Source organism: Aquarana catesbeiana, linkage group LG10 (genome assembly GCF_042186555.1).
Source record: "Aquarana catesbeiana isolate 2022-GZ linkage group LG10, ASM4218655v1, whole genome shotgun sequence".
Classification (NCBI taxonomy): Eukaryota; Metazoa; Chordata; class Amphibia; order Anura; family Ranidae; genus Aquarana; species Aquarana catesbeiana.
Window position 1 is genome coordinate 23,167,371 of NC_133333.1, and position 235,158 is coordinate 23,402,528.

At 42.6% G+C, this 235,158-nt stretch overlaps 3 protein-coding genes across 8 annotated transcripts; all 3 read right to left on the reverse strand.

Moving 5' to 3' along the window:
- Positions 1–9,873: 9,873 nt before the first annotated feature.
- On the reverse strand, positions 9,874–59,921 carry LOC141110450 (uncharacterized). Of its 2 annotated transcripts, XR_012236295.1 has the most exons (11): positions 59,807–59,921; positions 58,463–58,570; positions 55,450–55,812; positions 49,600–49,962; positions 41,880–42,233; positions 40,537–40,833; positions 37,973–38,060; positions 34,492–34,525; positions 32,294–32,359; positions 17,343–17,450; positions 9,874–10,232 (listed from the first exon to the last, which is right to left on the reverse strand). XR_012236295.1 is itself a non-coding variant. In XM_073601796.1 (10 exons), exons 2-10 carry the CDS (start codon positions 58,515–58,517, stop codon positions 29,246–29,248), a joined length of 1,704 nt encoding a protein of 567 aa, XP_073457897.1. In that variant the 5' UTR covers positions 58,518–58,570; positions 59,807–59,921; the 3' UTR covers positions 29,028–29,245. The 2 variants fall into 2 exon arrangements, 1 of the variants encoding a protein (XP_073457897.1); XM_073601796.1 differs by lacking the exons at positions 9,874–10,232; positions 17,343–17,450 and adding an exon at positions 29,028–29,329.
- An 18,233-nt stretch (positions 59,922–78,154) lies between these two features.
- LOC141110451 (myelin-associated glycoprotein-like) lies at positions 78,155–106,398 on the reverse strand. 3 transcript variants are annotated; one of them, XM_073601798.1, is made up of 8 exons: positions 106,198–106,398; positions 98,874–98,990; positions 96,616–96,972; positions 92,588–92,890; positions 89,650–89,737; positions 85,794–85,881; positions 80,308–80,364; positions 78,155–80,160 (listed from the first exon to the last, which is right to left on the reverse strand). In XM_073601798.1, the coding sequence occupies exons 2-8, from the start codon at positions 98,911–98,913 to the stop codon at positions 80,086–80,088; spliced, it is 1,008 nt and encodes a 335-aa protein (XP_073457899.1). In that variant the 5' UTR covers positions 98,914–98,990; positions 106,198–106,398; the 3' UTR covers positions 78,155–80,085. The 3 variants fall into 3 exon arrangements, with proteins under 3 accessions (XP_073457899.1, XP_073457898.1, XP_073457900.1); XM_073601797.1 differs by having other exon boundaries at positions 78,159–80,160; positions 92,588–92,902; positions 106,198–106,390; XM_073601799.1 differs by lacking the exons at positions 78,155–80,160; positions 85,794–85,881 and having other exon boundaries at positions 92,588–92,902.
- An 8,087-nt stretch (positions 106,399–114,485) lies between these two features.
- Positions 114,486–226,511, reverse strand: LOC141110452 (B-cell receptor CD22-like). 3 transcript variants are annotated; one of them, XM_073601800.1, is made up of 13 exons: positions 226,420–226,480; positions 223,237–223,322; positions 222,799–223,152; positions 218,473–218,757; positions 204,559–204,822; positions 193,357–193,620; positions 191,852–192,115; positions 191,520–191,765; positions 130,050–130,173; positions 128,967–129,030; positions 127,019–127,113; positions 124,953–125,007; positions 114,486–115,999 (listed from the first exon to the last, which is right to left on the reverse strand). In XM_073601800.1, exons 2-13 carry the CDS (start codon positions 223,277–223,279, stop codon positions 115,868–115,870), a joined length of 2,190 nt encoding a protein of 729 aa, XP_073457901.1. In that variant the 5' UTR covers positions 223,280–223,322; positions 226,420–226,480; the 3' UTR covers positions 114,486–115,867. The 3 variants fall into 3 exon arrangements, with proteins under 3 accessions (XP_073457901.1, XP_073457903.1, XP_073457902.1); XM_073601802.1 differs by lacking the exon at positions 204,559–204,822 and having other exon boundaries at positions 226,420–226,479; XM_073601801.1 differs by lacking the exons at positions 114,486–115,999; positions 124,953–125,007; positions 127,019–127,113; positions 128,967–129,030; positions 130,050–130,173 and adding exons at positions 179,015–181,049; positions 184,336–184,410; positions 188,657–188,690; positions 189,873–189,990 and having other exon boundaries at positions 226,420–226,511.
- Between the last annotated feature and the right edge of the window lie 8,647 nt (positions 226,512–235,158).

Genomic DNA, 235,158 nt, shown 5'->3' on the forward strand with positions numbered 1-235,158 from the left:
ACCACGGTCAGGCAGCTAGACTATTTACATTTAGTACAGTGCGTCCTGCTCACAGTGTTCAGCTAGATCCGTTCCTGTTATCTTCCTACTGACAGGCAGGCTTGTCTGGTTACAGTATATAAAGCTACTTGAAGAAAATTACAGGTGTTCTATCCCAGCTTAGTGCAGCTACAGGCCATTAGTATGTCTGGAAGGCCAAGAAGGAGAGGCAGACAGTCACAAGCCAATAAGAGAGGGCAAGCAGGCTCTGTGTCTAGTGCTGGTCGTGGAGACGGTGCATCCTCATCAGCACGTGGCCATGGGACACGCTTGGCCTATTTTTCGGCAGCTGGCCGTGTTGAGCCGCAACATGCGGAAGACTTGGTCGAGTGGATGACCAAGCCGTCCTCATCCTCCTCATCCTCTCTCACCCATGCCCAGGGTGCTTTGTCTGGCAAAGCAGCGGCCTCTTCCCTCAGCTCAATGTCATCAGTGACTCCTTCCCTAGCTCCACCATGTCCTCATGAGGATTCCCTCGAACTGTTTGACCACAGTGTTGGGTACATGCTCCAGGAGGATGCCCAGCGTTTGGAAGGCTCTGATGACGATACTGAGCTCGATGAAGGCAGTAACATGAGCACGGACAGAGGGGGTGCCCAAGAAGGACAGCAATCTGGCAGTCATGCTCCCCCTGCTGCAGCATACTGCCAGGTTTGCTCCAGTGATGAGGAGGGAGGGGATGATGAGGTCACTGACTCAATGTGGGTGCCTGATAGGAGAGAGGAGGAGGAGGAGGAGGAGGAGGCGGCGGCACATCACCAACGAGGCAGGATGCCCTCCAGGGGCCAGCCTAAGGGCAGCACATTGACTGCATCACACCCCAAAGCTCCACATGTGCAGGGCGCTGCAGTCTCTGCGCGTTATTCAAAAAGTTCTTTGGTGTGGGCCTTTTTTGAGACGAGTGCATCAGATCGCACCGCTGCTATTTGCAACATATGTCTCAAGCGTATCTCGCGTGGCCAAAACATCTCCCGCTTGGGTACCACATGCTTGACCAGACATATGTTGACCTGCCATGCAGTTCGTTGGCAAGCGTATCTAAAAGACCCACACCAAAGAACAAAGAGGATCTCTCCTTGCTCCTCATCAGCTGAGATTTCCAACCCCACTAGACCTTCAGTCCTCTCTGAGACCTGCAGTGAGAGGAATGAAGGTGTAGAATTAGGTGTGTCACAGCCAAGTACTTGTGGGCAATCTGCTTTTGGTACACCGACGTCAGATTGTACCAGGCAAATTTCCCTGCCCCAGCTGCTGCACCGCCGAAAGAAGTTTGCTCCCAGCCATCCACATGCCCAGCGGTTGAATGCTAGCTTGGCAAAATTGCTAGCACTTCAACTGCTGCCTTTTCAGTTGGTAGACTCTGCCCCCTTCCGTGAGTTTGTGGAATGTGCGGTTCCTCAGTGGCAGGTACCCAAACGCCACTTTTTCTCACGGAAGGCGATTCCGGCTCTCTACCGGCATGTGGAAGGCAATGTCCATGCCTCGCTGGACAGGGCGGTCAGCGGTAAGGTGCATATTACCGCTGACTCATGGTCCAGCAGGCATGGACAGGGACGTTACCTAAGTTTCACGGCGCATTGGGTGACTCTGCTGGCAGCTGGGAAGGATGCAGGACAAGGTGCAGTAGTGTTGGAGGTTGTTCCGCCACCACGCCTCCAAAATGCTGATTGTGACACACCTCTCTCCTCCACCCCCTCCTCTTCTTCTTCCTCCATGGCCTCTTCCTCGGAACCAGCGGTGCTCCGTAGGCGTTCAAGGGGCTACGCAAGTACGCAGGCCAAAAGATGCCATGCGGTGCTTGAGCTGGCGTGCTTGGGGGACAGGAGCCACACTGGGGCAGAGGTTCTGTCAGCTCTGCAGGGGCAGGTTCAGAGGTGGTTGACGCCACGCCAACTTAAGGCAGGAATGGTGGTTTGCGACAATGGCACCAACCTCCTCTCTGCCCTCCGACAGGGACAAATGACCCATGTGCCCTGTTTGGCTCACGTCCTTAACTTGGTGGTGCAGCGGTTCTTGGGCAGGTACCCGGGCTTACAGGATGTCCTGAGGCAGGCCAGGAAAGTCTGTGTGCATTTCCGCCGGTCATATAATGCCAGTGCTCGGCTGACGGACCTCCAAAAGGAGTTTAACCTGCCCAAGAACCGCCTAATCTGTGACATGCCCACCAGGTGGAACTCAACGTTGGCCATGCTGCAGCGGCTGCACACGCAGCAGAGGGCCATCAATGAGTACCTGTGCGACTATGGCACCAGGACAGGGTCAGGGGAGCTTGTTTTTTTTTCCCCACGCCAGTGGGCCATGATCAGGGATGCATGCACTGTCCTGTCACCATTCGAGGAGGCCACGAGGATGGTGAGCAGTGACAGTGCATGCATCAGTGACACTGTCCCCCTTGTCCACCTGTTGGAGCACATGCTGCGTGGAATAATGGACAGGGCACTTGAGGCAGAACAGAGGCAGGAAGAGGAGGACTTCCTTAGCTCTCAAGGCCCCCTTTATCCAGACAGTGTTCCTGCGTGCCCGCCGATCACACAGGAAGAGGACGAGGAGGAAGAGGAGGAGGAGGAAGATTGTGTCAGTATGGAGGTGGAGCCTGGCACTCAGCATCAGCAGCAGTCTTTAAGGGATCAGTCCCAAGAAACACATGGACTTGTACGTGGCTGGGAGGAGGTGGCTGCGGACCATGTCGTTCTTAGTGACCCAGAGGACTCCGGACCGAATGCCTCAGCAAACCTACGCTGCATGGCCTCCCTGATCCTGCAAAGCCTGCGTAAGGATCCTCGTATTCGTGGTATCAAGGAGAAGGACCAATACTGGCTGGCAACCCTCCTTGATCCACGTTACAAGGGTAAGGTTGCGGACCTTATCTTGCCATCGCAGAGGGAGCAGAGGATGAAACATCTTCGGGAGGCCTTGCAGAAAGGTCTGTGCAACGCGTTCCCAGAGACTGGGAGGTTACAAACTCCTGTTTCTGGACAACGTGTTGCTGAGGCTTCGGTCAGTCAAAGAAGGAGCGGTGGAGAAGGTGGCCGTCTGACCGATGCATTCAGACAATTTTTTGGTCCGCAGCCCCAAGGTATGATCGGTTCCAGCAACCATCGCCAGCGTCTGTTTTACATGGTGCAGGAATACCTAGGGGCAAGATCAGACTTGGACACCTTTCCCACCGAAAATCCTCTGGGTTACTGGGTCTTGAGGATGGATCACTGGCCAGAGCTTGCACAGTATGCAATTGAGCTACTGGCCTGTCCTGCATCCAGCGTTCTTTCGGAACGCACATTCAGTGCTGCTGGAGGCGTGGTAACCGATCACAGGGTGCGTCTGTCCACCGACTCGGTCGATCGGCTGACCTTCATAAAAATGAATGAGTCTTGGATCACCACCAGCTACCAAGCACCTGATGCTGATGTAACCGAATAATTTTTTTTGAAATCTCAGATCCCTTCAAAGACTGCCTATGCTGATGCTGAGTGACTATCCCTGAGTAATTATCCTCTTCCTCCTCAATCATCACGCTGATAGCTTGTAAGAACATTTTTGGTTCTGGGCGCCATCACCAGTGCCTAAGGCACAATTTTTCAGCCCCTGTTTAACAGGGGCGTGTAATTACAATTTTTGATGTAATACTTTGCAGCAGGGCTCGTTCCTGCATTCCAACTAGAGTGTCTGTGAGGGGTTGCAGTGTTGTGGCACCAGCACCAGTGCCTAGGGCCCAATTTTTCTGCCCCTGTCTAACAGGGGCGTGTAATTACAATTTTTGATGCAATACTTTGCAGCAGGGCTCGTTCCTGCGTTCCAACTAGAGTGTCTGTGAGGGGTTGCAGTGTTGTGGCACCAGCACCAGTGCCTAAGGCCCAATTTTTCTGCCCCTGTCTAACAGGGGCGTGTAATTACAATTTTTGATGCAATACTTTGCAGCAGGGCTCGTTCCTGCGTTCCAACTAGAGTGTCTGTGAGGGGTTGCAGTGTTGTGGCACCAGCACCAGTGCCTAAGGCCTAATTTTTCAGCTCCTGTTCAACAGGGGCATGTAATTACAATTCTTGATCTAATATTTCACAGCAGGGCCCTGTGAGGGCTTACAGTGTTGTGGCCACAGCAACACCTAAGGCCCAAATTTCTGCTGAGTATATAGGGCAGGACCCTACTTTCAAACATCTAACTTACAAACGACTCCTACTTGCAAACGGAAGGAGACAACAGGAAGTGAGATGAAATCTACCCCTAGGAAGGGAAATTCTCTCCTGTAAGAGTTAATATGGGAAAACAATTTCTCCTTTCCACTGATGCTTTCCAATCCTTGTTCCACAAAAAAACCCAAATTTTCAAAAAACATTTTTCATTGGGACAAAAAAGTGAGGTGAAATCTTCTGAAGAGGAGGAAAGACAGCAAAACAAATGTCACAGGGGTGATAACCCTTCCCTATGTTTTCCAAAAAGCTTAGAAAAGATTTTTTGGCTGGAGCTAAACACGTTAAAAATGTTCAAAATTACAAATAGATTCTACTTAACAACAAACCTACAGTCCCTGTCTTGTTTGCACCGCCTGTATACTGCTGTTCAGAGTATATAGGGCCTGGTGGCCCCACACCTTTCCTTATTTTAATTTGGGTGCGGGGTTCCCCTTAATATCCATACAAGACCCAAAGGGCCTGGTAATGGACTGGGGGGTACCCATGCCGTTTGTCTCACTGATTTTCATCCATATTGCCATGACCCGACATGACATTAAACCCGCAAGCAGTTTTAAATGAGATTTTTTCCTTTAAAAATGACATTTGGTGCAGGGACTGTTCTAAACATGGGAAACACGCGTCACTTTACAGGCATACTATAGACACCCCCCAGGTACGATATTTAAAGGAATATTTCACTTTTTTTTTTTACTTTAAGCATCATTAAAATCACTGCTCCCGAAAAAACGGCCGTTTTTAAAAGTTTTTTTTGCATTGATATATGTCCCCTGGGGTAGGACCCGGGTCCCCAAACCCTTTTTAGGACAATACCATGCAAATTAGCCTTTAAAATGAGCACTTTTGATTTCGAACGTTCGAGTCCCATAGACGTCAATGGGGTTCTAACGTTCGTGTGAACTTTCGGTCCGTTCGCGGGTTCTGGTGCAAACCGAACCGGGGGGTGTTCGGCTCATCCCTACTAGGTAAGCACTTCACTTGTCTTTTCTCCTTTCTATCCTTCTACCAACCTCTATGTCACCACCATGTCCTGCTGTCACATAGGGGCCAGTGGAAGGAAGCACAGAGTGCAGAGGGGGATTAATAAACCTTCACAGCCAGAATTTCTTAATTTTATGACAGGTTCAATTTAACAACACATGAGCTTCTTTTCTTCTATCTTTACAGCGTCACTATAAGGAGGATAGCTTTGTGAATCAAATCTTGAATTCATCTTTTGCATTATAGTCTGAATACTATTAAATAAGTACCTGTCACATACACATAAACATCTCTACTTTTGAGTTTATGGGAATTTATATCAATATTTATTCCTGGATAATAATCTTCTGTTTTTTCCACATTGATGATCTTTATGGAGCAATTATTTCCTGTATTCCCAGTAAAAAATGTCCGTCCTTTATATTCATCGGCCACATCACTCGGGGTTTTATTGTTGAAGATTTTGGCTTGATCACTTTTTGAGTACCAGAAGAAATTAAAATCTTTAGCATCTTCAGGATGGGTGAATGTGCAGGGGATGTCCACACAGGAACCTTTCAAAACACCAATAGTGGGTGGGAATGTAAACTTCCAGTCCTCACATGATCCGTCTTCAGAGCAACCTGAGAGAAGAAATTTTTTTTGAAAAAAAAAAAAAAAAAAAAAAAATATATATATATATATATATATATATATATATATATATATATATATATATATATATATATATATATATATATATATTCACTTGTAGAGGAGAACCGCACTCTGCTTACAGTTTAGTGCCAGCAATCAGGTGTTCCCACCTTGTATATAGAAAAAAGTCCAAGAGGTTGCTGCACTTAAAAACTTCTTTGCTTTATTTCACAATATCTTCAGGAGAGATTTACAAAGCAAGTATAATCCTTTCAAGCAATATCAAAGGCAACAAATGCCTACACAGTTTCAGACATGAGTAGATTCAGATATGGATGGATGGATGGATTACGTTTCGGGCTAGTCAGTGCTTCATTGTGCTTCAATGGATCTCAGGAAGGGGGTAAGCTGACTAGCCCGAAATGTAATCCATCCATCCATCCATATCTGAATCTACTCATGTCTGAAACTGTGTAGGCATTTGTTGCCTTTGATATTGCTTGAAAGGATAATACTTGCTTTGTAAATCTCTCCTGAAGATATTGTGAAATAAAGCAAAGAAGTTTTTAAGTGCAGCAACCTCTTGGACTTTTTTATATATATATATATATATATATATATATATATATATATATATATATATATATATATATTCCATCAAAACGTGAGCAAACTTCCAATCTCAGTCTACTACAAATTGCCTGCCTATGAATGGAAGGCCATGGAGATACTATAAAATCTGAGAAGCTCATTGTATAAATTATGTATTTGTCATTATATAATGGACTTTTGGGATGCTGAAGGAACACGTAGTCAAAAGTTCTATTAAAGGGGATTTACCCAATAACTTTTATTGATATACAATTAAAAATTAGCTATACAAATATCCAGGCCCGGACTGGGACAAAAAATAGGCCCAGGCATTTTGGATTGAGCAGCCCATGACATGTTAACCGGCCCCTTCCCCACTCTCAACCCTGACAGATTCCCTGAGAGAGGGGAGGGGGGAACCCAGCAGAGGTGTGGGGGGGGGGGGGGTGAGGTGGGACCAGAAAAGAGCATGGTGGGATGGAGAGCACAGAGAAGAACCTTGAGAACATGGGGTGGGGCGAGAGCACAGGGAGGAAGAGAAGAGCACAAGGGGCAGTGGAGAGCATGGAGGGAGGTTGAGAGCACGGGGGGAGGTGGAGAGCACAGGAAGGGCAGCAGAGAGCATGGGGGGAAGGTGGAAAGCACAGGGGGGGCTGGTGGAGAGCATGGGGGGAAGGTAGAGAGCACAGGGGGGGCTGGTGGAGAGCATGGGGGGAATGTAAAGAGAACATGGGGGGAGGTGGAGAGCACAGGGGGGCTGGTGGAGAGCAGGGGGAGGTGGAGAGCACAGAGAGGGTGGCAGAGAGCATGGGGGGAGATGGAGAGCACAGGGGGCTGGTGGAGAGCATGGGGGGGGTGTGAAGAGCACAGGGAGGGCTGCAGAGAGCATGGGGGGAGATGGCGAACACAGGGAGGGCAGCGGAGAGCATGGGGGGAGATGTAGAGCACAGGGAGGGCGGCAGAGAGCATGGGGGGAGATGGAGAGCTTTGGGGGAGGTGGAGAGCACAGGGGGGAGGTGGAGAGCACAGGGAGGCTGGTGGAGAGCATGGGGGAGGTGGAGAGCACAGTGAGGGCAGCGGAGAGCATGCGGGTAGGTGGAGAGCACAGGGAGGGTGGCAGAGAGCATGGGGGGAGATGGAGAGCACAGGGAAGGCGGAGGAGAGCATGGGGGGATTTGGAGAGTGCATGAGGGGTGGCGAGCACAGGGAGGGCGGCAGAGAGCATGGGGGGAAGGTGGAGAGAATGGCGGGATGTGAAGAGCACATGGGGGAGGTGGAGAGCACGGGGAGGGCAGCGGAGAGCATGGGGGGAGGTGGAGAGCACAGGGAGGGTGGCAGAGAACATGGGGGGAGATGGAGAGCACAGGGAAGGTGGCAGAGAGCATGGGGGGAGATGGAGAGCACAGGGATGATGGCGGAGAGCATGGGGGAAGATGGAGAGCACAAGGAGGGCGGCGGAGAGCATGGGGGGAGATGGAGAGCACAGGGAGGGTGGCAGAGAGCATGGGGGGAGATGGAGAGCACAGGGAGGGTGGCGGAGAGCATGGGGGGAGATGGAGAGCACAGGGAGGGCGGCGGAGAGCATGGGGGGAGAAGGAGAGCACAGGGAGGGCGGCAGAGAGCAGGGGGGAGAAGGAGAGCACAGGGAGGGCGGCAGAGAGCATTGGGGAGGTGGAGAGCACTGGGGGGGTGGCAAAGAGCATGAGGAGGCAAAGAGTATGGGTGGTGTGGAGAGCCCAGGGGGGGGCAGCAGAAATAAGCAGGATAGGAGAAGCGGTGGGGGCGGCTGCATATAGAACAATCATTCTCTCCATCTTCCTCCTGCAGTCTCCTGCTTCTCCTCTACCTCTCGCAGGCATTCTGATACTGCAGGAGGAAGATGGAGAGAATGATCGTTCTATATGCAGCCGCACCCACCAATCCTCCTATCCAGGTTACAAGGGGGTGGCAGAGAGCACGGGGCTGCACTCACGTTTTCTGTTATCGGCTTCAAGTTGTTAGCAGCAGCAGGTGTCTGCTCTGGCTCCTCCCCCTTCACAGTCACGCCGCCTGGCACTGACGGCTGACCTATACAGGCAGCCGCAGAAAGCTCTAGCTCCACCCCCCTCTATGTTTACATCCCCCCAGCGCTGATGGAGTTTAACTGGCAGCCGGGCGGCCGCAGAGAGGCTGCATTAGCGGCGCGGGCTCAAAGAGCCCTGTGACCCGCAAGGACTTGCAGCCTGGTGGCCCAGGCAGCCGAGGCCCACCGGGCAAGTGCCCGGTTTGCCCTATGGCCAATCCGGGCCTGCAAATATTCACACCTATGTGGTATGGATATTTATATATCTAATTTTTAACGGTATAGCAATAAACATTACTGGGTTAATCCCTTTTGATAAAACCTTTGATTACATGTAACTTCAGCACCATGAAAGTCTATCATACAATAACAAATACTTTCTGTAATAATGCAGGATGTTGGTGCTATTGTATAAGTCCAATACACTCCCCTCATTTTCATTGGATAAAAGGGTTCCTGTGCATGACATCCTGTATTTCTAAAATAAAAATATATAAAGAAGGAGGTAAATAGAACATTAACGAAGAAAAACTGAACCAATTGAATTGCATTGAAACAGATTTAGAAGATAAGCCCCGTAGCTCCCAACTGTCCCCCCAATTGTCATACTTATTTAGAGATGAAATTCAACCTCAGAACTGTCACTGAACCTAGAATTCCTAAGGAGCAATTTTGAAAAGACAAGTAATAAAATGAGAAAATCCTACACTAAAATTAGTGCACAAATATCACAATATAATCAAAACAGCTGCACTCACTATTACCAACACAAAAAAATAATATATAACACAAATACACCTAAAAAAGTGTTGGACTTTTATAAAAATTATCAATACAAAATATATTGACGTGATAGTGTCAGCAATTCGAACATTGGAATTATATATGCCTATAAAGTTCACCAAAGTCCCTAAATAAAAGAAGACAGAAGTGCACCGAGAGAAAAGACAGTATCTCCAAATCATGAGATAAAATTCCTCTTTACCTTCACTGCTGTGCACCAGCTTGTCACAAAAAAAAACCTTTTCCTTCAGTTATACTTTAACCATGGCTTTTTTCTCAAACAATAGGTGCTGGAACTCAACCACGACCCCCCCAACCCCTCCCCCCACACACACCCTCCAAATCACATCAAATAGTGGGTGTGGTCAGTCAAATTTCAGGAACAGTAGGAGGGTCTTAAAGGTCAATAAATACAAGGATTGCATTACACACAGAGTGCAGAGCTGCCACTTGTAAACACAGAAACCGGACTTTTGTGTATACAAGTGATTGTGGTGAGCAGGGAGCAGAGGGTCTGAGCCAGAGGTGGTGGAGCTGAGTTCCCCCTGAAAAAAAGCCCTGTAACTATTTTTTTTAACAACATTACCTGTGACTTTGACCTGGACACTCTGGCTCTTATTAAGCTTGTATGAATTTGTCTTTTCACTTATTCCTGGATAAAACTGTTCTGTTTCTTTCACATCCTTGATTCTCAGTGAGCAGCTGTTTGTTCCTTCAGCCAGAAGACTTGTCCATCCTCTGTACTCTTCTATAACCTGAGAGGGGTCTTTACTATTGAAGATCTGGGGGTATCCTATACTTTGATACTTATACCAAATCAAATTGACCTCACTGAGGTCTATAGGAGCAGTGAATGTGCAGGGAATGGTCACATCAGAATTCTTCAGTGCTTTAATGGAGTCTGGAAATGAGAAGGACCATTCCTTTCTGTCCTCATCTGATGACACCTCTATGAAAAACAAAAACAGAGATAATTCCACATCAGTGTAAAATGTATCATAGATAATAAGGGCGAGGAATTGAAGCCAAGCCTAATAACAATGCTTACAGGTCATGTTTTTTTTTTTTTCCTTCATGAAACAGGTTCCTCTTGAGAAAGTAGCAATGTACTTGTTTTGAATCCATATTGTAGCAAGATCATTAACCACTTCAACCCCAGACGATTTGGCTGCTCAATAACCAGAGCATTTTTTGCGATTCGGCACTGCACCGCTTTAACCGACAATTGCGCGGTTGTGCGCCGCTGTACCCAAACAAAATTGGCGTCCTTTTTTTCCCACAAATAGAGCTTTCTTTTGGTGGTATTTGATCTGTTCATTGGAAGCATAGTAAACACTTTATTATGCCACAGTTACAAATGAACAGACTCAGTGATCGGTACATATCACTGACTCTGACCGCCCACCACATATATACTGCGGCAGGGCGGCTCTATTGCGCGAGAAGACGTACCTGTATGTCGTTTCATGCAATAGATAGTGTGGGCGCGCGCCCGCTGCACAGAGGAGGAGCCGATGCGCGTGCTTGGCAGGTCCGATTTTCGCCGGCCACCCACGATTGCAGTTCAGAGAGGCAGGACGGGGATCTGCCTACGTAAACAAGCTGGACCCCCATTCTGCCAGGGGACAGCATGGAGATCTGCTGTTCCTAGTGATCAGGAACAGCGATCTCTGTGTTGTTCTGTCAGCACTTCCCCTACACAGTACAAAACACACTGAGGGAACACAGTTAACCCTTTGATCGCCCCTGTAGTTAACCCCTTCCCTGCCAGTGTCATTTATACAGTGATCGGTGCATTTTTTTTAGCTCTGATCACAGTATTGGTGTCACTGGTCCCCAAAAAGTGTCTCTTAGAGTCAGATTTGTCCACCGCAATGTCGCAGTCCCACCAAAAAATCGCAGATCGCTGCCATTACCAGTAAAAAAAATAAAACAAATTAAAAGTCCATAAATCTATTCCCTATTTTGTAGACGCTATAACTTTTGCGCAATCCATTCAATATACGCTTATTGGGATTTTTTTTACCAAAAATATGTAGAAGAATGCATAATGGCATAGACTGATGAATACATTTTAAAAAAGGGGGAGTATACCCAGGAGAACGAAACAAATGGACTTTGTAGGCACCAATCATAAAAAATCAATGTAAACTTTTATTTATACAAAAAAGTAAAAAAACATAGACATAAACATTTTTTAAAAAAGAAACGCAATACATTGCGAGAAATGGTAATGTGTGTTACCACATAGATATATGAGAACGGATCAGGGAATAACCCCTACACAAAAGGAGGGGATACACCCCCTCCGTTCCCACTAAATGACCTCAAACTGATAAAGCTCAGTATAGCTCTACATGTTTCGCAAATTTGAATGCTTCTTCAGGAGCTTGTTTGGGTTACCTGTAATGGGGAATAATAAAGAAAGAGAAAAGACACACACCAAAAACATAGGATAACATATTGAATACATTTGTTTTTTTATTTATTTATTTTTGGATATGTATTATAGCAGAAAGTAAAAAATATATATATATATTTTCAAAATTGTTTAGAGCAAAAAAAAAATAAAAACCACAGAGGGGTTCAAATATCACCAAAAGAAAAGCTCTATTTGTGAAAAAAAAGAACATCAGTTTTATTTGGGTACAGCGTCGCTCGACTGCGCAATTGTCAGTTAAAGTAATGCAGTGCTGTATTGCAAAAAATGGCCTGGTCATTAAGGGGGTATATCTTCAGGGGCTGAAGTGGTTAAAGTGGTTGTAAAGCCACTTGTCATGTCCCCACAATCCACTCTCTTAGGTAACAATATGTGCCCCCCTGTATATCCTTTATTAAAAAAAAAATCTGATTTCTACCTTATTTCAGAGCACCTCCCGGCGTTCACGTGACCAATCGCCTCTCTCCTCTCCCAGTCTGACAGCTACAGGAGGAGAGAGGTGGGCGGTCACGTGAGCGCCGGGAGGCGCTATGAAATAAGATAGAAATCGTTTTTTTATAAATAAATGTAGCACCCTTCTAGGTAGGTGCTAGAGAGTATATATATATATATATCGTTTTCATCTTTTCTGCTTAACAGAAATGCAGACAGGCAAATTTAGGTGCTGTCTGCTTAACAGAGAGCAGTGATTGATTAGTGAGGTCTGCTCAGTGTGCTCAGGGTGCTCTGGGTGCGGGTCATGCTGTCTTGATGTTTCCCACTGATCCAATAGGAAAAAGGCATATTTGACAGTGAGAGAAAACCTGGCAGATGAGAGCATGAATGCAGATACAGCCCTGGCCAATTAGAAGGGGATGTGCCCCAAGGAATGCTGGGTTCCTGTATATAAGTCCGAGGAGCACATGGGCTCCGGGTTTCAGTCCAGCCCACCTCTAATGCCCCGTACACACGGTCGGACATTGATCGGACATTCCGACAACAAAATCCTAGGATTTTTTTCGACGGATGTTGGCTCAAACTTGTCTTGCATACACACGGTCACACAAAGTTGTCGGAAAATCCGATCATTCTGAACGCGGTGACGTAAAACACGTACGTCGGGACTATAAACGGGGCAGTAGCCAATAGCTTTCATCTCTTTATTTATTCTGAGCATGCGTGGCACTTTGTGCATCGGATTTGTGTACACATGATCGGAAATTCCGACAACGGATTTTGTTGTCGGAAAATTTTATAGCCTGCTCTCAAACTTTGTGTGGAAAATCCGATGGAAAATGTGTGATGGAGCCCACACACGGTCGGAATTTCTGACAACAAGGTCCTATCACACATTTTCTGTCAGAAAATCCGACCGTGTGTACGGGGCATAAGAAGTGTCAGGGCTGGGCTCAGCCCTTCCTTCTCTGAGCTGGCCTCTCAGCTGTCGGCTAATTGCCAGCACCTATCTCTCTCCACAGTTACTCAGCTGTTGCTGATAACCTGTTCGTCAGTTCTGCTTACTTAAGCCGTCCAGTCCGGAAGATCTCTGCTTTTGCCTTGGTCAACATCACAGAGATGTCTGCGCTCCTGTTTAAAGATTGGCTTTGCTGACATCCCTTGTGGATCCAGATCCTGCTTGCTGTTTGACTACATTGATCCCTGACTTCTGGCTTGGCTGACTATCCGTTCCCGTTGAACTTTGGCTATGTTTTGACTACATTTGTTCTTTTTACAGTGCTATATAAAGGATTTACAGGATTTACAGTGGGGCACATATTCTTACCTAACAGAGTGGACTGTAGGAACATGACACTGTTATGACAGCAGCAGGAGGGGAGGATTGGGGAGCAGATTGGAACTGACAGGCAGGGACAGAGGGGTGAAGAGGACAGCGGACGACAGAGGAGAGCTGCGGATGATGGAGGCACGTAAAATGACCAGTGTCAGGGCTCAGCAGCCATGATACACCGTGGTCAGTTTACAGGGGGGAGGGCAGAACCAGGCAGGATCATCCTGGTATTTTAGGTGATAGAAAGAGACAAATTACATGGCACAAGCACTGTATAACATGCTGTAAAGGAATAGGATCCTTTTTTTTTTTTTTTTAGGGTTACGAACACTTTAAATCAACCCAAGGTCAGTCTTTTCATTAGCCAAAACAAAGCTGTTTCTTCACCTCTACAAATGTGGTCTCAGTTAATTCTACGTGGTACAACTCTCTGGCACTAGTGAAATGCTTTAGAGAAATTAGGTTGACAGGACACTGCTATGTCCAAATACAAAAAAAAATGAAGGAATCCATAACATTTTCCTATTCAAGAAGAAACTTAGTAAAATACAAATAAAGATTCAGAACAGCAGATAAACTAATATTAAAACATAGCCGTACCTCCTTGGATCTCCTTATGCTTGATTACAGCTCGTAGAGCCATTTTTAACCACTTGCTTACTGGGCACTTAAACCCCCTTCCTGCCCAGATCAATTTTCAGCTTTCAGCGCTGTCACTCTTTGAATGAAAATTGCGCGGTCATGCAACATTGTACCCAAATAACATTTTTATCTTTTTTTTTTACACGAATTGAGATTTCTTTTGGTATTTAATCACTGCTGGGTTTTTAATTTTTTTGCTAAAAAAAAACAACAAAAGACCGAAAATTTTGAATAAATAAAAAAACGTTTCATAGTTTTTTATAAAGTTTTTAAAAACAGGTCATTTTTCTCCTTCATTGATGTGAGCTGATGAGGCTGCACTGATGGACACTGAAAGGTGGCACTTATAAACACTGGTGAGGAGGCACTGATGGGCACTGATAGGTGGCACTGAGGAGTGGCACTGATGGGCACTGATGGTTGGCACTGGTGAGTGGCACTGAAGGGCATTGATAGGTGACACTGAAGGGTACTGATAGGTGGCACTGATGGGCACTAATGGGTGGCACTGATGGGCACTGGTAGGCTCTGATAGGTGACACTGATAGGCAGCACTGATCGGTGGCACTGATGATGAGGCACTGATGGGCATTGATTGGCAGCACTGGTAGGCATTGATAGGTGGCTAGAGTGGACAAATGTAGGTGGCACTGTGGGCACTAGTAGGTGGTACAGTGGGCACTGGTAGGTGGCACTGATGGGTACTGATAGGTGGCACTGGCAGGTGGCACTGGTGGGCACAGATGAGGCAGCTGCAGCTCTCTGCGTGAGGGACCGATGTCCCTCTGACAGAAACCGATTATCGATCTTCTGTTTACATCATGTGATCAGCTCTCATTGGCTGACAGCTGATCACGTGGTAAGGGGCCGGGATTGGATCTGATCTGTGATCAGCTGAGTCTCATAGACTCAGTGATCACAGGGACGCGCAGACAGCGCATGCTCAGGAGGAAGTCTATGGATGCCCTCCCGGCAATTAGCGCGCGGGCGGCAAGAAGTTAAAGTCTTTGACATCACCTATAATTCCTAAAGTGACTTTGGTAAAAGAAGAGATGAAGTCCATAATGTATATTGAAAAGCAAGACACGATAACTCAAGCCTTCAGCCCCACAATACGCTTTTTCACCAGATATAAACCTTTAATGGAATTTACATTATTGAACTCTGAAATTTCTCAATTAACGACATCATTTCTTGAGCCCGGGTTCAGACTGCTGCACCTTCAAAGTCACGCAGCTACTGCGCGACTTTGAAGTCGGACCTCGGTCTGACTTCGGCACAACTTGCATGAGACTTCTTTAACAGAAGTTAATGCAAAGTGGACTAAAGTCGGACCAAAAGTAGTGCAGGAACCTTTTTCTAAGTTGGAGCGACTCAAGTCCCACCGATTAGAACGGTTCCATTTCACTAAATAGGGTCCAGCTTCTGATGCGACAAGTGCTCCAAAGTCGGAGCGCTTGTCGCATCACCGTGACCCGAGCCTTATACTGAATGGTATACTAAAGCAAACTTGTATACCCGCCCGGAAAGATTAAAGATCTCACAAAATCATCCCTCACATCTTGCAGTTCTTACCCCTTAAGAGAATGCGAAAACAATACAATTGGTTAGATTTCACAGCTATAATCCACAATGTATTATTACTTAAAGTGGAGTTCCGCACACAAAAAAAAAAATTCATTAATGTGCATAAAAAAATTAAAAAAATTTTTTTTTGAGAAAATGTTTTTTTTAACTCACCTCTTAATGCCTGTTGCTAGGGGGTCCCTCGTAGTCTGCCTCCTTCAGCACCTGGGCTCTTGACGTCACTTCCCTCAGCGCAGGAAAGGAGATCAGCTCTCCCCCCTCCCTCTACGCAAACATCTGGGACTCGTGACAGGTGACGTGATGTGGCGCGGCTCGCGCATGTGCAGTGGGTGCCCGACTATGAAGCCACAGCCGGGCGTCCACAGTTACAATGCCGGTGCCCTCGAGCCGAGGGGGAGACGATTGGGGCTTTGTTCCCCCGCATCGCTAGACCCTGGGACAGGTAAGTGTCCAATTATTACAAGTCTGCAGTATTTGTAGCTGCTGACTTTTATTTTTATTTTTTTAAGCGGAACTCTGCTTTAAGACAGAAGATGTCAATGTTGGTTTATTGGATTTATTTTCCTTAGTACATCCACTGGAAAAGTCTTTACTACTGTTAGCAAAGTTATATATTTTGAGCAAAAAAGATGTCTACTAATCCATGCTTCCACCATGGTTATAATTCTTTTTCTTTGGTTAAATAAGGCCTGGTCCACACCTATGCAGGTTGCAGTTAATGCATATTACAGGTGCATTTTGCATTTTTAAATATACATTTTTGATCCATTGAAGTGTATGAAACCAAAAACCAAAAACACATCTGTGCATGTCCATAAAATGCACAGATGTGAACATGACCCATAGGAAATCATGTTGAATGGACTGTAGTGTGTTTCTGCAAAACTAAAAAAAAAAATGCTTAGGTGTAAATCAGGCCTTATGCCGCATACACACGAGCAGACTTTTCGACCAGACTGGTCCGACGGTCTATCCGACGGACTTTTGACGGACTTTCCTAGCGAACGGACTTGCCCAAACATGATCACAGCAAAGTCCGACGGATTTGTACGTGATGACGTACGACCGGACTAAAATAAGGAAATGGATAGCCAGTAGCCAATAGCTGCTCTAGCCTCGGTTTTAGTCCGTCGGACTAGCATACAGATTTTTCGACCAGACTCGAGTGCGTCGGAAAGATTTGAAACATGTTTTATTTCTAGGTCCGTCGGACTTTTGGGAAAAAAAAGTCCGCTGGAGCCCACACAGGATCGAATTGTCCGACGGAGTCCGGTCCACCGGACCAAGTCTGCCGTAAAGTCCGCTCATGTGTATGCGGCATTAGTTTTGAGTCTTCATAATATACCAATGCATAAGGTCTTTGGTTTTTACTTTTTGCCAGAAGCTCAGACAAAAAAATTAAACGGCAACATGGTTGGTTATTGTCTAATTAACATGACAAAGTAAAGTCTTATCATTTTTTTCTTTACTTATGTTGTTTATTGTATTATATATTTTTTACATTTTGCTGTACAATGTGAAAATTCAAAAAAATTTAGCAAAAAAAAAACAAAAAAACAACATAGCCATAAAATATGCTGGAAATTGATAAGAAAGCATTCATTCTATTCTAATTATATTACCTTGAAGAAGAAATATGAAAATGCATCCTAACAAGTAACAGGACGCCGGTTTCATTGTTCAGAGTTCTGTTTCTCTTTCTTTTCTTGTGTTCACTTATATTTACTTCTCTACAGAAAGGTAAAAGCGTAATTAGTCACTCGTTGATTACAAAACAAGGGGAACATCTTTACACATTGGCAAAAATCTTTAAAAAGTAGAATGTAGTTGCAAGTTATTTACAAACTTCATCATGTCTGCCTGTGTTGCTGTTGGAGAGTTCCCCTAATTTCCTCTTTGACTGGAAATCTCTGTAAAGAAATCTCAGACAGCAGTAAGAAGCTGATAGGAGGTCTAACCCTTCCCCCACTCTATCCTAACCTACAAAGAAAAATTTAGGCTGGACATAGACTTTAACTGGTCCAGGTGCAGCATTGCATACTATAATCCATCCAATGATCTTTTACATTTTTAAAGGATAATTTTTCATTTAGCACATACAGCTATAGTGTCAACTCTTGCCAACAATATTATCAAGTTTACAAATCAAATGTAAGTATGTAAAGATAGTCCTGGTCCTAAACGTATCATCTGTAATACATCGGTGCTTACATTCACTTCTCCCTTTCTATAGCCATAAATAATCAGTCAAGTATTTGTTCTTACTTTTGCATTGACCATCAAAGGTTCCTGTGGTAGGTCAGACCATGTTTGTAACCTCTCTTGTAACCACGTCCTCTCCTCTATGGCTACCTTAACTGTACCAGTTAAAAATAATTAGTCTACTGGTTTCTGCTTTGTGATTGCAGAAAGCAATAACAGTCCTTGTAGACAAGCAACCCGAATCTACATTAAAAACAAATGTTTTGTGCTATTGCCTCTACCACATGTAATATTCTTTTTACTAATCCTTGGTAAATGTAGGGGGTGCTATCGCTTTTTTTTTTTGCTGGAGTTTTGGAAACTTTACTTTAGCTTCACACCATAGTATACCACGAAAACAGATTTATAATCAATTTTTAGCTTCTGCAAGCCACTTCTTCAGTATTTCAAATGAACTGAATAAGTGGGTTGGAGAAGCTACTTAGGGTCCTCAACAAGTCCAGCTGAATGTGACTAATTTCTATTAGATATACCACAAACCAGAATAAATGAGAACCTTCACAGATATATACCATAAATGTAGGTTTTTATGGTATACTATGGTGTGAAGCTAGAATACGGTTTCCAAGAACTGCAGGGGAAAAAAAAATGATAGCACTTTCTACATTCACCAAGAATTAATAGAAAGAATATTAAGTAAAATAATAGCAATAAAATTGGTACTCACAGAGATTCAGCAGTCAAACGAAGGAAGAGAATATGGCAATGTTAGAGAAGGAACTTCGCTGTGATAAGAAATAACTACTGTGTGCCATTGCAGTCAGTCTGTAACTTCCTCAGGAAAAGCTACTTCTCAATTCAACACATTTTTGAACTATACAAATGGCCAAAAAACTCCAGGCTACTGATCAGTTCTTTGAAATCCTGTTCACTATCAAGCTCGAAAGCTTTGTCAGGTGGAAGAAGTACAGAATTAATGGATGCCATGGATGTTGGATGTTTTAAATCTTTACCAAATTCCTAACCTAATTGGGTTGCTTTCTCTGTCCAATAACAGTCTGGTAATGCTAACAGTAATTTCCAGAAGGGGCGAGAGGCTCAAAGCCCTAATGTTCAACATTTCCACTTGTATCTTTGTGAATTCACCAGTTCTCTGCTATATTTAATTAGTTTTACCCATTCATGGTTCTTCATTTTGCTTTGTACTTCTCACATGATGCTGGTAGTTGGCCTTGGCAGTGACTTAAATGCTCTCATGTGCTCAACATGTTATCACTACTTGCTCAAAGGGCAGCAATGAAGCCACTTCTCTCCAGGAAAAACATCAGGGACAGACTGATATTCCGAAAAAGGTACAGGGATTGGACTGCTGAGGACTGGGGTAAAGTCATTATCTCTGATGAATCTCCTTTCCGATTGTTTGGGTCATCTGGAAAAAAACCTTGTACGGTGAAGAAAAGGTCAGCGCTACCATAAGTCCTGTGTCATGCCAAGAGTAAAGCATCCTGAGACCATTCATGTGTGGGGTTGCTTCTCAGCCAAGGGTGTGGGCTCACTCACAATTTTGCAGCCATGAATAAAGAATGGTACAAAAACAGGCTTGAGATCAACTTCTCCCAACCATCCAAGAACAGTTTGGTGATGAACAATGCCTTTTCCAGCATGACGGAGCACCTTGCCATAAAGCAAAAGTAAAAACTAAGTGGCTTTGGAAACACAACATTAACATTTTGGATCCATGGCCAGGAAACTCCCCAGACCTTAAACCCATTGACAACTTGTGGTCAATCCTCAAGAGGCAGGTAAACAAATAAAAAAACACAAATTCTGACAAATTCCAAGCATTGATGATAGAAGAATGGGCTGCCATCAGTCAGGATCTGGCCCAGTAGTTGATTGGCAGCATGCCAGGGCGAATTGCAGAAGTCTTGAAAAAGAAGGGTCAACACTGCAAATACTGACTCTTTGCATAAACTTAATGTAATTGTCAATAAAAGCCTTTGACACTTATGAAATGCTTGTAATTATATTTCAGTATACCATAGTAGCATCTGACAAAAAGATCTAAAAACATTGAAGCAGCAGACTTTGTGAAAATTATTATTTGTCATTTTCAAAACTTTTGGCCACAGCTGTACCTGCTTAGCAATCAATGATGTTTGCTTCTGATCATAGATATGCGCAGGCTACTGCATTAAGGTGTTCACCCCAAAGCTCCAACACATACGTATACGTGTGTGTGCATGTGTATATATACTGAAGGTGCCCACGCCTATGCTTCTGATACTATTAATCTTCAGCATTATATTGGGAATATACTGTACATTTTTATATTTATTGTCTTTACTTATGTAATGAATGTAAACAAATTCCATAATACGTTTTTTATTTTAAATATTATGAAATATAGATGTAGCCCCAACACATAAAAACTTCCTAATATTGCATAGAAAACACAATTTCCACATATAAAAAAATCACACAATATGTACACAAAACATAAAAATATCCACCCATAATCTAATGTATCTTGATGCCCCACCCGAGTTTCAAAGCCATACAGAGAGATTATTTTGTAACTTGGTGGTGTGGAAGGAAAGACTTCTGAACTGCCTACCAGAAGGCAGCTGTCTGAACATACAGTGGGTAAAATTATTATTTGATCCCCTGCAGATTTTGTAAGTTTGCCCACTTACAATGAAATTAAGGGTCTATCAATTTTATCATAGGTGCATTTCAGTGGCAACCTGTGAAGCTCTGGTGAACTCCATGCCCAAGAGGGTTAAGGCAGTGCTAGAAGATAATGGTGGCCACACAATATATTGACACTTTGGGCCCAATTTGGACATTTTCACTTAGGGGTGTACTAACTTTTGTTTGCAGCGGTTTAGACATTAATGGCTGTGTGTTGAGTTATTTTGAGGGGACACCAAATTTACACTGTTATACAAGCTGTACACTCACTACTTTACATTGTAGCAAAGTGTCATTTCTTCAGTGTTGTCACATGAAAAGATAGAATAAAATATTTACAAAAATGTGAGGGGTGTACTCACTTTTGTGAGATACTGTATATATATATATATATATATATATATATATATATATATATATATATATATATATTCTTGGTGGGGAAATTAAAGTATTCAGACCCCCTTAAATTTTTCACTCTTTGTTATATTGCAGCCATTTGCTAAAATCATTTAAGTTAATTTTGTTTTCCTCATTAATGTACACACAGCACCCCATATTGACAGAAAAACACAGAATTGTTGACATTTTTGTAGATTTATTAAAAAAGAAAAACTGAAATATCACATGGTCCTAAGTATTCAGACCCTTTGCTGTGACACTCATATATTTAACTCAGGTGCTGTCCATTTCTTCTGATTATCCTTGAGATGGTTCTACACGTTCATTTGAGTCCAGCTGCGTTTGATTATACTGATTGGACTTGATTAGGAAAGCCACACACCTGTCTATATAAGTCCTTACAGCTCACAGTGCATGTCAAAGCAAATGAGAATTATGAGGTCAAAGGAACTACCTGAAGAGCTCAGAGACAGAATTGTGGCAAGGCACAGATCTGGCCAAGGTTACGAAAAAAATTCTGCTGCACTTAAGGTTCCTAAGAGCACAGTGGCCTCCATAATCCTTAAATGGAAGACGTTTGGGATGACCAAAACCCTTCCTAGAGCTGGCCGTCCGGCCAAACTGAGCTATCGGGGGAGAAGAGCCTTGGTGAGAGAGGTAAAGAAGAACCCAAAGATCACTGTGGCTGAGCTCCAGAGATGCAGTTGGGAGATGGGAGAAAGTTGTTGAAAGTCAACCATCACTGCAGCCCTCCACCAGTCGGGGCTTTATGGCAGAGTGGCCCGACGGAAGCCTCTCCTCAGTGCAAGACACATGAAAACCCGCATGGAGTTTGCTAAAAAACACCTGAAGGACTCCAAGATGGTGAGAAATAAGATTCTTTGATCTGATGAGATCAAGATAGAACTTTTTGGCCTTAATTCTAAGCGATATGTGTGGAGAAAACCAGGCACTGCTCATCACCTGTCCAATACAGTCCCAACAGTGAAGCATTGTGGTGGCAGCATCATGCTGTGGAGGTGTTTTTCAGCTGCAGGGACAGGATGACTGGTTGCAATTTAGGGAAAGATGAATGCGGCCAAGAACAGGGATATCCTGGACGAAAACCTTCTCCAGAGTGCTCAGGACCTCAGACTGGGCCGAAGGTTTACCTTCCAACAAGACAATGACCCTAAGCACACAGCTAAAATAACGAAGGAGTGGCTTCACAACAACTCTGTGACTGTTCTTGAATGGCCCAGCCAGAGTCCTGACTTAAACCCAATTGAACATCTCTGGAGAGACCTAAAAATGGCTGTCCACCAACGTTTACCATCCAACCTGACAGAACTGGAGAGGATCTGCAAGGAGGAATGGCAGAGGATCCCCAAATCCAGGTGTGAAATACTTGTTGCATCTTTCCCAAAAAGACTTATGGCTGTATTAGATCAAAAGGGGCTTCTACTAAATACTGAGCAAAGGGTCTGAATTCTTAGGACCATGTGATATTTCAGCTTCTTTTTTAATAAATCTGCAAAAATGTCAACAATTCTGTGTTTTTCTGTCAATATGGGGTGCTGTGTGTACATTAATGAGGAAAAAAAGAACTTAAATGATTTTAGCAAATGGCTGCAATATAACAAAGAGTGAAAAATTTAAGGGGGTCTGAATACTTTCCGTCCCCAATATATATATCTATATATATATACATATGTATATATACACACATTTACATATACACACAACATATATAGCATAGGCGTGCGCACAGGGTGTGCCAGGTGTGCCTGGGCACACCCTAATCGCCTTGTGTGGTGCATATTCCCCCCTGTTTAGACCACTGATATTTCTTCCTCAAAAAAATGTTACAAAATAAAATTATTTATTTAAAAATAAAATAAAACTACTGACACTGTCCACTGCCCTACTGACACCATCAGTACATATACACATGCATATGTATTTGAGCTTTGGGGTGCACACCTATAATATATAGCAAGACTTGTGATTTTCAGACACAACAAAGTTCAGATATCTTTTCTTTCGGTTTACTTGTGGTAACATCTCTCAACATGCCCTTGTTAAATCAAGGAGAGTTTGCACAAGACTAGTTTTGCTGTCCTTTAATATATCTACAGCTTCTATTTAGATACTGCTGTTTTATACAGCATGGGATTTATTTACTAAAGCCCGAGAGTGCAAAATCAGGCTCACTTCTGTATAGAAACCAATACGAATTAACAATAGCCTGACCTTTTGACATATTTGTATGGTATTATCCTGCCATCTAGAGTATTTAAACATAAGTGTGTCCCTCATTTAAACTGATATAGAAGCCCAATTTGAAAGGGCTCCAACCTTGTGGAAATGGCTGATAAATTTCCCTAGATAAAAAGTCAGCAGCATAAGCTGAAACAAAGACTCTGCCAAGGGACAAAACTCAAAAATCCACATTGCAAGTGTAGCGTTTACCCCCGAAGGAGCGGCTGATTTAATTTGGGTCTTTGCCGTTACCCCCTTAGCTGTATTTTCACCAGATACAGAACTTAGAGTCTGTATTAGGCCTTACACCCACCAATGTATGCACCAGTCACTTAGTTCTGTTTCCAATGCTTTATTGTAAAACTTTTAAAGAAGTAGCAGTAAAGAGGTAGAAGAGGAGTTGAAGGAGGGTTCAGATACCTTATGCAGATCACTGAGGAATTTGAGATCCTGAAGACAAACACCCCTTCAGTCACCAGATCTTGCCCACCCGAATAGGCCTCTCTCACTGACCTAGCTGCCGGAATGGCGCATGGACGAAAAGTCTCTGCCACACACTTGAGAAGAACAAAATGATTGAACAATCCTCTGTCACAGGATTTAGTAATAGATGAATGATCCTCTGCCACAGGATTTAGTATTAGTTGAAAGATCCTCTGCCACAGGATTTAGTATTAGCTGAACGATTACACAGTACCAGAACCTTTAAGCTGACCCGGAAGTACTGTGAGGCAGGTTAGTTAAGTATAGGTGTGTCCTCCAAGTAAGTTACCAGACCCTCCCGAGAGACCAGCCTTCATCCTGGCTCTCTCCAGCAAGGGTCCTCCCCTGGATCTCCTCAGCTTGGCTTGGCTTCTTCCTAACAGGCAAAACAGCCTAAGGACCACCTCTGCGCTGGTAGGCCCCACACAGGCTTCTGGGCCTACTTGTAGTCACATAGCCTCAGGCCAATGTGGCCCCGAGGCAGGAGAAGAGTCACCGCATACCTTAGGCCAGGAGGGCCAGGAGGCAAGAGAGAAAAGAAAGTGGCGTCCTGCCCTTAAGTACCCTCTCCCAGAATGCACATCGGTGGACCACCCCCACTGGCCTGTTTCCAAGAAAGAAGAGCACTCAATACACTTCAGCCTGTTGCTCTTCCAATACTGGCCTGTGGTGACAACGACACCTACAGACAACAGTGTGGAACTACATGCAACACAGCCAATGCTGGGACAGAAGCTAATTTAGCCACAGATTAAATCTGAACTGTGTACAGAACAGATAACCCCCTAAATTTACATGCAAGCGCCTGACTATTAAAAGACAGACTAGTTTTGCTGTCCTTTAATATATCGACAGGTTCTATTTAGATACTGCTGTTTTATACAGCATGGGATTTATAAGTTAAGCAAAGCAGATTGTCGTACTGACCCGCTGATTGGCTCCCACTGTCTCCAATCACAGTGGAAGCAGGTCGCCGTCAGCGCACGCCCCAGACCCAGAAGTGTCAGATCACCTACTAGGTACGTGATCTAGCACAGAGTGGCCGCCCTGCCCCAGTAAATGTACATGGGGCGGTCACTAAGTGGTTAAAGAATATTTCCAGGCATGGTGTTTTTTTCTATAGGTATAATGATCCAAGCTGGACCAATGTAACTATGCATATGATGTCACCTCCTCGCCTCTCCACCTCGTCCAATCAAGGGTCACTTTGCACTCATTCAGAAGATACAAAGCTTTCTATGAATGGCGCCTGTGCTTAGTGACGGACCTCCTGTGTTCACAATGCATTAGGCCGGACGCTCAGCACAGGACCCAGAAATTTGTTTAGATCACTGGAATAGGGATGTCTACTTTAGTGATTTCCATGTTCCAGGAACATTGGCCAGGTATGGTATGACGCGGCTCTTTAATCATGTGATCGGCTGTGTCCAATCACAGCCGGTCACATGTAAGCAAGGAAGTGCTGGTAATCGGCTCACCTCACCTCACACTGACAGAGTGTGTTGCGAGGAGAGACGATCAGTGCCCTGATTACATTACAGTGCCACCAGTGCCAGCAACCCATGCTAACCAGTGCCCACCAATGCCAACAATCAGTGCCGACCACAGCCAGAAATCAGTGCCCATTAGTGATGCCCATCAGTAAAGCCCATCAATGCCCATCAGTGCCACCCATTAATGCCGCTTATTCATGCTACCTATCAGTGCCCACCAGTGCCGGATATCAAGGCCCATCAGTGCCACCAATAAGTGCCCACCAGTGCCAACTATCAATGCCCACCAGTGCCACTGATCAGTGCCGCCTATCAGTGCTCATCAGTGCCACCTATTAGTGCCCATAAGTGAAGAATATTAGTGCCTCCTCATCAGTGCCACCTAGTCATTGCCCATAAGTCCCACCTCATCAGTGCAGTGCCCATCAGTGCAGCCTATTAGTGCCCATCAGTGCCGCCTCATCAGCGCACATCAGTGAAGGAGAAAAATTACTTATTTACAAAATTCACTGACAGAAACTAAGAAAAACTTTTTTTTTTTTCAACATTTTCCATATATTTTTTTTTTTTTTTTTTTTAGGAAAAAAATAAAAATCCCAGTAGTGATTAAATACCACCAAAAGAACGCTCTATTTGTGTGAAGAAAATTATAAAAAATTTCACATGGTTACAGTGTAGCATGACCGCGCAATTGTCATTCAAAGTGTGACAGCGTACCCGGTAGATAAGTGGTTAAAGTTAGGTGATGTCTGCTTAAGGCTCTGTTTCCACTACTGCGAGTTGTTGTTGTGCGACTTGACACATTTGAAGTGGCATGACAAGTCAAAATCCGTGTATTTCAAAGGTCCCCGTTCTAATTGGTGCAACTCCAAAAGGTTTTTGCACTACTTTGTTCCGACTTTGGTGTGACTTGTTCTCGCATGGTTCTCACCGGTCGCATAACATATTTTTTGCTTAATATGTTCAGGTCCTTTAAATAGCCTTGCAGGATTTAATGTCATTTTTGTATTTGTGCGATGTAATCTTTTGTTCACTCCACGGATCTGGTCTTATGTCACTGGTATAGAGTGTCGCTTGGAAGTTGAAAGGAAAGGAAGTTGAAAGGATCCTTGTGACTGGGTGTGTGTTGCTCCCTCTGGTCCTAGAAGTCAGCATACTGGGTGTATGAGCTAAAGGAAACACTGGCTATAGTGTCTTGAAGACTCGTGTCCACTGACAAAGTCCACTGAGTCTCTTCTGCTACAGACGGACTTATTCTTCCATACAGACCCTGTGCGGTTCAGTAGATCATCTGAGAGAGTTGTCTTCGCTTGTGAATAGTTAATTTCGAGTATCCTACTAATTCCCTTCTCCTATCCAAGTTCTCTAAATAAAACATAAAAACACATACCCCTGGACTGGTCATTGAAGATAACGAGCAGAATTGTGTGTTTACGTGACTGTGAGAAAATACTATGTAACTGGCTGTGGACTCTTCGTCAAGGCACACCTGAATTAGGGTTGCCACCTCATCCCCTTAAAATCGAACACATATGAATTACACAGGTTCTGTGGCTGATTAAGGTGGTAATTAAACTCAATTGGTGCCTTATCTGCTTTAAATTAGCCTCAGAACCAGTGTAATTACTATGTGTTTGGGTTTAAAGGGATGAGGTGGCAACCCTAACTTGAATACCCCTCATTTCCATAAAATATGTTATCTCTGGCTTCAGGATTCAAGATGTATCCCTTTCAACTAACTGGAACTGGCTAAAATCCCAAGCCTAACCATGCACTGGCCTTAGACATCCATACAATACCCCACTCACCTATGTATACTTATATGTACCCCTCCCTCATCCGTGACTCCCTATATCACTTATATTGCTATATTGGCTGTTTGATTTCTTACTATTCTCTTATCACATCTTATTGGCATCCTGACTGATATTGACTGTTCTATTACTTTCTTTTTGTAATCTGCACATCACATTCTGTTACTAGACATGCAGATCTGTACTTTGTAACATGAAAAACTTCCTTAATAAAAAATTTAAATATAAAAAAAAAAAGAAAAAAGTAGGCCATATGTCATGTTAATTTGTAAAATAAAGACTTTACACACATAACAAAAACAAGATGAACATCATCACTTGATGAACTTGTAAACTTGACATATTTTTTTTTTTTTAATTGGCCCAAAACATGATTGTTTGCTGATGAAGCTGGAGATATCTTCTATATTTTAAGGTTTCTGATGAATGTTTTCACACTACGTGTAATTAGATACAACTCTGCCTTTGGCGACAGGATGTAAAATAAAATCAGAACCTTAAGTGGAAATATTAGTTAAGGCTAATTAAATAGTAAATCAATTACCATCCTTTACATTTTATGATTATTTTACCCATTAAAAGCTCCTCTCTGCCTTTCCATATTTGTACTTCTCACCTGAAATAAATAAATACCTGCTTTTAAGTCAAGAACTTTATTAAAGGTTTTATGCAAAGTTTTGCAGTACAAGAGATTCCGGTTCATATCAAGTGTTTTTTTTTTTTGTAAAATCCATATATTTATTTTGCTGACATCATATAAAATGTTTGCATAATCTCTAAAAACATCACCATATTTATAAATCCTTCCATTGTAGGGGATCTCTGTATACAGTATCTTCATGCAATCTGCAGTTTTATAAAGGTTTTGCAGTACACAGCGTTTCTGTTCATATCAAGTTAATTTTAAACACAAACATGTCTTGTTAATGGACTCTTTAATATATACAGTACATCAAATTATATACCATGGATCTGTCAGTTATGTCTTGAAAATATCCTCTCCATCCATCTCAATAAACCTTTGTTACTCTGTAAAAAATGCTTAAAGTATAACTAAGGACATCTGTTGATGAGGACAAGGGCCTCATCCCCACAACCCTGGCCAGTGGTTGTGGGGGTCTGCAGGCTTGTTTATAACTGTTTTTACTCTCCAGTAGAGTTTATAGATGAAAATTGAGAGTTTTGATTTCCCCAACATTTGAGCCAAATGTAGAGATCTAAAGATTTCAGTAAAAATGTTGCCACTTTGGCAAAATGCTCTGGAGTGAATTGGAAATCCAAAATTAATGGTTATTAGGAGTGCAATGGGCTTTAAAGTAGAAACCATAATCAATAGAGCAAGGGAGAGCTGTCACTTTTTTGTATTTGCCATTTGTGTCCCCATTGGGGAGATTTCCTTTCACTTCTTGTCCCTTTGGTCAAAACAGGAAGTGCGATGAAATCCCTCCAAAGCCTCCACTGGCAGATTTCTCTGCTATTCTTGTTTTCGTGAATCTCCCTAATGGGGGCACAGGCAGCAATAAAAACCTCTCTATCCAAAACTGGAAAAAAAAAGGTTTGCTTTTATTTATACTTTAAATCGCAACCAAGTGTTACAGAAGTTGCTTAAAATTATCCTGGACCTGCCCCCTCTGTATGTCACAAAAATAGTAAAAATCAGGCAGACAAAAAAATGTAATTAAAAAGACAGATAATAATTAAATATAAACACAATAAAAGGAAGGAAAAACTTAATTTATAAAGGAAACTCAATAAAAGAAACCACCCAAATACATAGAAATAAAAAAAATAAAAAAACACTTACTGTAACTGTTTGCCTGTGGTTCAGCATTAAACTAAAATATTGCACTATTTTTTTATTATCACTGTATTATAATGTACAGATATTCAATTCAGTTCACATATACACACACAAATATATATATATATATATATATATATATATATCTATATATATATATATATATATATATATATATCTATATATATATATATATATATATATATATATATATAGATATATATATATATATATATATACACATACACATATACAGTATACACCTATCCTCATCCTCATTTCATTGTATCTTTCTATTCTGTAAAACAATGGAGTTAGAAAAAAACCTAAATTTGCCCCAAACCCTTTATTATTTCCCTTTAAAGCAACGGAAATATAATCTCCAGATTTTTTTTTTAGGTCTTCTCATGAAGATTTTCATAGTCAGCGTTTTTAGATAAATTTCTGCCTTGGGTAATGGGTCCTCCAGGGGGTACGGGCTGTAAAATAAATCAGGCACATCAAGTAGAAATATTGGGATAAAAATTTACATTTTTAAAAAAAAAAATATTTTATTTTAATTAAAACTAATATCTGTGCTGTGCAGTACACATATGCAATATTTATTTTCTTCCCTCGTTGAATAAATTAATACATTATATACATTAATATTCCCTGATATTCTGTATATACTCACTAGATGACAGTAAAGCAAACTGCACGCATCGGGCCCCTTTACAGCTGAGTCACACTTTAGCGATATGTTTTAGTGCATTAATATGTTAATCATGTGGTTTTACCCCCTTTATGACCAGAGCATTTTTTGCGTGCAGCTCTGTACCCAATGAAGTTTACATCATGTTTTCATACAAATAGAGCTGTCTTTTGGGGGTATTTGATCACAACTGTTTTTTTTTTTTTGTTTTTTTTTTATCATATAAACAACAAATAAAAAATGTAAAAAAAACCCCCAATATTTTCTACTTTCTGTTAATTAACAAACACAATTTAATAAAAAATAAAAAATCGAATTTCTTCATAAATTTAGTCCAAAATGTATTCTGGGACATGTCTTTGGTAAAAAAAGAAAAAAAATCTCAATAAGTGTATATTCATTGGTTTGTGTGAAAGTTATAGTGTCTACAAACTATGGTAAATATATACTGTAATTTACACAGCTATAGACGTAAAACTAGTAGTGACCGTGATCGGCGACTTATAGTATGACAATACCCCATAACGACAACGTAAACGAAGTTCGTTTGAAATCTTTGTAAATTTATTAAGAATAAAAAAGGAAAAAATTCCCATGTACATACAGTAAGTACTCACAGTCTTTGCTTTGACATTCAAAATTGAGCTCAGGTGCATCCTGTTTCCACACCTGTCTATATAAGGTTCCACAGTTAACAGTGCATGGCAGAGCACAAACCAATCCATAAAGTCCAAGGAATTGTCTGTAGACCTCCGAGACAGGATTGTATCGAAGCACAGATCTAGAGAAGGGTACAGAAAAATTTCTGCAGGTCCCAATAATCACAGTGGCCTCCATCATCCGAAAATGGAAGAAGTTTGAAACCACCAGGACTCTTCCTAGAGCGGGCCGCCCGTTCAAACTGAGAGATCGGGGGAAAAGGGCCTTAGTCAGGGAGGTGACCAAGAACCCGATGGTCACTCTGACAGAGCTCCAGCATTTCTCTGCGGAGAGAGGAGAACCTTCTAGAAGAAAAACCATCTCTGTAGCACGCCACCAATCAGGCCCGTATGGTAGAGTGCCCATACGGAAGCCACTCCTCAGTAAAAGGCTCATGGCAGCCCGCCTGGAGTTTGCCAAAAGGCACCTGAAGGACTCAGACCATAAGGAACAAAATTCTCTGGTTTGATGAAACAAAGATTGAACTCTTTGGCCTGAATGGCGAGCATCGTGTCTGGAGGAAACCAGGCACCGCTCATCACCTGGCCAATACCACCCCTACAGTGAAGCATGGTGGTGGGCAGCATCATGCTGTGGGGATGTTTTTCAGGGGCAGGAACTGGGAGACTAGTCAGGATCAAGGGAAAGATGAATGCAGCAATGTACAGAGACATCCTTGATGAAAACCTGCTCCAGAGATCTCTGGACCTCAGACTGGGGCGAAGGTTCATCTTCCAACAGAACCCTAAGCACACAGCCAAGATAACAAAAGAGTGGCTATGGAACAACTGTGTGGATGTCCTTGAGTGGCCCAGCCAGAGCCCAGACTTGAACCCGATTGAACATCTCTGGAGAGATCTGAAAATGGCTGTGCACCAACGCTCCTCATCCAACCTGATGGAGCTTAAGAGGTCCTTCAAAGAAGAATGGGAGAAACTGCCCAAAAATAGGTGTGCCAAGCTTGTAGCATCATACTCAAAAAGACTTGAGGCAGTAATTGGTGCCAAAGGAGCTTCACCAAAGTATTGAGCAAAGGCTGTGAATACTTATGTATATGGGAATTTTTAATTTTTAATAAATTTGCAAAGATTTCAAACAAACTTCTTTCACATTGTCATTATGGAGTATTGTTTGTAGAATTTTGACGAAAATTATACATTTAAACCATTTTGGCTGTAACATAACAAAATGTAGAAAAAGTGAAGCGATGTAAATACTTCCCAGATGTACTGTAGATCAAAAAACGCACATGACCCTTTAATAGTAATGCAGCACACCACAACGCATGGTATGTGTGGTGTGCTGTGCGTCGTCGCACTCTACTGTACTGTGCACTGGGATACCATTCACAATGAATAGCACCACAATGCACAGAATATAGAGCAGGCACATTCCCATGCATAGCTGGAACGTGTGGCAGTACACATGTTTTACCATCGGTTGCTGCAGCACACAAGGGTGAATGGGCACTACAGAGGATTTCTAGCTCATACCATGCTGCTTCTGGGCATCACAGAGCTTTCACAGTATCACATTGTTATGTATTGATTGTGAGCAATTGAACCACCTCCTGTAGTTAGCAAACAGTAGGGCAGCCGCTTGGCACAAGACCCAGAAGTCAGCGGCGATCAGAGACACAGAGGAGACTACTACAGTGATTTCCAGCTTCCATGGGGATCCCACAGGTATGGTAGATACATAGTTACATTGCTCCAAGCTGGACCAATGGAGCTATGTAAAAATATCTATACCTGAACTCCACCCCTCGGCACCGTTCACACCTGAGTGGCGCTGTCACATCACATTTTTGGACCACGCTGTAAAGTGGCACCATTCATTTTGAATGGGCCTCCCTCCACTCTAAAAACACACCAAAGAAACTCATGTTGCAAAATTGCAAATTTTTGGCACTGAGCCAGGTGCATTGCGTGTTTTTCCAGGTGACAGTTGCAGCAAAATTGCACCGCACTTGGGCTCTAATTAAGAAATAATGCCACCACAAGCATGGTGTACGTTTGCCGCGATTCCTATATGTTCAAGTGTGACTTACCTGTAGTGTATCATATTCATCCTCTGTTTCTCTTTTCCTGAGAGCGGTGTATGTCGTATCAGAGGGCTGCTTGGGAAATACAAAGAATTATACTGAAAAAAATTTAACTTTTTAAAACTCGAAGGTTATTATTTATATTCAACATTTCTGAGATTTATTTCAGACCGTGGATTACCTGATGTCCCCCTAGATGTCATCATAGGGACATATTCTCAATTGCAATAAACAAGGTGGCACCTACTACTTTATTAACCTTCCCCAAAGTAATAGTGATCTGGATAAAGTGGTGTTTTTTTTTTCTTTTTTTCTTTTTTGGAACAGATTAGAAGTGCCCCCGAAAATAGTGGGATCCTGCCCTTATGTCTATAGGACAAGTATTCCCCACCCCCTCTCCTGTAAGTAACATTATCATCTCCAAAATGAAGGATATGTTCATAAGTAGTGACAAGATGGTATGGTATTTTCTCACAGTGGGTGGGGATTCTTGCCCCATGAGCCTCTGTGTCCCTAAATCTGAGCTCCGCCCTTCCCTTCAGTCTTGCACAGTTGTACCGGCTCCTCTCCTGGACTGAAATGGCTTCCTCTGATGAGCTTCTCATAATGTGCATTAGAAGCTGCAGCAAGTAAGCTAGAACCCGCCTCATTTCCTGACTGGAGGATGTCCAACATTATCTAGAGCAGGGGGTCTCCAAACTGTGGCCCTTTGCTTGCTTTATCCAGCCCTTGGAACACTATTTTATTCACTGACACCAATGAAGTGCACATTTCCTCCCAATGACACCAACAATGGGGCCCAATTGTCCCCAGTGACACCAACAATGGGGCACAATTCTTCCCAATGACACCAACAATGGGGCACAACTCCTCCTAATGACATCAATGGTGAGGCATAATTCCTCCCAATGACAACAACAATGGGGCACAATTCCTCCTAATGACACCAATGATGGGTATAATTTCTACCAATGGCATCAACAATGGGGCACAATTCCTCCCAATGACACCAACAATGGGGCATAATTACTACCAATGACATCAAAACGGGGCACAGTTCCTCCAGGTGACACTAATGACACCAATGATGGGGCAAAATTCCTCTCAATGACACCAACAATTGGGCATAATTCCTCCCAATGACACCAACAATGGGGCATAGTTCTTCCCAATGACACCAACAATGGGGCACAATTCTTCCCAATGATACCAACAATGGGGCACAAATCTTCCAAATGATACCAACAATGGGGCACAATTCTTCCCAATGACACCAACAATGGGGCGCAACTCCTACTGACATCAATGATGGGGATCGGGCACAATACCTCCCAATGACAACAATGATGTGGTACAATTCCTCCCAATGACACCAATGATGGGGCATTGTTTACTCCCACTGAGGCTGGGACATTTTATACTTCCAATGGCCACAGCCCCCCCCCCCCCCCCCCCCCTCAAGTCAGAGGGACAGTAAACTGGCCCTTTTTTTGGAAAGTTTAGAGACCCCTGATCGAGACTTTTTCCACCCCAGCCTGCCTCCCCCTGGCCCGCCTCTTTCATTCATTGAATTTTATGTCTTTCAATCATGGAGGTTCAGCATCACATGTGGGCATTAACAAGGTTGGCCTGCATGCAAAAACAGCCTGCCCAGGAACTCCTCCAGACATCCAACCATTAAACCCTTTTTCTATTTACAAAACTCCACCCAAGAGCCGCCACACTGAGCTGAGGGCTGGGTGGAGTACTGAGGCTGGGTGCTGAGATGTTTTCAGGAAGCCATGTACAGCACCCTGATGGCCCCTCCTACCAGCCACATACTGCATGCGTTGCTTAGAGCACAGAGACCCAGTGATGACATCACTGATTCTAAAATAAGCTATGTGATGAAAGCAGAAAGGTTTTATTTAAAACATCTCATCAGCATTTAGATAAGATGGGAGGAGGGGGGACCAGGAAAATTAAAATGTAAGCAGATTAAACTTCAACTTTAAAGTGGGATCCCGACTGGTCTCTCCTTGGGTGTTGTTTGGGGAAAGACCACTTTACTGTATACGTTTTCAATTATTTGGGAATTTTGAATCTGTTTACTTTTTCACCCGATTCGCTATAGACTTTTTTTTCTTCAACGGCCTATGGTAATGATTTATTTCTACAGAAGAGAAAGTAACTATAATCTGAGAAAAATAAAATCAATGTCGTACCTGAGGACTCTCTGCTCCGTGGAATCTTTTCTTTCTAAGAAGTGGAAACAAGAAGTAGGATTGTCATTGTGCATTGTGGTTGTATAGATATATAGAGTGTTACATGTGGGCTTGATAAACTCCATATGACTCTGAGTTAGTATTTCCTTTTGTTGAAGTTAGCAGAAATGAATGTGTGCCATACAAGGTTCTAGGTTTTTGTGAGGTTATGACGTTCACATGTAACATATGAAGCCAACACTTCCATATTGAAGGGAGACAGACACACACACTCACCCTCTAGGAGAGATGACACAGACATATTTACACAAAGACTTTGACAAGTTGAAACAGCTGAATTCTCCTAGAAGTCTTATCCCGCGTACACACGGTCGGACTTTTCGACCGGACTTGTCTGACGGCCGCCGACGGACCAAATCCAGCAGACAATCCGATCGTGTGTGAGCTTCACCGGACCTTCAGTGGACTTTTCCAGTCGCAAATCTGACGGACTTTAAATTTGGAACATGCTTCAAATCTTTACGTCGTAACTCTGCCAAGCCCAGACATCCGCTTGTCTGTGTGCTAGTCCGACGGACAAAAACCCACGCTAGGGCAGCTATTGGCTACTGGCTATCAACTTCCTTATTTTAGTCCGGTGTATGTCATCGCGTACGAATCCGTCGGACTTTGGTGTGATCGTGTGTAGGCAAGTCCGGCCGTTAGAAAGTCTGTTGAAAGTCCGCCAAAAGTCAGTCGAAAGTCTGTCGAAAGTCTGTCGGATGGGCTGTTGGACTTTTGTAGCTGAAAAGTCCGACCGTGTGTACGCGGCATAAGAACGTCATTTCCTGCCTCTTCTTGGGCTACACGCGACAGCATAAAAACAGAAGGCAGCAGCCATAAAGCACACATGCTTTCATAAGCTTATTACAGCTTTATGACTATTCTATTTCATATATTTTTACCTACACTGAACTGAACTGTTATACTTTTTTTCATTGTATTTATGATGCCAACTGTGTGACAATAAACTCACACTTTGTTTTCAAGTCAAGTCTGACTATCAATGCTATTCATTCAGAAACGCCCTTGAGATACTAGAATATTAGATATTAATAATATTCTTCAAAGGGGAACCCCATGCCAAAATGTAAAAAAAAAATCGGCATAGAGTCCTCCTTCAAGACCACACCAGACCCTTCAGTCTGGTATGGATTTTAAGGGGAACCCCAACGCCAAAGTTTAAAAAAACGGTGTGGGCTCCCCCCAAAATCCATACCAGACCCTTATCCCCCCACCCACCCCAAAGCACCTTGTCCCCATGTTGATAGGGACAAGGGCCTCTTCCCGTCCTCTTCTCCTTCCGATTTCTTCTCCCTCCGGTGATGTCTTTATCCTCTGGGTCTTCTCCCTCCGCTGATGACACCTTCCTCCGCTGATGTCTTCTTCAGCTGCCGGTTCTTCTCTCTCTGCTGTCTTCTTCCACTGCTGGTTCTCCTCTCTCCGCTGTCTTCTCCCTCTGCCTCCTTCTTCCTCTGATGTTCTCCTGATGCTCACTCCCACTACATTATCAGGTCCGCCGTGTGGCATTACTTATATAGCAATGGGGCATGGCCACTCGGTGACATCATCCGGAGGTTCTGCCCTCTTGTGATGTAACTGCCGTGGCATGATGGGGTGGTTTTGTCACAAGGGGGTGGGGCCTCTGGATGATGTCACCGGATTACCACAATCCATTGCTATATAAGTAATTGCACATGGCGGACCTTGCATTACAGGGGGAGAGAGCGCCGAGAGGACATCGGAGGAAGAACCGGCAGAGGGAGAAGACAGCGGAGAGAGGAGAACCAGCAGCAGAAGAAAACATCAGCGGAGGAAGAAGTCATCAGCAGAGGGAGAAGAACCAGAGGATGAAGACCTCACCAGAGGGAGAAGAAACGCCGGAGCTGCTTTAATAAGTTACTTTGTCAAAAACCTGTATACTGGTTTTATTTTTGACACTTTTTTAGATGAATGGGTAGGGGTACAATGTACCCTATACTCATTCACATAGGGTAGGGGGGCCGGGATCTGGGGGCCCCCTTGTTAAGGGGGGCTTCCAGATTCTGATAAGCCCTCTGCCCGCAGACCCCCACAATCACCGCCTGTTGTTGTTGGAAAGAGCCCCTTGTCCTATCAACATGGGGACAAGGTGCTTTGGGGTGGGGGGAGGCAGGGCCCCATTGTCCCAAAGCACCTACCCCCCCCATCTTGAGGGCATGTGGCCTGGTATGGTCCAGGAGGGGGAGGGCACTCACTCGTCCCCCCCCTTTCCTGAACTGTGTGCTTGGATAAGGGTTTGGTATGGATTTTGGGGGGGACCCCGCGCCATCTTTTTTTTTACTTTGGCGTTGAGTTTCTCAAGATTCATACCAGACACAAGGGCCTGGTATTGTCGGGATCAAAGTCGGATGGAAGTCGGACTTCAAGTCGCAGGGCAAAGTCGGATCCACAGTTGTACGGCTGTTGTGTCATACCAGTGTGATCCCGGCCTTACAAGAAGTTGGAAATAAATAGATCTACCGACAGGATCTTTGTGTAAGAAAAGTAAAATACGGGGAACTCAAATAATCGAAAACACTGTTAATGCCAGTGACAGACTGCAGTATGTTATTTTAAAATTTTTTACCCATAGTTCTATTTTACGTACTTTTAAGGCCAGGACTAGTTTTAATGACTCGTTCACACCATGTGCAGTGACCTGCATTTTTCTGCACCTGATCAGCTCAGGTCACTGCAAGGGTACATAGAAAACAATGGTTTCCTATGTGCCTCGTTTATATCACAATGCTGTACACATGTGGCCTGTCTGATTCTAAATGGCCCATACACACGATCCGCAAATCAGCCGAAAAAAATACCCCTTTTGACACGATCGTATGATAATCGGATGGTTAGAATAGAGCTTTCGAGAGACGATCATGACAACTCAATCACCACATCCGATATTATTCGATCTGACAAGTACGGAAATTTTCCTTGTATTTTGTTTAGTCAGTACAGTTGTCGTCCGAAAATACAATACAAATACATTACAACACATGATGTCACTTCCGATTTTTTTTTTTCTGTCGTACGAGAATTTTCCTGACTTTAGTAACCTATTCAATTTCTACTTGCGACTATTAAGAGAAAAAAGTCAGGCGATCTGTGGTCCGATATTCGGATCGTGTGTACGGGCCATAACACATACAATACACATGAACGCATGTAAACACAGCACAACTGAAAGTAAAGATATAAGTAAAAAAAAAATATGAATGTAATCATTTGGACCCTTTCAGGCACATGTCACTTCACATTGCGCAACCATAACATGAAAATGCAATGTAACACAACACAATGCACATAAAAAATGCATGTTAAATACACATCAACGCACGTGGATTTTCAATGTGTCACGGTGAGTTTTTAAGTGCAGTAAGGTGTGAGAGGACCATAAATCTAACAAAAATCCGCCTACCTCCAGCAGAAGTAGATGATCAGTGCAAGCAAAGGAAGGCAGATGACGCCAAGCAAAGCCAAATACGTGTAATTTGTACTTGGATTATCTGCAAGGAAACATATATTTCAAAGGGGGATAACAGTAAATCTTCTGTATAACCTTAGTATTCATGATCTACGCCAGGGGTCTCCAAACCATGGCCCTCTGGCCAAATCCAGCGCTCTGAAAGATGATGTAAGAGGGGATTCTAATAGAGACTGTCATGTATGGGGGCTCCAATGTAAGGGGGGAGCCTGATGGGGTCTTGATGTAATGGGGAGATTCTGATGGGAACTCTCATGTAAAGGGGACTCTGATGTAAGCAAAACACAGATGCAAGGGGGACTTTGATTGGGACTGTGAGGTAAGGGAGGCTTTGATGGGGTCTCTGATGTAAGGGGAGACTCTGATGAGGACACAGTTTTAAGAGGGGACTCTGATGGGGACTCCCATGTCAGGGGGACTCTGATTAGGTTTGCTACCTGTCCAGGATTCACCCGGACAGTTCGTGTTTGGAATCATGTGTCTGGGTTTCAGACTGTCTGAGGCCTGGACACATTATTTAGACTGGACTATGGCTTCCCAGCAGGGTTGCTGGCTGCAGTTGTCTAAGCTGAAAGTGTCTGTTACATTCTCTTTCACACTGCCCAAAGCCACCACTAACACCCCCCCCCCAAAAAAAAAAACACACACACAGATGGGAGAGGAGCAAGGGCTCAATCTGCATCTCTTCCCCCCACCCCTACCCCTCTGTGTCTGCCCACACTCCAATCCCCGGCGCTGTGCCTCAGAAAAGGGAAGTGGGGGCCGGAAATTAGAAGTCGAGCAGCCTCAGATACATCTGGATGAGAGGTGCTGACTGCCAAAGGGTGAGTGAGCTCACCATCCATCCCTGTCTGTGACTGAAATCTCCCCCCAATCTCTCTCCTGCATCTGAGTGAGTACACTAAGGCAAATCAGGGTTCTCAGAGCACCCCTTACATCAGAGTTCAACTCTACACCAGAGGCCACAGTGTTTCTCCTTACATCACAGTTGTCTACGTACAACAGAGTTCCCAGTGTTCCCCTAAATCAGGGTTCCCAGAGGATCCCTTATGTCAGAGTCCCCAGAGTTCTCCCTTACATCAGAGTCTGTAGAGTCCCCCTTACAGTGAAAGGGAACTCTGTGGCCTCTGATGTAAAGCGGAACTCTTGTTATTAACTTCATATTATTAGAAATGTTATTTAGTAGCAAAATATATGTATAGTTTATACTATAAAAAAAATTGCTCTGCGCCACTAAAATGTTCGGGTTTGACTTGAAGAAAAGGTGGCAACCCTACCTGTTGCTCCTCCTCGCATGGAGCATGGAGGTATACGGCGTATCTAAAGAACTGGGATTGTAACACACAATAGGATAAAGAGGAGGAGAAAGAGTGCCACTACTGGAGGATTAAAGCGGACTTTTAGTCAGTTTTTTCAACTTCCCATCTATTAAATCTTCTGCCCTTGTTGTTGTTTTTACTTTGGAGAGTAACACTTTTTTTTCGGCCAGTAAGTACCTTATACAGCCCATTTCCTGTTTCTTGTCTGGTAATTAGCCTAGGCTTATGACATCATGCACAGCTCTCTCTCTCACTCTCTTGTGAGAGTTTGCCAGGAAGGGAAGGGGAATGAGTTATAAGAGGGCCAATGTGAGCCGCAGGGCTGCAGAGCTGGAGGTGTGCCTCTGTGTGTCTGTGTAAATCCAGGAAGTGAACAGGCAGCAGCTTCAGCTGCCCACAGTTAAAATGGCTGCAGCCAGACTCAATGGAGGGAGATTTCTGCAGCATATTTGGCAAGTACAGAATCACAGTATATATAAAATAATATGCAAAGTGGTTGGAGGGAAGCTTCAGAATGGCAAAGATGCTTTTATTACAAATTATGTGAGCAGACTGCAGTTCCTCTTTAACAATACAGAGGAGTTGGCAGGAAGTCATGTCTAACATGCTATGGTTCCCCAGGACTAGTGGGAACGCAATAACAGCCAGCCAGCATGAGTGGTACTGGGCATGGGTGACGGTGTCCTCTGGTTAGTGAAGGGGTTGATGTACTGACTCCGTTTATAATGGTCGGGGCCCATAGAGTATCCAGGGCTGAACCCAGAGAAACTACGGACCTAGCTGGAGGTACAGGAAAGTTAAAAAGGTCTATAGGCAGAGGTCCGGACAATGTGCACGGCGGGACCACCACATTGTCAATTGGAGTGAGGTGACAATTAAAGCTGGGCTGGTGGAGCGGGACACAGGCTCTGTGGTGTCCTCCTCAAAATGCTCCATTCAGGAAGAGAAGGTTTACAGTGTCACAGGAAGAGTGTCTCACGATAAAGAGCCTCAAGCTAATTGTGTATCAGTGCAAGGTGAATGTCTCACTTCTAAGTACGGAGTGCCGCCTCAATACTGATTAACGCATGACCACGGCCCCGCCTGCTCCCAGGAATTAGTGAGTGCGTTCACAGAAGAGTCCTCATCTACAGGGTAAGTAGCCACTGCCCACACACATGTAAATTTAGATTTACTTACATTTAATATGTAGTGTAATTATTTTAACAGATGTTTTATTATTTCGAAAAGTAGCTGCACATTGTAGAACTGTCTTGTCATCTGTATAGGAAGCAGTATAGGTCATTCTGGACTCCATCCTCCACCCTCCTAGAACATGCAGATCTTCATGATTCTCCTTTATGGGATGACCAGTGATATTCCATGTAAGGGTCGGGGGATGTGAGGGACAGGTGTGATTTACAGCACAGGAGATGATCACCGTCTTCTTGTCCTCCAGATTTTCAGTTCCTGATATTAATGGTTGTGGTGGTCTGTCTGAAATCAGAAATAGAAACATTTTATATGAGAAATAAATTCTTGTGATATAAATTTGACTTTTATAGGTTCCTTCTACCAACCACGGAAAAAAAAAAATCTAATCCTGCGCCCTTAAACCTAATCAAACATTGATTGGGTGAGGTTCACTGGGTTCAGCTGCTCTCCCAACAAAAATTGCCAACAAGGTCTGTGCTGTAATCAGTAATGGAAGATAGAAAGGGCATAAGACAAGGGAAGTGCTCCCCTAGTGTAAAACTTCCTCTATTTTGACACAATAAGAAAAAATATTAAAATGCACTATCATGGTTCCAGTGAACACCACGACTGTCACAGTTGAAATAGAGCCTGTGAGACACCAAGCTGAATGGCTGCTCAATGATGTGCTGCTGCCTGCAGCCTGGGGCTCTGAGCCAAGGGCGGCTGCGGGAGTCGGGACGGAGACACTCAAGCATGGAACCTTGTGGTGGTGCGGTGTGGAGCCGAGGCGGCTGTAAATTCAAGATCAATGTGCCGAGGGGGTCTCAGAACACAAGTCCGTGTACTCCAAGTTGCTATGTATACTGCAAAGTGTTTCTGAGGGTGTGACCTCCTTCTTCAGGCAGCAGCACATCATGGAGAAGCCATTCAGCTTGGTGGATGGGATCACATGGGCTCTATTTCAGCTGTGACAGGCGTGATGTTCACTGGAACCATGGGAGTGCATCCTAATATTTATTTCTTATTGTGTCAAAACAAAAGGAGGTTTTACACTAGGGATGCACTTCATTTGTCTTTTCCCCTTTCTATCCTTCTACCAACCTCTATGTCACCACCATGTCCTGCTGTCACATAGGGGCCAGTGGAAGGAAGCACAGAGTGCAGAGGGGGATTAATAAACCTTCACAGCCAGAATTTATTAATTTTATGACAGGTTCACTTTAACCACACATGAGCTCCTTTTCTTCTATCTTTACATTGTTACTTTAAGTAAGAATGGCTTTGTAAACCTGAATCCTGAATGAATCTTTTGCATTGTTGTCTGTTTAATATTATTAAATATGTACCTGTCATATACACTGAAACATCTCTACGGTTGAGTGTATAGGAATTGATATCCTCATTTATTCCTGGATAACAACGTTCTATTTTCTCCACATTGATGATCTTTATGGAGCAATCATTTCCTGTATTCCCAGTAAGAAATGTCCGTCCTTTATATTCATCGACCACATCACTCGGGGTTTTATTGTTGAAGATTTTGGCTTGATCATTTCTTGAGTACCAGAAGAAATTAAAATCTTTAGCATCTTCAGGATGGGTGAATGTGCAGGGGATTTCCACACAGGAACCTTTCAAAGCAACAATAATGTGTGGGAATGTAAACTCCCAGTCCTCACATGATCCATCTTCAGAGCAACCTGAGAGAAGAAAAAATGTTGAAAAAAAAAAAAAATATATATATATATATATATATATATATATGTGTGTGTGTTCCATCAAAACGTATCCAATTCATCTACTGTAATTGGTAGAAGTGAGCAAACTTCCAATCTCAGTCTACTACAAATTGCCTGCCTATGAATGGAAGGCCATGGAGATACTATAAAATATGACAAGCTCATTGTATAAAATAAGTATTTGTCATTGTATAATGGACTTTTGGGGTGCTGAAGGAACACATAGTCAAAAGTTCTATTAAAGGGTTATTACCCAACAACTTTTATTGATATACAGTTAAAAATTAGCTATACAAATATCCCCCCTTTTGTGGTATGGATATTTATATATCTAATTTTTAACGGTATATCAATAAACATCACTGGGTAAATCCCTTTTGATAAAACCTTTGACTACGGGGGCGCATGCGCGGCGCGATGAGGAACGGACGCTGCTGAGCTGAGCTCTGTATGACAAGGAAGGCCAGGCAGGTTCCCCGGGGCTAATTCCACACAAAATCCACCCGATCTACACAATCACCCCCGCGGGACACCCCGGTGCATGCCAGCATACAAAAAAAAGCGATCTCGCCGCTCCACACACAACCTAACGAACTTTCTAATGAGCCTGGAGAAATCAGGTGCAGCAAAGAAGATGACCCAAAATGGCACCGGCCACCATGTGGCCTCCAGCGTTTCCACACAGTCTGCTTCTAAAAACTGTGAGTAAAACCAGCCCCTTTCTAAAGCGGACCTAGATGCAAGCTTGTCTGCTATATATGACAGATTTGTGGACAAACTAGAAAAAGAAATTCACAAATCTACAAATGCACTCTCACAGGAGATTGCTAATATAGGAGGTCGCACTGATTTACTTGAGGCCAAACATGATGAACTAGCCATCGCACACAATGATCTCAGGAAAGATTATGAGACACTGGCTGATAGCTTCTCTTTCATGCAAGCCCATATCGATGATTTAGATAACAGAAACAGACGAAATAACATTAGAATTCGTGGCATTCCAGAGTTAAATCCTGCCATCACAAAGCTTTTCCATAGCCTGGTCCCAGACAAACCAACCTCTGCTTTTGCCTGTGACAGAATGCACAGGGCACTGCGCCCTAAACCCACTCTGGACAAGCCTCCTAGAGATATGATATTGTGCATGAAGGACTTTGTCACTAAGGAAGATATTATGAGAGCCGCCAGAAACTCGCCTAATATCGAATTGGATGGTATGAGGCTGCAGATCTACCCTGACATCTCCCCTGCGAATCTGGATCGCAGACGCAGGATGAAAGAGGTTACCAACATCCTTCAAACCGCCAGAATAAAATATCACTGGGGCTTCCCTTTTAAGCTATCCATAATGCACAATGGCTCAACGTATACGGTTTATAATGTAATTGAAGGAAAGGATCTTTTAATCAAGCTAGGACTGCTGGAACCACAACCCTCACAACATCTCCCTGTAACCCCCAGATCATCACCCATATGGTCTACACCCTCCACCAGACGTAACTCCAGGGAACAGAGAAGATGGCGACAACTCTCACCTCAAGACCGCATCGCAGTCATTTCACCCTGCCTCAGTTGGGCGAATAGGAGGTTGTCCCTCTTACATTTGGTCGGACATAGTCTTGTTAACTCATCCCACCATCTTCTCATATACAACTCCTCAAGAAACTTTCCATTATAATACTTCAAGACGCTAAAATTGCAGGCTTCCGTGAATCTGAGGCATGAAGCAGAGTCCCAACCCGATTCATACCTTACACTAACAACCCTTTTTTTTTACGTATAACCCTTAATTTTCTCCCCTCACAGGTTACTAACTCCTTGGTTCTCCGGATTCAAAACTATCCGCCTCCTTTTTGGTGAAGACAACGGATTTCCCACAGATAACTGAACCAAACACCTGAAGACATCACTCCTGAGAACTATGAGACTTTTTTTTTTCCTGACACACACACTATTTTTTTTTTACTCTAGCTTCCCCTTTAACCCCAAATATTACCATGTCAGCATCTACTATATTGTGGTTGTTTTTGTTGAACACTGTTGTTATCTTTCCCTTGGTAGCCTGACATGGACAATCGGTAATTTTTTTTTTACCATGCACACTTTTCTTTTTTTTTTCACTAATACTAACTACTATCACTTTTGCCTGGCCCATCTGCCGTCGCTGGTTTGACCCCCATTCTGCCTGTGGAGTTCACTGTTTCACCTCCCGTTGGAGTGCTGCAGTGCTCTCCACCGGCAGAACTTGGACGAATTTGTCCTATTGAATTCTTTATTTGTTTGGGAGACCCACAGTCCTCCAACCCCCTTATGTTTTTTTCCTAGTTACAGTTATTTTAGCCCTTATGGCAACTTTTTAAATTTTAAATGTTCTGGAAGACTCATACAATTGCTCAGTTTAGATTGTTTCAGAATAGTTATTTTCAATCGGTTACAGCTTTTGATGTGCATGAAACATCCATTTAGCATAGATATTAATAATGCTTTATTATGATCCTATCACCTTACCAATGTCTATACAGATTATTACTATTCTGTCATGTACTTCTTACCTGGCCCCCATTTGTGGCCCCTGCTAACTTTCCCCCTCTCAACTAGCACCCCTTTTCTCCCTAAATATGAGACTTAAAATTTTTTCTCACAATGTCCAAGGCTTCAACTCCCCTGACAAACGGAAAAAAGCTTTTAAACAATACAAAAGATTGGGAGCTGATATTATACTGATGCAAGAAACCCACTTTTCCGCCACTAACCACCCACAATACTTTGACAAATCATTCAACCAAATACACTGTACCACTTTTTCCAATAAATCAAGGTTGTTCAATCTTTATTAAAAATAATATAATTTTCGAACCATATATCATCTACTAAGATGATGAAAGCAGATTCATTATAATAAAGGGCAGTATTAACAGAAAATCAGTCACAATAGCTTCTTTATACGCCCCCAATGACGCTCAACCGACATTTTTCAATAAATTCTTTAACACACTAGATCACTACATCTCCCCTCACATGATAATTGGAGGCGACTTCAACTTATCTGCCCATCCAGCCCTAGATAGAAGTAGGTTAGTCCCCTCCTCTAAAGCATTTAGCAAATTTATTAATCGCTCTCTTAGCAAATTACAACTAATTGATTCTTGGAGAGCACATAATATAGGTATCGGAGCATACACTCACTATTCCCACCCTCATGATTGCTATGCCAGACTGGACTATATTTTTTGCACCCCTATCCTTCTTGCGAACTCTTCCATAGCTAATATCCTTCCCTTCCCATGGTCAGATCATAACATTGTAGCTTTTGAAACCTCCCATTTTGGTATGGCTCCCACCCCCTTTAATTGGCGCCTTAACAATTCACTTCTTTCAAATCCTTCCACGGTTCAACTTATCAACACACATATAGAAGAATACTTCAACACAAACTCCACTGAAGAGGTCCTCCCTACCTCTGTTTGGGCCGCTCACAAAGCTGTTCTTAGAGGTCATTTAATCAGCACAGCGGCAGCAAAGAATAAGGCTAAACTCTCTGAAATCAAATGCCTCACTAAAGAACTTCATGGGCTATATAACAAACTAAATAATGCTTTGTCCCCAGAATTAACTGAACTCATTCAAAGCAAACGCAAAGCCCTTAATACACTACTTTCTGAGGACACTGAAAAATCACTAAGATTTTCTAAGGCCAGATTTCTGTTACATGGCAACTCCTCCTCAGCAGTGTTTGCCAGAAAATTGAACCATGACACTAAACCCCCTCACGTTTACAAACTACGAGGTCAAAAAGGAAATTTGGTGACACACCCTCAAGATGTCCTCCAGATTTTCACTTCTTTCTACTAAAACCTCCTCTCTGGCCCTCAAACTCAAAACCCACAGACTTAGGCTGGTTAAACTCTCTACAACTCCCTAAACTTAGCCAGCAGCAAACTTTCTCGCTAAATGAACCTTGTACTGGGGCTGAGATTTTGGACATAATAAAATCTCTCAAAACCTCGACAGCACCAGGCCCAGATGGCTTTACAACTACATATTATAAAAAATTTGCCTCCCTACTGTCCCCTAGCCTCACCAAGATGTTCAACCACATCCTATTGGGTGGTCATTTCCCAGAGGACATGCTGCTGGCTAATTTATCTCTAATTCCTAAACCTCAAAAAGACCACACTTTACCCCAAAACTTTCGTCCCATATCAGTCCTTAATAATGACCTTAAATTATTCGGCAGAATATTGGCAAACAGACTGGCCACAGTTATCACCTCCCTGATCTATACAGACTAAATGGGTTTTATCCCAGGCAGACGAATAGCCGACAACATTAGATTAGTCACAAACATTGTCCAAGACGCCAACCTTCACTCTCGTTCCCTTTATTTACTTAGCCTTGACATCCACAAGGCCTTTGACAGTGTCAACTGGTCCTATCTAAATCATCTATTACCTAAATTTGGCATCTCAGAAAAATTTATACATGGCTTTAATGCATTATACCACCTCCCCCAAACCAGAATTAAAATCCCCGGAAGTAACTCTGATTTCTTCCCCCTGAGTAGAGGCACTAGACAAGGTTGTCTACTTTCCCCCCTCCTCTTTGCCTTAGCCATAGAACCCCTTGCAATCGCTATTAGGAATAACTATAACATCAAAGGATACCAAAAAGAATCGCATCACTTTAAACTCAGTCTTTATGCAGACGATGTCCTACTAATCCTAACGAACCCACTTGTTTCAATCCCTAATCTCCTCTCTGAACTCCAGTCATTCTACAAACTATCTGGTCTCTACATTAATAACAACAAATGTTCTATACTGCCAATCAACTGTCCCTCTAGCTTACTATCCCTTCTGGAAAAAAAATTTAACTTCCTTTGGTCCCAGCACTCATTCAAATATCTTGGCATTTTCATCACAGCCTCTCATAACCTGCTATACAAAACTAACTACCCTCCCCATTTTTCCCATATAAGCTCATTAATCAAAACCTGGTCGTCCTATCACATTTCCTTCCTCGGAAGGATGTGTGCGTTTAAGATGACCATTCTTCCTAAATTACTCTATTATTTCAGGACTCTTCCTATCAACGTACCCAAAACAAAACTTGAATCTCTTCAGCGCGAAATAAACAAATTTATCTGGAATAATAAAAAACCTAGATGCAGTTACTCTCTAATGCATAGAACTCAACATAGTGGTGGTCTGGGACTCCCCAACCTCTGGCTATATTTTTTAGCAGCCAGATTGGTCCAGCTGGCTCAATGGTTCTCCCCTGACACAAATATTTCCTGGTTAATCTTTGAGGCTTCTTCCATACTCCCTCTAAACCTCAAAGGTATCCTACGGTCTAATCTAAAATCAAATCATTCCCTAAATAAGCATAACACGATTATTTCCCACTTTATTCAATTATGGAATAGAATTAAAGATAACTTTAAACTTATATCAGATTCCCCCCCTCTAGCCTCATTCCTAGGTGATCCTAGACTCCCCCAGGCATTTTTAGATAACTCTATCTTTAACTTGTGGATGGAAAATAATCTCACCACATTAAAGCCACTCGCACTCAATATGAATTTCTCTTCCTTCGCTTCTTTGCAATCTAGATTTATACTCCCCTCTACGGAAATTCCCCAATACAACCTTATCGGAAACTTTTTCTATACTAATTACTCCCTATATCTCAACCCACCATATATGTTATTCGAACATATCTGTATCTCTACTCCTAGGGATAAAGGACTGATCTCTCAAGTATATAACTATCTCAATAACCTTCACCAATCTGAAAAATCTAGCCCTATGATTCGGTGGGAAACAGAATTGGGTTGTTCATTCCCCATCGAGTCATGGTCTAAAATGATCAAAAACCTTTGCAAGAGCGACTGTGCTTCTGCATTCAGAGAATCCCCTCTAAAGCTCTTTATTAGATGGTATATGACACCAGCCAAAATTCATTCCTTCTATCCCACGACGTCCCCTAACTGTTTCAGGGGCTGCCCTGAAGAAGGCAACTACATTCACATATTCTGCAGCTGCAAATACCTGGAGCCAATATGGAACGCAGTAATCAGTAAATTTGAAAAAACCCTCGAGAAGAAAATCTCCCTCTCACCACAAATCTGCCTCCTTTACGCTTTGATTCCTGATATTCCTCTTCCATGTAACAGATTAATACACTCTCTAATTAGCTCCATTCAATGGATGATAGCTTTTAACTGGAAATCGCATAATCTTCCTTGGCCCCAGGTTGAATCCCGAATGGAAATTCTCAGAATCTCAGAAAGAGTCCATCATACTCTATCAGATAGCATGCATATCTTTAATGACAAATGGTTATTTTGGTCCTCACAGGATAACACTCCTTAAAAATCATGTACTAGGCCTTTTCATTAAGATTCTCATACGATATCTTTACCCTTCAAATTTTTATATAGCTAACACGCTATTGTACTGCATAATATGTTACTACATCCTACATCTATGTTCTACTTGTGACAATGCTCTATTCTGTACAAATCTCATGGCATATTTGTAATTGTTTCACTTTCTGTCTTCGGAATAAACTTTTGTAAACAAAAAAAACCTTTGACTACATGTAACTTCAGCACCGTGAAAGTCTATCATACAATAACAAACACTTTCTGTAATAATGCAGGATGATAGTGCTAGTGTATATACAATCCCTTCATTTTCATTGGATAAAAGGGTTCCTGCGCATGACATCCTATATTTCCAAAATAAAAATATATAAAGAAGGAGGTAAATAGAACATTAACAAAGAAAAACTGAACCAATTGAAGAGAAAGATTTAGAAGATAAGCCCCATATCTCCCAACTGTCCCCCAATTGTCATACTTATTTAGAGATGAAATTCAACCTCAGAACTGTCACAGAACCTAGAATTCCTAAGGAGCCATTTTGAAAAGACTAATAATAAAATGAGAAAATTCTACACTAAAATCAGTGCACAAATATCAAAATATAATCAAAAGAGCTGCACTCACTATTAACAACACAAAAAATAATATATAACACAAATGCAGTTAAAAAAGTGCTGTACTGTGATAGAAATTATCAGTACAAAATATATTGACGTGATAGTGTGAACAATTCAGATTGGAATTTGAACATTGGAATTATATATGTATATAAAGTTTCGTTAACTATGTCACCAAAGTCTCTGAAAAAAGAAGACAGAAGTGCATCCAGAGGAACGACAGTGTCTCAAAATCATGAGATAAAATTCCTCTGTACAGTCGCTGCCGTGCACCAGCTTGCCTTCAGTTATATTTTAACAATTTTTTTAACATCTTTACCTGTGACTTTGACTTGGACACTCTGGCCGTTATTATGGTCATAGGAATTTATCTCTGTATTTATTCCTAGATAAAACCGTTCTGTCTTTGTTACATTCTTGATTCTCAGTGTGCAGCTGTTTGTTCCGTTAGCAACAAGACTTGTCCGTCCTCTGTACTCTTCTATAACCTGAGAGGGGCCTTTACTATTGAAGACCTGGGGGAATCCTGTAGTTTGATACTTATACCAAATCAGATTGACCTCACTGAGGTCTATAGGAGCAGTGAATGTGCAGGGAATGGTCACATCAGAATTCTTCAGTGTTTTAATGGAGTTTGGAAATGAAAACTTCCATTGTCTTCTGAGCACATCTGATGACTCCACTATGAAAAACAAAAACAGAGATAATTCTGTGTAAAATATATCATAGATAATAGGGAACAAATAATGGAAGGTGACTTTCATCAAGTTACATATAAGGTACATGGGTCTTTTATTTTTATTTTTATTTTTTGCTTCATGAAAGAGGATCATCTTGGGGAATTGAAAAAAGGAAGTGCACCTGTTTTGTAGACATATTGTAGTAAGATAATAAAAAGTTTTAAGGATTAGTTTGTCCCCACCCTACTCTTTATGTCTGGAGGCTCCATATTATTTTTGCCCCCTTCCTGACCAGGCCATTTTTTTGATTCGGCACTGCGTCGCTTTAACTGACAATTGCGCGGTCATGCAATGTTGTACCCAAACAAAATTAATGTCCTTTTTTCCCCACAAATAGAGCTTTCTTTTGGTGGTATTTGATCACCTCTGCGTTTTTTATTTTTTGCGCTATAAACCAAAAATAGCAACAATTTTGAAAAAAACACAATATTTTGTACTTTTTGCTATAATAAATATCCCCCCCCCCCCCCAAAAAAAAATGTCTTCATCAGTTTAGGCCGATATGTATTCTTCTAAATGTTATTGGTAAAAAAAAAATCACAATAAGTGTATATTGATTGGTTTGCGCAAAAGTTATAGCGTCTACAAAATAGGGGATAGATTTATGGCATTTTTATTATAATTTTTTTTACTAGTAATGGCGGTGAATTGAGATTTTTATCTGGACTGAGACATTGCGGTGGACAAATCGAACATTTTTGACACTTTTTTGGGATCATTGACATTTATACAGCGATCAGTGCTATAAAAAGGCACTGATTACAGTATAAATGTCTCTGTGGGGGTTAACTGTGTTCCCTTTGTGTGTTCTAACTGTGGGGGGAATGTGGCTGACTAGAGGAGGAGAGAGATCGTTGTTCCTACTTGGTAGGAACACACAATCTGTTTCCTCTCCCCTGACAGAACCGGGATCTGTGTGTTTACACACACAGATCCCGGTTCTTGCTCTGTCATGAGTGATCGCAGGTGCCCAGTGGTCATCGTGCCCGCCGGGCACGCGTATCAGCTCCGGGGACACGCATGCTTGCTACAGCATCTTAAAGAGCCGATGTACAGCTACGACGGCTCACGCAGCAGTGCCAACCTGTCGCAGTATAACTGTAACGACTGGTCGGGAAGGGGTTAACAATACAATATTATTTTATACAGTTGTGTTCAAAATAATAGCAGATAACCAATAACCAGATCAATCACTGTTTTTGGTATAAATTATATTTCTGTATGGCAAATAATTTACTAGTAGGTGTAGTAGAGCAATAGAAAACCAACAGACATGACATGCATGCTGCTGATTCTGTGTAATTGAATCATTAATTGGAATAATAGCAGTGCGGAGTTCAATTAGTGAGGTCATTCAGTCTGTAAAAAAAAAAAAAATGGGTGACCTTATTGAAGGAGGAAGGCAGCAAATGTTGTACATGCCGGGTATAGTGCATTTCTCTCTGAAAATCAGAGTAAAATGGGTTGTTCCAGACATTGTTCAAAAGAACAGCGTACTTTGATTAAAAGTTGATTGGAGAGGTCAAAACATATAAAGAAGTGCAGAAACTGAAAGTCTGTTCAGCTAAAATGATCTCAAATGCTTTAAAATGGCAAGATTGTTCTTTTTGGGACGAGGGGCCACAGACAGTTTGTCAGGCGACCCCAAACACTGAATTCAAGCAACAATACACTGTGAAGACAGTGAAGCATGGTGGTGCAAGCATCATGATATGGGGATGTTTCTCATACTATTGTGTTGGGCCTATTTAGCGCATACTAGGGATTATGGATCAGTTTGAATACATCAAAATACTGGAATCTTATGCCGAAGAGGAAATGCCCATGAAATTGGTGTTTCAGCAAGACAATGACCTCAAACACACCAGCAAGCGAGCAGCATCTTGGTTCCAGACCAACAAGATTAACGTTATGGACTACCATCCTTGGGCAGCTCCTCCCCCCTTCCGGTTTCTTTCTGACCTAGACTCCCTTTCTTTTTTGTTTTTAATTATATACATATAGATTTTTTTTTTCTTGGTGAACAACATGGCCCCTTGGCCAAAATTGCTCTCGAGACTGAGCGACAGTCGTCAATATTAGTACTATACTGCAAAATAAGGGGAGTCTAGCTATGGGTGATAGCCACCGGGCTGACTCACTGTATATGGTTATTTGTGACTGTTTATGGAATGTAACTCCTTATGTTGTTCAATGTGATATCTGTAAAAATGACATTAAAAACTTTTTCAACCCTAATGTTGTGGACTGGCCAGCCCAATTCCTTGACCTTAATGCAATAGAAAACACGTGGGATGACATAAAAAATGCTGTTTCTGAGGTAAAACCAAGAAATGCTGAGGAATTGTGGAATGTAGTGCAATCCCCCTAGGCTGGAATACCTGTTCACGGGGGCCAGAATTTGGTTGACTCCATGCAACACAGATGTGAAGCAGTTCTCAGAAACAGTGCTTATACAACTAAATATTAGTTTAGTGATTTACAGGAAAGCTAAATCTTTAAGCATGTTTTAGTTTATACAGTAAATGTTTGAGTTTGTAAAGAAAAATGCAGACACTGCTATTTATTCATTTTCCTTCACTTTCTGTAAAGTGATAACGAATTTAAAAACATTTTCTTCATGTTTTGATTTGGAATAGACTGTGCAGTGTTCCCAATGTATGTGCATGTATGGAAATAAAAGCTATTATAAGGATTTTGAGCTTTATTTACTTTTTTAAACATACTGCTATTATTTTGAACACAACTGTATTATTATACAGGATCTGTTTGTTAGAATCTAATATTCATCAATTACCAAATGAATGAATAGATGAGATCTTTTCAGAATAATTGAGTTGAATATATGTATTTATATCTCTTCTATATATGGAGAGGGTAAAATTATACATAGACTTTTATATTTGTGAAAATATACATTGGTATAAACTTCATAAGCAGTTCTATGTAGAGTCAACATGTGTTAGTAATTAACAGTGAGCTGAGTTCTCACCTCCCCCATCACAGATGAGAAGGAAGGTTTTACATTACTTAAGATGAAAAGTTTCAAAGTTTTAGTTAAGATCATAATTTCTTTATACTACAATATTTCTTGATTAGGATATTAATAAGAACATTGTGTTTTAAATGAATATAATATACATACTGATATATGTGGTATTTGATTTAGAAGTTAAAGGAAATGTATATTGTATAAGTGAAATGGTTTTCATATAGCACCTTTTGGCTCACTCCTCAGGTATGTCAACCCCCACCCTTGTGTGAGGTGGGAGGAAAAATATGTTTCATGAAAAGCCCGCGGTTTTCAGTGGAACTATAAGAGAAACCAAACCTTTTTAGGAAGGAGGGGTCAGATTTTAGGAGAAGGTGGGGTCTGAATTTAGGAGTAAAAGGAGTTAAACAGAGAGATTTTAGACACATCACGAGGACAGCTACACTCACACATCACGAGACATTGCTGTAACATCTACATACATACACACATCTGATTCAATCTTCATCTTATGAATATAATACATCATTAATGACATTCTATACTTTGATATTGTTCTTGTAATTTTTTGCTATAGAAAAGGAAAACACATATATGAGAGTCCCCGAGGCTGCACAACCCAAGAGTATACAAAAAAATGGAAAAATTTCCCCAGGGGGGTTTTTAGGCAGCAAAATATTAATGATGTAAAAGTCTTTTATTAAGTCAGAAAGTAAATGCTAGATACAGATATACAATACATTTGATTTTGAAATGCAAGCTATGGTTTTAGACACAAACAACAACATAAAACATCACTTATGGCAAAAAAACACCCCAAGGAAAACATGATTTGCCAATTACTATTCACATGATTACCCCAATGCATTTCAACACTTTCAACCCTTTAGTTTTTGGTCTTCTTCGGGGGGATTTTTATTCTGGGGAAATATATAAAAAAATTCGAATTAAGACATTTGGCAGTATGCGAAACATTGTTACAGTATTTTAAATTGTGCAAAAGATATATCTCCATATACACAGAGGTATATTTACCATTGGGTAGATGAGAGAGTGAGGATGTATCGCACAAACCAGATTGCTAAAAAACATTTGCATTCAGTGATACCATTGTCTCTGCACGTCCCCTCCGCACCACCCAGGTGAATCCACAGTCCACCGGGCTTTCATGGGGCCATGCTCTTGGACCTGGAGAGGAGGATGGGGGGCAAAGCACCGGCAATAGGATATTCAGAAATCCTAATAAATAATCGTCTGGTATTCTGAGAGTGTCAAGTACTGCTTTGCGACTCCAGACTGGCTGGTACTGGATCAAATATTAAATAAATAATAAATCATACTGGAAAATATAAAAAACTTGATAGTGAACATATAGTGCCTTTGCTAGTGAGAAAAGCTGTGGGTTAAGTGAACTAGAATATAGAGTGCCAAACAAACAAGGAGTGTAGGATGCTGTACACGAATGTTAAGAGTGTTTAAGAGTAAAAGCCATGTCTGTATTAAATTAAAATAACAGTATATTAATTTGTTTGTAAGAAACCCCAAAATGGGAAATATAAGTAGATGAGGTATTCGCATGGAGTGCCACATAAGCAAGGAGTGTATGACACTGGATATTCAAAGTGTTTAAGGGTAAAGCCATGTCTATATAGAATTAAAATGACAGTATATTAATTAGTTTGGAAACAAACCTGGAAAGGGAAATATGAGTAAATGAGGTATTCAGTAGGAATGCCCTTGTCCTTTTCCTGATAAAGCTGTCTTGATGAAACATGTCGAAACTTTAGGACTCAGGAACTATGTATATATAACTCCAGGTCTCTCATTAGGTCAGGGTTGAGATAGGTGTGCATACCCAGGACCAGGAATGTAACTGTACTTGTATACTTTTATTGTGTCTCAAATGTACTGTTTTGAATAAATGATTTATACTTTTATTAAATTTATTGTTTTCCTTTATATATGAAGTACCTTTAAAGTCCCATTTTCAACAAATTCTTTCTTCACAATAGAATTGAAGACAAGAGCGTTGAGAGAGCCCTGCTGAGTAATTAAAATGTAAAAGTGAAGAGCAAGTGGTACAAAAGTAATAAATGTATGAGAGTAAACTGATGGAGAATATAAAAGTTCAGTTGTTAGGTGGAGGTGGGATAGGCTTCTCTGAAGAGATGAGATTTCAGGGATCGTCTAAATGTGGATAGAGCAGGAGTTCAGGGAACAGGTTGGGGTAAGGAGTTGCATAGAATGGGAGAGGCTCTGGAGAAGTCCTGGGGGTGGTCATGGAGGGATGTTTCTTATGAACACATTCTACTTCTACAGAGAATGTTTTATACACCATGAGATGGATGGAATGAGTTTTCTTACTAACTGCCACTTTGTTGACATTCTTTGTCATTAATATAATTCAATAAATGGACAATTGTTTTAACAACATTACCTGTGACTTTGACCAGGACATTCTGGCTGTTATTAAGGATGTAGGAATTAATCTCTTCACTTATTCCTGGATAAAACCATTCTGTCTCTCTCACATTCTTGATTTTCAGTGTGCAGCTGTTTGTTCCATTATAAATAAGACTTGTCCGTCGTCTGTACTCTTTTATAACTTTAGAGGGGTCTTTACTATTGAAGACCTGGGGGTATCCTGAAGTATCGTACTTATACCAAATCAGATTGGTCGGCTGTCGGTCTATAGGAGCAGTGAATGTGCAGGGAATGGTCACAGCAGAAAACTTCAGTGCTTTAATGGAGTCTGGAAATGAGAAGGACCATTCCTTTCTGTCCTCATCTGATGACACCTCTATAAAAAACAAAAACAGAGATTATTCCACATCAGTGTAAAATGTATCATAGATAATAAGAGCGAGGAATTGAAGCCAAGCCTAATAACAATGCTTACAGGTCATGTTTTTTTTTCCCTTCATGAAACAAGTTTATCATGGGAAAGAGGTACACAGGGGGCAGCAGGTAGATAGGAGGGGCGGTGGGGGTGGCAGGGGAAACAATTACCTCCATTTTCCTCCTGTAGCTACTGAAAGGCTGCAGGAGGAAATTGGAGGGGGTTGGTTGCTTTATATGCCACCCCCACCGCCCATCCTCTATATGCTGCAATCACAACCCCTGTATATATGCCCCTGTCCCCTCCATCCTGGAAGATATCCTCTCTACTCCCCTAATCCTCTCCAGCACAAATTTTTTTAACCCCCAAAATCCCTCTTCCCACCGCAACATCCCTCCATCCCAGTGCAACCCCCCCCAATATTCCAGAGTGGGTATCTCTTATAGGGTACAAGGGATCACAGACACTGCAATTGCCACCTCTGAAGAATGTGCCATTTCTTTGATTGGGGGGGTAAGAGGATATGTGCTGGGTGGTGCTTTGGGTGGGGACTGGGTTTGTGCTACAAGGTGTGGTATCAAATACACTGTCCCCCTCCAAACAGCACCCTGTCCTCTCCTCTCCCAAAGCTCCTCCAGCACATATGGACTGTAGCGTGTTCCTGCAAAAGTAAAAAAATACTTAGGTGTAAACCAGGCCTTAGTTTTGTGTCTTCATAATATACCAATGCATAAGGTCTTTGGTTTTGACTGTTTGCCAGAAGCTCAGACAAACAAATTAAATGGCAACATGGTTGGTTATTGTCTAATTAACATGACAAAGTAAAGTCTTATAATTTTTTCTTTATTTATGTTGTTTTTTCTATTATACAGTGGGGACGGAAAGTATTCAGACCCCCTTACATTTTTCACTCTTTGTTATATTGCAGCCATTTGCTAAAATCATTTAAGTTCATTTTTTTCCTCATTAATGTACACACAGCACCCCATATTGACAGAAAAACACAGAATTGTTGACATTTTTGCAGATTTATTAAAAAAGAAAAACTGAAATATCACATGGTCCTAAGTATTCAGACCCTTTGCTGTGACACTCATATATTTAACTCAGGTGCTGTCCATTTCTTCTGATCATCCTTTGAGATGGTTCTACACCTTCATTTGAGTCCAGCTGTGTTTTATTATACTGACTGGACTTAGGAAAGCCACACACCTGTCTATATAAGACCTTACAGCTCGCATGTCGGAGCAAATGAGAATCATGAGGTCAATGGAACTGCCTGAAGAGCTCAGAGTCAGAATTGTGGCAAGGCACAGATCTGGCCAAGGTTACAAAAAAATTTCTGCTGCACTTAAGGTTCCTAAGAGCACAGTGGCCTCCATAATCCTTAAATGGAAGACGTTTGGGACGACTAGAACCCTTCCTGGGGCTGGCCGTCTGGCCAAACTGAGCTATCGGGGAGAAGAGCCTTGGTGAGAGAGGAAAAGAAGAACCCAAAGGTCACTGTGGCTGAGCTCCAAAGAGGCAGTCGGGAGATAGGAGAAAGTTGTAGAAAGTCAACCATCACTGCAGCCCTCCACCAGTCGGGGCTTTATGGCAGAGTGGCCCGACGGAAGCATCTCCTCAGTGCAAGACACATGAAAGCCCACATGGAGTTTGTTAAAAAACACCTGAAGGACTCCAAGATGGTGAGAAATAGGATTCTCTGGTCTGATGAGCCAAAGATAGAACTTTTTGGCCTTAATTCTAAGCGGTATGTGTGGAGAAAACCAGGCACTGCTCATCACCTGTCCAATACAGTCCCAACAGTGAACATCGTGGTGGCAGCATCATGCTGTGGGGGTGTTTTTCAGCTGCAGAGACAGGGCGACTGGTTGCAATCGAGGAAAAGATGAATGCGGCCAAGTACAGGGATATCCTGGACAAAAACCTTCTCCAGAGTGCTCAGGACCTCAGACTGGGCCGAAGGTTTACCTTCCAACAAGACAATGACCCTAAGCACACAGCTAAAGTAACGAAGGAGTGGCTTCACAACAACTCAGTGACTGTTCTTGAATGGCCCAGCCAGAGCCCTGACTTAAACCCAATTGAGCATCTCTGGAGAGACCTAAAAATGGCTGTCCACCAACGTTTACCATCCAACCTGACAGAACTGGAGAGGATCTTCAAGGAGGAATGGCAGAGGATCCCCAAATCCAGGTGTGAAAAAACCTGTTGCATCTTTCCCAAAAAGACTCATGGCTGTATTAGATCAAAAGGGTGCTTCTACTAAATACTAAGCAAAGGGTCTGAATACTTAGGACCATGTGATATTTCAGTTTTTCTTTTTATTAAATCTGCAAAAATGTCAACAATTCTGTGTTTTTCTGTCAATATGGGGTGCTGTATGTACATTAATGAGGGAAAAAATGAACCTAAATGATCTTAGCAAATGGCTGCAATATAACAAAGAGTGAAAAATTTAAGGGGTCCAAATACTTTCCATCCCCACTGTATATTTTTTACATTTTGCTGTACAATGTGAAAATTCAATAAAAATTTAGCAAAAAAAAAAAACAACATAAAATTTGCTGGAAATTGATAAGAAATTATTCTATTCTATTGATATTACCTTGAAGAAGAAATATGAAAATGCATCCTAACAAGTAACAGGACGCTGGTATCATTATTCAGAGTTCTGTTTCTCTTCCTTTTCTTGTGTTCACTTATATTTACTTCTCTACAGAAAGGTAAAAGTGTAATTAGTCACTTGTTGATTACAATACAAGGGGAACATCTTTACACATTGGCAAAAATCTTCAAACGGTAAAATATAGTTGCGAGTTATTTACAAACTTCATCATGTCTGCCTGTGTTGCTGTTGGAGAGTTCCCCTCATTTCCTCTTTGACTTGAAATCTCTGTAAAGGAGTCTCAGACAGCAGTAAGAAGCTGATAGGAGGTCTAACCCTTCCCCCACTCTACCCTAACCTACAAAAAAAAGTTTAGGCTGGACTTAGACTTTAACTGGTCCAGGTGCAGCATTGCATACTGTAATCCATCCAACGACCTTTTACAATTTTAGAGGATCGTTTTTCATTTAGCACATTAAAAATAACCTGCCAGCACAGAACCACTTACAGCTATAGTGTCATCTCTTGCCAACGATATTATCAAGTTTACCAATCAAATGTAAGTATGTAAAGATAGTCTTGGTCCTAAAGGTATCATCTGTAATACATCGGTGCTTACATTCACTTCTCCCTTTCTATAGCCATAAATAATCAGTAAAGTATTTGTTCTTACTTTTGCATTGGCCATCAAAGGTTCCTGTGGTAGGTCAGACCATGTTTGTAACCTCTCTTGTAACCACATCGTCTCTACTATGGCTACCTTAACTGTACCAATTAAAAATAGTTAGTCTACTGGTTTCTGCTTTGTGATTGCACAAGGAGATTCAGAAAGCAATAACAGTCCTTGTAGACAAGCAACCCAAATCAACATTAAAAACAAATGTTTTGTGCTATTGCCTCTACCACACTTAATATTCTTTCTACTGATCCTTGATAAATGTAGTAGGCGCTATCATTTTTTTTGCTGGAGTTTTTGGAAACTTTACTTTAGCTTCACACCATAGTATACCACGAAAACAGACTTATGATCAATTTTTAGCTTCTCCAAGTCACTTTTTTAGTACTTCAAATGAACTGAATAATTAGGTTGGAGAAGCTACTTAGGGTCTTCAACAAGTCCAGCTGAAGGCGACTAATTTCTACTAGATATACCACAACCAGGATAACTGAGAACCTTCACAGATATATACCATAAATATATGTTTTTATGGTATACCATGGTGTGAAGCTAGAGTACGGTTTCCAAGAACTGGGGGGGAAAAAAAATTATAGTACTTTCTACATTCACCAAGAATTAATAGAAAGAATATTAAGTAAAATATTAACAACAAAATTGGTACTCACAGAGATTTAGCAGTCAAACTCGGAGAAGGAAGAGAATATGGCAATGATAGAGAAGATACTTCACTGTGATGACAAATAACTACTATGTGTTTTGTGGTCAGTCTGTAACTTCCTCAGGAAAAGCTACTTCTCATTTCAACACATTTTGAACTACACAAATGGCCAAAAAACTCCAGGCTACTGATCAGTTCTTTGAAATCCTGTTCACTATCAAGCTTGAAAGCTTTGTCAGGTGGAAGAAGTACAGAATTAATGGATGCCATGGATGTTAGATGTTTTAAATCTTCAACCATTTCCAAACCTAACTGGGTTGCTTGCTCTGTCCAATAATAGTCTGGTAATGCCAACAGTAAGTTCAGGAAGAGGCGAGAGGCTCAAAGCCCTAACGTTCAACTTTTCCACTTGTATCTTTGTGGATTCACCAGTTCTCTGCTATATTTAATTAGTTTTACCCTTTCATGGTTCTTCATTTTGCTTTGTACTTCTCACATGATGCTGGTAGTTGGCCTTGGCAGTGACTTAAATGCTCTCATGTGCTCAACATGTTATCACTACTTACTCAAAGGGCAGCCTAATAAGCCACTTCTCTCCAGGAAAAACATCAGGGGAAGACTGATATTCTGCAAAAGGTACAGGGATTGGACTACTAAGGACTGGGGTAAAGTCATTTTCTCTGATGGATCTCCTTTCTGATTGTTTGGGGCATCCGTAAATAACCTTGTACAGAGAAGAAAGGGTGAGCGCTACCACCAGTCCTGTGTCATGCCAACAGTAAAGCATCCTGAGACCATTCATGTGTGGGGTTGCTTCTCAGCCAAGGGAATGGGCTCACTCACAATTTTGCAGCCATGAATAAAGAATGGTACAAAAACAGCCTCTGAGATCAACTTCTCCCAACCATCTAAGGACAGTTTGGTGATGAACAATGCCTTTTCCAGCATGATGGAGCACATTGCCATAAAACAAAAGTAAAAACTAAGTGGCTTTGGGAACAAAACATAAACATTTTGGGTCCATGGCCAGGAAACTCCCCAGACCCTAATCCCATTGAGAACTTGTGGTCAATCCTCAAGAGGCAGGTAAACAAATAAAAAAACACAAATTCTGACAAACTCCAAGCATTGATTATGGAAGAATGGGCTGCCATCAGTCAGGATCTGGCCCAGAAGTTGATTGGCAGCATGCCAGGGTGAATTGCAGAGGTCTTGAAAAAGAAGGGTCAACACTGCAAATATTGACTCTTTGCATAAACTTCATGTAATTGTCAATAAAAGCCTTTGACACTTATGAAATGCTTGTAATTATACTTCAGTATACCATAGTAACATCCGACAAAAAGATCTAAAAACACTGAAGCAGCAGACTTTGTGAAAATTAATATTTGTCATTTTCAAAACTTTTGGCCACAGCTGTACCTGCTTAGCAATCAATGATGTTTGCTTCTGATCATAGATATGCACAGCCTATTGCATTAGGGTGTGCACCCCAAAGCTCAAACACATATGTATGCGTGTGTGTGCATGTGCATATATACTGACGGTGCGCATGACTATGCTTCTGATACTATTAATCTTCAGCATCCTATAGGGAATATACTGTACATTTTTATATTTTTTGTCTTTCCTTATGTAATGAATGTAAACAGATTCCATAATACGTTTTTTATTTTAAATAAAATTAAATTTAGATGTAGCCCCAACACATAACAACGTCCTAATATTGCATAGAAAACACAATTTCCACATATAAAAAAAGTACACAATATGTACACAAAACACAAAAATACCCACCCATAATCTATAATGTATTTTGATGCCCTACCAGAGTTTCAAAGCCATACAGAGAAATTATTTTGTCTTTGTGGTGTGGAAGAAAAGACTTCTGAACTGCCTACCAGAAGGCAGCTGTCTGAACATACAGTGGGTAAAATTATTATTTGATCCCCTGCAGATTTTGTAAGTTTGCCCAATTACAAAGAAATGAAGGGTCTATCATTTTTATCATAGGTGCATTCTAATGGCAACCTGTGAAGTTCTGGTGAACTCCATGACCAAGAGGGTTGACCTCCCTGGCGGTATGATTAAGTCAGATTTTTGATGCTGAAAGTGGTACAATTGTTTTGCAGGGAAATTTGGCGTTTTATACTGTAGGCCTGTAATTCTTAGGAATAACTCATTTAAATCTGTCCAAACAAGAGTCTAGTAGACATCCCGGGAATGATAAAGTTTGAAACACAAAATCATAAATTATAATATAATAAATAACTATAAATAATTATAACAAATAATAATATAATAATAATACAAATTATTCAATAATGTAATCAAATCAAAAACACTGGAATTTGCTCAGTTGCAGAATTGTCACTATCATTCCTTTCAGTGTTTGATGACGGATCTCCCCACGATTCACTATTGCTCAATTCTACAAGTGATTCTAATTTATTATCGCTGTTTTCTAGCTGATCTAAAACCACTTTTGATGGAAAGGGACACTTTTTGGTTGCCATGGACAATTTCCAGTTTCCAGGTAGAAAGAACAGTATTTATAATATAAAAGTGCAGGCAGGGCACTGGACAGACCATTAGGGACAAAAGGGATGTGAAATAATTTGATACAGTAATGTAATCTGTAAGATTACAGTGTACTGTATGTGTAATGTGTTTTTAACTTTTTGAATTTGGCGCCTTTCTCCGTCCCTGTGCGTCGCGATGCTCACAGGGAACGGAGCTCGGCGCTGTGATGAGACACAGTCGCCGCACACAGCGGGGGGAGACATCGCAGGATCCAGGGGACAAGGTAAGTAACTTTGCCTGGATCCTGTGATGCGATCCTGAGTGTGGCTCGGGGTTACCGCTTTTGGTACTGAAAATTTACCCTGAGCCAGACTTGGGAATACCGCCAGGGAGGGTAAAGCAGTGCTGGAAAATAATGGTGGTCACACAAAATATTGACACTTTGGGCCCAATTTGGACATTTTCACTTAGGGGTGTACTCACTTTTGTTGCCAGCGGTTTAGACATTAATGGCTGTGTGTTGAGTTATTTTGAGGGGACAGCAAATTTACACTGTTATACAAGCTGTACACTCACTACTTTACATTGTAGCAAAGTGTCATTTCTTCAGTGTTGTCACATGAAAAGATAGAATAAAATATTTACAAAAATGTGAGGGGTGTACTTACTTTTGTGAGATACTGTATATATACATATACATATATACATACCTCCCAACTTTTTTAGATGGGAACGAGGGACACCTATTAGCAAATGTATGTAGGCAAAGGACACACCCCCTGTCACGCCCCCTTAAAGGAGAATTATACAACAAAAAATCATTAGTTAAACCCACAAGAGCTTTATTTTTACCACTACTATTCCTTGAAGTTTACAAATGCAGCAATTTAGTAATCAGATGAAAGGTTAATCACTGGAAAACACTTTTTGAAAGATAAATAATGCATTTTATATACAATTATATAGATCAGACTAAAATGAGGGACAAATGAGGAGGAGGGACAGAGGGACATTGATCCAAATCAGGGACAGTCCCTCGAAATCAGGGACAGTTGGGAGGTATATATATATATATATATATATATATATATATATATATATATATATACATTTACATATACGCACAACATATATAGCAAGACTTGTGATTTTCAGACACAACAAAGTTCAGATATCTTTTCTTTCGGTTTACTTGTGGTAACATCTCTTAAACACATACCCTTGTTAAATCAAGGAGAGTTTGTACAAGACTAGTTTTGCTGTCCTTTAATATATCTACAGGTTCTATTTAGATACTACTGTCTTATACAGTATGGGGTTTATTTACTAAAGCCTGAGAGTGCAAAATCAGGCTCACTTCTGTATAGAAACCAATACGAATTGACAATAGCCTGACCTTTTGACATATTTACCATGTATGGTACTATCCTGCCATCTACAGTAGAATATATATACAGAACTGTGTCCCTCATTAAAACTGATATAGAAGCCCAATTTGAAAGGGCTGCAACCTTGTGGAAATGGCTGCTAAATTTCCCAAGATAAAAATTTAGCAGCATAAGCTGAAACAAAGACTTTGCCAAGGGACAAAAATCCACATCGCAAGAAAGGAAGACTGCCAAGACTAAGAACCCATTGTCTTGCAATTGCTTGAAATGCCTTGAGTCCTATACAATACAGAAATCAATGACTAGCTAAGTGACTTTAGATAATCCCTATTGCATACAGACTAATGCATTTGTTAGGTGAGTATAGGTAGCATGTGCATGTGTGTCTACCACAAAGCAAACAAGACGTTTGCCTTGGGTGGCATTTTTCAGGGGGTGGCGCCGCCCTCAGGCAGAAAGGACACTATAAGGACTACAGAGACGCAGTGGTGTTGCTACGGGGGTGCGGACTGCACCTGGGTGACACCGGCCGGGTGGGGTGACACCAAGAGCAGCCACAGACTAACTGTTCAGTGACAGTGGAGTGAAGTGGAAGCAAGAGGCAGCGGTGGCTGCAGCCTCCAATTTCGGAAGTAGCTCAATTGGCAGAGCAGGTCGAAGTCCCAGTCTGTGATCATGTCTCTGCAGCCTCGCTACACACAGCAGGTAAAAATGAGCGGGCGGCCAGCGGAAAGGTCAGAGTCCAGCGAATTTTTTTTGGTGGTGGGGGGATGGGAGAGTCTCCTGGTGTAGTATGGTGGGATAAGGGAGCCCCCTCCCTCTTACCCCCCTCCCCTCTTTCTCAACCCAACTCTTTCCCCCCTCCCTCCCTCTCTCACACCCCCTCACCCCCTCCCTCTCTCATCCCACCTCTGTCTCACTCACCCTGCATCTCTCTTACCCCACTTCTCTCTCTCAACCCCCCCTCTCTCTTCCCCTCTCCCTCTCTCCAATTCTTCAATGTCTCTCCTTTTCCATCTCCCCCATCTCTTTCTCCTTCCCATTTCCCATTCCTATCTCATCTCCTAGCAGGGTTGGGGGAGCACTGTTGCAGGCTAGCGGGGGGGGTTGGGGGAGCATTGTGGCAGGTTAGCATAGCAAGGGGGAGAGTCCACCAGAGACCCTGAATAGCCACTTAAGAATGAAGGGGGTGGGACAAATTTAGATAGGGGGATCTGATTATAGTCTTGCCTAGGGCAACACAAAACCAAAAGACACCACTGCGACATTGCAGCGGACAACCTGGACACTAAGTGACACTTTTTGGGGACCAGTGACACTAGTACAGTGAGAAGTGCTAAAAATATGCGCTGACAGAACGACAATCTGCCTTGTTTACATAGGCAGGTCCCGGTGGACATGGATTCCGTCGGACCCACTAATTGTCTCCCGCTGTGTCCAATCACAGTGGAAACAGGTCGCCGGCAGCGCGTGCCCCAGACCTGGAAGCGTCAGATCACCTACTAGGTACATGATCTAGCACAGAGTGGCTGCCCTGCCCCAGTAAATGTACGTGGGGTGGTTGCTAAGTGGTTAAAGAATATTTCCAGGCCCGGCACTTACCTTGTCTTGGTGGGCCAGCGGGTCACGGCAATATCCTCCACGCTCATCGATGTCTTCTCCCGTCCTCTCTTCCTGTCCTCTGCTATGATTGGATGTCTGATAGGCGGCGTCCAATCACAGCGCCTGTCATTTCAGCCAATCAGGTGACAGGTAACAGACCCGAGCACCTGATTGGCTTAGAGGCGGTTAGGAGAACGATTCATTTGCTTTCCTAACACAACGCTGAGTGAACAGCGAGCGCCCAGCATGGCGCCCACTGTTCACCTTTTTGGACGCCTATTAGAGCATATGGCTCTAATCAGGTGCTTCCAAAAATTCCCCGCCGCTGTAATTCAGGTGCCCAGTGCCCGAAAAGGGGTCAGACACATGAATAGGGGGTGGCAGCGGCGACCATAGATAGATTCATGCAATGCATGAATCCATCTATTGTGAGAAAGAGGTGGCAGGAGAGAGGGGCGGCGCCCGTGCACCCTTTACGGACGCACTGCCACTGATGTGGGGGACACAGCAAACATGTGGAAGAAGGTGCTCTGGTCAGATGAGACCAACATTGAACTTTTTGGCCTAAAAGCAAAGCACTATGTGTGGTGGAAAACTAACACTGCACATCACCCTGAACACACCATCCCCACTGTGAAACATGGTGGTGGCAGCATCATGTTGTGGGGATGATTTTCTTCAGCAGGGACAGGGAAGCTGGTCAGAGTTGATGGGAAGATGGATGGAGCCAAATACAGGGCAATCTTAGAAGAAAACCTGTTAGGGTATTGAGAGTGGGGCGGAGGTTCACCTTCCAGCAGGACAACGACCCTAAACATACAGCCAGAGCTAAAATGGAATGGTTTAGATCAAAGCATATTCATGTGTTAGAATGGCCCAGTCAAAGTCCAGATCTAAATCCAATTGAGAATCTGTCGCAAGTCTTGAAAATTGCTGATCACAGACGCTCTCCATCCAATCTGACAGAACTTGAGATATTTTACAAAGAAGAATGGGCAAAATGTCCCTCTCTAGATGTGCAAAGCTGGTAGAGACATCCCCAAAAAGACTTGCAGCTGTAATTGCAGTGAAAGGCGGTTCTACAAAGTATTGACTCCGGGGGGCGCCATACAAATGTACGCCACACTTTTCACATATTCCTTTGTAAACAATTTTGAAAACCATTTATCATTTTCCTTCCATTTCACAATTATGTGTCACTTTGTGTTGGTCTATCACATAAGATCCCAAGAAAATACATTTACGTTTTTGGTTATAACTTGACAAAATGTGCAATATTTCAAGGGGTGTGAATCAGTGGCGGTGTGTCCATAAGAGCACACGGGCGCCGCCCCCTCTCTCCTGCCACCCCTTCTATCACCAATAGATAGATTCATGCATTGCATGAATCTATCTATGGCCGCCGCTGCCACCCCCTATTCAGGCACCCGACCCTTTTTCGGCCACTGGGCGCCTGAATTACACTGTCTTTGAAGCACCTGATTAGAGCCATAGACTCTAATAGGCGTCAAAAAAGGTAAACAGCGAGTGCCATGCTTTGCGCTCGTAGTTCACCCAGCTGTGTTAGAAACTTTCCTAACACTGAACTGCCTCTCTGCCAATCAGGTCTGTTACTCGTCACCTGATTGGCTGAAACAACAGGCGCTGTGATCATAGGAGAGGACGGAAGAAGATAATGAAGACATGGAGTAGCATGGAGGAGCATGGAGGACACTGCTCGCCACCCACCACCATCACCTGCTGCCCCACCGAGACAGGGTAAGTGCCGGGCAGACTGCGGGCAGGCGAGTGGGAACAGTGGCAGCATTTGATGTGGCACATTGGGAGCGTTTGATAGGGCACAGTGGGAGCGTTTGATGGGGCACAGTGGCAGTGTTTGATGGGCACAGTGGGAGCGTTTGATGGCACAGTGGCAGCATTTGATGGGCACAGAAGCGGCGTTTGATGACACAGTGGCTGCCATTGATGGCACAGTGGCTGCATTTGATGGCACAGTAGCTGCGTTTGATGTGCACAGTGGCTGTGTTTGATGGCACAGTGGCTGCGTTTGATGGGCACAGTGGAAGCGTTTGATGGCACAGTAGTGGCGTTTGATGGGAACAGTGGCTGCATTTGATGGGCACAGTGGCTGCGTTTGATGGCACAGTGGCTGCATTTGATGGGCACAGTGGCTGCATTTGATGACACAGTAGCTGCTTTGGATGTGCACAGTGGCTGCGTTTGATGGTATAGTGGCTGAGTTTGATGGGCACAGTGGCTGCGTTTGATGGCACAGTGAGGGTGCAATTGTGCTAGAGCTACTTCATCGTCCCCAGTTGTGAACCTGACTAGCTGTATCTGTGCTAGAGCTACTTCATGGTTCCCAGCTGTGAACCTGACTAGTTGTACCTGTGCTCGAGCTACTTCATGGTCTCCAGCTGTGAACCTGACTAGCTGTACCTGTACTTGAGCTACTTCATTATCCTCAGCTGTGAACCTGACTAGCTGTACCTGTGCTCAAGATACTTCATGATCCTCACCTGTGAACCTAACTAGCTTTACCTGTGCTAGAGCTACGTCACGGTCCCCAGCCATGAACCTGACTAGTTGTACCTGTGCTTGAGCTACTTCATGGTCTCCAGCTGTGAACCTAACTAGCTGTACCTATGCTAGAGCTACTTCATGGTGCCCAGCCCTGAACCTGACTAGCTGTACCTGTGCTAGAGCTACTTCATGGTCCCCAGCCATTAATCTATGGACTGTTCCATTTTAGTGTAGAACCCTGGTGTTTAGGAAATTGAGTTTGCCAGGCAGTAGTTGCCCTGGTTAATTGTTAGTAGATTCCCTAATTCCTCTCTAGTTCTGGACTTGCTGCACCTTCTCTTTTCTGTCGCTAGGTGACGTTATGCTGGTGACATTAGATAGACAAGGGCTTTGCAGGGTCAGGTTATGAATGGATGGGGTGTCTCAGCCAATGGGCAGGGGTTTCTTTAAGCCCCTTGGCCTGCTGGAATAGCCTATTTATTTGGGTGGTGGCAGGTGACCGGGGTTCTGTGCCACCTGAAAGGCTGTCTTGATGGACGTGTGTTATGCTGCCCTGGGCTGCTAGGCCAGAATCCTGAGGCCTATCCCGGGGACATCTGCCTGCTAGGCTGTCTGAGGGCTTATCCGGAAGCAGGAGAAGCAGCGCAGGGTTGGGACTGCAGGATTGGAATCCAACCGAGAGTAAAGGCTCAGCTGGACGGGAAACCAGTTGTGGTCAGAGGTGGAGGGAAAGCTGTCGCCACTAAGGTACCATCCACCTTGGTACCGGAGACCACTGTGAGTAAGCTGGAGCCAGTACCAGAGCAGTCTTTCACCAGCCGGGGACGGTGAAGAAATGGGAAAACTTCAGCAAGTGCCAAGCCAGGGACGCAGCGGGACAGCATAGGTGAAGCTTGAGGAGCATCAGTGAGTGCCAAGCCAGGGACCTAGCGGGTCAGCAGGAGTGAAGCTTGAAGAGTATCTGTGTGTGCCAAGCCAGGGACCCATCAGGGAAACGGTGGTGACGCTTGAGAAGTATATCAAATTATGTAAGTGGAAGAGCTCAAAGGATCCAGTTGCTATCGGGTCCAAGAGTCTAGTGAGAGACTGGGAGCTCAATGAGAAAAAGTCTATAGTGAGAGTCTGTAGAGTGCAAGGAGAACTATTCTGTGTTACCAATAGTTAATAGTTAGGTACAATACCGTTAGTGACTGTTACAAGATTTGTTGCAATAGGAGACAGCGGTCCAACCTATACAATAGTGGTATCCGGCTGGAGGCCTTTACTGTATAGCTGTCTACCTATAGATGTCTCGGAGTCTGCCAATTACCATTGCATCTACTTAAGGGTGATCTAACCCGCTCTCCCACAGTTCTGTTAAAAGACAATAAGTCTCTTTTGCATTCAAAAAGTGTCTGGCGCCCTTCACTGCATCACACCCACCATGCCTTGTAACCCACTCTACAAAAACAGATGTAAGCTATCTCTGACTCTGGAGGTCACCATTAGGCCTTTGGAGGTCTGGGACCTTGCTACACTAGCTAGACCTGTTCTACAAAACTATCTCATGGTTCCCAGCTGTGAGGGAAAGACTGTGCTTCTGGTGTATACAGAGAGAGAAGTGTCCTCTGCAAAATTGTGCTTGAGCGCTTGGAATATTCCACTTCACCCCTAATCCCCTCTACAAGCAATAAAATACAAAAAAGAAAAAAACCCCTAGACTGTTCAATGAGCCGGAGTGAGATTGATGGGATGGGGCTGTGTGCCTTGTTGTCTCTTCATTGAGTCAGCAGAGAACAAGTAAAATAATCTACAGCAGCTACTTTGGGGGTAACGCTACAATAACAATATATTGTAACATGGTATCAGATAAGTGTTGTAATATGTTGGCCAATTTATGTATAATATTGTATTGGAGTGCTGACCAGAAATTCAGTTGCATTGTCCAAATGAATTTTAACATAGCAAGGGAACAAGCTGAAGACTCTTTGATGTGTTAATCATATGCAAGTCTATTTGAACATTTCAAAGGGTATTCAGGTGGTATGTTAATCTAATCTAATTACATATATCTAAAGAGGACTTGTTGATGTTGATATGCGGGAGTGCAAATTGGGGTGGTTTATGACTACAGCTGTTCACGGCTGGGGGTTGTTGTCTGTTTGAAAGACTAAAGCTAAATTGAAAGGCCAATCAAATTGCTCAGCCATTCAATGCCTGGTGAATATAACACGGCATTCAGTCTATAGGTTTTGTAAGTAAGTAAGTGAGGCTTGTGTGTGTGAGTGAGGCTTGTATGTGTATGAGTGGGGCTTGTCTGTGCATGGCTGGGAACGCACAGGCCTAGGAGATGGGTTTCTGAATTATATTTCCTCTGTCGGATTTCTTTGTCATCTGTGGACTTTGGACTTTGTTCTGTGTTGGAAGTCAATAAAGTGCATCTCTCTGGAAGAATTGGGTTGCTGCGGAAGAGTACTTATATCATCATCATTATAATAATACCTAAATATTAATTATCATATCACCCAATATACATTAATAGACTAGATCACTACACTGGTGCCGTTCATGTGACCAGAAGAGCATTTTCGGACTTAGTAACGGAAGTCGGTGGTGACAACAATCCTGTGAGGTGGACAGAAGTCTGATGAAGAACCAAGAGCTGTGCTGTGACTCTAATGTCTGGAATGTCTGGTTGTGACATAAGAGAGTCTGATCTACAAATTTAAACAAGTTGGGAACCCCAGAATTATTCTCTGGAGATTGGAAACAACAAAAAAAGGACTGTGTCGTGTACCAGAAGACCCGAACTGGAATCTGAAGGAGTAACTAATGCGGTGAGTAAAATATTTTCTTTTTTTTAACTATTAGTAATATAGTCAAAATGCTTACTCAGTGTGAAGCCAGTGTCAGTTCTGATAAAGTTAACAGATGGGTATTAAAATGTATTAAGCGCCATGGCGGTCCTTATGAAATTCCAGAAAAATGTAAGCAGACGTGGACGATGATGAAGGAATTTTTAGAGAAAAATGTTTTTGATAGCAAAATTTCAGAAAGTAAAAGAAAAGGTTGTATTATACAGGGCTTGTTATCTTGCTGTCTAACAATGGAAAGTTCTTTGAATTATAAGGTTGAGGAAATTACCCAGTTACAGAAGGCAGTTGATAATAGCAACAATGTTTGTGAGAGGTTACAAAACCAATCAGACACTGAGACAGTAAATTTAAAATTGCATGCGGTTACCATTGGTGAAGCCTTAATTGAGAAATCTAAACGTTGTGATGAATTATCAGAGGAAAATGAGAGATTAAAATTAAGAATTATGGAATTAGAGAAGAGATCTCAGGAATGCAGATATGCATCAAATCTTGGATTCAGCAATCTGCAGCAAACAGAACCTCATATTAAATCTGATAATTCATTACCAGCTGCCCCCACTGTGACTACCACAGTTTATAACAATAATAATAATACAGGTGAAGTTCAGCTTGTAATGAAGCCATTAAAACCAAAATTATTAGACGCAATTCTTAAAGAAATAGGAATGGTTCCATACCATGATTTAAACAGATTTTTAAAATGGTTTTGTGACGTGCAGCAAGTCAGAGATATGTACAATCTCAACCCATCTGACTTAGAAAGAGTTTTGCAACATTCTGTAGGAAGTGGTCTTTGGATGAGAATTAAACAAATGTGTATTGAGCCTCTGAGGACAAGGGACATATTACTGGAATTATTATGTGTTTTGTATGGTGTACGTTCTGATGTTACTATTCATGGGAAGATCCAACAAATGCAAAATGAATCTCCCTATGAATTGTCACACAGGATAGCAACTATTATGGAATTATTGGTCGGTAATAATCTTGCATTTGAGCGTGGTGGCTTGATACATATGAGTATGTTTCTAGATGCGTTGCATGAAGATATCAAACAAAATATTTTATTAGTTACCCCAAATCCTCATGATTTAAAAGACATATTGTTGAGAGCAGACTATTTATGGAGAAAGTCAAATGAGCAGGCTGTCAAAATTGATTTAGCCACATTGTTTAGGACAAATACTGAACATAAAGATCAGAAGATAATATCCTATGATAACACTCAGAGAGGACACTCCGGGTCAAACATAGGTGATATTAATATAAAAAACAGAGCTGAACAAAATAATAATAAGAAAAGGTCAAAGACTTGGATACCGTTCTCTCAGTTAAAACATAAATATGACCAGCTGAAAATTGAGTATGACAAGATGAGAGGGGAACGTGATACATTATTAGAGCAGTTGAAGGGGGTACAAGGTGTCATGAATGTACAAGATGTATATTCTCCAGATCTGTTTTTGAATGCAGATGACACTTGTCTAGCAGTGGGGGTGAATTAGCTCCAAACTGTAAAACTGTAAATAGTGTTTTGTTTTAACTTCAAACAATGTTTAAGGACCTTGCTAATTAGTTTTGTTGGAGAGTTTTTTTGTCTTTCAGATATTGACATTTAAATGACGGTGAATAGCAGAAGCACAGTCTGAAATTGCTGGCTGGTGAGGGAGAATTATGGGAGAAATGCTGAAAAGACAACAAGGAATTATAAAGCATTCATGGACTCTCTCGAAATTCATCAAGCAATGGACCTTTTTTTTTTTCTCTTTTTTCTTCAACGCCCTAATTTTTAATTTTTCTTCCTTTTCCTGATATATTTTGCTTTTCATTTTTTTATTTTCTTTATGTTTTATTTCTTGAACTTTATCTTAAAACCTAAGAGAAGCATTTAAACCTAAAATAATTTTCATGACAACTGTACATATTACATAATGCGTATTGATCAAGATATTTGACATCTAAGGTGAGATGCTGCACAATGGCTTGGCATAGCATAAATTTTAGTATGTTGGGTGGTTTTCCTAAATTTATAAGAGGGGTGAGTGAAATTCATCACTCTAGTCATGATTTGAAATTTGTTGATTCAGTTGTTTATAATATGCTAAAGGCTATGACATATATGGATGAAAGAGACCTTTCTACCTTTCATGGTGAAGATACTGGCAAGAATTTCCACTGCCGCTTTGTCTGGATAGAAGATCTGATAAACACTGATGTCAAGCTGATTCTATCTGAACCATCGTGTGGGGGTATATCTATATGTATATGTTGGTATACCGTTCAAGTGTAATTGTGGACTGAATGATCCAAGTAACTGCTTTATTGAAGACAATGAGGGGTCGGCCTACAGCAAATTACAAAAGCAAATTGTGACTGGCAATCAACAAAAATGGACTCATGAATGTCAAGTGCAAGAAAATAGTTTGAAGCACAGTTTTTACTGCCATATCCAAACCTTTTGACCTTGAAAGTGAGTGCTGGTACATTGATAGTTCTTCTTACTATAAAGATGAAAGTAGAGTGTTTGCGTAAAAGCATCTTTAAAAATGAAAAGCTTGAGCCTGGAGATGAGAGAATCCTGGACTTGTGGATTGGAGTTCCCAGAGCATACCAAGTTTACTTTCAGTGAGATGGTGAGAGATGTGATGAAGTCCGACCGAAGAATGGACTGTGACATCAGCTCGTCTTTGCGCAATATTAAAGATCTTGATGTGATATAATAAGGCCTAACAGCTATATGGGCCATTGATGTTTACCAAATCCTTTTCCAGTCATGGTCTAAAAGTTATATTATCTAATAACTGTTTCATGGGGATATTTTAGAGGCTGGCGAAGAGAGATGTAACCAGTTTCAACTTCATATTTTATATGAGCCATTGTAAAGCATCCAGTACCTTAAATCATACTGATATTTTTTGTTGTTTGATTTATGGGTCAGTTCTAGTAGTTAGAACCGACCCAAGTGGGGGTATATGTTGTAATATGTTGGCCAATTTATGTATAATATTGTATTGGAGTGCTGACCAGAAATTCAGTTGCATTGTCCAACTGAATTTTAACATAGCAAGGGAACAAGCTGAAGACTCTTTGATGTGTTAATCATATGCAAGTCTATTTGAACATTTCAAAGGGTATTCAGGTGGTATGTTAATCTAATCTAATTACATATATCTAAAGAGGACTTGTTGATGTTGATATGCGGGAGTGCAAATTGGGGTGGTTTATGACTACAGCTGTTCACGGCTGGGGGTTGTTGTCTGTTTGAAAGACTAAAGCTAAATTGAAAGGCCAATCAAATTGCTCAGCCATTCAATGCCTGGTGAATATAACACGGCATTCAGTCTATAGGTTTTGTAAGTAAGTAAGTGAGGCTTGTGTGTGTGAGTGAGGCTTGTATGTGTATGAGTGGGGCTTGTCTGTGCATGGCTGGGAACGCACAGGCCTAGGAGATGGGTTTCTGAATTATATTTCCTCTGTCGGATTTCTTTGTCATCTGTGGACTTTGGACTTTGTTCTGTGTTGGAAGTCAATAAAGTGCATCTCTCTGGAAGAATTGGGTTGCTGCGGAAGAGTACTTATATCATCATCATTATATAATAATACTTACTTATTAATTATCTATACACCCAATATACAATATATATTAATATAGATTAAATCACTACAATAAGGAAAAATTGTTTACTAATTTTTTTTTTGTCCTGACTATGATAGTGAAAGAAAATAAAATTTGTATGAAACACACTAAAATTCCCTTTATGGAAGAAACAGAAGGCTGCAATGGCATCTAAAAATATGTCTTACTAACTCACCATAACTTCCTCACTCAGTAAAAACTAATTCAGGTTTTAAGAAAGTTTGAATTATGCAAAGAGTAGCTGGACTGCCAGATGGTTCCATGAATTTGTTGTGCAGCTCTGTTAACCACCCTTGTCAGCTGATGGAAAATGTATAAGTACAGAAAGTGATGTTGCAAAAGATTGTGAAAGCTTCTGCTATGACAAAGATGACCTCTGTTGCCCTTCAACATGCACTTATGCTTTGTTCCCATAACACTCAGCACAACAGAGTTGATAGCAGCAGCTGAAACTAGGACGCAGCGTTGGCCACAGAGGAGACATAGGTGACTATGTGGAATCTGGGTTGGATACCTGAAGACACTGATGAAGTGAACCCATTGTGGACATGCAACAGTAGAAGTGAGAGCCTTTATAATGGCTAAGGCACAGAGTCTAAGGTGCTGTCTTGTCTTCACCAGAGCCCCTAATAGTGGAGATGGACTTGCCTGCAGGCAACATCCAGGTTGCGGCCCTCTGACTCACCTGAGCAGGCAGCTACTGGGAACCGTGAGTAAGGTTACTGGAGAGAGTCCTTAGCAGTTCTGGAGTGCAGGACTCACAGGCTATTGGGTAACACAGAACAGGCAAGCAGGAGTGCACAAACACACAGGGGCACGGAGAATGGGTTGAGTTGCACAGAATCACAAAGGGGTCACAGGATACAGGTGTGGATGTGTAGGATTAGGGAAGTACGGATCACAGAACAAGTAGCTGGCTGAAGCACTCAAAGAAGCACACACCTGGAACATGGGTCACATAGACAATATTGGAAGGCACAAGGTACCACAAGAGAACACAAAACAACAAAGGAGAGGGCACATTGACCTAGTGCATTACCATAAATCAATATTTTAAGCAATAAACAACAAGCAAATACAAACACATGCCATACACAAGCAAGACTAGAGATGCACCAAATCACCATAGGGAAGACCTAATAGGGTCTACGAATTGCTAACATGTTTCAAGGGTCAAGCCCTCCTTAGAGCCCACATTTTTTTACCCCAAAAGAACATCTGGGGTTCAGTGAGCGGGTTACTGACCTGACTCAGGTGCCGACCCTACACATCATGCCTGCCTGACCCTGGGCGGGGCCCATTCGTTTTGCCAGGAGCATTTAAAACACCTTTCCTTCATTGACAACTAGTCCTCTGGCTGGTACACATCCTGCACATTATGCACTCCACATTCTTGCTTTCACGGCAGCAGTATCAGGTAACCATTACTACTACTGCTACACTCTAATTTTCATGTGGTTTTGAAACCCTGGATTTTACTACACCCTGGGGACTATTGCTGCCTTATACATTAGATACGCTTACTATCTGGTTTGGCCCCCCCCCCACCTTGTTTTTGATAGTCCATATACATATTTTGCACTTTCTTGGCATTTACATTTCTATTGATTCACAGAATGGAGCCCACTTGTCCCATTGTTCCAGAGACTTTAGTGTACACTTACACACATGCTCCCTGTGCTTTCATCGGACCCTGTCACCACAGCTTCCGGACCAGGCATTCTCCATGGCCCAGGCTCTTTGGCGGTGTATGTTCCACACTAAGCAGATATGTGAGTTTTGAAGGGATGGTTACTCCTACCTTCCCTTTATTAATTACCATATTTTTTCATGAATGGTCTACTTTGATATATTTATATTTCTTTGTAGATTGATTATGCAACCGCCCCTGAAGATTGAATATATTTCCATGAAACGCGTCGGGCTTACCTAGATGGAATTCATATATACCTACATGATCCTTGGACTCAGGCACCATCTTGTGTACAATTGTTATTTTGCAATGATTTTTACCATTAGGGACAGTGTATTTAAACATTTTGCTTATGTTTTTAAACAAGTAAATGATTCTGATACATGGTTTGTAATATCGTGTGTCTTTATATGCATGTACTGTTTGTTATGTGTCTACTGTATCATGGCAAACAAATGAATATTTACATATGCTTTTCTATTGAATCTGTTGATTAGCCACATCATATATACCTCATTTAAAGTCCTGACCTCTTCCTTCTGTACCTAATTAGGGATGGAGATACATGTTATCATGCGTCTCACACAAAGTCCCCAAAAAAACCCTCTTTGTTCCAGGATAACAAAGGGAGTCTGGCTGCTGGTATGTGGACACATTGTTTTTGAGCAACCTGCATACTAGCCTTTTAGGATGGCCGGAAGCTGACCGCTGTACACGGGGGGGGGGGGGGGGACAAAGCTCTGGCAAGAAGAATGGTGGGTGTCACAGGATCAAAGGAGCCTCCCAACAACCAGGTTTGTATTAACTATAAAGGCACTCCCAAAGAAGGTCCTGCAACTGGTCTTTATCCATTAGCATTTAAAATATTTATTGATGGTGTCAATAATACAGGCTGTCCATATTCTTTCCTGGGCTTTAACGTTAAACATAAGAAGTTCAGAAGCTGGAAGAAGAGACCTGAAACATTGCATGCCCCTTTACAACTACTACCTCAGGGACCCCTGAACATTTTAGAAACTACAAATCTAAGCATTATCTTATAACACCAAATAAAACAGCTAGTTTGAGACTCCTCTCTATATCACGATCTTTAATATCTGGGGCAATTAGCTCCTGATCAACCTGGGGAGATTTAATCTTACTTTCTGTGTCATCTCTGGGACAATAAGTGAAGAAAATTCTCCCTAACAGCTCACAGATAAAAAATAAAATAAAATAAATAATAATACATCTGGGTTTTTAACCCTTTCGTACTTTTTCAAAAAATGAAAAAAAAAATTTTTGGCTATACTTACACTTTAATGGAGGCCATGCGCAGTGTGATAAAACTGAACAATTGATATTCAATTTAACAATGTATATTTTAACATTTTAACAATGTCATATTTTTTTCCTCCGCAACTAGGGATGCACCGATACCATTTTTTTTTTTACAATGAGTACAAGTACCGATACTTTTTTTTTTTTAGTACTCGCCGATACCAATTACCGATACCTACCGCAACTGTTTTGTTTTAACTTCAGCTGTCAGCAATGGTACAAGGCATTGAAAAGTTATTTACAAATGAAATAAATTGATTTTTAATTTTTAATTTAGCGCTTTTTCAATGTGAAATGTGTAAATATATGTTAATATATATGTGTAAAAATGTTCACTAACAAAGCAAACAAATAAAAAGTTTTAATTGTTTATCGTTTATAAAAGACGTGAACAAAAGAAAAAAAAAAAAGCAGGAAAATAATAATTAAATGGAGGAGAATAGGGAGTTAATTAGGCTGATTAGAGTAAATTAAGGGTTATTAAGGGGTTAAACATCCCTTTGATCTGCAGATGAAGAAACAGAAATATACGAAAAAAAAACAATGTTTCTTTTTATTTTAGTGTTTCAGGGCTGAGCAATGTTGTTAATAAACATTGCCGGCTGCTTTTTTTTATTTTGACAGCTCCAATTACCGGACTTTAACACAGGGGAGACCCACTGACAGCTCAAAAAGCCGAGCCTGAAAGTATCGGTTTCAGGTATCGGTGCATTTGAACGAGTACTGATACTTGTGCAAATACTCGGTATCTGCACCAATACCGATACCGATACTAGTATCGGTGCAACCCTATCCACAACTGATTGACTTGGTTCAGTCAAAACCATCACTCATTACTTGGCCATGTCATATTTGTCCACTCAATTGATGTCTGGTTCTATCGGTTGGTGTATGGCCACCATAAGGCTAAGTTGGGGAGCTAGAACACCATTTTGGAATAAATAAGACACATAATGCACATTTGGCATCTTCACTTGGCTGTTTGCCTTCTTTCAGCACCGACAGATCAGAGCAGTCCTTCACTGTTACTAAATGATCCGTCCATTGCCGATACCATCTTCTCCGGGCCTTTTTCCAGATTCCCATCACTACTTTTTTGACCATTAATTTGCCAGTGTCGTGGAAAAACCCACCATACTCTTTTGTGCTAATAAGCACACATTCAGTCTAATGGTATAATGCATCTTTAAATAACCCATGTCTCCCGCATTTCCCCAGAAAACAGACATAATCACCATCTTAGCTCCATCGCTCCTTCATCTCAGCATGACTGCCTGCTAAGCAGTGCACTGGCTCTTTTATTCAAAGAAAACAAAAGCAATCACAAACAGGAAGTCCTGGCCCCAACAGCCAATTGCTTCATTCACAGGATATGACCTCACAGGATATGACAACACAGGATATGACAACACAGAATATGACAACACAGAATATGACAACACAGGATATGACAACACAGGATATGACCTCACAGGATATGACCTCACAGGATATGACAACACAGAATATGACAACACAGAATATGAAAACACAGGATATGACAACACAGGATATGACTTCACAGGATATGACAACACAGGATATGACAACACAGAATATGACCTCACGGGATATGACCTCACAGGATATGACAACACAGGATATGACCTCACAGGATATGACAACACAGGATATGACAACACAGAATATGACAACACAGGATATGACAACACAGGATATGACAACACAGAATATGACAACACAGGATATGACAACACAGGATATTACCTCACAGAATATGACAACACAGGATATGACAACACAGAATATGACAACACAGGATATGACAACACAGGATATTACCTCACAGAATATGACAACACAGAATATGACAACACAGGATATGACAACACAGGATATGACAACACAGGATATTACCTCACAGAATATGACAACACAGGATATGACAACACAGGATATGACCTCACAGGATATGACAACACAGGATATGAATGTGAACTAAGGAAATCCTTCCAACAGGATGGATCCGTTCCTGCTGATGGGAGATTATCTGCAGGTGTACGTCATGGCACCCCAAATATGTTGATCAGGCATCCACTAAACCGATAATGTCTTTGCAGAGAGAACACATCCCCCCCAGACTATCGTTCTATGCATTGCACAGGGGCCCTTCGCCGGCAGACACATCCCTACTCTGAAAACACTTCTCTCCAACCTCAGGAAGTTCACTAAACGGATCTCAACCAGCGTCGGTCTGCCCCAGTCAGCTCTTTAGAGTTGGCTGCAGGAGTACTAAAACAGGAAGACACAATGATAATACATATTAAAATACATCTTCGTAAAATTTCCACAACACCAGATACTGTATGTGCACAGGACTTATGTTGTCTCGGGATCCAACTCCATTCTCTGTCTCTATAGATGCTGCACAGAGGTGAGAAATGCACATTTTACATGAGAAACACAATTTCTAGGAGCCAGAGAAGGGTTGTTTTTTTTAGAGGTAGGTTTGAAGATCTAAATTCTTGAAACCTTGATGTCTCATGCAGAATTTAGAATATATAACAATTTCCCCATGGTTGTACATAATCACCTATGAAAGCCCAAACCAGGGTTTAGACTTATCCACCCTGGAAAAAAAAAAAACAGAGGGAAATACAAATCCGCTTTCATTACTCATGTGTTAATATTGAAAAGGAATTTTATTTGATATTTTGGACAGTATTTAGGTGTTTTTGAGTTCTAGGTAAGGGCCTCATATGTGTTTTTATATTCAGTCAAATTGGTCTTTCCTTGTATCATCTTCTGAGTTGCTGGCTGTAGAAAATAAGAACAGTTGGATCAATTGCAATATCAATATGTGATTTACATTTATATAAATTTGTCTTTGTCACACGTGGATATTTATACCAGAAATCATTAGAAAATATATTAAATAAATCAGGATTATTTTAACTTGCTTACCTCTAATACACAATAAACTGTATTTTCTCTCTCCATAAGATCTGTATACCTGGTATCCTATATAAAATATAGTATAAGAAAAAAAAATTGCTAAACAATGATTTATTGGGAGATTTGTCAATTTTCTGAGTGAGTTTCTAAAAAAAAAAAAAACACTCTCATAGCAAAATTAATATTCACATATCTTAACCAATCTCATACCATAGGCATGCTACATATGCCCAAAAAACTTTTACCAAACTATAGAGGGCATACATAGCACGTCTTTGGCTTGCCCTCTCTCCCCCGCCACCCAATATCTCCCCCCCCAATTTTACCAAATATATTATTTTTATTTTTAATAAATTCATACCCCTTTAATAACTATCAGTTAGTTCTAACTCATTCCCTCCTTCTTCCCTCAGCTATTATTTATTTGCTACTTTTTATTTCTATATTTTTTTTGTATTTTTCATTTAAAAAAATAAAAACAAACAAAAAAAACGAAAATTTTACTTTTTATTTTTATTCAATACATAATATTTTTTTTTTTTATCTTTTTATTATAAAATTGGAAAAAAAAACTTAATTCAATTCGTAAATATCTTGGCTTGCTTGTACCAGAAATTTAATTTTAGCATCATTATAGTTAGTCCTAACTCATTCCCTCCTTCTTCCCTCAGCTATTATTTATCTGCTACTTTTTATTCCTATATTTTTTTTTTTTGTATTTTTCATTCAAAAAAAATAGAAACGAAAAAAAGAAAATTTTGTTTTTTGTTTTTATTCCATGCATTATATATTTTTTATCTTTTTATTATAAAATTGGAAAAAAAAAACTTTATTTAATTCATAAATATCTTGGCTTGCTTGTACCAGAAATTTAATTTTAGCATCATTATAAATGGGACAAAAATATAGAGTAAAATGCACACATTTTCTCTACAATACCACCATTTTTTTTTTAAACTAACAGTGATCACACTAGGAAAAGTGTAAATTTAGGAACTTTTTTTTTTACATCTTTATCACCAAGAGAAAGCCTTATTTGTTCTGAAAATAACCCAATATATGTATTACTTTTTTATCATAATGACAAAGTTAGCGCAGAATAAACAGGCCCATAGTAGACGATTTAAAAACTGCTCAGGTCCATATTGTAGTATACAGAGGCAAGAGCGGAAGTGTAGATAAAGAGAAATTTTTTTTTTTTTTTATAGAATGGTATGAAGGGTTAGACTCTGTCAGGTTTTTATTGCAGTCTGTGTCCCAACAGAGGAGATTAGCTATTTCTATAAATCCTGCTGACCATTGCCTCTGGGACCGAATGTGAAAGAAAAGACAACATTTTATGACGTCACTAGAAATCCAGAGGAAATCCTCCAATGGGAATGCTTGTTCCAGTGATTTAGGAGAGATTTCCTCTCATTTCCTGTTGCATCTCTGGGTGGAGAAAGGGAAAAATTACCTGATAGGGATTTCACTCTTTTTCTAAGAATTTTTTTTTTTTGGGTGAAGTCATAGTCACTTCAAATCAAATTATATGCAACAAAAATCAACTTTAAAAAAAAAACAAACTTCCACAGGATTGGGTATTTAACACTTGCCTACTGGGCACCCCTTTCTGTGCAGGCCAATGCAGTCATGCTACACTGTACCCAAACTATATTTTTATAATTTTTTTCACACAAATAGAGCTTTCTTTTGGCCTTATTAAATCACCACTCGGTTTTTATTTTTGCTAAACGGAAAAAAAAACAAAAAAAAAACAGTAGCGATTAACCGCTTGGGGACCAGCCGTCGCAGTTGTATTGCGGCAGAATGGCACGGGCAGGTGAATCGACGTTATGTTACGTTGCTCCCTCTGGTGGCCACACGCCGCTGGAGGCGCGTGCGTGCGCCCACGGCTCTCCCCCGTAGCCGATGCGCGTGCCCGGCGGTCATCGAGACCGCCGAGATCGCTCGTAACACGGCGAGAACCGGGATCTCTGTGTTTACACACAGAGATCCCGGTTCTCTGAGGGGAGAAGTGACAGATCGTCTGTTCATACAGAGTATGAACAGCGATCTATCTCTTCCCCTACACAGTCCCCTCCCCCCTTTCAGTTAGAAACACAAACAGAGAACACAATTAACCCCTTGATCGCCCCCTAGTGTTAACCCCTTCATTGCCAGTGACATTTTTACAGTAATCAATGCATTTTTATAGCACTGATCACTGTATAATTGTCAATCGACCCAAAAATGTGTCAAAAGTGTCCGATGTGTCCGCCATAATGTTGCAGTCTCGATAAAAATCGCAGATCGCCGCCATTACTAGTAAAAAAAAAAAAATTAATAATAAAAATGACATAAATCTATCCCCTATTTTGTAGACGCTATAACTTTTGCGCAAACCAATCAATATACGCTTATTGCGATTTTTATTACCAAAAATATGTAGAAGAAAATATATCGGCCTAAACTGAGGAAAAAAATTGCTTTTTTAAAAAAATAATGGGGATATTTATTATAGCAAAAAGTACAAAATACTGTGTTTTTTTCAAAACTGACGCTCTTTTTTTGTTTATAGCGCAAAAAATAAAAACCACAGAGGTGATCAAATACCACCAAAAGAAAGCTCTATTTGTGGGGAAAAAAAGACGTCGATTTTGGTTGGGTACAATGTCGCACGACCGCGCAATTGTCAGTTAAAGCGACGCAGTGCCGAATCGCAAAAAAGTGCTCTGGTCAGGAAGGGGGTAAAATCTTCCAGGGCTGAAGCGGATAAATACCACCAAAAGAAAGTTCTATTTGTGGGGGGGGGGGGAGGGGATGATAAAAATTTCATTTGGGGACCATGTTGCATGACCGCGCAATTGTCATTCAAAGTGTGAGAGCGCTGAAAGCTGAAAATTGGTCTGGGCAGAAAGGGGGTAAAAGTGCCCAGTAGGCAAGTGGTTAAGTGAAAATTCACTTTGTGAAATGAACAGCCTCTGCTTCTTCCGTACATCTCTTTCAGTCAGTTGTACTGATTTTCAAAATTAAAAAAAAAAAAATAAATAATTCTAGGCGTCAAAAAGATATGGGTAAAATACCAACTTTGCAATATGCTGCAACAACATGGGAAACAATGGTGAAATACAAAATCACAGAGAAGTGATGACATTTATAAGAAAAAAAAAATTACATTGATGCAAGCCAAGTTCCTTCTTTCACTGTTTTGTCTTAATGACCAGGACATTTCTTGCGATACGGCACTGCGTCACTTTAACTGACAATTGCGCGGCCGTGCGGCGTTGTATCCAAACAAAATTGGTGTCCTTTTTTTCCCCCATGAATAGAGCTTTCTTTTGGTGGTATTTGGGAATAGATACCTACTAAATTAAACTTAATGAACTAGTCCATGACAAGGATGAAGTAAAAGGGTATACAAAAGTAAAATTTGACAGCTTTATTGTATAGATATGAAGTATATATAAATATGAACAAGTTCATACAGTATTGAAAGCATATAGACAGCAATACATGAACAGAGAATATTAACCAGCTCAATACCGGGCATTTTCACCCCCTTCCTGCCCAGGCCAATTTTCAGTTTTCAGCGCTGTCGCACTTTGAATGACAATTGCGCGGTCATGCGACACTGTACCCAAACTAAGTTTTTAACATTTTTTCCCCACAAATAGAAAAACTTTCTTTTGGTGGTATTTGATCACCTCTGTGGTTTTTATTTTTTGCGCTATAAACAAAAGATAAGCGATAAGTTTAAAATAAATATTTTTTACTTTTTGCTATCATAAATATCACAAATTTAAAAGTTTAGGCCGATACGTATTCTTCTACATATTTTTGGTAAAAAAATTGCAATAAGCGTATATTTATTGGTTTGCACAAAAGTTATAGCGTCTTCAAAATAGGGGATAGTTTTATGGCCTTTTTATTATTTATTATTATTTTTTTTACTAGTAATGGCGGCGACCTGTGATCTTTATTGTAATTACGATATTGCGGCGGACACATCGGACACTTTTGACACCATTTTGGGACCATTGGCATTTATACAGCGATCCATGCTTTAAAAAGGCACTGATTACTGTATAAATGTCACTGGCAGGAAAGGGGTTAACACTAGGGGGCGATCAAAGGGTTAACTGTGTGTCCTAGGGAGTGATTCTAACTGTAGGGGGTGGGGACTCACAAGGGGAGGAGACCGATCGGTGTTCCTCTGTACTGGGAACACATGATCTGTCTCCTCTCCTTTGAGGGGACGTGGATCTGTGTGTTTACACACACAGATCCAAGGTCCTGCTCGGTTAATGGGCAATCGCGGGTGCCCGGCAGACATTGTGGCTCCTGGGTACGCGCATCGGGTCCCGCTTGACACAGCGGGGGGGCGTGCGCCCCCCAGGCGGCCAGGAAGCCCAGGAGGCCATATGACGCCCTCCCAGGATGGGAGATCCCATCTGCGGACATCATATGACAATGGGCGGGTATTGAAGTGGTTAGTAATGCATTGAGAAAACACTGGTTGTGACACATGGTTAAACACACGATATCTGTTTGCTCTACGCGTTTCGCAACTTATTATCGCTCATCAGGAGCAAACGTGTATTGTGTCTCTGAAATGACAAAAATAAAATTATGAATTGATCCAGGACATTCACTTAATGAGGGGGCAATGAACTTGAGGTCAGAGTCCCAGCTGGTATTTACAGGGTGTCCATGTACTGCTGGCCTGGGGGCCATGTCCACTTACGTAATTGTCTGAACAACAGTAATGTCAGCCAATTAGATAGTAATTATGTGAAATCAAGTTAAAAACTGTAATATAGATATGTCTATTACCCTACAAACTACCAAACCCTTATCCCACACATGCTTCATGCGAAGTCCCGCCCTTTCTGCTCTCTTTTTATCCTATAAAGATATACAGTCATCCCTTATAAGCTTATTACAATATTCTAAGCAATGTTAGAACCAGTAATATGATTTTCTTTAGCGCTAACCAAGTTTTGCATCTAATACCGTAACGTTTGGTGTTACTTTGGGTGCCAGAGGTTGCGTGCCTATAGACTCCAGTGATGGAAATCTAAATCCTGGTCTAATTTAGTTCCCTCCAAAAGCCTCTGTCGCGAGTGAGTCTACCACACGTTTTACTTGGGTGAATAAGTGACAGGGTCACGTTAAGTGCAGGAACTTATTTAACCAATCAGAATTTACTTTTTAATGGTCTTTAATGGACCTTAGCAGAGTGGATTTTAATTGGTTATGCACCCAAGTACTTGAACCTCCTAAGGCAGCAATGGCAAACCTTGGCACCCCAGATGTTTTGGAACTACATTTCCCATGATGCTCAACTACACTGCAGAGTGCATGAGAACCATGGGAAATGTAGTTCCAAAACATCTGGGGTGCCAAGGTTCGCCATCACTGTCCTAAGGAATAAACACGTTGTATATTTAATAGGTTGGAGGGGGGGAGGGGGTTGCCTTTAACTAGGTTTCTACTCCTTCAGATACACTTACCTTGGTACCTTTTGTCTCAAAAGCATCCTTTTTTCTTCTAAATGAATTAGGGGCTCTGGATGTGGAAGCTTTGTTACCTAGAAGGAATCTTAAACAAAGAGAAAGATTTTGGTGTCATTTGTCATTTGTAGGGAGAACCTGGCAGTATACTTTTGTGGGCAGTAGACAGAACCTTTGTTATTTAGCAACACCATGAGACATAATTGTCGTAACATTTCAGTGGAAAATGAAGAAACAAACTTTTAGCACTATGCTATGGCATCAGAATCTGCAGAGTTCCCCTTTTACATCTGAACTTGTAGAGTTCCCTTTCACTGTAAGGAGAGACTCTGCAGATTCTGATGTAACTCTGGGAACTCTAAAATAAGGGCTGCTCTGGTGTACGGAGAGGACTCTGATGTAAGAGGGAACACTGTGGCCTCTGATGTAAGGGGTGCTCTGAGAACCCTGATTTACCTTAGCATACTCACTTAGGGCCCTTTCACACTGGGGCGGTTTGCAGACGCTATTGCGCTAATAATAGCGCCTCCAACCGACCCGAAAGTGCCGCTGCTGTGTCTCCAGTGTGAAAGCCCTGAGGGCTTTCACACTGGAGCGGTGCGTTGGCAGGACGGGAAAAAAAGTCCTGCCAGCAGCATCTTTGGAGCAGGGAAGGAGCGGTGTATTCACCGCTCCTTCCCCGCTCCTGCCCATTGAAATCAATGGGACAGCGTGGCTATACCGCCGGCAAAGCGCCTCCGCAGAGGCGCCTTGCGGTGGTTTTTAACCCTTTCTCGTCCGCTAGCGACGGTAAAGCGCCACTAACAATAGCGCCGCTTTACCGCCGACGCCACCCCCGCCCCAGTGTGAAAGGGGCCTTAGAGGTAGGAGAGAAGAGGGGGAGGGGGGAGACTTCAGTCACAGACAGGGATGGATGGCGAGCTCACTCACCCCTTGGCAATCATCACCTCTCATCCAGATGTATCTGAGGCTGCTGGGCTTCAAATTTCCCATCCCCACTTTCCTTTTATGAGGTACAGTGCTAGGGGTTGGAGTGGGTCAGACACAGAGGGGTAGGGGCGGGAGAAAGGGGTGCAGATCGAGCCATCTCTTTTAGTGCGCTTTGGGCAGTGTGAAAGAGAATGTAACAGACACTCTCAGCTTAGACAACTGCAGCCAGCAACCCTGCTGGGAAGCCATAGTCCAGTCTGAATAATGTGTCCAGGTTTCAGGCAGTCTGAAACCCGGACGCATGATTTCAAACCCAAAATGTCCTGGTGAATCCCGAACAGGTGGCAACCCTAAGTGCAGCCATTGGCTCCCGCTGCTGTCAAACAAATCCAATACATTCGGCGGCTATGGACACCAAATGCTGGACTCTGGAGCGCACCTGCAAGGTAACTTACCGGGAGAGCGCTTCGCCCAGGGGGTTATCTGATGCGGGGAGGAGCCGTGAGAGCCGCCGAGGAGCCACACTGTGCAAAACGAACTGCACAGTGGAGGTAAGTATAACATGTTTGTTATTTAAAAAAAAAAAATTGAAGCTTTACAATCACTTTTTATCACTTGCCGACCAGCCGCCACAGTTGTACTGCGGCAGAATGGCACGGCTGGGTGAAACAACGTTATGTTACGTCGCTTTGCCCTGTGGCCACTAGGGTCGCGCCCGCTGCTCGCCCCTGGAGCCGATGCGAGTGCCCGGCGGTCACGATCACCGCCGGGCTCCCATGATCTCAGCTCACACACGGAGAACCGGGATCTGTGTGTGTAAACACACAGTTTACGGTTCTCTGAGGGGAGAAGAGACTGATCGTCTGTTCATACAGAGTATGAACAGCGATCTGTCATCTCCCCTACACAGTCCCCTCCCCCTTCAGTTAGAACACACACTAGGGAACACAATTAACCCCTTGATCACCCCCTAGTGTTAATCCCTTCCCTGCCAGTGACATATTTACAGTAATCAATGCATTTGTATAGCACTGATCGCTGTATAAATGCCAATGGTCCCAAAAATGTGTCAAAAGTGTCCGATTTGTCCGCTATAATGTGGCTGTCACAATAAAAATCGCAGATCGCCGCCATTATTAGTAAAAAAAAAAAATGAATAATAAAAATGCCATAAAACTATCCCCTATTTTGTAGACGCTATAACTTTTGCGCAAACCAATCAATATACGCTTATTGCAATTTTTTTTTACCAAAAATATGCAGAAGAATACATATCGGCCAAAACTGAGGAAAAAAATGTTTTTTTTATATATATTTGGGGGATATTTATTATAGCAAAAAGTAAAAAATATTGCGTTTTTTTTTCAAAATTGTCGCTCTTTTTTTGTTTATAGCGCAAAAAATAAAAACCGCAGAGGTGATCAAATACCTCCAAAAGAAAGCTCTATTTCTGGGGAAAAAAGGACGTTGATTTTGTTTGAGCGCAACGTCGCACTTGTCAATTAAAGCGACGCAGTGCCGAATCGCAAAAAGTGCTCTGATCAGGAAGGGGGTAAAATCTTCCGGGGCTGAAGCGGTTAAAGTAGATTTTCAGGCTAAACCTAACTAGTCTTAAAAATGCCCCCTCCTGCTAGCCTAACACCTTTGCTGATTAACCCGTGTGAGAAAGATGTAAATACCTACCTATTTTTAGCCCGCACTGGTCCGGTCTAGTCAAATGATCCAGCTCCCCTGTGTCAGTCAGCAACAGCTGCAGGGGAGAGGAAGCAATGCCAACAAGGGATGGGCCATCAGAACTTATGGGTGACGTCACCACTCCCAGGCGTTATCAGCTATTGTTGAGTGCTCTGTCCTCTCCCCTGCAGTCCCTAATGGCAATGTCCAGCTTCCCATGTTTGACAGTATCTTACTCATTGGTCCAACAAATGGCCAGAATTGAACAACAAGACCCCCCCCCCAGGGGAGAGGAAGCAATGCCAACAACGGATGGGCCATCAGAACTTATGGGTGACGTCACCACTCCCAGGTATTACCAGCCATTGTTGAGTGCTCTGTCCTCTCCCCTGCAGTCCCTAATGACAATTTCTTACTTATTGGTCCAACAAATGGCCAGAATTGAACAACAAGACCCCCCCCCAGGGGAGAGGCAGCAATGCCAACAATGGATGGGCCATCAGAACTTATGGGTGATGTCACTGCTCCCAGGCATTACCAACTATTGTTGAGTGCTCTGTCCTCTCCCCTGCAGTCCCTAATGACAATTTCTTACTTATTGGTCCAACAAATGGCCAGAATTGAACAACAAGACCCCCCCCTCAGGGGAGAGGCAGCAATGCCAACAATGGATGGGCCATCAGAACTTATGGGTGACGTCACTGCTCCCAGGCATTACCAGCTATTGTTGAGTGCTCTGTCCTCTCCCCTGCAGTCCCTAATGACAATTTCTTACTTATTGGTCCAACAAATGGCCAGAATTGAACAACAAGACCCCCCCCTCAGGGGAGAGGCAGCAATGCCAACAATGGATGGGCCATCAGAACTTATGGGTGATGTCACCGCTCCCAGGCATTACCAGCTATTGTTGAGTGCTCTGTCCTCTCCCCTGCAGTCCCTAATGGCAATGTCCAGCTTCCCATGTTTGACAGTATCTTACTTATTGGTCCAACAAATGGCCAGAATTGAACAACAAGACCCCCCCATAGAATTTAATAATGGTCACAACAAGAATGAGCAAAAAATGTCAAACATAATTCACACAACTGCTTGTGTACTGAACACAGGAAGTTTTGTTCATTCCTGAATAAGAAACGGTTGGCTGAAAAATGTTGACTTCCAGCTTTCAATCAATTGTGTCAATTAATAAAAATACAACATTTCCATGATCGTTTTCTGTATAATATTACTATTCAATAATAGTATACTGTACCTCCAAATGAAGAAGGTGATCAATAACAATGAGATTAAGCATGCAACAATTATAATTATCCTAATATCTTTGTTCAAACTGTTTTCCACTGTAAAAAAAAAAAAAAAAATCATCATCAACCTTATCACCTTGAATTGGTCAGTTTTCCTTGCATCTTTTAAATTTGTTTGCCAGCTGTTCAAACCATCATTAAATCTTTTATATTTTTATTAATAAACTCATTCAAAATTATAGTTTTATCATCACCCGTGTTGACCATAGGCTGCCAATGTAGTAATCATCACTATACTGTATATTTTTGTTATAGCACCCCTCTGACTTCATTACATTTCTTCCTTTATTTTGTGAATTTCATTTTTATTGCTATTATTTATAACCACCACCAGAACTTTTTTTTTTTTTTTTTAGGGCAGGTTGATTTCCAGATTTGTTGGTTCTCAGCAGTGGCGTCGCTAGGGGGTGGATTTTGGGGCTATGGCCCCGAATCTGGGGCCCATAGCCCCGAGTCTCTTCAAGGGTTCCCAAGGGGAGGGGAGGCTCTCTGGGGACCCCGATTTAAGGGGGATGCTCTCTGGGGACCGTAATGTAAGGGGGGCTCTTTGAGGACCCTGATGTAAGGGGGGGCTCTCTGGGGATATGTATACACACACACGTATATTATATACATGTGTATGCCCGCCCAAGCATATGACTTTTTTTACTATGCTGCTATGGGCTCTAGCCCCAGATCTTTTGTAGACCTAGCAATGCCCCTGGTTCTCAGTGCTTCGCATTAAGCATAGAGCTGCACGATTAATCGTTAAGAATCGTTATCGCAATTTTTTTCCTGTTGCGATCTTGACAAAGTATTTCCCGATTCTTTCTATGCAGAGAATTCTCTCTGCTCTGCTAAAGCCGACAGCCGTCAAAAGAAAAGGAAAAAATATCCTGGCAGTCTGCCAAGAATCACAACATTCTTTAGCAGTGGAACTTAAGTATAAACATTGTAACAATTTGTCCTTTAGATCAAAGGAACAGACTTTGATGTGTAAATGAGTAAAGTTTAACCACTTAAACACTAAACCTTTTTCTGACAAGTTAAACTCATTTTTTTTTTTTGCTAGAAAATTACTTAGAACCCCCAAACATTATATATATATATATATATATATATATATATATATATATATATATATATATTAGTAGAGATCCTAGAGCAGTGGTTCTCAACCTGGGGGTCGGGACCCCCTCGGGGGGTCGAATGACTATTTGCCATGGGTCACGGAATCCTGGGCTGTTCCTGAAGCCCGCACTGCTTTCCCAGACTTTTAACAGCCGCGCAGCAGGGCTATGCCTGGAGCCCGCGGCCGCCCATTTAGCCTCTTTGCAGCCACCCATTCAGTTCACGGCATGGGTGGGGGGCAGAGACTAGAGGTCAGCTGACTGGTGAGGAATGTGAAGTGGGAGGGGCTGGAGGAGACCCTATCTCCTGATTTCAGCATAGGTGTCACTGCCGTGAGACACCACAGAGCTGGAGACACAGTGAGGCCAGAGACACAATGAGTAACACTACCTGTGATTATAGTTGCCATTAAAAGTCCCCACTACAATTCTCACATCAGCAGATGACCTTGATCAAGAGCACCTAAGTTGGCTGATCAGAACTCCCCCCAGCACTACCACTGATCTCACCCCCCACCAGCACTGCCACTCATGCCAACTTCCCGCCAGCACTGCCACTCATCCCATTCCCCCCCCCACCACCACCACCACCACCACCACCAAGGTGTAAGAGAAGGAATAAAAATAGAGAATACATGGTAGGGAGAGGAAAAGAGAGGGGGGAACAAAGAAAAACGGAGAGAAAGAATAAGAGAACAAGAAAAATGGCTAGAGAGAGGGATGGGGGGAAAAAACAACAAAGTAGGATAGAGAGAGATAAAAGGGAAAGAAAGGACAACAAAGAGAGAGTGTGTTACATCCCAAAACGTACCAGAAGAGGTTTTAATACTGTGCGAGTGGAAGAGACTCGGGGAGCGCTAAATGTCCATGGGTTAGGGTTACTTGTCTTGCTTGGGTGCTGACAGCCCACGCTACGAAAATAATTTTACTGTTATGGGTCCCCACAACTTGGGAAATGTAAACATTCCTTGTAATAGAAAAAAAGCATGACAGGACCTCTTAAATATGAGATCTGGGATCAAAAAGACCTTGGATCTCATATTTACACTAAAATGCAATAAAGTTTAAAAAAATTGTCATTTAAAAAAACAATTAAAAAAAATGGCTCTTTAAGAGCTAAGAGCCCTGCAGTGTCATGGAGACGGGTGGGGGTCATCTTCCCCTCACTCGTCTTCATGCACAGCTACTGAAAGGACCGGATTGCCGCTGATAAAAGTGATCTTGCGGCGAATCCGCCGCAGAGACCACTTTTATCTCGTAGCCGACTGCCGGCCGAAAACGGGGATACCTGGGTTATGGCAGTTAACTGCTGCCATAACAACGATACCCGTCTTCAAAGTGAGGACGTATATCGGCGTTCAGCAAGTGGTTAAATCTTCATCTTTTACGTAACTACTCATCCCTGGTGATCCTAACTGTTAGGACCTAACATGAATGTCCTTGTTCAGGCACTTCCTGTTATAGGGTGACACTGTTCTGTCCCTGTCTCTGCTTCTGCATTTTCATCTTCACATGAGCCCTTGGGGGGAGACTAAAAGCAGCCATACCAACACACATTATGCAGGCACAGTCTGTACAGAGTACAGAGCTGTGTTCGGCAACCAAAACTGAAACTAGAGCATGAAGACAGAAAGTGTCTGAAAGAGGCTAGAGGACATAAGAAGCACTGAGATGCACCAAAAGAGGAAAAGAAATTGAAAATATTTTTTTTCCAAACAAATGTTACCAACAAACTAATGTCTAAGACTCTACCACAGTAATATACTGAATAACATACCGGTACTTTTAATAATCTTGAGTTTTGCTGCCGTGCGACTTGTTTGCCCGTTAGGGAATGTTGCTGTACAAAAGATGCCTGAACCCTCATGATCTCCAGAAGCTAGGTAGGTTAGTTCAGATGTTTTTAGATACTTCCCGTTCCCAAGGTTCTTGTTATACTCTGACAGGGGCAATCCTGAGATGTTCCAGTTCAAAAAAGGTGGACTGGTGGCACAGGTATGTTCTACAGAACAGTTGACCAAAGTTGGTGTTCCGACAATTATCTCTCCAGGCACGGACAACACCGGCTGAGGTGGAACATCTATTGATGTAACTTAAAGAATTATGGTTAAATGTTATGTTTAAACATTTCTGAAGAAAAGTAAAGATTGAAAGTTTGCAGCTGAAACAAAAATCTAAATATGAGATACTATGATTAGTATTATTATGAAATGTTTGACCTTCAACAAGAACAGGAATACCACCACCAAACAGTGCCGGATTTAGACCTTGGGGGGCCCGGGGCAATTCAGGTTCGGGGGCCCCTCAACATAGATATTAAATTATATGATAAATAAAAAAGTGAACTGAAATGAATGATAAACAGCATTTGTTCTAAAAAAATATATATATTTATGTTAGGTTCTGAAGAAGACACTTATTCTGATTTTTATTGACTGTAATGCCCCATACACACGGTCAGATTTTCCGATGGAAAATGTTTAATGGGAGCTTGTTGTCGGAAATTCAGACTGTGTGTAGGCTCCATCGGACATTTTCTATCGGAATTTCAATCACACAAAATTTGAGATCTGGATCTCAAATTTTCCGATAACAAAATCCGTTGTCGTAAATTCCGATCGTGTGTACACAATTCCGACGCACAAAGTTCCACGCACGCTCGGAATCAAGAAGAGCTGCACTGGCTATTGAACTTCATTTTTCTCGGCTCGTCGTACGTGTTGTACGTCACCGCGTTCTTGACGTTCAGAATTTCCGACAAGATTTGTGCGACCGTGTGTATGCAAGGCAAGTTTGAGCCAACATCCGTCGGAAAAAATCCATGGATTTTGTTGTCGGAATGTCCGATCGTGTGTACGCGGCATAGGAATACACCTGGCAAATATTCTCTTTATCTGATTACTTTTTGTTTTTTACTTTGCGGTCCTCAATCACAGATCTGTGGAAGGTGACATTCATCTATACCATACAGAAACTTTTCATCTGTGGAAATCCCATTCAGATCCACGACTAATTAAAGTGCTGATCAAAATGGCCAATGTTTGTGCCCATACATACTACAATTATTCGTGGACACCTTGTCTGTTGTACTAGGAATTAACCATTAATTAGCTGACTTCTGTTTGATTGGGTTGAATGGATGTGCGATTGGCATTGCTATCTGTGTTCTGATAACGTTATCAGGTTATATTAATATGGGGTGGAGGTATCTTATATTTTTTAATAATTTTGTATATGGTGGAATTATTTATAATAAAGTAATTATTATTTTTGCTAAAAACAGTTTTTGTTCCTCCTTGAAGAATCCCTTTGGGGCTGTTTGCCCTCTCTTTTTCTCTAGAGAATTCTTTCTATATGCAGAATACACCTGGCAAGGGGGCCTGGGGCAATTTCTTTTTTTGCCCCCTTGTAAATCCGGCACTGTGGCCAAATGCAGGATCATTTTGGCAGGCAAAGCCCCAACACTTCTGGCTATCATTGGAGCTAGCCACTAGGCCTGCCCTCAACATTCCTATTGACCTATCACCATAGGCGTGCGCAGCCTATTGCATTAGGGTGTGCACCTCAAACCAAAGCTCCAAAGCTCAAACACATGTGCGTATATATATATATATATATATATATATATATATATATATATATATATATATATATATATATACACAGGGCCCAATATTTCAAGGCCTGAGCTACTAGGCAGTCCTCAAGGGTTACTCGCCACCAGTTGCCCCACCCAGCCCAACCCGCCCCTAATTCCGCCCCTAAACACGCCCTCATAAATTATCTGACACTTAAATGTATTATGCAGAATTAAGTTATAAAAATAATTATATTCACAACAACTGTATCCGTGCCCACCAATGAAGGCTGCCTGTGTCCCCCATGCAGCGTTGTGCCCTCCAATGCAGCCTTGTGCCCAGTGCCCACCATGCAGCCTTGTGCCAACCAATGCAGCTTTATGTCCATCATGCAGCCTTGTGCCTAGTGTCCACCAATGCAGCCTTGTGCCTAGTGTCCACCAATGCAGCCTTGTGCTTAGTGTCCACCAATGCAGCCTTGTGCCCAGTGCCCACCAATGCAGCCTTGTGCCTACCAATGCAGCCTTTTTTCCACCATGCAGCCTTGTGCCCAGTGCCCACCAATGCAGCCTTGTGCCCACCAATGCAGCCTTGTGCCCAGTGCCCACCAATGCAGCCTTGTGCCCACCAATGCAGTCTTGTGCCCACCATGCAGCCTACAAGTGCAGGGGAGGAGAGGAACAGGAGAGCCACCCAGGTGTTCAGAGCGCAGCGTGGGGAACACAGCGATAACAGCTTTCATTTTAATTGTTCCCGCCACTCAACGTCATATACAGCCCCGCCCCCTGGCCGGAGAACTTTGATTGACAGATCACCCGTCACTGGGATTGGATGGGTGATCTGTATATCAAAGTCCCGGGACCAGGAGGAGGGGCTGTATCTGACAGCGAGTGTTGGCAAACACGGCTATTGAAATAAAAGCTGTTATTGCTGTGTTCCCCGCGCTACGCTCTGAACACCTGGGTGTCTCTCTCCTCCCCTCCGTGAGCGCTGGGAGATGGACTCCCATTCCACACAGGCTGCCGGCTTGCCCCCGCTCCCAAGCAGCTCTTCCTCGCCAGCCCTTAAAATCCACTCGCAAAATGCGAGCGGATTTTTTGAGGGCTGTGTGTGTATATATATATATATATATATATATATATATATATATATATATATATATATATATATATATACACACACATTATATATACAATTCAAATCAATATGAACCCTGCCTGGCTTGTCAGCAAAAAAGTAAGTGTGTGTGTGTATATATATATATATATATATAATAAATAAATGCACACTTACTTTTTGCTGACAAGTCAGGAAGGGACAGGGTTCATATTGAGTTGCCTTTTCTTTTTATTTTTGGTCCATCGTTCTTGTGTCTGGCTGCATGCTCTGCTCAGTGCTGTCTCACTGTCTCCCCTTCACCTCACTCAGCCATCCGCATGCTGCTATCTGATTCCAGGCTGAGGCTCCGCTGAGTCCCCTGCTTCTTCCAAGGGAAGGATAAGAGAGAGGAGGCCGGAGGGGAGGCGGAGTGCAGATGTATATCACTCCGCCGCTGCCTGCGAGACCTGCGCTGCCGGAACTATAGAAGACCCATCGGCAAATGCGGCTTGATCACTCCGCCGCGGCTGTGGTCCCGGTGACTCCCTCCACCCAGCAGTGTGGCACACAGATGTTTTTGCTTGCCAAGACCACCAAAGGCAGAGGTGACATGAGCAGTAGTCACAACTATTCGCAGCAGTCACAACTATCAATGAGAGCACAGGGATGATTAGGGTGTGCCTGGGCACACCCGGCACACCCCGTGGGCACGCCTATGCCTATCACTAGGATGGGCAGTGTCACTGGCAGCTAGGACTACACAGGAGGCAGAAAGTGATGGGAACGTTTCAGCAGTACCAGGATAGGGTGTATCTTTGTTAGAACAGCCTTAGATTTGGCTCAGAAGGGTTTTGAAGGCCATTGAATGTACGTGTCCTGGTACTGTATATGCCTGCACGTCAAGAGATTTCCTTTAAATTAAAATGAGATTTGTGCAAGCTTTAAAATGTTTAGTTGGTCATCACCAAACATTTGAGTCCTCTCAAAGACCCTGGTGCCCAACCTGTGTCCTTAAGGTCACAAGTCCTTCTGGTCCTTCACACCCATGTACATGGGTACATGGAAAATGTTTGAGATTTTTTTTCCTCTGAAAAACACAACGCCAAATGGAATGTTCAATATTTTTTACCTGTAACCCGTAACTGAACATTCTCCCAAAAATTTATTCCAAACAGAAACTTCCTATCGCCTGGATAATACATCTTTGCGTCTTTTTTCGTCACTTCATGAATTCGGAGAGTACAGCTGTCCTCTGGACTGCCTATGAGTGCTGCTCGGTTTTTATACTCTGTTGATATTTCAGAAGGATCTGAGCTGTATATAATCCTGGAACCAGGAATAAGTTTCACTACGTGCCACACCACCTTGTCATTCTTTGGTTCTGTTGCAGATGTTCTGACCGTACACGGGATCTCCACACAGGAGCCAATCAATGCTTGGATCTCAGATGGGAAATTAAATTCCTTTTGCTGAACAGGGTAAATTGCTGTTAAACAAGAAAAAAATAAATAATAATTTTGGGTTACAAAATGCTCATCCACAAAAATGTGTGTAAAAATTAAAATACCTCTTTTAAATCAAGCATCCATTCTCAGTAATAATTGAACATAGTGGAAAAGTAGAAATAGTATCCTTAAAAACAGACTTAAACCCTTAATGGATGACATAGTCCTAATTTGTGAAATCACTATCAATTACCATGATAAAAAAAAAAAAAACACTTGTCTCCCATTTTTTATTCCATAGGCCCCTTTCACACTGACGGACTGTCAGTTTTTCAGACAGTCCCGATCAGACCATCCATAGCCATCCATGGTTATCAGCAGACATGTGTTTGCTGGCTCCCGCCGGCATCTGTTTCGGTCTGCTAAAAACAGACGGCTGGGGATCCGTTCCCCATCTGTCCAGTGGAGCAAATTGGATCGGCAGTCCATTTCCATGTGGCTGCCCAATAGTAAAGAGTGGGCTGAGTCCATGTCCGCTCTGCATAGCGAGGCAAACGCAGACCTGTAATCTGCCTGCCCAGCAGGGATCAGTGAAGAGATCCCTCGTTGAGCAGGCAGATCTGCTTGGCGAAGTCCACCCCTCCCTTTGATATGCGAGTGCTTTGGATTACAAGCATTCTTCTGGAATGGATTATGCTCATAATCCAATGTTCCACTATATATTTATTTATTTATTTATTTCAGGTACTTATATAGCGCTGTCAATTTACGCAGCGCTTTACATATATATTATATATAATATATATGTGAAGGAGCTTACAATCTAAGGTCCCTGACTCACATTCATACATACTAGGGTCAATTTAGACAGGATCCAATTAACCTACCAGCATGTCTTTGGAGTGTGGGAGGAAACCGGAGTACCCGGGGGAAACCCACGCAGACACAGGGAGAACATGCAAACTCCAGGCAGGTAGTGTCGTGGGCGGGATTCAAACCAGCGACCCTTCTTACTGCTAGGTGAGAGTGCTACCCACTACACCACTGTGCCGCCCATATATATATATCTATATCTATATATAAATATATCTATATCTATAGATATATATCTCTATATCTATAGATATAGAGATATATATCTATAGATATAGATATCTATAGATAGATATCTATCTATAGATATCTATATATATAGTGGAACATTGGATTACGAGCATAATCCGTTCCAGAAGAATGCTTGTGATCCAAAGCACTCGCATATCAAAGCGAGTTTCCCCATAGAAGTCAAAGGAAACAAAGATAATTCATTCCACATTGACTTCTATTGCATGGAGTACCACATGTGACCAGAGGGGGCACCAGAGAGACTCGGAAATACTCAGAGACCACTCAGAAGCATTCGGAAACCCTCGGAAAGGCTCAGTTCCCGAGTGGTTCTGAGTATTTCCGAGTGTTTCCGAGTGCATCCGAACAACTCCGAATGGTTCTGAACGGCTCAGAGTGTCACCGGCGCCCCCCGCACCTCTGGCCAAATGTGGTACTGCACACTGCAGAGGCTTGGATCCTGCTGGTTTTGCGAGACAACACTCACAACCCGAATGATTTAAAAAGAATAATAGCTCATATTGCGAAACACTCGTTAACTGCGTTACTTGCAATCCGAGGTATAATATATATATATATATATATATATATATATATATATATATATATATATATATATTGTACATTCACATCAGCCCCTGCCCTCAAGCAGCTTACAATCTAAGGTCCCTAACTCACATTCATACATACACATACTAGGGCCAATTTAGACAGGAGCCAATTAGCCCACCAGCATGTCTTTGGCGTGTGGGAGGAAACTGGAGTACCCGGAGGAAATCCCCTATGTCATTCCAGTTTCGCAGTGCAGGACAATAAGAAATAAGACACGACACATTACCTTGAAGAAGAAAAATGATACCAATATTTTTCCCATTCATGCTGACACATGAAATAGCTGTGAACCAACGAATGTGAAAAGTTGTACGCTCCTAGTTTTAGTTGAATGATGCTTCACCTATCAAAATATAATAAATAATAATTATAACAAATTACAAAAACTGCATAATTCAAGTAACAGTATATAAAACACAATTCATTACATGATAATAAAGGTTGGAAAAAAGATATATATTTTTGACTTTTCTTTGTATGGCTTACAAAATATACACGTACACACAATCGGAAATGCCGCCAGCAAAACTCAGAAGAGAGCTTCTTGTCGGAAAATGCGACCATGTGTACGCTCCATCGGTCTTTTGCTGGCGGAATTCCAGCCAGCAAAAGATTGAGAGCAGGTTCTCTATTTTTCGGTCGGGAAAAGTTCCTATCCGAAAATGCGCTTGTCTGTATGCAATTCGGACGCGCAAAAAACGACGCATGCTCGGAAACAATTTGACGCATGCTTGGAAGCCTTGAACTTCATTTTCTCGATTTGTCGTAGTGTTGTCCATCACCGCGTTCTTGACGTTCAGAGAGCTTTTGTGTGACCGCGTGTATGCAAGGCCAAGCTTGAGCGGAATTCCGTCGGAAAACTCATCCAAGTTTTTTCTGATGGAACTTCCGATCGCGTGTACGCGGCATTAGAATCCTTATCAATTGTTTTGTAGTTATGGGGGTTGATTTACTAAAAACAAATAGGCTGTTCACTTTGCAAGGAAATTTGCACTTTAGAAGGGGATTGTCCCCTTAGCTTAGTGAATGAGGTGAAGCTCTGAGGACTGCCATCTTTGAACCCTATGCATGCAATTTTTTTTAAATTTTTTTTTCATGTACGTGATTGGGTATTCTTTGAAAAGTGAGTTTTCACCACTTTCAATAAGCTATGGAAAATTCCTTTGCACAGTGAACAGCCTATTGCATTCAGTAAATCCATCCCATGGAGTCTACCTGCACAGTACTGCACTGATACAATTGCATACAAAGGTCATGTGATCGCCAAGGTGATCATTGGCTTGGCTGGGAAATTGTTAGAGATTTTGAGTTTATTACTATTTTAAGTGATAGAAGTTTCTGAAAAATATATGAAACACATGGATGTTGTAATGTAACTGTAATGTTAGTTTCTAAAGGTCACTGACAGAGGACAGAGAGAAGTAATTTTGCTGTGTAGGTACTATTCTGAGTTACTATGTCAGGACAATGGGTGGAGTTATGTAACTTAACTATAGACTGAAGCCATATAAGCACATGCAAGAATGGGTGTTACTCTAGTGAAATGCTGACATAACATTATGAAACAGAATCCAAGAGGGTTGAATGGCTAGTGAGGAAGAGAGGGAAGGAACCCTACACTATGGAGGAGAATGTAACATCTGATACCTCTTCCTCTGTTCGAAGCCTTCACCTTACCATATGTTACCAGCTGTCATTATGTAAGTCTTGTCTTTGCTTATCTTTCTGAAGAATAAACAACTTTTCTTGACGTATTGTACGAACGAAGGATTCTTCAATTTCTACTATGAAACGAATTCCTAACATTTTGGTGGATAAAGACAGGCAAACACACACCGACTAGGAGAGAGGACACAGACATATTTGCACAAAGACTTTGACAAGTTGGAATGCTATTCATCCAGAAACACCCTTGAGATAGAAGAATACTAGATATTATTTCATTCTTCATAAATAAAGCCAATCCTTATCCTAAAACCCACCCAAATCCTTTGTTGATTAACATAGCCATGCGACAAACAAAAAATATGGTTTTAGAGAAAAGGGACATTTTTGTCTAAATGTCTCAATTTTTGCATGTGTTGCTCAGGCTTAAAATATTATATATATAGAACATGCTACGACATGACCGCTACGACTGGAACACGCTGTGACTGGAACACGCTACGACTGGAACATGCTAAGACTGGAACACGCTACGACTGACTGAGACACGTTACGACTGAGACATGCTATGACTGAAATACGCTAGGACAGAACACGCTATGATGGAAACACGCTATGACAGAAAACACAACCCCCTCTGTGCCTACCCAAGTGTGAGGACATGAGCAGTGATGATGAGACCACAGCGCCTGAATGAATCTGATGACGACCCCCACCCTAGTGTATGAAGTTTGTGAGTCCAAGTAACCTGCTGTGCAAACACAGATTGTTGAAACTGAACACTCAGGGCTTGTGTACCCACAGACCGTGGTGGGTAGTTGTGCAGGTGTAATGAAATGAACGTGCATCGTATGATGTAAGGCAATGTTTCTCAACTCCAGTCCTCAAGGCGCACCAACAGGTCATGTTTTCAGGATTTCCACTATTTTGCACAGGTGATTTGATCAGTTTCACTGCCTTAGTAATTACTAAAGCCGTTTAATCTGAGGGAAATCCTGAAAACATGACCTGTTGGTGCGCCTTGAGGACTGGAGTTGAGAAACACTGATGTAAGGTATACGGGCGAGAAGATTGTGGTCAACAATCATTTAAAAACAAAACCTCAGCCCCTATGGATCAGTAGACGTGACAGATCCTGAGATGGGAGCCCTAGCCAACTGAAACCAGGAATGCAAAGAACCTGAGCAAAAAAGTACGATGAGGTATTCCGAACCTGCATGGCACCAACATGCTTGACAGAAACACGCTGCGACAGAAACACGCTGCGACAGAAACATGCTGCAACAGAAACACGCTAATGACAGAACCACTATGACGGAACACGCTAGTAACAGAACCGATATGACAGACACACGCTAATGACAGACCCACTATGACAGAACATGCTGCTGACAGAACCGCTGTGGCAGAACACACTGCTTGACCGAGCTGTTGTGACAGAACATGCTAATGACAGAACTGCTATGAAAGAAACATGCTAATGACAGAAACCGCTATGACAGAAACACGCTACTGATGGAACACGCTACTGACGGAACACACTCCCACGGCTCACAGAGCCATGCCAGGACAGATTAAGCCAAACATGTCCACAATGGTATTTACTGAGAATCTGGTGATGGGATGAACCTGGACCAGTCGATTGAATAGAAATGGCATAACCTGCTGTGCTGCAAGCAGCCCCCCGCCCATCCATTGCAGGACAAACAGCTAACCCCCCCTCCTCTCTAATGCCTGGCGTGAGCACCGGGAAGAGTAAGCAGGGCGGGTAGACGCTCCCCCCCATGCTGCCCGGTGAGCGGGAGGTGTGAGCGGAAGGAGTGAGTGCCCCCCATGTCCCCGGCGTGAGCATGGGGAGAAGTGTGCGGGTGGCCCTCCCTCTGATGATGCCGGCGTGAGCCCTTTGTGTGGTCAGGCAGCTGCCCCCCCCCCGGCGGAACACCGGGAGAAGCGAGCGGGCGCCCCCCCGATGATGTCAGATGGATGGAGCCCAGGGCAAAGTGGGAGGGTGGGTGGACGGACCCCCCCCACCCCGTAAGCATCAGGAGAATCAGGTGGATGGCCCCCTTGATGCCAGATTTAAGCACTGGGATGAATGTTGGATGGGCAGGTGGTCCCCCCGATGGTGCCCAGCGTGAGCACCGGGACAGGAACCACCTCTACTGCTACAGCTGACTGCCGATCTGCAGGGAAGCCAGAAGTGACGTGCATCGGCTGCATCAACCCAGAATACGAGCTGATGCCGGAACAGACAGAGGAGGAGGGATAAATACCCCTCAGACTCCTCCTACAAATGCCGTCTAGCCTGCGGCCAGCCTTCTTGCATATACATATATATATATATATATATATATATATATATATATATATATATATATATATATATATATATATATATATATATATATATATATATATACACACTATATACCAAAAGTATTGGGACGCCTGCCTTTACACCCACATGATTTTTAATGACATTTCAGTCTTATGCCCTGTACACACGATCAGATTTTCCGACGGAAAATGTGTGAAAGGACCTTGTTGTCGGAAATTCCGACCGTGTGTGGGCTCCATCACACATTTTCCATCGGATTTTCCGACACACAAAGTTTGAGAGCAGGCTATAAAATTTTCCGACAACAAAATCCGTTGTCGGAAATTCTGATCGTGTGTACACAAATCCGACGGACAAAGTGCCACGCATGCTCAGAATAAATAAAGAGATGGAAGCTATTGGCCACTGCCCCGTTTATAGTCCCGACGTACATGTTTTACGTCACCGCGTTTAGAACGATCATATTTTCCGACAACTTTGTGTGACCGTGTGTATGCAAGGCAAGTTTGAGCCAACATCCGTCGGAAAAAATCCTGGGATTTTGTTGTAGGAATGTCCGAACAAAGTCCGACCGTGTGTACGGGGCATTAGTCCGTACGGTTCAATATTGAGTTGGCCCACCCTTTGCAGCCACAACAGCTTCAACTCTTCTGGGAAGGCTGTCCACAAGGTTTAGGAGTGTGTCTATGGGAATGTTTGACCATTCTTCCAGAAGCGCATTTGTGAGGTCAGGTACTGATGTTGGACGAGAATGCCTGGCTCACAGTCTCCACTCTAATTCAGCCCAATGGTGTTCTATAGGGCTGAGGTCAGGACTCTGTGAAGGCCAGTCAAGTTCCTCCACCCCAAACTCGCTCACCCATGTCTTTATGGACCTTGCTTTGTGCACTGGTTCAAATCATTTGGTGGAGGGGGGATTATGGTGTGGGGTTGTTTTTCAGGGGTTGGGCCCCTTAGTTCCAGTGAAGGGAACTCTTAAGGCGTCAGCATACCAAGATATTTTGGACAATTTCATGTTCCCAACTTTGTGGGAACAGTTTGGAGATGGCCCCTTCCTGTTCCAACATGACTGCTCACCAGTGCACAAAGCAAGGTCCATAAAGACATGAATGTTTTTGCTGTCAGCGGTTTAGACATTAATGGCTGTGTGTTGAGTTATTTTGAGGGGACAGCAAATTTACACTGTTATACAAGCTGTACACTCACTACTTTACATTGTAGCAAAGTGTCATTTCTTCAGTGTTGTCACATGAAAAGATTTTCAAAAACGTGAGGGGTGTACTTACTTTTATGAGATACTGTATGTATATACTGTATGTATATATATATATATATATATATATATATATATATATATATATATATATATATATATATACATATAATCGAGCAAACAGGGTAAAGTTCACATCAGTAATTAATAATAGTGCAAGTCAATCAGGCCTTCCTAAGGGCCATATATAGAGAAAACAGAGAGGGATTGCTGCACTTAAATCAGAACACTATGGGGGTTATTTACTAAAGGCAAATCCACTTTGCACTACAAGTGCACTGAAAGTACACTTGGAAGTGCAGTCACTGTAGATATGAGGGGGACATGCAAGGAAAATAAAAAACTGCATTTTAGCTTGCACATGATTGGATGATAAAATCAGCAGAGCTTCCCCTCATTTCAGATCTTCCCCTCAGATCTACAGCGACTGCACTTCCAAGTGCACTTGCAGTGCAAAGTGGATTTGCCCTTCGTAAATAACACCCAATAGTACATTTTGTTTGAGACTTTTTGATTCTTCCATTCAATTTTAAGTGCAGCGATCCCTCTCTGTATCCCTCTCTTGCTATACAAATTATAATTACCTATAACTGAAAATTCATTATAGGTTATAAGGGATGAGTGAAATTTATTTTTTTTACCATATTTATTGGCGTATAACACGCACTTTTTTCCCCCTTAAAATCAGGGGAAATTTGTGTGTTTGCGTGTTATACGCCGAACAGCTGCCTTGGAGGGGAAGAAGGGAACGGGCGCCGCCGAAGTAGACAGAGCCGAATCTCCTGTGTACTCGGCTCTGCTCACAGTCACACCCAGTCCCGCCTCCTAGCATTGACGTCCCGCCATTGGACCAGTGTTATGTCCATCATAGGTGTCAGGGAAAGGGGCGGGACTGCGAGCCGAGCCGAGTACACAGGAGATCCGGCTCTGTCTATTTCGGCAATAACAAGGCTGCAGATGCGCACTGATAATACTGCAAAGAGGGGCAAGGTGGCAAAGATGGGCAAGGCTGCAGATGGGCACTGACCAGGCTGCAATGATGGGCAAGGCTGTAGATGGGCACTGACCAGGCTGCAATGATGGGCAAGGCTGTAGATGGGCACTGACCAGGCTGCAATGATGGGCAAGGCTGTAGATGGGCACTGATCAGACTGCAATGATGGGCAAGGCTGTAGATGGGCACTGATCAGACTGCAATGATGGGCACTGATCATGCAGCAATGATGGGCAAGGCAGCAGATGGGCACTGATCATGTTGCAATGATGGGCAAGGCTGCAGATGGGCACTGATCAGACTGCAATGATGGGCACTGATCATGCTGCAATGATGGGCAAGCCTGTAAATTGGCACTGATCAGACTACAATTATGGGCACTGATCATGCTGCAATGATGGGCAAGGCTGCAGATGGGCACTGATCAGGCTGCACAGATGGGCAAGGCTGTAGATGGGCACTGATCAGACTACAATAATGGGCACTGATCATGCTGCAATGATGGGCAAGGCTGCAGATGGGCACTGATAAGGCTGCATTGATGGGCACTGATAAGGCTGCATTGATGAGCACTGACCCTTATTTTGCTTCAAAATTCATTCTTTAACATGTAAGTTTTTTTCCTGAAACTTTCCTCTTAAAATTAAGGTGCGTGCTATACGCCGATAAATACGGTAATTTATTCGAAAGCAAGAAACATGAGACCGTGAAAAAAGTAAAAAATAAAAATTTGAAGTCACAGTAAAAATAACGATTCAATACACAAACAGGGATAAAATCACAAATACAAAAAAAAAAAAATTTCCAAGTCAATTTCTTCTATACTCAGAGAGCGAGATTGAGAGATCCCATTTCTGTGAATTTTTAAATTTTTCAGCAAAATCAGTTTACTGCAATCACTCCATTCATCCCTAGAGTCCCTATTATTATAGCATATTTTGGTATCTATTATTATAGCATATTTTGGTATCTATTATTATAGCATATTTTGGTATCTATTATTATAGCATATTTTGGTATCTAATATTATAGCATATTTTGGTATCTATTATTATAGCATATTTTGGTATCTATTATTATAGCATATTTTGGTATGAAGCTTTAGCATACCATTGGTTAACAATGCGCAACCTGATTCAACATGTTCATTGGCTGAAATCTTAAAAAAAAGTTTCCAAGCATTTTTTTTTTTTTTAAATAAAATTGTCAAAGTTAACACAACTGAAAACCGGTAACACTTTAAACAATAAAAAAAAGAATGAAATCAGGTTGGTACTTACTTGTCTTCTCTAGAGTCTAAACAGTAAGTTGGTCCACCACAATGTTCTAAATAAATTGTAGCTTCTTCTTGTTTTACATGATTTCCTCAGTTACCCAAACATGGTCATTTACATTTGTCTGCCACTGTATACTGTACTGACATTCAGTTTGTGACGGAATAGATATGCAGAAAATAATAGTTCTCTTTTTTTTTTTTATATTAAATTATTCTCCCAGTTCCCCCCTCCACTTCTTCCCCATCAGCGCTTTCTGTTGCAATCAAGTATAACACAACACTTCTCTGCAGTATGAATCTTGTTTACCTCCAAAGATGAGCAAATAAAGGAAAGTCCAGAGATTTGAACAAGAGGGTTTCATTATTCGCAAGATTTTTTTATTTAGTTTCAATTGTTTTTATTGAAAAAATCAAATAGAAAGGACAAAGTACAATCATATAAGTACAAGGTTAACAAAAATATTTTAAATACAAAGTGTATCTAATGTTAAAAAGGAAAAACCTTTTTAAACATTCTGGTTAGTATTTGAAGAATTTCTTTATTTTTATATTAACCACTTCCTGTCCACCGCACGCCGATATACGTCGGCAGAATGGCGCGGGCAGGCAAATGGGCGTACCTGTAAGTCCCTTTGCGCCCGCCTGGGCGTAAAATTCAAAGGGACGTACAGGTACGTCCATTTTCCTGCCCGTGCCATTCTGCCGACATATATCGGCATGCCTCGGGCATGTGCTCGCGGATCCCGGGAACTCGATGTTCGCCGGTGTCCCGCGATCGTGTCACGAAGGGGCAGGACGCCGAGATGCCTATGTAAACAAGGCATTTCCCTGTTTTGCCTAGTGACAGGACAGTGATCTACTGCTCCCTGTGATCGGGAGCCATGATCGCTGTCATGTCACTGTTAGTCCATCCCCCCCACAGTTAGAATCACCCCCTAGGACACACTTAACCCTTTGATCGCCCCCTGGTGTTTAACCCCTTCCCTGTCAGTGTCATTTACACAGTAATCAGTGAATATTTGTAGCACTGATCGCTGTATAAATGACAATGGTCCCAAAATGGTATCAAAAGTGTCCATAATGTCGCAGTCATGATAAAAATCACAGATCGCCGCCATTACTAGTAAAAAAAAAAAAAAATATTAAAAATGCCATAAAATGACCCCCTATTTCGTAGACACGATAATGCGCAAAGCAATCAATATACGCTTATTGCGCTTTTTTTTACCAAAAATATGTAGAAGAATACATATCGGCCTAAACAGAAGAAAAAAATAGTTTTTTTTTTTAAAATTGGGGATATTTATTATAGCAAAAAGTAAAAAATATTGTTTTTTTTTTCAAAATTGTCGCTTTTCTTTTGTTTATAGCGCAAAAAATAAAAAACGCACAGATGATCAAATACCACCAAAAGAAAGCTCTATTTGTGGGAAAAAAAGGACGTCAATTTTATTTGGGTACAAAGTCACACGACCGCGCAATTGTCAGTTAAAACAACGCAGTGCAGAATCTCAAAAAATGGCCTGGTCATTGGGCAACCAATTCTTCCGGGGCTGAAGTGGTTAACCACTTGCCGACCACTGGCCGTCATATGATGTCCTGGTCTGTCAGTGGTGATATCTGAATGGTGTGTGCAGCTGCAGGCATCGTTCAGATATCGTTTTTTTTCCGTCTGCGATTCCCTTCACCGTAAGAACGATCATAGCTTCGTACGATCGGCGATCCGGAGAAAGAATCTGCCGCTGGCGGAAGTTAGCCATGGAGATTTCCGAGGAACAGATGGTCCCCGGCAATCTCTATGACTCTCAGAGGCCCGGGCGCAATGTTATTACGTCACGTACGGGCCGACATAAGTAAACCGGGAACTCGGCAGGAAAGCATCAGATTGTTATTTTATTTTTTTTGATCTGATGCTTTCCAGCCTGGAGGAAAGATGTGGGGGTCATACATCGTTCCTATTACAAGGGATGTTTACATTCCTTGTAATAGGAATAAAAGTGATCAAATTTTTTTTTAAAGGGAAAGTGTAAAAAATAAAAATAAAAATAAAATAAACAATAATAATAAAAAAAAAAATTAAAGGGCCCCCATCCCCACAAGCTCACACGCAGAAGCGTTGAAAACAGCGTTGAAACCACACATGTGAGGTATCACCACGAACGTTAGAGCGAGAGCAATAATTCAAGCACTAGACCTCCTCTGTAACTCTAAACATGTAACCTGTAAAAAAATGTAACATGTCGTCTATGAAGATTTTTAAGTACTGAAGTTTGGCGCCATACCACAAGTGTGTGCAATTTCACAGCTTGACATGTGAGGTTCTCTATTTACTTGGCGTAACATCACACTTCACATTATACAAAAAAATTGGGCTAACTTTACAGAACTAAATAGAAAAAAATATATAATAGAATAGAATAGAACAAAATAGAATAGAAAATAAAAGAACAGGACAGAATAGAAAAGAATAGAATAGAGTAGAATAAAAAAAAAATAGAATAAAATAGAAATAATATAACCATCTTCTGAAGTTTAAATTTTAAATAGAATAAATTTGAATTTGTATACATAAGAAAAGAATAGAATAGAAAAGAATGGAATGGGAAAAAAGAATAGAATAGAATAGAATAAAATAAAAAAAATAGAATAGAACAGAATAAAATAGAAAGAATAGAACCATCCTGTTTTTTTTTTTATTCATGAAATTTTTTTTTCCAAAAACGTTTGAAAAATTGCTGCGTAAATACCGTTTGACAAAAAAAGTTGCAATGACCGCCATTTTATTCCCTAGAGTCTCTGCTAAAAAATATATATATATCATGTTTGGGGGTTCTGAGTAATTTTCTACCAAACAAATTATATGATTTTTACATGTAGGAAACGAGTGCTGGTATTTGCCCGGTGGGTAAGTGGTTAAAGTAGACCTATACTCACAGGAGTTGATTTAGTGAAGGTAAATAGACTGTGCATTCTGCAAGTACGGTTGTTCCAGAGCTTAGTACATGAGGTAAAGCTTCAGTGCAGCTGAGGCTGCTGAGAAAGGGAAGTGATGAACACAGTTTACGATGCTCAGTTATGAATGGACAGAGGCAGTGATCACTGACTCTGTGCATTCAGAAAAGGAAGGAGACGGTAAATTACATATTTACCGGCTCCTTCCTCCGCTCTCCATCCTAACAGATCTGGGAGGGGGTGGGGGACCAGAGGAGGACACAGAGGACCCGGGCAGCACAGAGGGGGACCCAGAGGAGGACACAGACGGGGACTGGAGGAGGACACAGATGGGGACCGGAGGAGGACACGGACGGGGACCGGAGGAGGACACAGAGGGGGACCGGAGGAGGACGGGGACCGGAGGAGGACACGGACGGGGACCAGAGGAGGACACGGACGGGGACCAGAGGAGGACACAGAGGGGGACCAGAGGAGGACACAGATGGGGATCGGAGGAGGACACAGACAGGGATTGGAGGAGGACACGAATGGGGATCAGAGGAGGACATGGACGTGGACCGGAGGAGGACACGGACGGGGACCGGAGGAGGACATGGACGGGGACCGGAGGAGGACACGGACAGGACCGGAGGAGGACACGGACGGGACCTGAGGAGGACACGGACGGGACCTGAGGAGGAGACAGATGGGGAGCGGAGGAGGACACAGACAGGGATCGGAGGAGGACACAGACGGGGATCGGAGAAGGACACGGATGGGGATCAGAGGAGGACACAGACAGGGACCGGAGGAGGACAAAGAGGACCCGGGGAGCCAGAGGAGGATACAGGGACAGCCGGGTATGATCGGTGCAGCGGTGGGGGGCCGGAGGAGGACACATAGGATCCAGGGGAGGACACAGAGGGGGACCGGAGGAGGAAAAAGACGACCCGGGGAGCCAGAGGAGGATACGGGGACAGCCGGGTGTGATCGGTGCAGCAGTAGGGGAGCCGGAGGAGGACACGTAGGACCCAGGGGAGGACACAGAGGGGGACCCAGAGGAGGACACAGTGGGGGACCGGAGGAGGACACGGACGGAGACCAGAGTTTCAAAATTTGTTTTTCTTTTCTAAAAAGCACACCCTAAGCGTCTGCTATGGATTTAGTGGGGCAATTAGATGGGGTTTGTGTGCTGTTTAACCACTTCAGCCCCAGAAGATTTGGCTTCAAAATGACCAGGCCATTTTTTGCGACGCTGTACCCAAACAAAATTGACGTCCTTTTTTCCCCACAAATAGAGCTTTCTTTTGGTGGTATTTGATCACCTCTGCGGTTTTTATTTTTTGCGACATAAACAAAAAAAGAGCGACATTTTTGAAAAAAACGCAATATTTTGTACTTTTTGCTATAATAAATATCCCCAATTTTTTTTTTTTTTTAAAGTAAATTTTTTTCTCAGTTTAGGCCGATATGTATTCTTCTACATATTTTTGGTAATAAAAATCACAATAAGCGTATATTGATTGGTTTGCACAAAAGTTATAGCGTCTACAAACTATGGGATTGATTTATGGCATTTTTATTGTTATTATTATTTTTATTAAATCTGCAATTTTTATCGGGACTGCAACATTATGACAGACAGATTGGACACTTTTGACACATTTTTGGAACCATTGGCATTTATACAGCGATTAGTGCTAATAAAATGCACCGATTACTGTGTAAATGTCACTGGCAGGGAAGGGGTTAAAGCGGAGTTCCACCCAAAAATTGAATTTTTCGGAATCCTCCCCCCTCTGGTGTCACGTTTGGCACCTTTCAGGGGGTAGGAGGGAGCAGCTACCTGTGTAATCCAGGTATTTGCTCCCACTTCCAGGCATAGGTAGGACCTACACCACATCCGGCGCCTACTTCATCCCCCCTTCTGTCTTCTGGGAGACACACAGGACCCAGAAGACAGCAGGAACCAGTGGGATCGTGCAGGGCGACTCCATACCTCCCAACTTTTTGAGATGGGAATGAGGGACACCTATCAGCAAAAGTATGCAGGCATAGGACACACCCCTTGCCACGCCCCCTTAAAGGAGAATTGTATAAAAAAACAAGATTGGTTAAACCCTTAAGTGCTTTTTTTTACCACTACTATTCCTTTTATATTGGCTTTTGAAATTTACAAATGCAGCCATTTAGAAATCAGATGAAAGGTTTAGTGCTGGGAAACACTTTTTGATAGATAAAAAGTGTATTTTATATATATAGATCAGACCAAAATGAGGGACAAATGAGGAGGAATAAGGGACAGAGGGACATTGCTCCAAATCAGGGACAGTCCCTCGAAATCAGGGACAGTTGGGAGCTATGCTACTCACGCATGTGCAGTAGGGAGCCAGGAAGTGAAACCGCAAGGCTTCACTTCCTGATTCCCTTACCGAAGATGCCGGCGCCTCCACCCGAGAGCTGAGGTACAGATCTGCTTTGGGTGCCGGCATTGCGGGATCCCTGGACAGGTAAGTGTCCTTATATTAAAAGTCAGCTGCTGACTTAAAAAAATTTTTTTTCAGTGGAACTCCGCTTAAACACTAGGGGGTGATCAAGAGGTTAACTGTGTTCCCTAGTGTGTGTTCTAACTGTGGGGGGAGGGGACTGACTATAGGAGATGACAGATCGTGGTTTCCAGCTAGTAGGAACTCACGATCTCTCTCTCCTCTCCTCACAGAACAGGGATGGTTGTGTTTACACACTGTTCTGCCTCTCGTGCCCGCGATTGCGCGTGGCCAGCGGTCATCACGACCACAGGCCATGAGGTTCGACACCCCCTGCATGGCAATATGCGCCTGCTATCCTGCTTGAAGGAGCTGACGTACAGCTACGACGGCTCGCGGGATCGTGCCGACCTGCTGCAGTATAATGACGGCGGCTGCTCGGCAAGCAGTTAAAAAAAAAAGAGCAATGAAGGTCATCTGCAAAAAATGCACCTTTAAGTCTAGTATGGATTTCAACCACTTGCCGACCAGCCGCCACAGTTGTACTGCGGCAGAATGGCACGGCTGGGTGAAACGACGTTATTTAACGTCACTTCACCCTGTGGCCACTAGGGGCACGTGCCCCCTGCTCGCCCACGGAGCCGATGCGTGTGCCCGGCGGTCGCGATCACCACCGGGCTCCCGTGATCGCTCGTGACACACCGAGAACCAGGATCAGTGTGTGTAAACAGTTTCCGGTTCTCTGAGGGGAGAAGAGACAGATTGTCTGTTCATACAGATTATGAACAGCGATCTGTCATCTCCCTTACACAGTCCCCTCCCCCCTTCAGTTAGAACACACAGTCAGGGAACACAATTAACCCCTTGATCACCCCCTAGTGTTAACCCCTTCCTTGTCAGTGACATTTTTACAGAAATCAATGCATTTTTATAGCACTGATCGCTGTATAAATGCCAATGGTCCCAAAAATGTGTCAAAATTGTCCGACGTGTCCGCCATAATGTCGCAGTCGCAATAAAAATCGCAGATTGCCGCCATTACTAGTAAAAAAAAATTAATAATAAAAATGCCATAAAACTATCCCCTGTTTTGTAGACGCTATAACTTTTGCGCAAACCAATCAATATACACTTATTGCGATTTTTTTTTACCAAAAATATGTAGAAGAATACGTATCGGCCTAAACTGATGGGAAAAAAAATGTTTTTTTATATATTTTTGGGGGATATTTAATATAGCAAAAATTAACAAATATTACGTTTTTTATCAAAATTTACGCTCTTTTTTTGTTTATAGCGCAAAAAATAAAAACGCAGAGGTGATCAAATACCACCAAAAGAAAGCTCTATTTGTGGGGAAAAAAGGACGTCAATTTTGTTTGGGAGCCACGTCGCACGGCCGCGCAAATGTCAGTTAAAGCGACGCAGTGCCGAATCGCAAAAAGTGCTCTGGTCAGGAAGGGGGTAAAATCCTCCGGGGCTGAAACGGTTGAAGAGGGTACTTCTTGCAAAAAAAAAAAATTATAATAATTAAAAATATATGAGGTCCCCGAGGAAATACATAAAATGCCCTTTTGGGCCTGGTATAGATTTTAGGGGGAACCTCAATGTAAGTAAAAAAAATAAATAAATGCATGAGGTCCCCATAAAAATCCATAACAGGCCCTTAATCTGAACATGTAGCCTGGATGGCCCAGGAAAGTGTGAACATTCACAAAAAAAAAAATTGTTGTAACCATTGAAATAAAGACACCCAGTTTGACAAGTCTTTTATTAAAAAAAAAAAAAAAAAAAAAAACCTCACAAAAAATGTCCCTCATTGTAAATCCATCATCCGTCATATTGTCCAGTGATGCAGATCCACGTCCGCCATGTGCGCCTGTTCACTTGACACGCTTTGAATAGAAAGTCCAGTGATTGGCAGCTGTTATATACAAGGGGCGGGGTTTCCCGGATTTACCATGTGACAAGAAAAAAAAAAATCACATGGCTTTGCTTTTCTCTTTAAGATAGTTGATAAAAGGCTCTGGATCTAAAATCAGAACTCAGGCAGGTAGAATTCTAATTTAAAATAGATCAGTCACACATTTCTGGCAAGCGGCGGTTCAGTGCGATGCATGATGCCAATCTTATCAGATTGCATTACTTTATATTTTATAAGGTAACTCCACTTTTGTGGGAAAAAAATAGCAAATAAAAAAAAAAAAATAATAATAATATAGCGACTACAATTGCTACACAAGTCATATTGTAATTTAATGGTATTAAAAATTTCCTTTCCTTTTCAATCAGCAGCCGCTGTCATTTTCTGTAAAATACAATATGGCCACCTGGAGGCGCTCTGTACACAGATGATGTACAGAACACCCCCCTGAAAATTTCCTGCTTCTGTGATTGGCTCACTGATTTCCCCAGAAGACTGCACTAAGATACAAGTCAGATTTTGGGCATCCTCTGCAACAAAAAGGCAATTTTTTGGTGAGCTACTCCCAAAGGGAAATTGCGTCTAAAGGGATGCAGACCATGCCACTCATTAGAGCCCTGCAGGTGCAGCAGCTGATTGATAATTATACAATCACTCCCATTCACATTCATTTTGCGCATGGACACAGACAAACAAACAGCTATTTTGTCAGAATAACAAAAGGTAGGAATCTGCAACAGTTTGTTGTAATCCGTGCAATGTACACAGATCACCCAGAGGGAAATGTTTTTTTCTCAACAAAAGTGGAGTTACTCGATTTGAAAAACAGCATGATCAAAGATATTTATTCAGAAATATGTGTTTTATTTTTGTATTGACTTAATAATCAGAAAAAAATAGAAAATTGTTACAAAGTAAATAAAGGTGGCGACATCTATATAGTCTCTATTGCTCTCTCTCTCTATATTTACTAGATAGATAGATAGATAGATAGATAGATAGATAGATAGATAGATAGATAGATAGATAGATAGATAGATAGATAGATAGATAGATAGATAGATAGATCTATATATATATATATATATATATATATAGTAAATATAGAGAGAGAGCAATAGAGACTATATAAATATGGCAGCAACTCAATGCATTTAGGCATGTAGACATGGTGAAGATGACTTGCTGAAGTTCAAACCGAGCATCAAAAATGGAGAAGAAAGGGGATTTAAGTGACTTTGAACGTGGCATGGTTGTTAGTGCCAGATGGGCTGGTCTGAGTATTTCAAAAACTGCTGATCTACTGGGATTTTCACACACAACCATCTCTCAGGGGTACAGAGAACGGCCCAAAAAACAGAAAATATCCAGTGAGCGGCAGTTGTGTGGAGAAAAATTCCTTGATGATGTCAGAGGTCAGAGGAGAATGGGCAGACTGGTTCCAGATGATAGAAAGTCAACAGTAACTCAAATAACCACTCGTTACATCCAAGGTATGCAGAATACCATCAATGAATGCACAACACATCAAACCTTGAAGCAGATGGGCTACAGCGGCAGAAGACCACATCAGGTGTCGCTCCTGTTGGCTAAGAACAGGATACTGAGGCTACAATTTACACAGGATCACTAAAATTGGACAATAGAAGATCGGAAAAACGTTGCCTGGTCTGATGAGTCTCGATTTTTCTGCTGCAACATTTAGATGGTGGGGTCAGAATGGAGAAAATATGAAAGCATGGATCCATCCTGCTTTGTATCACCGGTTCAGGCTGGTGGTGGGGGTGTAATGGTGTGGGGGATATTTTCTTGGCACACTTTGGGCCCCTTAGTACCAATTGAGGATCCTTTAAACACCACAGCCTACCTGAGGATTGTTGCTGACCATGTCCATCCCTTTAGGACTACAATGTACCTTCTGATGGCTCCTTCCAGCAGGATAATGCACCATGTCACAAAGCTCCAATCATCTCACCACTGGACAATGAGGTCACTGTACTCCGATGGCCTCCACACTCACCACATCTCATCCAATAGAGAACCATTTGTGGAACGGGAGATTCCCATCATGGATGTGCAACCGACAAATCTGCAGCAACTACGTGATGCCATCATGTCAATTTGGACCAAGATCTCTGATGGATGTTTCCAACACCTTGTTGAATCTATGCCACGAAGAATGAAGGCAGATCTACAGGCAAAAGCGGGTCCAATCCGGTACTAGCAAGGTGTACCTAATAAAGTGTCCGGTTGGCGTATATATATATATAAAAAATGTATCCCTTTGTAAAGTGTCCATTTTCTCCTTACGAAAGATTTGTTGTGTATTTTTAACGTTTTATAGCAGCGTAACTGACATTGTCTCCGTAGCCATCACCATCACCATCAACAAAATCTCGCCTTCTTCCATGGTGGGTATGTGCGATGGTGGAATATTCAATATCTGTTTCTGAATGTAAAAACTGTAAGAAAAAAAAAAAAGAAAAGAAAAATGGTCACTTTTGTAATTGACCAGTTATACCAAACTCCACCTGACCCTCATATTGTGTAATGCTAGATCGATATCAAATCCTTATGTTGAATTATTAGATTGAACTGCACCCCAAATGGAAATAAAGTTTGCATTGAAAACTGCCTAACAAATGAAATGAGCGGCTCGTTCACCATGTAGATCGGTGGGTATTAAACCCAAAAGCGAACATGTAATACATTGCAGCTTACCAATCATTAGATGCTGCAAATGGCTGCTTTCGTTTTATTTTTTTTAGGCTTTTTCACTCTCTGCTTTCACCTGGTGATCTGGCCACCTCCGGTATTAGAGCGCCCCCCCTGTCCACCAGATGTTTTATACTGGTTATTTGTACCTGTGTTGTTAAATTTACATGCAAAATGTGTAATTTACTTAAGACAATCATATGTGGTGTGCAGGCTCCATCTAGCGTTCCTTTTTGGTATTGCTGCAGTTCTGTTTAATTCTTTATTGTATGTGTAAATAAGGAAGTTGTCAGCAAGCAGGGAATTCTGGGTAGAATCTTGGCAGGAAGTGAACCATCCACCATTCTTTTCAACACATTGCAGGAAGCAAGTCATGTTTTTCGCAATCTATCGCCATCACCCCTTAGAGAACTTAAAAAGTAAGTTTTTATTATCTCATCTTGTACTGTATATCGTTGTTTATGCAATGTATGCTGTATTGTACGCAATATTATACTTATTGAGGTCTATTTCTGTTATTTTGTTATTTTGTAGTTTCACCTGGCTTGTTCTAATAAAACTGAGATCAAAGAAATATGGTATCTACAGTTATTGGGATAAGAAGGTTTAGCTAGCTGTCCCAGAGACAGAACATCCCCCATTCTGGATGAAGGAGCACAGAGACATCTTTGGACAGCAGCATTGTCAGTTTGGGCTAGCAGATTTAGATACACTAACAATTTGAAACCAAATTCCAGCATTTATACAAGTAGTTTCATCAGTTTTTTTCTTTTGGGCTAAAGGTTTTATGGGAATAAATAAAATCTGATCATTGTAAGCACCCCTTGTCAGTGGCAAATGGTTTGTCTCAACGCTCTAAACTGCTATATTTGCAGGAGAGATTGTTCTGTTGAAAAACAACAGACTTGCTGGCTGGATCACCAGATGAAAATAAAGGAAAGAAAGACTAAAAAGAAAACAAATGCAGCCATCACATCTAAGAACTGGTAAGTTGCAATATACTAAATGTTGGCTTCTGGGTTTAATACTACTTTAAGCTTCTGGGGGGAACTGTTGCTTTGTTCCAAATATGTAAATTACAATACACTACTGAGTGGATACGGAGTCATTGATTTGAGTAACATAATTCAGCAATTCACACCCGGCTCGGTTAGGGGCAGTGGCGGCCGCTCATTAGGGACGCACGGGCACCGCTCCCCCTACTCCATGCGCCCAACCCCTAATCTCCATGCAGGGTGCCGGACACATGGATTTTTTTTTTAGAAGCATATGATTAGAGCCCGAGGCTCTAATTGGCTTCAAAAAAGGGCGGGCTCTGGCAAAAAAGAGCATTGCGCCCTGAGCCCACCCTGCTTTGTGAAATTAATATTTGCTAATGTCTTCCTGTTTCTCCTCCAGACCAATCAAGAAGCAGGTCCTGGGACCCCATTGGCTGGGAGTCCTAAGACTCCATTGGCCGGGAGCCCGAAGACCCGATTGGCCGGGAGGAGAAGAGATGGCCGGGACACAGAGGAGATGAGGAGGGAAGCTGCCACCACAGCCGTGACCTACACGGGGTAAGTGCGGGGCTGATTGGGGCCTGGTGGGTGAGAGGGCAAGCCTGCAACCGGGGTGAGGGGGCTGGGCAGTGTTGTCAATGGTGTGCAGTGGCGGGCTAGAGCAAGGGGGGGTTAGTATGGGGTGGCGGTCTGGAGCGACGGAGGGGGTCTGTGGTCAAGTCTGTCTGCCGCCCCACCCCCGATCAGTAGAGCACCAGCCACCACTGATTAGGGGCTCTCAAATTGGAGAAATGCCATCATGAACTCAGCAGCATGCAGTGCGAGATGCCTGCAAGTTGGTCCCCCGCTAATGAATGAACACAGCGAGATTTACTGTAAGCTGATGTAGCGCCAGCTGGGCTTTTTTTTACATTTTGCCCAGTAGGGCGCTTGAACCCCCAGGGCTGCACAGAACTGTTTTTCTCTCTCCATTCTCTTTGAAGAAAATCCAGGAAGAGAGGTGAGGACACTAGGAGCCTAATTGCCAGCCAGTGCAGTCAGGAAAGCCCACCCTGGCAACCCTGGGAAGGAGAACTTCTTATTGGCCCTTGGGCCAAGAGAAGAGTTGTGGATGCCTGGGAGATACACCTCAATCTGCCTCTGCCCATACATACATACATACACCTCTGCCCATACAAGGCAGAACTGGGGGACCTGCATGGTGAACAAGTGTGCTAGAGGACACAGGAAGTGTCCCCTTGATGTGCGGGACCCGTAGGAAAAGCAGAAGTGCCAATAGAGTTCAACAGAGGACTTCACGTTGTGTTACAACATGGCTTCTATGCAGGTGAGGTGAGTATGTTAGGTGCTTTAAGGCCACATGTGCCCAAAGACTGCCTGCTGCCATATAGAGCTCCAGAGGACCACAGGCTTCCACTGCGGTGCTACTGTTGGAAAGCTGATGTCCGGTGTTAAAGCTATCATGCAGTCCAATATCCTGTTGGTGAGAGGTGACTGTTGTTTCCTGACACTCAAGCAGAAGACCAACAGTTACAGCAGTTACAGTAGTAGGAAGCTGGCTTGAGAGAGAGGACCCTTTTGCTGGCCATCGAGGAATCTCCAGAAACCAACAGACCTGCTGATGGTGGGAGGTTTCTGGAAAACTGATTTACTTAATTCTTACTGGTTGTTGGCTGCCTGCTTTAGGTCACCCTTGTTTGGAGTACAAATCTTCTCCAACATAAACACTCCAATGGAACCTACTAAAGGCCCCAGTGCTGCTTGGTGTATCCCTGGCCAGTGGTGTAAACAGGGCCCTAGTTAGGCCTACTTACCCTTATAAATGTTGTTTTCCCAGGGCTTTAGCCTTAAAAAAAGCTTATGTATTGTTGCCACTAAGTTACAGGTTGGGAGAAGTTATCACCGGCACAGGACAGAGGAACCCAATACAATCCAGTGGCACCTCCGGGGGTGACACTTCACTACCATCTGTTATTAGTTAAAGTGATTGTAAAGGTTTAAAAAATTGTTTTCAAAATAATAAACATGTTATACTTACCTGTCCTGTACAATTCTCCTCTTCTGGGGTCCCTCACCAGCGCTTCTGACTCCTCCTGCCTCCTGAGCACCCCCTCAAGCAAGTCTCTTGCTGAGAGTGCACACGTGCGGGCTCCATCCCGTACCACACTGTATACGTCTATTGACACACACAGTGCGACTCAGCCCCCCCCCGCATGCCGAGCCAATGGCTCCTGCTGCTACCGAGCCTTGTATAAGAAGAGGGGAGAGAAAAGCAGCGCTGCTGCAATTGGGCACAGCGCTGGATCGAGATCAGGCCCAGGTAAGTATTTTAAGGGGGGTCTGGGAGGGGAGCTGACAAGTCAAAGTATGCCCGGCCACTCCTCCACCTCCCCGCCCCCCCCCCCCCGCTGTCTTCTGGGACACACACACGGGTCCCAAAAGAAGGTGGTACCATCCACAAAGCAATTACTGTGAGCATGCGCAGTAAGAAACTGGCTGTGAAGCCTGCTCTGAAGGCTTCACTGCTGGTTTCCCTTACTTACGATGCCGGAGCCTGCACCCATAGCCGATTAAAGAATCAGCTCAGGTGTCGACATCGCTGGATCCCTGGACAGGTAAGTGTCCTTATATTAAAAGTCAGCAACTACAGTATATGTAGCTGCTGACTTTAAATTTTTTTGGGGGGGGACTGGAGATCCTCCTTAAGAAATGTTATTGATGTGACAAATAATTTTTCATACTTGCACTTCTGTATTTTTGTTGTTGTATTAACTGGTTCCTGACCGGCTCACGCAGATATACTGCGTTAGAATGGCTCCCCTGGGCGAAATCCCGTACGGGTACGTCTTTCACTTTTCCACCACCAGAGGGTGCGCGCGTGCCCACTGCGTGGCGGGGGAACCGATGCGTGTAGCTGGCAGGCATGATCATCGCCGGTCACGCGCGATCGCATGCACGAGCGCCAGCACAGGGATTTGTGTGTAAACACACAAATCCCTGTGCTGTCAGGGAAGAGGAGCCATATCGTTTGTTCCTACTAAGTAGGAAAAACGATATGTCTCCTCTCCTAGTCAATCCCATCCCCTCCACGGTTGGAACACACTGAGGGAACACACATTGATCGCCCTCTAATGTTAACCCCTTCTCTGCCAGTGACATTTACACAGTAATCTGTGCATTTTTATAGCACTGATCACTGTATAAATGCCAATGGTTCCAAAAAAGTGTCAAAAGTCTCCGATCTGTCCGTCGCAATGTCGCAGTACTGCTAAAAATCTCAGATCACCGCCATTACTAGTAAAAAATATAATAAAAATAATGCCATAAATCTTTCCCATAGTTTGTAGACACTATAACTTTTGCGCAACCCAATCAATATACGCTTATTGTGATTTTTTTTTTACTAAAAATATGTAGAAGAATATATATTGGCCTAAACTGATGAAGAAATTTGTTTTTTTTTTTTGTTAAAAATTTGGGGGATATTTATTATAGCAAAAAGTAAAAAATATTGTTTGTTTTTTTTTCTTTAAATTGTCGCTCTTTTTTTGTTTATAGCGCAAAAAATAAAAACCGCAGAGGTGATCAAATACCACCAAAAGAAAGCTCTATTTATGGGAAAAAAAGGACGCAAATTTTGTTTGGGTACAGCGTCGTACGACCGCGCAATTGTCAGTTAAATCGACGCAGTGCCAAATTGTAAAAAGTGCTCTGGTCAGGAAGAGCGTAAAATCTTCCGGGGCTGAAGTGGTTAAATATAGTGGTGTGTAAAAAACTATACGAGAACCCCCTAACGGGGCTTTAAAGCAGCCAGAAAAATGCAATATTCATGGTTGAAAAAATTCAATTTTATTAATACAAAAAGTATCTAAATAGCATATTATAAAAATCACTGAGGATAAGTACTGACTAGTCGAGTCATGACATGATCTGAGTATGGCGTACCATTATAATAGACAAAGCATACAATTAAACCAAGCACTAGGCACAATGCATTAGATGGCGGCCAAAATTATCTTTGAAGTAAATTCTTAAAAACAGTAGCAACACATATTGCCTGTGATACCATACATGTATGTGGGGTAACAGAAGTTGTATACGTTAAATCTGACGCGTTTCGACCCTTCCCGGGTCCTCTTCAGAGGATAGTTGCCCCCTATGAAAAAGGTCAACATGTGTCAGACATAGCATCAAGACCAATAGTACCAGACTTATGTACCTGCACCATCATATTAGAGTTGTCTAAATCGTATAGTTACCTATTGTAGAAATTATGACGTTTTCACATGTAGTTTAGGTATTGTGAGTTGTTATGTTTTTAGGTGGTGCAGTTTCTCTTTAGCTCCCCCGTCTCCCCCACGACGGGAGACGGGGGAGCTAAAGAGAAACTGCACCACCTAAAAACATAACAACTCACAATACCTAAACTACATGTGAAAACGTCATAATTTCTACAATAGGTAACTATACGATTTAGACAACTCTAATATGATGGTGCAGGTACATAAGTCTGGTACTATTGGTCTTGATGCTATGTCTGACACATGTTGACCTTTTTCATAGGGGCAACTATCCTCTGAAGAGGACCCGGGAAGGGTCGAAACGCGCCAGGATTTACGTATACAACTTCTGTTACCCCACATACATGTATGGTATCACAGGCAATATGTGTTGCTACTGTTTTTAAGAATTTACTTCAAAGATAATTTTGGCCGCCATCTAATGCATTGTGCCTAGTGCTTGGTTTAATTGTATGCTTTGTCTATTATAATGGTACGCCATACTCAGATCATGTCATGACTCGACTAGTCAGTACTTATCCTCAGTGATTTTTATAATATGCTATTTAGATACTTTTTGTATTAATAAAATTGAATTTTTTCAACCATGAATATTGCATTTTTCTGGCTGCTTTAAAGCCCCGTTAGGGGGTTCTCGTATAGTTTTTTGCAATTTTGGGGTGTGCGGCCTACTTGTCTACACTCATTTTAGTGCCCTTGTTATTTGTTTCTATAGTGGTGTGTAAATTAGTCGCTAGAGGGAGCAAACACTCAATTTATAAGCATGACTTTTCCAGTATTGCACACTCTTTCCAAGACAGCAGTTGTGAAATCCTGCTTGCTGGTCATTTGAGATGAAGTGGTACATACTTTTTGAAAGGTGTATAGGCTAGTGTAACCATAGTTTACATTTGCAATCCGGGGGGGTCAAAATTTGTCTCCATATTCCACCACATCAAGATTTCATAAACAGAATCCCTGAAGAAGGGTGACTACTACTGGTAATGAAAGACGGTCATTTGCACCCAACTACCACATCCATTTTTTTGGTAATCCTTTTCTATTTCACCATAAATTGATTTTTTTATTATTTCCTTTTATGAAAATTTAAGTTTATAGTCTTTCTTAATCAATCTAATATTGTACACAAAAACTAAAAACAGAGATTTTATTTTTTTGCGCATTGGTATTTTGCTTTTTTTTTAAGCTGTGGCAGAGGACACATTCTGGCCTCAGGGCCACAAGTTGGTCAGCTATGGTATGAACCATGCAAAAAGTTTTGTTCTTCATCAGTTTCATATAAAATAGTCTGGTTGAAAAAAGACACAAGTCCATGCAGTTCCTCCAGTAGAAAGAAAAATAAAAATATTATACAATCCTATAAATACAATCCCATATATACAAACCTATATCCACAGTTGATTCAGAGGAAGGCAAAACCCCCAGTAAAGCAGGATCGAATTTTCTCCAGCAGGGGAAAAAAATTCCTTTCTGATCCCCCAGGAGGCAATCGGATGTTCCCTGGATCAATTTTAGTATCCATTTATATTATACAGTGGAACCTCGGTTTGCGAGTAATGTGGTTAACGAGCGTTTAACAAACCGAGCACTGTATTTCTAAAATTCCTAACTCGGTTTGCGAGTGTTGTCTCACAAAACGAGCAGGATTGCGCAGCACCGCTTTTGGCCTGAGGTGGGGGGCGCCGGAGCCGAGCAGAGCCGAAAGTCGCCGATGGGCGCCATTCGGAAATGCACGGAAAGGCCCGAGGACAGTTCGGCTGACCTCGGCAAACCTCGGAAAGGCTCGTGAACGGAGTCTTTCTGAGGTTTGCCGAGGTCGGCCGAAGTGTCCCTCGGGCCTTTTCGGCCGTTTCCGAGGCTCTCCGGAGCCCGCCACCTCTGGCCGCATGCGGTATTGCATCCCATTGAAGTCAATGCGGAACTAATTATTTTCGTTTCCATTAACTTCAATGGGAAAACTCGCTTTGATATGCGAGTACATTGGATTATGAGCATAGTCCTGGAACGGATTATGCTTGTAATCTGAGGTTCCACTGTATGTATCTAGGAAAGAATCCAGGCCTTTCTTAAAGCAATCTACTGAGATTGCCAGAACCACCTCTGGAGGGAGTCTATTCCACATTTTCATAGCTCTAATGCCCTGTACACACGGTCGGATTTTCAGACGGAAAATGTGTGATAGGACCTTGTTGTCGGAAATTCCGACCGTGTGTGGGCTCCATCACACATTTTCCATCGGATTTTCCGACACACAAAGTTTGAGAGCAGGATATAAAATTTTCCGACAACAAAATCTGTTGTCGGAAATTCCGATCGTGTGTACACAAATCCGACGGACAAAGTGCCACGCATGCTCAGAATAAATAAAGAGATGAAAGCTATTGGCCACTGCCCCGTTTATAGTCCCGACGTACGTGTTTTACGTCACCGCGTTTAGAACAATCAGATTTTCCGACAACTTTATGTGACCGTGTGTATGCAAGACAAGTTTGAGCCAACATCCGTCGGAAAAAATCCATGGATTTTGTTGTCGGAATGTCCGAACAAAGTCCGACCGTGTGTACGGGGCATTACTGGGAAGAAACCTTTCTGTATTTGGAGATGAAATCTCTTTTTCTCCAGACGTAAAGAGTGCCCCCTTGTCCTCAGTGATGACCTTAAAGTGAATAACTCAACACCAAGTTCACTATATGGCCCCCTTATATATTTGTACATGTTGATCATATCCCTCCTTAATCTCCTCTTCTCAAGAGAGAATAAATTCAGTTCCTCTAATCTTTCCTCATAGCTGAGCTCCTCCATGCCTCTTATCAGTTTGGTTGCCCTTCTCTGCACTTTCTCCAGTTCCCCGATATCCTTTTTGAGGACTGGTGCCCAAAACTGAACTGCATATTTCAGATGAGGTCTTACTAATGATTTGTACAGGGGAAACATGATATCTCTCTCTCTGGAGTCCATCTCTTAATACAAGAAAGGACTTTGCTCGCTTTGGAAACCGCAGCTTGGCATTGCTTGTTATTATTGAGCTTATGATCTACCAAAACCCCCAGATCCTTCTCCATTATGGATTCCCCCAGTTGTACTCCCCCTAGTATGTATGATGCATGCATATTCTTAGCTCCCAAGTGCACAACTTTACATTTATCAACATTATTAAGCCTCATTTGCCACTTAGTCACCCAATTAGACGGTGCATTAAGATTGGCTTGTAAGTTGGAGACACCCTGTAAGGACGTTATTCCACTCCATAGCTTGGTGTCGTCTGCAAACACTGAAATTGTACTTTTAATCCCAGACCCAATATCATTTATAAAGATATTAAAAAGTAAGGGTCCCAACACTGAACCTTGGGGTACACCACTAGTAACCTTACAAGCTCACCTCAGAACACAAAGCCTTACCTCTGCATTAGTATAGATTGCATGGCTTTGTTCCCCTGACACACGAGAAGAATACCTGAAATCAGAACAAGATATTACAGAGAGATAACAGTGACCAGTTAGGGAATTAATATTATCATATGGGGAATAGATCAACAAGAGCATCTGAGTTTTTTTTTTTTTTCATTTCCATTTAAAATATAACTAAGACCCCTTTCACACTGGAGGCGTTTTTCAGGCGCCACAGCGTTAAAAATAGCGCCTCAGCTGCAAACCCAGTGTGAAAGCCAGAGTGCTTCCACACTGGGGTGCTGCGCTGGCAGGGCATCACAAAAAGTCCTGCTCAGCTGCTTCTTTCCAGTGGTGGAAGAGCGGTGAATACACCGCTCCTCCACTGCTTCTCCACCGCTCCTCCCCATTTAAGACAATGGGGCAGCGCCGCCATACCACCGGCAAAGCGCCGCTGCAGCAGTGTTTTGCAGGCAGATTCAACCCCTTTTCGGCAGCTAGCGGGGAGGTTAAAACTGCCCCCCGCTAGCGGCTGAATAGCACTGCTAAAACGACGGTAAAGTGGCACTAAAAATAGCGCCGCTTTACCGCCGACGCCCGGAGTGGCACAGTGTGAAAGGGGTCTTAAGGCAAACAGTTTTTATTGCTATCTGCCACAGCTCCCCCCCCCCTCACAATATTAAGGAGATTCCTCCCTCTCTGTCTTGTTTACCATTATCATTGAAAGTGAAAGTAAAAGATAATCCCACGTTTTGGGTTGTCCCAGGTGGGAAATCTTCCAATGGGGACACTAGTTCTGGTGACTCGGGGGTTCCCAAGGAAATTCCCTTAATTTGCAGGAATTTCCTCTCACTTTCTTTTCGGCATGGGACAGAAAATGAAGGGAAATCTACGCAATGGGACACAGATTGGTGGAAAAAAATCTGACAGGGGTTATAACCCTCCCTTGCTCTATCCAAAATGGGAAAAAAAAAGGTTTGCTTATAGTTCTACTTTAAGGTCTACTTTAAAGCCCACCTCCAGTGAAAAAAAAATGGTTTGTCTTGTATGTAGCAGAGAAGGGGGTTAGAATCTCTTCTCAGGTTTCTATTTCTGTGTGTGCCTCTATTGTCTCCTTAAAAATACTGCAGTTACAGAAAAATACCAGTTGATCCTGCCAGAAACCCAGTGAGCTCCTAACTTCCTGCACTCAGCTGACAACTCAGTACCACTACTTTACTAAAAAGTCTCAAGCAGTGTTGTCAGCCCTGCCCAGTTCTCTTACATGACTCCTTCCTCTCTCTCTTCGTCTCTATATCATAAGGAGAAAGGTGTTCTGTAGTTCAGCAAAGGAAAACTTTTCCAAGGCTGATAACACTGCTTGAAGCTTCAGTGCAGCAGAGGCAGCATTGTCCGCTCATTTAGGAGCTTACTATATTTTTGGCAGGCGGTATACCGGACCTTCAGAGCGCATGCACCAGTGACGTAACCGGCTGCATCCAGGGTGAATATTCCTTAAACAGTGCATGTTTAGGAGATATTCATTTTACCTACAGGTAAGCTTTATTATAGGCCTACTTGTAGGTAAAAATGACCACGAGGGGTTTACTACCGCTTAAACAGGTGATTTTTCTGTTGCTGCAACATTTTCTACAAGACAAAACATGGAGAAGTGTTCATTTATTGAAAATATATTCTGATTGATGTTTTTTATATTATTTTGTCCAGACATACAGTACGCCTTAAGGAGTTGAGAAAAATGTGCACTGCAGGGATTTTAACAAACAACCTTTTGTTGATCTGAAAAAAATAGCTGTTTGTTTCTCTATGTCCTGTGGTGACTGATTTCGAAAAGGAGGGCCTGGTTCATTAGAATCACTTTGTGCACTCTAAAGCCTCGAACACACGATCGGATTTTCCGACAACAAAACCATGGATTTTTTTTCCAAAATGAGCCATGGTTACATATTGCCCACTTGCTCAAATGTGTTTTATTTTTGCATTTTTTTATATATATATATTGCAGTAGGCTGGGTTCCTGGTTGGGCTTCCTAAGAATCTCCAATACAATGAAAAGTATTCTAAGAGAAGAAACTCACGGTGATCGCTGGGACTTTGGATGGACCTTTGGATTAACTTGGATGTTTCCATACTGGTGTTCTTGCACTAATGTTTCATCTTGGTCTCTTATATTCTGAATGAATTAAAAATGTAATAAAATAAACAAAGTTTTGGATAATGTGCACACAAATTGTCATGTTAATTTTTAGAACACTCATTATTATACACACTGAGAGGTTGATTTACTAAAACTGAAGCACTCAGAATCTGGCGCAGCTGTGCATGGTAGCCAATCAGCTTCTAACGTCAGCTTGTTCAATTAAGCCTTGACCATAAAACCTGGAAACTGATTCTGTGTGCTCCAGTTTTAGTATATCTCCCCTATATGACCAAAGATTGATGTTGGCATCCCACCAAATGGGATAAGGAGCCCAAGTGTTTCAAATGAAGGGTACTAATAAAGCTACAACATACAAAGACATTTTACACAGTTGTTCTCTTCCATCCTTGTGGTAACACATTGGGGAAGGCTTTTTTTTCTTCCAGCATGTCTGTGCCCCTGTGTACAAAGACAGCTCCATAAAGACATGGTTTGATGACTTTGGTGTTAAGGTACTTGGGTGTCCTGCACAGATCCCCGACCTCACCCTACTGAACACCATGGCGAGCCAGGTCTTCTCATCCAACATCGGTACCTAACCTCAAAAAGGCTTTTTTGGTACAAATTCCCCCAGACACGCTTCAGGAGAGTGGATGATGTTGTAGGAGGAGGAGGAAGATATCTCCATATTAAAGTCTATGATTTTGAAATAGGATGTCCAACAAGCATGTCTAAGTGATAAGCAGGTGTTTTCAAACATCCAGCCATATAGAGTATCAATCCCAATGCCAATGGTGCCTATACAGATTATCTACAGGAGAAGTCTTGTCTCTTTTGCCCTCTCACCATAGGCTGATTTGCTATCCTTTTTTCTTTGTTTTCTTCCATTACCTCAACAAATCAAAGGAAGCGCATCTTGGTTTTAAATAGACACACGTTGAAAAAAAATTGCAAATTAAACCAGTTTGTGACTGTAGAAGCAGGAAGAGATAGCCCAGTCTGACTGGTTAGTAGGTAAAAAGCAGTCTCAGCTCGATTCTGTCAAGCCATTCCTCCCCCAACATGTTTCACCTTAACCTCAGGACTTAATCATGGATGGTAAACCCATTGGTCTTCTAAAAATGTTGTGCATTACCCACCATTGCATTCTTTCTTCATTTATATTTTAAGGTGTATGTATAGCCAAATTATTTTTGTATTGGGGTAGAGAATTCTTTAACCCCTGTTAGGGTATATTTTTTCCTGTCTGTGTCCTGCTGGGTAAATTTCCCTTCAGTTCCTATCTGGGAGACACAGATAGTGTCCAAAAAAGGGGAGTTCCCATCTTATTCAGTTAGCACAGGAACAGGTGTTCCCATTGAAAGATTTCCCCTCACTTCTTGATCTCCTGACATTTCTAAAATGTAGGATTCCCATCACGTTCTGTCTTGGTGACAGTGGACACCAGGACAAACAGAGAGGGTGACTTTACCTAGCCGGGGCACAGACAACAAAAAAAAATCTTGGTAGAAAAAGCATCTCCAACTACTTAGCTTACCAAGCCAATTATTGATCACTGTTCCTCTTCTGGGTTGACTGATGCCCAACGTAATTCAACCCAGTTCCTGTCAGCCCAGGGCATAAAGGCTCTGTCCCTGTCCTGAACTGAAAGGAGGAATGATGCAGGGGGATCCATGTCATTACATGGAATTGCTCTCTGAAGCATCTAGGATCTGCCTACCGTTGGAAGGAAGAAGAGGGCAAGGATTGCCTGTGACATCATTGGACCCAAGGAATGATCCACTGGAGAATGGGGATACCTGGCAAAGCCCAGATCTGGGCTTCCACTCCAATAAAAACAATGTTTCAAGACACCTAATTAAGACAATCAATAATTAAATACTCACCAGAAAATGAGAAGGAATTTCGGCATGGGTTGGAGATAACTGAGCAGTTGACTTTCTTTTTCGTCTACCGAAAGGAGGAAACCGATACAAACAGTAAGATTCAATACAATTCATAATGAGAAATAAATAAATTAGGTTATTAAATCATAGACATGAGGTTGGCCAAGTCAGCTTGCACTTCTCTTGTTTTATAAACTTGCATTGTTCTTAGACACCAAAGCTCACTCTCTTGACTTGACTTTTCATCTGTGGATGGATGTAAGATTCACAACTGTTCTGCTGAGGAACTATTTTGATTACTCACCCCTCTGCCAGAGAGCCCAGCCAAGAGGGTGACACCACTCTCGCTGTCTGGGTTAAGGAATAGAGGGGTGTCATCGCCCCAACTTTAGCCTGATAACTGAAAAATGAAGAAGCAGCAACATACTGTCAGCATGTTTCCTCTCAGCACATGTGAATGCAGCAGAGTCTGATTGGTTCCAAGTACTGCCCCTCCCTTTCCCAGTCTGAGGCTGCAGTGCAGATATTAAGGCGGATTCAGGTATTTATGCTTACTGAACATAAAATACATTTCATTATTTGTAAAGAAATTCAAAGGAATATTAAATTGTGTTTTATATCTTCCTCCAGCTTTAATGTGTTTATGTTCCAGAGACAAAGGACAATACAACTTTCCAAAGCATAAAAGTTTTTAGGCTTCATTTACAGTAGAAAATGGTGTTTGAGACGCATTTTTATTGTGAGCACACTGCAACGTTTTGGGGTTATGATGGGCTGGAGAAAACTGTGCCTTCATTCAATGCAAAAGCTGAGGACCATAAAGAAGGAGTAAGTCAGCCATAGGAATGAGATGAAACTCCTTCCATCCAGTTGTTTTCAGTTATCTCAGGTCATTTAGCCCTGATGGACTAATGAGCCCCAGAATGTGTCAAATACTCCTATGACTCTCATTTTGGAAATTTAAGATCAGCTGGGACCTATTGATCTTGGTTGGCACTCTCAATTCATTGACTGTCATTATAACTAAAACTAGCTAGGACCAAAAACTGGCTATTGTTTCCTTGGGTGAGATTTCTGCCTTACCTTGTATAAAAGAAGATAACCATCACAAGGAAGAGCAGAAGGATGACTCCAGTCAAAACCCCCAGGATCAGAAGTAAATTAGAACTGTCTTCATTACTACCCGAGTTTTCATTGACTGTGCTGTCTGGGTTGAAACAAAATTTTAGAGCTTTAGTAAATACAACAAACGCTCATACAAGTCCTGAGCAATGTCACATAGAAAATAGGACAACCAAGAAGCCAACAAATTAGAGTAGACATCTGGGGGGTTATTCAGAAATTGGTGTGACCTCCATTACGAGTTCAAGGTAAAGGAACCTACAGTTGTGAAGTAGTATTAGTAGCATGTGTAGAAAAGAAGGGGGGCCTGAAAGGGGAAAAAAAAATATCCCGTCTCTCTGCAACAGTACTATAAATGAATCAGCAGTTGCAGCGACTGGTCCATTCATTATGTGCCCATTCATAAGTACTGATCTCTCTCCTTCCTCTGTTGTAAGGGGAAATGGAGGGATCAACACTGTAAATAGTACCATTTAATTGCTGTGATGACCAATCACCCAGTACCCAGTTCCTTGAATCAATTAATTGGGCCCAGTGAGGGAAGTTTACTAAGACTGGAGCTGTTTTGCAGGGCAACCAATCAGCTTCTACCTTTCATTTATCAAAGCTTAACTGAACAAGCTGAGGCTAGAAGCCAATAGGTTACTTTGCATGTCTGCTCCAAATTTTGTCTCCAGTCTAAGTAACATCCCCCCAGTGTCTCTGTGTACCCAGCCATTTAATGATGACTGGGTGCTCGGTAATCACTGAGTGGATCGGCCGCCTGATGGCTATTTATCCAGTACTATTCATAATCATGGTAAATAAAGGGCCACCGATCTCCCATTGAAAAACAAACATTGGTACGTAAATGGTAATGACACCCAACATCATTCAACCTGAAAGGCTGGGGAGGACATACTGTGAGTGCAGGATATCATGGGCCTGCCCCCTGAGGAAGTCTGACATTGGCACACTGCTCTCAGTGTAATCATGCAGAGAGCAAGGTTGGCATTAGAAGTCACTGCCACTCTTTATATTATAGAGGACCACCAACTGCCAGAAAAAAAGGCCAAGAAACCCCACGTGCATCATATGACCAGGCTAAATACATCTGGAAATATAAGAATGGAAAAAATAAATCAGAAAATCCTGTTGCTGGTGGCAACTTCCTGGCAACATAATTACTATGTAGAGCAGACTAGACGCATATCTCCTGTACTTTTAGATATAGCTTCCTCCTTGGCCAGATGAGCAAGTTTGTCACTGGCAAGTGACATTCTGTAGCAATTCTGTCAGCAGAGGAGAGACAAAGTGAAATATAGAAGTATTCACATACAATTGAGAAAAAAAAAGGGGAAATAGGCTATATAGAAGATACCTCATCCCCAGATAATATAACCAAGAAAAAACAGAACATATGGGACTTTACTGGTACCAGAAAGCAACGGTCAACCTCTTGGAACATAGAGAAAAGTTCTACTTTTGTTGCTCCATTAAATGGCATGTACCATCCAATTAGAGTACCTTTTTCATGGTTTTATGATTGTTTTTTAATCATTGTTTGTAATAAATATTTACCTGTTTATACAATAATGTCTAACTGTTCCTCTCCGATTCCAGTAAAGTCCAATGTAATCTGTTTTTTTCTTACGTATTCATGTACAGTATGTGCTGCTAGACATGTGCGCCGTCAATAAATTTGTTTCGTTCCGTACTAGAATGAATTCGTATTTCGTAATTCGTGTCCGAAATTTAATTTGGATTCGTACGAAATATGAATTTTCGTTAGGTTCGTTAACTTTTCGTAACAATTACGAATGTTCGTTATGATGAATTTTTCATTATGACGGGTTCCCACCATCCCTGTGCTGAATTCCTGGGTCTGTACACCCGCTGTGCCCATTATGAGGGGTTCCCACCATCCCTGTGCTGAGTTCCCAGGTCTGTAAACCTGCTGTGCCCATTATGAGGGGTTTCCACACATCCCTGTACAGAGTTCCCGGGTCTGTAAACCCGCTGTGCCCATTATGAGAGGTTCCCACCATCCCTGTGCTGTGTTCATTATGAGGGGCTCCCACCATCCCTGTGCTGTGCTGACTTCCTGGGTTTTTAACTTTTAGGTTCGTTAACTTTTTGTAACAATTACAAATGTTCGTTATGACGAATTTATCATTATGAGGGGCTCCCACCATAGCTGTGCTGTGCTGACTTCCTGGGGTTCCTAACTTCATCATAACGGATAATCGTAATTAACGAACATTCTTATTTTGTCTGATTCTGTTGTAATGGAATTTGGATCCGAAGTTCGTAAACAAAATTTCGTATTTCGTACAAAATTCATATGCATAAAAATTCGTATTTCGGATCCTCACGAATGTACAAATTTCCAATTCGTACGAAACTAATCGCACATGTCTAATGTGCTCTGCATAGTGATCTTGTCATTGACTAGTAGGCAAGGCCCCTAACCCTAGGGCTCAAAACGTAGGTGATTTTTAGTACAGGATTACTAGTGTGCCTCAGGGAGAATTTTTTTTTTTTTCTTTTTTGCAGGAAGGGACAAAAGGACATGGCTGGAAAAAACGAAAAGGATTTCCTTAAAAGTGTAAACAAAAATGTATTTTATTTCTGACCTTTAAATTCCAGCTCTGCAGAGGTGGAGTTTCCAGCTGTGTTGTGAGCAATGCAGGAGTACATCCCTGATTTATCCTCATTGTTGTCTAATACCAGGATCTGTGCAGTTTTATTTAACAGGATATTTCCATCCTTCATCCAGGTGTAATGAGTCACACTGGGGTTGCTTCTCATAGAATTGCACTTTAGCTCAGTGGCTCCCTCTGTTGGGTGAAGCACAACGACTTGAACTCCAGTAGCAGCATCTACAAAACACATAAAATGTGTTGTAAAATAAAATATTACAATCTATAGGTTTGTCTCGATTACTGTTGAGTTATGATATACATACATCGCACAGGCATCTCTATTGGTGGTGATTCTCCTCTCCCACGAATATTTATTGCAACACAAGAATAAGGTTCAGTGTCTTTGCTGATATTCTGTACTCTTAAATTCTGCTCTTTAGAGTTTAACTTAATTTTGTTATTCCCACGATACCATTCATATCTGTGTGGAGGAGGGTTAGATCTGCTGGAACATGTTAAAATCACATCACTACCCTCCAAAAGCTCTTCATTTTTGGAGAAGCTGACCATCACATCTTTTGGTGCATCTGGTGAAGAAGAGAATATTTTTTGCTTAAAGGGCAATTGCACTTGAAACTGTTATTTCTGTTTTTTTTTTCTCGCTGACGAGCTGCATGACATGTTGACTTCCTATATCTCTCAGAGCCCTAAATTGTTATGAGGGAAGCATGAAGCATTGCTGGTCTCCTCCTGAAAATGCTAGTTGCCTGGCTGTGTCTCACTTAACCACTTGCTTACTGGGCACTTAAACCCCCCTCCTGTCCAGACCAATTTTTAGCTTTCAGCACTTTCACAATTTGAATGACAATTGCGCGGTCATACAACACTGTACCCTAATTAATTTTTTATCATTTTTTCCCCACAAATAGAGCTTTCGTTTGGTGGTATTTGATCACTTCTGCGGTTTTTATTTTTTGTTAAAAAAAATTAAAAATACCGAATTAAAAAAAAAATATATATTTTTTTTATATTTTGTTATAAAATTTTGCAAACAGGTAATTTTTCTCCTTCATTGATGTACGCTGATGAGGCTGCACTAATGGGCACCGATAGGCTGCACTGATGGGCACCTATGGGCTGCACTGATGGGCACTGATAGGGCGGCACTGATGGGCACTGGTGTGCACTGAGAGGTGACATTGATAGGTGGCACTGATGAGTGGCACTGAAGGGCATTGATAGGTGGCGTTGGTGGGCACTGAGAAGTGGCACTAATAGGTGGCACTGATAGGTGGCAGTGATGGGCACTGATAGGTGGCAGTGATGGGCTCTGATGGGTGGCAATGATGGGCACTGATTGGCACTGGTAGGTTACACTGAAAGGCAGCACTGCTAGGTGGTACTGATGAGGCACTGATTGGCACCACTGGTGGGCATTGATAGATGGCACTTGTGGGCATTAATAGGTGGCACTCATGGGCATTGATAGGTGGCACTGGTGGGCACTGGCAGGTGGCACTGGCAGGCACAGAGGAGGCAGAGAAGGAGGCAGATGTGCCTCCTATCGATGTCCCTTGGGCGTGAGCCGGTGATCGGCTTTTTCAAGGTATATCGGCTATCAGCGTGAGGAGAAAAAAAAACGATTACCGAGCTTTTGTTTACACACATGATCAGCTGTCATTGGTTGACAGCTAATCACGTGGTAAGGGGCCCCTTACTCGGATCAGTGATCACTCGAGTCTCGGTGACTCGTCGATCACAGCACGCGCCGCACACAACCTGCAGGGGGGGGGCACGCGGGGAGCGCGCAAAGGGGGAGGACATCCCACGATGGCCTCCCGGAAATTCAGAATTCAGGTCCGCACTGTAGCCGTCATTCCGCTATAGCGCAGACGTCAAGTGGTTAAAGTGGATGTAAACCCTCACATATACCACAGCCTCAGATGATACACAGAGGTGGAAAATGAAAAGGGGGGAGCACTCAGATTGCCACGTCGGTAAACATAGGAGAGAGGGGGTACTAAAATAGTAACCAAGAAAGTCGGACTTTGTGGGCATGGAAACATTGTCACTCCATTGTTTCCATGCCCACAAAGTCCGACTTTCTTGGTTACTATTTAGTACCCCCTCTTTCCGATACACAGAGGTGAAACAATTCTCCCTACATAAGGTTTACATGTATATCTGCTGTCTTCAACTTTCTAGACTGTTTATAAAGTACACATCGTGTTAGAATTTTCTCTTCCAGTTCCACCTGTGGGTGTGGATTCTTGGCGTACACTGTGCGACAGCTGATTGGAGGAAAGGCACACACCCCCTATCCACATAGGAAGAGGAAGGAAGAAATGTGCAGAGCTGTGCTGTGAATAGACCAGCTCTCTGCTAATCTATTTCTATGCACCCTCCCCGACACAAATTTCAGCCTGGTTTTATCTCGGTTGTCGGAGAGCTTGTCAGAAGTTATAGAACCGAGCAGCAGAAAGACACGAGACTCGGGGCTTTGGAGAGAGATAAGTAAACACTACAGATAGATGTGCCCAGGTCACATTTCATGAATGGGGTTTACATCCACTTTAAGTACTTCTGAATCACAGACCCAGAACAAGCATGATTTAAATCAGTTTCAGAAAAGTGTCAGAACTCATTGTTTTTGTGCTTGTTCCGGGTTAGCTACTCAGATGGCATTGAAGCCAAAGCGTTCATTTGACAGGAACTAGGAGTTCATCATTGGCAACCTGCATGATCCTTTCATGACAGTGTCCCTTTAAATAATGAAATATTCACAGTTTACTGGTGTACCCAACTATTGCTGTCATTTAAAAGCCAAACAATGGCTCCTCTAAAAGTAAAAATACATTAAAAAACAAATGATGACACCATTTACTGAGGAGGAAATGTCATTACCGAAGTCTTTGAAACAATGGAATAAGAAGTCAGGGAGTCACTATTGCTGACCCAAAGATGAGATATCATTTTTGCTTTTCTTTAGATTCTTAAAAAAAGTTACCTTATTTTTTAGAGCTGAGAACTTGGCTCCAGGTGGTTCTTAATGAAGGAGATTTGGAGACAAAAAATATAAAGGGACTTTACACAATATATAACCTTTAATCTTAATCTGACCCTTAATTTAACCCTTAGGTCACCTATTACTGCAGAGTTATGATATACGTACATTGCACAGGTATCGGTGTCAGTGGTGATTCTCCTCTCCCAACAGTATTTATTGCAACACAAGAAAAGGGTTCCGTGTCTCTGTTGACATTCTGTACTATGAGTCTCTGAACTTCAGGTCTTAAATTAATTTTGTTATTCCCACGGTACCATTCATATCTATGTGGAGGAGGGTTAGATCTGCTGGAACATGTTAAAGTCACATCACCACCCTCCAAAAATTCTTCGTTTTTGGGTAAGCTGACCGTCACATCTTTTGGTGCATCTGGTGAAGAAAAGAATATTTTTTGCTTAAAAGACAATTCCACTGTAGACTTTTATTTTTTCCTGCTTGTTGGTGAGATGCATGACATGCTGACTTCCTAAATCTCTCAGGACTTTCAGTAGTAAAATATCCTCTACACAATTTCCAGGTGTACCCTACTACTTCTGTTGTTAGAAGCCCGAATGATTGTTCCTCTACAACTAAAACTACACCAAAAGTGCTGAGAGGACATTAAAATCACAGTTTAGTAAGGAGCAAATTTTATTACTACAGTTATTAAAACAATGAAATAAGAAGTCGGGAGTCACCACTGTCGACTCAAAGTTGAGATATCCCTTTTACTTTTCTTTAGTTCCTTAACAAAGTTACCTTGTTTTTCAGAGCTGAGAACACCAGGTGGATCACAGTGCAGGTATTTTGCAGCCAAAAACAAGTGTAAGGCTCTGCTTCCACTACTGCGAGTTGTTGTGCGACTTGACACATGTCAAGTCGCATCACAAGTCAAAACCCATGTATTTCAATGGTCCCCGTTCTAATTGGTGCGACGCAAGTCGCAGCGACTCCATAAAAGGTTTTTGCACTACTTTGTTCCTACTTCGGTGCGACTTATCACGTGGCTTTCACCAGTCACATGACATCGCAACACAAATCGCATAGCAAAGTCGCAGTGTAAATCACACGACTTTGAGGATGCAATAGTGGAAACATAGCCTAAAAATAAAAGAACCTCACACACCCTTTGACCTCTTTAGCTCCTTAACCACTTCAATACCGGGCATTTTCATCCCCTTCCTGCCCAGGCCAATTTTCAGTTTTCAGCGCTGTAACACTTTGAATGACAATTGCGCCGTCATGCAACACTGTACCCAAATGTTTTTTAATCATTTTTTCCCCACAAATAGAGCTTTCTTTTGGCGGTATTTGATCACCTCTGCGGTTTTTATTCCTTGCGCTATAAACAAAAGAAGAGGGACAAGTTTGAAAAAAACACAATATTTTTTACTTTTTGCTATAATAAATATCCTAATTTTTTCATCAATTTAGGCCAATATGTATTCTTCTACATATTTTTGGTAAAAAAAATCTCAATAAGCGTATATTGATTGGTTTGCGCAAAAGTTATAGCATCTACAAAATAGGGGATAGAGTAATGGCATTTTTATAATTTTTTTTTTTTTACTAGTAATGGTGGCGATCTGCGATTTTTATTGTGACTGCTACATTGCGGCAGACAGATCGTACACTTTTGACAGCGATCAGAGCTATAAAAATGCACTGATTACTGTATAAATGTCACTGGCAGGGAAGGGGTTAACACTAGGGGGCGATCAAGGGGTTAACTGTGTTTCCTAGGGAGTGATTCTAACTGTAGGGGGAGGGGACTCACAAGGGGTGGAGACCGATCGGTGTTCTTCTGTACTGGGAACACACCATCGGTCTCCTCTCACCTGACGGGACGTAGATCTGTGTGTTTACACACAAAGATCCACAGTCCTGCTCTGTTATCGGGCAATCCTGGGTGCCCGGTGCACATCGCGGCCGCCGGGCACGCGTATCGGCCCCAGAGTGACGCGGCGGCGCACACGCGCCCCCTAGATGGCTGGAAAGCCGAGGACATCATATGACGCCCACCCAGGATGGGAGATCCCTCCTGCGGATGTCATTTGACGATATCCGGGATGGGAAAGTATATAAGAACCCTCACATTGTAAAACATTACATTCACGATTCTAAGGCTTAGTTTTTTTCCTCATTAAAATAGCAAACATGTTATACTTACCCGCACAGAGCACCCCCAATTCTCCTCTTCTCGGGTCCACCGTCGATGCTCCAGGCTCCTTCCTCTTGCCGGGTGCCCCCATAGCAAGCAGCTTGTTATGGGAGCTCACGAGCTGCTGCTCTGTGTGTCCATTCACACATGAAACGTGTCTTGGCCCTGCCCCCACTCTCTCCTCATTGGCTCACTGGCTGTGATTGACACCAGTGTCAGCCAATGAGGGGAAAGAGACCAGGGAGAGCCATTGCTCTTGTGCACATTGCTAGATGGAGATGGGGCTCGGGTAAGTGTTGGGGGGCTGCTGCACGCAGAAGGTTGTTTACCATCATGCATTTTATGTATGAAGGTAAAAATACCTCGAGCCTTTGTAACCACCTAAAAACAGAAATGAAAGGCAAAACATTTGTGTATACATGTAAAAAACATTCTAAATACCTTTTTTCCCCCTTTTTTATAAGTGATCACATACCCTCTGTTCTCGGATGCATAAGGAGCTCAGAGAGCTGGGGGAGGAGAAACAGCAGCACACTGGTCTTGTTTTTGCAGCCAAAACAAACCTAAATTTAAAATATCTTCATACTCCCTTCAACCTCTGACCATAACTGAACCATTAGGCCACCCCTCAGACAAAAACTTTCTTTCACAAAACCTAAACTTGTAGCTCTATCCTAAATTAGCCCCTAATACTTATCCTTTTAACCTAATATTGAACCCTTAGACTAGCCTTGAAATATAACCCTTAAACTGACCTTAATACCTTTACTTTAACCTGACATCAAGATTTAACCTTTAATTTGGCCCTAATAATAGACTAATGACCCTAATGAATGATCTCTAAAACTTAACTAGTGAAGTTTTTCCATTGCTCTCAATTGATTATCACCTCATCAGACCAGCTGCACCGGAGCTCATCTTTACTCTGAACTATCAACACATACAAAGAAAATTGTCCGGCAACACTCCATAAAGTTCCCAAATTCACACATTTTGTAATTTTTTGCAAGAAGGCCAGTCTGGCACCCTCTTAAAATTGATGTCCTAACTTGATCCTTACACGACCTTAGCCACCTCCAAAACGTATCCTTTAATCCAAGGGTCTCCAAACTTTTCAAAGGGCTAGTTTAGTGTCCTTCAGATATTAGGGGGACCGGAATGTGGCCAGTGGGGGAAGAAAACGTCCCGCGCCCAGCATCAGTGAGAATAAACATGGCCACATTGGTATTAGTGGGAGGAATAGTACACCATCATTGGTATCAGTGGAAGGAGTAGTGCCCTTCTTTGGTGTTGGTGAGAAGAATAGTGCAACATCATTGGGAGGAATAGGGCCAGATAAAGGCAAGCAAAGGGCTGAATTTTGTTTGGGGACCCCTGCTTTAACCGCTTGCCGACCGTATATAGGACATATGCCTAAGATGGCCTCTCTGCGCAGAATCATGTACAGGTACGTGATTCTGCACTTTTGGGTTTGGGGCACACACGCCGCCGCTGACCCACCCCCACTGTGATTGGATACAGCGGGAGCCAATCAGCAGGTCCGGTGGACCCTATGTCTGCCAGGTCCCGCCGATCATTACAGACAGAGGCAGATCGCCGTTCTGTTAGTGGGGAAAATAGAGAACTTGTGTTTCTGCTAAGCAGCAACATGGATCTCTTTCTTCCCACAGTTAAAACACATCCCCCACACAGTTAGTAAGCAATCCCTAGGGACACATTTAACCCTTTAATCACCCCTGACGTTAACCCCTTTCCTGCCAGTGTCATTAGTACAGTGACAGTGCATACTGTTTAGCACTGATCACTGCTCCCCACAAAAGATACAAAAGTGTCATTTAGTGTCTGATTTGTCCTCTGCAATGTCGCGGTCACGCTATAAGTAACTGATCTCCACCATTGCTAGTAAAAAAATAAAAATTAACAAAAATTTCATTAAAAAATCCCATAGTTTGTAGAAGATATAACTTTTTGAGCAAACCAGTCAATATATGGTTATTGGGATTTGTTTACCAAAAACATGTAGTAGAATACATTTTTGGCCTAAATTAATTTTTTTAAGTTTTTTTATTGGATATTTTTTATAGCAGAAAGTAAAAAAAAAATTTTTTTGTTTATAGTGCAAAAAATAAAAACCGCAGAGGTGATCAAATACTACCAAAAAAAGCTCTATTTGTGGGAAAAAAGGTCATAATTTTACTTTTGGGTACAGCGTTGCACGACTGCGCAATTGTCAGTTAAAACAACGCAGTGCCGTATCGCAGGGGGGGTAAACCTTCCGGAGGGCAAGTGGTCAATCCAACCCTAAAGTGTAACTATTAACAACCCTAATGATCCCGTGTCCAGACTATGCACAATAAACTATATAGAGGGCTGCCTGTCCTCTAATATACACACACAGTATGTGTTTCTAAGCTGGTATTAGAAACGGACTGAACCTGAATTTAGAGTCTTTATTGTCACCTTTGAGGATCTTAGAGAATGAATGGATTTATATCACCCTCAGCTACAGAGGTCAGGGGTGGCTTCTTTTAAAGCTCCTTTACTGCTTGTTAAGAATATGTAAATATTTTATCGTCCATAGGCTGGGCACACGTGTACTTTAATTCTTAACCTTTACCTCAAGCAAATCAAGTCTCTTAACTCAATCTTAAAACATAATTTTTAATCTGATCCTAACATTAACCTTTGTTCTTAAATTTGACTCCCCTATTTTTTTTTCTCTTGTCAAATTTGTTTATTGAATTTTAACAACTAGTATACATAAATACATATGGTGGCAGCAGAAGGAAAGATCACATATATGGTAATAGTATTTGTTGTAGTTCCAACATAAACGAAAAGTAGTTTAACTAAACCAATTTTAGCATGGATCTAACTACTCAAAAGATTACGTCATACATTGTATAAGAAACGATAAAACCAACTTAGCCCAGGTTAATATAAGAAGACCTCAGATAAAAAAAAAAAAAAAAAGGTCTTAAAGGGGTTGTAAAGGTTGTAAAAAATAACATATTATACTTACCTCCACTGTGCAGCTCGTTTTGCACAGAGTGGCCCTGATCCTGGTCTTCTGGGGTCCCTTGGCGGCTCTCTCGGCTCCTCCCCGCATCAGCTGACCTACCTTCTGGGAAGCGCTCTCCCAAGGGGGTTAGCTTGCGGGCGCGCTCCCGTGATACAGTGATACAGTCGGCAGCTATAGCCGCCGACTGTATCACTCGGCCCCGCCCCCCAGCGGCCACGTCATTGATTTGATTGACAGCAGCGGGAGCCAATGGCTGTGCTGCTATCAATCATCCAATGAATGAGCCGAGAAGCCCGGTTGAGAAGCCAGCGCTTTCATGACGCGTGACTTTCGAGGGCTCAGGTATGTAAACGGGGGGGGGGGGCTGGGGGGCCGCTAATTGTCAGATGTTTTTTCACCCTAATGCATAGAATGCATTGAGGTGAAAAAACATGTACCTTTACAACTCCTTTAATTATTATATTATTAATTATAATTATAAGTATAGTTTTTAAATTAAAAAAAAAAAAAAGAAATAATTTATTATAGAATCTAAAATCTTATACTACATATAGGAACTATGTACAATTGGTATAATGATAACCAAGGAAATAAAAGTTCTGCTACCAGAACTATATAAAGAGTAAATTGAAAGAGGAGAGAATAGGGGGAAAAAGTAGAAGAAAGAAGATAAAAGAAAAAGTAATCTTAGGTAGGAGAAAAAATAGATAGGGAAGAAAGAAATGAGAGGTAGTCGGGGTCCCCGGGGTAGTACTTGGTAATAAACACATACCATGAATGCAGAGAATGGAAGTATAAAGCGAGATGACCAAGGTCTTAGTAGGGAAGCATCAAAATTGGAAGGCAAAAAGTGAGTCACCCGGGGATTCCATATATACTTAATGTTGGATATTTTATCTTGAGTTATAGCCTCTGTTTTGGCATGGATCATTGCTTGATTGACTCTATTTTTAGTTTCAGCAATTATTAAGGACGGGGATTTCCAAGCTTTGGCTATTGTTTGTTTTGCGGCTGTAGTGACTCCCCTTATTTTATCCAAATTAGAACCTAACCCTGAATCCAAAACACTAAGTGCTATATTTATAAAGAAGAGAATCTAAAATTCACTAAACTTTCTCTGCTGTCAAATCTTCTAGGTACATATTTGTTGTAAATGACAGCGATTACTTGACCAGTGCCCCTAAGTAACCCTTTAAAATCTGCTTTGGTGTTTTCCTTGCTGAATGTATGGGGCTCAAAGGCATGGGGTTCAATAACTGGGAAATTTCTGCTAAATTGTAATTGCCTGTAATACATACATCTGATTATTAGTGGTTCTGCCATTTGTGACATTTTCCCATTATGATAAGTTGCTGTGCACTGAATTTCTGTTTTGCCATCTTCATGTGAAGGAATATATCTAATTGTAATTATTTCTCTCCAGTTTCCTCCAGATAGATCTACAGATCGTCTCTCAGTTTGGCCAGCTTTGTTCAACCTTAGAGTAGGTGGATTGGAGCCACATGTGTGCACTACAGAGCATGAAACATTTTTAGGACGTCCTTCAACCATTTCACCATTTCCAATAAGTCCTGGTCTGTTTGGAGTATCTGAAAAATGTTAAAGGTTAAGTTCATTAAGTGAGGTTAAAGCTTTCAGTTCAGATTCTTCAAAGTAAAAGAAAGTAACCTGCAAAAAAGTTGGAACTTCAGACTTTCCCACTTAAGCCTCGTACACATGATCGGATGGTTGGCCAACAGAGCGTCAGACTTTTGTCAGAAGGGCATGTGACGGGAACTTGTCTTGCATACTAATGGCACAAAATTGTCGGCCAACAAACACGAATGTAGTGACGTACTACGTGGAATTTCAGCTCTTGAGCGCCACCCTTCGGGCACCTCCTGCTAATGTCGTGTTTGGTGAGCATTGATTCCGAGCATGCGTGTTTGTACTTTGGACTTTGGTGTGACGGACTTGTGTACACACGATACGAAAATCTGACAACAGACCATTGTCCTCGGAAAATTTTCTGGCCTGCCATCCAACATTTGTTGGCTAAAGTTGTACAACAATTGTCTGAAGGAGGGTAGTAATGGTCGGATTTTAGGCAAACGGTCTTTTATCACACAATTCCCTACCGAAAATCCGATCGTGTGTACGAGGCTTTACTTACAGATTCCAAGCATGCCCTCCAACATTTGTTGGCCGAAAGTTGGACAAAAATTGTCTGAAGGAGCGTACTAATGGTCGGATTTTAGGCAAACAGTCTGTCATCACACAATTCCCTGCCGAAAATCTGATTGTGTGTACGAGGCTTTACTTACAGAGTCCTGGTTATACTGCCCCTCCAAGTCTTTTTTCGGCCCTCCATAATATAATCTTAATTGCTTTTGCTTATGTTAGGTTCAATTCACAAAGCTAACACACCAAGATGAGTATCCTTATTTTCAAAAAGGTATAAGTTATTTTTAGTTGAAGTAAGAAAATTATAGTCACATGGCTGAAAACCACAGACTAGCGTTAGAGATTTATGAACTAAATCTATTACAAATTTTTATGTTTCCTTGCTTGACAGCACTCCCCATGTAACACATAATCACTGGGAAATGTCTAGGGATAGAACAACTGTGCAAGCGTTTTATATGGAGGATTCATTAAAGTACAATAACTACTTGAAGACCGTGCTTTTTCTGGCACTTTTTGTTTACATGTAACAATCAGGGTTTTTTTGCTTAGAACCCCCAAACATTATATATTTTTAAAGCAGAGGACCTAGAGAATAAAATGGTGGGTTTTGCAATTTTCTATGTTACACAGTATTTGCGCAGCGTTTTTGAATACGCAATTTTTCGGGGAAAAAAAACACTTTTTTATATTTTAATGCAAAAAAACACAATACATGACCCAATTTTTTTGTGAAATTTAAAAAGATGATGTTACGCTGATACCAAACATATCACTCTTTAAAATTTTGCAAGCCCATGCTGGAGTGACAAAGGACGTAAATTTTACTACCCACAGACAATGCTTTAAAATTTACAGAGGAGTTCTAGTACTAGAATTAGTGCCCATGATCTGACGTTCATGGTGATACTTCCCTTGTGTGACATGATCCCTATTTGTGTGTGTGCAGGACCGATGCATGCATTCACCTTTGCACGCAAAACCCAGGGGGGGGCACTTTTATTTTTTTTCTTTATATTAATTAATTAATTTAATTTGCATTTTTACATTTTATTTTTATTAAAATGTGTCAACTGTTGCTTTAAAAATTTTTTTATCACTTTTATTGCTGTCACATGTAAATGTAAACATCCTTGTGACAGCAATAGGCATGTGATAGGTACTCTTTATGGACTTGATCGCTCTGCACCAAGATCAGTGTTTTTGAACACTTCTGATTTATTGAAAATGGCTCCGCTGACATCCAAGGAAACCGGAAGTGATTTCAGGTCATCGCTTTGGGGTTACCATAGCAGAGACCCAATTGAAGCCGATCCCAGCTTTTTTCGGGTGTCTGACTAGCAGCGGATGCACGAGCTGGTAGCTTGGGTCTCCCAGTGTAATGGGAGAGCCTGGGCAAGAAGGAAGGGGGCGAGAGTGCAGGGGACGTCCCCTCCTTCTGCTTGCAATAGCAATCTAGCAGCTAGTTAGCTGCTCTGATTGCTATTACAAGAGAGCCAACTGCGGGCTCTAAAAACAGTACTGGGGTGATGCCTAATTCCAGTACACCTGTATTAATTACTGTTTGTGCCCCCATTCTAGAGTTTTGACCACTTCAGTGGCTACAGAAACTGCAATAAAGTTCTAACAAAGGTTCCAACACATCTAACAATAGAAATGAAAGAATGTGCTCAAATCCAAAGAGCTTACATATATAAAAATCAATATAACATATGGCAACCTACAATACCATACGCTAAACTGTGCTGCCATAGGCAGCCTGCCCACTGCCACCATAAGGAAATGTTTACCTGTGACACGAAGCCCTAGAGTCATTTCATCTTGTTGTTTCCAGGCATTAGTGTCCTTATCTTCTGCTATTCCTGGAAAATAGGATTTCTCACCATCATCTCTTCTCACAGGGTCTATCCTCAGTGAACAGCTATTTTTCCCAGGTACTAGCGAGGTTCTGTCTCTGTAATCCCTTGATGCTGAAGAACTTTTTCGACTGTTAAAAATCTGAGGATATCCTAATAAACTATATGAATACCAAACAGTACTGGATGTCATAGATCTCTCACGAGGGTAGAACTTACAGGGAATCTCCACACAGGATCCAACCAATCCAACAATTTCAGTAGGGAACTCCCACCTCTGACACACAAGTCCTGGATGAAGACGTGAAAATATGTGTTAATCTTTGTTATAGTTTATAGTTATTAAGTTTCCTCAAAATATGACTCTAGTTTACCTTGAAATAGGGTAAGAAGCAGAACCTTCTTTGTGATGCTCATCCTGTGCTGGTCAGTGAGTGACAACGTTCAATCACAGGTGCAACTGTAAAATAGTATACATGGTACACTTTAATTTGGGATAAAAAACAAAAATCATGAGGGTCTTGTAGCAGCGTGACCCCGTGCCACTGTGTCAAATGGTGGTTTACACCAGGCGTTCTGGGTAGCAAGCACATTAATGGCTCAGGTGTGTGTGCTGGGTTTATGTTAGAACGAGAGTTAGAGGTGAGAACCCCCACCCACCCGAGGGAGGTCAGTGTGTGAAGGGAGCCATGAGAGGTGCTGCTATGCACCATACTGTCCAGGTTGGGACAGACCAAGGTCTGAGCCTGAAAGAGAGTCCAGGAGGGACAGAGCAGCTAGGGAGCTGCGAGGAAAGTCACAGAGCTAAAAGTACAGCATCTGCGCACATACACTGGGATGTGTTTGATGGTCAGGAGGACCACTGTGGTACTAAACAGAGCAGTAAAGCTATCGCAAGAGAGCCAGGAGGCTGAATGTTATGTTTATTGCATTGATGGTGAGAACACCCTACGTGGAAAGACAAACCTGTGTGAACTTTGACTTTCTTTTAAATAAAAGTGGGCAGGAAAGCCCTCTTCATTGGCTGACGTGGGATGACGTCACTCCGGTGCATGTGTAGGGGGCGTCATTCAGGCACACAGAGATCTAGTCTGCCGCTGTACAATTAAGCAGCTACTGTAGGCATATTTAACTGCAGAAGAGACATTGCATGTCTTTTTAGCAATAACAAATCTGCCTGATCCCAGTGTATAACAGCTGAACTTTAGGATTCTATCCAAGAGTTTGTTTTTAATGCCAGACCTTTAAAACAAATAAATATCCGAGATACAATAAAGTCATTTATACTCCATGGCACTGTGTTTACATGGAATTGGTAGGGGTTTTGTGTTGTCTTTTTATGGTCAAGGCTGAGAAATAAAATATAAAAAATATTTTTTGGCAGTTAAGTATTGGGGAGTAAGGATTGGCCTCAAGGCCCGAGCATTGTCACAGGTGGAGGTCACATGCTCGCCTATTCCCGGCAGCACTGGATGCTTTGTATCGGCTGAGGTAGAGAAAGGTCTGGTCAGTGGTGTATTTAGGTTTTGTGCTACCCTAGACCTGAATAAACTCCTGCACCCCTAATTTAAATATGACACACCCCTTCCTGCCAAGGCCACACCCCTTCCTGTTTAAGACCCATCCTGTTAGCAAATACATCTTTTATAGCATATATATATATATATATATATATATATATATATATATATATATATATACACACACAGTGCCTTGAAAAAGTATTCATACCCCTTGAAATGTTCTACATCTTGTCATGTTACAACCAAAAATGTAAATCTACTTTATTGGGATTTTATGTGATAGACCAACACAAAGTGGCACATAATTGTGAAATGGAAGGAAAATGATAAATTTATAAATACGATATTTGGACTTGTATGTTGCTACCATTGATTAGTAATCATAGGATTATTTCACGTATTTGTATAATGACTAGGAAGTCCCTAGTCATTATACACATAAGTGAAATAATCAGCCCCCCCAGCCCAGTCCGCCCCTAAGACTGGTGCTACACTAAAACTGTAGCTTAAGCTGGACTTTTTTTGTGAGTGAGCCAGGAGGAGGCTGTTTTTTTTTTTTTTTGGCAGGGGGTGCGCTTTTTTGCTGCCCCCCTGCAGGGTGCCGCCCTAGGCCTGGGCCTTGTTGACTTAGGCCAAGATACAGAATTGGGTCTGGTATTGGATTGCTGGAGTTAAGTATCAGTTAATCAGGATGGGGGAATTAGAGGAGGGTTCACCAACTAAAATGTAAAAATGTATGCAGAGGCAAAAAAAAAAAAAAATCTGCATTTCTCGCTACATTTCCTATGTAGTAATGAATTGTTTAAGAAGTCAGAGAGCTGCGAATGGAGGTTTGGAGGGACTGATCATACAAAGAGGAGGAAACCTAAGAGAGAGAGGAATAAAGTAAGTATATTACCTTCATCATCCTCCAAGTAATTACCCTTTGTATTGGGGAGGGGAATTCACTGCAAAGGTAAATCTTTAGCTGAGATCAGCTTTAATTGTAGCAGAGAAACATCAGGTTTTCTGCCCTGCCAGAGAAGGCTGTGCTGTATGGCAGAGCTGTGCGAATCTCAGGACTGAGTAAACAAAAAAGAAAAAAACACATTTTAGGTAGGACTTTTTTTATAGTGAGATATATATATATATATATATATATATATATATATAGCTGTTTGCCTGGAGTTCAGTTTCAATGCATCAATGCCAAGCCATTATTGAGATAACACTATTTAGGAGGGTTGTGCTTTCATTAATTACCCACATACAGTAATAATAAATAAAGAAAACTCTCCTTTTTATTTCTGGTCTTTGCTGTGGATGATCACATTTTTTTAAATATCAGCAGCTTGTACTAAATAACATAAAAAAGCAAGAGTATTGAACATATGACAAAGACAAAACGGAAAATAGGACAATATGGTAATAACATTCTGATTGTGTTGTCATTCTATAGTTTTGTCAGTTTACCATTTTATATGAATTACTTACTTGCTCGGCTCGTCTTCTCCTGTGGATGTTTGGTTTCAGAAATGAGAAGTACGGACTGGAATTACATGAGACACATAAGTACAGATCGTGCGATTTGCAGAAGTTAAGGCTTTCTGGTATTTCCTGAAGTGAGAAACTTCCTGTTGTAAGTCAAGATTGATATTAAAAGCAAACTATAATAGTGTGAGGTCAGTATTCCTTTATTTATTTTTCATTTAGAAGGTTTTTTATGTTATTGTATATCCTTTTCATGTAATATATATCTAAATATTTCATTTCATAAAAATATTTTTTCTTTTAGTTGCCACCATATACTGTAGAGCACGGAGAAAGGCTGAATGTGTCCTAGAAAAGGGAAGAAAAAAAGGAAAAGGAAAAGGGGAGAGGAAAGGAGAGGAGAGAAGAAGGACAAGCAAGGAGAGGAGAAAGAAAAGGGAAAGGCAGAGGAAAGGAAAGGGAATGAGAGGGAAAGGAAAAGGGAAGCAAAAGTGTAAAGGGGGAAGAGAAAGGAAAGGAAAGGGAAGGGAGGGGAGGGGAGGAGAGGAGGAGAGAGGAGAGGAGGAGAGATGAGAGGAGAGGAGAGGAGAGGAGAGGAGGGGAGGATTTTCCGTTGCTACATGCATGATTGGATGATCAAAGTGAACAAAGTTCTTTTTGATAAGTTAAAAAAAATGTACTCCGTTAGTGCTATTTACATTTTTACTATTAAAAACATTTTGTTATACATGTTATCTATATGCAAAAAGTAAATGTTGATCCCACAAATAATCGAATGCAGTTCAAACACACTTTCTGTAATGGAGTGACAATGCTGCTCTTCCATAGATAGAGCACAGTGAGCCAGTGTTGTCACTCTAGGACAGGAAGTGCATTACTGGCAGGATCACCAGGTGAAAACAGAGGGAAAAAGCTGAAAAAAGAAGACCAATGCAGCCACCACATCCAAGAACTGCTAAGCTACAATATAATAAATGTTTGTTTTTAGGATGAATACCGCTTTATTGCTGAAGTCCTGCAGACAGCGGAGAGTGAAGGAACAGGAACAGCAAAGAGGGAACAATGGTATTTTTATTTTATTTCCTTTTTTATTTTGAGCAACATGATTGTAGTTAGTTACTTATCAATGAGTTTTGCTATTTTAAAAGCTTTTTTTTATCATGTATAGTTTGTAACAGACTATTGCAAATACAAGCTCTGCTATTTGCTTAGTAGAGCTTCACAGTGGTTCTGTGTTGCTGATCTTTCTATTTTCTTTTACAAAAGGTTTTATTAGTACGCAATCCAACAGAACAATACCTAGAAGGTTACAGTACATAATAGGTCAAATAAAACTAAACATGAAAGAAAAATGAAATTGCTCTAGTCCCATATGCTGTGCTCCTATATAGGGAAAGGACATTAAAAAAATCCAGGAGATCCATTATTTATGGCAGAAGACAAGGGAACAAAAGTTTCCTAACATAGGACTAGGCTTGACTAGATTTAAAGCAGTTATCATAAGAAACAGTTTTTAGGAGTGAATAAAAATATAATAAAAACAACAACAAAAAACAAAACAAAACTAATGAACATTATGACTGATCCTTCTATTTTAAGTGGTTGTAAACCTCAGACATGAAATATGAACAAAGCACAATCCTCTATAGTGTGTACTTGTCTCAGTCCAGAGCACTAAGTGTAATTTCTGTCTGCTACCTCATTCCTCTAGTCTGCTTGAGTCACTTCTGACTAGGGATGAGCCGAACACCCCCCGGTTCGGTTCGCACCAGAACCCGCGAACGGACCGAAAGTTCGCACGAACGTTAGAACCCCATTGACGTCTATGGGACTCGAACGTTCGAAATCAAAAGTGCTCATTTTAAAGGCTAATTTGCATGGTATTGTCCTAAAAAGGGTTTGGGGACCCGGGTCCTACCCCAGGGGACATGTATCAATGCAAAAAAAACTTTTAAAAACGGCCGTTTTTTCGGGAGCAGTGATTTTAATGATGCTTAAAGTAAAAAAAAAAAAAGTGAAATATTCCTTTAAATATCGTACCTGGGGGGTGTCTATAGTATGCCTGTAAAGTGACGCGTGTTTCCCATGTTTAGAACAGTCCCTGCACCAAATGTCATTTTTAAAGGAAAAAATCTCATTTAAAACTGCTTGCGGGTTTAATGTCATGTCGGGTCATGGCAATATGGATGAAAATCAGTGAGACAAACGGCATGGGTACCCCCCAGTCCATTACCAGGCCCTTTGGGTCTAGTATGGATATTAAGGGGAACCCCGCACCCAAATTAAAATAAGGAAAGGTGTGGGGCCACCAGGCCCTATATACTCTGAACAGCAGTATACAGGCGGTGCAAACAAGACAGGGACTGTAGGTTTGTTGTTAAGTAGAATCTCTTTGTAATTTTGAACATTTTTAACGTGTTTAGCTCCAGCCAAAAAATCTTTTCTAAGCTTTTTGGAAAACATAGGGAAGGGTTATCACCCCTGTGACATTTGTTTTGCTGTCTTTCCTCCTCTTCAGAAGATTTCACCTCACTTTTTTGTCCCAATGAAAAATGTTTTTTGAAAATTTGGGTTTTTTTGTGGAACAAGGATTGGAAAGCATCAGTGGAAAGGAGAAATTGTTTTCCCATATTAACTCTTACAGGAGAGAATTTCCCTTCCTAGGGGTAGATTTCATCTCACTTCCTGTTGTCTCCTTCCGTTTGCAAGTAGGAGTCGTTTGTAAGTTAGATGTTTGAAAGTAGGGTCCTGCCCTATATACTCAGCAGAAATTTGGGCCTTAGGTGTTGCTGTGGCCACAACACTGTAAGCCCTCACAGGGCCCTGCTGTGAAATATTAGATCAAGAATTGTAATTACATGCCCCTGTTGAACAGGAGCTGAAAAATTAGGCCTTAGGCACTGATGCTGGTGCAACAACACTGCCACCACTCACAGACACTCTAGTTGGAACGCAGGAACGAGCCCTGCTGCAAAGTATTGCTTCAAAAATTGTAATTACACGCCCCTGTTAGACAGGAGCAGAAAAATTGGGCCTTAGGCACTGGTGCCACAACACTGCAACCCCTCACAGACACTCTAGTTGGAACGCAGGAACGAGCCCTGCTGCAAAGTATTGCATCAAAAATTGTAATTACACGCCCCTGTTAGACAGGGGCAGAAAAATTGGGCCTTAGGCACTGGTGCTGGTGCCACAACACTGCAACCCCTCACAGACACTCTAGTTGGAACGCGCCCTGCTGCAAAGTATTGCATCAAAAATTGTAATTACACGCCCCTGTTAGACAGGGGCAGAAAAATTGGGCCTTAGGCACTGGTGCTGGTGCCACAACACTGCAACCCCTCACAGACACTCTAGTTGGAATGCAGGAACGAGCCCTGCTGCAAAGTATTACATCAAAAATTGTAATTACACGCCCCTGTTAAACAGGGGCTGAAAAATTGTGCCTTAGGCACTGGTGGTGGCGCCCAGAACCAAAAATGTTCTTACAAGCTATCAGCGTGATGATTGAGGAGGAAGAGGATAATTACTCAGGGATAGTCACTCAGCATCAGCATAGGCAGTCTTTGAAGGGATCTGAGATTTCAAAAAAAATTATTCGGTTACATCAGCATCAGGTGCTTGGTAGCTGGTGGTGATCCAAGACTCATTCATTTTTATGAAGGTCAGCCGATCGACCGAGTCGGTGGACAGACGCACCCTGTGATCGGTTACCACGCCTCCAGCAGCACTGAATGTGCGTTCCGAAAGAACGCTGGATGCAGGACAGGCCAGTAGCTCAATTGCATACTGTGCAAGCTCTGGCCAGTGATCCATCCTCAAGACCCAGTAACCCAGAGGATTTTCGGTGGGAAAGGTGTCCAAGTCAGATCTTGCCCCTAGGTATTCCTGCACCATGTAAAACAGACGCTGGCGATGGTTGCTGGAACCGATCATACCTTGGGGCTGCGGACCAAAAAATTCTCTGAACGCATCGGTCAGACGGCCACCTTCTCCACCGCTCCTTCTTTGACTGACCGAAGCCTCAGCAACACGTTGTCCAGAAACAGGAGTTTGTAACCTCCCAGTCTCTGGGAACGCGTTGCACAGACCTTTCTGCAAGGCCTCCCGAAGATGTTTCATCCTCTGCTCCCTCTGCGATGGCAAGATAAGGTCCGCAACCTTACCCTTGTAACGTGGATCAAGGAGGGTTGCCAGCCAGTATTGGTCCTTCTCCTTGATACCACGAATACGAGGATCCTTACGCAGGCTTTGCAGGATCAGGGAGGCCATGCAGCGTAGGTTTGCTGAGGCATTCGGTCCGGAGTCCTCTGGGTCACTAAGAACGACATGGTCCGCAGCCACCTCCTCCCAGCCACGTACAAGTCCATGTGTTTCTTGGGACTGATCCCTTAAAGACTGCTGCTGATGCTGAGTGCCAGGCTCCACCTCCATACTGACACAATCTTCCTCCTCCTCCTCCTCTTCCTCCTCGTCCTCTTCCTGTGTGATCGGCGGGCATGCAGGAACACTGTCTGGATAAAGGGGGCCTTGAGAGCTAAGGAAGTCCTCCTCTTCCTGCCTCTGTTCTGCCTCAAGTGCCCTGTCCATTATTCCACGCAGCGTGTGCTCCAACAGGTGGACAAGGGGGACAGTGTCACTGATGCATGCACTGTCACTGCTCACCATCCTCGTGGCCTCCTCGAATGGTGACAGGACAGTGCATGCATCCCTGATCATGGCCCACTGGCGTGGGGAAAAAAAACCAAGCTCCCCTGACCCTGTCCTGGTGCCATAGTCGCACAGGTACTCATTGATGGCCCTCTGCTGCGTGTGCAGCCGCTGCAGCATGGCCAACGTTGAGTTCCACCTGGTGGGCATGTCACAGATTAGGCGGTTCTTGGGCAGGTTAAACTCCTTTTGGAGGTCCGTCAGCCGAGCACTGGCATTATATGACCGGCGGAAATGCACACAGACTTTCCTGGCCTGCCTCAGGACATCCTGTAAGCCCGGGTACCTGCCCAAGAACCGCTGCACCACCAAGTTAAGGACGTGAGCCAAACAGGGCACATGGGTCATTTGTCCCTGTTGGAGGGCAGAGAGGAGGTTGGTGCCATTGTCGCAAACCACCATTCCTGCCTTAAGTTGGCGTGGCGTCAACCACCTCTGAACCTGCCCCTGCAGAGCTGACAGAACCTCTGCCCCAGTGTGGCTCCTGTCCCCCAAGCACACCAGCTCAAGCACCGCATGGCATCTTTTGGCCTGCGTACTTGCGTAGCCCCTTGAACGCCTACGGAGCACCGCTAGTTCCGAGGAAGAGGCCATGGAGGAAGAAGAAGAGGAGGGGGTGGAGGAGAGAGGTGTGTCACAATCAGCATTTTGGAGGCGTGGTGGCGGAACAACCTCCAACACTACTGCACCTTGTCCTGCATCCTTCCCAGCTGCCAGCAGAGTCACCCAATGCGCCGTGAAACTTAGGTAACGTCCCTGTCCATGCCTGCTGGACCATGAGTCAGCGGTAATATGCACCTTACCGCTGACCGCCCTGTCCAGCGAGGCATGGACATTGCCTTCCACATGCCGGTAGAGAGCCGGAATCGCCTTCCGTGAGAAAAAGTGGCGTTTGGGTACCTGCCACTGAGGAACCGCACATTCCACAAACTCACGGAAGGGGGCAGAGTCTACCAACTGAAAAGGCAGCAGTTGAAGTGCTAGCAATTTTGCCAAGCTAGCATTCAACCGCTGGGCATGTGGATGGCTGGGAGCAAACTTCTTTCGGCGGTGCAGCAGCTGGGGCAGGGAAATTTGCCTGGTACAATCTGACGTCGGTGTACCAAAAGCAGATTGCCCACAAGTACTTGGCTGTGACACACCTAATTCTACACCTTCATTCCTCTCACTGCAGGTCTCAGAGAGGACTGAAGGTCTAGTGGGGTTGGAAATCTCAGCTGATGAGGAGCAAGGAGAGATCCTCTTTGTTCTTTGGTGTGGGTCTTTTAGATACGCTTGCCAACGAACTGCATGGCAGGTCAACATATGTCTGGTCAAGCATGTGGTACCCAAGCGGGAGATGTTTTGGCCACGCGAGATACGCTTGAGACATATGTTGCAAATAGCAGCGGTGCGATCTGATGCACTCGTCTCAAAAAAGGCCCACACCAAAGAACTTTTTGAATAACGCGCAGAGACTGCAGCGCCCTGCACATGTGGAGCTTTGGGGTGTGATGCAGTCAATGTGCTGCCCTTAGGCTGGCCCCTGGAGGGCATCCTGCCTCGTTGGTGATGTGCCGCCGCCTCCTCCTCCTCCTCCTCCTCCTCCTCCTCCTCTCTCCTATCAGGCACCCACGTTGAGTCAGTGACCTCATCATCCCCTCCCTCCTCATCACTGGAGCAAACCTGGCAGTATGCTGCAGCAGGGGGAGCATGACTGCCAGATTGCTGTCCTTCTTGGGCACCCCCTCTGTCCGTGCTCATGTTACTGCCTTCATCGAGCTCAGTATCGTCATCAGAGCCTTCCAAACGCTGGGCATCCTCCTGGAGCATGTACCCAACACTGTGGTCAAACAGTTCGAGGGAATCCTCATGAGGACATGGTGGAGCTAGGGAAGGAGTCACTGATGACATTGAGCTGAGGGAAGAGGCCGCTGCTTTGCCAGACAAAGCACCCTGGGCATGGGTGAGAGAGGATGAGGAGGATGAGGACGGCTTGGTCATCCACTCGACCAAGTCTTCCGCATGTTGCGGCTCAACACGGCCAGCTGCCGAAAAAAAGGCCAAGCGTGTCCCATGGCCACGTGCTGATGAGGATGCACCGTCTCCACGACCAGCACTAGACACAGAGCCTGCTTGCCCTCTCTTATTGGCTTGTGACTGTCTGCCTCTCCTTCTTGGCCTTCCAGACATACTAATGGCCTGTAGCTGCACTAAGCTGGGATAGAACACCTGTAATTTTCTTCAGGTAGCTTTATATACTGTAACCAGACAAGCCTGCCTTTCAGTAGGAAGATAACAGGAACGGATCTAGCTGAACACTGTGAGCAGGACGCACTGTACTAAATGTAAATAGTCTAGCTGCCTGACCGTGGTACTAATAGGATCAAATAGAACACCTGTAATTTTCTTCAGGTAGCTTTATATACTGTAACCAAACAAGCCTGCCTGTCAGTAGGAAGATAACAGGAACGGATCTAGCTGTACACTGTGAGCAGGACGCACTGTACTAAATGTAAATAGTCTAGAAGATAACAGGAACGGATCTAGCTGAACACTGTGAGCAGGACGCACTGCAATAAATGTAAATAGTCTAGCTGCCTGACCGTGGTACTAATAGGATCAAATAGAACACCTGTAATTTTCTTCAGGTAGCTTTATATACTGTAACCAGACAAGCCTGCCTGTCAGTAGGAAGATAACAGGAACGGATCTAGCTGAACACTGTGAGCAGGACGCACTGCACTAAATGTAAATAGTCTAGAAGATAACAGGAACGGATCTAGCTGAACACTGTGAGCAGGACGCACTGCACTAAATGTAAATAGCAGGAACGGCTCTAGCTGAACACTGTGAGCAGGACGCGCTGCACTAAATGTAAATAGCAGGAACGGATCTAGCTGAACACTGTGAGCAGGACGCACTGCACTAAATGTAAATAGCAGGAACGGATCTAGCTGAACACTGTGAGCAGGACGCACTGCACTAAATGTAAATAGCAGGAACGGATCTAGCTGAACACTGTGAGCAGGACGCACTGTACTAAATGTAAATAGTCTAGCTGCCTGACCGTGGTACTAATAGGATCAAATAGAACACCTGTAATTTTCTTCAGGTAGCTTTATATACTGTAACCAGACAAGCCTGCCTGTCAGTAGGAAGATAACAGGAACGGATCTAGCTGAACACTGTGAGCAGGACGCACTGCACTAAATGTAAATAGTCTAGAAGATAACAGGAACGGATCTAGCTGAACACTGTGAGCAGGACGCACTGCACTAAATGTAAATAGCAGGAACGGATCTAGCTGAACACTGTGAGCAGGACGCACTGCACTAAATGTAAATAGCAGGAACGGCTCTAGCTGAACACTGTGAGCAGGACGCACTGCACTAAATGTAAATAGCAGGAACGGATCTAGCTGAACACTGTGAGCAGGACGCACTGCACTAAATGTAAATAGCAGGAACGGATCTAGCTGAACACTGTGAGCAGGACGCACTGCACTAAATGTAAATAGCAGGAACGGATCTAGCTGAACACTGTGAGCAGGACGCACTGCACTAAATGTAAATAGCAGGAACGGATCTAGCTGAACACTGTGAGCAGGACGCACTGCACTAAATGTAAATAGCAGGAACGGATCTAGCTGAACACTGTGAGCAGGACGCACTGCACTAAATGTAAATAGCAGGAACGGATCTAGCTGAACACTGTGAGCAGGACGCACTGTACTAAATGTAAATAGTCTAGCTGCCTGACCGTGGTACTAATAGGATCAAATAGAACACCTGTAATTTTCTTCAGGTAGCTTTATATACTGTAACCAGACAAGCCTGCCTGTCAGTAGGAAGATAACAGGAACGGATCTAGCTGAACACTGTGAGCAGGACGCACTGCACTAAATGTAAATAGTCTAGAAGATAACAGGAACGGATCTAGCTGAACACTGTGAGCAGGACGCACTGCACTAAATGTAAATAGCAGGAACGGATCTAGCTGAACACTGTGAGCAGGACGCACTGCACTAAATGTAAATAGCAGGAACGGATCTAGCTGAACACTGTGAGCAGGACGCACTGCACTAAATGTAAATAGCAGGAACGGATCTAGCTGAACACTGTGAGCAGGACGCACTGCACTAAATGTAAATAGCAGGAACGGATCTAGCTGAACACTGTGAGCAGGACGCACTGCACTAAATGTAAATAGCAGGAACGGATCTAGCTGAACACTGTGAGCAGGACGCACTGCACTAAATGTAAATAGCAGGAACGGATCTAGCTGAACACTGTGAGCAGGACGCACTGCACTAAATGTAAATAACAGGAACGGATCTAGCTGAACACTGTGAGCAGGACGCACTGCACTAAATGTAAATTGCAGGAACGGATCTAGCTGAACACTGTGAGCAGGACGCACTGCACTAAATGTAAATAGCAGGAACGGATCTAGCTGAACACTGTGAGCAGGACGCACTGCATTAAATGTAAATAGTCTAGATAGAAGATAACAGGAACGGATCTAGCTAAACTGAATACAGTGTATATATATATATGCAACACCTGGGATGCATATATATACACAATACACTGTAAGTGCAGCTAACTGACTGACTGTTCTGCCTAATCTATCTAACTCAAATCAAATGACACTGTCTCTCTCTCTCTCTCTATCTCTCAGCACACCGGAACACACACTACACAGGGCCGCCGTGCAGGCGGCCTTATATAGTGTGGGGTGTGTACTAAATCCCCTGAGCCATAATTGGCCAAAGCCACCCTGGCTTTGGCCAATTACAGCTCTCTCTACTGACGGCGCTGTGATTGGCCAAGCATGCGGGTCATAGTGCATGCTTGGCCAATCATCAGCCAGCAATGCACTGCGATGCCGCAGTGAATTATGGGCCGTGACGCGCCACACGAATTTAGCGCGAACGGCCCATAAAGTTCGGAATTCGGCGAACGGGCGAACAGCCGATGTTCGAGTCGAACATGGGTTCGACTCGAACACGAAGCTCATCCCTACTTCTGACAAGTGTTCCTGACACCAAGAGATAAAAAGGGTGACAGGGGAGGGATGTGCACCACACAGGGGAGTTGGTCAATCACCACACAGCCTGTAATTGACACCCTCAGCTCTGTTCATGTGTGCTGTGTGGAGGGGGGGGGTGTCCCTTCCCTCCAATCAGCCCTCAAAACTCTCCTCACTGAGCTCTGAGGTATGTAATTTCAGCTCCCTGCCCCCTGCTTTCTAAAAACTCTGACAAGCCGTATAAATGTTGCACTTTGAATGGATGTAAAGAAGAGAAGAATGCAGATAAACAGGTGCAACTTATGTAGGACAATTTGTTTAATCTCTGTGCATCACCTGAGGCCAGTCATGTCACTGGGTATTTGGAAGGATTACAACTACTTTCACAGCAAATCCTCTGGACTGGGTCTGCTGAGTGAAAACCAGAGACTCTCTACAACATTGAATGCTAACTCAGAGCAACCGATCAGAATTCACCTTGTGCCAGTAATATCCTTAAAGGAGAGAATTCTAAATAGTTACTGTGCACTTTAGCATTTAGCTTATTACATCCTTTATTAAATAAGATTGTATACAGTAATACTATTCTATGTTGTCAGTTAGCATTAAAGTGATGGCAAACCCAAACCGATTGACATGTAGTTTGAGCTATGTGTTGTGTATAATAAACAATTGCCTTTTCACCTTTTTTTTCATCCTTAGTTGCATATTGGTACAGCTAAACTCCTGCAGCCACTTTCTGTCTACAAGCACTCCAGTGATGGCTCCATGACATTTCTCAGGTTTGGTTTCCTAATGGTGACACTAGTGGACTAGGCCTCCATAATGTGTGCTCAAATAGCCTCTTGTAGTTTGAAGCTTGTGTTAAAGGGTGGCAAGAAAGGAGAAGTGGAACAATTGATGACTAAGTGGTTCTACACTATAATGCCCCGTACACACGGTCGGATTTTCCGACGGAAAATGTGTGATAGCACCTTGTTGTCGGAAATTCTGACCGTGTGTAGGCTCCATCACACATTTTCCATCGGATTTTCCGACACACAAAGTTTGAGAGCAGGATATAAAATTTTCCGACAACAAAATCTGTTGTTGGAAATTCCGATCGTGTGTACACAAATCCAACGGACAAAGTGCCACGCATGCTCAGAATAAATAAAGAGATGAAAGCTATTGGCCACTGCCCCGTTTATAGTCCCGACGTACGTGTTTTACGTCACCGCGTTCAGAACGATCGGATTTTCTGACAACTTTGTGTGACCGTGTGTATGCAAGACAAGTTTAAGCCAACATCCGTAGGAAAAAATCCTAGGATTTTGTTGTCGGAATGTCCAAACAAAGTCCGATCGTGTGTACGGGGCATTAGAAGAAGAAGTGCCTGAACAAGGACCTTAATTGCAGAATCATCAGGTATTACCTTAAACATACTCTCTGGACTGACCCCACAAACACACACATGCACCCCTCTCCCCAACTCCACCTCAACTCCAACTAATGCCATAAGAGATTTAAAAAAAAAACTATATACCCATTTTACTCTCCCAAATCCACGATCACATGATTTTCCAGTCCAAAGTCATGCAGATAGCAAAGAGGACACCCAAAGAAAATGTAGCGCTAGGAGTTATAAACAGTGATGATATGTAAAAGTGAAAACTCAAATCAGTAACATTCTGAGTCCCATCTATGTGCAGATAAGAGAACAAAACACGTCCAAAGGTAGGTCAATCCAAAAAGATGGCAAAGTCCACCACGGCCGAGTAGTTGTTCTCGTGTGGAAACAAGTGATAAGATAAGTATGTGAAACAGCGAGTCAACCGGAATTGTCCAAGGGATCCAGGCAGGTTCAGAGGCCACTTGATGGAATCTCGATGGTGACAATGACAACTGGAAGGCTAGTGACCAGATTGAATAGCCAAAAAAGCTCACTTCCAGGGAGGTATGTAGAGGAAAAAAAGGGGCTTCCAATGGTGTAGGTCAAAAAGACAGGTTTTTATTGATAAAAACCAACATACAGTGGGGACGGAAAGTATTCAGACCCCCTTAAATTTTTCACTCTTTGTTATATTGCAGCCATTTGCTAAAATCATTTACGTTCATTTTTTTCCTCATTAATGTACACACAGCACCCCATATTGACAGAAAAACACAGAATTTTTGACATTTTTGCAACTTTATTAAAAAAGAAAAACTGAAATATCACATGGTCACAAGTATTCAGACCCTTTGCTCAGTATTTAGTAGAAGCACCCTTTTGATCTAATAAAGCCATGAGTCTTTTTGGGAACGATGCAACAAGTTTTTCACACCTGGATTTGGGGATCCTCTGCCATTCCTCCTTGCAGATCCTCTCCAGTTCTGTCAGGTTGGATGGTAAACGTTGGTAGACAGCCATTTTTAGGTCTCTCCACAGATGCTCAATTGGGTTTAAGTCAGGGCTCTGGCTGGGCCATTCAAGAACAGTCACAGAGTTGTTGTGAAGCCACTCCTTCGTTATTTTAGCTGTGTGCTTACGGTCATTGTCTTGTTGAAAGTTAAACCTTCGGCCAAGTCTGAGGTCTTGAGCACTCTGGAGAAGGTTTTCGTCCAGGATATCCCTGCACTTGGCTGCATTCATCTTTCCCTTGATTGCAACCAGTCGTCCTGTCCCTGCAGCTGAAAAACACCCCCACAGCATGATGCTGCCATCACCATGCTTCACTGTTGGAACTGTATTGGACAGGTGATGAGCAGTGCCTGGTTTTCTCCACACATACCGCTTAGAATTAAGGCCAAAAAGTTCTATCTTGGTCTCATCAGACCAAAGAATCTTATTTCTCACCATCTTGGAGTCCTTCAGGTGTTTTCTTAGCAAACTCCATGCGGGCTTTCATGTGTCTTGCACTGAGGAGAGGCTTCCGTCTGGCCACTCTGCCATAAAGGTAAAAAATAAGAAGAAAGCTGCTGCGCCAACCAAACAAACAAATATAAGTGAATGTAAAAAATGAAAAATGTAGTGGAAAAGGTAAGCAGCCAACACCACCAATTAGACTAATTGTGACAATGAATATAAAAACAAAAAGTGTAGCGCTATAATGTTTCGGTCAGCAGCATTGGAATGTGCTGAGTGACCAACAGTGTATATCAAAGATTAGGTTATATTAGACCATAAATAAAAGAACAATAAACCAGTGAGAAATCTACTATTCCAAAGAAAACCACTATTATCATGTCCTTTGTGACAAAACGATGTGAAACAAAGTGTGCGTCACACAGGTTAAACCCAAATCCTTATAACACAACACAGGCATATAGGGGTGGGGATGAGTGGTAAGTCCCTGAGGTGAGGACAGTTCATTTAGTCAGACGGAGACCTCTTGGAGCATGGACATATATCCAATAACAATGTTGTTATTAGTGGACTCCTCCAATGATCAGCCCAGTGCAAAAGTAACGTAAAATGCCCTTACCGGACGTGGTGGACTCACAGGCCATACAGCGGTGAGTCATACGAGCTTGAACCGCGTGACACGGTAGGGTTATAGCTGGTCTGCAATTGAATGATCTTGAGAAGAACTCCAATCATGAACAGTCTCCCGGTTCGTCCTCCAGCACTCACTGCATCCAGTGCCCACAAGTAGTCTTCAACACTGATTTTTGGAGCTGTTTGTCTGGTAGGAAGCCGTGATGCAGTGAACCGTGACTCTGTGGATGAATTTGTGGACACTGGATGCAGATGAAAGCCCTTCCTCCTCTCTCTCTTTGCTCTTCCTGACTTTTTTTCAAGTTGCTAGCCTGGACTGAGTTTACTATGAAAACGCTGTCTGCGTTGAAATGTTGATGTGCTAAAGGAGAAGCTGTTTGTTCTAAAGGACTTTATGTTTAAAACACACAACACAGCTCCAAAAATCAGTGTTGAAGACTACTTGTGGGCACTGGATGCAGTGAGTGCTGGAGGACGAACCGGGAGACTTCATGATTGGAGTTTTTCTCAAGATCATTCAATTGCAGACCAGCTATAACCCTACCGTGTCACACGGTTCAAGCTCGTATGACTCACCGCTGTATGGCCTGTGAGTCCACCACGTCCGGTAAGGGCATTTTACGTTACTTTTGCACTGGGCTGATCATTGGAGGAGTCCACTAATAACAACATTGTTATTGGATATATGTCCATGCTCCAAGAGGTCTCGGTCTGACTAAATGAACTGTCCTCACCTCAGGGACTTACCACTCATCCCCACCCCTATATGCCTGTGTTTTGTTATAAGGATTTGGGTTTAACCTGTGTGACGCACACTTTGTTTCACATCGTTTTGTCACAAAGGACATGATAATAGTGGTTTTCTTTGGAATAGTAGATTTCTCACTGGTTTATTGTTCTTTTATTTATGGTCTAATATAACCTAATCTTTGATATACACTGTTGGTCACTCAGCACATTCCAATGCTGCTGACCGAAACATTATAGCGCTACACTTTTTGTTTTTATTTACACTCTGCCATAAAGCCCTGACTGGTAGAGGGTTGCAGTGATGGTTGACTTTCTACAACTTTCTCCCATCTCCCGACTGCGTCTCTGGAGCTCAGCCACAGTGATCTTTGGGTTCTTCTTTACCTCTCTCACCAAGGCTCTTCTCCCCCAATAGCTCAGTTTGGCCGGACGGCCAGCTCTTGGAAGGGTTCTGGTCGTCCCAAACTTCAATTTAAGGATTATAGAGGCCACTGTGCTCTTAAGAACCTTAAGTGCACCAGAAATTTTTTTTATACCTTGCCACAATTTTGTCTGTGCCTTGCCACAATTCTGTCTCTGAGCTCTTCAGGCAGTTCCTTTGACCTCATGATTCTCATTTGCTCTGACATGCACTGTGAGCTGTAAGGTCTTATATAGACAGGTGTGTGGCTTTCCTAATCAAGTCCAATCAGTATAATCAAACACAGCTGGACTCAAATGAAGGTGTAGAACCATCTCAAGGATGATCAGAAGAAATGGACAGCACCTGAGTTAAATATATGATTGTCACAGCAAAGGGTCTAAATACTTAGGACCATGTGATATTTCAGTTTTTCTTTTTTAATAAATCTGCAAAGATGTCAACAATTCTGTGTTTTTCTGTCAATATGGGGTGCTGTGTGTACATTAATGAGGAAAAAAAATAACTTAAATGATTTTAGCAAATGGCTGCAATATAACAAAGAGTGAAAAATGTAAGGGGGTCTGAATACTTTCCGTCCCCGCTGTACATTGATAGAATGTGATCACAAGTAAAAGCAATATGGGGAGCGGTGAAACCAAGTCAGACGCGTTTCGTCCTCCTGGGACTTCTACTGGGGCATCTGAGATGCACATAGTCGAGAGTGGGTTATTGCCTGATCCAAAGAATCCCAACAATATTGTCATGATCCACCCAGATGCCGGATTGACAAATGGCTTCACCTCAGAGCCAAAGACAGCCACTTTCGCCCCTCTCATGCCCAGCACTCCAGTGAGAAGGAGCAGAGAGCAGCAACTGACAGTCACTGCTTTCCATTCTAAACACAGACCAAGAACTGAGCAATCAGCAGTCACATGATCACTCAGTTCTCAGTCTCAAGAATCGATGAGGGACAGCTGCAGCATCACACTGATGCTGGAGCATAGAGGTCAGTATGAATGTTTATTTTTTTGAAAACCGCAAACTTCTCCTTTAAAGCTGCTCTATGGGCACTCCCCAAAAAATATTGCCTACCCTAACTACCTAAACACCCTGAATCATTGGATTAGCAGGCCTCAGCATCTGGTCCAGTTGAAGGATATGGATGATGGAGGTGAATATACTCTGCTCCAGAAGGTAATATGTCACATACCTGTCATGTTCCTTTATACAGGATAAACACACTCACAAGCCCTTTGGATCCTGTGTTGTCCTTTCCTCACCCGCCGCACCTCCCGCCCACTTTGCACTCCTAAATCCCTAATAATTGGGAGCCAGCTATCGCTTCCTTGATTGCACAGCCAGCCCCATGATGACCCTTTATGCTATAAAGGAGAACACCTTTTCACAACTTTATATTCTGTAGGTAATAATTTGCATTCTTTGGGTTTGATTTACAAATAAGCTGTTCTCATTACAATGGATGTTGCACTTTGCACGGGGATTTTTTCCAGAGCTTATTGAATGTGGTGATGCTTCAAAACAACACATTCATGTGCAAGGAAAACATAATTGGATGATGGCAGTCAACAGAGCTTCACCTCATTCACTAAGCCAATGGAAAATTGTCTTGCAAAGAGAACAGTCTATTTGTCTTTATTGAACCAGCCTCTTCATCTTTATTTGGAACTATTTAATTTGTTTTGTTGTTGGTGAACATATTCAATGATAACAATCATTTTATTTCCTTAGATCGTTTCAGTGTTACTTCATATTCACAGTTATTTTTTATTGCAACTAAGTTTTTGTTGTAACATCCTGGAAATGAGAGTTCCTCTTTTAGATGGGTTTGTTTCACACTATGTGAAAACACAGTGTATTACCAAAGACAGCCTATCCATTTGGAATAGGTTAAAAACCCGATTTCACCTACAATCTAGACATAATCCTCTTCTCTCCTTCCTCCATAATCCCTCATTCTATCTGGCTTGGTCCTCCCCAAACTCATTCTCAGCATGGTCAATAGCTGGTTTGACCTGCGCTCATCATTTGTATAAATCTTCTCTAACACATCATTTTCTACTCTTCATGAAAACTATGATCTCCCACATACAGAAACTTTTAGATATCTTCAAATAAAAAACTTTTTTCACAACAATGCACCATCTGATACGAAATCCCCAAGCTTCACTATATTCGAACAAGCCTGTAAATCTGATCCACACAAATGTGGTCTCATTTCCAACCTATACACCCGTTTACTATCACACATTACCTCTATGCCCCCAACCTATACTACCAAATGGGAAAAAGATCTCCAATTACAATCTGCAGACATTGGCTGCAGGGACTGCATGGGAGGTCGAAATATGTCTGGTCAAGCATGTGGTGCCCAAGCGGCTGCTGTTTTGGCCACTGATTAATTTTTATAAAGGTGAGCCGATCAACCGAGTCGGTGGACAGGCGCACTCTGTTATCGGTTACAAAGCCTCCAGCAGCATTGAATGTGCGTTCTGAAAGAACGCTAGATGCAGGACAGGCCAGTAGCTCAATTGCATACTGTGCAAGCTATGGCCAGTGATCCTCAAGACCCAGTAACCCAGAGGATTTTAGGTTGGAAAGGTCTCCAAGTCTGATTTTGCCCCTAGGTATTCCTGCACCATGTAAATCAGACGCTGGCGATGGTTGCTGGAACCGATCAGACCTTGGGGTTGCAGACTAAAAAATTATCTGAACGCATCTATCAGACAGCCACCTTCGCCACCGTTCCTTCTGTGACTGACCGAAGCCTCAGCAACATGTTGTCCAGAACCAGGAATTTGTAACCTCCCAGGCTCTGGAAACGCATTGCACAAACCTTTCTGCAAGGCCTCCCGAAGATGTTTCATCTTCTGCTCCCTCTGAGATGGCTGGATAAGTTCCACAACCTTACCCTTGTAACGTGGATCAAGGAGGGTTGCCAGCCAGTACTGATCCCTCTCCTTGATACCACTAATCTGAGGGTCCTTTCGCAGGCTTTACAGGATCAGGGAGGCCATGCAGCATAGGTTTGCTGAGGTATTGGGTCCAGAGTCCTCTGGGTCACTAAGGACGACCTGATCCGCAGCCACCTCCTCCCAGCCACGTACAAGTCCATGGGTTTCTGTGGACTGTAAACGATCCCTTGAAGACTGCTGCTGATGCTGAGTGCTAGGCTTCATCTCCATGCTGACACAATCCTCCTCCTCCTCTTCCTGTGTGATCAGCAGGCCCGCAGGAACACTGTCTGGATAAAGGGGGTCTTGAGAGGTAAGGAAGTCCTCCTCTTCCTGCCTCTGTTCTGCCTCAAGTGCCCTGTCCATTATTCCACGCAGCGTGTGCTCCAACAGGTAGTTAAGAGGTACAGTATCACTGATGCATGCACTGTCACTGCTCACCATCCTCGTGGCCTACTCAAATGGTGACAGAACAGTGCATGCGTCCTTGATCATGAGCCAGTGGCATGGCGAAAAAAAGCCAAGCTCCCCTGACCCTGTCCTGGTGCCATAGTCGCACAGGTACTTATTGATGGCCCTCTGCTGCGTGTGCAGCCGCTGCAGCATGGCCAACGTTGAATTCCATTTGGTGGCCATGTCACAGATTAGGTGGTTCTTGGGCAGGTTGTATTCCTTTTGGAGGTCAGACAGCCGAGTACTGGCATTATATGACCGGCGGAAATACACACAGACTTTCCTGGCCTGCCTCAGGAGATCCTGTAAGCCCGGGTACCTGCACAAGAACTGCTGCACCACCAACTTAAGGACGTGAGCCAAACAGGGAACATGGGTGAAGTGCCCTTGTCGGAGGGCGGAGAGGAGGTTCGTGCCATTGTCGCAAACCACCATTACTGCCTGAAGCTGGCATGGCGTCAACCCCCCTGAGCCTGCCCCTTCAGAGCTGACAGAATCAACCCCCCCGGTGTGGCTCCTGTCCCCCAAGCACACCAGCTCAAGCACCGCATGGCATCTTTTTGCCTAAGTGCTTGTGTAGCCCCTTGAACGCCTACGGAGCACTGCTGGTTCCGAGGACAAATCTATAGAGGAAGAGGGCATGGAGGAAGAAGAAGAGGAGGGGGTGAAGGAGAGAGGTGTGTCACAATTACCACTAGTAGCATTTTGGAGGTGTGGTGGTGGAACAAGCTCCGACAATACTGCACCCTGTCCTGCATCCTTCCCAGCTGCCAGCAGGGTCACCCAGTGCGCCGTGAAAGATAGGTAACGTCCCTGTCCATGCCTTTTGTACCATGAGTCAGCGGTAATATGCACCTTACCACTGACCGCCCTGTCCAGCGAGGCCAAGACATTGCCTTCCACATGGCGGTAGAGAGCCAGAATCGCCTTCTGTGAAAAAAAATGGCATTTGGGAACCTGACACTGACGTACCGCACATTTCACAAATTCACGAAAGGGGGCAGAGTCTACCAGCTGAAAAGGCAGCAGTTGGAGTGCTAGCAATTTAACCAAACAAGCATTCAGCCGCTGGGCATGTGGATGGCTGGGACCGAATTTCTTTCGCCGGTTTAGCAACTGGGGTAGGGAAATTTGCCTGCTACAATCGGACGTTGGTGTAGCGATAGCAGATTGCCCGCAAATACTTGGCACACCTAATTCTACACCATCATTCCTCTCAGTGCAGGTTTCTGAGAGAACTGAAGGTACTGTATAGTGGGGTTGGTTATCCCAGCTGATGAGGAGCAAGGAGAGGTCCGCCTTGTTCTTTGGTGTGGGTCTTTTAAGTACGCTTGCCAACAGACTGCATGGGAGTTCGACATATGTCTGATCAAGCATGTGGTGCCCAAGCGGCTGCTGTTTTGGCCACGCTTGATACGCTTCAGACATATGTTGCAAACAGCAATGGTGCGATCTGCTGCACACGTCTCAAAAAAGGCCCACACCAAAGAACTTTTGGAAAAATGCACGGAGTCAGCAGCGCCCTGCACTTGCGGAGCTCTGCGATGTGATGCAGTCAGTTGGCTGCCCTTAAGCTGGCCCCTGGAGGGCATCCTGCCTTGTTGGAGATGTGCCTCCTCCTCATCCTCCTCTCTCCTATCAGGCACCCATGTAGAATCAGTGACCTCATCATCCCCTCCCTCTTCATCACTGGAGCAAACCTGGCAGTATGCTGCAGCTGGGGGAACATGACTGCCAGTTTGTTGTCCTTCTTGGGCACCCCCTCTCTCTGGGCTCATGTTACTGCCTTCCTCAATCTGGCTACCATACTTGGAGCCTTCAAAACGCTGCGCGTCCTCCTGCAGCATGTACCCATCATTGTGGTCGAACAGTTCAGGGAACTCCTCAGGGCATGATGGTGGGTTAGGGAAGGAGTGACTGATGACATTGAGCCGATGGAAGAGGCCGCTTTGGCAGCTGCATTGGCAGCCAAAGTACACTGAGCCTGGGTGACAGAGGATGAGGAAGATGAGGACTGCTTGGTCATCCACTCTACCAACTCTTCTGCATGTTGTGACTCAACATGGCCAGCTGCCGAAAAAATGGACAAGCGTGCCCCACGGCCATGTGCTGAGGATGCACCGTGTCCACGACCAGCAATGTTGGCTGCAGTCACAGAGCCTGCTTGCCCTCTTTTAGTGGCCTGTGAGCGTCTGCCTCTCCTTGTTGGCCTTTCAGACATACTGTATTTGATTTATTTGTAATGTATTTGAATAGGTACACCAGGAATGGCCTGCAGTGAGATGTAGCTGCACAAAGCTGGGATGTATATATATACCGATTCTGAATATACTACAGCTAACTGAATCAACTGCCTGCCTGTAGTATATTAAGAAGAGAACAACAGGAACGGTCAGCAGCAAGATCTAGCTGCACAGGATACAATACTCAATATATACTGCATCAAAAACAGAAATAGGGGACAAGGGAGTCCCCAGAAAGCAAAAAAAGGGAATGGTCAATAATGGCTTATGGTACAAAAATGCAAAAAAAAGGCTTTATTAAGGGTGTGTGTGTGTGTGTGGGGGGGGGTATTTACATATACAAAAAATTCCAAATATATGTAAGATAAACAATGTATCTAAATATCACAGTCCGTCTCACTACACTAAACCAAAATTAGAAACCATGCTGCAACATTGATAAATAAAACTGCAGAGCATGCCTGCAGGCCAAAAACGCATGCAATGTCCATTGGATCCAAAGAAAAAAGTATAGCACCATACATTACTTGGGGTATGCTACTGATGGGATATCGAGTCTTATGTGGTCTAGTATTGACTGTGCATCAGATTGAGCAGTACTGAAAAGAAACTACATATATCCACATAGACAAGACCTTACATAGCTGAATTAGGTGGGGTTTTTACCCTCTGTTTGAAAAAAAGGTCACTGGACCTTCAACGGACTTTTCCAGTCGCAAATCTGAGGGACTTTAGATTTGGAACATGCTTCAAATCTTTATGTCGTAACTCTGCCGGACCCAGAAATCCGCTCGTCTGTATGCTAGTCCGACGGACAAAAACCGACACTAGGGCAGCTATTGGCTACTGGCTATCAACTTCCTTAGTTTAGTTCGGTCGTACGTCATCACGTACGAATCCGTCGGACTTTTGTGTGATCATATGTAGTTAAGTCCGTTCGTTAGAAAGTCCGCCGCAAGTCCGCCAAAAGTCTGTCGAAAGTCTGTCGGACGGGCTGTCGGACTTTTGTAACCGAAAAGTCCAACCGTGTGTACGCGGCATAAGCCTTTTCTTTGGAGCGGTTTGTCCTTTGCTCCTTATATGCTGCATTGAGGAAATAGTGTTTGTGCACTGGACATACCTAGTAACAGGAACGCTGATCTTTCTATTTCCAAACAACTGGTCCATACACACATTTAGTGCACTGAGGTTGGTAGCTGCTTGTGGAGGATTTTTTTCAAACAGAGGGTAAAAACCCCACCTAATTCAGCTATGTAAGGTCTTGTCTATGTGGATATATGTAGTTTCTTTTCAGTACTGCTCAATCTGATGCACAGTCAATACTAGACCACATAAGACTTGATATCCCATCAGTAGCATACCCCAAGTAATGTATGGTGCTATACTTTTTTCTTTGGATTCAATGGACATTGCATGCGTTTTTGGCCTGCAGGCATGCTCTGCAGTTTCATTTATCAATGTTGCAGCATGGTTTTTAATTTTGGTTTAGTGTAGTGAGACGGACTGTGATATTTAGATACATTGTTTATCTTACATATATTTGGAATTTTTTGTATATGTAAATACCCCCCCTCACACCCTTAACCACTTCCCTACCCAGCCATAGACATATGACGTCCACAAATGGGATCTCCCATCCTGGGTGGGGAGATCCCGCCGCGTTGCTCGGGACCCGATGCGTGTGCCCGGCAGCCGCGATGTCCGCCGGGCACCCGCGATTGCCCGTTAACCGGGCCGGACCGTGGATCTGTATGTGTAAACACACAGATCCACGTCCTGTCAGTTGTGAGCAGAGCGATCTGTGTTCCGAGTACAGCAGAACACTGATCGGTCTCCTCCCCTTGTACGTCCCCGCCCCCTACAGTTAGAAACACTCCCTTAGGAAACATATTAACCCCTCGTGTCCCCCTAGTGGTTAACCCCTTCACTGCCTGCCACATTTACACAGTAATCAATGCAATTTTATAGCATTGATCGCTGTATAAATGTGAATGGTCCCAAAAATGTGTCAAAAGTGTCCGATGTGTTCGCCATAATGTCGCAAAATTGCGATCGCCGCTAAAAAAATAAATAAATAATTTTTTTTTAAAAATGCCATAAATTTATCCCGTATTTTGTAGACGCTATAACTTTTGCGCAAACCAATCAATATACGCTTATTGCGATTTTTTTTACCAAAAATATGTAGAAGAATACGTATCGGCCAAAACTGAGGAAAAAATTTGTTTTTTTTTTTAAAAATTGTGATATTTATTATAGCAAAAAGTAAAAAATATTGTGTTTTTTTCAAAATTGTCGCTCTTCATTTGTTTATAGCGCAAAAAATAAAAACCGCAGAGGTGATCAAATACCACTAAAAGAAAGCTCTATTTGTGGGGAAAAAAGGACGTCAATTTTTTTTGGGGTACAACATCGCACAACCGTGCAATTGTCGTTTAAAATGCGACAGCGCTGAAAATTAAAAATTGGCCTGGGAAGGAAGGGGGTGAAAATGCCCTGTATTGAACCGGTTAATAAAGCCTTTTTCTGCATTTTTGTACCATAAGCCGTTGTTGACCATTCCCTTTTTTGCTTTCCGGGGACTCCCTTGTCCCCTCTTTCTGTTTTTGATATAGTGCCATTGCTCATAGGGCAGGTATCCCGTCACATATTGATGAATCGGCTGGTACTCTATTTGCTGATAGCAACTTTGGTGAGTGTGGATTCTAGGACTTTTTACCCCCCCCCCATTTTTTGCTCAATATATACTGAAGCTAACTGAATGAACTGCCTGCCTGTAGTATATTAGGAACAGAACAACAGGAACAGTCTGCAGCGAGATCTAGCTGCACAGGATACAGTACTGAATATACTGCAGCTAACTGAATGAACTGCCTGCCTGTAGTATATTAGGAATGGAACAACAGGAACGGTCTGCAGCGAGATCTAGCTGCACAGGATACAGTACTGAATATACTGCAGCTAACTGAATGAACTGCCTGCCTGTAGTATATTAGGAACAGAACAACAGGAACGGTCTGCAGCAAGATCTAGCTAAACTGGATACAGTACTCAATATATACTGTAGCTAACTGAATGAACTGCCTGCCTGTAGTATATTAGGAACAGAACAACAGGAACGGTCTGCAGCGAGATCTAGCTGCACAGGATACAGTACTGAATATACTGCAGCTAACTGAATGAACTGCCTGCCTGTAGTATATTAGGAACAGAACAACAGGAACGGTCTGCAGCGAGATCTAGCTGCACAGGATACAGTACTGAATATACTGCAGCTAACTGAATGAACTGCCTGCCTGTAGTATATTAGGAACAGAACAACAGGAACGGTCTGCAGCGAGATCTAGCTAAACTGGATACAGTACTCAATATATACTGTAGCTAACTGAATGAACTGCCTGCCTGTAGTATATTAGGAACAGAACAACAGGAACGGTCTGCAGCGAGATCTAGCTGCACAGGATACAGTACTGAATATACTGCAGCTAACTGAATGAACTGTCTACCTGTAGTATATTAGGAGAAGAACAACAGGAACGGTCTGCAGTGAGATCTAGCTGCAGAGGATACAGTACTCAATATATACTGCAGCTAAATGAATGAACTGCCTGCCTGTAGTATATTAGGAACAGAACAACAGGAACAGTTTGCAGTGAGATCTAGCTGCACAGGATACAGTAATGAATATACTGCAGCTAACTAAATGAACTGCCTGCCTGTAGTATATTAGGAACAGAACAACAGGAACGGTCTGCAGTGAGATCTAGCTGCACAGGATACAGTAATCAATATATACTGTAGCTAACTGAATGAACTGCCTGCCTGTAGTATATTAGGAACAGAACAACAGGAATGGTCTGCAGCGAGATCTAACTGCACAGGATACAGTACTGAATATACTGCAGCTAACTGAATGAACTGCCTGCCTGTAGTGTATTAGGAACAGAACAACAGGAATGATCTGCAGTGAGATCTAACTAAACTGAATCAACTGCCTGCCTGAAGTAGATTACAAATAGTACAACAGGAACAGTCTGCAGTGAGATCTAGCTAAACTGGATCAACTGCCTGCCTGAAGTAGATTAGAAACAGTACAGCATGAACAGTCTGCAGTGAGATCTAGCTAAACTGGATCAAATGCCTGCCTGAAGTAGATTAGAAATAGTACAGCAGGAACGGTCTGCAGTGAGATCTAGCTAAACTGGATCAACTGCCTGCCTGAAGTGGATTACAAATAGTACAGCATGAACGGTCTGTAGTGAGATCTAGCTAAACTGGATCAAATGCCTGCCTGAAGTAGATTAGAAATAGTACAGCAGGAATGGTCTGCAGTGATATCTACCTAACTAAATAAATGACGCACCACTCAAATTTGCCGCGAGCAGCCCATAATGTTTGATCTTCGTTGAATGATCGAACAGCCGATGTTCGTCAAAGCTCATCCCTAATCTGCATATTTTTACAGCACTTTTTACTTTTGATATGTATATGCACTAAGTTATCATTGATAGAACACTGGTATTAATAACTGGAATTTTTTCACAGCATCTTTGTGAAATTTTTTGTGCGATTTTTTTTTTTATTTTGTTGTGCATTTTTTTGTTTTTGGTATTGCACAATAGTGATTATCACATTATTTCATTTTTGAATGTATATGCATGTATTTCACTGATAGAACACTAGTATTAACAATTTAAAATTTCTTTCACAGCATTTTTGTGGAATTTTTTGTGCAATTTTTTTATGTGCATTTTCTTTGTATTTTGTTGTGCGTTTTTTTATCTTTGATATTGCACAATAATGATTATTACAGTGGGTGTAATCTTTATTACCTAGCACATGTTAATTTTAGGATGTATGTACCATAATTATCGGCATATAACACGCACTTTTTCCCCTGAAAATCGGGGGCAAATCAGGGGTGTGTGTTATATGCAGACAGTGTACCTCGGAGGGGGACGAGCGCCGCCGGAATTCACCAAGCTATCATCTCCTCTCAGCTCCTCGGCTCTCACTCGGCTTTCACTCGGCTCTCACGTCACACACACACAGTCCCGCCTCCGCCACCGGCATTGGAGCAGTGTTGTGCCTATCACAGGAGCTAGTCCAATGCCGATGGCGGAGGTGGGACTGTGTGTGTGTGACGTGAGAGCTGAGTGGAGAGGAAATGACGGCTCTGTGATTTCCTGATTCAAGCTGCTTTTATAAGAGATGGTGAGGCTGCAAACTAACTAAAATTAGTTTTAAAAAATAGCATTAATCAGGCTGCATTGATCAGGCTGCATTGAGGACTTTATTTAGGCTGCATTGAGAACATTAATAAGGCTGCAGATGGGCATTAAAGTGATTGTAAACCCTTTTTGTTGACTTTTACCTATAGGTAAGCCTAGAATAAGGCTTACCTATAGGTAGTGGAAATATCTCCTAAACGTGTGCCGTTTAGGAAATATTTCACTTCTCTTTTACAAGGAAAGAATTGAAGATGTTTGATTTTTGAGTAATGCATGTTCATACATCAATGACTTTAAATATGAATTGTCTGACACTTGACTTATACTCATACATTTAACCTCCATCTCATGCCTTTGGCCAATGTAAAGTCCAATTGTAGGCTTTTGATTTTTTATGGTGCCCCAGCTTTAATTGAAATAAAAAGGTATCTCTGGTAGACATGTGCACACTGAAATATTTTGTTTCGGAATTTCGTTATCGTCCAAAAAATAAATTTATTTAGTTACTCCCGAAATTCGTTTTTATTTATCTTGTTTTTCGTTAAAAATTGCATTCGTCCAAAAATCCAAATTAATTAAGGTTGAATCTGTCATTGAAGGCTTATGGTGTCTGTCGAATGTTCTAAGAAGATTTGACAGAGCAGCTAAACTGTATGACGCCGCAATCGTACATTTCTGGTCGAATTTTCCGCCTACAAGCCATAGTAGAATTCTAATGTTGTATGTTGTTGTATGTTGTTGACTAGTAATAATTACTCACTTAGTTCCAGCTATTTTACTTCCCCTCCTCTTTGGTTACAATCGGCCAATAACATTCATCATCATCATTATTTTTATTTTACTTCCCCCACCCAATTCCAGCAGCGATCTTTTCTCTCTATGTGGAATCTTTTCTCTCTATGTAGAATAATCTTGGACCAATAGAGTTAAGGTTAGGCACATTCAACCACAGGTTTGATGGACACAGATTGTTATTGTCAGCATCATGTTGAATCTCCTATCTATATCGAACTGTTGTTGCAACAAAAACGTAAATAAAGCATTTGTTTATGTCGGATCTTTCGGTTTTTGGATCCTGCGCTTTCGTTATCGTTTGTTAAAACGATAACAAAAATACCTGAAATTCGGACGAAAATGCATTCGGACGAAAACGAATGCACATGTCTAATCTCTGGCTGCAATACTTATTCCTTCTCCTGTGCTATTCCCCACAGTACTAATTCTTCATAACAAGTTGATCTCAGTCCTCCAAGTTAAATGAAGTCCAACATTATTCAACCCAACCCAACCGGGTCAAACCTTCGGCTACATGCATCGGGAAGTGAAACATTTATCAGTGGTTATTATACTATCTCTGCTGAATGTGACCACTTCCCCTTCAGGTTGTTTTTTATAAGAGCCGCTAGAATTCTGTGTGATGTTATCAGTGTTATTCTCTGCATCATAACACTGTGAGTACAGGGTGCTGTGATAATGTCTCCTCGAGGGGTGTGCCCAGGATGTCCTCCACTCACACTATGGTCTCAGCAGATAGCGGCTGGTGTTCAATTTTTTTTTTTTCTGGGGGGGGGGGGGGGCGGCAAACAAACCTGCCCCCCTCACTTTCCTGATGGTGACAGCAGTGGTGCATGGCTGCATATAATGCATGCCCTTGTTGAAGGGTGACAACAACAAAAGAGAATTGGAAGACAGGGAGGAAGTGAAGTCACCCTATAACAAGAAGTGCCTGAAGACATTCATTGCAGGATCATCAGGTATTATGTTAAAGCTACTCTCTGGGTTCTCTCTCTAAAAAAAATCATTGCAATGAAAACAAATTAAATACCCCTTTTCTTCACCTAAATCTATGGTCATGTGGCATTCTGGTCCCGAGTCTGCTCGAGGTAGGCTCATACTTCTGGGGTCCTCTTGATGTGGACACTTCCTATTGGCTGTCTTGTGGTGAGGTCCTCTCAGCATCTGCATCATTGGGCAATGGAGACAAACACACGCATAGTGTGGCACCACATCCAAACATATGTAAAGAAAGTGAAAAAAACTGACTTTAACGGCTGCCACTGTAACCCCAGTTGGGAAGGAAGTACTCAAAAGTAGATTAAAAGGTATCAAAATGTATTTAATCACTTAAGGAACGGAAGGATTTGCCCACTTAATGACCAGGCCATTTTTTGAGATACGGCACTGCTGTACCCAAATTCCCCACAAATAGAACTTTCGTTTGGTGGTATTTGATCACCTCTGCGGTTTAAATTTTTTGCACTATAAACAAAAAAAGTCTGCCAATTTTGAAAAAACCCAATATTTATTACTTTCTGCTATAAAACATACACAATAAAAAAATTAAAAAATCTAATTTCTTCATCAGTTTGGGCCAATATGTATTCTGCATATTTTTGATTAAAAAAATCCCAATAAGCGTATATTTATTGGTTTGCGCAAAAGTTATAGCGTCTACAAAATAGGGGATAGATTTTAAATGTTGAGTAGTTTTTGGATGTTGTAACCTTAGTCTTCAGACCCGTCTCACAACTTTTTATTCTGTAAGTAATTATTTTGGTTCTCTGGAATTGATTTACTAAAGATAAATAGGATGTTCACTTTGCAAAAGACATTGCACTTTGCAAGAGAATTTCCCCAGAGCTTAGTGAATGTGGTGAAGGTTCAGTTTGCAAGGAATACCCAATCACGTGCAAGGAAAAAAAAATGCATTTTTGCTTGCACATGGTGAGATGATGGCAGCTAGCAGAGCTTCACCCCACTCGCTAAGCTAAGGGAAAATTCCATTGCAAAGTGAACAGTCTATTTGCCTTTAGTGAATCAGCCCCTCTGTCTTTCTTTGGAACTATTTCATTAGCTTTTGGTGAACATATTTAATGATAATGGTCATTTCCTTTCCTTGAACAATTTCAGTGTTATTTCACATTTACAGGCATTTCTTATTGCAACTAATTTGGTTTGTAACACCCTGGAAATGAAAGTTCTTCTTTTGGATGGGTCTGTTTCACATTATACTATCTTTTCTTTTTTTTTTTTTTTTTTTTTTGCACACATATGAAAGTGCACTTAAACCTCCAAAACACTACATATTTTCTGAACGCAGAGGACCCATAAAATAAAATGATTGCAGATGCAATTTATTACCATATTATTGTAGCTGTTTACCAAATCTATAGCTTCAGAAAAGATCAATTCAAAAATTTTAAGTCCAAAGAAAAAAAATATTTTGTAAAATCTAAAAAATGAACTTGCATTGAGTAAATAGGTACTGGTAATATCAAGATGTATCACTTTATTACCCCCACATATGTTTAAAAACAGCAGGTTTAAGATCAATTGGGTACAGTGTTGCACGACTGAGTCATTTTCAGTCAAATTATCACAGAACTGATAAATGTCCTAGTAATGTATTAAAGGCTTGTACTCAGGTGGGAAAAGGTAGCCTACTGTGAATATTTGATTGGAATAAAGTTTTTGGCTCCCAAAATTACTACGATTGGAGATAAGGTGGTGATGACATAGGCTAGTTTGTAGTTCAGTGGGCAATGGCTATGATGGTGATATGCTAAGAATTTTTTTTAGTGTTGTCCCGTACGGGGTTTGAATTTAGTTGATAGTGGGATGAGGCCAATTACTATTGGTCTTTTTCATAGCCACAAATGTTTTGTTTTTTTAATTGTATTTTTTTGGATTATCAAAAAGCAAAATGTTACAGAGTGTACAAACATAATAAATGTAACAAAATATAAGATGGTATAAATAAAAATGTCCACATATGCAGAACACAGCTGTGATCTGCACAACACGCTAAGAAGGAGGGACAACTCATAGACAAAAATAAGAAACAAAACAGAGGTCATATATGTATATAAGAGCAATTTTAGGGTATACAAGTAGGAGCAAGGAGCTCTAAAGGGTACCATTCAGTATGTATCGGGGGGGGGAGAAACCTGCAGGAGATATAACAGTTTATGATGTAATAGTTGGCAGAGGGGTTCTGTATTCCGATTGATTCCAAGGTTCCCAAATTTTGTTAAATTGGGGAATATTATCGTGTACAGAGGCTGTCAGGTATTCCATCCTTCCAATCTCAGCTATCAATTGAAGAAATCTGGACCATGGGGGAGAAGTGTTGGCTAGCCAGCATAATAGAATGATGCCCCGTACACACGGTCGGACATTGATTGGACATTCTGACAACAAAATCCTAGGATTTTTTCCGACGGATGTTGGCTCAAACTTGTCTTGCATACACACGGTCACACAAAGTTGTCGGAAAATCCGATCATTCTGAACGCGGTGACGTAAAACACGTACGTCGGGACTATAAACGGGGCAGTAGCCAATAGCTTTGATCTCCTTATTTATTCTGAGCATGCGTGGCACTTTGTGCATCGGATTTGTGTACATACGATCGGAAATTCCGACAACGGATTTTGTTGTCGGAAAATTTTATAGCCTGCTCTCAAACTTTGTGTGTCAGAAAATCCGATGGAAAATGTGTGATGGAGCCTACACACGGTCGGAATTTCCGACAACAAGGTCCTATCACACATTTTCCGTCGGAAAATCGGACCGTGTGTACAGGGCATAAGTCTTTTGGCAGCCAGAAGGGTGTATGAAATCAGTTGACTGCCTTTCTTGGGAATACCTGAGAAAGGAAGACCCAGTAGATCATGTAGGGAATCAAGCGGAAGGGACACATCTACCACCTTTTGAATTAGTATCATAACTTCATGCCACAAGGGCTGAATCATAGGACATTGCCAGAAAATGTGAAACAACGAGCCTACACCTGTCCCACAGTGTCAGCATTTAGCTGAAATTGAGGAATCATATTTGTGAATGACTTCGGGAGTTTTATACCAAAACATGAGAATCTTGATGGACGTCTCCCTCTGGAGTACGCATTTTGAAGACTTAAAAGTAGAAGACCAGATCCTATCCCACAACTGAGAGCTAATGGGTCGACCTATCAGGTGGGCCCATCTTCTCATATATAGATGGGTGGTCTCAGTGATGGGGGTAGACTCATGAATGATATGGTGGATAGAGGATATTAAGTGTAACTGATGTGGGCTCTGAGCACATAGATATTCAAAGGGGGTGGTATTATCTAGAGTCAGGAGCAGAGTCAGGGAATGGAAAAAATGCCTAATTTGTAAATAGAAATGGAAAAGGTGTGAGGGGATATCAAATTTCTCACGGAGAGTGTCAAAAGTCAGTAGTCTGAGTGAGATTGGGTGGACTAAATTCCAGAGCTGAAACTAAAACCCATTTATCCATGGGAGGAGCCACATATATTTTATTCTAGGTGCTCAAGGGTGTTCTGGATCTTACATCCCTGGTTATTTAAAATATTTTCCCCATCAGGTCCGCTCAACTCGAAGACCCAGGTTGCTACTTCTCTTCATTGAGATTGGGGTGTCCAACCTTTTGACCTTCCTGGGCCACATTGGAAGAAGAGGAATTGTCTTGGGCCATTCATAAAATACATTACCTTAGCAATAAGGATAGCTGATGAACAGAAAAAGTAGTTCAGATCACAAGTTAGTGATCACTGATATAGATAATGTAGCTATCTAAGTAATACAACTTCTTTTGTAATTTTTTTTATTATAAAAGTAAAAGAGGGCAACATAAATCTAGTGCAATATCTGACACTGTTTTTCAACTTACATTTTAAATGCCCATCCATGTCAATACATCATATGCTAACACATGCCTACTGATGTCTACATGTAGGAGTGTTAGGCTCATGTCACACATGGGTGACATGAGCCAAGTCATCATGAAGAATCACCATGGAGAGGAACCACTATGGAGAGGCCTTCCCATGCCTCTTGTAGAAACGCATGATCGTTTTTAAATGTTGCTGCCAAAATAGACAGAGCCGGGTGTCCTGTGTACTCGGCTCCAGTCCCGCCTCTTGGCCCGGCTCCTATGATGGACACAAGACGGGTCCAATAGTGGAATGTAAATGCTAGGAGGCGGGACTGGGTGTGAGTGTGAGCGGAGCCGAGCCTAGCCGTGTACACATTACACTTGGCTCTCTCTATTTCAGGGGCGCTCGGTCCCTCCTTCCTCTTCGAGGCAGCGGTTCGGCGTATAACATGCACCCACAATTTTCCCCTGATTTTAAGGGGAAAAAGTGTGTTATACGCTGATAGATACGGTATATCTAAAGCCAGACTTGTTCTTAAAGCGGAGTTCCAGTTGTTTTTGTGTTTATTAAAAGTCAGGAGCTACAAAAAAATTTAAAAAAACACACACTCATCTGTACCACGATCCAGTGATGCAGCCACCCGAAGCCTCGGTTCTCTCCCCTGCCTCTCCCGGCACCAGCATCACTAGTGTGGGCACCCGGCTGTGACACTTTGCAGCTTCACAGCTGGGTGGGCAATGTGCATGTGGGAGAGTCCTGAAGTCCTGAATGGCTGGGCAATCTTGTGGGACCTCTGAACTGCCCCAGAAGATTGCAGGGAGGGGGAGAGGAGAACTTCTGCTCAAGCCGAAGTGGAAGTGGAAGCAGGTGCCTGTCAAAACTAGGCACCCGTCCCCCCCCCCCAAATAAAAAAGGACATGCCAAATGTGGCATGTCAGGGGGTCAGGAGTCCTTAAAGCGGAAGTTCCACTTTTGGATGGACTTTAGGGAGTGGTTAAGAGCCCATTCTACCTGCCTTTATTTCACCTGTAAAGCTCTGGTAAACTCCATGTCCAAAAGGGTTAAGGCAGTGCTGGAAAATAATAGTGGCCACACAAAATTTTGGGCCCAATTTGTGGCCAATTTGGACATTTTTCCTTAGGGGTGTACTCACTTTTGTTGCCAGCGGTTTAGACATTAATGGCTGTGTGTTGATTTATTTTGAGTGGACAGCAAATTTACACTGTTATACAAGCTGTACACTCACTACTTTACATTGTACCAAAGTGTCAGTGTTGTCACATTAAAAGATATAATAAAATATTTACAAAAATGTGAGGGGTGTACTTACTTTTGTGAGATACTGTACATCTTAAAAATAAACATTTTGGCTTTATATTCCATTTAATTTATTCATACAAATCATTTTTTAAACACCAATAACATTAGGGTAGGTGGCACTTAAGATATGATACATGATTCCTAGACCTGTTGTCCAAACGGTATGGAATGGAGCTTCTCACCGGCAGGAATTGTGGTGTGGCACTGGAACTGCCAATCAGCCTATCTACTCTTTAGTCACTCCCTAATAGTTTCTAATCTGACATGCCACTAGACCTCTAAGCCATAACGTGGCCACAGAAGCCTAACTTGGTTCTAGCCTATGCTGGTTATCGAGCCCTAAGCTAAAACTAGCTATAGAATCCTAGATCAGAAGGAACTGGGTTAACGAAAACTAGATCTGCAAACAAACTCTATTGCAATAAACAGGTTTACTTACCAAAATACTGGAAGGTGACCACTACACATAGTAGCACAGACCTAGTTTTCTGGCACTGTGCATGTGAAATAGCCATAACAGATACAGAGCAGAGATATTCTGTTTGTCACAATAATGCAAACATACACTGAGCAGCCTGCAGTTAAGCTACTGGACCATAGGAATATTTGTGAAATAGTCTTCCCTGGTCCAGGATCTAACAACCTGGACAGAACATTCGGCTGAGACTCCCTCTCCTCACTTCCTCCTTCTGGGGTTTCACAGCCAACAAACCAGGTGCAGGAGGTGCATAAATAATATATTTATGGGCATTTACAAATTCAGACAGTAGATCCCTAGAAACTCAGGAGTTTCTTTTGTTATTTTCTTTCAATATTTTCATAATGATGATCTGAAGGCACGACTCTTCTTTCAGTGGCAGGTTGAAGTGGGAATGATGTCTGCAGTAAAAAAAAAAAATAGATGCATTATTTATTTGATTAAAGCTGGAGTCTTCTCTAGATGGGCAACTAGCAAAGAAGATTGTATGACTCTCTATCACTTAACATTGCCGTGCATATTAGAAGTCTAGGTTTAGTACATTTAACCTAAGCTGTTTCTTTGGAATGGTGTACTTCTATGTTGTAGATGCCACAATGGCAACAGATTTGAAATAGAAAATGCTCACCACTAAAACTGTCAGACTTCCAATAGTCAGTGCACTAGCCAAAATCAATCTAGGAGATCCTTAAGTTAAAGTGATTGTAAAGTCTGGTGTTTTTTTTGGAAAAATAACAAACATGTCATACTTACCTTCTCTGTGCAGTTGGTTTTGCACAGAGCAGCCCAGATCCTCCTCTTCTTGGGTCCCTCTTTGCTGTTCCTGCCCCCTCAGCCAGCAACTTTCTAAGGGGGCACCCGAGCCGAGTCAGAACTCAGTTTATCTATTCAGACACAGAGCCCCGACCTGGCCCGCCCCCTTTCTCCCCTGATTGGCTGACTGGCTTTGATTGACAGCCGCAGGAGCCAATGGCACCGCTGCTGTGTCTCAGCCAATCAGGAGGAGTAAAAGCTTAGGTATTCATGGACATCGCTGCATAGAGAAGAGGCTCAGGTAAGTAATTAGGGGAGGCTGGGGAGGCTGCTACACACAGAAGGTTTTTTTTTATCTTAATGCATAGAAGCCATTAAGATGAAAGAACCTTCTGCCTTTACAACCACTTTGAACTTTGCAGCCCATGTACGTATCCAGGAATACTGAAGAATTTAAAAACAGAGCAAAATCCATTTGCAACGAATAGCACAGATCGTACTATTAATTGCCAATATACAAATTCTTCCATTGCTCTTATGAAGATTCCTGTGTGCCCAGGCACAAATTCAAGCACTTTATCTCCAGCCAGGAGATATGTATCTAAACAGATCAGCAGATGAATCTCTCCTGTAACTGGTCTGAGAAGAAAAAAAAATACCCAATCTGGTCAAAAAAAAAATCTGCATCCAGACCAGCATAGGAGCAATAAGGAACTGCTCTACTGTGTAGTTGTTTCCCTGGTTGGGGTTTCAGTGCTCGGTTGGTGTCAATGTGTTTGAGAGTCCATTCACACTTAAATATTGTGCAATTTCCATTGTGACTTTACCCTGTGACTTGATGCAACATTGGATGATTGTGACTTTTTTTATGACTTTGGCTTTGACCAATATAATCATTTTGTTTGTGCTCTACAAAGTCATTAGACATGTGCAGAATGAAAAAATGCATTTGTTTTGTTTGGTTTCTTTTTTTTATTTTCATTATCAAATTTGTTTATTGAATTTTAACAATTAGCGTACATAAGTACATATGGTGGCAGCAAAAGAAAAGATCACATGTATGGTAATAATATTAAGTTGTAGTTCCAACATAAACGAAAAGTAGTTAAATAAAACAATTGTAGCGCTGGTAGATTTTATCTACCGTTGATAGGTAAATTTAGTGGGTCACTTATTATAGGAAGTTAGATTTGCCTCTGTTCTAGCTTGGCTGACGTTGCATGCAGTTCCACATTGTGCCGGTGGGTGTCGTTGTCACCATCGGCAGGTGTTGGAAAAACAACATGTTGAGGTGTATGGATGCTCCTCTGTCCCAGAGATAACTCAGGTATGCACTAGGAATACCACCTTGTGGTCCTCCGCTGTCTTTCCTGAGTGAAGAAGCTGGACAACCGAGGAGATCCCAGGGGAGGACTTGTCATGGAAGGATCATTCAGAGTGCTGGTCTGGAGAGGGGCCTGGTGACTCGGTTGGAGGACGCATTCCGAAGTAATCTCACAGTATAGTACTGCCGGGTTGGCTTAAAGGTTCAAGTACTGTATCTGACATTCATCACAAACCAATACATCCTGTGGCAGAGGATCGTACGGGTTTTATGCCAGATAAGTCTGTGGCAGAGACTTTTGTTCGTGCTACGTACTGGCTGCTAGGCAAGTGAGAGATGTCTATCCAGGCGGGCAAAGATTGAATCCTACGAAAGGGGGACTGTTCAACTACAAGTGTTCAATTACAAAGAATGTTCTGAAGAAATACAACAGAAAGGTATTTGAGCTTCCCTGCAGCTTTCCTACTACCTCTTTCCTGCTACTTCCCTTGTTTTATTAAAGCATTGGAAAACCTACTCAAGTGTTTGGTGCTTATATCGTCCAGAGGTAAACTCAACGGAACCCTAGACCCGGTGCCGGTGAAACAGAGGTGTTGAGAGTGAAGGTAACAAGCCCGCTATAAACCAGCAGCTCCACCGAGAGTTAGTGCTACACAATTTTAGCAATGGATCTAACGACTCAAAAGATTACGTCATACATTGTATAAGCAGGGATAAAACCAACTTAGACCAGGTTAATATAAGATGACCTTTAGATAAAAAAAAAGGTCTTAATTATTATCAAGAGTATAGTTTTTAAGTAAAAAAAAAAAAAAAAATATTACAGAATCTAAAATCCTATACTACATATTGGAACTATGTACCTTTGGTTTAATGATAACCAAGGAAATAAAAGTTCTGCTACCAGAACTATATAAAGAGTAAATTGAAAGAGGAGAGAGAGAATAGGGGGAAAAGGTAGAAGAGAGAAAGGAGATAAAAGAAAAAGTAATTGGTTTCTTTATTTTCTAACAAATTCCAAATTTTCAGTACAATTTGAATTTGCAGTCGAAAAATTGATCAACTGATTCTGTGTGAAGAATAGCAGGTTGTTAAGGAGCGGGCCAGGAAGCCGGCTGCCATGTCGTTAACAACCGATGACTCATCAGCTGTCAGCGGGTTTCCCCATAGTCAGCTGAATGTAAAAAAAGAAAGCTAGCAATATAAAATTTATGAAAAAAATGGCGTGGGGTCCCATGCATTCCAGGCCCTTCGGGTGTGGTATGGATTTTAAGGGGAACCCCCCAGCAAAATGAAAACAACAAAAAATAAAATAAAACACAGCATGGAGTCCCCACCAAAATCCATACCAGTCCCTTATCTGAGCTTGCAGCCCTGCAGGCCAGGAAAGGAAGGGGGGTGGACAAGTGAGCCCCCCCCCCCAACCATACCAGGCCACATGCCCTCAACATGGGGGGGGTGCAAAAGTCACATGACAAGTCGCACAAGAGCCTTTGTAAGTTCAACTGAAGAAGTTGAATCTTGTCAATGAATAAATAGTATGATTTGTGCTGTTTGGTGAACCTGTATATTTCTTCGGATGAATTGAAATACATTGGTTACTTCATTACCTTTATAGTATCATAATCACTTGAAACCTCTGTTTTCACAAGATCCGTATATGGGGCGTCTGGTTGTTGCGAATTCTGGGAATGGGGAGAAAGAGAGAAAGAAAAGCAGTTCCTTAAGATTTGGGGGTTTTTTTTATTGATTTTTTTAATATATTTTATTAATTTTGACAAGAAGTAGATGTCATACATTGTTGTCGGAAAAGGTATACAATCTCGGCAAAAATAATAGCAAATACTACAAAAAGAAGAGGGGATAGCTGGGGGTGAGTATAAGAAGGGAGAAGGGTAATTTGTGGAGGTTGAGGAGTGGAGGGGAGAGGGGAAACCGAATAGGGACAGCTGGAGGTTGTCCCCCCTCGGTGACCCCAGACGAAAAATCTGAATAGAGTAATAAAAATAATAATAGTCCACATGTAATCCTATTAGCTGTATTGGTCCTAACATATAGCGATCATATGTATAATGTATAATGTAGACATCCAAACAGTATCATAAAGAGTGATCCTCTGTGAGGTGGGAGTTAAGAGATGGCTCGGTATGGTGGAACTTGAAGAGGTTTCATGGTTGAAATGAGTCAATTTTTTGGTAAATGAGAAGGAAGGTTAATTTAAGGAGGTTTTTTCTGAAGATGTCAAACAGTGTTCGATAAAGGGCGACCATCTTTTTTTGAAATTGTTATTTGTCCATTTTTTTAGGATCATGGCATCCAATTTTTCTTGACATAGCAGGGTTTTGAGATTTCTTATTGTTTCGGATATGGTCGGAGGCAGGGACATTGCTAAGTGGCAAAAAGACCAGGGGCTTCAGCCCAAAGTCCAAGGCTGGCAACGGCGGGTGTGTGTGTATGTGACACAGGCTTTTTTTTTGGCTGGGCAGTGGGGTTGTGTAGATGGGGGTAAGCTCACTTGCTGGTTACTGCCTGGCTTACCGGTGCCCATCAATGCTGTCCACTAAATTCACCTACCTGACACACTGACCATTACACTGACCTACCTACCTGACATACATACACTGGCCTACCTACCTGACAGACATGCATACATACACTGACCCATGCATACATACACTGACCTACCTACCTGACATACATACATACCCTGACCTAACTGACCTACATACACTGACCTACCTGACCTACACTGACCTACCTGACCTACATACTCTGACCTACCTGAAATACATACACTGACCTACCTGAAATACATACACTGACCTACCTGACATATATACACTGACCTACATACACTGACCTACATACACTGACCTACCTGACATACATATACTGACCTACATACACTGACGTACCTGACCTACATACACTGACTTACATACACTGACCTACCTGACCTACATACACTGACCTACCTGACCTACATACACTGACCTACCTGACCTACATACACTGACCTACATACACTGACCTACCTGACCTACATACACTGACCTACCTGACCTACATACACTGACTTACATACACCGACCTGGGTAGTATATGGACAGGCTAACTGTGTAACTGACTGTCCATACGATCAGGCAGATACACTGACAATGCTTTACAGTCTCCTAGTAAAAATAATAATAAATTAACATTTTTTTACCTGCAAAAAGATCTGCATTTATTATTTTTTTACAAAGGTGAACTTGAACCTCCACACCTCAGATTACCCCAATTCCTGTATTTTCACCACAATTGCTTCATCACTGTAGTCCCCTGTGCACCTTTTCATCATTGTACCACCCTGAATGCCTGTTCCCCTCTGCACCCCCCCAGCAACTCTGTTCCCCACTGTATCCCCCCCGCACCTCTATTCTCCACTGTATCCCCCCGGCACCTCTGTTTTCCACTGTATCCCCCCCAGCCCCTCTGTTCTCCACTGTATCCCCCCAGCACCTCTGTCCTCCACTGTATCCCCCCCAGCACCTTTGTTCTCCACTGTATCTCCCCCCGCACCTCTGTTGTCCACTGTATCCCCCAGCACCTCTGTTCTCCACTGTTAGGCCCCCAGCACCTCTGTTCTCCACTGTATCCCCCCCAGCACCTCTGTTCTCCACTGTATACCCCCCAGCACCTCTGTTCTCCACTGTATCCCCCCAGCACCTCTGTTCTCCACTGTATCCCCCCAGCACCTCTGTTCTCCACTGTATCCCCCCCAGCACCTCTATTCTCCACTGTATCCCCCAAGCACCTCTGTTCTCCACTGTATCCCCCCAGCACCTCTGTTCTTCACTGCATCCCCCAAGCACCTCTGTTCTCCACTGTATCCCCCCCAGCACCTCTGTTCTCCACTGTATCCCCCCCAGCCCCTCTGTTCTCCACTGTATCCCCCAAGCACCTGTGTTCTCCACTGTATCCCCCAAGCACCTCTGTTCTCCACTGTATCCCCCCCAGCACCTCTGTTCTCCACTGTATCCCCCAAGCACCTCTGTTCTCCACTGTATCCCCCCAGCACCTCTGTTCTCCACTGTATCCCCCCCAGCACCTCTGTTCTCCACTGTATCCCCCCAAGCACCTCTGTTCTCCACTGTATCCCCCAAGCACCTCTGTTCTCCACTGTATCCCCCCCAGCACCTCTATTCTCCACTGTATCCCCCAAGCACCTCTGTTCTCCACTGTATCCCCCAAGCACCTCTGTTCTCCACTGTATCCCCCCAAGCACCTCTGTTCTCCACTGTATCCCCCCAGTACCTCTGTTCTCCACTGTATCCCCCCAGCACCTCTGTTCTCCACTGTATCCCCCGGCACCTCTGTTCTCCACTATATCCCCCAAGCACCTCTGTTCTCCACTGTATCCCCCAAGCACCTCTGTTCTCCACTGTATCCCCCCCAGCACCTCTGTTCTCCACTGTATCCCCCGGCACCTCTGTTCTCTACTGTATCCCCCCAGTACCTCTGTTCTCCACTGTATCTCCTCTGTAACTCAGTTCTCCACTGTATTCCCTCCCGAACCTCTGTTCTCCAATGTAGACCCCCCCACACTTCTGTTCTCCACTGTACCCCCCTGCACCTCTGTTCTCCACTGTATCCTCCCCGCACCTCTGTTCTCCAATGTAGACCCCCCACACCTCTGTTCTCCACTGTATCCCCCCCCGCACCTCTGTTCTCCACCGTACCCCCCCGCACCTCTGTTCTCCACTGTATCCTCCCCGCACCTCTGTTCTCCACTGTATCCCCCCCAAGCACCTCTGTTCTCCACCGTACCCCCCCCCCGCACCTCTGTTCTCCAATGTATCCTCCCCGCACCTCTGTTCTCCAATGTAGACTCCACGCACTTCTGGCCCCCACTGTAAACCCCCCCCACACACACACACACAAATCAGTTTCTCTCTGTATCCCCCTGCACATCTGTTCTCCCCCCATGCACATCAGTTCCTCTCTGTCCTCCCCCGCCGGCATATCTGTTCCCCTGTGTACACAATGCAATGCAGACAGCAGGTTCAAAGTTTTTTTTTAATTCAGCTGAACGTGCTGCCTGAGCCAGCGGCGGTGGTGGACTGAGGACTCACCTCGAGGAGCGTGGCAATGCTGCCTGTCCTCTCACAACAGATCTCTGACGATCCAGGAGGAGGGAGGGGAAATTGCAGCAAGCCCAGGCAGGGTTACATGCAGGGCTTCCATTTCACCTGCCCCAGCCGGTTCCATGTTAATGCAGCACTTTCGGGCCGTCTGGCTGCTCCTTGTTCTGGCTCTCTCCCCTCCTCTGATCACTGATGCTGCTAGGGCGGCACTGCAGGCTGGAGACAGAAAGCAGGAGAAAGCAGGCTGACAGAACGGGGGCGGAGAGAGAACTGTTTCTGCACAGAGCGCTGGAATGTCTTCACAGGAGCATTTTATCGCCCCCCTAGCCTGGCACAATAAGACGCGTATGCTGCATTATGAATAGTGATCCTGGCCAGCCCTGCTCGGGATCAGATCGGTCCTGACTCCCTGCGCATTACACCAAAAGTAAAATGCGGCTGCCGCCACTGCTACTTCCCGCTTAGACACTCGGGGCTATTGAGCCCACATTAGGGGCTCCAGCCTCAATAGCTCCCTATTAACGACGCCTATGGTCGGAGGCGTGAGAGAGATCCAGTGATTGAAGATGTTCCTGCGGACTATGAGTAGTGTCAGGAGGGTCCATTGAAGATTTTCTTGGGGAATTATGTAAGGGGGAACTGGGGATTTGTTTTTTGGTGGTGGGTATCTGAACAAGTGAAGCATAGGGCCTTTCTCAGATTGGAAATTAGTCACTTCTTGTAAGATTTGGGTTTTATAAACAGTAATTAAGAAAAATAAAGAATTTGCAAAAACACTACATTTTCTTTAAATGACATACCGTACCTCACTCCTTGATGATGTCTGAGATGCTTTAGTTCTATAGAAAAATATAATAATAATAATAATAATACTGTTTAGCAGTAATATTTATTTCTTATCACTAAAGAGGGGTAAAAAGCTAAATTTAAGTTCATGCATAAACCACAAATCCATTAAAGATCAATTTAAACTACAACGTGTATGATACGGAATTAAAACTTTCAATTTAATTTCAATTCAATTTAAAAAAGCTTGTTAAAACATTTTAATTCTAAGGTGTTTTATTTCATTCTCGTTTTATAAACTTTTATGCAGATTGAAATGCAAGAACATTTTATGATTTATGTGTAACAAAATGGGTTGTTTTATCCATCTCAAATACTTTTTAGCACATACAGGCAAAAGAGATCCATTGCACCCAACCCAATCTCTAAATGCAGGTAATGAGATGCACCAGTGCTCAGACAACCGCTCCTGAATACAAGGTTCAAGCATTGAGGAAGGCGCGCGCCTGTGGTATACAGTGCGCATGCGCCAAAACGTCCTCGCAACACCAGTGACGTCACTACGTTGTAGACCTGCGCTCCATCACTCACACGGGCCAAGCCTCATTCTCAACCCAGGGACGGTGTATACACATATCCTGCTGGACGGGACTGTCTCCCCACTCTCCCCTGGATTTGAGCTTACTTACAAGCACACACACAGTGACAACACTAACTGAGGGATCTGTGCTCAACTCGCCTTTCTTTCATGTAAGTGGATAAATTCATTTTGTACAATAAAGCTTTTAAACTGGTTCTGACCTGGAGGCGCTTCTCTTCTGCTTTTTTCCACCATGTGACCTACCCAGGAAAAAAATCATGTGTAGTCATTGGTTCTAGACTCTAGCTTTTCGCAGACCAGGCCTTGCGATCTTACTGTAGCTGCACCAGCTACCAAGCAACTGAGAACAGCCTTTGAGTCGCATTCTTTGGACCACCAGAGTTGTAGCCTGGGCTGCAGGGGATTGTGGGTGATACTGTTTTGGCCAAACCTCCTGTTAATGCTCTATTTTGCCGTTATTTCCTGAAAATATGGGAAAGTAAGATAGACAAGCTTTTAATTGTCTCTTAGGGGCCAACACAGGTCATTGTGCTTCTTTTCATTGAGGTCCAATGGTCACAAAGGTGTCCTAGGACTAAAAGTAGGTTGGACTGAAAACTGGCTGTAGTTCCCTTGGGCAACTTGGCTGACTTACCTTGTAACAAAGTGGACAATCACAATTAGAAAGAGGACTCCAGCCAAAATCCCCAGAATCAGAATTAAAATAAAACTGTATTTCCAGTTGCCAGTTGAGTCTTCATTGGTGTAGCTATCTATGCAGAAGAAAGTTAGTAGGTACAATGAATGATCATGTACAAACGTTGAGCAATGTTACATAAAGAACAAGACAGCAAAGGCCAAGGAGTGCATTACAGGTTCAAGGTAAAGGGACCCACAGACATGAGATGATTGTCACGCAGTGGCCAGATTTGGCTATATTGGGTGAAGATCTGATACAGACAGCAGGGAACAACCCCGACTTATCTTTCACAAGGTAACAGTTGAAGATGTTTGACTTTCCCAGCCAACTGAGTCAAGTATGTTCATACATCAATTGCTTCAAATAATAATTGTCTGACACTTAAATTGCACCCATACATTTAACTTCCATCACACACCTATGGCCAGCTTTAGGGATGAGCCGAACATCCCCCCGGTTCAGAACATGCAAACAGGCAAAAAATTAGTTTGAACACGCAAACGCTGTTAAAGTCTATGGGACACGAACGTGAAAAATCATAAGCGATAATTTTAAAGGCTTATATGCAAGTTATTGTCATAAAAAGGGTTTGGGGACCCGGGTCCTGCCCCGGCAGACATGGATCAATGCAAAAAAAAGTTTTAAAAACGTCAGTTTTTTTGGGAGCAGTGATTTTAATAATGCTTAAAGTGAAAAAATAAAAATGAAATAATCCTTTAAAAATAGTGCCTGAGGGGTGTCTATAGTATGACTGTAAAGTGGTGCAGTTTTACCGTCTTTAGAACAATCCCTGCAGAAAAATGACATTTCTAAAGGAAAAAAGTCAGTTAAAACTGATCGTGGCTGTAATGTATTGTCTGGTCCCGGCAATATAGATGACAATCATTGAAAAAATGGCATGGGTCGCCCCCCCCAGTCCATTACCAGGCCTTTTTGGGTCTGGTATGGATATAAAGGGTTACCCCGCACCCAAATGTTTAAAAAAAAATGGTGTGGGGGCCCCCGGGCACTATATACTCTGAACAGCAGTATATACTATATGGCCTGCCCTATATACTCTGCAGAAAATTGGGCCTTAGGTGTTGGTGGTACCAGAACACTGTAAGCCCTCACAGTAAATCTTGTTGGGTGCAGAAACGGCCCCCGCTGTGAAATATTATATCAAGAATTGTAACTACATGTCCCTGTTAAACAGGGGCAGAAAAATTGGGCCTTAGGTGTTGGTGGTACCAGAACACTGTAACCCCTCACAGTTACTCTGGTTGAGCACAGGAACGGGCCCTGCTGTGAAATATTAGATCAAGAAATGTAATTACATGCACAGGGGCAGAAAAATTGGGCCTTTGGTGGTGGTGGTGGTGCTGATGCCAAAACACTGTAAGCCCTCACAGTTACTCTCGGTGGGCGCTGGAATGGGCCCTGCTGTGAAATATTAGATCAAAAATTGTAATTACACGCCCCTGTTAAACAATACATGGTGATTTTTAGGTGATTTTTAGTACAGGATTGCTAGTGTGCCTCAGGAAGGGACAAAAGGACATGGCTGGAAAAACTAAAAGGGTTTCCTTAAAAGTGTAAACAAAAATTTATTTTATTTCTGACCTTTAAATTCCAGCTCTGCGGAGGTGGAGCTTCCAGCTGTGCTGTGAGCAATGCAGGAGTACATCCCTGATTTATCCTCACTGTTGTCTAATACCAGGATCTGTTCAGTTTTATTTAACAGGATTTTTCCATCCTTCATCCAGGTGTAATGAGTCACACTGGGGTTGCTTCTCACAAAATTGCACTTTAGCTCAGTGGCTCCCTCTGTTGGGTGAAGCACAACGACTTGAACTCCAGTAACAGCATCTACAAAACACATAAAATGTGTTGTAAAATAAAATATTACAATCCATAAGTTTTTCCTGATTACTGTTGAGTTATGATATACATACATGGCACAGGCATCTCTATTGGTGGTGATTCTCCTCTCCCACGAATATTTATTGCAACACAAGAAAAACGTTCAGTGTCTTTGCTGATATTCTGTACTCTTAAATTCTGCTCTTGAGAGTTTAACTTAATTTTGCTATTCCCACGGTACCATTCATATCTGTGTGGAGGAGGGTTAGATCTGCTGGAACATGTTAAAATCACATCACTACCTTCCAAAAGCTCTTCATTTTTGGAGAAGCTGACCATCACATCTTTTGGTGCATCTGGTGAAGAAGAGAATATTTTTTTGCTTAAAGGGTAACTCCACTTAAAACTGTTATTTCTGTTTTTTTTTGTTTTTTTTTGCTGATGAGCTGCATGACATGTTGACTTCCTATATCTCTCAGAGCCCTAAATTGTTATGAGGGAAGTACGAAGCATTGCTGGTCTCCTCCTGAAAATGCTAGGTGCCTGGCTGTGTCTCACTTAAAGTGGATGTAAACCCTCACATATACCACAGCCTCAGATGATACACAGAGGTGAAACAGTTCTCCCTACATAATGTTTACATGTATATCTGCTGTCTTCAAGTTTCTAGACTGTTTAGAAAGTACACATCGTGTTAGAATTTTCTCTTCCAGTTCCACCTGCACATACCCCCTATCCACATAGGCAGAGGAAGGAAGAAATGTGCAGAGCTGTGCTGTGAATAGACCAGCTCTCTGCTAATCTATTTCTATGTACCCTCCCCGACACAAATTTCAGCCTGGTTTTATCTTGGTTGTCGGAGAGCTTGTCAGAAGTTATAGAACCGAGCAGCAGAAAGACACAAGACTCGGGGCTTTGGAGAGAGATAAGTAAGCACTACAGATAGATGTGCCCAGGTCACATTTCATGAATGGGGTTTACATCCACTTTAAGTACTTCTGAATCACAGACCCAGAACAAGCATGATTTAAATCATTTTTCAGAAAAGTGTCAGAACTCATTGTTTTTGTGCTTGTTCCGGGTTAGCTACTCAGACGGCATTGAAGCCAAAGCTTTCATTTGACAGGGACTAGCATTTCCAAAGGAGAGTTCATTGTTGGCAACCTGCATGGTCCTTTCATGACAGTGTCCCTTTAAATAGTAAAATATTCACAGTTTGCAGATGTACCCAACTATTGCTGTCATTTAAAGGACAAACGATGGCTCCTCTAAAAGTAAATAAGTAAAAAAAAAATGATGACACCATTTACTGAGGAGGAAATGTCATTACTGAAGTCTTTGAAACAATGGAATAAGAAGTCAGGGAGTCACTATTGCTGACCCAAAGATGAGATATCATTTTTGCTTTTCTTTAGATTCTTAAAAAGTTACCTTATTTTTTAGAGCTGAGAACTCGGCTCCAGGTGGTTCTTAGTGAAGGAGATTTGGAGACAAAAAAATATAAAGGGACTTTACACAATATCTGACCCTTAAACTTAATCTGACCCTTAATTTAACCCTTAGGTCACCTATTACTGCAGAGTTATGATATACGTACATTGCACAGGTATCGGTGTCAGTGGTGATTCTCCTCTCCCAACAGTATTTATTGCAACACAAGAATAGGGATGCGTGTCTTTGTTGACATTCTGTACTTTGATGCTCTGAACTTCAAGTCTTAAATTAATTTTGCTATTCCCACGGTACCATTCATATCTGTGTGGAGGAGGGTTAGATCTGCTGGAACATGTTAAAATCACATCACTACCCTCCAAAAATTTTTCGTTTTTGGGTAAGCTGACCGTCACATCTTTTGGTGCATCTGGTGAAGAAAAGAATATTTTTTGCTTAAAAGACAATTCCACTGTAGACTTTTATTTTTTCCTGCTTGTTAGTGAGATGCATGACATGCTGACTTCCTAAATCTCTCAGGACTTTCAGTAGTAAAATATCCTCCAGACAATTTCCAGGTGTACCCTACTACTTCTGTTGTTAGAAGCCCAAATGATTGTTCCTCTACAACTAAAACTACACCAAAAGTGCTGAAAGGACATTAAAATCACAGTATAGTAAGGAGCAACTTTTATTACTAGAGTTTTTGGAACAATGGAATAAGAAGCCCGGGAGTCACCACTGTCGACTCAAAGGTGAGATATCCCTTTTACTTTTCTTTAGTTCCTTAACAAAGTTACCTTGTTTTCAGAGCTGAGAACACCAGGTGGTTCACAGTGCAGGTATTTTGCAGCCAAAAACAAGTCTAAAAATAAAAGGACCTCACACACCCTTTGACCTCTTTAGCTCCTTAAAGTATATGTGATCCCTCACCTTGTAAAACATTACATTCAGTTTAATCACTTCAGCCCCGGAAGAATTTACCCCCTTCCTGTCCAGAGCACGTTTTGCGATTCGGCACTGCGTCGCTTTAACTGACAATTGCGCGGTCGTGCGACGTTGTACCCAAACAAAACTGATGTTCTTTTTTTCCACAAGTAGAGATTTCTTTTTGTGGTATTTGAGCGCCTCTGCGGTTTTTATTGTTTGCGCTATAAACAAAAAAAAGCGACAATTTTGAAAAAAAAAGCATTATTTTTTAGTTTGTGCTATAATAAATATCCCCCAAAAATATATAACAAAAACTATTTTTTTCCTCAGTTTAGGCCAATATGTATTCTTCTACATTATTCTGATAAAAATAAATTGCAATAATCGTATATTGATTGGTTTGCACAAAAGTTATAGCGTCTACAAAATAGGGGATAGATTTATAGCATTTTTATTATTATTTTTTTTTTTTACTAGTAATGGCGGCGATCTGCGATTTTTATCATGACTGCAACATTTTGGCGGACACATCGGACAATTTTGACAGATTTTTGGAACCATTGGCATTAATACAGCTATCAGTGCAATTAAAAATGCATTGATTACTGTAAAAATTTCACTGGCAGTGAAGGGGTTAACACTAGGGGGCGGTGAAGGAGTTAACTGTGTTCCCTGGGAGGTGATTCTAACTGAAGGGGGGGGGACTAACTACAGGAAGTGACAGATCATGGTTCCTAGCTAATAGAAACACACAATCTGTCACTCCCGTCAGAACAGAACAGGGAAGTGTGTGTTTACATATACTCATCTCTGTTCTGTGTCTCCAGCTCACGATCCCTCGTGGACGGTGGTTATCGCGTCCGTTGGCCACGAGCATTGAGACCCCCACTGTGCAGTGCATGCACGCCTGCTATCCGGACCCCTTGAGCCAACGTACCGTTATGTGGTTTTGCACAGGGGAGCCAACCTGCCACAGTAACGGCGGCTGGTCCAGAATCGGTTAAAGTGATTCTAAGGCTTAGTGTATTTCCTCATTAAAATAGCAAACATGCTGTTCCTCGGGAGGGCGTGGCTAGCAGCCGAAGGAGATGGCCGCATAAGGAGAGAGCTCCGTGTTCTCCAGCTCTAACGGCCCATATGAAGCGACCAGGAACGCTGGCAAACACAAGCCACAGGTGCCCGAGAACCCTGCCGACCCAATAAAAGGGATGGGTAAGAGAAAACCCTAGGGGGGTCCCCGCAAATTAACAGACTTTTTTGGTTCTGCCAGCACGCCAATTACCCAAGATGGCGCCGCCGCTCACAGGCAGCAGCGCGCCAGGCAGAATGACACACGAGGGGACAGGAGAGACACAAGCATACCCCCATCTTTCTCTCCAAGCCAGAGTAGTCCCTCATCCCTATGCAATACACCCACCCACAGCCCACAAAAGGCAGCTCTCAAGTGCCCCTCCACCCATACATATGCGGGAGAAAGGAAGGAGGACTACATATCCCAGAATAGCACCACTGAGTTCTATGACCAAATCCATGAGTTCCCAACTACTGGGCAACCTCTTAGCGACACCACAATGAAGGAGATGCTGGTGTCCCTGCGGGGATCAATGCACAGAGATCTTATGGACTGTATTTCACAATTGAAATCGGATATAACAGAGGTGGGAGAGAGAGTCAGCCATGTAGAGGACAAAATGGCAGAATTCACGACTGCTCATAACGAACTAGCGGACGCACACAACGATAAAGATGATGAATTAGAGGCTTTAAAAAACAAAATTGGGGACTTAGAGGACAGATCTCGCAGAAATAATATAAAATTGTGTGGGGTGGCGGAATCTGTACCTCCTTCTGACCTCCGACGTTATGTTCAGCAACTAATTTAGGATCTACTTCCCGATACACCTAACGGTGAAATTATAGTGGATCGGGTTCATAGGCTACCTAAGCCACAGCATCTACCAGATAAAATCCCACGCAACGTCATAGCTCGCATACACTTCTTCCACGTAAAGGATGACTTGATGCGGTTTGCAAGACAAAACTCCCCACTGCCCCATCCTTACTCAAACATCGCTATTTTATGCCGACCTCTCCCAGCACACCATGGTGGCTCGGAAAAAGTTAGTGCCGCTTACAAAGTTAATGCGCAATAACCAACTTGCACACTCATGGGGCTTCCCCACTAAGCTCCTTGTTACCAAAGAAGGGCGCACATACGCCATTAGATCTCTAGAGGAAGGTCTCCAACTTACAAAAAAATGGGGTCTTATCCGGGGAAGATACACTTATCACCAAAGCCCCTGGGCGCATATCCTCTGAATGGAAATCAAGCAATGAAACTTGACTTTGCTCTTCTGCTTCATACATTAAGCCTTATAAAGGATGTTTGCTGACCTGAAACAAGGGTCGAAGCTGGACACTGAGAGCTTATACCCCCCAGTTGCTCTTATGCGATATTATTCGCACATCAAGGACTATTTCCTCGCTTTTTTATGTTACTTTTCTTATTTGATTGTTGACGTTCTTTATTTTTTCTTTTTTAATTTACCACCGATGACTACCCACAGTCAATCTGATGACAACCTCCTGGAATCCACTTACTTTTTGATGCCTCTACAAGCAGTTGGATACACCTTATCCAAGGTCAATATACCCTCAACTACAGGTACCCTCATGCATAACCATTACGATTTCCAAAACTGCCTACACATAGCAATCTTTCATTATGGATCAATGGTTCTTAACTTTGTGACTTTGAATGCTCACGGCCTCAACAGCCCCTTTAAAAGGAGGGCCATGTGGCAACAAGCGAAAACCCTAAAGAGTGATGTTTTATGCATTCAGGAGACTCATTTTGCTCAACAGAAACATCCATTATGCACAAACAAAATGTTTCCTCAGGTCTTTACAGCCTCTGGCCCAAAGAAAAAAGGCGGAGTGCTGATCGTTATTAATCAGAATGTAGCATTTCACTTGCATGATATGATAAAAGATAAAGCAGGGAGATATATTATACTAGTTTGTGAGGTAAACAATACCATGTATACTATAATTAACCTATATGCTCTGAACTGTAGACAATTACCTTTTTTGCATACTGTTGTGGTGATTTCAATTGTGTACCTAATAAGCACTTAGATTGCTCTACCCCAAAACGCTCAACACGTAGCGAAATCCAATCCTTCTTACACTCATCCGACTTATATGACATATGGCGTTGTGTCAACTCAGGGGAAAAAGACTTTACTTACTATTCAGCTCCCCACAAGTCATATTCAAGAATCAACTTTTTTGCAGCTGACTTATCTATTCTTAACAATGTAATATCAGCTAAAATTCACTCAATTACTTGGTCTGATCATGCCCCTGTCTCACTTTCACTTAAAGAACAAAATTCGGTGACACCACTTAATAATCCCAAACATAGGGACAGATTGCGTGATCAGATTAAAGATTTCTTCCTTCATAATGATACCCCGGATACCACCATATTCACTTTGTGGTGCCCGTATAAAGCGTATAGCAGGGGCCTACTTCTCCAGGCAGCCTCTAGGGAAAAAAAGAGGAAATTACAGGTACTGACCACATTATTGACTAAACCCAAATCTCTTGAAATGCAGCACAAATCTAATCCCTCTACTCAGGTACATTCAATATTGATTCAAACCAGACAGGCGGTTCGATCATACTTAATCTCAGAACACCAATTTCACCTACAGAGATTCAAAGCCACTTACTACACCCAAGGAAACAAGGCTGGAAAATTCTTAACGGCCTACATCCGCAAGAAACAGCAAAAATCTAAACTTTCACATATTACAGATCCCACTACGTCAAAAACAGGATACCACCCCCTAGATATAGCCAATGCATTTTGCAAATACTATAAGCAACTATATAATTTAAAGTCAGATCCCTCAACACCCCAAACTACTGACATAGCGATTAGCGACTTTCTTCAATCTGTCGACCTTCCTTCCCTAGACAATGAAAAGCTACACTACCTAAACTCTGCCATAACAGATAAAGAAATCTTGCAAGCCATACAATCCCTACCCTACAATAAATCACCAAGCGCTGACGGCTTCTCAGCAGATTATTACAAAGCTTTCTCAAACATTCTAGTGCCATATATGAACAAACTCTTCCACAAAGCTACCACCTCTACCTCATTCCCGAAAGAAATGCTCCAAGCAGTTATAGTGGCCCTCCCAAAACCAGGGAAAAAACCAGATGCCCCTCAAAATTTTCGGCCCATATCCCTTCTTAATACAGACTTAAAAGTATACTCAAAAATTTTAGCTAACCATCTAGCAGAAGTAACCCCTCACCTAATAAAAGCGGATCAAGTGGGATTTGTGAAAGGTAGGCAAGCCCCAGATGGAACTCGAAGAATGTACAACCTCCTCAAAATTGCAGAAGTTCGTAAGGTGCCCACAGTGGTCCTGACACTTGATGCAGAAAAAGCGTTCAATCGGGTTCACTGGGGGTACCTATCTGCGACACTCAACAAGTTTGGCCTTAAGGGCCCTATTCATTCAGCCATCTCTGCATTATATACGGTCCCAACTGCACAAGTATATACTTCTAACACCATGTCTGATAAATTCTATATAACAAATGGGACTCGCCAGGGTTGTCCCCTATTGCCACTGATTTTTTCACTGGTGATGGAGCCCCTGGCGGAAGCTATCAGACAAGACACCCTCATTACTGGCATTAAAGTATCAGACATAGACCATAAAATTGGATTATTTGCGGACCATGTGGTATTGAGCTTAACCTCGCCAGCAACTTCTCTTGATAGAACACAACATTTACTTAGCGAATTTGGAAATATTTCATATTATAAACTTAACATCAACAAATCCTCTATTCTTCCTATACACATTCGCAACAATAATCTTAATATTTTGAAGTCTAAATTTCCTTTTCAATGGGCCACAAAATATTTGAAGTACCTAGGGATAAACCTCTCCTACCTCTCCAGCTCTGTATTGGACCATAACTAGCCTGCCCTACTAAATACAATAGAGAATGACCTAGCACACATCTCATCGCACGAACTCACCTGGCTAGGGAGGATAGCCGCTTTCAAAATGAATGTATTGCCAAAAATAATATATTATTTTCGAACTATTCCTATCATTTTGCCTGAACACTTCTTTACTACGGTTGACAAACTCTTAAGGAAATTTGTATGGGCTGGTAAACTAGCGAGACTCTCATACTCTATATTACAAAAACAAGGACAGAGAGGAGGAACGGGATTTCCTAACCTACACAAATATTACATTGCAGTGTTATTGGACCAAGCTAAGTCATGGTTCAATCAGACAACAGATAAACTATGGGTACAAATAGAATGAGCAATAGTCACACAAAGAGATCTACCATCACTTCTATTAGCTACCTTAACACTCAGACCATTACATTGTCCCAAATTCCCTTGCATTGACGCAACAGTGACCGCGTGGAGGGCTTTAAATGTACAAACTGACAGCAGCAAATCCTTACATAAGAAAGTCATCACCCTAGGTATGTACGAATACCTCATCCCCTCATAAAAAAATAGATGAGAAAACTTTCCCTAAGAATACTACATATACACAATTCATAGCCAAAAGTCCACTAACACCATCATACGCAAATAACCAACAACACCACTACCACATCAAAAACCCATAATACCTTCTTTACCTTAAGACCAGACATATGGGATTACCTAACCACTTCCTTTATCAAACCTAAGGGACTCTCATAGTTCTACAAAAAATTGCAAAACACACACACTCAAACTAAAACTACGAGCATGTTAAACTGGGAGGGAGATCTTAAAACTAAATTTGCTCTAACAGACTGACTCAAAGCTACTCAATCTAACTATAATACATTTTTTAAATGGTGGTAATTTTATTTTATGTTTGTGTTTCTTTTTTTTTTTTTTGTCAAAGTTTTATTTTTTGTTTGTTAACTAAGTTTACGCTAGACTACCGTATATACTCGAGTATAAGTTGAATTTTTCAGCACATTTTTTTGTGCTGAAAGTGCCCCCCTCGACTTATACTTGAGTCAAGCACTTTTCTGCAGCAAAAAATTAATTTTCCGAACCAACTTTGGGGCCCCGTATCTCAGAGCCACTTGGTGCTAGGAACCCCAAATTTGGTGTGCTAACCCATTGGAACTGGTACCACAACATATCCAAAGCTGGGGTTCCTAGCACCAAGTGGAGATACGGGGCCCCAAAACCGGTTCGGAAAATGTCATTCTCTGCTGCAGAAAAGTGCTTGACATTTTCTGAACTGAATTTTGGGGCCCTGTATCTCGGGGCCACTTGGAGCTAGAAACACCAGCTTTGGAAATTTTATGGTGCTAGTTCCACTGGGTTTGCACACCAAATTTGGGGTTCTTAGCACTAAGTGGCTCTGAGGTACGGGGCCCCAAATTCGGTCAACTGTGTCCATCTGCAGCAATGTCATTTCGGGACCCTTTGGGTTCAGAGACCCCAAATTTTGGCTGCAGCTAGGGGGCATCTAGGAACCCTTAACTACCGAGTTTGAAGTTCAGGGAACCTATGGCTGCAAATGGGCACAGTGAGGCATGCAAATGGGCACAGTGAGGCTGCAAATGGGCATTGTTGACCGTCTTTTCCACTTACAGTAGCTGTGCATTTCTCACCCTCGTCTTATGCTCGGGTCAATAAGTTTTTCCCATTTTTTTTGTGGTAAATTAGGGCCTCGACTTATACTCGGAACGACTTATACTCGAGTATATACGGTATATACGGTACTTATCCGTCTACTTTATTATCCTGACCTACATCCGCTTCTTTAATTTTATTCTGAAATATACCCATATGCACCTATACTGTAGGCTACCTGTAATAAAGTTTTATTGACAACAGGCAATTGTTCTGTCACCCCAGGTGCATAGGTGAAGGGGGGGTAGAGGGGATGCCCTCTCCCTGGGCACAGTTTGTTCCCAGATGGTGTGTCTGGAGGAGAAGGGGGTTCCACCATCCGCCCTATGGTCGACACTTGACAGTGGTTTCAAATAATCTATTCACCTAAATATAATTGTAAATTGTAAACTATGTCATGCAGTTCTTTTCCTTAGAAACCTTCAAAGAGTAATATAATGTATGACAGCTGTATTTGTATATGGGTGTACTCATTCTTTGTTTTTGTGAAAAGTTTATTAAAGAAAAATGAAACAGAAAATAGGAAACATGTTATACTTACCCGCTCTGTGTAGTGGATTTGCAAAGAGCACCCTCAATTCTCCTCTTCTCAGGTCCACTGTTGGTGCTCCAGGCTCCTTCCTCTTGCCGAGTGCCCCCATAGTAAGCAGCTTGTTATGGGAGCTCACGAGCTGCTGCTCTGTGTGTCCATTCACGCTTGAAACGTGTCTCGGCCCTGCCCCCACTCTCTCCTCATTGGCTCACTGGCTGTGATTGACACCAGTGTCAGCCAATGAGTTGAAAGAGACCAAGGAGAGCCATTGCTCTCGTGCACATTGCTAGATCGAGATGGGGCTCGGGTAAGTGTTGGGGGCTGCTGCACGCAGAAGGTTGTTTACCGTCATGCATTTTATGTATGAAGGTAAAAAAACCTTGTTCCTTTAAAACCACTTAAAAACAGAAATGAAAGGCAAAACATTTGTGTATACATGTAAAAAACATTCTAAATACCTTTTTTCCCCCATTTTTATAAGTGATCACATACCCTCTGTTCTCAGCTGCATAAGGAGCTCAGAGAGCTGGGGAGGAGAAACAGCAGGACACTGGTCTTGTTTTTGCAGCCAAAAATAACCTAAAATTAAAATACCTTCATACTCCCTTCAACCTCTGCCCATAACTGAACCATTCGGCCACCCCTCAGACAAAAACCCCTTCACAAAACCTGAACTTGTAGCTCTATCCCTAAATTAGCCCCTAATACTTATCCTTTTAACCTAATATTGAACCCTTAGACTAGCCTTGAAATATATCCCTTAAACTGACCTTAATACCTTATCCTTTAACCTGACCTCAAGATTTAACCTTTAATTTGACTTAATGATTGACTAATGACCCTAATGAATGACCTCTAAAACTTAACTAGTGAAGTTTTTCCATTGCTCTCAGTGGATTATCACCTCATCAGACCAGCTGCAACGGGGCTCATCTTTACTCTGAACTATCAACACATACAAAGAAAAGGGTCCGGCAACACTCCATAAAGTTCCCAAATTCACACATTTTGTAATTTTTTTCAAGAAGGCCAGTCTGGGACCCTCTTAAGATTTATGTCCTAACTTGATCCTTACACTACCTTAGCCACCTCCTAAACTTATCCTTTAATCCAAGGGTCTCCAAACTTTTCAAAGGGCTAGTTTAGTGTCCTTCAGATATTAGGGGGACTTGAATGAGGCCAGTGGGGGAAAAAAATGTCCCGCACCCAGCATCAGTGAGAATAAACATGGCCGCATTGGTATTAGTGGGAGGAATAGTACACCATCATTGGTATCAGTGGAAGGAGAAGTGCCCCTTCCTTGGTGTTGGTGAGAAGAATAGTGCAACATCATTGGGAGGAATAGGGCCAGATAAAGGCAAGCAAAGGGCTGCATTTTGTTTGTGGACCCCTGCTTTACCGCTTGCCGAACGTATACAGGACATATACAGTGGCAAGGCGGCCTCTCTGTGCAGAATCATGTACAGGTATGTGATTCTGCGCTTTTGGGTCTGGGCCACTGACCCACCCCCACAGTGATTGGATACAGCGGGAGCCAATCAGCAGGTCCGGGGTACCTGAAGTCTGCCGGGTCCCGCCGATCATTTCAGACAGAGGCAGATTGCCGTTCTGTTAGTGGGGAAAATAGAGAACACAAAATCATAAATTATAATATAATAAATAACTATAAATAATGATAAAAAATAATAATATAATAATACAATTAATTTCCCCACTATTCACTATCGCTCAATTCTGCAAGTGATTCTAATTTACTATCACTGTTTTCTAGCTGGTCTAAAACCACTTTTGATGTAAAGGGACACTTTTTGGTTGCTATGGACAATCTCCAGTTTCCAGGCAGAAAGAACAGTATATATCATATAAAACTGCATGCAGGGCACTGGACAAAGCACTGGACACAAAAGGGATGTGAAATGATTTTATATAGTACTGTAATCTGTAAGATTATAGTGTACTGTATTTATTATAAAATTAAAAAATTTTTGAATTTGCCACCGGGCTCCGCCCCTGTGCGTTGCGGCACTCGCAGGGAACGGAGCCCGGCACACAGTGGCTTTGGGCAGATCACACACCCCGCAGACACAGTGAGAGGACTTCACAGGATCCTGGGGACAAGGTAAGTACACCGCACCAGGATCCTGCAATGCAATCCCGAGTGTGGCTAGGGGTTACCGCTAATGGTACTGAAATTTAACCCCGAACCACACTCTGGAAAACCGCCAACTTTCTAGACTGTTTAGAAAGTACACATCGTGTTAGAATTTTCTCTTCCAGTTCTACCTGTCGGTGTCGATTCTTGGCGTACACTGTGCGACAGCTGATTGGAGGAAAGGAGCACACCCCCTATCCACATAGGAAGAGGAAGAAAGAAATGTGCAGAGCTGTGCTGTGAATAGACCAGTTCTTTTCTAATCTGTTTCTATGTACCCTCCCCGACACAAATTTCAGCCTGGTTTTGTCTCGGTTGTCGGAGAGCCTGTCAGAAGTTATAGAACCGAGCAGCAAAAAGACACGAGACAGGGCTTTGGAGAGAGATAAGTAAACACTACAGATAGATGTGCCCAGGTCACATTTCATGAATGGGGTTTACATCCACTTTATGTATTTCTGAATCACAGACCCAGAACAAGCATGATTTAAATCAGTTTCAGAAAAGTGTCAGACCTCATTGTTTTTGTGCTTGTTCCGGGTTAGCTACTCAGATGGCATTGAAGCCAAAGCGTTCATTTGACCGGGACTAGCATTTCCAAAGGAGAGTTCATCAATGGCAACCTGCATGATCCTTTCATGACAGTGTCCCTTTATATAGTAAAATATTCACAGTTTCATGTCAACTATTGCTGTCATTCAAAGGCCAAACGATGGCACCTCTAAAAGTAAAAATAAGTAAAAAAAAAAATGATGACACCATTTACTGAGGAGGAAATGTCATTACTGAAGTCTTTGAAACAATGGAATAAGAAGTCAGGGAGTCACTATTGCTGACCCAAAGATGAGATATTATTTTTGCTTTTCTTTAGATTCTTAAAAAAAGTTACCTTATTTTTTAGAGCTGAAAACTTGGCTCCAGGTGGTTCTTAGTGAAGGAGATTTGGAGACAAAAAATATAAAGGGACTTCACACACTATCTGAGCCTTAATCTTAATCTGACCCTTAATTTAACCCTTAGCTCACCTATTACTGCAGAGTTATGATATACGTACATTTCACAGGTATCGGTGTTGGTGGTGATTCTCCTCTCCCTACAGTATTTATTGCAACACAAGAATAGGGTTCCGTGTCTTTGTTGAGATTCCGTACTACGATTCTCTGAACTTCAGGTCTTAAATTAATTTTGTTATTCCCACGGTACCATTCATATGTGTGTGGAGGAGGGTTAGATCTGCAGGAACATGTTAAAGTCACATCACTACCCTCCAAAAATTCTTTGTTTTTGGGTAAGTTGACGGTCACATCTTTTGGTGCATCTGGTGAAGAAAAGAATATTTTTTGCTTAAGAGACAATTCCACTGTAGACTTTTATTTTTTTTTTCCTGCTTGTTGGTGAGATGCATGACATGCTGACTTCCTAAATCTCTCAGGACTTTCAGTAGTAAAATATCCTCCACACAATTTCCAGGTGTACCCTACTACTTCTGTTGTTAGAAGCCCAAATGATTGTTCCTCTACAACTAAAACTACACCACAAGCGCTTAAAAGGGCATCAAAATCACAATTTAGTAAAATTTTATTACTGGAGTTTTTGGAACAATGGAATAAGAAGCCCGGGAGTCACCACTGTCGACTCAAAGGTGAGATATCCCTTTTACTTTTCTTTAGTTCCTTAACAAAGTTACCTTGTTTTTTAGAGCTGAGAACACCAGGTGGTTCACAGTGCAGGTATTTTGTAGCCAAAAACAAGTCTAATGCCACGTACACACGGTCGGACTTTCCGGCATACAATCCGACCGTGTGTAGGCTCCGGCGGACTTTTCCAGCAGACTTTTTCCCAAAATCCCGCCGGACCTAGATTTGAAACAAGTTTTAAATCTTTCTGTCAGACTCAGTTTCTGGCGGAAAGTCTGCTCGTCTGTGTGCTGGTCCGACGGAAAGCCCGCTCGTGTGTATGCTGGTCCAACGGACCAGATACGACGCGAGGGCAGGGTATTGCATTTCACGCTCGCTGCAATAGGAAAAACAAATTTTCCTATTGCGGCAAGCGCGGGGCATACCAGGCCCTTAGGTCTGGTATAGATTATAAATGGAAGCCCCTACGCTGAAAAAACGGCGTGGGGTCCCCCCTAAAATCCATACCAGACCCCGATCCGAGCACGCAGCCCGGCCGGTCAGGAAAGGGGGTGGGGACGAGCGAGCGCCCCCCCCCCTCCTGAACTGTACCAGGCCGCATGCCCTCAACATGGGGGGCCCCCCCACCCCAAAGCACCTTGTCCCCTTGTTGATGAGGACAAGGGCCTCTTCCCGACAACCCTGGCCGTTGGTTGTCGGGGTCTGCGGGCGGGGGACTTTTCGGAATCCAGGAGCCCCCTATAATAAGAGGGCCCCCAGATCCCGGCCCCCCACCCTATGTGAATGAGTATGGGGTACATGGTACTCCTACCCATTCACCTAGGGAAAAAGTGTCAATTAAAAAAAACACACTACACAGGTTTTTAAAATAATTTATTAAACAGCTCCGGGGGGGGTCTTACTCCGGCTACGGGGGTCTTCTTCCGGCTTCGGGGGTCCCTCCGGTTCCTCTTCTCCCGGTGTTCCAGTTCTTCAGCGGCTCCTCCGCTGTCTTCAGGCCGCTCTCTTGCCAGCAGAGGTCTGGACTTCTGGGCTTCTTGACTTCTTGTCTTCTTCCCTCTTCTCTTCTCCAGATGTTGACACGACGCTCTCTCCGGCTGGACTGCTCTCTGAGGGCTCCGTTGTGACTTATATAGGTGGAGACCCCGCCCCCTTATGATGTCACAGTCCCTGGGCATGCTGGGACTGTGACGGTTTAGGGGGCGTGGTCAACATCACCCGGTGACCACGCCCCCTAAAACGTCACAGTCCGGACCTCCGCTGGCAAGAGAGCGGCCTGAAGACAGCGGAGGAGCCGGATTTGTCCTCTGCAATGTCTCAATCCCGCTATAAGTCACTGATCTCCACCATTAATAGTAAAAAAATTAAAATAAACAAAAATTTCATTAAAAAATCATCCCATAGTTTGTAGAAGATATAACTTTTTGCGCAAACCAGTCAATATATGGTTATTGGGATTTGTTTATCAAAAACATGTAGTAGAATACATTTTGGACTAAATTAATTAATTAATTTTTTTGTTTATGTTGCAAAAAATAAAAACCGCAGAAGTGATCAAATACTGCCAAAAAAAAGCTCTATTTGTGGGAAAAAAAGGTCATAATTTTTTTTGGGGTACAGTGTCGCACGACCGCACAATTGTCAGTTAAAGTAACGCAGTGCCGTATCGCAAAAAATGGCCTGGTTGTGAAGGGGGGTAAAGGAGGGCAAGTGGTCAATCCAACCCTAAAGTGTAACTATTAACAACCCTAGTGATCCTGTGTCCAGACTATGCACAATAAACTATATAGAGGGCTGCCTGTCCTCTAATATAAACACACAGTATGTGTTTCTAAACTATTAGAAACGGACTGAACCTGAATTTTGAGTCTTTATTGTCACCTTTGAGGATCTTAGAGAATGAATGGATTTATATCACCCTCAGCTACAGAGGTCAGGGGTGGCTTCTTTTATAGCTCCCTTACTGCTTGTTAAGAATATGTAAATATTTTATTGTCCATAGGCTGGGCACATGTGTACTTTAATTCTTAACCTTTACCTCAAGCAAATCAAATCTCTGAACTCAATCTTAAAACATAATTTTTAATCTGATCCTAACATTAACCTTTGTTCTTAAATTTGACTCCCCCTTTTTTTTTCTCTTGTCAAATTTGTTTATTGAATTTTAACAACTAGTATACATAAATACATATGGTGGCAGCAAAAGAAAAGATCACGTACAGTATATGGTAATAATATTCAGTTGTAGTTCCAACATAAACTAATGCCGCGTACACACGATCGGAATTTTCGTCGGAAAAGCCTTGGATGTTTTTTTCCGATGGAAATTCCGCTCAGGCTTGTCTTGCACACACACAGTCACACCAAATTCTGACCGTCAAGAACGCGGTGACGCACAACAAGTACGATGGCACTATATAAGGGAAGTTCAATACCCAATGCGCCACCCTTTCGGCTCCTTCTGCTAATCTCATGTTTTATCTTGTGTTAGTAGAAGTTTGGTGAGAGACGATTCGAGCTTTTCACCCTGCATGCTTTTCAGATTGTTACTACTCTTTAGTTTTTGCTTCTGGGTTTGTATCTGGTTTTCAGTGCGTGTAGTCAGTTCGTATCTGTTTTCCGGTGCGTTCTTGTCTGCTCGTTTCTGATTTTCAGCTTGCTCTTCACAGGCCATTCTGTTCCTCAGTGCGTTCTGTTAGTTCGTTCTGACCAGCTGACCGTTTTGAAGCCATGTTGCGGTTACATACTCATTGTAGTGTTTGTGCTGTGGGGCTTGGTGTTGGGGTTCTTGCTTTACCCCAAGACCAGTCCATGAACAGGGTGAGGAGGAGTTCATGGACGAATAATTGGTTACTTCAGAGTGATGCCTTTGCTGTGGATTATCCAGGAGAATAATCCTGATGATTTCAGGAATTTTCTCCAGATGACGGACCCCGTTTTTCACCCTCTGTTGGCTTTGCTGTCCCCTTATATTATGAAGCAGGACACCTGCATGCTGCAAACCATCACTCCTGAACAGAGGCTCATTGCCACGTTGCCGTACTTGGCGACAGGGAGAAGTCTACAGTACCTCAAGTTCTCTACAGGCATGTCCCTCCAGGCTTTGGGGATCATTATTCCAGAGACCTGTTCTGCCATCATTCAGGTCCTGCAGAAGGACTATATTAAGGTAAGTTTTCTCCTTTAACATTGCATTCTATGTATTTAATGTACACTAATGTTTTGTATTTCTTTCATCATTCCCTAATTACCATGATTGTAATATGCTGTGAATGTCCCATATGTGCCCATGCATGCTGTAAGCTTTTAATGCTCCTTTTTTGGCCTACATGCATATTTGCCTTCACTAACCTCCCCAGCATGCTGTCCTGGGCCCATACACACCTAGCCTAGTCACTTAATGTATTTTGTCAGCTCCATTGTAGTGCTTTACCCTAAACACCCCCTAAAATGTGTCCAAATGTTATTGTTGTCCTTAAATTCAGGCAGAGTGCCAGAGGCTTTTTTTTTCGGGTCCCAAACTCATTTATAACCCCCCCCCTAAAATTTTTCCAATGGGCCATTAGAGGGGGTGAGAAATCTGATAAGTGGACCTTATATGTTTGTCTTTAAATAATCCTTAAAATAAATGTTATACTGATGTTGGCCAAGAATGTTTGTATCTAATCTGCTTGCAATGTTATGTGCAAAAGTACTAATATTTTTTTTTTCTTTTTTGACTCCACAGTTTCCTTCAACGCCACAAGAATCGCAGATTGTGGCGTACCAGTTTGCAGAGCATTGGGACTTTCGAGGGGCAATCGATGGGAAACATGTCCACATCGTACCACCAACCACTCTGGATCATACTATTTTAATTATAAGGGTTTCAATAGTATCGCGTTGATAGCAGTGGTGTCAGCGACATATGAATTTTTATATGTGGACGTGGGGAAGAATGGCCGGATGTCGGATGGTGGAGTCTTTGCCCAGACCGAGTTCTACCGATGTCTCCAGAGTGGTGGCTTGGGATTGCCAGCTGCGGAAGAGAACGTTGAAGGGCTCCCATTTGTTTTTATCGTTGATGAAGCATTTGGTCTGGGTGATCACTAGGGATGAGCTTCGAGATGTTCGACTCCAACATCGGCTGTTCGCAAGTTCGCCGAACAGCGAACAATTTGGGGTGTTCGCGGCAAATTCGAATGCCGCGGAACACCCTTTAAAAGTCTATGGGAGAAATCAAAAGTGCTAATTTTAAAGGCTAATATGCAAGTTATTGTCATAAAAAGTGTTTGGGGACCCGGGTCCTGCCCCAGGGGACATGGATCAATGCAAAAAAAAGTTTTAAAAACGGCCGTTTTTTCAGGAGCAGTGATTTTAATAATGCTTAAAGTCAAACAATAAAAGTGTAATATCCCTTTAAATTTCGTACCTGGGGGGTGTCTATAGTATGCCTGTAAAGGGGCGCATGTTTCCTGTGTTTAGAACAGTCTGACAGCAAAATGACATTTTGAAGGAAAAAACGCATTTAAAACTACCCGCGGCTATTGCATTGCCGACAATACACATAGAAGTTCATTGATAAAAACGGCATGGGAATTCCCCAAAGGGGAACCCCGAACCAAAATTTAAAAAAAAAAAATGACGTGGGAGTCCCCCTAAATTCCATACCATGCCCTTCAGGTCTGGTATGGATTTTAAGGGGAACCCCGCGCCAAAAAAAAAAAAAAAAACGGCGTGGGATCCCCCCAAAAATCCATACCAGACCCTTATCCGAGCACGCAACCTGGCAGGCCGCAGGAAAAGAGGGGGGGACGAGAGTGCGGCCCCCCCCTCCTGAACCGTACCAGGCCACATGCCCTCAACATTGGGAGGGTGCTTTGGGGTAGCCCCCCAAAACACCTTGTCCCCATGTTGATGAGGACAAGGGCCTCATCCCCACAACCCTGGCCGGTGGTTGTGGGGGTCTGCGGGCGGGGGGCTTATCGGAATCTGGAAGCCCCCTTTAACAAGGGGACCCCCAGATCCCGTCCCCCCCCCCGTGTGAAATGGTAAGGGCCTACCATTTCACTAAAAAACTGTCAAAAATGTTAAAAATGACAAGAGACAGTTTTTGACAATTCCTTTATTTAAATACTTCTTCTTTCTTCTATCTTCCTTCATCTTCTGGTTCTTCTGGCTCTTCTGGTTCTTCCTCCGGCGTTCTTGTCCAGCATCTCCTCCGCGGCGTCTTCTATCTTCTTCTCCTCGGGCCGCTCCGCACCCATGGCATGGGGGGAGGCTCCCGCTCTTCTCTTCATCTTCTTCATCTTCTTCTCTTCTTCTTTTCTTCTCTTCTTCTCTTCTTCTCTTCTTCATTTTCTTCTCCGGGCCGCTCCGCACCATGCTGGCATGGAGGGAGGCTCCCGCTGTGTGACGGCGCTCCTCGTCTGACAGTTCTTAAATAACGGGGGGCGGGGCCACACGGTGACCCCGCCCCCCTCTGACGCACAGTGACTTGACGGGACTTCCCTGTGACGTCACGAGGAATGCCACAGGGAAGTCCCGTCATGTCCCGTGCTTCAGATGGGGGGCGGGGTCACCGGGAGGCCCCGCCCCCCGTTATTTAAGAACTGTCAGACGAGGAGCGCCGTCACACAGCGGGAGCCTCCCTCCATGCCAGCATGGTGCGGAGCGGCCCGGAGAAGAAAATGAAGAAGAGAAGAAGAGAAGAAGAGAAGAAAAGAAGAAGAGAAGAAGATGAAGAAGATGAAGAGAAGAGCGGGAGCCTCCCCCCATGCCATGGGTGCGGAGCGGCCCGAGGAGAAGAAGATAGAAGACGCCGCGGAGGAGATGCTGGACGAGAACGCCGGAGGAAGAACCAGAAGAGCCAGAAGAACCAGAAGATGAAGGAAGATAGAAGAAAGAAGAAGTATTTAAATAAAGGAATTGTCAAAAACTGTCTCTTGTCATTTTTAACATTTTTGACAGTTTTTTAGTGAAATGGTAGGGGTACTTTTGTACCCCCTTACCATTTCACACAGGGGGGGGGGGGCGGGATCTGGGGGTCCCCTTGTTAAAGGGGGCTTCCAGATTCCGATAAGCCCCCCCGCCCGCAGACCCCCACAACCACCGGCCAGGGTTGTGGGGATGAGGCCCTTGTCCTCATCAACATGGGGACAAGGTGTTTTGGGGGGCTACCCCAAAGCACCCTCCCAATGTTGAGGGCATGTGGCCTGGTACGGTTCAGGAGGGGGGGGCGCACTCTCGTCCCCCACTCTTTTCCTGCGGCCTGCCAGGTTGCGTGCTCGGATAAGGGTCTGGTATGGATTTTTGGGGGGACCCCACGCCGTTTTTTTTTTTTTTTTTTTTGGGGCGGGGTTCCCCTTAAAATCCATACCAGACCTGAAGGGTCTGGTATGGAATTTAGGGGGAACCCCACGTCATTTTTTTTTTTTTAATTTTGGCCGGGGTTCCCCTTAATATCCATACCAGACCTGAAGGGCCTGGTATGGAATTTAGGGGGACTCCCACGTCATTTTTTTTTTAAAATTTTGGTTCGGGGTTCCCCTTTGGGGAATTCCCATGCCGTTTTTATCAATGAACTTCTATGTGTATTGTCGGCAATGCAATAGCCGCGGGTAGTTTTAAATGGCTTTTTTCCTTCAAAATGTCATTTTGCTGTCAGACTGTTCTAAACACAGGAAACATGCGCCCCTTTACAGGCATACTATAGACATCCTCCAGCTACGAAATTTAAAGGGATATTACACTTTTATTGTTTGACTTTAAGCATTATTAAAATCACTGCTCCTGAAAAAACGGCCGTTTTGAAAAAATTTTTTTGCATTGATCCATGTCCCCTGGGGCAGGACCCAGGTCCCCAAGCACTTTTTATGACAATAACTTGCATATTAGCCTTTAAAATTAGCACTTTTGATTATTCATGTTGGTGTCCCATAGACTTTAATGGTGTTCGCGTGTTCGAACGAACTTTTTTCCTGTTCGCATGTTCTGGTGCGAACCGAACAGGGGGGTGTTCGGCTCATCCCTAGTGATCACCTGATGAGGCCATTCCCCCAGAGGACCCTCACCCTGGAGAAGAGTGTTTTTAATTACCGGCTGGCCAGAGCCAGAAGAGTCGTGGAGAATGCCTTTGGGATAATGGCTAGCCGGTTCCGCCTATTTCTTACGCCAATTAATGTGGCGGAGTACAAACTGAACCACATAGTTCTAGCATACTGCATACTTCACAACTTTTTATAGAGAAATGCTTCTAATTATGTTGCCTCAGTTGGGCCTGAGGCTGGACTTCCTGAAAATACACTGACGGCTCTGGAAGCTGGCCATCCTGGCTTGCCCCCCCCCAAAACGCCTGTGAAGTGTGGCAAAAATATGTTGATTATTTTACAGGTAGGGGGGCCATTGCTATGCCAGCAAATTTGTAAATATTTTCTATTTGAAAAAAAAATGTATCTGATAAAATCTTGATTTTGATTTACTGCTTGCGTTTCTTTTTAGCCATCTCCTAGGTTCTCCTAGTGCACTTGTAGTGCCAAGTGGTTTTTCCATTATTAAATAACATCCATTGCCACTGTAAACACCAACTTAATACAAAAACTGGTATTGAGCATTGAAAGAAGAAGCCACACATTGTTGAGTATAAAACCTTTTACTCCATGCACATGCACATAAAACATTTTTGGGTAAAAAAAAACAACATCTTGGTTTTATAAAGTTTTACCTTGAAAAAAAAATTTTTGTACATAAACAGGCATGTTTCAAAACATAACATACACAACTCAGGAACTTACAAAGCTCAACATTGAAAAACTGATAGCAATATCAGACATTATAGTGTCAAAACTGTGTTGATCTTGCCTTCATCAGATGGGGTGATGTCACCCCTGTAAAAGCCAAATTTTGAAGATGCATACAAATTGGGAGTCAAACTGGGGATTTCCCTCCCGATCCCATGCCTAATGTCAACATGTGCTATCTCCCATCATAGGGGATCAATGGACTTGTTTTGGGGGTGCAACCACTTCCTCTCACCTACTTGAGTTGCGAGGAAGGGGGTTGCACTCACAAAACACGTACATTGATATCCCCTGATGGCAGATATCACATGTTGACATTTGGCTTTTAAAATGCGACCAAAATTTTTCAAAATTGGTTAAAAAAAATCTAAAATGGTGGCATTTTGTTGTTATTTAGATTCTCCCTAAAACTTCAATCATGTTCTTCAATTTTTCTTCAACATCATTGGTTTTTTGCTTTATGATGTCTAAATCCCGACTACACACCATTATCTCCTGGATTAGTATTTGTGCACTTGCACTAGTGAAATGAGGAGCTTGTTCTTCCACAACATGCACATCACCTAAAAGAAAAAATACACACCATGTATTATAAATATGCAGGCATACCTCTATTACCTGAATCTGTGGTGTCATACACTGGCCTGTTGTGGTGACAATTTCAACCACTTCTACCTCTCCTCCCTCCACATCCTGAGGTTGTGGTGTCCTCTGTTCCCCTTCTTCAGGAGGTGGGGGGGTTCCTGGTGTCCTCAGATGTCCCGAGTCTTTTCTCTGAGAATGAAACAAAAGGTATACTTAGCACACCAATATTTGAGGCCAGAAATAGGAATATGAAACATTGCTTGGAAGTGGGGTACAATTGTCTGTTTTGGCAGAGTTCCACGCTGAAGACATGATTTTTTCCCTTACCAAAGCTGGAATACTTACCTTTTTTGGACAAGTTTCACACATGGAGACACCCCAAGTATCCACTGGAGTACCTGTGTGGAACACCCTAAAAAGTTTGTTCTGGTGTCCCACACTAGTGCTTCTGAGTCCAGATGTGTAAGCAGCTGCTGAGTGTCCTCTCCTTACATTACACTGAATCAAGCTTGCAATTCATTCTAGTTTCAAACACATCTAGACAACAATGTCCCAAACTTCTTTTAATACAAATTAGCATGACCAAATGTACTTAACCCTGTATTTGCCAAAAACATTGTATTTAGTTGGCAAACAAACAATATTTACTGCGAGCGATTACATGAAAGTAGCCATTTAAGACGGTACAACAGTAAAGAAAAGCACATGGAGCAGCATGCAAGTAATAATAATAATAATAGGGACACATGACAGCTACTTACTTTTTAGAAGCAGTTTCCTGATCCTTCTGTACTGATCGTGCTCCCTCAATTTCAGGTCTGACCAGCGTTTCCTCAATTGATCCTTGGATTGTCATACCCCAAAATTCCTGTGCAGACTTCTCACTACTTTAGACATGATCTTGGCCTTTCTCACATTTGGGTTTGGGTAAGGTCCATACTTCTCATCATAGTCGACCCTCTTCAAGATGTCCACTATCTCTACAAAGGACATATTTGAGGCCTTAAATCTTCTGCGGAATTGTGACGTTTCCGGCTCCGGGCTTTCCTCCTCGTTACTGCTATTATCACGCACCTGCTGTGTCTCCGTCATGTTCCTCTTCCACTGCGATGAAAGAGAAGGGGCGGGGAATATTCTAGAAAGAACATCAGGGGTGGGCGACGCGGGCAGAGTTTCACGCATGCGCAGTGTATATAAAGCTAACACGCGTGTGTCGTACCTACGTTCTGTGTGGACCGGAAGCGCCGAACGTTCTAATGAAGGTAACATATTAACTTGGGACATCAGTGGCCTATACTGATTCAAAATTGAGGCCTATATTGGGATAAGATTAGGAGAGTTTAGCCTGATATTAGTGTTTTTGTCTTGTGTTTTGTCCTGCAGCAAATATGAAACAATTCAAAGACCCTGAATTCATGGGCTAGTTCATAGACAGATACAGGGATATGAGAAATTTGTGGGAGGTTAAAAACCCCTTATATCGAAATAAACCAGCTAGGAAGCCATCGCTGGAGAAACTGCTGCAATTTGTGAAGACGCAGGTCCCCGACGCAGACATCGAGTTTGTGGATAAGAAAATTGGTAGCTTGAGTAGGAAGGAGCTTAATAAGGTCCAGGCATCTGTGAAATCAGGAGCAGCAGCAAAGGATGTGTATGTACCCAATCTGTGGTACTACAACAGGATGCGGTTTCTGGAAGACCAGATTGAAGCCAGGGAATCACTTTCTACACTTCCGGCCCCCCTTCCATCCACCCTTCCCTCAACCCCAGCTGAGGCTTCCGAGGACCAACCTGGGCCTTCCATCCTGGAAAAAGTTGAGGAGCCCAGCTGGAGCCAGGTATAGTATTTTTTTCTAACATATTTATTGTGCGGAAATTATTGTTGTTAACTAGATGTTATTATTGATAACAAATTAATGATTTAACAAAAAGTGTTTTACATATCAATAGATAGTAGGGGCCAAAAATGATTGTGACAAGAATAAAAAATGCTGGGCTCAGAATGATAGTCTTTTCTATTTATTAACATTCAATTTGCAACAGTCATGAACTGAAAATTGTGTGTGATTGATGAATCAAAAACTAAAACGATGTCCCTTTTTCATACACAAGAAGACCTCAGCCAGGACGAGGCTCTGAAATGTGGCACACAGGAGGAGGCGGGGGTAAGTGTCAGCCAGGGGGTGGGGGTGTCAGCCAGGAGGTGGCCAGGCAGCACTGGGCCTCATTAGGGAGGCTAATGCGACCCTGAAAACACCCCCCGATGCTGAAGAGGCCTATGGCTGCCCTGTAGCTGCAAAATTGCAGCAAATGGAGGAGGGACAACGCCTCATCTGTGAGAAGATTATTTTTCAGGCCCTTCATAAGGGGCTGAGGGGCCAAATGACTGATAACATGCACTTATGTGCACTGCTCATCCTCCACCTCCTTCTGCCACAAGTCCACCTCCAGAGCCACAGCCTCCAAGGAAGGCTACAGGGAAGTCTGGAGGGAAGGCTGCAGGGAAGACATGAAAGTGATGGCCTGGGTTCAGTCTGGTCTGACAGAAGACGCAGGCTGTTGTAGTACCACAGCTTGGGAACATATATGTAATCTGCTGCTGTTCCTGATCTCTAGGAGTCCTGGACCAGATTGTGCTCCCTATTATATGGACTTCTCAAGCTACCAATTTTTATTTACAAAGAGTTGATGTGTGCCCTGGGGTACAAAGGCTTCTCAAATTCAAGCAGTTTCTCGAGCGTTGCCTTCCTCTTTATTTTGTTATGAGCCAGAATAAATGGAGATTTTTTTATATGAAAATACTTGCCTATGTGTATTTCTCCCAATAGGACTGTTTGTTTGTGAGTGGGCAGGTACATTTCAAATATAAAAATTCAAATTAACAATTGACCCCAACTAACCTCCTTGAGCTTTAAAAATACAAGATAATAATGTTGTTGTGGAAACTTGACACACAAAAAAAAAAAATGATGGAGATCACTAGAAAATAATTTAAAAATAATAAAAAAAACAGGAGATCTTGATTAAAAAAAAGATGACTATAAAACATAATTCTAAACATTATTATGGAGATCTGGCTTTAAAAACAAGAAAAATTATTCAGGAGATCACGAGAAATAATAAAGAAATCAGTTTGTGTGAATATCAGCAGCAAAACAAATTCATTATTCTAGCATTATAAAGAACATCAGCAGCATAAAGAATATCAGCAGCAAAACAAATTCATTATTCTAGCATTATAAAGAACAGAAGAATGCGCTTCATTAAAAGATCCAATAATTTGCAGCATGACGAATGTGCTATCTCCATTACAAACGCTAGTTTTACCAGACCGAGCGCTTCCGTCTCGTACTTGATTCTGAGCATGCGTGGTTTTTTGCACGTCAGAATTGCATACACATGAACTGCATTTCCGATAGAAACTTTTTCCGTCGGAAAAATAGAGAACCTGCTCTCAATCTTTTGCTGGCGGGAATGCCGCCAGCAAAAGTCCGATGGAGCATTCACACGGTTGCAATTTCCGACCAAAAGCTCACATCAGACTTTTGCTGGCGGAATTTCCAATCGTGTGTATGGGGCATAAAGGTAGTTTAACTAAAACAATTTTAGCATGGATCTAACTACTCAAAAGATTGCGTCATACATTATATAAGTAATTATAAAACCAACTTAGACCAGGTTAATATAAGATGACCTCAGATTAAAAAAAAAAAAAAAAGGTCTTAATTATTATCAAGAGTATAGTTTTTAAATAAAATAAAAAAAAGAAATAATTTATTATAGAATCTAAAATCTTATACTACATATAGGAACTATAGGAACTATGTACAATTGGTATAATGATAACCAAGGAAATAAAAGTTTTGCTACCAGAACTATATAAAGAGTAAATTGAAAAAGGGGAGAGAGAATAGGGGGGAAAAGTAAAAGAGAGAAAGAAGATAAAAGAAAAAGTAATCAGGTAGGAGAAAAAATAGATAGGGAAGAAAGAAATGAGAGATAGTAGGGATCCCTGGGTTAGTACACATACCATGAATGCAGAGAATGGAAGTACAAATCGAGATGACCAAGGTCTTAGTAGGGAAACATCAAAATTGGAAGGCAAAAAGTGAGTCACCCGGGGATTCCATATATACTCAAAGTTGGATATTTTATCTTGAGTTATAGCTTCTGTTTTGGCATGGATCATTGCTTGATTGACTCTATTTTTAGTTTCAGCAATTATTAAGGACGGGGATTTCCAAGCTTTGGCTATTGTTTTTTTTCGTGGCTGTAGTGACTCCCCTTATTTTATCCAAATTAGAACCTAACCCTGAATTCAAAACACTAATGCCCTGTACACACGACTGGATTTGCCGTCGGAATAAACTCTGAAGGTTTTTACGACGGAGTTCTGACAGAATTCCGCTCAAGCTTTCTTGCATACACACGGTCACACCAAATTCCGACCGTCCAGAACGCGGTGACGTACAACGCGTATGATGGCACTAGAAAGACTGAGCACTTCCATCTCGTACTTGCTTCGGAGCATGCCTCCTTTTTGGTGCGTCATACAGACAAGCGTTTTTTCTGATAGTACAGTAATTAGTTCCGTCTGAAAAATTTTGAACATGTTCTCTATCTAAGTTCGTCTGAATTTTCGACGGAAGAAGTCTGATGGAGCATACACAAGGTCGGAATATACAATGAAAAGCTCCCATCGGACTCTTTCTGTCGGAAATTTCGCTCATGTGTACGCGGCATGAGTGCTATATTTATAAACAAGTGAATCTGAAATTCACTAATCTCTGCTGTCAAATCTTCTAGGTACGTGTTCGTTGTAAATGACAGCGATTACTTCACCAGTGCCCCTAAGTAACCCTTTAAAATCTGCTTTTATGTTTTCCTTGCTGAAAGTATGGGGCTCAAAGGCATGGGGTTCAATACCTGGGAAATTTCTGCTAAATTGTAATTGCCTGTAATACATACATCTGATTATCAGTGGTGCTGCCATTTGTGACGTTTGCCCATTATGATAAGTTGCTGTGCACTGAATTTCGCCATCTTCATGTGAAGGAATATATCTAATTGTAATTATTTCTCTCCAGTTTCCTCCAGATAGATCTACAGATCGTCTCTCAGTTTGGCCAGCTTTGTTCAACCTTAGAGAAGGTGGATTGGAGCCACATGTGTGCACTACAGAGCATGAAACTTTTTCAGGACGTCCTTCAACCATTTCACCATTTCTAGTAAGTTCTGGTATGTTTGGAGTATCTGAAAAATGTTAAAGGTTAAGTTCATTAAGTGAGGTTAAAGCTTTCAGTTTAGATTCTTCAAAGTAAAAGAATGTAACCTGTAAAAAAGTTGGAACTTCTGACTTTCCAACTTAAGCCTCGTACACACGATCGGATTGTCGGCCAACAGAGCGTCAGACTTTTGTCCGAAGGGCATGTGCCAGGAACTTGTCTTGCATACTAATGGCACAAAATTGTCGGCCAACACACACGAACGTAGTGACGTACTACATGGAATTTTAGCTCTTGAGCGCCACCCTTTGGGCACTTTCTGCTAATGTCGTGTTTGGTGAGCATTGATTCCAAGCATGCCCTCCAACATTTGTTGGCCGAAAGTTGGACAACAATTGTCTGAAGGAGCGTACTAATGGTCCGATTTTAGGCAAACAGTCTGTCATCACACAATTCCCTGCCGAAAATCTGATTGTGTGTACGAGGCTTTACTTACAGAGTCCTGGCTATACTGCCCCTCCAAGTCTTTTTTTGGCCCTCCATAATATAATCTTAATTGCTTTTGCTTATATTAGGCTCAATTCACAAAGCTAACACACCAAGATGAGTATCCTTATTTTCAAAAAAGGGAAAGTTATTTTCAGTTGAAGTAAGAAAATTATAGTCACATGGCTGAAAATAGAGAACCTCAGACTAGCGTTAGAGCTTTATGAACTAAATCTATTACATATTTTTATGTTTCCTTGCTTGACAGCACTCCCCATGTAACACATAATAACTGGGAAATGTCTAGGGATAGAACAACTGTGCAAGCGTTTTATATGGAGGATTCATTAAAGTACAATAAATACTTGAAGACCGGGCTTTTTCTGGGACTTTTTTGTTTACATGTAACAATCAGGGGGTTTTTTTGCTAGAAAATTACTTAGAACCACCAAACATTATATATTTTTAAAGCAGAGGACCTAGAGAATAAAATGGTGGGTTTTGCAATTTTTTATGTCACACAGTATTTGTGCAGCGGTTCTTGCAAATGCAATTTTTGGGGAAAAAAAACACTTTTTTGTATTTTAATGCAAAAAACACAATACATGACCCGATTTTTTTGTGAAATGTAAAAGATGATATTACGCTGAGTAAATAGATACCAAACATATCACCCTTTAAAATTTTGCACACCCATGCAGGAGTGACAAACGACGTAAATTTTACTACCCACAGACAATGCTTTAAAGGCCTATACAGGTTACCACTTTAGATTTACAGAGGAGTTTTAGTACTAGAATTAGTGCCCATGATCTGACGTTCATGGTGATACCTCACTTGTGTAGGGTGATCGCTATTTGTGTGTGTGCAGGACCGATGCATGCATTCACCTTTGCACGCAAGGCCAGGGGGGCACTTTTATTTTTTTTTCTTTATTTGAATTATTAATTTATTTAATTTAATTTACATTTTTACGATTTATTTTTATTAAAATGTTTACACTGTTGCTTTAAAAAAAATGTTAGCACTTTTATTGCTGTCACATGTAAATGTAAACATCCTTGTGGCAGCAATAGGCATGTGATAGGTACTCTTTATGGAGGGATCTGGGGTCAATATGACCCCAAATCTCTCCTTTGCACTTGATCGCTCTGCACCAAGATCAGTGTTTTTGAACGCTTTTGATTTATTGAAAATGGCTCAGATGACATCCGAGTAACCGAAAGTGATTTCAGGTCATCCCTTCCAGGTTACCATAGCAGAGACCCGATCAAAGCCGATCCCAGCTTTGTCCGGGTGTCTGACTAGCAGCGGATGCACCAGCTGGTAGCTTAGGTCTCCCAGTGTAATGGGAGAGCCTGGACAAACCGTGAAAGGGGGCGAGAGTGCGGGGGACATCCCCTCCTTCTGCTTGCAATAGCAATCAAGCAGCTAGTTAGCTGCTCTGATTGCTATTACAAGAGAGCAAACTGCAGGCTCTAAAAACAGTACTGGTGTGATGCCTGCAGCTGCAATCATCATCCCGGTACAACCAATCGAAGACCGATGATGTACCAGATACAGTTTTTACCAAAGATGCAGTTGTCTTAAGTTCCCACAGTATTTTGGAAGGGTGATGTTAGACCTGCATTGTAACAACAAGTGGAGAGGCGCCTCTGGGTGCAGTCGTTTTTATAAGTTTAAAATGCTTTAATAAAATATAGATAAACTCACATTGCAGTAGTAAAAACAGGCATGATAGTACAAGTCATGGATGGCGCTCCCAATCCTGTGCCTGTCTCTGTGGTGGATGTAGTGACAGCTCTTCCGGATGTGATGAGCCGGTGTTCTGCCAAGAAAGTTCCGCTCGGTGTATAAGTTCCCCCCTCTACTGTGCATGCGCAGTAGGTATCGGCGGAAATAGCCGAAGCAGAACAGCTGAAAATCAGCTGTACACGGCGCCTGTAAGAGGGCCCCTCGCGGGCTCGCTTCGCTCGCCACGCTTCGGGCACGGCCTCGCTGCGCTCGGCACTTTTAGATTCCCCCTCTAGGTCCACTTGGATGGTGGGGAAGGAACCTGGACCCAGAGCGCAGGCGCCGTGTACAGCTGATTGAAGCATTTGAGCTTCGGCTATCTCCGGCGGCTGAGAGTAGTATGTACTGCGCAGGCGCTGCGCCTGCGCAGTACAGGGGGGGAACTTATCCGCCGAGGGAACATTCTCGGCAAGACACCGGCTTCAGACAACGGAGGAGCGGCCTCAGAACGAGGCTTGTAACACACGAGACAGCTGGCTTCAGGGAGATGACGTGATCCAGCCTGTTTTTACTACTGCAATGTGAGTTTATCTATATTTTATTAAAGCATTTTGAACTTATAAAAACGTCTGCACCCAGAAGCGCCTCTCCACTTGTTGTTTTTCAGCCTCAGGAACATGGTTTCTCTCCTACTATGATGGCAGCCCTGCTTGCTCCTTTTGGACGTTTTTACCCCTCCACTCTAATAGCAGCACTACATAGACTATTGGCTTGTGCTTGCTATATGGACTGTTACTTTCCATTTTTCACCATCTGACCGATTTTGATTAATTAACTTATGTAGATTTGATCCTGTGAGAATTGTGATTGCGCCTATACTTGTTATTTTAGACCTGCATTGTACACTTACGAACGCTGTATACCCACGCCAACTAAGACAACCCCTAAAACATTACCTACACCTACTTTGCATAGTAAAGCTGTTAAGTTGTGTATCACCTATAGTGCTATTTTAAGATGTTGAATAACAACTAAGCCTGTTAAACTGGTCATGCAGTGCAAAATCTGATTGTACAATTAAAATTTCCCATCAACATTGTAGTGCCAGGAATGGATTGCATAGGCAGGTCAGCAGGGCTATGCCAGGGAACAATGCCATCCAAGGTGCCCATTTTTTCTGCCATGATAACCCCTCCTCCTCCGTGGCAAAGATGGCCAACTTTGGGGGCGTTATCTACACTCCGGCAGTCAGTTTAGTGACATATAGCCTTTTAAAAGTGCAAGATCAGTGTCACTGAGTAAAAATATCTGCCCTCAGGTAAAAGAACAACAGCACTGTACTTAGTGATGCTGAGCCTGCACTGTTAACAGTATAAGTATAACAGTAAAAGTATTGCTGAGGTGCTCTGAGTACAGAGTATATAGACATTGAGGCTCGTTGTCAACCCCACCATGACACCATGCTGCCTTGGTTGGCCATCTCAATTGGCCTCATTGGCGGCACAGCTTTGCTGGTCATCGTACTGTTACAGCTCTCTTCTCATTTGTCTTTGGGGGGGGGGGGGGTCCGAAATTCCAGTACACCTGTATTAATTACTGTTTGTGCCCCCATTGGAGAGATTTTATCACTTCCTATGTTTTTGACCACTTCAGTGGCTACAGAAACTGCAATAAAGTTCTAACAAAGGTTCTAACACATCTAACAATAGAAATTAAAGAATGTCGTGCTCAAATCCAAAGAGCTTACATATATAAAAAATCAATATAACATATGGCAGCCTACAATCCCATACCCTGAACTTTGCTGCCATAGGCAGCCTGCCCACTACCCCCATAAAGAAATGTTTACCTGTGACACGAAGCCCTAGAGTCATTTTTTCTTGTTTCCAGGCATTAGTGTCCTCATCTTCTGCTATTCCCGGATAATATTCGTCCCCACCATCATCTCTTCTCACAGGGTCTATCCTCAGTGAACAGCTATTATTCCCAGGTACTAGCGAGGTTCTGTCTCTGTAATCTGTTGATGCTGAAGAACTTTTTCGACTGTTAAAAATCTGATGATATCCTGATAAACGCTCTAAATACCAAACAGTACTGGATGTCGTAGATCTCTCACGAGGGTAGAACTTACAGGGAATCTCCACACAGGATCCAACTAATCCAACAATTTCAGTTGGGAACTCCCACCTCTGACACACAAGTCCTGCATGAAGACGTGAAAATATGTGTTAATTTTTTGTTATAGTTTATAGTTATTAAGTTTCCTCAAAATATGACTCTAGTTTACCTTGAAATAGGGTAAGAAGCAGAACCTTCTTTGTGATGCTCATCCTGTGCTGGTCAGTGAGTGACAACGTTCAATCACAGGTGCAACTGTAAAATAGTATACATGGTACACTTTAATTTGGGATAAAAAATAAAAATCACGAGGGTCTTGTAGCAGGGTGACCCCGTGTCAAATGGTGGTTTACACCAGGCTTTCTGGGTAGCAAGCACATTAAAGCGGAGTTCCGACTAAAAAAAAAAAAAAAAAAATTAAAAGTCAGCAGCTACAAATACTAATAATAATCAGAAACTTACCTGTCCCAGGGTCCAGCGATGCGGGGGGAACGAAGCCCCGCTCGTTTCCCCCCTCCTCTCTGCGGCGCCGGCATTGTCACTGTGGGCACCCGCCTGTGGCTTCACAGCCGGGCACGCACTGCGCATGCGCGAGCCATGCTGCGCGCTGCGACTGGCCGGGCAATCATCTGGGACCTGTGACAAGTCCCAGATGATTGCCGAGGGGGAGAGGGGAGAGGTGAACTTACTTCCGGCGCCGCGGTGCTGTGCTGCTGAGATGGTCATTCAGATTACAATAGCAAGGCACGGGAGGCGGAGCTACAGCGTCTTAGACCAGACATCCCAAATATATTTTTTAAATCACTTTTTCAATATTTTTTCTCAGTGCTTCTGGGGAAGGGGTGGGGTTGGGTGGTATGTGGATGGTGTCAGTAGTTTTTTTTAATTTTTAATAATTTATTTTTTTACAATTTAATTTGTTTTTAATTTTTTTTTCACAATGCTTTTTTTGGGGGGGAGGGGGTTGGGGCAGTGGACAGAGTTGGTAGGGCAGGGGAGAGTGGTGTCAGTAGTTTTTATTTTATTTTTTTACACTTTTTCATTTTTTTACAATTTTTTACAATTTTTTAAAAAATTTTTTTTGGGGGGCTTTGGTGAGATGTCAGGGGTCTAAGCAGAACCTTGACATCTCCCCTTTGAGACAGACAAAAGGACTGAGGACACACATTCCCCAGTCCCTTCCTCAGCACTAAAGATGAATGAACAGGAGACAGAGGGTCCTGTCCATTCATAAATTGAGCAGAGTAAACACAGAAATGCGGGAGTCTCCCGCACCTTCCGGGAGACTCTGTTAGACACGCCCGAGGCTCCCCTGCCTCGTGTGCCTGTGAATGCACACAGCGTCCCCCCACAGAGATGTAGTCTCAAGGGTGGGGGCGAGCACGCTGACTAACCCACAGCCAGAATGGCTGGGATGATGGGGGCAAGCTTCTAGAGGAGGAACAGGAAGTTGAAAATTCACACAAAGAAAATAAGCATTTACAAAGGAAAATGAAGGAAAAGTGAACCAACAGTACACCTTACCTTAACCACTTCGCGACCGCTGCACGCTGCTGTACGTCGGCAGAATGGCACGGCTGGGCAAATGGGTGTACCCGCACGTCTCTTTAAATTTGCCGCTGTGCCATTGCGTGCACCCCGCCAGTGGCGCGCACCGGCCGGGAGCTCCGTAAGTCAAGTCGCAGGTCCCGCGGACTTGAACGCCGTGGGGATACCCAAGATCGCCTCACGGAGAGGAGGAACGGGAAGATGCTAATGTAAACAAGTATCTTCTGGTTCTGCCTAGTGACAGTGTCACTGATCTCTGCTCCCTTTGATCGGGAGCAGAGATCAGTGACGTGTCACATGTAGCCACGCCCCCCCACAGTTAGAAACACTCCCGAGGACATACTTAACTCTTACACTGCCCCCTAGTGGTTAACCCCTTCACTGCCAGTGTCATTTACACAGGAATCAGTGCATTTGTATAGCACTGATTGCTGTATAAATGACAATGGTCCCAAAAATGTGTCAAAAATGTCCGATATGTCCGCCATAATGTCGCAGTCACGATAAAAATCGTTGATTACCGCCATTACTAGTAAAAAAATATATTAATAATAAAAGTGCCATAAAACTATCCCCTATTTTGTAGACGCTATAACTTTTGCACAAACCAATCAATAAACGCTTATTGCGATTTTTTTTTTACCAAAAATGTGTAGAAGAATACGTATCGGCTTAAACTGAGGAAAAAAATTTTTTTTTAAATATTTTTGGGGGGTATTTATTATAGCAAAAAGTAAAAAAATAATGCGTTCTTTTCAAAATTGTCGCTATTATTTGTTTATAGCGCAAAAAATAAAAACCGCAGAGGTGATCAAATACCACCAAAAGAAAGCTCTATTTGTGGGTAAAAAAGGACGTCAATTTTGTTTGGAAGCCACGTCGCACGACCGCGCAATTGTCAGTTAAAGCGACGCAGTGCCGAATTGCAAAAAACGCACTGGTCAGGAAGGGGGTCAATTCTTCCGGGGCTGAAGTGGTTAAAGGAACATATTTAGAAAATAAAAAACAAACCTTTAGTATCACTTTAAGTATCATTTGATCAGGATTGGAGAATTAGAGGAGGGTTCACCAACTAAAATGTAAAAGTGTATGTAGGGGCAAAAATAAAAATCTGCATTTCTCGCTACATTTCCTATGTACTAATGAATTGTTTAAGAAGTCAGAGTGCTGCGAATGGAGGTTTGGAGGGACTGATCATACAAAGAGGAGGAAACCTAAGAGAGAGAGGAATAAAGTAAGTATATTACCTTCATCATCCTCCAAGTAATTACCCTTTGTAGTGGGGAGGGGAATTCACTGCAAAAGGTAAATCTTTAGCTGAGATCAGCTTTAATTGTAGCAGAGAAACATCAGGTTTTCTGCCCTGCCAGAGAGGACTGTGCCGTATGGCAGAGCTGTGTGAATCTCAGGACTGAATAAACAAAAACAAAAAAATACACATTTTAGGTAGGATATGTGTACTTTTTTTTATAGTGATATATATATAGCTGTTTGCCTGGAGTTCAGTTTCAATGCATCAATGCCAAGCCATTAATGAAATAAGACTATTTAGGAGGGTTGTGCTTTCATGAATTACCCACATACAGTAATAATAAATAAAGAAAACTCTCCTTTTTATTTCTGGTCTTTGCTGTGGATGATCACATTTTTTAAAAAATCAGCAGCTTGTACTAAATAACATAAAAAAGCAAGAGTATTGAACATATGACAAAGACAAAACGGAAAATAGGACAATATGGTAATAACATTCTGATTGTGTTGTCATTCTATAGTTTTGTCAGTTTATCATTTATGAATTACTTACTTGCTCGGCTCGTCTTCTCCTGTGGTTGTTAGGTTTCAGAAATGAGAAGTACGGACTGGAATTACATGAGACACATAAGTACAGATCGCACGATTAGCAGAAATTTTCTGGTATTTTTTCTGAAGTGAGTAACTTCCTCTTGTAAATCAAGATTGATATTAAAAGCAATAATGTGTGAGGTCAGTATTCCTTTATTTATTTTTAATTTAGAAGGTTTTCATTTTGTTATTGTATATCTTTTTCATGTACTATATATCTAAATAGTTCATTTCATAAAAATATTTTTTTCTTTTAGTTGCCACCATATACTGTACAGCATGGAGAAAGGCTGAATGTGTCCTAGGAAAGGGAAGAAAAAAAGGAAAAGAAAAGGGGAGAAGAAAGGAGAGGAGAGAAGAAGGACAAGCAAGTAGAGGAGAAGGAAAAGGGAAAGGGTGAGGAAAGGAGAGGGAAGGAGAGGGAAAGGAAAAGGGAGAGGAAGGGAAAGAGAAGGGAAAGGGGAACAGAACGGAAAGACAAGGAAAGGGAAAGAAAGGGAAAGGGAAAAGGAAAAGAAAGGGAAAGGAAAGGAAAGGAAAGGAAAGGAAAGGAAAGGAAAGGAAAGGAAAGGAAAGGAAAGGAAAGGAAAGGAAAGGAAAGGAAAGGAAATAAGGAGAAAGGGAGAGGCAAAGGGAGAGGGAAAGGGAACTGGAAAGGAAAAGGGAGATAAAGGGAAAGGGAAAGGAAAAGCAAAAGGGAGAGGAAGGGAAAGGGAAGCAAAAGGGAAAGGGGAAGAGAAAGGAAAGAAAAGGAAAGGGAAAGATAGGGAACAGTAAAGGAAAGTAGAGGAAAGGAAAGGAGAACAAAGTCAAAGGGAAAGGAAAAGGGAGAGGAAGGGAAAGGGAAGGAAAAGGGAAAGGGAAAGAGAAAGGAAAGAAAAGGAAGGGGAAAGAAAGGGAAAGGAAAGGGGAGAGGAAGGGAAAAGGGGAAGAGAAAGGAAAGACAAAGAAAGGGAAAGGAAAGGAAAGGAAAGGAAAGGAAAGGAAAGGAAAGGAAAGGAAAGGAAAGGAAAGGAAAGGAAAGGAAAGGAAAGGAAAGGAAAGGAAAGGAAAGGAAAGGAAAGGAAAGGAAAGGAAAGGAGAAAAAAGGGAGTGGGAAAGGGAAAGGAAAAGGGAGAGGAAGGTTAATGGAAGCAAAAGGGAAAGTGAAAGGGAGAGGGAAGGAGAGGGAAGGAGAGGGAAAGGGAAAGGGAGAGGAAGGGAAAGGGAAAGGGAAAGAGAAAGGAAAGACAAGGAAAGGGAAAGAAAGGGAAAGGTATAGGAAAGGAAAGGAGAAGAAAGGGAGAGGGAAAGGGAAAGAAAAAGGGAGAGGAAGGGAAAGTGAAGCAAAAGGGAAAGGGGAAGAGAAAGTAGAGGAAATTTAAGGAGAAGAAAGGTAGATGGAAAGGAAAAGGGAGAGGAAGGGAAAGAGAAGGGAAAGGGGAACAGAACGGAAAGACAAGGAAAGGGAAAGAAAGGGAAAGGGAAAGGAAAGGGAAAGGAAAGGAAAGGAAAGGAAAGGAAAGGAAAGGAAAGGAAAGGAAAGGAAAGGAAAGGAAAGGAAAGGAAAGGAAAGGAAATAAGGAGAAAGGGAGAGGCAAAGGGAGAGGGAAAGGGAACTGGAAAGGAAAAGGGAGATGAAGGGAAAGGGAAAGGAAAAGCAAAAGGGAGAGGAAGGGAAAGGGAAGCAAAAGGGAAAGGGGAAGAGAAAGGAAAGAAAAGGAAAGGGAAAGATAGGGAACAGTAAAGGAAAGTAGAGGAAAGGAAAGGAGAACAAAGGCAAAGGGAAAGGAAAAGGGAGAGGAAGGGAAAGGGAAGGAAAAGGGAAAGGGAAAGAGAAAGGAAAGAAAAGGAAGGGGAAAGAAAGGGAAAGGAAAGGGGAGAGGAAGGGAAAAGGGGAAGAGAAAGGAAAGACAAAGAAAGGGAAAGAAAGAGGAAAGGAAAGGAAAGGAAAGGAAAGGAAAGGAAAGGAAAGGAAAGGAAAGGAAAGGAAAGGAAAGGAAAGGAGAAAAAAGGGAGTGGGAAAGGGAAAGGAAAAGGGAGAGGAAGGTTAATGGAAGCAAAAGGGAAAGTGAAAGGGAGAGGGAAGGAGAGGGAAGGAGAGGGAAAGGAAAAGGGAGAGGAAGGGAAAGGGAAAGAGAAAGGAAAGACAAGGAAAGGGAAAGAAAGGGAAAGGTATAGGAAAGGAAAGGAGAAGAAAGGGAGAGGGAAAGGGAAAGAAAAAGGGAGAGGAAGGGAAAGTGAAGCAAAAGGGAAAGGGGAAGAGAAAGTAGAGGAAATTTAAGGAGAAGAAACGGAGATGGAAAGGAAAAGGGAGAGGAAGGGAAAGGGAAGGGAAAGGGGAAGGGAAAGGAAAGACAAGGAAAGGGAAAGAAAAGGAAAGGTAAAGGAAAGGAGAGGAATAGAAAGGAAATGAGGAGAAAGGGAGAGGGAAAGGAAAAGGAAAAGGGAGAGGAAGGGAAAGGGAAGCAAAAGGGAAAGGGGAAGAGAAAGGAAAGAAAAGGAAAGGGAAAAAAAGGAAAGGAAAGGGAAAAAAAAGGAAAGGAAAGGAAAGGAAAGGAAAGGAAAGGAAAGGAAAGGAAAGGAAAGGAAAAGGGAGAGGAAGGTACATTGAGCCACACCAGAAAGGCAGAGGGAGATTAGGGAAGTAAACAAGTGGCTGAAGAGCTGGTGTAGTAAGGAGGGGTTTCGGTTCCTGGAGAACTGGGCCAACTTTTCAGTCGATAACCAGTATTATAGAAGGGACGGACTGTACCTAAATGAGGAGGGTGCAGATCAGCTCGGAATGAAGATGGCCAAAAAGTTAGAGGGTTTTTTAAACTAGGTGATGGGGGGGTCCAGAGGTAGAGATAGTCAGCACGGAACATATTCCAGAGGGTAGTATTGGGGGCATTAGTGGTAGGTTGACCAAAGCACATAAACCCAAGGTAAGTATAGCAGCAAGTCCTTGTTGCAATCTCAGAACACCCAATAAGAGGATAATATGCGACCGGTCTAAACTACGTGGCATGTTCACCAATGCCAAGAGCCTGATGGACAAGATGGGTGAACTACAGATACTGTTGTACGTGGAGGATTTGAATTTTGTGGGAATTTCAGAGACCAGGTTCAACAGCTCTCATGAATGTCAGGCAACCATTCAGGGGTTTTCCCTTTATCGCAAGGATAGAGACAGTAAAAAAGGGGGAGGGGTATGCCTATATATCAAGAATAATGTACAAGTGATTGTGAGAGATGACATCACTAAGGGAGCTAGAGAGGAGGTGGAATCCTTATGGTAGAGCTCCAAAGGGATGAAGCTAAGAGGGAAATAATACTGGGAGTATGCTATAGGCCCCTAACCTGAGGGAGGAAGTGGAGACGGATCTCCTATCACAATTTGGATTAGCAGCAAGGATGGGAAGTGTTATCATAATGGGGGATTTTAATTATCCAGACATAGACTAGGCGGAGGGAACCACGCATTCATCTAAGGCTCGCCAGTTCCTAAATGTCTTGCGGGACAATTTTATGGTTCAGATTAGGGTTGTCCCGATACCACTTTTTTAGGACCGAGTACAAGTACCGATACTTTTTTTCAAGTACTCGCCGATACCGATTACCGATACTTTTTTTTTAATGTCACGTGACAGTGTTTTTTTTTTCATTTTTTTTTTTTTTTTTTTAACAGTGCTTGCTTTTTTTTTGGGGGGGGGGGGGGGGAGGGGGTGAACGTTGTATGTGTGTGTTATTTTTTTTTTTTTTACAATTTTTATTTTTTACAATAATATTTCTTTTATTCTTTATTGTTTTTTTTTTTTTTTTAATCAGCCCATTTGGGGGGCTTTGGTGAGATATCAGGGGTCTTAACAGACCTCTGATATCTCCCCCTTGAGACAGAGAAATAGACTGAGGATAGAGATTTCCCAGTCCCTTTCTCTGCAGCCTCAGCTGCACTGAGAATGAATGGAGAGAAGACCGCAGCTTCTCTCCATTCATAAACTGACACATCGTAATCACAGGAGATTACAATGTTTCAGTTATGTGAATGGACAGAGTCAGCTGACTCTATCCATACACAAAGGAAGGAGGAGGGGGAGGACGGAGGAACGGAGGGGGAGAACGGAGGGGACAGATAAGAGCAGAACGGAGGGGACAGATAAGAGCAGAACGGAGGGGACAGATAAGAGCAGAACGGAGGGGACAGATAAGAGCAGAACGGAGGGGACAGCGGAGGGGGACAGAGGAAAGGAGGGGGCATGGAGGAGGATGCAGTGACAGTCAGCTGTGACCGATCACCGCTGTCTGTCACTAAAGCTGGTGAAAGCCGCTGGGGGAGAATCTTGTAACTCCCCCACGCGCCGATCACAGCTGACAGTCAAGGTATCGGGGGAAGCATCGGGAGCATTTGCCCGAGTACAAGTACTTGGGCAAATGCTCAGTATCGGTGCCGATACCGATACTAGTATCGGTATCGGGACAACCCTAGTTCAGATGATAGAAGCACCAACTAGAAATAAAGCGTTACTGCCTTCCCCCTCCCCCCTCCTCCCTCCCTCTTCTCTTTCTCCCCTCCCCCATTTTCTTCCCCCCTTCTATTTATTATATATATATTTTCTGTTTTTCTTTTCTTTCCCTCTTTTCCTTACTGCCTTTTCCTCTCTACCCCTCTCTCTCTACTCTACCTCCCTTTTCCCCGCTTAAACCTCCCTTTGTAGATATATACAACTAGCCATCATAATCACCTTTGACTCTCTGCTCATAATCTAAAGTTGTTTAATCCGGGTTCAGAGTACCTTTATCTAATTGAACTGTAATCGCATATGTATTGATAAGGCAGGCTCACTGAGCCATGGATGTATATGCTAAGTTTGTATCTTCTCAATAAAATGTGAAAAGGAAAGGGAAAGGAAAAGGGAGAGGAAGGGAAAGGGAAGCAAAAGGGAAAGGGCAATGGGAAGAGAGAGTAAAGAAAGGGAAAGGAAAGGAAAAGAAAGGAAAAGGGAGAGGAAGCGAAAGGGAAGGAAAAGGGAAGGGAAAGGGGAAGAAGTCTAAACCCTTTTCTGGATATTCGTCAGGATCAGAGGCAACTTTTGTAGATCCCGAACAGGGGGTCCCTTCTTTTATCATCAGGTACATGGGGCACTGGAGATCCTCCTGTTTTAGCAGTTACATACATAATCCCCTTTTGTAGTCATCTGGGCATTCGCTATTTTCTGAACTGATGGTTGTTGCTGGCCCTTCATTGAAGCTTTCACATCACACCTACTTCGTGTCTCATTTTGCCCTCTTTAGGCATACTGACCAGCTAGGCCAAGGCACACCTCAGGTCTTGGTAGTTAGGTAGTTAAATGTGAAGGACCTAGGATCCACTCTTGGGGTGACACTTGAAAAGTAGAAACAAGACTGACACCAGCTCGACCAGCATAAACATTTTAATTCAAAGGATAATAGCCAACACCCTGCCATTGAAATGGTACAGACAAAGGCACGGCCTGTCTCACCAAATTAATTCTAGGGTGCGTCTCACTGCTCAAACAGATGTGACATCACATGCGGTCCAGGGGCAAACTTCCTGATGAAGCTATACAGCTAAATGCATAGAGGTCGGATTGCCCCCGGTGTTCCCTTGAACTGTTTTTAAGAAAACTGTGTTGCACGATCACCGTGTTTATCTTCTTTCTGGGTGATTGGTGTATATCCTGCTGGGGAGAAGGAGCGTCTGTGAGCTGGAAAGGAGAAAACTTGGAACCCCATGCTGGGAGAATGTAATAATAACATTATACAACGCTTTGTGGTCCAGCGGGCCTTTGGGCTCTGGTGAGTGAGCATTTGCATTATTGGTGGTGGAGCATGTTTTTTCTTGGACTCATATAAAGATGCACGGTGGATTGGAATCATTTAATTAAAGTGCAAGGACTTGGAAATGTTTACGGTTGAATAAGGACTTCAATCTGCATATTTTTACAGCACTTTTCACTTTTGATATGTATATGCACTAAGTTATCATTGAAAGAACACTGGTGTTAATAAATTAAATTTTTTTCACAGCATCTTTGTGAAATTTTTTGTGCGATTTTTTTTGTGTGCATTTTTTTTGTTTGGTATTGCACAATCGTGATTATCACATTATTTCATTTTTGAATGTATATGCATGTATGTCACTGATAGAACACTAATATTAAAAATTAAAAATTTCTTTCACAGCATTTTTGTGGAATTTTTTGTGGGATTTTTTTTGTGCATTTTCTTTGTATTTTGTTGTGCGTTTTTTATCTTTGATATTGCATAATAGTGATTATTACAGTGGGTGTAATCTTTATTATCTATCACATGTTAATTTTAGGATGCATGTACCATATTTATCGGCGTATAACACGCACTTTTTCCCCCTGAAAATCGGGGGCTAATCAGGGGTGCGTGTTATACACAGACAGCGTACCTCGGAGGGGGCGAGTGCTGTCGCAATTCATCGAGCCGTCATCTCCTGTCCACTTGGCTCTTCGGCTCTCACTCGTCTTTCACTCGGCTCTCTTGTTACACACACACAGTCCGGCCTCCGCCACCGGCATTGGACCAGTGTTCTGCCTATCACAGGAGCAAGTCCAATGCCGATGGCGAGGGCCGGACTGTGTGTGTGTGACATGAGAGCTGAGTGGAGAGGAGATGACAGCTCTGTGATTTCCTGATTCAAGCTGCTTTTATGAGAGATGGTGAGGCTGCAAACTAACTAAAATTGGTTTAAAAAAACGGCATTAATCAGGCTGCATTGATGCATTGATCAGGCTGCATTGAGGACTTTATTTAGGCTGCATTGAGAACATTAATCAGGCTGCAGATGGGCATTAAAGTGGTTGTAAACCCTTTTTGTTGACTTTTACCTATAGGTGAGCCTAGAATAAGGCTTACCTATAGGTAGTGGAAATATCTCCTAAACGTGCGCCGTTTAGGAGATATTTCACTTGTAGTGCACCTATGTCGTCATCGGCGCATTCGCGCTGTGAAGAAATGGACCACCGTGCCCTTTCTACCCCCAGCATGTGCCGTGACTGACGGCTCTCATGCGTGGGAGTGACGTCACACGACTCCGGCCAGTCACAGAGCCAGAGTCCATGGCCCCGTAAGGAAGAGGGGTGAAGATGGACGTGGCCTGCTCAGGGGACAGTGCGGGCTCCGTTTGCAGGTAAGTGTCGTATAATGGGCTAGTATGCGATGCAAACTAGCCCATTATGCTTTTCATTTGCAGGCCTTGCGGAGAGCAAAAGAGGAAGTAAAACTCATCTGGGTTTACTTTCTCTTTTATCAGGCTGTAGATGGACATTGATGGGCACTGATTGGGCACGAATTTGCTTCAAAGTCGTTTATTTTAAAAATATGTTTTTTTCCTGAAACTTCCCTCCTAAAATGAGGGTGCGTGTTATACGCCGGCAAATGTTATACGCTGATAAATATGGTAGTTTAAATAGCGCCCACTCTATACTTTTTGTTTAATCACAATCAGAAGGATGACTCCGGCCAAAATTCCCATAATCAGAAATATAATAGAACTGTATTCAATGCCAGCCTTTATTGGCGTTTCTATCTATTCAGAAGAAAGTTAGAAGGTACAATGAATGATCATTTACAAATGTTGAGCAATGTTACAAAAACAAGACAACAAGGGCCAAAGAGTCCATTACAGGTTCAAGGTAAAGGAACTCACAGACATAAGAGGATTGTTACCCAGTTGCCGCAGTCTTGACTGGATTGGATGAAGATGTGATACAATAAAAGAACAATTGCCCAAGCCTGGAAAAAAACATCTGCCGCCTCTTCACTGAGAACTGAGCCACCAAACATCACAGATGGCTTGGTTCTCTCACCTCCCCGAGCGGAGAGCTGCTGACTGCCAATCAGCAGCTCTCTGCTCTGCCCCGCACGCTCACTGGAGCACTAAGCTGTGGAGGGGCGGGGAGCGGCTCGCTAAGAGGCTGAGACTGCCATCAGTCCAGGCAGCTGGCGGATCCATACTTCCATAGTCAGGATGACGCGGTGCCTGGACTGATTCCAGTTTACTAAAGGCAAATGGTCTGTGCAATGCCAGTGCAGTTGCTCTAGATCTGAGGAGAATATGCAAGGAAAAAAGAAACTAAATTTTTGCTTGCACATGATTGAATGATATAAATCAGCAGAGCTGGTGATTATGTTTCTATTATAAATTAATTTATTTTGACCAAAGTTTGCCTTGGGGCTAATTTACACTTGTTTCAAAACAAGGCTTCGGACAGGCTTTGTTAAAGCTCTCTGAATGCCAGTCAAAGCTCCTGTCACTAAATAAAATTGTTAGCTTACAGTCCTGTTTACACCTTGCTTTTGCTTGGTGCTTCGATGAGGCTTCGGTGGAGCCTTTGGTGGGGCTTCGGTGGGGTTTCGGTGGGGCTTCAAGCGAGCTTTGCCATAGACTTTTGTAGCACTAACTCACGGTGGAGCTGCTGATTTAAAGCTGTCTGTTGCCGTCACCTTGTTACCTGTAATTTCACCAACATCAGATCTAGGGGTCTCTGTTGAGCTTACTGCGAGGCAATGTAGGCACCAGTCACTTAAGTACTTTTTCAATGCTTTAATGGGGATAACTGGAAGAAGTAGCAGGAAAGAGGTAGAAGGAGAGTTGCAGGGGTGTTTAAATACCTTTTCTTGGCGTAGCGTCAAGGAATTTAAATCTTTAGGATGAATGTATCCTCAGCTTAGGATTAAATCTTTGCCT

What these genes read in the sequence shown, in the direction of transcription:
- LOC141110450 (XM_073601796.1), bottom strand. Translation starts at nt 58,517, where the DNA reads ATGATACCAGCGTCCTGTTACTTGTTAGGATGCATTTTCATATTTCTT. An exon ending in TGTCCTGGTCAAAGTCACAG is followed by an intron (nt 49,963 to 55,449) that starts GTAATGTTGTTA and finishes TGTTTTTCATAG; the next exon opens with TGGAGTCATCAGATGTGCTC. An exon ending in ACGGAGCAGAGAGTCCTCAG is followed by an intron (nt 32,360 to 34,491) that starts GTACGACATTGA and finishes TTTCCCAAGCAG; the next exon opens with CCCTCTGATACGACATACAC.
- LOC141110451 (XM_073601797.1), bottom strand. Translation starts at nt 98,913, where the DNA reads ATGAATGGGAAAAATATTGGTATCATTTTTCTTCTTCAAG. An exon ending in TATCATTTTTCTTCTTCAAG is followed by an intron (nt 96,973 to 98,873) that starts GTAATGTGTCGT and finishes CTTGTTTAACAG; the next exon opens with CAATTTACCCTGTTCAGCAA. An exon ending in CAGTTTATTGTGTATTAGAG is followed by an intron (nt 80,161 to 80,307) that starts GTAAGCAAGTTA and finishes TATTTTCTACAG; the next exon opens with CCAGCAACTCAGAAGATGAT.
- LOC141110452 (XM_073601800.1), bottom strand. Translation starts at nt 223,279, where the DNA reads ATGAGCATCACAAAGAAGGTTCTGCTTCTTACCCTATTTCAAG. An exon ending in GCTTCTTACCCTATTTCAAG is followed by an intron (nt 223,153 to 223,236) that starts GTAAACTAGAGT and finishes GTCTTCATGCAG; the next exon opens with GACTTGTGTGTCAGAGGTGG. An exon ending in AACACCGATACCTGTGAAAT is followed by an intron (nt 193,621 to 204,558) that starts GTACGTATATCA and finishes TTTCTTCACCAG; the next exon opens with ATGCACCAAAAGATGTGACG.